This window comes from Neolamprologus brichardi, chromosome 4 (assembly GCF_056152115.1).
Source record: "Neolamprologus brichardi isolate AB-2024 chromosome 4, ASM5615211v1, whole genome shotgun sequence".
NCBI classification, from domain to species: domain Eukaryota; kingdom Metazoa; phylum Chordata; class Actinopteri; order Cichliformes; family Cichlidae; genus Neolamprologus; species Neolamprologus brichardi.
Window position 1 is genome coordinate 2,718,811 of NC_142107.1, and position 226,385 is coordinate 2,945,195.

Consider the following 226,385-nt stretch of genomic DNA (forward strand, 5'->3'; position numbering starts at 1 on the left):
CAGTTAGTATCAGCGAGTGAGTGACATACAGAGAGAGTGGGACTGGCATCAAATGAACTGTTTTGTAGTCTATTCCATGTATCTACTGAGAAAGCTCAAATCTCAAATACTGTATCGAATCATTGGTTTACTTTGTGGTAATAGTGGTAGTAGTGCCACCAGCTTTACAAATGACACTAAAGCTTATTATGTGATAAAAACATTTAATTCCTTTTTTGGAAAAGAAATTAATCAAAAAAGTTTAAGACACCACTTAAAACAGATACAAAAACCTGGCTAGGTCTCACGTTGATTAAAAAATTCCCTTTTACAATTGTCTACTTGTTGTATCTCTAGATCTGTTCTGCTGAGCATGTGCCACTCCTGCATTAAAAAAAAAAGTTTTTTGACTGACTGAAACTTTTTACTGGGGAAAATAACTTTGTACCTACAATGAAACTTGTAAGATTATGATGTCAAATTTCTTAGAAAGGGCCCTGCAAGGGAGAGCTCATTGCCACTATCTGCACTAGTGATGTGTCGGTCGCGAACGAAACAGATCTTAGAGCTGGATCTTTGAAGTGAATTTCCCCATACCTCCCTGCATATCTGTTTCTGGTTAGTTTCTGTTAGTTTTTCCCAGTTTAGGTTTTCTTAGTTTCATGTTCACCCTCACCATTCCTGTTGTATCCTCTTTTGGTTTAATAAACTCACTTGCACCACAGCTGCCGCATTTTGGGTCCTAAATAATTCTCACACGGCTTGACAGAAAGCTGAAAATTTAAATAATTAAAAGTTAAAATGTAAATAGTTTTTGTATTTTTTGTATTGTAGTTTTTGTAACACTGTTCATGTAACAAAAAGTGGAACAACTAAGGTTTTAAAAGCTGTAGAAGCTTTACAGTTATATTTTATTACATCGGTTGAACACAGAAACATAAAAAACAACCCTAATGAGACTCATGAGACTCATTTTTCATTTATATTAAGAACAAAGGAATTTCACTGATTATTACTCTGAGGACAGCCTGCGTTCCCCCTAGCTGCACAGAAAATGGGCAAAAACTTTTATCTTGTAGGACCAGCGACTTTAAAAAGCCACAAGCCTCTTTATTAAGCTGCAGAACATTTTGTTTATCATTAAAGCTTTAAATGCAGGTCAATTTGTGGCACAACAAAAACCGGTTCACATGACCACTCCACATCCTTATAAGCCTCTTAAGAATTGAACTAATGTCTCAATATTGTGCATTTTTTAATTGTCTCCTTTCTATCCTCTATCTTCAGCAGAGTGTCGTTCTTCAGTCATAAATAATGAAGGGATATTGCTCTCGCCAAACTACCCAATGAACTATAACAACCACAACTGCATCTACAGCATCAAGGTCATAGATCTTAACACTTCAGAATATGCATGACATGAGTTTTTATTGAGAAAAATAATGGCTATTGATCATTGCAAGTATTTAAGAGATGTCAAATGTATTACCAGTCTTCAAACCTTTGTGAGGGCTTGTCACCTGCTATGTGGGTCATTAGTGCTAATTTCGATTTGATGTTGATCTGAGGTTCAAGCTGGGAAAGGAATCAACATCTCTGCAAGAACCTTTCATTTTGTCCAGGGCGATATACTCAAAGTAAACTCACTCACACATGCACACATTTGGTCTTTGCCCTTGACAGAAGGATACAAACTGGTGTACTCAAGTAAGTTTGCAGTGAACACCACCGTTTAGTATAGAGCGAAGGCCTAATCTGTTTCTCCAAGACTTCATTGAAGATTCATTCAGGAGGTGACAAAAACCCCCACAACAACATTTCAGGTTCCACTTGCCTCATTTAAGGTCAGAGTTCATGAAATGGAAGTTTTAGAGTGGCCTAGCATATTTTGTATTGACTCTGCCAGTATCTTTGTCTAATCTTTGAATTTTTTTGGATTATCTGGGGCAGATGTACATACATTCTAGCAGTATGCCTCAAATTATTCACCAGTTAGATGCCTCGTGACAACTGCTGATTTCTGACAAATGCAACAGGCTCACTAGAACAGTTTAACTCTAAATGGATGGATCACAGAAGGAAATATGAAATTTTCCACTGAACCGATCACAAGAAACATGTCACGTTTGATTAACAAAGCTTTCAGCGTAGGACGACGTGGTAAAGATGTGTTTTGATGTTCACCAAAGCACACCCACATTTGGCAGTGCCCTTTTAGACACACAGTTGGAATTCTAATTGTTTAAATGGTGTCATGAAGGGTGATCGCTTAGTATTATTCACTTTGAAGTGTCAGGATCCTGGGTCCCCTGACCCAGTGTTGAGTTTCTTGTATCTCAGTGTTTTTGTACTATGATGTATGTTCTAAGTTCTCTTTGTTGCCCCAGTTTATTCTATAGAGTCTAGTGTCTTGGGTTATTATTTAGTATTTTAGTTAGTATTTAGTAGCTGCCCAAGGGACACAATAATAATTGGTGATACTTTTTTCCATACAAATGACTGGCCAGTAGGTGGCAGTTTTGTACACATCATTACTTATCCTGACCATAACCTGCTAAGAGACAGCCTAGGTGTGGGGCACATAACCGTGTTGATGTGAACCCCCTCTGCAAACCTGTAAATCCAGGTTAACCCTCAAGATATCTCACTAAACCTCTGCTCTGTAGCACAGCTGTCTGCACGTACTGCATTCAATTCAGCTTTATTGATATAGCGTCCTCTTTTCGAGATTTTCGGGATAGATGAAGTTCCGGGTTTTCCTACAGAGGTCACCCCCGAGCTGCTGCTTTGTGAGTTCTGCGCTCACAGACTGGACAGAGCTGTTTAAAAGACGCCAAAGCGCAACTGCGGTACTGGTTATTTTTCTTATTCAGATTAGACCTTATTTCTGTACCATTATTTAATTCCACTGGCTTTAAGTTATTATTATTTTTTGCCCTTGTTGACTTGTAAAAGCCTATATGACATTTTTTTTGTTTCACCATTCATTAACCGCACCGAGAAGGCATCGTTTAAATGTTTAAAATTATCTTATTTTCTTTAAGAATACGGTATTAATAAAGTTTATCATGACTGGGCCGAGTGTCCTCTTTTTTTGGAAATCAAAATATGGTCATCCTACGTGTGTGTGTGTTTATTTCGTGTAAACTGCACATTTCTAATTTATTAATGCACAGATAAACTACTTCATCCAAACAACTAATCAAAACTAGCTAAAATTATTAAAAGTGTCGAACATAAGCAGCTTGTACATTGATGTTTTCGTAAAGATACCTTTGTCTCACGGAACATACATGTTCTACATTATTAATCTGGCAGCTTCCGTACCATACAGACAGGACACGTTGCAGCGTAATTGCAGACAGGTGCGTGGGCCTGAGCTCCGCCCAGGCAGAATGACGAGTGGAAGAAAGCAGCAACACAATAAACATATGTAGCCTTGCGGAGCCGACCGGGCAGACACCGAGACCATGACAGAGTGCAAAAATTTTATACTTGACAACAACAACAACAACAACAACAACAACAAAACACAACAAAAATCAGAATGAGTTTGTGATTTGGATTTTTATTTAAAGGTGAAACCTTTTTTTCTTTTCTTTTTTTTTTGCCAGATTAGACATTTTGATTAATTTCATTGAAGTATACTTTAGTTTTTTTGTTTTACTTTGATGCTATAATAGATGTATTTACTCTACCTTTAAGGTTAGGCTTAAAACTTTCCTTTTTGCTAAAGCATATAGTTAGGGCTGGACCAGGTGACCCTGAATCCTCCCTTAGTTATGCTGCAATAGGCATAGGCTGCCAGGGGATTCCCATGATGCATTGAGTTTTTCCTTTCCAGTCACCTTTCTCACTCACTATGTATTAATAGACCTCTCTGCATTGAATCATATCTGTTATTAATCTCTGTCTCTCTTCCACAGCATGTCTTTTATCCTGTCTTCCTTCTCTCACCCCAACCGGTCGCAGCAGATGGCCGCCCCTCCCTGAGCCTGGTTCTGCCGGAGGTTTCTTTCTGTTAAAAGGGAGTTTTTCCTTCCCACTGTCGCCAATGTGCTTGCTCATAGGGGGTGATATGATTGTTGGGTTTTTCTCTGTATCTATGAAGCGCCTTGAGGCGACTTTTGTTGTGATTTGGCGCTATATAAATAAAATTGAATTGAAATTGAATTGAATTGAATGTATTTAAAATTCAGTAATATTTAATACTATATTGCATCACGGCAAAACAACAGTCTCCTGCTTTATACTGTAAGGTGAAAACACTACAAAGCCAGAAAACCCCAACAATCCAATGATCCCCTTTGAGCAAGCACTGGGCGACAGTGGGGAGGAAAAACTCACTCACTGTCCAGATCTTCAGACAGGATAAGGTCTGGATGAGCAGGGTCCAGAATGAGAGGAGTGTAGGAGACATGTCCTTCATGTTGTTCCAGATGTTGAAGGTCAGGTTGCCCAGGTGTTTAGCTCAGTCTATCAGAGCTCCTGAAGGCAGCTGTGGATCATCCAGCAGGGGGCAGCGCTAGACTTTTTCCACTGCAGCCTTGTAGTTGTGCAGGAATGAGCCGCCTTCAGCTCTCAGCTCCTCTCCTGTGGCTCTGACTGTGTCTGAACGAGCTGCTATCGCTCTGCCCAGAGCCTCCATCTTCTCCTTCATCATCCCACTCTTCTGCTCCTCTTCCTCTGCTAGAGACTGGTGAAGCTTCTTAAACTGCTCCTTAATCTGCTTCTCTGTGTGCCGGGCCTGGACCTTAATGTGTTCTGCTGTTTGATCAAACTTCACTTGAACTTTTTCACAAGCCTTTAACTTCTTCTTTAAGGCCTCCAGAGTTTCCTTAAATTCCTTCTTGTGTTGTTGTGCAGCTTCATCGATGGGTCTGAATCTGTGCTTGGTGTGTTTTTCTGAGTCTCTGCAGACGAGACACGCTGGCTGCTGATGGTCCAGACAGAACAGTTTGAGTTTCTCAGACAGCAGAGAGCCTCTGAAGCTCTCTGATCTTTCTCCTGTAAGAACAACTCACACAGGTTTTTTTTAAAGCCAGGTTTAAAGGTGGTTCATACACTGATATTTCCTTACAAACTGGACAGTAGTGTTGTTCTCTCTCTCCACCATCTCTTCAGACAGTCTTTACAGAAGCTGTGGCTACATGACAGAAGAACAGGATCTCTGAAGACCTCCTGACAGGCCGGACAGCAGAGATCCTCCTCTGATCTGGAAGCCATTGAGTCTGTAGTGAAGCTGAAAACAGCAGACAGGAAGTACAGTCAGTCCTGGCTCCCCTCCCTCCTCTGCTACCTTCACTGAGTCGTGTTTTTGCTCAAACTCACATTCAGTGTGTGGAGCCTCAGCAGCTTGAAGCAGCAGTGGTGGAGTTTTCCACTTTTCTCTCCTGTAGCTGACTCACAGGAAGAAGCTAGTTTGTTCTGAACTCTGTCTGATCGTCTGTGCGTCTGTCTTTAATAAAGAAGTTTAACAGCCACATTCCTCGTTTCTCTCAGAAGTGTGACATTAGGGGGTGGAGCTTCATTCAACTTCCACTTATTTCACTCAAGTGCGCCCACATCCTCATTTTAGTTTTGACAGTGTTTTTAGTAGACAGAGGTAAATGGCTTAGACATAAATTGAATTGCGATTTGGGGAAAGCCTCCGAGAGGACTGGCGGCGGCTCCTGGGCCTGGCAGATCCCCATGTACTTATGAGAGGTGAAGAAGTGAAAAGAGTGAAAAGACTGAAGAGGGGGAGGGCAGGAAAATGACAACAAATCTTTCCTATAAATAGAAAAAAAATAAAAATAAACAGAGTGTTAGCATTTATTTGACATGATGTAGCACTGCTACAATTCAACTCAGAAGACTACAAGTCTAAATCTTTGATAGACGCCTTCTTCGACTGACATCCAACAAAAATGGTTTTAGCCTTTTTATTCGTTGGCATTAAAGCAAAGCCCAGTTAAAACAGTATTTTGTTACATTTCATTCTACACTGACCGGCCACGTTGTAAGGTGCACTTGTCTAACTCTTATTATTATTATTTAATGATGTATTTGTCATGGTCCTGGGTCATTTTGAGCCAGCGTTTTGTGTTAATTCTGATTTTGTATTTGTTTTTAGGGTTGGTTTTGGTGTTTAGTGTTTTATCATCCCTACCTGTGTCTTTCCTATGTGCTCTGTTCGTGTCCCCGAGTTTTGTGTTGTAAAACAGTCTGTGAGTTTCCTGTTTTACTTTGTAGGTCTGTGTCTCGTTATGCCCTGAGCCTGGTTCTGTCGGAGGTTTCTTCCTGTTAAAAGGGAATTTTTTCTTCCCACTGTCATCAAAGTGCTTGCTCATAGGGGGTCATACGATTGTTGGTTTTTTCTCTGTATGTATTATTGTAGGGTCTGCGTTACGATATAAAGCGCCTTGAGGCGACTGTTGTTGTGATTTGGCGCTTTATAAATAAAATTGAATTGAATTGAACTTTTACGTTTTTCTCAATCACTTTGGCACACTCCTCACAGCAGAAAACAGATTCACTTGTGCAAAAGACACAACAGCAATCAAAGCCTTTTTCACATTTGGCAAAACACGAGTAGTCAGTCAATAATTCAATTCTGTGATGAATGAAGAGAAGCTTTTCAGCACCCTTTAAAGACTCATTGAGTCATCAAAATATTTAGTGATTTCCTCAAAAACTTACTGCCTTGGGAAAGAGTTCTTGAAAAAACGAAGACCTGATGTAGAGTAAAAAGTGTTCAGACACAAAAATGAAATGTAAAGTATTATTTTGGAAACAAAATACAAAACAAAATGACCTTAATGGAGAAAGCGAAAGGATACCTGTGAAACTATATGCGTCAGAAAACAGACAAAGAAAATGCATACAGTCTGAGACCATAGCACCATCTACTGTATAGTCCGGTATAGTCATGCTGTACAATCAGCACCTATTTTATTAGGCACAGCCTGTTCCACTGCTCGCTACAGTAATGCAAATATTAAATTAGCCAATCATGAGTCAGAAACACAAAGCATTACAGGATACAGACATTGTCAAAAATAATAAACCTCTGACAGCATGTTACTGTATTTACTCTTTCGTCCATATTTGAAAAAAGTTTGAAGTAATTTGTTTTAAAACACAAATGCAATGCTGGACACTATTCAGCAAGGTGGGTGGTTAAGAGTGAAAACAGAAGGTAGCACCCCCCAATATCTGAGGGTGCGGGCACAGCTGCTACTTCATACATCAGTTTTATGGTCTCAACAATCCAGAGAGGATGCTGTTGTTTGGAGAGCGTTTCCCTTGTTCTATCCAAGGAGCTGCTCTGTGCGCCTGAAGCTCTGTATTGCCGTTATGTGCAGCCGCAGTGATCCGACCGGCAAATGAGCCCTTTTGTCCCACTCTGATTGAAATGGATGCTCTATGGGCTCATTTCCTGACAAGGCCTTGGGGAAAACAACTTTTGTACGCATACAGCTGACAAAGACGACACACAGCTCATTCACCAGCTTATTATTCATAACTGCCAAAAGAAAAGCACTATGCTTGGACCTCTCTCTCTGGGGCATTCCTGTCCTGGTCTCAAAGGGTGACTTTTCTAAGGCTTGCTAAACCAGTGGGAGGCCACATGTTGCAGCACGTCTCACCCTGAGCCTCATACAATCTGTGTCACCAAGAAATGTGCATTGACTAACTTGTCATCAGTTTGGTAATAATATACAAATACAGCTATCACATGAACCTTTAGTGTTGAAGTTGCTCGGCTGGCCTCAACAGGGTTCCCTCAAATGCCACAGTGTGTCATGCGAAGGGGAAGAAACTTTCCCTGTACCATGAAGAGAATCAAACTCAACACCTCTGATTCAGCATCCTTGCTCAAGGACTTCAAAGTCCTTGCATTTTACAGGGTATTAAAATCAGTCTGTAACAGCTAGTACAAAAAGTCCATTCTTCTCTGGGTCTCCATTCAGCAGACAGAGAAGAGTCCAAAACCAGATCACTGACTGCCACTTGGCAGTAAGAGGACCCTGTGATCTGACTGTCTTAGTGGGCCATTTGTTGTGGATTCTGAACTGAGAAAGTTTACATGGGCATACTGATCCCCGAACGTCGTGCAGCCTCCACAGAGCTAGTTGCTACAGTGTGCGGCTCTCAGGTAGGTAAACAAAGGACAGGCTCAAGTCTAGAACCTCTGGGCTTCTCTAAAAGACCCGATTGACCTGGTCCTGGAGTTTAAAAAGGCTTGCTAAATGTGCTCAAACCAGCACAGAACATATCAGATGGCATCAAAGTGGTTCAGAAGAAGAGATAATGAAATGCTACACATATAAAGGCTAATTTACGTCATGGAGACCTCCTCTCAAAAACTGGCACCGATGTAGCCACTGACATGTTATGCAGCCGGTTGGTTGTGGATAGACTTAGTTCATTGTGTGGAGGAGTCCTCCACACAATGAACCACCTGTCTCAAACACGCTCTCCTCCACACAGTCCTCATTTATAAAGTGCTTTATATGTGTAGCCTTTCATGTCCTCTTTAATGAAGCAGGTTGAGATTTCTTTAGACTAGGACAAATGTAACAGAGCCATATGCCAATCTTTATTACTGGATAACTGAGAACTGACACAGGAGGCATAAAGCAATAAAATCTGGAGTACACAATTGTCAAATATTTGGTATTATTTTTGTATTTTGCTGTGTGCACAGAACGGAAGCCACACGTGTGCTGCGTGGGACTCCTCCTCCCACCCCACCCCACCCAAAAAAACAAAAACAAGAAACAAGAAAGAAAGAAGAAAGATTATAACTGTAATAGACAAAAAAAAGGCTTAGATCCCCTATCCCTATTTTATTTTTTTTTTATGTTTATGCAAAATTAGAACATTTTAAATGACGCAAACAGTCACGGTCTGTCTGCTCGTATGCGTAAATCACACTATCACTGTCTTTTTAACTCTCGTTTCTCCCTAAGTTTCCTTTTCTTTCTTCTTCTTCTAAAAAGATCCGTTGTTGCGCCTTCTTATGGGTCAAAGCATGTGTCACTCACGTGGTTTGCCCAATGAGAAGACCGAGCGAGGACGAAGAGGCGGAGCGCGACGCGGATCGACGCTTGGAAAAGCACACGCAGCAGCGTTCAAGATTTAGTTGTTTGGTTTCCCACCTGGTGAGCTGACCGAGGGCCGCTGATCAGACAGACAAACATCGACAAAGGTATTGATCGATTGGTTTGGGAGATGATTTCGCAGCGAGCGTTTCTGCCACGCTGTAATCTATTTGAAATCAAAAAGACTACTAAACCTTTTAAACGCAATACTGGCTGCTTAATGCGCGATTAACGGATTAAATAGAGTGAAATAGTAGAAACTAACACAGCAGTACAGAAAACGTTTGTATTGTATTTTTAAATGCGCATAATCTGCCAGGCCTGCTCGGAGTGGTGAGGGAATTCTGCTTTTTGCACTTTACAGACTTTCACCGTGTGTTCAGCTCAACGATCCGCTGATCATTATCATCATCATGGCTCTGGATGGATGTGGCTTGCTCTGCAAATATATCCTCATCATTTTCAACATCATCTTCGCGGTAAGTCCGGCTCGATTTTAATACTGCGTGGTTAATTACGGGAGGGTAGAGGGAAAGGCCAAGCATGGCTTTCGTTTTCTTTCTCCTGTTTTGTGATCAATTCGTGAGATAAACGGGCAGAAAAAAGGCTTTTTTTTAATTTTTTTTTTTTTTTTACATGAAGGATTAAAATTTGTTCCATTTTGCGATGAAACAGGGGTGTTGTGCCAAAAAGTGGTTTCTGGTATTTGCCAAACAATTTGAACTTCTATTAATGAACTGTTGGACTCTAATCTGTAAAACATATTTCAAGTTGCAATAAATATAACAATAGTTCTCGAAAGATATTACAGGTGGTCTGGACTGGAATGGTTACAATGTGGGTACAATAAAAGAGTCTTACAGATACTTACAAAACAGGTCATTTCTTTTATTTATAATCCCATAAATCTCATTGGCTACAGTTAGTTTACCGATATAAGCAAAGACATTACACAAAATAAAAAAAACAAACAACCCACGTAGAAACGTAGACTGTTTTGCACACGATCACTTTTTGGAACAATACCAGGTTACCTTGTGGTTTCGTTTCTTAGGATACCAAGAGAGGTTACTTTCATTTTCAGGAATCACCGTTACCATCAGTGTAAACTGTGTGCTTGGCACATCTATAAGCCGATAGGAACCCAACAGTATTTAATTTTTGAAATATATGTGCGTGTGTGTGTTATATAGTCACAAAAATAACAAAATAGGAGTTGTATGGGATGGGATCAAATTAAGACCCACCAATTCATTTTTGTTCTTAGCTATTTAGTGGGATTTCAGAAATGTGAGGTTAAATTATACAGACTCTTTAAAATAAGGCAGTATCTCCAATGAGTGGAAGAAGAATAAAGCCGTCTGGAAAGAAGAAGTGAAAACTTTCTTAAACAGCATGAACAATGCTGCCACGGATAGATGATTACCTTTCACACCTCGGTGTTTTGTACAGCAGCTGAGAAACCAAATGCCACCACATCCAAGTCTTAGCTTACACTATACTTCAAAGTCCACAATAGACTGAATCATGACCCTCCTCCACCTCGTCTCCTGACACCACTTCCAGAGTTCTGAGTAAAATCCTGTCAGCCTCATTTAGCCATCACATCGTTCTGTGACCAAACAAGACCTGAAACATGTTTCTATGAAACACGATACGTAAATTATATGTAATAAATGTAAATATTTAAAAATAAAATCTTTTGAGTGCCGGACAAAAAGACTGATACAACATGGTATCATTGCGACATTTTCAACTTCTTTAATTCTATAAACTCTGTCTTATTGCAACATTTGTAGCAAGTTTCAGTGCCAGTGTTGGTATGCTTGACAATCAAAAAAACAAAGTGAGAGAACTTTATGGTATTGGATAAAATACTAAATAATACTTTATACTATAATAATAAATGGTTTAACTTTTCTATTTTAACTGTTCTTCTTGGTTCTGTATGACATCAATGAGAGCAAAATCCTTAATGTGGTCCTCACAGCATCAGTCCCGCCCACTTCCTGTGTAAACGTTATGCTTGCGAGGGATAGCAAATCAGAAGAAAGCTGTCTTAAATGCCTGAAATGCCAATTTCTGTGGTTTGTCCCCTCTGCCAGCTGTTCTGCACAGTGTGAAAAACACTCATCTGTCACACGTGACGGAGCATGGTTTATAAATATAGACCCTAAAAAACCTATATTTCAGTAACCAGGAATGTTGTTTGTTACACTTTTGTCCTGGTTTTATTTCCTCATGTGACAGGTGGTGGGGTTTGCCTTCCTTGGACTTGGCTTGTGGCTGAGGTTCAGCGACAACACAAGAGCGGTCTTCCATGTGGAGGAATTAAGCTCCAGCGCATTTGTTATGGGTCGGTGCATTTAGTAGGTCGAAGAATCACGATGGTACATTTGGCTTCGATGTGTATTTAACAGACAGACCGCTCCGTTTTATTAACAGGTGTGACTGTGCTGATCGCTCTCGGGGCGGTGATGCTGTTTGTGGTGATGTTTGGAGACTACGGTGCCTGCAACGAGAAGAGATGCGCTCTGCAAGTGGTGAGTTGTTTTGATGGGTAATGCATGTTGGCTTACAACCCTGTCTCGCACAGTGGTTACACCTTTTAACTCACTCAGTATTAAGGGAAAGTTTTAGGTTGCTTTTTAGTTTTAGTCAGAGAAACCAAAACAAAAATGTGTTAGTAACGTTTAGTATACCTCTAGTAATCCCATTTGGTGTCGTTTCTTAGGAGTCACTAAAAAAAACAAACCGCCCTGAACAAGAGGTGCCCTGCAAGGACATGTTCAGAACAAGCTTAAATACTCCGCTGCTTCCTGAAGGACTCCTTTGTTCATTAACTTTATGGCAAATTTTAACGTTACTGTTTAGGCTTTTATCTGTGTTTAACAGGAAGACGGTGAAACATTTTAAAACCACCCCAGTGCCAGCATCAGAGGTTAAGGTGAATGCTGGAAATGGTGCTTAAATGTTAGAGCACATGCATCACCTACATGCTGGTGCAAATGGTAAAATCTGTGTAAAGTCGTTATTCAGATCAGATCCTTGATTCTAACGTGCACATCAAGTTCAACAAGTCGTTACAACATAATTTCTGTTGAACCACTGAGACAAGTCAACAGAGTGCCAGAGGAAAGCCGAGTACTCAGTCTTCTCCATTCATCGATGACACAATGAAACAGGAAGGAAGGAAGCACGGCTATTTACACAGAGCCTGTGCTCCCCCCATGAGTCAAATAGTCTAAGATGATATGAGATACAAGGCAGGTTAACGTCATGCGGCATACTAAGTATTAAAATGTGACTTTGTTTAAAGTCAAACAAAAGCCGAGCGTAGCATTGTGATAAAAACCAAAAGCTTTGCTTTTATTGATGCTACTGCCATTATTGGTTCTGTTTATATAGTTGGTTCCCCATTGATTCCCCTTATTGCTGCCAGATGAGTAAGCCTACTAAGGTTTTTAGCATCAGTGCAAGTATTTTATCCTATCAGAGTCTAAACACAGTGTAGAAATAGAGTGCAGAAAGGTTGGCGTGTCTCTCTGGTCTGCAGGAGCTGCACGGCTACAAGTTTAGAGATTTGCAATGCAAAACTGTCCCAACCCCACCAATCAGACAAGGTTTTCACGCAACTGCATTGAATTGTGCAATTCCATCCACAGATCATGCACTAGAATATCATGACTTTAAATATTAAAAGGTTTATAATTGTTAGCCTCAATGACCGAAGTTAGGAACTTCAAGAAAGCTAGCTAATTGCTTTCTTTTAAAGACAGAAGGCCAACATATGGATAAGAAATTTTGGCCAGCTGGATAAAAGAAAAGAATCTGGTCGTTTATTTCTTTTAACCACCCAAAAGACCACACTGACTCACTGCTCCATCTTTTGGTTTAGATTGGTATTACATCAGAAGTACAGCACAGCTCTAGCTCAACTTAAGTTGATGTCTCTTCAACACAACATGCAGATGTTTTGCACATAAAGTTGCAGAATTTGTTTCTTCACATCTTGCTGAAAGCTGTAGTTACTTTTGGGAGGTCTGAAACACAGAAACACAGGAGTGTGCAAGCACCTTTTGAGCGTCTTATATGATGCAGAGGTTTTTGAACCACTTAAACATTTGGCTTTTTGATTCAGACCTTTATCCAGGTTCAGATACACAGAACATTTGATTGCAACGTGTGAAGTGTATTACCCAGTTGGCCTTGACAGAGGATATTTTGTAACTTGTGTAATCACGCTGACGAAACAGGCAACTGGCAATAATCACAGTGACCGCTCAGTTTTCTTGGCTGTTTTTTTCCCCCTTTGCTGTGCAAATGTACAGTGTCCTAACTGTAAATTACATCCTCGGGTCAAGCCCTCTTGGTTTTTAAGGATGTTAAAGTTAAAGGAAATTAATGTCCAGTACCAGTTAAATTTTTTGCTCTGAAATCTTCAGGCTGTATCAAAACTGCAGGCAGAATCCCAGATGCAAGGAAGGGATGGGGAATTTGAGCTGATAGTTTAGTTACTCATAGCTCTGCCTCTGGTGAGTACTCTTAATCTTTGAAAGTCTGCGCTTCTGACCATCTCTTTTGAGAGGAAAATTGAGAGGCATTCCTCGTTAGTTACGTACTGCAAAGGCAAGCCAGTTGGAAGTGTGACCTGATACACAGAAGTAATGCAGCAAAGGGATTTTCATAACAGGCTCTGCGACTTTAACAAGGAAATGACTCCAAACAAAAACAGTGGAATGAGCAAAATATTCAGCCAAGCTTGAAACGGGTCCTTGTTAGAATTTACTGCAATGTTAAACCTCGTCTTCTCTTGATGCTCCCACATAAAACTGGAAAAGCTGTTTCACTTCCTGTTCCTGTGTGTTTAAAGTGTCTTTAAAGTGTTAAAGTTAACAGAGTTCTTCCTGTCTCTTCAGTTCTCCGCCCTTCTGGCCATGCTGGCTACACTGGTAGTTGTTGTTGGAGTGCTTGCCAACCACAAAAGGGATGAGGTGAGAGAAAATACTGATAAAAGGGATGAAAATCAATTAATGTGTCCAGTATGTCCCGACCATAAGATTGTGTTTTGATCTCTCATGTTAAAGGTTGGACTCAAGTTTGCCGAGTTCTATGCTAGCTTGTATGGTCTCTATGTGCACAATCAAGACCCAGGAATTGCTGTCACACTCACCTTCATCCACAACACTGTACGTATATAAGCTGCTGTTTTTCATTTTTACCTAATACTAAATTTTAACTCTTGCTTCCTGTATACTCAAGTCTTCTCTGCTTTATGCATACGAGTTATATGGCTGATACACACAGAAGACGTCACTGTCAGCTGTGTCCATCTCAATTCCTGTGGAAGCAGTAAGGGTGTTTAGTTTCTCCACAGGGCTGCACAGGGTAGTGTTTAAGACTTGTTTTTTGCCTCCCTTCACCTCTTCCTTCATCTGCCTGCTTTGCAGCTTCACTGCTGTGGAGCGACTGGCGTCTCCATAATAGAGCTCGTTAAGCCGACCTGCCCCGAACCAGATGGGTTTTTAGAAAGCATCAAGATGCCTGTAAGTTGGTGCCAATAAATGAAGCCGTTTACAGTGGTCCTGCCACCACTGTAAACTGCACTGCTTTACCTCTTTCACTCAGCTGTACTGTACTAGATGCTCAGTTTGTTTGGTCTTCCTGCAGAGCTGTCCTGGCGTCATCGCAGAGGTCTTTAGCAGTAAAGCACCAATGATGATGGGCATCTTCGTTGGAACTGGAGTGCTCCTGGTAGGCAAATAATGCATGTTTACTTTGCAACAAGTAAAGCTTCAAATGAGTTGGCAAATGCTACAAATAGTAGGGAAGATAGTGTTGTTCCTGTTACTATTAGTCTATACACAGTACTAAAGGTTCTATATTGTTGTTCATGTCAATGGCCATACATTAATCACTTTGCACTCCTCTCTCTCTTAAATACTTCTTTCCCCTCCCTTTTCGAACTTTTTCTTCTCATTTTATTTCCCCAATCATTCCAAAGTTCATCGCTCTGATTTGCAGCATCACCCTCAGCAGAAAGATTGTTTCTGCCTCAACACCTCAGTACATTATCCTGACTCAGACCACTTCTACTCAGGCTAACTTTCTGCCAGTTCAGCATGAAGTAGTCACCAGCACACATGCTGACCAGGAGCCGGTCTTTTTCACTCCTCTCAGCGCAGCCAACATCCCTGTGGCTTATGCTTAGTGCACTCTTCATTCTCACTGCGCTTTTCTCGCCATTTTGATTTTACTCCACATTGCTTTAGTGTGAACTACACATACTCCATCTGCTGCTCTCAGCATTGTCTCAATTTTATCATTAGCAGTTGTTATAGGAGAAATCCAACCTAACACACACGACTCAGCTTGCAGCTGACAGGTTTGACAGCAGATCACAGCATTTAGTAAATGAGTTTTCACATTTTTAAATCACCAAAGTTGCTTCATCTGCAGAAAGATTGATATTTACTGGCAAAACAGTATAAGAAACCCTCTGGCGCTCTGAATATTCCCTCCACCACTAGTCAACTCTTCAATCTTTACTTTAGTGCCTTTAAACACACACGGCCAGTACATCAACAGGGTTGGATTTGTCCTGTTTGTTTCGACTTCTCTCTCACACTTTCGTAGCTGCATGCTATCTGATTGCTGTGGCTGGAAGGTCTAGCCTCCTTCACACTCTTTCACCTGTTGCTGGTTCAATTCTCGGGATGATGTAGTGGGTTGGTCATTGCATAGCTCTTTATCCCATCCCTGCTCTTTACTTGCCCTCCTCCTTTGTCTGCACAACAGATGACGGCCATGATCTGCGCCATAGTTCTCCTGAACCAGCTCAAGAATGCCCATCGGGAGAGGACAGTGTACTATTCAAATGTGTACTAAGAGGCGGATTAGGGTTTTACACCCTTAACCACCTCCTGTCAACAAAGGCCGCTGCTTTACATACAAGCAGCACATCAGTGTTTACATATTTCCTTTCCTTTTCTATAGCTTTGATTACATTACTTCAGAACCATATTTTGATTAAAAGGCATTTTTTAGACATTTAGCTTAATAAATCCTGTAACATGTCATGCACTAACCTGACAGGCCTCTAGATTATTGTGGCCAAACCCAGCCATGAGAACACATTAACAAATTCAGCTGGTAAAACCTGAATTTTATTTTTTTAAACATTTTTTCTCCTGAAAAGTTATGCGGTTTATTTATGAATGCGTATTAGGGCCACATTAAAGGGGGAAGAGAAACAACGTGGCCATGAGTATACAGACACTGAAGGTGCAGAAAGATGCATCTGTCCATCTCCAGCTATTTCATTTTAACCAGATGCAAGGACATTTATGGTCACACTTATGCAGTACAGATGTTGTACCAATAAACACAAGTTTCATCAGCTTAACTCCATGAGGCAGTCTATAGAATAAAAATGACAAAATCTCCACATTTTCATTATTATTCATTTTGAGAATAGTTCCCCCTTCATGTGACCCTAATACTAATAGTTTGTCTGTTGCACACAGTAAAAGTTTAGTCACTGGATGTGGTCAGTTATGACTGTTAAAAGGGAGTCAGTGTATCATCTTTGTTACAGTAGAGGTCCAATTACAGCAAGGTGTAGCATGTTGGGTGTCATCGCTCTAATGTGAGCTTCAATTTCACATTACTTTTAGTGGCTGTATACTAGAGTATTGTTAAGTGCATTCCTTTTAGATTTCTGGTAGAGGTTGCAGAGGGCCAAAGAGCAGGACAAAAACAAAAAAGACAGCCAGGTACCCGCGAGAGGTTCAGTTTTAGGTCAAACTGTTTAAACATTCCAGACTCGATGCTTCAAAAGACTTGTTTCTGTAAAAGCTTAAAAGCTTTCATCCTGAGAAAAGGGAAAAAAAAAAAATAAGCTCACATTTCATTCCTTTGTGTTTTGCTTGTTAACATTTTTTTTTAATGACACAATGTTAACTGTCTTGCTGATAAAAATAAATAAATTTCAAAGGCTAAATGCCTCCAGTTGTCTGTCACTTGTTTTCTTGCCCTGTACTACTTATTTGTACTATTTAGTTATAGAAGCAAAACCTCCAGAGACACTCTTTTCCATTAAGCGACAAAAATCAAGTTGCACTTGTGTAATAATCTTTATTTTGTTGCTTACACACCAGTGTTTGGACCTGTGGAGAAAAAAAAAAAAGTTAATGTAGTCATTTCATGTAATAAATGAGAAACACTGAGCACTTTATTAGGAACAGTGGGTAGCTGTGTGAAACCTGACCAGGGTTTCTGTGAATGGAGGCTCCAGTAATACGAGCTCCAAGGATAATGTATGTAGCTACATTACTCATCACACCATGCTTTACAACTTTGAGGAAGTTTATCGCAGAATTACAGCGAAGCAGGAAATCATGCCACCCTCTTTTGGCTCGTTTAACCACCAAATAACCAGCGCAACAACCCATCTGGGTATTGTTACTGCATGTGGTTAGCAACAACAGTGGAAGCAAGGTCACAAACCCCTCACGGATCAAACAGAAAACTTTGCAATGTGTTAGAACAGGAAGTACATAATCTGCAAGTCTGCATCATCGTGATTTCAGCAGAATAGAATCTGAAAGCATTTCCCATCCTTTTAGGGGTTTTTTTGGATATTAACTACGGGTGTGAGAAAAATATTACACATAAAATGACAGATTTCTGCCATTTCCCCCCCACTTTGTTATGTTTTCACAGAGTGAAAAATGATTTGATACACAAACTTAGGCAACGTCAGTAATCGGCTGTAAACCCTCTGGCGTCAACGACTGCTGAAGCTCAAGGAAACTGACAAAAAAAAAACAAACAAACAAACCAAAAAATTTAAGAATTTTTACATTTGGCTTCAGATGCTTTCAGGTCCCGTTTGGTTTTGAAACTTTCTGCCTCAGGTAGTGAAAAGTGTTGAGACCAACTTCCCCGTTTAGGCACATTCTTTTATTTACCGGGTTCACGTGTGTAGTTATCGCCCATCAGTACCCAGCGGTTCCTTGGCCTTTGTGGTTTAAGAAGTGCCGTTCAGGTTGAGCATTAGACTGAATCTCAATGGAACATCGAGTTCCTTTAGCGCCACATATACACAGTTATACTACAACACGGCCTCCACCGTACTGAACAAGTGATTCTTTAGAGCTCGTTCTTTGCTTCAAGTTCATCATTCTTTCCAAAGAAGGCGTTTATTTAGATGCGATGAGCTAAGTCTCACCTGGCCCCTCTGTTTTTGACTATTACCACATTACACAACGTAAATGTCAACTTGCGTCATCATGTTCTGAGATTTTCCTGCACATTTGTTAGCAAATTTTCAACCACTGAATCCGTATTGCTTCATCGCCAGTCTACTTGGGTGACGTATAGAATGAAAAGTTAGAAGTCTGAAGATATCAGATTTTATTAACGAGTGTTTAAATTAAAACAATTTCCAGTCAGGAATCAAACTTTTCAAATTTGGAACAAGTATTTTTATACTTTTTAAATGAACAAGCTGCCCAGTGTTTCATTTCTCTTTATGGTCTTACCTTTGAGGCATCTTAGGGTGCAGTCATCAGAGCACAATTCTGTCAGGCACATGAAGTGGATCTGAGTGAGGAGGGAAAGCCAAACCAAAAACAATAGCATTACTACCAGAGTTCACTTATCTGCACTGGGCCTGAACATGAATGCAACTTATACACAAACAGCTGTTTACATGTGTGCATCTTAGGTGGGAAATACCTCTGGATCTTCTCGGAGGGAGCCCCCTTTAGTCATGTGTGGTGGAAGAGAGAGGAAGCTGTAAATTGCAATCTTCCGGACCTGCAAGTCCGAGGTCGGAAGCACCTGCAAAACCCCCAGGCTGCTGCAGCTGAACGACATAACAGTGACATGCCTTTACAACCAAAGACTGACCAACAACTGGCATTAAAGAAGGGGGTGTTGGAGATTTGTGGCTGCAAGGTTGCCTTCACACAGTGTCAGCAGTAATTTTGGCAACACAACGTAAATCTTCATTAAAAAGATCATGACGGCTTTAAAATCAAAGCAGTACAAATATCCACACACTGTGTTATTAAGTAATGCCCACCTGACTGAGTTTGAATTGTGGAAAGTGGAATTTGTGAGACGAGTCTTTAGTAAAAATCCACCAATCATTTCCTCCAAGATGGTTTAGATTTTTGTTTTGTTTTTTCTTTGCATATTTTCCAGGGTTCACGCAGCTTTCAGGAACAGGTTTTAACCTCATACTCATCTACTTGCAGAGGCATGACTGGCATCTATGCAGTGCACTAATTGATTAGCAAGCTTTGCAAAGCCAATGGCATTTCTTAAATTGCTGGCACAGCTGTCAAATTTACAATTCAAATGGCAGTTCATACTGTTAAACACATGTCCTTTAACATGAACAACCACAGAGAAACTGTTTTGCAATTAACTAGAAAATTAGTACTTACTAATACAACTACAGTTTCATGCAGTGTGTCCATATCCCCCAGCACACTAAACCACTGATCATGTTAAATGGTCACTGGGGAAGCCAGCAATATGAACAACAACAAGACCATCTGTGAGGATGTCATTTTCCTCCTTGGGTAAACATACCCATCATAAACAAGCATCCCACTGGGATATGGAGCTTCAGTGTAAGCCAGGCAGGAGTGAACCAGCAGCACAAGTGTGGACTCTGAGGGGTCCTTCAGGCTAACCTCCACATAAACTGTTCTGCCCTGCAAGAGGCTGAGAGGGAGGTGAGCCTCAGGGTGGTAGCTGGTGAAAGACTCATCTGCAGGGAAAAAGAAAAACGCTTTAATAAAGTGTTTAAGAATACTCGGCCTACTGGCTCCACGCTATGATCTGGTCCTTGAACAGAACAGATGTTAAAGAAAAATTACCTTCGGCAATTCTCAGTTGCACAGTGACAGCGGCTGGTGTTGGCTGTGAGAGAGGAAGAGGAGGCTGTTCATCCATCACATGAAACTTCACTTCACCTGGAGAATCTGCTGAGGAACTACATCCCACCATAAACCTGTGGAGGGAAGGAGACGGACACACACATACATAATTTTTTTGAAACAATACACATTTGAAAAGCATCTGTTGATCAAAGCACTGCTTAAAGAACAAAAACAAAAAGAAAGAACATATAATGGAAACAAGAAGAAGCTGAGGATGAAGCCTTGATGGCGCACTTGTGAGATTAGAAAGCCTTTTACAAGATCCTGGTATCTTATTTACCTAAAGGCAGCTGGTTTGGTGCCAAACTGTGCGCCACACAAGAAGCAAGTGACTATGTAAATACAGAAGCCGTGGAAAAACATTTATAACCACAGAGAAAATACAGAATGGCCACTGTGCGGTGGGCCAGGCACATAATTCAGTTGTGAAGATCTAATATTTCTGAGATTTTGATGAGTGTCATAACAGCTGGAGGAGGCATCTTTTCTGAGCAGCTGAGACTTAGTCATTTTCATCTTTCACTTCCTATTGAACCCATCGACAGCTGAGAGTTTTAAATAGGGATGAGAAATGATATAAAACGAGGTACTTCCCTTTCATGTTGCAGTTTGTCATTAAAGGAAATATAGTTAAAATATCAATGTGTTGGAATCAGCACCCTCCATCTGTCAGCTGAAAGTGAGCAGTTTAAGGAGTGGACGATGGTCATGGCATCAAAAATGGTGGACATGGATTAAAGCTGAAAACACTTTGGCTCCATGTTGGACACCTGTGGACAAATAGCAAGTACTTTTTTCTTTTTTTTAAATTGCCCCACAAAACACTGGTTGAGAAAGATTGAGCAGATTTGCTCAAACTGTTGACAAACCACAGAACAATGACTTTGACAGGAATCACTTTGCTTTTCCTTGCTTCCCGTTATAAATCATCACCAAAAAGTAAAAAATATTTCCCAAACAAAAAGGTAAACTTCCATACAAGTAGGATTACACATAAAATTCAGTGTCTCAAAACCTTTGGATTCATTTCGATAATTGTAGCTCATGAAAGCCAAAGTCCAGTTAGAATCCAGTATAGCATTATCAGGGTAGTATCAAGTTCAAGTTACTATTCAAACAGTTTAAATACTGTATCCTTGTCCAAGCACACAAGCAGGGTCATGTTGAGGTCAAATCAGAAGTCTGACAACCTTCCAACAAACGGGAGTATAAACCACAGAAGGATTTTGCAGAAATGGCTGTTCATGAAGCACAAGTGATTCATGTTGACTGGAACGGAAGCATTTAGTAAGAAAAGTTGCTGACATAAGACGACCTACTTACGCGAAGGAGAACAGTCAACGGTCTAAAGTTGCCTTTTAGAAAAAAAATAGATTTTGGATTTAATTTGGACATTGAGGTCAGGACTCTGCAGTCTGATGATTTGTGGTGTCAAGTCAATGAAGGGATTTACCAGATTTTGGAGCACTTGATGATGACAACCTTGCTCGTGACAACAAGCATGGAGAAGAATAACTGTGCATAACTCAGCACCTGCCCACATGGGGCAAAACTACCAAATATTTTGCCAAGCATGCATGGCCAGCTCTCTCGCCTGACCTGAACTGCACACAGAATCTGAGGTCTGAAGAGGAGAGCCCAGACCCAAAAATAGGAACACTACATGCTCCCATCCAAGCAACCTGAGCTTCATCAGGAACATCTCAGCAGCATCATGAGCTGATAATTTGTGATAAAGGAGCCGCACAATAGTTCTGCATTCAGAGTTTAAAAGACTTCTAAAACTAAAAATATGGATGTTTATGAAGACAAATGGAGGAGATATCCCAAGTGTGGTCATCTCAGACAGAGCCTCATCCACTTGCTGTGCAAGCCTCCTTGAAATTAGAATTACAATTTGAAATTAGATTTGTGAATCATATGAATCTACTCTTTAAGTCAAAAAATACAAACGTGGAGCTGGAAATGAGTAGAACAGGTGGCTGTTAACATAAAGAAAAAAAACAACAACACATCAGCCAAAACAAAGCAGATGGACAATGTTTTAAGAGAAAACAATCTTTCCTGCTACAGCTGAATGCTTAAAGCTAAGTACTACAAGGCCGCTGGCAATGGTTACAAAAGCAAGTTTCCTGTGAACAGCAGTGACATACCTGAAAGGAGAACTCTCATGTGCAGAATCGCCGTTTTGGTAAGAATGTAAACCTCGAACTTCCAAAAGATGAACCACCGTCTCGCCAAGCATCTATCAAATATATATATTTTTAAAAAAAGCTTTCATTTATCCTGCCACAGTGGCGTGTGTTTGTCCATTTTTCCTCTTTTTGGGGGGTGGGGGGTCTACATGATGTGATAACATGGAATGTGCCTTACATGTTTGTTTACTCCGCAGCCATCCAGAGGTACAATGTAGATGTCAAGATCAGGGGTCAACCTCTGCAGCGTGCAGGAAGCATTAATGTCCTCAGGGGAATGAGGCGGAGGAGCAACTGTGGGCTGTACCACAGAGTCAGGCACCGCAAAGACGCAGTACTGTCCCACTGTACAGCCTGCCGACACACATACAGAGAGTGGGAAATAATTATTGGATCCCCTGCTAACTACAAGAAACATTGTGCCGCTGTGCTTGCAAACAAGGATCTCACCACCAAGCACCAAGTCATGTTTTGCTTGGGGATCAAATACTTATTTAAGGCTTCAAGCCTGAGAGTTGTTGCATTAGTCATTTGCTTTCCCCCTTTACAGTCGTCATCCTTTTAGACAAGTGTTTACAAGCTTTGCATTGTGTGAGACTCACCCTTCACAGTGTTTGAACAGCAGCCTAAAGAGTTACTGCAATCAGTATCTGGTCCAAGGCCAAGGCCGCAGGGTGAGGCGGAGGGCGTGTACGTGTGGGCCTCGAGGTAATCTGAGAGGAAAGCAAACAAAACAAGGAGAACTTGTTATGGATGACTCAGCAGCATGAGATGGAAAATATACAATACAGGTGTGTAATTACAGCCACAACATTAGGCCGAGGGTTTCCTGCCCCCTTGTGGTGGTGATCTGAAGACAAAACACTGCATTTCTGATTAAGCACAACATTTCAGTGCAATCAAACTAAAACTGTAAGACCAAACATTTAAACTGCAAAGCATTCAAGATTGATAAACCCTTAAATGTGATCATTTACCTCTCACTTTGTCTAGATTCTCTTTTGCATCTTCATCAGGTTTCTCAGATTGCTCATTATGGTGCTGCCGAGTAATATAATGTGAATATAAACTATGGAAAGGATTGTGCAGTGGCAGAGGGATGTTAAAATATCCTGCCATCATGCCATAGTCAAAGTCTGAGGGAAGCTGAGATTTAGCAGATTTGTTTTCAGAGTTTATGCTGCCTGTAGGATGGAGCTCGTTGTCTTCGGGCACTTTAGATGGGTAGTATAGGTAATAGAAAGGACTATGAATCCAGTTATGAAAACCATACACTGATTGTACAGGTGGAGTCAGATGTTGAGCTGGAGCAGAAGGTGCTTGAAGAAGATGGGGTGAAGCTGGAGAAACTTGGTTTCCAGGTCTGTAATACATCTGAGAGTAATGATAATAAGGGTGGTAGTAGTACTGGTAAGGATTCAGTTGATTGATGAATGATTGAGTGTGAGGAGGGCGTTGTTGAGGCTCAAGTCTATGATGGGGGCCTTGTGGGACTGGAGGCAGCACTGCAGGAGACACAGATGCAGAGCGACTTGCATCATTGTGCTCCAAATGTACTTTAGCAGACAAATTAGGATGTTTGATCTGCTCTGTGCTATATTTTTCAAAGTTTCTGTGTGCTTCTATGTAGTCATTCATGTTGTGCTCATTTACTGGAAGAATTTGTGAAAGAGGAAGTGGGGAGGAATTCGACAAGTTTGTTTCTCCAGGCATGTCGGGATGTGATGGAACCAGTCTTTCAGCCTCACCCCTTGAAATATGTGGAAAGTAATAGTAATAGTAGTAAAGATATGGGTTTAGAAGGTGAGGAGCATGAGTTTCAAGGGTTTTGTCAACCAATTTAGCATTTTCCGGTTGGGCGTAGGGATAAAAGGTAGTCTCTGACACAGGTGGAGGGAACTGGTCCGAGGTGACTTTCCTGATGCTCTTGGACTGTTGAACGTTGGGGGCCAAAGCTGAAAATTCATGTTTACGCAAGTGAGCTGAAGAGATTTCGTGAGAAACATCCAGACCTGAATCAGGGTTTTGAGGTTTGCCAGAAAGGGGGATTTTGGGGTGATGGTAGTAGTGGTAGTATGGATTGAAATCGTGTCTCAGAGGCTGGAAATGCGGCGCTTCGAGCTGAGCTGGAAAGCCTGTAGGTGTGACACTGTGCTTCTCAGAGAACACCAAAAAAGGAGTTTCTTGATTTTTTCTTTGTTCTGGGTTCTCCCGACGTAAATCTTCCATTTCTTCAACGAGTGACGGAGGACTGTCATACGGCTCCCAGAAAGGCATCTGGTAGACGTAGTAGGGTTGATAATCTGGCTGGAAATCAACAGGAGGGTGAAGCTGAGAGCTAGAAGTTGGCTCAGGAGTCAAAGATGCTGGAGTAGGAGAATCATATGAAGCATGTACTTTAGGACTGGCATAACTATGGTGATATGTAGGGTGAGGATAGTATGGTGGAGCCAGATAGAAAGGAGGGGCCCATGGAAAAGGCTCCTGAGCCCCTAACATAGGTTCTTCTTCCCCCCTGGTTAGATGAGCTGGGCTGTTGACCAGAGGCTGAGTGTTAATGGAGAGCTCTTCAGGAGAAGACATAGGGCAGGCAAGTGTGAAGATTTCCTTGCCTATTTGGAGAGGAAGTATATATTCTCCATCCTGGAGGAGGAAAAACAAAACAAAAACATTTAAAGACCACAGGAAATGACAATGTGCACATGTAGTAATCATCAGATACGATGATTATGCTGGAGAACCAGATGGGCTAAAGAAATAAAAACAACTAGTCTGTCTTGTGTATAGCATGCTCTCAAGTTCACCTTTTCTGTGATGCCACATGTAATAAACGGAGCAGCAATTACAGTATCTGCATCTTGCTTAGTCAAAGTGTAGCCACACTGCTCAGCCAACAGAGCTAGAGGGGTCCAATCTCCTCTCACTGCAGACAGAAGAGAAATAAAAGTTCATATTTGATTCAACATATGAGGGCAAAAGGCTAAACTATTATCTAAATTAAGTTTGATGCCAATAGAAAGAAAGGGGAGCCTACCATTTACTCTCTGCTTCTCCAAAGGAGTCGATTCGTGTACTTTGACAGTCATCCCATGTGAAGAGCAGCAGAGGGAGGATAGCCCCACAGTGTGAGGGCTGATCTGAGAGACTGGACAGGACATCTTGACCGGGGTTCCCCTCCATAGCAGAGGCAGCACATAGCTGCCATCCTGAATAAAAGCAGAGAGCATTTACACCACCCTCAGCTAAAACACCCCACCTTAGACCAAACATGCTCAGGATTTTAAAAAGAGAAATGTTTGCCAGATTCAAAGATTATTTAGCGTGATTGTACAACTCCTCTGATCAGTCACAAAAGGAGGAAGGTTTTACAAAAAAACAAAACCAACTCATTTTTTTCTAAATAAGAACAATTAGCCCAGTTTTGGACATTTTATATATAATTTGACACTTAAAACTGTATCAATGCAGCCAAAAACAAAACACACTGTACATTATTTTTTGTAGTTTTGGCTGTTTTGCCTCTCTGGCTTTAAAAGGGGAAAATGAAGGAAAAAAAACCATGTGATTGAAGTATAAACTTTACTAAAGAATTGCATTAGCTCTTTAGGAATAACAGTCATTTTTACACACAGTCCAACATTTTTCAGAGGTTCCACATAAACTGCTTAGACTTGGGGACAGCAGAAACTTTACAAGTGGCCAAATCAATAATCTGGTGCAGTGTTAAAAAGAATGACTGCATTGACTGGCTCAGCTGCCACAACGGGCCTGGAAGACCACAGAAGACAACTAAAGTGCATGATGACAGAATTATTTCCATGGTTAAGAAAACCAACTGCACAACATCTAAGCAACTCAAGAACACTCTGGATGAAGCAGACGGGTCATTATCAAAGTCTAAAACAAAGAGAAAAGAGTTATGACAAGACAAAACCTAGTAATACAAACAACAACATGGCCACATTAGGCTTTGTCATAAGACATCTAAAGAGCCTGCACAGTTATGCAAAAAAAACAACCTTTAGACCCATCAAACCAAGAACTCGTATCAGAATGATGGGAAGAGAAAAATGGCTTGTGATCTGAAGCACACCACATCATCTGTCAAACACGGTGGAGATAATGTGGCACAAATTTTGTTCAGACAGAAAAAAACAAAACAAACAAAAAAAAACAACTACCAGGAAATATTTACAGCTTTCTCTTTTGAGAAAAGCAAATATTAATTTAAATGGTTTTTTTTACAAATCTGGATGCGTGTACCACTGTGCATGCAGCAAAACTGTGGAAGAGTTTGAATGCAGAGTTGAAGCAATGCCAGAACAAAAAAGCTCAAAAAGGAGTTATAAAGATATGATTTTCATGAGAAACAGATGTTGTATTTAAGTGAATGTGTGTTTAGTACGTTTGTTAGTCGTACTTATTCCAATTTTCCTATCAACATTCCAAAACTGGAGGTATTTTGCTTAGATGCGTGAAAGTAAAGTTATAGAGTTGCATAAAGAAAATGTAAATGATCATTTAAATTTCACATATTTTAATAACAGAATATGTACTTTATGTTTAAATCACTTTCTGTGTAATTTTTGAGTTATACTGCTAAACTGATTGGACAGCTCACAGTGCACAACGCAGACATCACATCTAGATTAATTTAGTGTGGTGGTGTCTGAAGGCAAAATTACAAAAACGGTTTCAAATTTTTTTTAAAAAAAATGTAAAAAATTAAGATCTAAGTGTAGCACACAGACACACGCACCTTTTGAATGACATGACAAGCATAATATGGAGCCATCAAACAGAGGTCTCTCCATGTGGTCTCAAGAGTGTAACCACACTGTGGTGGTAGCTGGGACAGAGGTACCGATGATTCATTCGCTGGGACACAAATAGACGACACAAAATCTTAATTTTACTAATATTAAGAAACTGTTTGAGTTTCCCAAGAGAAACCTTAACAACCCCCCCCCCCCAAAAAAAACCCCACTGCAATATAGTGCAAGTATAAAATCCAGGCTATTGGAGCGCATAGACATGCAGAAGGTGTAGCATCACCTCGGTCCAGCAGGAGCTGTGCAGCTCGTCTCCTCCTGACAGTGAGGGTCATGCCGTCCTCCTCACACTCCACCACAGGCAGCAGCCTCTGCCAGCTCTCCACTGTGCTGCTGACCCGGTGACCCCTGAGCCTTGTCTGGCTTCCCAGAGACCGGACTGGTAAACAAAAACAAACCACCTCTGAGAATATGGTGTTAGTGTGAGGATTATACAGAATGTAAAGTGTGTGCGTGAGTGAAAGAGGGGGAGATTGGGAGTTTCATGTAGCAAACTAATGGATAAGAAAACTGGACACAAAATGCCTCTTATAGTGAAAAGATTAGTTTTAGTGGTAGAATAGCTTCTAATCATCAGGAGGGATTAAAATTTACCAACTACTTTATAAAAATGACTAAAATTATCAAACTGGTTTCGTTGGGGGAGTATTAAAGTAGCAAAGTAAAACGCAAGCACAGTGAGGAGGAGCCTGGGGTCAGGTGAGTTCAGGACAGTAGCTTACCTGAAGTAGAGGAATCTGATTGGTAGTCGAGAGTTGGGACGTTTGGCTCCAGCTGGCCAGCGATGACAAACTTGCCGTAAACTACGTGCTTAATTTTCCCCTCTCTGCAGTCTCCATATGAATAAACCGGCTCGTCCTCGGCTTGCCTGGGGTTGTGACGGCCACTGACACCTGTAGGACCCGAAGAAGACGCCATTCTGGGTCTTAGTCTCTTCTCAGGCTTTTCTTCGGGGCTGCTGCTGGGTTTCTCTTTCCTGCTGTGGAGGTCGTCAGAGTTTAGGAGGTCTTCTGCGCGCCTTGAGCCGAGGTCCAGCCGCTCTCCGACGTCAGGGCCGGAGGAATGACTGCTGCTGCTTTCCGTAGTTAAATGACCTTTGCTGTCATCAGGAGGAGAATTCGACTGGAAGGAGGACGCAGTGGGCTCGCACCGGCTTACTAGAGGCAAAGCGATTGTTGTGATGGTGTAAATAAGCACAACACCGAAGTATCCTTTGTGTTTCAAATGCATTGCCAATACGCGTTTTTGTCTTTGCACCAAAACACTGGGACGGAATGAAGGGCGGCAGTGTTTTTGTAGACTTCCTGTCAGCTCACCTGGTCACTTAATTGGCCTTAATTGGCAAAGAGGCACGCGCTCTTACCCGTTACTGTCCCAAGTGTTTATGTTGGCGCTGTTAGCATCCAGCTGCTAATCTAATCTTACCTTTTCCGTCTAGTCATATAGCGTGTGGGATATTATCAACTTGGCATACTACTAGTTAGTCTTATTTATATACTTCCCTAAACACACATAAGATATTTCGTGTTTGTTTTGAGGTTTGTTTGGTTTTTTTTACTGATTTGGTCACACACTGTGTATAGACATGACTGTGAGTGATGTCTCGGAATAATCTGGGTCTTATTGCCAAAATTAAAATAGCATTGTGTCGCTTCAGCGATCCTAGTTTTGATTGTCACAAATCTTAAACATGTATTTACGTCTCTGTCCACTAGAGGGCAGCACTGCATTGCACAAAGTCACCGAAGATTTGAAGAGCATTATTTTATGAACCCTACTGAAATCATGTAGACTTACTAATCTGTAAGTCTGGCTAACTGTATATATTTCATCTTCTAATACAGTTGAGTAGCTGATTTTTTTTTAAATTAAAACATCTGGACATGCATTTGCTCAGCTACACATGTGACTCTGTCTTTCTGATAGATGCCATTTCATCCCTGAAATTCAGATCATTTGACCCCTGCCCTCTTTTTTTGTAAGTCATTTATTTTTGTGATCTGCTGACAGAAAAATTAGTCAGAGGCTAAAAGTAACTCACACTGAAAGAATATTTCCCCACATAACTCCTGCTTTTACTTGCAATGACTCCACTTCCTTTCATTCATTTGCATTTTGCATTTTTTTTTTTCCAAACTGTGTTCATTTTTAATAACTTGCTGATAAACTCCCTTTGGAGAGACCTGCTCATGGAAAAGACTGTTTAATGGCTTTGTCAGCAGAGAAAAACTGAACCGATCAACTGAGAAAGATGGTCAGCGATAGTTTGCCACCAACTCCTTTCGACAGGCAGTGAGTGTGGAGCTGATATCAGTCATGCCATCAGATTGTGGTTCAGATCAACTGACGCCAGAGATGGGCTGCGTCCTTACAGCATTATCATCAGTGCTGTGTTTCCGCAGCTACCATGAAGGTTAGAAGAGACTGCAGAGATAATGTTAACAGCTACGCTTCTTAAAAAGGACCCAGAGCTCTGTGTTTGTGTGTGTGTGTGTGTGTGTGTGTGCGTGTGTGTGTGGCGGCGGCGGTGGGGGGGTGTTGATCAGTTGATGGGCGCGGCAGTGGGATGACTCATATTTGGAGTTGCCTAGCTACAGGCACGAGTTGTTTTCTTTAAAGTCAGAGCATGAGTACAGTGTGCATGTCTGGCTTTCATTGAGATCGCAGGGCTTTGTGTGGGAGGGATAAACGCAGGGGTGACACCGAGCAGGAAGCGGGAGGAGCAGACATCGTCCCAAAGAGAAGAAGAAACCACGCGGGGACAAACTGGAGTTAAATGTAGTAATAAGAGCAAAGGGAAAGAAGGGGGAGGGCACTGAAAGAGCGCCCTGGGTGAGGAAGTGAATCAAGAATGAAAACCCCTAGCCAGTAACCATGGAGACGGTTTGGCTCAGCTAAATACGAGGCATTATCTTTTTTTCCCTTCTTTTTTATTAAATGTAAACGGTAGCTAGGGCACCACAGTCGACACACAAAACGTTCACCGCACACAAAGTTGTTCTGCAGCCTTCAAAAGTGAAGTGGCTCACATCCACTGTAGAAAACCTCGGCTGTGTCGAGTTCATAATAGACTCCCGAAGACTCACTTTTCTATTCAAACCACTGGCAGGCAGCCAGCGGGGCACAAGCAAATGCTCAGAGATAAATTCTCTTAGCTGTGTGTTTAGCCGATTCTTTGATGTCTTAATTTGATTTTGATGGCCCTTCACACAGTGTTTACCTCTGTTCTCAGCTTCTCTTCTCCTGCTTCAATAGGTATTGCAGTGTTTGCTCAAATATACAGTGTATGTTGTAAATAAGACAGTAAATGAATAAATAAATCTCTTGTTACTAAGCAGGCGAATAAAAAACAGAACAATATGTTGTAAAGTACCTACAAGTATATGTTTAAAAGGAAATTGTACAAATAAGCCTTAGACGTCAGTTTAAAGTATTTAAAATTGTTCATGTCAGCCACTAATAGTGCGTACAGCTGTATGTTCAAAACCACACAATTAAAAGTGAGATGAAATCGTTGAAATTAGATTTTTTTTTTTCGTAATTTGGAAATTTTGAAATAGGAAACTAAAAACATGTGTGCTTCATAATGTAGTATTTAAAATGTAGTTAAAAATATGCATGAATGAATATGCAATTTAAATAATTAGCATCATCGGGCACCAACAATCTGAAATTATGTTTTCAGAATAAAGATTAGGTTGTTTTTAAAGAAATGAGGTTATTTTTTCAGGTATATCTTTTCAGCTGCTCATTAATAGAAATAGCTAATCAGCTAATCTCATGGCAGCAGGTCACTGCATGTAGACATGGAGAAGTTCAAACTGAGCATCAGAATGAAGAATGAAGGTGATTTAAGTGAATGTGGCATGGTTGCTGGTGCCAAATGGGCTGGTCTGAGTAAATCAGGAGCTGTTGATCTACTGGGAAAATGTCCAGAAAGCAGCAGTCCTCCGGGTAGAAATGTCAGTGTTCGGTCAGACTGGGCACACTCCTTTGACCTGTGGCATTCAGATAGTAGGGTCTGAATTTGGCGTGAACAACATGGATCCATTCTGTCTTGTACCAGCGGTTTAGGCTGGTTGTGGTATGTAACGATGTGAAGGATATTTTCATGCCACATTTCTGGCCCCTTAGGACCAACTGTGCATCATTTAAACACCACAGCCTGCCTGATTATTGCAGCCCACCATGTCCATCTCTTTATAACCACACCGTGCTTATCTTCTGCTGGATGCTTCCGACAGGACAACACACTGTAACGGTGGGTTCACTGTAGTCAAATGGCCTCCACAGTCACCAGGTCTCTCTGTGTGGTTTAATAGGAGACTCACATCATGGATGTGCAGCAGCTGTGTGACGCTGTCATGCCAACATGGATCAAAATCTCTGAGGAACGTTTCCAGCACTTCATTGAATCTATGCCACAAAGAATTAAAGCAGGTATGAAGGCAAACATGTGGTCCAACCTGGTACTAGTAAGGTAGCAAGCTAAGGTTTGGTATGATTTGTATATAAAAAAGAAATAGTTTGTATTAAAAATCCTAAAACTTTTTGAGCTGTTTATGTCAGTAGATGCTAACACTTTGTACAGGTGTGTGTCAGGTATGAAGACTAACACCATATCATAGTGTAACTTTGCTTAAATGTATTTTAAAATTGAAAAACTGGGGCCAGTTTTGTAAAACGATTGTTATTTTTGTCCATATTTATCAGGTCTTAGAGAAAAAGAACACCTGATTAAAAAGTAGTGTCGTAAATTATACGAATTAACCCACTTTTTTACATCACAGGTGTTACCCTGCAGCTCATTTTGGTTCCTAAATGAACGGTATCTTAAATGTCTTTGTCTAAAGAAAGACTTTAAAAAAAAAAAGTTTTACTGGAAACTGAAACTGATGACCATCTCGCCCCAGAGCAGCAGAGAAAAGGAGGGTGGGAATGGAAACTCTGTGTGTTGGTGTGTTTCTCTGTCTGTGCCGGGTAACTCCCTTAGAAGTTGATTAATTTGGAGTACAGTTTGTTCATATTTGCTTTTCTCAAGATGCTCTGCTCACATATCCCTGTGCTTATAAACGCTGTGACTGAGCGAGCGGCTCACGCCTTGGCTGACATGCCTGTTCCGTGGCCTTTCATCAGAACCAGTCTGGTGACACCGGGAGCAGAGATATGGGTGATGGTCTACTTTTGAAATTACACAATTGCCCCTTGGCAAATCAAGAGTTTCAACATTGACTTTTTTGGGCCCCTTTGTTCGCTCTGGCTTCTTCCAAGGACTCCCAGTCACTGTTTTTATAGGAGAGGTGTAGAAATCTCAGAGCAGGGTGTGACATTTTGTGAGATGGAACAGGAATGACGTGAGTGAGACGGCTAACCACAGACAGAGAGCTTTACTATTGTGTAAATACGCCAGCGACTTGGCTGTGGTCAGGCTCACTGTGTTGGCATGTAGGCACCGATGGGATGGCTTTGTTTCACACGGTCGTGTCGAAATCCTCCCTCACTCCTCGCTCCTAACAACCACCTTCATTAAAGGATTTTGACGTTGCCCAACCAAAACGTAGCGATCTGCTCTTTTGTACGCCTTGTTCATATATCCGCATCACGTGGCTGGGCTGTATCTGAGGCTCGTCTCCAAACATTTTAACATGTGTCAAAGTGATAAATGATTAGCAATACCAGTGCCGCAAACATCCGCTAAATCAAAAATGCAGGGCTTAGCTCAAGGCTTCAAGGTGAGACAGGTAATCCATGATTGAGAAGCCCTGGTCTTGGCAGGTCTCATGGCTAATTTGCAGTAATGTGTGTTCCTGCAATTGTTGCAGAGCAGATTGAGTTCTGCTTTTCAGCTCTTTAATGAACCCAACAGTGTGCAATAAACTGAAATTGGACCGCCATGAATGAGCCTACGCTGAGGAGGAATCAGTATTCGTACAACACTCTGTCGATCACACAGCATGACGACTGTTTTGAGTGATCCAGCACGACAAAGGGCTGTGTGTTGAGCAAGCCACCTGATTGGTTCTCCTTTAACAGTTATGGAGGCACGTGATTTGTCAACTTGTGTTTGGATCTGAGAAATCTGCTGTGGCTACGCTCCAACCCCCCCCCCCCCCCCCCCCCCCTCCTGCTGCATGCACAACTGCGGTGTGCAAAACACCCGCTAAGTTTTTCACTCTGAAAAAAAATGATAGCTGACTGATGCATGACTCATGGCAATTTCCTCTCCCAAAATTACACCGAGAACTTAAAAGAAAGGGGGGGCTGGCATGATTCTTGCATAACTAATGTGGCAAAAAAACAAAGAAGTCGGTTTTCCTGTCCAGGCATTCATTTTGTTTTGTTTTGGGGTTTTTTTTCCTCAGAAACTCCCAACACTTTTCTAATGTTATGGCGAGATGAACAGGCTGAAGGGAGTGGCCTGTCGCGCTGAATAGAACATTGCAAACCTGAGCTTAACTTCGCCGCAAGGTGGGGTCGACACGCCCAGAACAGGAGCAGGCCCAACCGCATTCTCCTCTCACAGCTTTGTCTTCTCCTTTCTCCTGTTTTCTTCAGCCAATATCACTTTTTTTTTGATTGTATATTTTAAGCTGAAGTCACATTGCACAAATTACAGGACTTGATATGATCACATGGGCCGATCTCCCAGCTTTCCCACAGATGATGTTTGGCATACATTGTTGGATGATGTATGCAACTGCATTCCAAAACCTGAAGTGCGCGATTTCAATGGACTCGGATGCTTTCCCATAGGGCGGGACGTGGAACGTTAGGTCACGTGACCAAGGCGCGGCATCAGAAATAGAGTGTTGAAAGAGTGAGTGAATGAATGAAAGACCACTCATTCATCTGAAGGCTTCTGTAGTCTTGATTCTGCTCTTGTCATACTAAAGAACAATGTGAGACAACAGTGTTTTGTATGGAAGCATGCTTGTGTGCGCGCTTTCATGTTATGAGCCACACAGTGAGCCCTGCTGTGACCTCGAGCAGCCTCTGCTCTGGTCTGCAAGTGTGCTATTATCCTGCTGTCTCATACCTGAGGCCGAGGTAGCCTAATACGATGCCAACTCACCGCCAAGCTTTTGACTCAGAAATGTTGTTGGCCATCCTTTAATTCTCAGCAGAAGCAAACAAGTGATCTCAGCCTCCCAGTCCACACACAGATTATTTTTTGATGCTTCATCTACGTTGTGTTTGACTTTCCTACCTACTTGCATCTGTTGTTATTTTTGTCATCAAATTATATTTTTTTTCAGGAAGTGCCACCTTCCACTTCCTTCTGCTGCAAACCTCGTTTAAAGATCAAAACGTCCGAATGGTCAGAGATGTAAAAAATCTGCTTTGCTAATTAAATATAATCAGTAGACTAAATGATCACGCGCTATCAATTTTGCTGCTCATCAGCTCGTCTTTAACCTCGCCATATGCCCTTACACTTGCTGCAGTTGCCTAGTAACCGAATTCAAACTTTGAACTAGTCTCCGCCCCTTGTGCTTCCGAGCGGTGGACATCATCGTGCTTTACTGTAAGTTCACCTGTCATAGGGATTTACAATGCAAGTGGCATTTCAAGTTCTAACTGCGTGGGAACAATTTACACACGTTTAAAATGAGCTAAAATTAAAATATGATGGCATTTCATACTCAAAAAGTCGAAGGCACTCGTTGCTGTGATGTCAGCAACTCTTTTAAAAAGAGGAACTTGTGGCTACAATTCATATTTCTTTTTCTGAGTTAGTCACACTAGACTTGGTGGCTCACATGGAAACGGCATGACTGTTGTATAGTGTAGTCGTCCGGTGCTCCATGAAACATCTACTCTTAATGTGCAGCTTCTTGCAGCAGCATCTATATTTGTAGCTTTGTCTACTGTTGTGTGTAAGCCTTTGTTATTCACACATTAGCTCTATTGCCCTTTGAACTTGCACACTCACACACTACACACAGAGCAAAACAGTTACAACAGAGCTTAACAAATCCAGGTCAAATTCGTTTTTTGTTGTTTTTTTTGTAGATGTCAGAAATCAAAATTGTATCCTCATACTCTGTGAAGCAGACAGCATCTATTCTCACACCACCAACTTGGACAACTAACTAACATGTTTCAACTTGACTGGTTAGTAGAGGCATACAACCATGATGTGGAAATTCTAGTTTTTCTAATTCGGTCTTCGCCTCTTACTGTGTCCATTACTGTGAGGGAAAACAGGATGTACGGTGTAACTGCTGTTAGATGTAGTTATGAGGCTCTGACACCAGCACGCTGCATTGTTAATGTTTGATTTGCTGTGGGTTGTGTAACACATTTTAGGCCGTAACGAAATAGTTTATGAAGATATGGACTGATAAAGCCTTTGAAAGGAAACCTGTCATGCTCAAGTTCAGCTTCAAATTCTTATTCTTTGACTCAAACTAGGGTGGGTTCTGCATGAGTCACAGGTAGAACGGTTTCCCCTTGTAAACAGAAGGTGGGACGGGTTACGGCTGTCACAACTGAGATGATGTGTACCTGAGATAAGAAATCTACTTATTATGATTATCTATGAAATCCTGTGATTTCATAGTGTTAAACTTTAATTTAACTACAGTGAAACTCTTGACAACCGCTTCGCCCTATCATGATTTCAAGCATGGGGAGAACATGCAAACTCCACACATGATCTATATCTGGGGTTGAACCCAGGGCCAGCGCTAACCACTGAACCGCCATGCTGCTAGGCTCATTCGAAGGCTCACAAGGACACTTACACATGCCCTGATCCCATACGTCCACTATTCTTACAGTACACACAGCCTGCATGGCACTGAAAATGAGGACAAGCCTAATAGATTCCCTCTGTAAGGTTCTTCCTGTGAGTAATCTGTGCGATCTGCTAAAGAAGCAGATGACTTTGACTCACTGGAGTCATCGGGAGAACCTCAATCATCAGCAGGAACAGACGAGTAATAATAAGTAATAACTAATGAACTTCGAGCGGCGTGAAATACCTCACTGCCACCCTACTTTCTGCAAAGAACCTCCTCCCCCTTTTCTGCTCCATCTTTTTCACTTAAGCAACGAGCTGCACTCGTTTGGGCCTCCAGCTATTTTTCCCTCGATGGCAAGCAGCAACATTCCTTTATCCTGAAACCTCTTCCTCTGTAACAAAAGCTGGAAAAGGCGAATGGCAGTGATTAGGGAGAAACAATAAATTCACAGTTATGTGTGTATGTGTGTTTGTGTGCGTCTGTGCACCTAAGTTATGATTGTTGGTACATAGCATACACACACTAGTAACAATGTGATTGTGTTTTGGGTGGTTACAGTCTGCTGCCATGGCAACATGCGTAAAATCACTGTCCAAGGCTTTATCCCCCCCCCCTTTCCCCCCGCTGCTTTTCCCACATAATGTCAGTGAATCATCACGTGTGTCCTCCCAGAGAAAATCACCGCCATCAGCTGAGTGACAAAGGCAAAACATACCAAACACAGAGAAACTAAGTGTCCATTTGAGCGTTGGTATGTGTACACATAGAGAGAGAGGGAGGGTGGGGTGACGAGTGAAGAGTCGAGGAGGAGGAGGTGGAGACGGGACAGAAAGAAAAAGGGGCAGAGATTATGTGATCAAGTCAGCAAGAGGCTTGTCCTGGGTGTGGACTTAAAAAGAGGGCAGGGTAAAATAGTGGGCAGATTGAGTAGAACTTGTGTTTGTACATTTGGACACAGTCTGAAATCGGTGTCTGTGAGAGCAGGAGGAATTAGACTTGAAGAGACAAACAGCCACCTAACAGTAAGTCAAAGATTCTTGTTTCATCAAGCTTGAGTGATGTTTGAATAGAAGCTTGTTTTGTAGTTTTTGCATTAATGTTTTGGGGTTTTTTTCATTGGAAGATAAGAAAAGCTAATGATAAAAAAGGCTAAAGTGTGGAGATGTGTGTGTCTGTGCATCTGTGAAGTAGAGCCTGTTTACCTTTCTTTGCTCTACCGTTAAAGCAACTTGTTCCTCACCAGGTTTTGCTCCAGTCTCAGTTCCTGTGGTTTTGCTACATTCTCAGATCTTGCCCCAAACAAATGTGGTCTATTTTGTGTATGGAAAATATGCTAGAGTCAGATTTAGTCGGGGGAAAAGCCCACAGGAGCAGTCAACATGTCTTCTTCGATCAAAGTGCTCAGTGTGTGTGTTTTAAATGAAAGCATCAGCTTTAACTTTGCTGTTATTGTTGTTGTTTTTCTGCTCACAGCTTTTTTCCATTAAAGTTTGGTCCTTCTTTCTGTATTTGCGTTCTCTGCCTTCAGGCTGAGCCGCAGAGCCAACATTTGCCTTCGCTGTCACTAGGTTGGAAGTGGGCAAAACGTGGGAAATTACTTTGCGGGGATGTGCCAGTATGTGCGATCACATGTGCGCGAGCCCCCCTCCCCTTTTCTTTTTGTATACGTGCGTGGTTGCGTGTTAAAGTAAGGGAAGTAAGTGAAGCGTGTATGAGGACCCATCCCATGAACACTCCTTTACCAGCCGAGGGAACCAGCGCATTCCAGATGTGCCTCTTTCTCTGTTCACACCCAGAGCAGCCTTATTGTTAGATACAGCCAAACATAGTTCTTGTATACATTAGATTAACAAATTCTAAACTAACTGATATCTCATGGGCGGGGCCATCTTTTTTGACTAATCAGTCATTAGGAACAGTTTTTAAAGCTAGGCTTAAGTTTCTTTTTTAAGTCGGGAGATAGCGAGCAGTCCGATTCAGACTAAGGGGATCAGGTGTGGAGCATCAAGGTGCAGAGAACAGAGTGTAGTCTCTACGGTTATTTTAGGGAGTGGCAGGTTCCTCCACTGTAATCACCATGCCCCGAGACAAGCCCAAACTCATCTGCCTGTCATGAACTTTCCCCCACAGTTGTCTCTATACCAGAGGTATCTGCTTTCCCAGGAATACGCTGATTTAGTTTGAAACACAATTGCCCATCAGCGCCTCTGATTCTTTTCCTGGGAGCCGTAAACCAGGGTAATTAGACGTTAAGAAGCCACGCCCTGAGCGGGTGCCAGGTTTGGGCCTAGCTTTGGTGCACTGAATGCGTGCGTTCATGAGGATGTGTGCGCGCGCACACACTTGGGACTCGCACGAAAGGCTTCCTTTACTAAAGAAAAACCAAACAACACAATGAGTTAGCTGTAGGCCGCGCTTGACTGTTCCCTCCTAGTCTGCTTGGTTTTTTTTACTCGCCCTGTTACATGTTAAAGTTGTAAAGTTGTGCCTTCCTCTCTGCAGCACAGTCATCATGCTGATTCTCCTCGCCGCCATCTTTGTTCTCCACATCGCCTGCATCATCATCCTCCTGACGGCCACTATTGACAATGTAAGTGCAATTCTTGTTATCTGTGTATAGACTTCTTCCATGCTTCAGGCATAATTGCCCCAGCATTGCTGCTAGCCTCCTCCCTTAGCTTCAGGCCTTGTGCATCTCTGACATGATGGATGGGCAAAGAGTTGAGACTGATTCATCTGTTGAGGAATTCATTCCTTCTCGGTGTGCGGGCCAGCTGTTCTTCTGGATAGCCACATGTTTGACATTTCTGTGCGATACATGGTGACGAGCTCTGTGTCATCGAGTCTCAACTGCGTTGCAGCTACTGTTGCATACCTGAGTGAGATTTGTCTCAGTTACAGGAACATGTGAATTCCTTCTTCATATTGTCATAATTTCCCCCTGCAAATGCACACCATAACTGCTGCTGCAGTATCTACCTGTTTAAATTCCACTCATACTGATTCACCGCTTTTACTTTAGCACACAAGAATTCTGTTAATATTTTTGCAAATATTGTCTTTGTCTTCCCCGTCAGGCCTGGTGGGTCATCACAGCCGGAAACGCGCCCACTGATATATGGGCCCGCTGGATTTTCGTGAATAACTCATGGCATTCTGTCGATCTTCCATCACAATACCCAGAGAGTAAGAGAACATGTTTCCATGCTTGCACCTCTCAGTATTATGTTTTCATATGTGTAGAATCAAAGTAAGAGATTAGTAATAGTTTGATGCTATGACATGTAGCTGGTCAGTCGAGTTAAGCAGAGCTGCACAGGCGCAGTTAGATGCACAAACACACTGTGACTGCATTGTGATTTTAAACAGTGATGCTCCATTTATAAGGGAAGATAACTAAGATTTAAATATATATACAGTGCTCTTAAGAGTACTATCTGATTCAATACTTTAGGACCTGGAGCTCACATATTAAATATAACACCTATTTTAAGCATTGAGAGTTGAATCCAGGAACATGCTTTTTATCTGCATCATTTGGTGGGACACACAATGAGTTTACAGTCCCCCAAATTCTGTATTATTTGCATTGCAAATGGAGACTGTTTCCTAATCCTTTGGTATGCAGTTATTGCCTTGAGTCAAACATAACAAGACTGTTTTAGCTGTTTGTGATCAGCGTCTTTTTACCATAAAGCATTTGGCGTGTTTGAACGTAATGTTCCTGCCTGTCAGCATTGCAACTGTGTCTGAGATTTTCAAAGGTTCAATGTGACTGCAGTGCTGCCGTTTCCAGGGAGTGTCCTTAAGCTATTACACCCCCCACACCCTTTCACACACTCTGTATCTTCATTGCGTTTGCTCTCTCTGGCTCCCCCTGCAGGTTACCTCCAAGCAGTGCAGGCCAGCTCGGTGCTAGCTTGTATATTCTCCATCATTGGAATCTTCGTGTTTGTGGCTCAGCTCTTCACCCTCCCCAAAGGACAGAGGTTCCTGGTCTCTGGTGTCTTTCAGTTCCTTGCCTGTGAGTATTTCTTTTTTCTCTTATATTTTATTCCTTTCACTGAGGTCGTTTCTCTCTCTGTATGACGTCCGCTGATGTGTATCTTCACTCGTCTCCATGTTTCCTTCACTTCAGGCCTGTGCATCATGATCGCAGCCTCCATCTACACAGACCGCTTCCATACTGATGAACAAAATCTGGGTAGTTACGGCCATTGCTTCATATTGGCGTGGATCGCCTTCGCTCTCACGTTCATCTCCTCCATCATTTACTTCGTGCTACGCAAGAAGACTGCGGAGTAGCTCCAGAATTCAAACCTGGAACCCTGAACTGAATCTGCTCTTCCAGCTAAAATCTGGTTTTAATTACAGTGTGTGGTCTGTGTTTACATGTATCTGTTTTGGACATCAGATTTGAGCTGCTAGTGTATATTCAGCGATAGATATAGTAGATCTGCTGATCCTCCTCAAATACATGCTGGTGTTTAACTGAGCCTGCTTTCAGATAATCAGAGTATTTCTGCAGGCTCAGTCGATCACAGCTGTATTTGAGTGTATTTCCAGCCCAGAGTGGGGCTGGATTTATTGAGGGCATCTAATGATAAACAATCTTTTATTTTTTTTAATTACATAAAAAAAGCCTTAATGTTTATAAGATGCTATCATAGGCTAAGACCTATTAATATCCCTCTATTATTAAAAAAAGCAGTTTGTAATGTACATTTATAATATGGAAATGGGTGAATTTTATTGTTTAGAATTTTTTTTGTTAGTAGTTTATTGATTTTTAATTTTTAATTTGCCCTTGAATTACTTCATACAGTGTGCCACTGAATAAACAGAGTGAAAACATAATGCAATCAACCCGTAGCTAATCTGTTTGAAGTCTTACATAATATATAAAAATATAATAAGACTATACAAAGATATACGGTGGAAAGCCGATATTATGATGCTGCTGAGGTTGTGCTGTAATTGTTTGTAATTGGGAAGACACCAAATCAAGCGAAACCCTGGAGATACAGTTTAATACTAAATGTAAAGGCAAAAGAAATTTACTTTGTTTCAGCGTGAATGCAGAAAACACATAAAAGCCTTTTGGTTACGTTCTCATGGAGTGTTTGAAAGTTGCCATTTTACATAACTCAAAGACTCAGCTGTCTTTTCTGGTTGTAAATGTAATCATATTAGTTTCTAAAAGCATAAATTCGATCATCCAGATTAAACCTGCTTCCACACTGAAAGGCAACTAGCTTTACTCTTGGTGTATGAGATGTAGTGTGTAAATATAATTTGTTTCCCATGACGCTCTGTATGCTCTTGTTTATTTTTGCTACCTTTGTACGTCACGATGAATGACACTGACAGTGATTTTTACTATATTAAAACGTGATTTTCAATCAGTTATTGGAGGTGTTTTTTCTTTCTTCTCCAGTTGTCATGACATGGATTTCTTAATTAACTACACTGGCTCACAAAGTGAAGGTTGATATACATTGTATACATAATGAGGAGTTTCTGTATTATGCTCAGTCCTTATCCACGTGTTCTTCATTTAAATAACAGACATTGCAGATTGTAAATAACAAATGAATACTCTGGTTTATGAATCACTAAAATGTTATTTTCTAACAAAAGCAGTCCAAAGGAAACACATCAAATGTTAAAATTTTATTATTTTCTAAAAAAAAAATGTTTATTTTTTTTACAAATATTCAAATATTCTGAATAAATAAATTAATAAATACAAAAAAGTTGTGTAATCTTATAATAATAATAATGGATTGCATTTATATAGCGCTTTTCTAGGCACCCAAAGCGCTTTAAAATTCCACTATTCATTCACTCTCACATTCACACACTTATGAAGAAACACAGCAACATCTCACAACAGATGACGTCCATTAGTAACATGAATGGGTTTAGAAGGAAGTAAAGAGAGAGGAAAAACTAAGTATATCTTTAACTGCCTCTGTGTATTAACACAAAATTATCCCCATGTGCTCACAGACGTTATAAAGAAGTGGGCCAAAATTCCTCCACAACAAACAGGAGAATGCAAAACTGTGTTTGCATTTATTTACAACAAGCAGAAAAAGTTATTACATTTTAAGTACAGAACTTGTGTTTTCTAACATTGTGTACATGTGATTATTACCTACCTATGGGTGCAGGACCTCAAACTGATAAATGGAGGGAATTTGGGACCATGTTCTATAAAGTTTAATATTCCCAGCACACAGCATTTCTAAGAGTCCTCAGAGAGGGCTGTAGTCCTCTTCTGGCTCGTAATGATTCTCCTGGTGTCTTGGGAGGGTCGTGTGGTAAGAGACGAGTGGTGTAGGTGAGGGAGATGGTGAGGGCAGGGACAGACGGTGAAAAGGTGACCCGGGTGCAGGGTGAGAGGGGGGAGGAGGGAAGGATTTAGAAATTGAGATAGGAAGTGAATGGGAGTGCGTGAGCCTTGGAGTGGGGGCGGAGGGCGGCGATGTTTCCGAAGGGGGGGCATAGTAGGGAGACAAGTGGGAGATCCGAGGAGGAGACAGGGGACAGGTGAGGTTGGAGGCAGGATTTGGTGGTGTGTAGTAAGGTGGCAGGAGTCCCATAAAGTTAAAGCTGCAGGGGTTGAGGTCGGAGACACGCCTGGGACCCACCATCAGGACCTTTTTGGTATAGTTGTTCAGGGTGGAGACACCTGCAGCCATGCAGATGGTGAAGCCAAGCCAGGCCACACTGTTGGAGACAGAGGAGGAGAAACAGAAACGGCATCACAAACGTTTCACAACGTTTTGTTTTTTCACAAGTAGAAATATGACAACTAAATATAAACCAAATATTATTCCGAGTAGCTTTTTGGTGCCCTACTACCATCTTGGATTGTTAACTTCAACTTGGAAGTTGGACTTAAAGGGAAAACTCAGAAACTCTGACTTTTATACTATTTATACTGGACAAGTGGAAAAGAAGAATTGGCAGGCCTAAAGCAGATAAACAGTATCTGAAAGTCATGTCCTTAAAAAATGACACAGGACTGTTATATTGTATTTCTACATAGAATATACACATATTGTATCCTATGTATGTTGGACCGTGTTGCAATAAATTGATGCACCTATTTCCTAAAAAAATATATAAAGAAATGAGGGATGACTCAAGACTTTTGCACAGTACTGTGTCTCTAAAACGCATCAAGCAACTGTGTGTTTGCAGAAGAACTTATTTCCAGAAGCTGAGAGTTGTAAAACTGTCATTTTAAGTGGGCTAATGATTTGAGGGCACTTCAGTAGCGTGACAAGCTGGAGGGACTTGATCCCCAGCTGATTGAGAGGTCCCACAAAGAATCCCACACAAACAGCTCAAGGAATTTGGTGTGGAAAAAATTGGTCTGATTCACATAAGAGCCAGGAAAAGAATGTTTATTCTCCTGTTTTCATCTCCAAAACAAGAATTTTAGTCAGTCAGACAAGCACTTAGCAATAGACATGAGGAATAGATTATCATCATACCAGTATGGTCTGAGTCAGAGAGGGAACAACTAATTGGGCTGAACCATTGTGATCTTCTACATTTCATACGTAATATAAATGGTTAGAACTCACTAGAACGCCCAGGAGTACCCGTAACTATGTGGCTTGAAGTCTTCTGGTCCCATCGAGGCAGTGGTCTGAAACACCTGCATGAACATCATGTGACCGACCATCCCGAGCAGACCTGAGAGGACAAAACGGGGGAATGTGCCAACCTGGTCACTCTGTCGGCGTTTCTACGGTGTTAACAGAAGTCACTCTGATTTGCGTATACATCTAAATATTGTACCTCCCAGGACTGTGAAGACAGCTGCAAAAGCATTGAGCAGCTGGCCCCAGTGCTTCGTAGAGGGACACCAGGCCCTGATACACAGCTGCACGGACAGCAGTATGCAGCTGATTAACAGCAGACCGATATTCACGAGCTCCATTGACAGCGACAGCCAAAGCATTGCTGTAGAAGGAGGAGGAGAAGGAGGAGGAGAGGCTGAGAGAGCAGAGACAGATGAGGGAATGGATTTCAAACGACACTGCGGGAGAAACCGCAAAACGTTACCTTTTTCAGATCCTGGGGGGAGTGTGTAAAAGCCTCGACACTTTTCCTCTAGAAATCAGAAGAAAACATGAGAAGAGTTTGCTCTGGAAATGTTTTATGTAAGACCCATTGCAGCATTGTCTCCCAAAATCCGCCAGCCCCTGCGTAATTACTCTCAGTGTAAATAACCACTGCAATCGAATTACTGTGTGAGAAACCAGATTTGAGACGACCAATTGCATGAGTGCTGTAATGGCCTGAGTTAACCTGGTGATAGGAGATTAAAAGATTAGCTCAGATCTCGAAAGATTGTGGCTACAGGGTCACACATTGAGACTGTTGTGTTTTCCATTTTTATAACATTAGGGATTCATTTCAATATTGCCGCATTTTGTTTCCACCAATCAAACGGGCCGTGCGTTAAAAACAGTAGCAACGTGTGCCAGTAGTGGGTTAAGCCTCTTTGCAGCCTGTTTATCTAATTGTTTACATGGCAGCTGAAATAATTAGAGTACCATATGGCTCTACACCGAGGTGGCCCTGAAAGTACAGCATACGGAGACTTAAGAAAAACAGATGCAAATAAAGGGGGAGAAATGAGGAACAGATTTTCACTAACTTGAACACGCATGTGCAACGTGCATTAAAAAAAACACAGTAAGGAACACACACAGCCGCGTGCTCGTGGCCTTCATCACTCTGCGCTCCCCTCTGTGTTGTTATAGGTTTTCTTCATTTGCTTTGTTTGATTTTTATCTTTGGATTGGTGCTCAGAGCCCCAAGGACACCGCGCCGCACTTGCTTTGAATTATTTTTGAATTTCAGTTGTGTAAAAAGGAAAGTCCAAACTCTTTCTATTCTACGGTGTTATGTGTCAGGACATAATTATAAGAAAACAGCATCCTCACATAGAAGGTTGTAAAAAACACGTGACTTATTTCACTGATATTATTTATTAAACCAACACTAAGGCTAAAGCCTTCCTTACTGATTTCATTGGAATTAAGAGAGTAGAGAACGGTAATCAAACGCACTTGATTAACCGATCATCAGTGAGTGTGAGCACCTCCGTAAAAGCAGTTTTGGAGGACTGCTGGTCTGGAGCAGTCAGGTGTGTTAATACAATGATGAGGAGGAAAGACATCAATGATCTTAGAGAAGTTACTGCCCATCAATCTGGGTTATAAGGTCATTTCTAAACAATCTGAAGACAGAAGGGACCCAAGAGTCTATCCCAGCTACCACAGGGTCACAGGGCTAACACAGACAGTAAACCATTCGTCACATTCATTATGAACAATTTAGAACCACCAGTTAACCTAACCCGACTAACTGCATGTCTTTGGTCTGTGGAAGAAGCCAAAGTTCCTGTAGAGAACCCACACAGACACTGGGAGAACAAGCTCCACACAAAAAAGGCCAGGGCGAGATTGTGGATTTGAGCCCTGCTGTGAGGTGACAGCCCTGACTGCAACCCCTTTTTAAACTAAGCGCTCTCTGTCTAATATTCACACACACGTTAATACTAATAGGAGCAACTCAGAGTTCATTATCTTGCCCACACATACTTTGGTATGCAGACTGAACGAGTCAGGAATCGAACCACATATTAGTAGATGACTAATATGAAGGTTGCAGATGATCTGATCTACCTCCTGAGCCACACGCCTCTCCAAGGAGTGGGCTCAGATCATCCAACGCTCAAAGAAATTGAATATTAAAGTTCATGACAGCATGATTAGAAAATAACTGAACAAATACAGTTTGTTTGGATGGGCTGCCAGGAGAAAGCCTTTTCTCTCTCAACACTTGATTTACTCTGTTGCAGACATGGTAACAGATAGCTGGAGACCACGAGATTAGGGTGCATGCACAGCTCGTGTATTGTAATGTGGAGCTTTACTTAATTAACCATATATCTCGGTTGAATTTTTGGAGGGGCTTAACATAAATATTGATAATCATCCTTCAAATCTGCTGCAGATCAGCTGCAAATGAGACGGTGAATACCCGGTCGATGTTTGTGAATCCTATCAATCTCTCTCTCTGGGTTTTAATCCATAATTGAGTCATGCTGTTGAAGTCTAAATCTCGGCTAGCAGAACATAAACACCGATGATAATCCTCTTTGTGCCGAGCGCCCACCCAAATGCAGTCACAATCGCACACGTACAAACACACCTGAGTCCTCACTTCACATTACCACCTTGCATTTCCTCTCTTCCTGTGACCCATTTCGGTGTCTAATGCTGGACTAAGGATTCCTTTCGCGTCCTGTTTCTGGGCAGATGTTTGGCTAACCTTGGGAGTATCCTCTACTCACCACGCAGTTTAATCATCAAGTATGATCAGGGCGTGCTTATAAAAAACCTTCCGGTGATACTGATTGAATGTTACAAGCATCACCAGATAAATTAGAGAGGAGCATCGGTGCTTATTTTTAGCTTCTTTGTCCAAATCCAGGCTCTCTCATCCATTAGTGCCTATTCCTGTTAATCCCCTTCAGGGTCAGCGGTGCCACGTCTGGGCATTTGTAAGAAACTGAGCAACTTTGTCCTTTGACTCTCCATTGTGGTCAGTAAGGACTTCTGTTTGACTTTTTTTTAACTTTACACAACAGAAATCCATCACAATATTCTAGGCTTGTCACATTTCTACCCACTCCCCTCTTTTCTCTCACCCCACTCATCTATGTAGATGTTCTCCTCACAGATGATGAACAGTCCGGTGTGAAAGTTGGGGAAGACAAAGCGGTCGTCGCCGGTCTCCCAGAAGAACTGAATCCTGGAGGAGTTGGAGACGCCGGGAACGGGGATGCATTTGGTCTGCTTGGTGGGCGAACACAGCGGTTTGGGCACCTTCTGCTGACCCACGCACCAGTAGGAGGACATGAGGGCCGTGGTGCTCAGGAGGAGAGACAAAAGTGTCTGGACAAAGGAGAGGCAAGGGGAGCGCATCCGCTGCACGAATGCCATCGTGCGAGGGTTTAAATGAGGGCTTGGGCTGATGGAGGGGAAACAGGGAATGAGACACGATACTGAGACGTGTTTGACTCGATTTAAACAGCAAGTTAAAAAAAAATATCTTGCAATGTAAATGAAATGCTTCATAAGGGAATCTGTTAATTTGCTTGACAAACTCCTGTATGCCACTAAAAATACCAGCAGCCTGTTATTAGTTTCCAAGGAGAAGCAGCTCTACCCAACTGCCTCAGATTAGTGAGGCATTTAAAAGAGAGAGTGAAGGGGGCCTGATTGGTTTTACATTACTAATCACATTTAAAGAATAAAAAGACTGTGACAGAAAATCACACACTGCTGGTAATTGGTGGGAAGACAGACAGCCAAATCAGAGGAGGAAAACGGGTGAAAATAGCTGTCGCTATGGAAGGTCTCCGGGAGACAGATGCTCAAACTAATACGTCTGAGCACTTTGTGTCAAGCGGTGAATTAAAGCGCACTCACCTGCTTCAGCCTCCCTCACTTTATCCTCAGTCGCATCATCGAGTGAGTGCGGGAGGTGAAAGAGAAACCTGGCTCCCCTCGCAGCTCTGCTCTCCCTCTCACTCCTCATGAGATACTGAGAGTGATGGAGGATTTTGGCCGTCACACTGACCTCTGCGAGCAGTGTGTCTGTCAGTCTTTATGATCCGACCCCGGCAGTCAGACACAACTGTGAGCATCACACACACAAGCACACACTCCTCCTCTTTAATCCATCCTTATAAATCCAAAACAGACAACTCTGTTCCATCTGTTTTTATTTTGGTTCCTGGACTCATTTTGATCTATTTCATTCATCTCTCATGACTCTCATATCCACCCTCCTTCAACACTTTCCAGCCTGTAAGTGCAAGCAGCGCTCTGTTCATGTAGAAATCAAAAATGACCTTGAAAACAGTGGAGAAAAATTGACAGGGGCTATAGTACTACCCAGTACTATATGTGTGTACCATAACTCTCTGATTGTAAAACGTGGCTACTCCACTGTGATTGGCTATCGTGGGTCCACTACACCCCTGAAGGTGTACAAAGGTTTAATAGCAGAACACTGCTCAAAACATCACACTGCCTCTTCAGGCTTGAATTCTTCCCATATTGCATCCTGGTGCCAGGTTGCAATATGGGAGGAAACACTCACGTGCCCAGACATCCACATGATGGAAAAGAAAAACACATTTTACAGCTGTAACGCTAGCGAAGCCATTACAAATATCATCACTGACACTGACTTCTAGATTAATAACACCACAGTATCCTCTTAAATCTTTTATTTATTCCTCATACAGAAATCTAAACAGCAGAGGAAACTAAAATATACTAAATTGATTTATTCAGAACCCAGAATGGCCTGAGGGACATGGAGGTCAAGGCCCAGCACTTGGCAGGAAGCAGCTCCTGGACATGTGAATGAGAAAAGCCTTTTTTATTTTTTTTAATATAGGTCTGGTGTACATTCACATGAACTACTCTATTATGTGTGTGTGGCTACCTCAGCTGGTTTAGAGCGCTCAGCAGAGTCAAATAAGATATGCAGGAGAATCAATAGGTTGGAGACCGAAAGGATTTATGAGCTTTGCCATACGATCATTTTGCAATCATCGTGCTGCTGAAGTCAGTGGATGTAAATTAGAAGAATTGTCACCTCATGTTTGTTACATCAGACTAAGACAGAGGATTGGTGAGCAGATCCAGGAGCAGCTGGGGGAGAAGCTGTTGCAGGATGAGGTGAAAGATCGAGATAAACTACAGATAAGAGAGATGCATGAAGTGCAGACACAAGAGGGAGGTGCAGCCCACCCACAGACACCCACCTTTATTGCATGCTCAGACATGCAGCATGTGCAGTACACGTATATGGGATGAGAGTCAGTTTGTTTCTCTGACCGTCTCCTTCCAGGCCAAGGAGGAGGAGGGGGAGGGGGGAGGAGAAGTTGGGTGATACTGGCAGCATCATGAATGAGGCCTTACGACAACAGATGAAGGGCAAAGAGCGCAAAGATCTGCGAGGAGGCCGACCGGTTGATGAGGAAACTCTCTAGAACATATTTATAAGTAAATAAATAAATAGTTACACATCTAGTTTCCTGCTCTGCTGTTAATGTGGTGTTTTCCCGTCCACGTGCCGAGCAACAGCCATCCCTGAAAAAAACTGCAATGACATGAAAGCTGTCAATTAACACCTCCATAGCGCAAATTACTAATGTCACTCTTTATATTACAGAATGTGACAACAACGCTGCCAAAGACGGCTCTTTTGTGCCCTTGCAGCCAGATTGGGAAAACTCTGGCTTCACTTTCTCAGTCGATAACCACGTTCATGTTGAGGTGAGTGAAACCAGATAACAGAAAGATAACCTGGGCTTGATGACAGTACAAGGCACACACTTATCCTCAAGTATCATCATTTTTTAAGCTAACTGCTGCATTTCTTTTAGCTTTTAGTCAGTTAATTCTATTTATTTGCTAAATTGTCACTTTTAGTTTTAAAGCACTTCAGTTATCAATTATTTTTAACGCTTAATATTTCAATTGTTAGCCTTTAGCTAATGTGAGATATCTTACCCATTGTTTTTAGGTAATATTAACTATTTCAGCTATTTTTTTAACCATTATTTTATACCAAATCTGAACCACTTATCCTTTAGCTATTGTATGCTATTTTATTCATTATGTTGTAATGTATGCTCAACTACTTTGACCATTTATCCTTTAGCTACTGTTAGGTATGTTAGCCATTATTGTTAGATCATGCTATTTCACCATGTTGTACTTGATATAATTTAGCTTATGTAATCATAACTAAAGCATAGCTAAAGCTAGCTAAAGTGTTGCATGGCTGTACTTTTTCAGCTTAATTCAGTATTTGGACTTTGATGTTTTTTGTGTAAAATAACCATTATTATTATCACCACTTTTAGCAAATGTGTACCATTTATCTAGCAACCCAGTATTACCCACTTCACTCAATATTTCCATCTCATATATACCATTTTAACCTTCAACCCTTTCCCCAGTGTTAGGTATTTTAACTATTTTAGTCGCATAAGAAAAACCTAAATGACGAATGCATACGATTCAACACAGGTGCACTTCATCATACAAAGCAGGTAACTGACATGTCACGCAGTGTGGCTGGACAGTCAGTTTGCTTAAGAAGGTTCTACATGAGTTGAGTGACCTGCAAGTATCTGTGGCAGCCATAAAACAGCCGGTGGAGTTCTCTACATACTAAGGTAAGGTGCTTTCCTTTAATACCTCCTTTAACAGAGGATACACTAGACTAACCTTTATGAAAGAAGGAAAATAATACCAGCCAAAAATTCATAGCAATACTTCAATACTCTTGAAAAACATAAAAAAAAAAAAAAAAAAAAACACCCTTTGATTAGCATACTTAGAACTGTCCTGAATACTCCACCCCTACACTGAGGGCACTTTGAACATTTCCATCTTGATGGGAGTGGTGTCCCTGAGTGAAAGCGCTCTTATCTACAAGGTATGAGGTGGGGAATAGCTTAATTACTATGAAAAAACATGCATTAGAAGATGGACTTCCATCCAGAGTTCAGGAGAGTCGTATTAAAGCACACAATGGTTCACATGTTTCCCCCCTTTTTGACCAGTCTCCATGTCCAGCAACTGCTGGTGTTAGAAATTACAGTCCCAAACCATTTGAGACATCTTCTAAAACCTGTCTGATTACATTAGTATGGCACTAAATTTCACAGTCAACCAAAGTCAAGAAGAAACAAGAAAGGAAGTGTGCATGTGTACAGAAATGACTACAACTAATGTGGTTATTTTCCAAGAACTCACTGAGAACATAAAAGAGATAGAACGGCTGATTTGTAATAAAAATTGAGAGAAAAACCGGGGGATAACCATGTTAGACGAACTTGAAACAGGCGGGTTTCCCAGAGGAACAGATGCGAAAACAAATATTTCAGGCATAAGAAGAGGAACATACGTGAAGCATTTTTAAGTGTATTCATAATTCATATACATATTGACAGGTTTCTAATACAGCATGGTTTTGATAGTGTAACTGTCTTTCAGCTTGACCTTTTTTTTTTTTTTTTTTTTACAAGAATAACAATAAAAAATGATAAAGACAACACCATGTACGACTCACTTTTAAATTTTTATGGCAATGCTTCTTTTGAATGGATTTTGCATCTCCCGATTAGAATGCTGCCGTGTCACAGAAGTTTGAAACCATTCAAAAGTACTTGGTTAGGCTCGCCCTCGTTCACATGACACCCTCTCCAAAGTTCGCTTCCAAAAATGTCTGACGTCTGTCAGTCGAACGTAACTTTGCACGAACGTCTTACAAACGCGTGCATCCAGTACGCAGTTCCACACCAATAAAACCTCTTCAGTGTCCGTCCTTCACCTTTTCCCAGCCGGCGTGGTTAAAGATGGCAGACACGCTTTAGTCCATAGTGTTATCTGCTCCTCTTACGAGCGTCTGTCCTTCTCTTTGCACATTATGAACTTTTTGTACTTGAAAAATAAGACTGTGTCCATCGTTTTTCGTGAATACTATCTGTACCGTAAAAACCCCGGTGATGAAAAATAAGAACACTTTTCAAAAGGACCAAAAAATGGAATCAAAGACCCAGAAGTCAGCATTTTTTCTTTTTTTTCAGTTTTTCCACACGCACTCAATTGCTCACTCATACACGACTTTAGAAAGGCAACAGATGTCCGTTCTCCAAGGCAATAATGTCTTTGTGGCAAACATGACCCTGACATTACAGACAACATCACTCTGGCTCCCCCCTCTCCAGGAATGAGGAAAAAAATCCAATTAATGCGTAGACTGAATATAAAATGAGATACATCCATTTCATTTCCATGAGTAAATACTGATGAGGTTACAAAATAATGAGGACTAAAATAATAACTGTGATCATCCTAATATCATAAAAGGTAAAATACTAATTGTGAGAGGATACAAAGTTCTCTCCTTTCTTGGGTTTATCACCCAACTTGCTCCCAATATGTCAAAGCAAACAAAAGAAAAACAAGAGAAAATACAGATGATGATGATAAGCATGAGTTAAACACTAAGGGTGTCACTGGAAAATTAAAGTAAGCCTAGAGAGGAAGGTTGTTTCTTTTGTTCTTTATAGCAGAGTTCCTTTAGTTCCTCTGTCAGTCTTGATGTTTTATCTCATCCCACTTCCATCTTTGTAGTCCTTTTCTTGTAGCTCCATGCCCCTGTGTTGCATGTCCATGGGGGTTTTTTTTGTTGTTTTTTTTTTTTCTTTTTTCCGGCTTTTAAGTAAAGAGCAACAATTCTCCTAAAAAAATGATTTTTCTCCCTCCATTGTCTTAAATGTAAATAATGCTGAATCTTGGTGAGAAATTGTACATTCCCTTTTGTTGTCCTCAGCCGCTGATGACAGGCCAGTCTTTTTCACATTTCTCGGTCTTCTATCCCGAACTAACCTAGGAGAGAAAGAAAAGGCATAATGAAGCAAAGAGGATACGTTGCAGTTTCGAAAAACCTGAGCATGCCAGCAGCGTTGTACAAAACAGAGACGAGAGGCATCAGTTTCCATGAGGACAGGCTGGATTGGGAGTGAGGGGGAGGCAGCGACAGGCACAAGTACAGCCACTAAGGTGAGGTGAGGAGGAGGAGTGCGAGAGCTACATGATTTTTTTCCCTCAATGCTACTCAAAGAAACCTGCCAACAAAGAGTGGCTGCTGTGTTGCTTTTTGGAATTTAAATGAACAGAGAAGGTATAAACGAGCCAGAGGCAACAAATCCATCCATTAATGAGACAGAAGTGTCTCCACATCTTTTAATAATTAAACAAAAATAAAATGCAGCATGTGTTTGAACGTTTCTATGTGGTAACTGAAGCCCTTTGTTGAGGCAGGCTTTCACACTGGAGCTGGTTGCGAGACAACGTAACATTATACACCAACATCCACTTCTACATGATTACATATAGATGACTGCTCCTAGCACACAGCTCACAATGTGACAACTACGAGGTTTGACCCTTTAAGACCTAGCATAGAATCAAGAGCCAGAGCTTATCTTTATATTCTTACATGCTGTAGTGCCATTTCTGGCAGCATTTCAAGTTGCTATACATCAATACAACCATTATATCCCAAACTTTAATAATATATATGCATTAAGCGCATAGTAACTACACAAATTGCAAAAAAAGTGCAATAAACTACAAAAAAAATTGAAAATCGTTTTTGTTTTTACATATATTTCTAGTTAGAGAAATTTAAGAGGCTTATCCCTCAAAAATGTAAATACAAAAAAGTTGCACAAAATAGTTTCCAACAACAGGAAATTCATTTTGAGTGTCTTAATAGTTTTATTTTTGAGATACACCAATTTTTATATACTGCAGGAAAAACGAAAATAAATATTATAATGCAAATTTGCAAAAAACCCCAGCATGTGCATCAAAATAAACTATTTAAAGCAGTGCAATTTGATTTCTAAGAATCCCAGAAACTATACAGAAAAGCATAAAGTCAAACATGACTTTTAAAAACACCAGCATAGGCTTATAAGGCCCTGGAGGTTAAAAAAAGAAACCTACATTTTTCGCAAAAATGACGTCACTTCTGGTTTCGGGCAGGTAATGGCGGACATGCAATAGTTCGCGCTGACGTCCTTTTCCAACACAGGAGGTGTTACAAACAGCTGATCAGATCGGCAAAACGTGTTTCTGGAATATTATGTTTTTGCTGCTGCAAGTGCTTTTTATGCAATTTTTGCAACGACTGGTCTTAAAAGGTTAAGAGGCTTTTTTTAAAAGAAGTAAACATGTAAATGGTTTTGGATGAGATCTGACAAAGTTTGAAGAATGAAAATCATTTTAAGAAAAGTAAACAGTATCGCTGTATTTTCTTTTAATTTTGTGTTTAAGGAGACAGACTAATTTTTTAAAGTGTTCTTGAGCATTGGCTGGTTTTATTTACTCATATTCAGTGCAGTTCTTGTGCCAGATTATTCAGACAAATGGTTTTTTTGTGTTTAAGTACTTAACACTGACCTATGAACCATTCAGACATTAAAAAAGGCAATTTTTAAAATGTATCTTTGGGCACTCTGTTACTAGCAGCCTGTTGCTAAAAAGTGGAATCTGTGGAATATGCCAAAGAGAAAAAAATACAGACATAAAAAAGTATTTCGAAACATCAACAAGGTGATGAGGTATTAGTCATAAACTCAGGGCGGTGTGCAGTTTGTCCTTTAGGAAATGGAACAAAGAAAGGAGGAAATAAATCAAAAGAACAGTGAAAAGGTGACCATCGTCCAAAGAAAAGCTTTGAATAGAAGAAGAATAAAAGTGGTCGGACTGTATTGCATTGCATCCATTTATCATTTTACCATAGCTCAAGAGTTTTGCACACTACTGTATCTTACATATACAGCTGTAAACTTACAGCTTCCAGACTCCTGTGTCTCTTCCTCCTCCCTGTTTCTCTCAGCCTCTCTCTGACTGCTCCAGGTACACTGACTTGGCAGGCCGGATGCTCTGGGTAAACTGAAAGAAGGGAAGAGGGGAAAAAAAAACAAAAACAGGACGAGACAAAAGTGTGAATTAAAGAAGACTGAAGATCCTGAAAGAAACAAAGGGTTCAGGCACCGATTTGGACGTGAAAAGTAAGATATCGCACTGAATTACAAAAAGAAAACGAACCTTTCCTTCTTTACCTTGTGCTTCGGACACCGCAGCGAGAAGTTATCTTCATTCAGAGAGCAATCTGACAAACGGACAGAGAATTTCAAGACTCTGAGAACACTGCCATAGACCTTTTTTCTATTTTTTTAAATCCAACAACAGGCTTTCACATCACCTTACTATTTCCAGTGCACTTGTGCAGTAATGCAGACACTCACCTGCTTCAATAGCACATAAGTAGTGGTAGCGAAGTGTACAGCCTTTACTGTAGCAGCCCAGGGTTGAGCCAACCATCTCACAGTATGAGCAGGACTGAGAAAAGATGATATGAATACATAAAAACCGTCAGATACAGAAAGGCAGATACAATCTGAAAAAACTGATGAGCAAGCACACTTGATATACTGTATAGTACATGATCCACTGCAGTACTGGGTGTCTTATCAACATGCATGTATAAGTGTGCTTTTATTAAGCAGTGAAACCTACATAAATTTAAATAAAAAGCATAAATTTGTAATTCCCCCCCTCCACCCCACCCCAAAAATGCCAAATATGTACAACTCACTGTTTCTCTGGCGCCATCTAGTGCTTCCTGCAGGCCATACAGTCTCCCATTGACAAGGTACACTCCACTGGTCCACACTATACATCCTTCATGGACCCACAGCTCCTCTGGATCCATGGGCATCTGAGGCAGTTGTGCCAGCTGTGCCAAGGGTCCCAGGGAATCCAAGGCCGGTGGAGGGGGCTGGAACGGCAGGGAGGCCTTACTGTTGGCTGGCACCATTCTGGGGGAATCCTCACTCGACTTGTGTCTCCTTTTGAAACGGGGATGCGAGGTCAGCTTTCTGTGCTGAGGTCGCTGCTGAGCTTCATCTGCAGGCTGCTGTTTCGGCGGCTGCTGCTGGTCTGTTTCAAGGTCTGGCTCTCTCTTAAGCTCAGGGATAGGTCTGATATCCAGATTCATATCCCAGGTTAGAGATGTTTTAATGGCAGCGGACGAGGAGGAGGAGGAGGAAGAGGAAGAAGAAGAGGCAGCGTTACTGTGCTTGTCAGCCACATGCGTCATCATTTCCTCCCTCCCAGCTGGAGAAGCAGTTCTGACTGTAGTGTTAAGAGAAGCAGGGTTTGAATCCAGATTGAAGGCATAGTCGCTCTCAGATGAGGGCTTGGTAAACTGAGCATCTTGTGTTTGTGTGTCTTGGATTGTAGTCAAAGGGTTTGAGCTCACGTCTGAATTTGGTCCTGTTTTGTTTGTGCCTGTGGTTGCCTGACATTGCCTGACCTGGGGCTGATTCTTGGGGAGCTTTGCAGCATATTCAGCTGGGTAGAAAGGCCCGTAGAGATCTCCGAGGTGTTTGTAATTTGCCCATTTCTGACACAGGCAACACAGCAGGCGGCCAGAGTGATTGGTCTCCGTAATCACAGGGCCTGAAACAACATAGCCAGATGAAGGAAGTGCTTTTCCTGACTGAAGTGTAGTTTCCACCTCGTCCGTCTCCCGTTTCTCTGATTCTCTGTCTCTCCTAGATAACTGAGAGGAAAGAGCCGAGGTCAGGAGGCATTCAATTCCACTCCCACCAGCTTTCCCTCCAACTGCGCTGCGCTCTCCTTTCATCTTGTCCTCCTCAGCGTTCACAATGGTGCACACCGCCCCAATCTCTGGTACTTTTTTCTCCACGTGTATGTGGGGAACAAACAAGCCCTTTCTGTTAGGATCCGCAAAAGCTCTATTTGCGCCTAAAGGTGTATCTGGATCGTCTTTGGCCACTGAGGCCGTTGCCGCTGCCGCTCCTCGACGCCTCCTCCTCTGCCGCCCTCTTGCTTCCAGGGGCTCGTCTTCATCTTTGACGCCTCTGCGTCTTCGCCGCACAGGTTTGACCTCGATCTCCGGCTGGGTGTCCTCGCTCTCGACGTCCACCTTCACTACCTGGGTTAACACAGGTGGGGCCAGCGGAGGAGTGGTTTTACTGTCTGGCAGAGGGGGTGCTGGCGGGGCTGTTGTGGTTGTTGTTGTTGTTGTTGTGCTGCTGCTGTTGGTAGTCTGCATTGTTGGTGGAGTTGTGGGAGCAGCTGTAGCTGGAATGGGCGGTGCTGGAGAAGCGCTCAAAGTTGCATTCTGTGTTTGGACTTGAGACTGAGCGCTGGCTTGTGTTTGGACTTGGTTTTGGGCCCGTTTTTGTTTATTCACACTCCCAACAGGCCTGCCTTTTTTCTTGCCAGATGGGAAATAGCCTTTAGGCACAACACTCTCTAGCGGCTTTGAATCTTGTGGTGACAGACTGGACCTACCGGAGGACATCTGATGCTGCCTGTTGAGCATGTGCCCTTGAGCCTGGCCGTGGTGGGGCGGAGTGGTGCCATAGTAGTCGCTGCCAGGATAATCATCGAATCCCATGCCAGATTCTTGAAGTTTCTGTCGAAGAAGGTTAGCGGCAGACTGCTCTCCCCTCCTCGTCTCAAGCTGCTGGTACGTGTTGGTGAAATGCTGAATGTCTGACAGGGCAGACGAAGATGGAGGTGGGGAACCCTGAACCGGGCGAGGAAGAGGTGGAGGAGGCGGCAGTGGTCCGAGCAAAGCGAAATCCTCCTTGTCGCCAGATGCCGATGCCACAGCAGCACCTAATCCAAAGTCAAAGTCCTGTTGTTTGAGGGGCTGAGACGTCTGGTGGGGATCGCATGGGTAAGCTGATGGAGGTAGAGGCCCAGTTTCGTCGACCCCTCTAAAGGGAATCATGTCGTTTAATGAGTGACTTTCATCCATGTAACTATCGTCCCCTCCTGGAACCCTGGGGAAATGTGGCAAGTCTTGGTCCTGCGAGTCATTAAATGTTGGTATTTCGGAGTGAGAGAAGCCTGGGTAATGATTTGACTCATCATCAGCATGGCCTGCTGGCTTTTTAATATTTGGTGTGATTTTCTGCACTATTGCCTCTAGTTTCAAACCGCGTCCTTTTCTGGGAGGCAAAGCCTTAGTGTTGCCACTGGATGGAGACAGAGGTTGGGAATAGGTGCTCTCTCTTGGCAGAGGGGATGAGAGCCTGGGACATGGAATATCTGAACTGGATGAGTCATCTTCGTTGTGATGGCCAGGTTCAGACTGGGCCCCAGGAGAGTGATGTGAATTTGTGGCGGCCCTCTGTTGAGACACATCCTGGAGTTGCCTTTTGGCGGGAATGGGAGAGATAAAAGAGCGAACTCTCCTCCGTAATATTAGCGGATTTGTGTCTCCGGAGCCCCCGGCTTTGGTCTGATGCTGCACCTGTGGCTGGGTGGAATTCACGTCAGCAGGAGACTTGGTGGAGCTGGGTGGAGGAGGTGGGCAGGGATGTTTGGCTTCTTCTGTGGCTACTCTTGAGACCTCAGGTTCGGCGGCATTTTGGCCGTGAGGCATCTGCGGCAGAACGGGGCCGTGTGAAACAGGAGTTGGAGGAAGGAGAGTGGGAGGTGGTGGGGGAGGAGGAGGAGGAGGCTGCGCTCTGAAGTAGTCCCCCTCCATCATTCGAACACCTTCTCTTCCGGAGTGTGTCGACTCCCACATTTTCATGTCATAGTAGGCGCTTTGATGATGGAGGGAAGGTTTGCCAGCGTGCGTTTCACTTGGCATGTCAGTTTGAGAGATCATCCTCTGTCTCTGCTCTGATTGGCTGACTTTATGTCTTCCAGGGGACAAGCTGGGCTGCAACATCATCTCCTTGGTGGGCCTGCTCATCGCTTTTACCCAATCACTCATTTCATGGTGATGAGGAGGGCCGTGAGGGTGAGGATACATTTGAAGCTTAGATGCGGCTTGAGCTGAAGGTGACAGACTGTGGTATGGATGGTGGGAGGGAAAATGAGGATTGCTGCGTGACATCATATTGCCCTCTCTTGAATCTCCATATCGATATCCAGGAAATGTGCTGCTGCTGCCAGCTGACAGATCAACGCCGTGAAGGTACGGCTGATGCCTTGACGGCGAAGTTAAAGGATTAGTGTTCATAGGATGAGAAGGCAAGGGGGGAATATCAACATTACTTCGCCTATAGGGGTCAGCATTCATTACAACTGATGAATGGATCGACTTGGAATGATACTCCGCGTCTGCCTCATTAGCCCCACCACTGCCTTGCTGCTCAGTTTGCAAATTTGGAGCTTCCACCCCAGTCTCTTTTGATGCAGTTTCCATTTTCATTACCTGTTTCTCTCCCGTATCCTTTTTAGTTAGATCACTGGCTGCTGCTGCTGGAGAGGAAAATGGCTGTTGAATCACAGAAGCTCCACTCTGACTTTTCTCCCGCTCTCTCTCCCTGTCGCTCTCTCTGTCCCTCTCTGGTGTGCTGCGTCGGTTTGGCGACACATCACAGATGACAGAGCGTCGCTCTGATGGGGCTAATATGCAGCCTGATGATTTCTGAGGCTCAGTTTGACCACCGCTGCCGGTTAGTGGCTCTGGCTCTTGCAAAAGGAGCTCCTGCACAGCAGAGGATGGAGTGGAGACATTAGATAAGGCTTTTCTCGGTGGTAGAGAGTAGTCAGCTAAGTTTATGTGTTTTGTTGCTGCTTGCTGAGACTCGGCCTGTGGTAAATGGCCCTGGGACACACCCACCTCTGTTTTCTCAGCATTTTGCATAATCTTAGCGTTTGACATTTCTGACTTCACTGAGGACTGAGGCTCTGCGGTAAAATCAGGCTCGCTTCCATGCCGCTGGCTTTGGGGTTTTCCAGCGCTACCCATTTGAGCTGAACCTTCAGTTGCTCCACTCTGCATTCTCATACCTTCAGCCATGCCATAGGATGGGTGTCTGGACTGAAACTGCTGATGAACTTGAAGATGTGAAGAAAATGCCTGTTCTGGTCTCCCATAGCGACGATCTAAATTGTAACCTTGAAGGACCTCTTGCAAAAGGCTTGGGAATTGCTGAAGCTGTGCGTTCTCATCGAGACCTTTAGCCCCTGATCCCTGGCCTCGCTTCACCAAGGCCTCTGCTACAGAACCACCGTCTTTCTGATGCACAGGTCCGAAACTAGGTTGTGACTGTTGGTATCCTAAATATCTTGGATTTGAATCCATCACACCCACTGGGCCAGGCCTCCCTTTGATCTTCATGGATAAATCTGAGCCATATGTTGATTCAGGGTAGCCATACTTATGCGGGCCAGACTGGGAAGGATTATGAGGCCGTCCAAAGTTTGATTTCTGGTAATGGGATGAATACAGACTGAGGTCTATGCCTTCATCGCCATTATGACTGCTCGACTCTCTTAAATAAGAGTGTGAGTGTTTCTCTTCTATACAGTTGTCCTGGGGATTCTTGCTTTTTTCTGTGAGACTTCCCTCAGACCGAGCGGAAACAATCACTCCAACACTACTGGCGTTCTGCTGCTCCTCAGACGTGTGCTTTTCTTCCCTCTCGTTACTGTGTAATCTGGATGTGGAGTGCACCCTATTCTCTTTGTCCTGTCCATTTTGTGTATCGACTTCCCCATCCCGCTGCATTTGGCTGCTGCCTTTCACGGTTTTATCAGCTACACCTTCGCTTTCGTTTTTAATGACTTCATTTTTAATTTCTAGTGTCTTCTTATTGCCACCTCTGCGGTCATTGTATGCTGCCCCAGACTCTGGGACACAGTTTGGCTGAGGGGGAATACTGGAGGAAGTGGATGAGGGGGATGAGGAAACTGGAGGCATTGGATGTGAGCTTGGGCCAGTCTCTGACGACTGATACACAAAGGATGGAGATGACGATGAAGCAGGAATATGAGCTTCATTTGCCTTCGCTTCAGAGGCAACTGGATCCTTTGATGAATCAGAGGTGACTACTTTGACATTTGATGTTTGTCCAGTCTGCGGTTGGCTTTGGCTCTGTGACTGAGGGTGAGAGCCAGCTGGTTCAGATCCACTGCTTGCACCGCTCATCTGCCTCACTCTCCCATGTTCCCCCTCAGAAAACTGCTCCTCTCGCTCCACCTTGGTCCCTGAGGAGCCTTCGACTGACAACAATGAGGAGTCTTCATCCACACCGACATCTATGCTGGCTCCATCTCCGGCCCCTACTGCACTTCCATCTTTGACCGTGCTGGTGCTTGAGGCTGCGCTTGCATTGCGACTCCTCGGCTGCGATGGGAGCACGCTATACGTCGCCTGTTGCATCTGCCCGCTTTCTTTCTTCTTAGGTGAAAGCACTGTGTCAGTAAGGACCATGTGCTGAACTGTGTTTGGTAAATTGGCTACTTGTGAGCTCAAGGCATTAAGACTATTCAAGCCGGCATCCTGCATTTTGTCAACTGAAGAGGATGAATAAACAGAAGAAGCTTCGTCTCGGGATCCAATTCCCGTGCCTAGCCCCATTTTACTGCGGCCTGTTGGAGGGAGATTGCTCCCTCCGGCTGCACTCATGCTGTGAGGTTTATGACTGCCACTGCTACCACAACTACTGATGCTGCTATTAGAGTTGGGTGTGGGACTTAACTGAGGCATAGTCTGCAGTAATCTACCATGACCGTGGCTGCTACGAGGGTTTGATGTAGGAGGATGTGAAGGACCATGACCTGAGGGGGTTCCATGTGCCTCTGAGACACCCATCAAAGGGGAAGGAGAGGAGCTACAGCTGGGGGAGTGCACTGCCGATGCAGCTGGAGAGGGATTGGAAATTGGGCTAAAGTTTTGGTTAATTTGAGTTTGTTGCGCATTAGGATGCATTGGCGATTTGGTTATTTCTTGGGATGCTGGCTGAGGTATACTGGGATTGGAGGCCTGATGATGTTTAGCATATACAGAGCCTGGAGACTGGCCCTGCATCTTGAGAGGTGTGTCATAACCTATCCCTAAATTGTGCTGCGAGTTGCGGTGCTGTAGTGTGGCTTGCTTGTGAAGTGAATGTGTCTGTGGGGAATATCCAGGATAATTTGAAGCATGGTAACTTTGTTGAACATTCTCCATTGGCCCCACATTGTTAGCAGCAACTGAACTGGAGACTGAGTTTGAACTGGAGTTGACACTGGGAGAACTGTTGACTTTGGGATCGAACCCAGCGCTGGCAGCCCCGTCGAGATATCTCTGTGGAGGGGGGCTGTACATTCCTGATGACCCCGTGGATGCGCCACCCTGGGGAGAGTAGTGCGGGTACTGATGGGTCATTCTATGTCCAGAGTGCGGATAGCTCCTATGCTGCTGTCCATGATGGATAGCTGGGAAGGTTTGCCCATGCTGGCGGTGCTGCATCTGAGAACCTGGCACTGGCTGCATTGCAGGGTTCTGACTCATATTATACTGATGAGAGGGAGAGAACGCTCCAGTACCTCCTCCTGAACCAGCACTAGAGGCATAGTCTACTGGATATGGCGACATCAGGCCAGATGACGGTGCAGAGCTAGATCCGGGATGCCGGTACTGGTGAGGTATATGTCCATCAATATTGGGGTACCCAAAACCTGCCCCGTAGCCCATACCTCCCCTTCTGTGCCTGTCCTTTCCACCCACTGGAAAATAGTAATCCATGGTCTCTTTCCTGTAAGGGTTATTACTGCTGCCACTGTGAATGTTACCCTGTGTTGGTGTTGGCTCCACAGCTCCTCTGTTTCTAGCACTGTAAACAAGCATGTGGCTGGCTTGACTTGGGTGGTGATGGCCTCTGTGCAGGCTCTGCTGTTGCATCCCTGCATAATCATCTGTCATCCTCGGGGATATCTGGGGCTCTGCTGGCTGTGGGGGATAGGGAGGTACGCCTCCACCCCTCCCACTGAACCCAGGGGGGAGAGAGGGGGGAACTGGACTGTTAGGAAAATTCTGCATTGTTCAGAAAACTAAAATATCTGTTAGTGTTTATATCAGGGAATGATTCCGATCGGAAACTGGAAGGCTTATGACAGTAGGAATAAATGACAAAGAGAGAGTCTATGGCCTGTCAGGAAAAGAAAGAAATGCTTTTGAAATCCACCAAAGAGCAAAGCAATACATACACACATACATATATGTATATATTGCAGCTGTAATAATCACTTTTGTAGTGCCAGCAGTGGATCGGGAGGTTAAACTTAGGATGATATCTCCAGTTTTGGAAAAAGGTCAAACTGCAAAAACTGTACTTTTTAAATGTGAACGTGTACTTTCCAACGGGGAAAAATGTTCACTTAACAGCTGGGTCTTAGAAAACAGATTCTTCTTTAAGATTTATGTCGTGAAGCAGCTTTCTACTTCAAAAAAAATAAGAAGATTAACAATGAGCAGTCATTCCCATGAAGCTGAAGCAGTTTGGCACCGAACAGGCAAAAGATATGGATGATTGCCACATCACCATGTGAGTTTTTCAACCTTAAATGTCTTTACGCATATGAACTCCACACTAATAACAGCTCAAGCAGGCAGAGTTATTTCTGGGTTTAAACGGTGTTACGATCCAACACGGTCTTGCAAAATGGAAAAAAACAAAAAAACAAAAAAATATCTCATTAAAATCATCAATTTGTGCTCCGTCGCGGCAATCCTTCAGTTCGTCAAAGCGTGTAAGACTGCTGGGACTTGACTCACACCTGTGTGAGACAAAAACTCCAGTAATGGAATCAAGTGGTCTGAATCAAGACCCTCACTCAACATCATCCCAGAGGCGAACGCTCCATGGATATTCACATCGGCTCTTGGATACCGAGTCCAACGCTTTTTCAGGTGTTCGTTTTCTCGGTCTCTCCTTTTTGGATGCCGGTTTCCTTTTTTAGTTTTTTGCAACTGCATGCAATCATCTGGACTGTAGAAGTATTTGATCCCTATATAGTGACCGTTCTCTCCTTGCCTCCGCACATCTTGATGCTTTCCTCAGTCTTCAGCACTTAGCCATCTTACCTTTGTTTTTTTCTGTCAACCATCATTTAATTCTACCTAGTTCCATGGCAACAGTTTTCCAAAAGGAGGGTAATCCATTTATTCCACTTCAGGTTGAGTCAATTCATGCTCCTGTTTTCTGTTTCTCTTCTGTATTTCCATGCAGATGTGTTCATTTCCCATGAACTGCTGACCAGAAAAAAACCTGTTGTCGAAAAAAAAGAAAAGATAAATCAAATGCGTGCAGACGTAATGCGCCAACATTTATTAAATATACCTCCTGCTAAAGCTCTGTTGTCATAGTTAAATATTTATAACTAGCAGTGCACTGACTGTGCTCACAGGGCAATAGCAAAATGCATTTTGGGCTAATTGACAGTTTTATACTTATATATTGCATATATTACTTTATTAATTAATTAACTGCAACGACTCAGTGGTAAATACAACATATACGTAACACTAACAAAAAAACCCTCATACTTTATTTTCAAATGATTGATCTGGGGTCACATATTATCTCAGCATTTCTCATAAGTGCACTTTATTTTCCAGTCAGCCGCATAAATATTACGCTGCACTATTGCAAATGCATTTGCAAAAAAGGGCAATAATCTAAACCTGACTTAATGTTGCACAAGCAATTTCATTCAACTTCTGTCTTCTCTGCTTAAAAGGCTTTCTGGTCTCGTATCATCGCTTCGCTTTTATCATTCTCTGCGAGTACAGCTTTTACTTTGGTCCACACTTTAACAATGCATGCTTAAGGTGTCTCTTGTGACTGATAAACAGGCTTGGTGGCTGAAAGGAGGGTAATCAACAGTCTCTGAGTGAGGCAACAAAATACTCATCCTCACAGGTAAACAACCAACCCTGTGGAGTCAAGACAGAAGCAGTCCATCTGTCCTCTTTTTAAAATGAGAAAAGGAGACCATTAACCTTAATGTGCTTAACTTGTTTTTAAAGGATTTAATTGTTATGGGTGATAATTAAAGGGACGATGCCGCCTTTATGGGGTTAGTGCCTTTAATTGTCATGTGTGACATAAGCCTCAATTGTATGTCTCTAATACACTGTAAAATTGTTAATGGCCCTAAAACAACTTTGGGTGGCTTCTCCCACTGTGGAGACTTTAACTGAGCAACATTATTGGGCATCACTAGAAGCTGCAAGCAAAACATGACAATGACTAGGGACCATGTGAGGTTGCAAAACAAACCGATCACACCGTGTCAATCGGATTGAGTCAAACCATACAGCACCATCAAACAGGTCTGATCAAATGCTCCGAGGGTCACAGTTAAGGTACACCGGCGATGCAGAGCAACAGCTAAAGTTAGGTGGAGACACTTGGTTTCCATCCTTCTGTGAGCTCACGGTTAGGTTATGGACAGATTATTAATTAATCAAAGCAGCTCGCCGAGCACGACCAGGCGGCAGCATTCATAACACAGACAGCAGTGCAGCAGCAGCAATAATAAAAACTGGCTCAGTGCAGTCTGTCAGCAAGTCAATCAGCTGCACGGCTGCCTAATTGATACGCAGACGCAATGTTTTTGCAGATAATTATCAAACGCTAGCTCCGTTTTATCTGGACAATTTGTCGTCTCAGACTGCCATCAACAAAACACAGGCTTTTGCACCACAACCTTAGTGGCTATATTAGCCAGTAGCAAGGTATACGCAATACAATTAGCCATGTAGTGCTGCCTCTTTTTTTCTTTTTAGCTCCTTTAGGTTAGCGTTAGCAACAATACCTCAAATGCTGCATATTAAAATTGTAAGCTAGCCGCATATGTTGAGAGCTAGCTAAGCTAGAACCTCTAGTTAGCATTGTAGCAAGGCAGCTAATTTGCGTTTCTTGCATTTAAGACCCTGCACAAAAGAGTAGTTACAGCAGGCTAAAGGAACAGGGGCAGCCAAGCAGCGTTTAGCCACAAAAAGAGAAGTGATTAGGTGCAGATGTTCCCCCCTCACATTATTCAGTGGGGCTGTGAGTAAATGGGTTAGCTAGCATAAATAAGAGACCTGGTGTGGGCACTGCATCAGAAAAAATTGCCGTCACGCAGCCAGATATTTTTCTTGAATAAACAGAGCTAACGTTTGCCAGGGAGAGGCAAGTCTCAGAGACAGGCTAGCTAACACACTGTAGATACCTGAAAACGTAGCAATACAAGGCCCCTCGAAGAGTGAAAGGCTGTTTTGTGACAATCCCGCTGCTGTGGCAGGAAACCCCAGTCTAGAGTCGACTCCTCCGCCGCTTTTCCCTCAGCGCTTTTGAGTCCAGACAACCCCGACCAGCGGCGGCGAAGTCGGGGGCCCCGTCACGACACTTAGATCCCGGGCCTTTCTTCCGATCCCCCCTTTTTTCTTTTGTCCTCACCTCCAAAAAATGATGAGAGCGGAGCACAATCGGGGTGCCTGTGGGTCCCGTAACCAGCGAGGTCCATACACCCCCGCCCCCTCCCCTCTTGTTCCCTCGCCTCTCGCTCTCTCTCTCCCCCCTCTTTCACACACCGCTTAGGTGATTCCACCTATCTCGAAGTAAAATTAAACACATTGCCCTCGCACGAGCCTCCATCAGCACGCGAAGCTTTTAGACGTCAGTTTCCGTCACTAAATTGCATTTGCATGCCTTCATCAGTAGCTCGACTCATTCGTTTTCCTGTTGGACTACTGTTTTTTTCCCTTCTTCTTGCAACAGAAAGACCGCCTTAAAAATGCATACACACTCATATTCCTGCACCCCCTCCCTCATCTCTCTCCATCACATCCCTCCCTCCCTGCCTCCCTCTCTCAAGCTTTTGCTATTTCATTGATTTTTACCTATGTCTACAATCAAATCCGAGACTATCCCAATATAGCAAAAGGCAAATTTTGCATGTGTGTCTGAGTATGTTGCCTCTGCCCCTTTGTTCTTATTTCATCTCAAGTGAAAGTGAATTAGCCTGATGAAGGCACCATGGCTACAAAGGCAACATGGAGAGGAGACGGGGCTGGATGGAATGGTAGGTTAATGAAGAAGGCAACAAATGAAAGGCAATTTGTGAGCAAAGAGGTGCGCCTGTATTAGAGGAAGATTGCAGTGCAGTGGACGAAGTTCACAGTGGTCTCTTAATGCTCAAACAGATCTATTAAACACACAGTGCAGCTGTATTTCCCCTGTTTTGGCACAAAGAAAAGCCACTTAAGTCATTATGATAATAATATGTAGCCATTGGTTAATGTTTGACAGGACAGACTCAGAATATCATCATGGCCGGGACAACAATGTAGGTGCTACAAACAATCCTTTTCCCATTAAATTTATTGTGTTGTCTGTGCCTCAGCTTTTCTGCTCTCACACAGGGCCACTGAGTGCAGTACAGACCCACTCACACTCTCCTGCCATCATAATTACGTGCCCTATGCCCTCCATCCATGGTGCTGCACTTTTAATATACTGCAGTGTGTCATACATGCAAACACGCATTCTGCCTGTGTGTGTGTGTGTGTGTGTGTGTGTGTGTGTGTGTGTGTGTGTGTGTGTGTGCAGCTCTCTTCATTCTCTCGCTTCCTTTCACCACATGCATGGAAACACACACACGCACATACTGGCAAAGCACAACACAATCCCAAAACTCCAGTCTGAAACTCACAAGCGCACCGTTTGCACACAAGCGTGCACATCCGCATGCAGCCACTCATTTAACCTGCCAATCACCACGGTAAAACCTCTCTTTTTCTAACCAGCAGTTCAATACATTTCATTCCCTTGCAGATACACGTCTATTTCTATCATAGTTGCCATAGCAACTGCATCACAGAGCCTTAACTGTGGATAATTTTTAAGGCTACGTATCTACATTTCTGTGTGTGTGTGTGTGTGTTTTTTCCCTTCTATGAACGATTTCATGCAGACACTGTTGTTTGCTGGTAAAAGAAAAACGTTCAAGCACGAATCGCTCGCGAGCAGTTGTGTACTTGCATCGCCACCAAGTCGAACTGAAAGAGCTGAGAGGCGACATAAAGGGCTCATACTCTGGGCTGGCAAGTCAGCCTAGCCAGGCCTATCCAATCAACACGAGCGCCTGCTGGGATGCACACAGACTCTTTCCATCATGTACAAGGTCACTAAATCTTGTACAGACGAGTGTCAAAGGCACAGCTGTAAAGAAAGCAACCGGTACTGAATACACTTATATGAATAAGCCAAATAAGCCCCTAGCATTAAAATGTTATACCCACATAACCTGTATTAACTTATGAAACTTTCTTTAGATATTCAATTTAAATCATCGTATATTTAATAATGATAATTATACTTAAACATATGATATGTATGGGGCTGGGGAGGGGGGGGGGGGTATTCTGATTACATGTAATTGGGATAATCAACCTGTATAACCTGTGAGGAGACATGTTATCCAATTATAGCTACATTGTGACAGATTGCTTCATTATATGATGATTAATTCTTAGAACTGTGACATTTATTACATCTTTCTTTATGACAACCAGCGCTTTTAACTCATGAACAGTGCATCTAAACTACAGTAGTGTGCAAAAGTCTTGAACCACCCATTCACTCGCTGAGCCGCTCGTTTATTTAATTTTTGCTTGGACAATGGGAAACAGGTGCAGCGACTTATTGGATCTTGCACACATAAATGAAAACCTTGTATATAAGGAAAAATCTCTACAATTCTAGCAGTCTTTGAAAGTTAATATTTGGGATGACCACAAGCTGTAACACAGTCTGATCTCTCTTCCTTAAGAAGTCTTCAGGAATAGTTCTCCAGGCTTCTTCAAGGACATTCAAAGCGCTTCTTTGGATGTTGGCTGCCTTTTGTTCTGTCCTCTGTCAAGATGACCCCACACTGCGTCAGTAATGTTGAGGCCAGTCCATCAGTGACGGTGCTCCATTGTGTGTTTTTGTTTTTCTATCCAGGTACGCTTTCACTGCACTGGCTGTGTGTTTGGGATCATTGTCATGCTGGAAAATGAAGCAGTGGCCAATCAGACAATTTCCAGATGGTACTCTATGGTGGATCGAAATCTGATGGTACTTTTCCATGTTTGTAATTCCTTCAGTTCTGACAAGATCCCCATCGTTGCTGGCTGAAATGCAGAGCCAAAGCATAACAGAGCCTCCACCATGGCTGTAGACACTCAGTGATGTCCCTCTCTACTGAACTCCTCAGTATAGATCGATGACAATTTGAACCAAAAATATCAAATTTGGATTAATCACTCCATCAGAATTGTTGATGCTGATTTTCAATCCAGTTCTTGTGTGATTTTGCATATCTCAGCCTTTTCCTCCTGTTTCTAAACACTGCCTTTTTAACTGAGACCATTTATGATAAGGGTTCAGTGAACAGTAGACGGATTAGTTGAAGGCCCAGATGCACCTCTCACATCTTGTTTCAAGTCTGCAGGATTTTTCCTGTATTTCTTATAGATATGAATTTCAGATACTGTTCAGCTACTTTTCTTTGGCCTGCCACTTCTTTTTCTTCCACTTCCACAGGTTTCCTCAGTTATTGTTGTTGTTTTTTTTACTGACACACTGCACAGCATGTCAAGATATGACAAGGCTAATAGCTCTTTGAAATTATATCCTTTTTTTATTCAGTGTTTTACTTTACTAATTAGAAAAAATTACATGAGATTTACTCAGTAATTGAATACAGTTCAATGTAATCTGACGCATCCTTGAATATTTATATTTTCTTTATGTTGTTTATTCTTGAAAATGACTTCCAATGAGCGCAGGTTAATGCTAAACAGGGACCAGTGACCAGGCTGGCCTTTCTGTTTTTTATCTCTTAATAATGTTTCTTAACCAAAGAAAGAAAGAAAGAAAGAAAGAAAGAAAGAAAGAAAGAAATTGGGCATAAGATCACTTTGAGCAGGCCAAAGTCAAGATCAGCTAATCTCAGTGCCAGCCCACATCAGCTGACGGTCATCAGATTGGCACATGTTATACAGAGTCCACTATTTAAGTTGCTTTAGCATGTCCACAGGTGCTACTCATCTGCAAGCCGCTATGCAACCCACCACTCCTCCTTTCACGCTGTACCCGTGTTAACTGACATCACACCTGTTGTCAGTGATGCCTGCTCTGCTCAGTACACTTTATACTTTCCAGGGCACAAGCTCCTGTAACAGACTCATGTCATCAAATATGAAATTAACAATCTTGATTTGACTGCAGTGATTCTGACTTAACTTCATTTTTTTTAAAATGGTATTTTAAACAGAAAAAAACAAGGTTGATATCAATTGTTACGCGAACAGTTGAAATCCTCTGAAGCACACTACATGCTTGCAGTGGAGATTGAGATTTTACAGATCCTGGAATGAATCCGACAACGGAGCCATAAGCCGACTACATCACTGCAGCCTGACAGAAGCAAAACAGGCACGTTAGACACCATCTACAGAAATTTGAGCCACTATTTCCACTAAATTTCCCTTGAAACGTCAAAACTAAGTACATCAAAGCATACAGAAGGTCTACAGCTCAGATATGTGGACAAGATAATGCCATTACGGCAAGCGAATGGATAATTAAAGCTCAGCTGGAACTTAGCTTTATAACAATGGCACATGCAGAGAATAGATGGTTGCACTGTGCTCTCACCGCTCGCTCTGAATACAATCCATTCTCAAGTGTCACCTTTATCTAGAAGCAGGAGACTCATTAGAAAGTTCCTATTGCCTACTGACTATTTTATAACATTTCTTAGAGTCAGTGGTTCCCAGAAGAGAGCAGCCAATTCTGAGAGGACAAATGTACTATGTATGACACTTTGGTTACTATTGCTTGAAATATGTAAGCTAATATTTATTTGTTTGCATTGAGGATTGTACATTAAAAATAAATCACTCTTAATTTGAAGGTTCTGTTAGTAAGAGTAATTGGCTTTAATTTTGCAAAACCGTGAATAACAATTGGTTTTAAAAATCGAAAATATTTGGCACCTCATACGTGAAGGTTTACTGAAAACATGGCAGGGTCCCAGGCTACATTAGCATCCATGTGGTTCACACATCAGCATCTAGTGATCTGCCCCAAGGTAGCAATAATTTGCAGTTTCCTTGATGACCACATGGAGTCAGAGTCATACAACAAACATTCAGCTGTTCTCTAATGCTCAAGAGCTGGCCTTGCATTTCAGCAGTGGACTGAAAAAGATATATATATATCTATATATCTATATAATCAGTGTCCATCTATCCCTTTGAAGTGCATGCTTCTAAAGTTATGCTCTAGTACAATTTCACAGTCTTTGATCCTTCTCCGTCCCAAGTGTCTTACAATATCACAATTAGTGTCCCACGGACATTAAGTGTTATATCAGTACAGTGGGGATGCTTTGATAATGTATGGCTGAGAACATATTTCTGAGGACAGAGAGAAATAAGATCTTGATTGCTCCTAGGTGTGGTGACCCTCTCACAATCTCAGTGAAACTCCTTCAGATCAAAGAGTATGATGCAGCCCAGTTGAAATGCAGCAGCAATTCTCTGAATCTGTGACCTTAACAGTCTGGTCTGATGATGCAAAGAAGAATTCCCCTGAAAGGGACATGCTCAGTACTCCCTTTGTCCACCAACATTAAGGTGATTTCCCCCCATCGAACCAGTGATTTTCAGCACAAGCAGTGTAAAAGCACACACTCTAAATTTGCTCGTTCTCGCGCAAACAAAGAGATACGTCTGCACTCACCTGTTTCTGATCCTTTTGCTTGTTCACCAAAATGAGAGGTAGTTTAAGGCACTGAACGGATCCACAGCACTGTCAGTGGTGAGCAGTGGTAAGCAGTGGACAGCAGGGAGCGCTCTCTCCTAACATCCCTCGGCGCTCTAGCACGACTCGCTCTCACACTGAGGCCTGCTGCCACACTCTCCCCGTCTCCTAGCAACCTCCGAACCCTGCCTCCAATCACTACGGATACCGAGAGGGAAGGAGGGAGGGTGGGATAGTGAGGAAGAGGGAGAGGGGGGAGAGGAAGAAGAGGTGGTGAGTCTGGCCTGGCATCAGCATCCAAGCTAGCAAAACTGAAAGTGTGCAGAGCTTGAGGTAGCAAGTTGAAGCAATGGTTTTCTAGAGTGGGTGGGGTAGGGTGTGTGTGTGTGTCGGTAGGGGGGAGATGAGCAAGGAAAGGTAAATCATGAAGCCGAGGTTCTCAGGGACAGATTGAGATCATAATTCAAATCAGCCATATTACAGATTGTGAAGTGGAGGAGAGTGATTGCCTCAATTAAGCCAGTTTGTCTTGAGGGTCCTCTTTGCTTAGTCTGCACACCTCACAGTCCCTCCTCTTTCAGCATCTCCTCCTGACTCCTCTTCTTCTACTCTCACCCACCTTCTCCCGTAGCCCATTAAATTTGATGGTGCCATCATCATCTGTGTTCTGTCCTTGTGAGTCGCGGCTGGCCCCTGTGCTTTATGACTCCGCTCTTCTTCCTTGGGGGTTCTTGCCCTATCTGTCTGCGTGATCTATGTTTCTCGGTGACCGCGCGCGTGTGCACCGAGATAAAAAAAAAAAAAAGTGCACATACATGGATAACATGCAGTCCCGCACGACATCACGCACATGTCGCGTGTACACGTGCAGCTGTCCGCACCGCCACGTCACGTAGCATCATTCTGCGGATATGTCATCCACGCCGAACACAGAGCGGGCACACCTCGCACGCAGGCCCACTCACAGTAACAAAACACAAGCTTTCACACGCTCCTTGTGCGAGGCTACAGTGACCTTAGACACTAACCCTCCCCCTTCCCAACCCCTGTGGCAGCTGTCATGTGGGGATGTGGCACACAGATGCACGCATGACAGAGTTTAGTCAGGAAGACGGAGCCATGATCCGTGTCAGGTTGATGCACAACAGGAGTCACCCGGGTGAAGGCTGACAGGTTGTGTGCGGCTTGCAGCAAATGCAAACAAATACGATGCTTGAAGAGAAGGTGCAACATTTTGCCTGCAGGAAAAGGAGAATACACAGAGAAATTTATGAATGTTATATTAAAGAAATACAGATGAGTGGGGGTGTTGAGAGGGGGTGTTGTGGCACTGGAGATAAACATTGCTAATACAGTTCAACCTATACGATTATTATGGTTGCTGTATTATTTACTGTACCTACCCTGTAATTCATTCTCGGGTCAGCACTAATATATATGGAGAAATAATTCCCATGAAGATATGAGAATAATGATCATAATCTTTGAACTATTAGTAATATTATTAAGGTTGTCTGACTACAGCAACTGTTTTTTCTATTTATGATAGCTTAGTCGAGTTATGTGGATCAAATATGTGGACACATGGATTCACAAAGCATTCAGAGAGCACAGAGAACAGGTTTACTTTATGGATATGCAGAACAATATCAAGAAAACTTAACTTATTCTGCATATCCATAAAGTAAACCTGTTCTCTGTGCTCTCTGAATGCTTTGTGAAAAAAAAAGATAAAGCCAGCGTTTTCGCTCTTCATCAATGTCTCACACGCATATGCAGACACGATACACGCGTACAGATACATACACATGTTCTCTCTTTTTCGCCTTTATCTCCTCACCTTTATCTCCTCTGTAGCGTGGAGTTTTTCAGGCACACAGTATATCTTCCTGGATTTCTCCAGAGGGTGGGCTGTTTTTCTGATGTTGTGGCAATGCTGGAAAGTACAGGATACACTTTTAATTCAGTGGCTCTGTTGAATTGATTTGATTTGGTTACATTTTATCTATATAGCACCAATCGACAACAACCTCAAGTTGCCTCGGGGCACTTTATATTACATTATTAGAAAGATTCCCGAAAACTACATGAACCCCTGTGAGCAAGCAGTTGGCAACAGTGGGAAGGAAAAACTCCCTTTAAACAGGAAGAAACCTATAGCATGGAGAGGCAACCAGAAAAAGCTTTTTCAAACCATACCTGTACATATACCAGTCAGCCTCTGATGTGATGTAGTGTGATGCATTATGATATATGATATGATAATATAAAATATAGCTCATCTTTGATATGCAAACTAATGTGATCTGATATAATAGGAGATTTTAAAATATACTGGCCCTTAATAAACATGAAGCAGTACCTTTGACTAAAATGCAACTGAAATATACCAAATTAAAGGTTTATTTATTCAAATAATTATTTATTAGGGGAAATATGCTTGCTATTACCTGAATGTATACTAATCAAGTAAAGTTCATTGTTTTTTACACTGTACTTAAGTAACAAAATTACATTGAAAATTACATGTAATCAATTTACTTAAAGTCAACATTTCAGTCATAGACAGTTTTTTGAGTGTACATGATATCTTTGTATATAGTACACACAGTGGGATATGATGTGATACAAAATATGATGCAACATACAATATGGTGCAAAATGACACAATATAGTATGATACAGTGTGTTAAAATACAATACAATACCATGCAATATGGCATGAGAAGAAACAATGTAATGCAAATTGATACAATGTAAGCCAAAACAATGCAACGCCATGAAGCATGAGGTGAGCCAAACAAACTGAAACAATGTGATGCAAGGATACAAAACTACAACTGTTACCCTCATTAGTAATCATTAAACTCGTCCTTCATTCTCTTGCTTATTACTCCCAACTAGTCATGGTAGATGGTTGCCTCTCCATGCTATAGGTTTCTTCCTGTTTAAAGGGAGTTTTTCCTTCCCACTGTTGCCAACTGCTTGCTCACAGGGGGTCATGTAGTTTTCAGGAATCTTTCTAATATTGTAATATAAAGTGCCCCGAGGCAACTTGAGGTTGTTGTCGATTGGTGCTATATAGATAAAATGTAACCAAATCAAATCAATTCAGCAGAACCACTGAATTAAAAGTGTATCCTGTACTTCCCAGCATTGCCACAACATCAGAAAAACAGCCCACCCTCTGGAGAAATCCAGGAAGATATACTGTGTGCCTGAAAAACTCCACGCTACAGAGGAGATAAAGGCGAAAAAGAGAGAACATGTGTATGTATCTGTACGCGTGTATCGTGTCTGCATATGCGTGTGAGGCATTGATGAAGAGCGAAAACGCTGGCTGCTGTTGCCGAGGCAACCATCTCTCTCCCCTCTCTTCTTTAACCCTTTCTCCACAGCACTTCCTTTTCACCTTCTGTCTTTGTATCATAGTGATCTCTCACTTGTTGATGTTCTATCACCCCATCTGTCCCTCTCTGTGTCTCCAGGCATCTCTCTGCTCTCCAGCTCTCTCTCCCTCTACTCGCAGGTCTACTTCTCCCTGTAATGCAAAATCCTGAACCGTGAGCTACTCTGTATCCTCTTCGTCTTGATTATTCATCCTCGTCATGTTGGCCCACCTGTCATGTCTGCACACATGTGCTTTGTTGACTGTGAGTCATTTCGTGCCATATCAGGAACTAAATAATTCAAGTCAGGTTTCAGTGATCACTTGAAAATTTCAACACGCTGTGCAAGAAAGTCACTGCTGGCACGTGGGAAGGTGACTGTCTAGCCTGAAACAGTAAATAGTGCAGATCTGGAAGTATGTGAATTAGTGTACACATTAAATGTCAGTGATATGGCAAAATATTAGAAGGACGCCACCTTGTTGTGAGTACCACGTTACTTAGACTGTGATATTACATGTAAGTCTTACAGTGAAGGGACTACTAAGAAAACACCCGACATTCAAATATGTTCTGCTGGTTAAAGGTATACAAACCATTCCTGGCAGGAATGGTTTGGGATTACATTTATTTGACCCTTCTTTTTGCCTCATTTATGTCCTCAGTAAACACTTGTGAAAACTTATGTAAATCACAAATTATATTTAAGGTCTTCTTTAACACTTTGTATATGTAATCAGTTTAAGACTCTATCAAAGTCAAAAGGGAGGCTAAAGCACTGCAGGCTTAAGGCCTCTGCTATCTGGACTGACATGTCACAAATATGTCACAATTGGATCTTCCCTTTTTCATCTTCATTAATTTAAATGGCGAAACGAAAAAACAATTTAAAAAAATAAGACAATCGCTAAATTTCTGATGTCAAGGTTTCAGAATGAGTTTGTTCAAACCAATGGGCAACATCACACTGGCTAGGATCGTACCATTTTCCACCTTTAGGACCTTTTAGTTATCTGCCAACCAATCCCAGCCAGTGAACAGACCTGAGCTATAGATCTGACATGTTCAAACTTTTTGAACATGTTAAATAATCTGAGCCTGGCTAGATTTCCTTGACTTGACTGTATTTTGATCTAATTTTGAATTGCAAGAACTTCAGGCCAAATCAAATCAAACTGACATTAGCAAGTAAAATAAAAACTCGCTCCTCTATTTGCTGTGATGGACGTCTGCCAAACGGAAAGCTGGACATTTAGAAGTCATAAAAAAACAGTGCCAGCAACCACACTGACTGCTGCTGACTTCCAGTATTTACTATTCAGGTCTGCAAATCACAGGATCATGAAATATGCCGTCATTCATTAAGCCACAGTCTTTGCCACATCGTCTTGCTCTGCTGCCCGCACCGTGAATGCTGGTGTGTGCGCTGTCCACCTGCGGCGTGAAATTAGCACCTGATGTTCTTCCAAAAGGATCTCGATGCACGGTAACACAGGCGACCGCAGCGGTTCACAGTGTGCAGTGTGTGTGTCTGTGTAACAGGCACGTGTCAAACACAATGCATCTGCCTTCCATTAGATCAAAAGCAGGAGTTAGGTTGAGTTAAACAATTCAGCTGCTCTGATTCAGTCTTTTATTGATTCTATCTTACATTTACTGCCCAGTGAGGCCAAAAATGTATTATTGGCATGTCATTATTGGCTGTGAATAGCCTCCTGCACTCACTTTTTGACATAATACAGTATATCCTGTTGCTAGGTAACTGTTAATTGTTAATATGCAGGCACTTCATGAGAAGTAGAAATCGAAGGGACAGGCAGCGATAGAGGAAAGTAAGAGAGAAAGCCGAGCAACATTATGCAAGCAAATTACTCCTCTAAGGACGCGTGGTTAAAGGATGAAGTGACTTGTATCACTCAGATGGAGGCTTGCTTTATTGGACTACAGTGCTGCAGCACCTATACTATTTTAATCTGCCCCCTTTTACCTCTATTTTCCCGCCATGCAGCTCGCCCATTCATTCTCCATAATCCAGTGAACTCTCATCCATAACTCACTGGCCCCTCTTTCTTTTTATTACCACGATGGCCCCTCCACCTCTCTCACCATCCTAATAATTCAGGCTGACGCACAATATAAGGGGTCTCAGAGAGAGAGTGAGTAAGAGTGGGATAAAGAGAGTATAGGGTGATGGATTAGGTGATAGGCAGATAAATAGGAAGGAGCGACAGAGCGCAGCAATGTTGAGAGGCAGGCAGAGAGCAAGGTTTTGGCTCTGAGTGGCTCTTGAGTTGTGAAAGCTTCAACGAGGCAAAAATACAAAACTGTGACATATTTCATATTTAAGGTGCGCTACCTCACATGACTTTTACTCGTGAATCTTACTAATATATTTCTCTTTTTTCCCCTTCCCCTTCACACCTTACTCCCATCATCAATAATTAAATAAGTCTTGCTTGCCAGTGTGACTGAAAAATTAATGGGAGCTAGAATTGGTGGTTGGGTGGGTGGAGGTTCGAGGGATGATGGATGGGGAGGTGGGTGTCATCATAGCCAGGGCGGGTGACAGGAGGCCTGCCGTGTGGAGGAATATGCAAAAGGCTCACAGACAGAGAAGAGAGGAGGCATTTCAGGTTGATGCCAGAGTAGTTAGTCGCAGCCACACACATTGCAGTTGAAGCACCATCACCACTAGTGTGTTTGAAGCACCTGACTGCGTTTGCCAAGGTTGCTCTTGTCAGCAGGTGTGCTTTTGTCTTTGGCAGATTCCTGTTTTCATCCTTACTATTTTGGAAGGTAGTAGAATTGATGATGTCGAGTCTTACATGCATCTCACTTTTCCTTCATGACTTACACTCTCTCCCCCCAACCACAACTTTTCTTCTGCAAACCGTTCATTCCACCACCTTCTTTCTAAGTGTACTTTTTTGGTTATGGTTGCTCTGCCGCTTTGGTCAAAGCTAAAATTTCTTAAAAACTATGACAAACCTTTTCTTTAAATCAACATCCATCCCCAGAGAACCAATCACAGTGACTTTTCCTTGAGGTCGACTTTTGTCGTGTCCAAATTCATGGACTGCATCTTCCTGAGGACCCGGCCTTTGTGGTCTACGTGGGCCGGGTCCTGAGAAGGTCGGTAGGGTGCAAAATTGGACAGTCTAGCCTTCAGATACGCGTCACCGCAATCTCGGTGGAGTTTAATAAACTCGGCCGTCTGCTCCTTGCTATCTGAGGCTACGTCCACACGTACCCGGGTATTTTTTGAAAACGCAGATTTTTCTATGCGTTTGCACCTTTCGTCCACACGTAAACGGCGTTTTTGGTCACTGAAAACGGAGATTTTTAAAAACTCCGGCCAGGGTGGATATTTTTGAAAATTCAGTTTTTGCATTTACGTGTGGACGAGAAAAACGGAGAAAACGCAGCGTCAAAGGTGTGCGCATTTTTTGATGTCACACTGTGCGCCACGTTATTGTTTTGGTGAAATGAATTTCTACAATACTGTTACTGTTAATTGTACTCTCTACAGTGTTTACATGCTTACATATACACACACAGTTACTGTCCCTCCACACATACGACTTGGTTCTGCTTCTATGCCCCAGCTTTGTTTACTTTTTCCCACCGAGGCTTCTAGACTTCTGATTGGCCAACATTTCTGCACGGTTAGGAATATATCGCCACCTGTTGCTTTGGCATGTTCCTAGCAGCGTTTTCCTTCATTTCTGCCTTTACGTGTGGACGGGATTATTTTTTAAAACGAAAACGGAAAATCTCCGTTTTCAAAAATACACGTGTACGTGTGGACGTAGCCTAAAATATAACAGGACACTGGTGTAAATTCTTGACCATCTCACACTTCTGTCTGTTCAGCTGTGTGAAAACCAAGGAGGAACCCACCCGTGGGATTAATAAAGTTTTATTTTATCTAATCTAATAACTTTAATCTCAGCCAAACCGATTTACTCACGAAATAAATAAAACACTGAAAAAAGCCCAACAATAACATTTTTAGGTTGTCTAAGTGACTTATATATTACGTTTAACCTGAGTAGCGAAAGACCGCGATAATCTGAAAATGATGTGCCGGGAGTTTGCTGTTCTTGGCGGCTCTAGTGACCCTCGAGCTCAAGGCTAGCTATCGAGCTGGTGGGTAGCAGACGTCTTCGAAAACTTCTGAGCACTTTTGCAAATATGTGATATCTTGATAAACCGAGCAGATATTTGAAGCTTAGACACCCACATTCTCGCCTGAAAATATGTTAAAAGTTTATTTTGTGACCCAGAAAGAGAAATAAGAGTAATATTAAAAACTCTGGGAATTCTGGGATATGGTGGGCCACGAAGGATACACCTGACCCATCCTTCAAATTCGGGGAAAAGGAGGACGCATTTGTCGGCTGCATTCAGAGGAGTCTACGAATTTGGAATCAGCCTTTGTCGCGTTGCTGTGATGTAATCAGCCTACATAAATTTGGACACCCCCTTTGATTAAACTGAGCCACTGTTTCTAAGTTCCCATATTATGTAATGTAATGTTTTAGTTTATTTTAAAATAGTGCAAATCATGTTTAAATCACATTCAATTGCTTTTTTAATTCATCAATTTTTTTACTACCCCCCCCCCCCCACACACACACACACACACACACACACACACACACCAAAAAAAAAATTAGGTGAATAAAAAAACAAAAAAAAACAAAGCAAAACAAATGTATACTTCTGATGTTAGGGTAAAATTAAATAAGCTAAGATAGTGACGGAAAGTGCTTTCTATATAGTAGCATTATCATTATGGCCTGTGTGGAAATCACGCTTTGCCTCTAAATTGATATGTATGCAGAAGTTGCAGCACCACCAGGGGGAGGCAGAAAGTCACTACTAACTAAAGAAGGTATGACGTACAGGCTCCTTCTATCCCAGGTAAGATTAAGCTAGATGACTGATAAGTATTTATGTGTAAATGTGTTAGTAATGCGTCTTTAAACGTTTGTTAGCTTGTAAATAAAGCAGCAGCTCACTCAAAATTCTGCATGTGTGTCTTTTACATTCTTTGCTGTGATACTGGGTTGCATTATGTCAGAATTCCCTCACTGTGTCTTTTTTCCCGTCTCTCTCCTTTCACGCACCAACTGGTCGCAGCAGATGGCTGCCCTTCTCTGAGCCTGGTTCTGCTGGAGGTTTCTTCCTGTTAAAAGGGAGTTTTTCCTTCCCACTGTCACCAAGTGGTTGCTCATAGGGGGACATCGGCTTTTGGGTTTTTTTCTGTTTTTGAAAAGTGAAACCAGATGCACTTTAAACTGACATTTTTTTTTATAATAGCCAAGGGTCAAGCGCTATCGCTGGAAAAAGTCTTTGGTTGCTATAGGAATCCATGGGAAAACAGCCTTCACCCCAAAAACAGTAACAACCATTTTCTGATGTTTGGAGTCACACTGAGTAGTAAGTCTGTTTTATAAGGTCTGATCATTCTACGAGTCATAAACAAAGACTAATGCTTATTGGGCCCTGCTCCGATTGGTGCATGCATACACCGCCCTGACGTGATTGGTCCCAGCTAGAGGACCCGCCCATTAAAAGGAGGATGGAGTGCCATGGCGGGAGAGGTTCTCCCGTTTCTCCTCACGACCCAGCAGTGTACCTGTGGCAGTCGCTAGCTGCAGTGCGGCTTGAAAGTTGTGGAAATGGAGTGGGTAGGCGTGAGCTGCCATTTCTTTTGATCACCCATTTTTTCCTATTTTGAATTAGTTAAGGAGGTCAGACTCTGTCTTGTGGGATTTGTTTTGACACTCCCGTTTTTGTTGTTCCTCTTTTTCACTTTATAAATAAATGGCATTTAAAGAACGAAAAAAAAGAGAAATGCTTATTGACTAACTACTTATCATGTGTAATGCTACCATTGCCATGTCCATCTTTTATATACAGTCTATGGACAGAACATAGAGTAGATATCGACGGAAGTTCATTTTGAAAAGAATCGTTAAAAACGAGAAAGAAGTCTGACTAGAAAGGCCACACACAGGTTAACTCGACATGATATAGACCTGATGTTGAAAATGTGAGCAGTCGGGAGTTAGTGTGCACTAGAGAGGGAAAGCGTGTGGTGTAAGTCTCAGTACTGTACCTTGTGAAGCAATCTTTAAGTCACTGCTACTGACAAACAACCCTATCAAACCTCTGCAGATATATTGCACTCATTCTGTACTATGGAGCAGTAAAAATCCTAATGCATCTTTAAGTCACTCTGGATAAGACGCGCTTGATAAAATGCCAAAATGGGAAGTTTACAGCCCAGCTCGTAACAAGAGTGAAAAACAAGAAATTTTTTCTTTTGGATTGACGTCGATTTTGAAACAAAAAGGTAAAAAAACCCCAAAAAAACAGTGTAGTGACGAGAACAGTTAATGGCTAAATGAATTCAAATTTGACTAACCTTGTAGTTGCATGCAAATGCTCTACAAGACATGAATCCTGCATCAAATGGAGTTTATATATCTCCAGACATCAGTAGCCTAGCTAAATGCAACTTTTTTTCTGCTTTGATTTCCTCCGGGAGGTTTTGTCTGTATCTGGCTTTACAGAATGTCCTGTTTATTATTCATACATTTAAATAAATTTGCACAAGGGACCTGCTCAGTACAAGCACAATATAACACTTCTGGAGACTGCTGAAAGATAAATGCCCTTCTCAATGTCAGTTTGATGGCCACTGTTGTGACAGGGGAGCGTTTTGTTCATTTACTTTCATCATCCAGATTTTGCAACCTGTCCTGCTATTTTGACCCGAAGGAACACTCTAATTTTCCTACTATCCTATATATACTATTACAGTGGTGGATACTCATATTAAACATAAAGCTAAAAAATAATACAGTCATCCTACTTTACAAAGAACCTGCATTAACAACAAGCTCAGGCTTGAGACTGAAGATAATTGTACTTTTCACACAGATATCAGTAAGAATGTCTATCTATCTATCTATGGCAATGATTAGAAATTACAAGGTGAAAATGAGAGGACTCTATCTAGGCACAGTATTAGATAAATAAGGATATTTTGAACAAGTAATTATGTAAAACTGGGTGCACATATTAAAATATGGAGCCATAAATGAGCATAACAGGCACCTTTTATGTCTTCTAAAATACACTGTGGGTACATTGTGTTAAAACACTTCATTAGAGGTGAATTAATGAGCACCAGTGTAGTTTGGACCTCTTATATTTGAGAGCAACAGCTGTGCTTAAGGACAGGGGTCTCTCACTTTGACAAAGTCCTGTGAGGGTCCATCAGAGCAGAGATAGTGATGGGGTAGAGGAGAGAGCAGCCTGAGAGAGCAGCCTGAGAGAACCCCGAGGGGGCTGGACGGGATCAGACGAGGCTGTGCGGCCTGCCAGCAGCAGTGTGGGTTGTAGAGAGGGCAGACCCAGACCCAGGCACTCCACCATACCGTCACCATATGGCCCTGGTTTCTCATGCAGCCCTCTCCATCGCTCTTCCCCTCTCCCAGGAATTCCTGCCATTTCTGCCAGATATGAGAGATAGAGAGCCAACTTGTGTGTGACAGAGAGATGATGCATTTGCAAGCACCATGACGAATGTGTCTATGAACGAGAGCGGGAAGAGAAGAAATACCCACATGAAGGGTTTTAAATTAGGCTGGTATGCTCAAACAAGGGGGGGGGGGATAAAGGAAACGTATAGAACTAAACCGACTGCTTCCAGCCCAGTGGAAAGACCAACTGTGTGAAAGCCTGGGGACATGAAAGCCATACGCAAGAGATGCTTCTCTTGCATAAAACTAAAGTAATGAGTGTAAAGTAAAAACTCAAATTACTTCTTCGTAGCAGCATAAAAAAGGGTTCGTCTCAAATAAACAATCTGTTACTGGGTGAAACTAAGCACCTGTCAGCTGTTAAGGGGCTCTAATTCATATTTAGTAAAGCACCTACAGTATATGCTGAGTGCCATCTCACATCCCTGGTGGTGAGGCACATTGAAGAGGAGATGCCAGCCCTTCAGCTCTGAAACCATGGTGGCTGGCATTCAGCCAAAGCTGGTAATCTTGTGGTTAGTGATGTAGTGGAGGGCACGCTGCAAATATCAACTTGCTATGCAAAGGTAAAGTTATCACACTCAAAGGTACAATAGGCTAAACACCCTGTGGACTATAACCAACATGAGCACGCTAATTATGGTAATGTACGCTAATGAGTTAGGTACCCCTGTAACAGATTCATCTTCAGTGACGGTATTTTAGTAATTTTGAATGCAGCCTTATCCAAGCTTGCATAGATACATATTGAGTTGAAGGGGTCCAGAAGTGTGTTCATGTATGGTTCAGTGCCACAGACTGTATATAAAAGATGGACATAGCTTGGAAAGTGAAATCAACATTCAACTGCTGTAACTCTTTACCGTTTGGAAGCCTAATAGGAGTAACTCTTGAAGCTCTTTTCTAAACTGCGCAGTTTCTATGACACTTCAGGCCAGCTTATAGAACAAAATGACTGGCTGTGACATCAGAAGTGAGCAAGGGTGATCCCTGTCTATGCAGCTACTCTTGAAAATGGTCTCATGGTCGTCAAACCACATTTTTATTTACATATACCAGGGGTGGGCAACTCCAGGCCTTGAGGGCCAGTGTCCTGCAGGTTTTAGATATCACCCTGGGTCAACACACCTGAATCAAATGATTAGTTCATTACCGGGCCTCTGGAGAACTTCAAGACAAGGGCTGTATCCCAATTCAGGGTCTTCAGCCTTAAAGTACGCAGCCTCAACGATCCTCAAGGGCCGCGTACTTAAAGACCGCTAAGGCCGGAAGTGCGAGGCTTGTGAAATGGGACGGTCTAGCCTCCGTTGCGCTGCCCAGGTTGCCTACCAACCATGATACTAACAGCTGGAAACGTTTCATACAGCTTTGTTTGACAGAAATGAAGGAGAAAATCATTTGTTCATTTGTTTGTTTGTTTCTACATGAGCTTTGATCATTCTCTGATTAAGGTCAGCTATTGAACGGCGTATATTTTAAAGTAAAGGCTTTAAAACCAAGTTAGTACAAACGTCACTAATGTCACATAACTTTGCCGACATGTGGCCAACAGTAATGTTTTAATGTTCTTCGTTATTAAACATTTGCACATAAATAAGTGACATCATATTCAGTACTTAGTTTACTAAGTTACTCTTCGGGCGCCCCTCATCCGCCGTTTTTTTTCGGCAAAATTATCCACACCCACCACACCACCCAACGCGCTATGCATTCTGGGATATGTTGGGCCACGAAGTCTACACCGCCACGTCCTTAAAATTCAGGGAAATGAAGGACGCATTTGAGGGCCGCATTCCGAGCAGCCTTCGAATTGGGACAGCCTTTGTCGCGTCGCTGCGACGTAATCGGCCTTAAAATGCGGCCTTTAAGGCTGCAGACCCTGAATTGGGATACAGCCATGTTGAGGAGGTAATTTAGCCATTTGAATCAGCTGTGTTGGATCAAGGACGCATCTAAAACCTGCAGCACACCGGCCCTCGAGTTGCCCATCCCTGATATATACTGAGGTGTTGTTAGGGGTACAAAGAAGAGACTGTGGGAAAAGAGCGGTGGTTCTCTGTTCTGACCTCAGTAAACACCTTCTTGGTGACTTTATGATTATGGTCCCCATTAGTGTCCATAAAGACCACAAAACAGGGTTTGCTGCACCTAATGATTGCCAAGTCACTAGCATGTAGGCACACTCTATCCCTCCTTAGTCATGCTTAAATACCAAGATGGTACGGGGCAAAAGGCTCAGAATGAGACTTCCCAATGATGTCATAGTGGCCATGTCCATCATTTATCTACAGGCTATCACCAATTCTTTGAAATTCAGATAAACACCAAAAAGCTTAAGAAGAGACCAGATACGCGAGAAACTTATAGTTTTTTATTATTAATACTCAACACTTCATTTTGTTCATCATGTACAAAGAGAAAGAATAGTCTTATGTCAGCACTTATAATTGTAGATATCAGTATGATCCTTATTAGAAGTACCTTAATGATGTTTTTTTGCAACTTTGTCATGATGTGGTTAATTTTGTTATTGAGATTACTTTGTTTCCATAAAAAAAGAAAAGAAAATGAAGGTAAATATTTTCCCCATTATTCAGTATATACACAACCTGTACAATTATTTGTTTTTGTGTGGTTTTTCTGTTTGTACGGTGTAAAAATTTTGGCATTGTTTCAAAGTAAAGGGCCACAAAAAGAGAAAAGAATGGCCAAGAATAATATTATGTATACAATTGATATTATTTCTATGTTACATTTTTTTTTGTCACCCACAGTTAATTCAATCAGGCTATGTTTGTGATTTCATAAACCTGTTAACCTTGTGAAATACATTTGGTAGCAACCCCTTATGTCATCGGCAATTATCACCCAGTTAGCGCGACCGATTCTCAATCTGTGAATGATGACGGTGGAAAATAGCAATATTAAAAACAAAACAAACTGTACACAGTTTCGTAGAAAGTTTTGTGTGCGTCAGTAAAAAGCGAGATCTGTAACACACATAAAGAGAGGCTTAAAATATTTTCTGTCATGAATAAGAATGAACAAATCACACGGACCTTCAGAATAAATCAGCTATATAACATCACAGTATAGTTCCTTCTGTCTGCACCGAATCACACTTATTTATTACAAAATTAGCAGTTCAGAGTCAATTATGAAAGCTGGAAATATGAGAAACTTCTCAAATACCCTTTATCCAAAACATACAAATAGAAAAAAAGAAGGGGAAAAAAAGCATTACATTGGTCCCGTGTGTCATTAATACTGACAAAAAAAAAACACACACACACACGTCATCTGGGTTGATATTTACATCCTCCACTCTCAGGATGCTCCAGCCTGCTAATTTGCCCAAAAAAAAAGAAAAGACAAGAAAAGAAAAGGAAAAAAAGGGGGGAAAGTGCCAGCGTTTTGCCCTATGTGAACCATCTGAACAAATGTGTGCAGAGAAAAGGGAAGCTGGGAACAATTTGGCCTTAAGGGAAATAAAGGCTTCCAAATGAGCCCTGCTTACTCTGCAGCACTGCCCGATCTGAAGCTGGAGGTGCTAAAGGTCTGATGATAGCATGCTCACCGCAGCGTCAGGTACACCTCCCAACCAGTGGTAGCAAACTAGTTACCCTCCAAATCCTGACAAAATGAAATGAAATAAAATAAAATGTGGCATACAGTAAGAAGATTTTCTGTTTGGTCATGCTGTTTATTGCAAATGAGGAGAATAAGAAAAAAAATCTGCAAACCTAACAGAGGCTACGTGTACACCGATACTTTTTTCAATCAAGCCCTCTAGACATAAAAAGGGTGGGAGGGGCAAAACAGAAGAGAGATGAATTACTCCTCTCGGGGCTGATGAGAAGATTATAGAGACTTATTGGCATCAGTACCATACAGAATAAGAGCGAGGAAATCGCTTCTGACTGTGTGAAAACAAGAAAAAAGAAAAAAACCCTGCATATGTACACAACAGATTACAAACGATACTTCCGTTCTCAAACAGACAAATACAAGGTGGCGCACAAAACAAATCAGAATCCGAAGCATTTGAGTTGTTTCCAGCTGTCAAGTAACACAGTTGAGTAACAAGCGAGCGAAAACGGTGCAACGGCAGTTTATTCACCCATAGCAAAGAGAAAAGAACAAAGAAACCGCTGCACAGAGACATGACGGGAGAGATGTTTCACCTTTTAATAAGGGGTTGTACAAATGCATTTCAGCTTCACATAACTGAGATGAAACTGCACTCGTTCACGGTTTTCTCCACAAGATTGTGCCTAAATCCTCAGCAATATCACAATATCAACACTGGGGCAAGTCCAGTGTGCATTTGTGTGTGTGTGTGTGTGTGTGTGTGTGTGTGCATGTGTGTATCTTCCTTATTTACCACAGTGATGTCTATCCCAAACATAGAGATATAACAGGATAGGCCGGACTGACAATGGCTCTAAATTCTGTGTGCAATCACCGTTAGAGCCCACATCGAAAAAGAAACGGGCAACAAAAACAAAACAAACAAAAAAAATCCACAAATGTTTTTTTAGGAGGTTTTTTTTACGTTTTTTTTTTTTTTTAACAAGGATCGCTGCTTAAAAATGAAGGATCACAATATACTGCCTCTATATGCAAATATCATCTCTGTATACATGTAATATTGTATTACATAAATGTGTAGATAATTGAACTGCGCTCGAAAAGCATGAAGAATAGCTTACCTTAAAAAGAGAGAATCTAACACAATCCAAGGGAAACTTAGCGAAGACTCCTAAAACTAAACTTTTCCCCCTTGTTTTTTTTTTCTGTTTTTTCTTCTTTTTTTTTTTCAAATCACCAAACGTCTACACCTACAGTAAAATTATCCTCTGACACTTTGAGTGAAAATAAGAGAAAAAAAAGGGGAAAAAAAGCATAATTCTTAACATAATCAGTATATTGATTGGTAAACTATTATAATTAAGTAAACATGAGATCGAAAGAAAAAAAGAGCTTCAATTATATCACTTATGATTAGTAATATCTGTGTCTTAACTATATTTTGCATATTTTTGTTTGTGTGATTTTTTTTCAGTTTTTACGAGTTTTTATGTTTGTTTTCTTTATTTCTTAAATTGCTGTAAAACATATTGAAAGTTACATCCTGTCTGTCTGTTTACTGTACAAAGTGAAAAGATTTTTAAATATATTATTATTTACAAGGTAAAGATTTAACATACTAATGCTGACGCTGATTGATACCCACTGAAAAGTCTCCTTCTTCTTCTTATTTCCTTGTCTAATCCCCCCCCCAAACCCCCCATTGGCCGTTCTCCTTCCTATACCAGCTTGCTTTTAATGGTTGACCTGAACTTTCAAAATGTGTGCATATAAAAATTCCAGAGATCCCAATCTGTTTATTAGGAGGGTGTGTGTGGGGGGCAGATGAGTCGGATTTAAGGCTAGCTCGATAAGTCTCGCTTTGACAGTGTGATCTGTGGAGCGAGGGATGAGGAAGAGGAGGAGGACAAGTTTTTGAATTTATGAATAGTCGTCAGCAGAGTTAGTGTTTAAAAAAAGAACAGCTGTTATCGCTCGATACCGATTCGCTTCCCTCCACGCGTGTACGCGTGCATATCCTCCCCAGTCCGTTCCACTGGTGCCTTAAGATATAGTGGTCGACAATGATAAAGATCACACTCCTCGGACCGGCGCTCCCAGCGCAATCTCCAGCAGCCCTTGAACTTTCTGACACCAACTAATCGAAGATCAGACCTTTAAAGAACTACCAGGGCTCCCTCTGTTCTGTACAGTAACGCGATGAGTCATCATCAGACAGCTCAGGGTGGGGGCGAGGGCAATGGGATGATAAGGCATGTCTACTGAGTGCCTGAACCTACACTGAGTAAAAAGTCCTGTCCAAGAAATTAGGCCTCTTCAGCTAAAAAGACTATGTACATCAGTCAAAGTAAAAAGCAATCAGCCAGTCTCTCAAATAGACATCCTCCTCTCTGCTCAAACTTCCATCAGCATTGTTGTCGCGGGACGACAACACTCCTACACATTTCTCTTTTCTTTTTGCAGCGTTTCGCCTACGTAAACGACAGCGCAAATATTAATCACACGTGATGTCCAAACAAAAGCTTACTGTGCGAGCCCCTCGGCCCGCTCAGCGAAAAGTAACGCCTTCGACAGGATACCGGTGAAGAGGCCGAGAAAAAGTTAAGTGCCTGATGACTGTCATTGTGTAACCTGAATAAAAACAAGTGTTCTAAAGGCTGCCAATGTTGTGAACTGAGACTCATCGGTCTATCCGTGACAATGGGACATCCTGAATACAGGTGGCTCATAAAACGCTGCCCACACTTGACATATGAAATACACTGTTTTACAAAGTTATAAAAGATCTTAAACGGTATCTTGTATCTAAACCACCACCAGCAGCAGCAGCAGTGCCTCAAAGCCTGCTGTAAATCTTTGATTTTGTTTTACTGCAGTTTTGGCTCATAAATGTGACCCCAAGAACGCCGAGTGGCCTTTATGAAGCCTGCCGGTCCGTCCTGGTGGTGGCTGCTGCTGCGCGAGGGCCGCTTGTGAACTTGGAGGACACTTCCACCGGAGACCGTTAAGGCACGTCCTTCCTCCCAAGCATCCTCAGCTCCCGTCGGCACGTCATCGTTCAAAAGAACACAAGTTCAGACGGACAGAAACCAAACGTGTGTGCGCGCGTGTCTGTGCACTTGTGATGCCTTGAAATGTTAAGTGTCGTGTTTCTGCCGACTCCAAATACATCTTCAACATCTTGTTTTTCTACAAGGAGCAAATAAATGCATGAACATGTAGTAAGAGCATTCTACAGAAAACCAAAACCAAATATTTCTTTTTTCAAATAAAAAAAAAAAATCAGTTTTTCTGGCTTGTTGGTTGAGCTGAGAACAACTTTCCTGCTGCCACTAGGGGCAGACAGACCGCAACTACAGATGCTAAAAACAGCAGTGAAAGATTTTACGGCGAGAACACAAAACAAGTAAAAACTTAGTGATATTATAAGCAGTGTTATTATAATCAGCACTAAACATCTCTGTTATTCACAACTGTATCAGTATTACTGTTGTTCTTATACCCTGTTATTTTTTTCTATAAGAATATCTTATTATCATTCATTGATTGTATTTCTCACAGCAAACAAGATCAGCTCTTTTGGCGTCGAGGATAAGGAGGAGGAGGAGGAAAAGCATGGGGGGGTGTGGGGCGGAGAGAAAGAGGAGATATTGAGAACTGAAGTGCATTGCGAAGAGAGATGGACAGACGGGGCTGTCTCCGTCCTGACTGAGCGTGAGAAAGACGGGGAAGCAGCAGTCATCGTCCCGTGTTGCCGCTCCAGCAAACGTGACCCTATCTACTTTTTCCGCTGTGACACTGGGGCAGATGGGCAGTTCAATCCCGTCTCTGCTCTCGCTGTCCTTCCTCGTGAGCGCTCAGCAGGGAGCCTTTCAGACAGCCATGGAATCGCAGCAGGCTCGACACGTCCCATAGAAGGCTATGAAGAGGTGTCGGCCTCGTCGCAACGCCGACCGAGTACACTGACTTCTGCCACACTGGTGGATGGAAAATGGTAGACTTGAGTTAAGGGGAGGATGTTTATTGACCGTGTTTGGACATAAAAGTAGAGTAGCTTTGGCCATTTCTGAGAGAAGGGGGCAATATCCCACACTTCCTCAGGGTGTCCTGATTTGTTGCCCATTATTTCTTGTATAAATCAAAACTTCTACGCATTATTTTATATTTCAGTCTCCACCTTTCAGTCTTTTCCTCATTTAATCCCTTACCTCCCCTCCTCCCAATCCTAACATCTCAATATGGGCTAGGGTTAAAGTGTGTCTACAGCGTCTTTAAAGTCATCCCTGATCTCCTAGAACTAGATGCGCCTCTATTGCTCTCCTCACTCCCCCCTCCTTTGCCTCCGCTCCTCCTCCCACATTTGTCTTTCACACGTCAGACTCAATGCTGGAGAGTTTCTCATACACATGGCCATTGCTTCCGTTGAAGGGACGCGGGGGTCCGACCCCCAGCATGGAACCGTGGTGGTTCATTCCACCGAGGCTGAGCTCTTTCGGGAACCGGGGCGTCACGCTGGACATCACCCCGGCCGCCGTGGCAGATGTTGGCAGATACGAAGTTGCACTCATCTGGCTCCTGAAGTCACTTCGGCTGTTTTTGGCAACTTGTTGCTGCTGCTGTTGCTTTTTCATGTAATATTGTTTGGCGCCGTGCATCAGACACTGGTCATCGCCAAAGGTGGGTATAAAGGGGTTTTGGTTTACCCGGTCGGGGTAAAGTGATTTGGATAAAGAGAACCCTGCCCCGCCCCCTCCTTCCATCAAAGACCTGTCCCTGTCTCTCATGTCTCTTTCCCCTATTGAGCGGCGGTGGACACCTTCTCCGCCTCTGAAGAGGCCCGACCGGCTCTCACCTCCATAAAACAATGGGTCCCTGTCTCTTTCCCTTTCCCTCTCGGAGCCCCCGTGGCGTTCAAACATGTGCGCAAAGGGGCTGCTGCCCTCCATGTAGCGTTCTTTTTCCTTCAAGCTAACACTTCTGGGTGGGGGCAGCATTCCACCCATGCCTGCACCGCTCATGCCCCCACCTCCTCCTAAGCCTCCCATCAAACTGCCCATCCCACCCAATTCGTCTTTCTGCAGGTCGACAAATGCGTCATACGAGTGCTGCCGCCGAAGTGGCTTACCGAAACCGCCGCTCTTCCGCCTCTGCTGTGCCTGAGATTGAGACTGAGGGCCTGCGCCCATGCCACCCCCTCCTCCCCCACCCGCCCCGCCCCCCATCTGTTCCAAGAGGTGGTTGTTGTCCTCGCTGATATCGTAGAGGTTTCCTGTCTTTTTACAGCCTTCGCAACGCATGCAGGTTGCGGAGCTGGGACGACTGCCTCCCCCTCCCGAGGACCCACAACTCATGCCGCCACCATAGCCACCTCCATGCAATGACATCTGCTTGCTCCCCAGTCCCCCACTAGCCCGACAGTTCCTGCACTCCCACTCTCCCCCTGCCAATCCAGAACCTCCCCCGCTCTTTGAATCAGACTTCTTGGGTTTGCTCTGAAGAAAGTCATCCACTGGTACCAGGGAGGTGCAGGCACTTACTCCTCCGTCTCTGTTCCCGGGACCCTCCGTCAAGTCCACGTGTTCCCACTGAGGGACACCATCTTTGGGCCGAAACTGGTCCAAATAAAAATCTCTAACGCTCTCCTTTTCTCTGAAAAGATAAGAGTTCCCATCGTTGTTCCCTCCTCCACCTCCCCCGCTTCCTCCACCACCCCTCTTGCGCTCAGAGGGCAGCAGCGGTGGGGAACCAGAGCGGTGCCCGTGATAGTGGTGGTGACTGATGTGGTAAGGTTTCCTCCTGTAGCCCAGCTCAATCTCGTCTAGCTCCCGTCTGGACTTGGCAGAGGCCGGCCTCTTCTTCAGGCTGTCACGGTACTGTTTGCGCTTTTTGGCGTTACCCTCCAGGTTTCCGTAGGTTACCGTGTGCGTGGAAATGTCTGACACATCTGAGCGTATATTCCCATCATCATCTCCTCTCCCTGGACAGTAGCTATGTCCAGGGATGTAAGTGGAACTCGAGGCACCTCCTTTGAAGGAGAATTTCCCATATAGGTCGGGCAGGCCTCCCTTGAAGCTCTGGCCCGAGGGAGGAGTCTGTCCGGACAGCAGGTCAAACTTGCTCATGTTCCTGTGGGTCAGTGCTGAACAGGGCTGAGTGGTAAAAATAGGGGTCACCCCTCCACCCAGGCTGTCACAGTCAAACATGCCGCCCTCCAAAGAACTAGCACTACCCAAACTATGGGGTCTGTTGGGAGGAGGTCCGCTGAGCCCTAAAGTTGAACCATGGTGGTGTAGATAATGGTCCTGATACAAATTGCTGTCCTTAAGATGCAGGTTGCTAAACGTCCTCTCCACCTCACTGATGTAGTCGCTAAACATGTTGTCTTCTGGCATGTAGGGTGGCTTGCAGTCAGAGTGGCCCGCCAAGCTGCGCCGATGTTCGGAGATGTCGTAAACAGAAGATTCACGACGGATGAAGTCCAGAGCGCTGTGTGGTGAGCCGTTCACCCCTGACAGGGACGCCATGTTCTTGGCTGTCCGTAGGAGCCGCATGATGTTCGAATGGGTGTTGTTCATGGTGGCTGATGGCGAGTTCAATGCAGAGCTGCTTTTCTCCTCAATCTGCACCCCATGGATACAGCTGTAAATGCCCTGTGTGGGAGAAAGACAGGTGAGAGGAGGCATTAAAGGGTGCACATTTCAAACATTTGTTATTTGACACTGCAAAATCCTTCTCCTCACATATAAGGTCTTAAATAATCAGGCCTTATCTTATCTTAAAGACCTAATAGTACCGCATCACCCCAATAGAGCACTTCGCTCTTGTACTGCAGGCTTACTTGTGGTTCCCAGAGTATTTAAAACTTGAATGGGAGCTTTCAGCTTTAAGGCCTGTCTTCTGTGCAACCAGCTTCCAGTCTGGATTCAGGAGACAGACACTATCTCTACTTTTAAGATTAGACTTAAAACTTTTCTTTTTGATAAAGCATATATTTAGGGCTGGATCGGGTGACCCTAAATCTTCCCTTAGTTAGGCTGCAATAGGCCTAGGCTGCGGGGGGGCTTCCCATAATGCATTTCTTCGCTCATTTCTTTTCACTCACACTGTTTATATGCCAGTCTGCAGTTAATCATTCGTTATTATTAATCTTTGGCTCTTTTCAACAGTGCGTTTTTTATCCTGTCTCCCTCCCCTTCCTGTCAAAAGGGAGGTTTTTTTTCCCATTGTCGCCAAGTGCTCGCTCGTCTGATTGTTGGTTTTTCTCTGTATTATAGTACGGTCTTTACCTTACATCATAAAGGTGCTATGTTAATAAAATTGAACTGGACTGAACTGAATTGAATTGTAACACAAGCCAACAGAGGTGTTTTGGCCACAGTGTCCACCCATCCATCCCACATATCTGACAGAAGCGATAAAGTTTTACATCAGTCAATCCAGGTTGTCTACATAGACCAGGCAACCAAGGGCACTAGATTTATGATTTATTTTAAAGATGGGGGGTTAAGCTACCTGGAGAGGACAGGATAGGCCTCACGACTGAAAAACACACAAACCCACCAGCAATCAGTCAATCTTATTTTTGTCGTATTTTATGTCATCTCTTCACAGTGGGTACAAAACTGGAAATGCACTGATATGATTCAAAATTTATGTTTCGTGGTAGTTAATGGCTCAGAAACACAACCAACAGCCAATGACATCAGATGTGTCGTCTCATAAAAAAGATGAAGGGGGAAAAAAAGAGTCGGTGTGTTTAATGAAAAACTTTGAGACGGCAAAGCAAGCAAACGTAAAAAAACGCTACAGCTTTCGGTATCGATTCTGTCAACACCTCGCTGTATACGGTAAGGGAAATAGATGTCCTTTATATACAGAAATGTGGCATATTCACTGATGTGAAATAAAGTGGGGCAGTGCGAGTGAGCAAACAGTGTGAAGATTCAGAGAGGATAGTGCACCTTGATGGGTGATGATTGATAAAGGCCAAGTGGCTGGAAGAACTCCTCGGACCTCGCCAATCAATACTTTTAATCAATGTGATTAGAATTCAGCTGAACAATATCCTTCGGCAGTTATTAGGGATGAAGAGAAAGGCCAAGCCAAGGAGACACTAGCTGAGGATCATAGTGACAGAAAGACAAACTGCTCCATTTGCATTCAGTGATCTACGATACAATATTCAGATAAAAATGGATGTACAGCAGAGCGCAAACCAGGCTTGACAGATGGGGACTGTAAAGTATCGGATCAATTCCCGACAATGATTTTACTCATTTTTTCCCCTGCAGATGACGACGGGAACCACTGTTAGAGATCAAAGATCATCCCATTGCAGAGGTCAAGGTCCCGTCATGAGGTGAAGTCTGTCTTGGATGTCAGATCTTCTTCTTCTCCTCCTTCTTTTACCCAACAATATCATCACCTGAGCCTGACTTTTTCTTTCCCAAGCCACTTGTTTCTAGTAATTAATTAGTTACATGGACAGTGGCTGCATTGCAGCAGAAAGGCTTCATCCCTCATTCTTCTTTTTAAATAATGTTATTACTTCTTTTAATTTCACACTCGGTTAACAGCCAAGTACGCAAAGCTTGACAGTGGCTAAAACTAAGAGGCTAATATAAATACAAAATGACTCAACAGTATTCAGGAAAGAGCACACGCCCACCTTTGTGAAATTCCTCTTTTCTTTTCCCCTAACTCAGAACCATCTTTTAATGTTTATCCGGTCCTTCTCCATGTCATCTGTGTTTCCTTTTTTCCATCTGGCTGTTTGTATAATTACTCATCCCTTCATCTCTTTTGTTTTTCTTATTTTATTGTTCTGATTACACCCCACCTGCTGCCGAATCTGTCAAATCCTCCCTCCCGTGACATCTATGATATAATCAACTTTTGGGAAGATTTTTTTTCTGCGACATTCAGCTTAATTTGCCGGTAAGCTTCCCTCATTAGCACTTAACCTGATAGCGGAGGGTAAAATTAACATTGTAGCAATTTACAGGGCGAGATCGAGATAAATATTTGCACTTTTTAAAAAAAAAAAATTCTTTTATGCATGAATAAGCAGTAGCAACCAGCCAGAGAAAGAATGAGAAGCATTGAATCTTGGACATATAACAACGAGACTGCATGCTTAATCTTCACCAGCAGATTTTGTCTACTCTGCAGGCCCACATAAAGTAACAGTTGGCAGGGCTGGTTCCACAGTAGCTGATTGTTTGGTCAGGATGTGTAAAAGAAATAACGGCGGCCAGAGAACTCCTCAGAATCCAAGGTATGACATCAAAATCTATAAGAGCTCCTGATTGCAAATAGAACAACGTCTGAACAGGTAGCGGCGTATAATTTAATACAGCCTGAGCGTGCTGTAAGCATGTGTTCCTTAATGCAAACGAACTTAGCCATGACGCGATTTGAGGCCTGTGAAAAGTGGAGCGATTAAACCTCTAATACATTTACAGTTCTTAAGTCATTAGAGGCTTTTAAATCAATATAATTAATTTGTTTCAGTGATGCAGGTGGGACCTGGAGGAGCAGGTAGCCGGGGGGAGAACTGCTCACAGCTCTGCTGAGGGGGGGAGCGCTAACCGACCGTGAAGCCATGACCGGAGCCACGTGACTCACACCAGCCGTGGCAGATGTCTCATTTTTTACACCGCCGAGCTTAAATGTTAATTGCTGCAATAACAATAAGGTTTATTGGATTATGCTGTGAAATTAAAAAAGCGGAATCAATTGGAGTGGCAGAGTAAGAGAGAAAAAGAGGGAAGAGAAAGCACACGGCTGGAGAGAAAACACTCAAGTAAATGAGAAGGAGACAATGCAACGTCTTGGCCAAAAGATAATAAACAGCAGCTTCCACTGTTCCACAATTCCCGTGATCTGTGCTACACATGCAAATCGACGCTCCCAATGAATATTTCCCCTGAATATTTTAACATGCTGAATCATCTGGCTGTATTTGCGGACACACAGCGTTCATTTATTTTGTCACATCGCAGCAAAGACGCCGGTAATTTCTGTAAATGAGAGTAATCGCTGAATGTTACACAAAGCCTAATTGGTCTCTGATCCGGTTCCCATACAAATTGTAATGATGCAATAATGAAAAACAACAACCAGCCTGTTTATGGAAAGGAGAAATCGGCTGACATTTTAGCAACAAGTATGCCATGCTCGTTCTACAAAAAAACAGACACGAACAGGCGTAAACAACGCTACAGCACAGGCGCAAAATTAACACCACACAAAATAATCAAAGTTGAGCACTGGAGCGGAATATGAGAGCAAGGAGGGGTACTTTTTTCTCCTTTTTTTAAAAATACAAAGCCTTGTTTTCTTGGCATAAGCCGACCCAGCACCACAACAGCATATCAAATGGAGGCAGAAAGCAGCAGTGTGTGGCTTCTCTGCTGTAAATTAGCCACGTGGTTTAGCATGCAGTGTTTCACCTTCACAGGCGCACAGTGAATTACACCGGAGCCATGTCAAAACAATTGGAATGCAAATCAAATACCTTGGGGGTGACTTTGGTCTCCTGGGACCCAGTAATCTACCCTCTCCGGTTCCGTGGCTGATTTTTTGTTGAGTGAAGTATTGATTTCAGCTCAGCATTTTGTAAATATTTACCTCATGGGCATCAGAAAGGCCAGGGCTTCAAAAGTAAAGGAGAAAGCTCTCTCTATATGTGTGTGTGTACTTTGGCAGCGGTAGTTTGATTTGGGTAAGTGGAATGCTTCTTTGAATTTTTAGAATCTCTTAGGCTTTAAAGAGTAAAGCACCTTCATTTGTGAGCCATTAGAGACAGTAATGAACTAATGAGTAATGATGGTGACTTCACAGACGAGGACGATTCAGTTACGCAGAGGTTAATTTGAATTATAGCCAGCTGGATGTCTTGTACCACCTACTTTAGAGCAGCCTTTCCACGACCAAATAACTGTTTTGGCTGCTGTCATTCATACCTGTGAGCTGACAATAATAATTATTACAAAGAAGAAAATTGTGGAAACTGTTATCACTAGTCGCTAAGCCTTCAAGAGGTACTAGTCATTTAATCTAATTGTTTACATTTTAATTGATGCACAATACCAGTAAATTGTTGTGTCCAATATATTATGCAGCCATCTGCCACCAGATGGAGCTGCACCCCCGACATCGTTGTAAAAAACTTAAAACTCTGTTAATTGAGGCCTTATATTGTAAGTCAAGCATATTGTTGTATTATTCCCTTGTTGCCAATACAAGCTAAGGGCTCAGTTACATGGGCCTAGAGACTGGTTGGCAACCATCTAGCAACCACAAAAAGGGCACTGCAATTAGAAATATCCTGTCTCATATTGATGCTCAGAAGCTAGTTCATATATTTATTACTTCTAGGGTGAATTTTGCGATTTCTTATTATCGGGAAATCCTAAAAACTCCCTGAAAAGCTGTCAGTTCATCCAAAATGCTGCACCTTGAGTACTGACAGGAACTAGAAAGACAGAGCATGTTTCTCCCACATTGGCTTCTCTTCACTGGCTTCCTTTTAAATCTAGAATTAGTTTAAAATCCTTCTCCTCACTTAAAAAGTTTTTATCAGACTCTATCTTATCTTAAGGACGTCACAGTATTTTGTCACCCCAATAAAGCACTTCCCTCCTCCCAGGCTTACTTGTGGTTTCTAGAGTATTTAAAAGTAGAATGGGAGGCAGAGGGTTCAGTTTTTGGGCCCCTCTTATTTATTTATTTATTTCACACTTGGTACAACAGTTTCCACAGTTAGTTCTTTCAGACAAACCAACCACACTTTCTATTAGTAAAGCACTGCAACCATGTGTGAAAAGGAGCAGGAAGAAGAAAATATTCTTATTAAACCCTGCCCCCTATCTACAATCCAACTTATATTGCAAGTGGGAACCAAAAATCAAGGAACAAACTAACATTAACATTTATCTCCAGTCCTAACTCAAACCAAACAACAAATTTACAATCAGAATATACCACTCCACATAGTAACAAGGAGAAAAGATAAGTAAATAAAATAAATGAGGCAAAAAAATAATGGATCCTTTTTCTATTAACTCCAATTTCATTCACATTCTTCATATTGAGTTATCGTTTTAGACATGTAACACTTTTTAAAACAATGTAAATGTATACAATTCTTTAAATTACAATGAAGAGAGTTCCACAGTCGTATACACCGTTGGACTCATTAATCTTTGTGTAGTCCTAGCTAGCTGATGCTTAAAATAAAATTTCCTTCTGCTGTCTTCTCCCCCCGAACACATTAAAAATACTCTTTGTAACTTAAAAGGCAAAATATTATTTTTAGCCTTAAACATAATTAATAGTGTCCGTAGTTTCACTAAATCTCCTAATTTTAATAATTTAGATTTTATAAATAATTTATTTGTATGTTCTCTATATTTTACGTTATGAATCATTCGTATCACTTTCTTCTGTAATAAGTTTAGAGGTTTTATAGTATTCTCATATGTATTCCCCCAAACTTCGACACAGTAACTAAAGTATGAGAAAAACAATGAAAAATATTAAATGCGCATTGTTTTGTAGTCTAATAAATCTCTTACATTTCCCAAAATATAAATGTTTTTAACCATCTTCTTTCTAATATACTCAATATGTGATTTCCACATCAAATTTTCATCTACTATTACACCCAAAAAGCGAAATTCAGTAACTCTTTCAATCAATTCTCCATCAATGGACATAATGACTTCTTCCTCCTTTACACGATTGTCAAATATCATGAATTTCGTTTTTGTCAGATTCAAAGATAATTTATTTACATCAAACCATTTTTTAATCTTAACATCTCAGAAATCATAATTTCAACCAAATCTTTCAAATTCTCTCCAGAGCAATAAAAATTTGTGTCATCTGCAAATAAAATAAAATTTAACCTTTTTGATACGTCACAGATATCATTAATATATAAATTAAAAAGTTTAGATCCCAAAATAGAACCTTGAGGAACGCCACATACACTCTTCAATCTTTCAGAGGTATTGCCGAAATAATGTACATATTGTGACCTATTTTCTAAATAACTACTTAACCAATTCAATGCCACTCCTCTCACACCATAATTATACAATTTAGAAATCAAAATAAAATGTTGTAACGTGTCAAAAGCTTTTTTTAAATCAACGAATACCCCAACTGTGTATTTATTATTATGGGTTGCAGATGAAATATCGTCAATGAAAGTCAACAATGCTAATGCCGTTGATCTATTTTTACGAAATCCAAATTGATTTTCATTTATTAGTTGATTTTTTTCAATAAAACTATCAAGTCTTTGCGCAAAAGGTTTTTCAAGCACTTTTGAAAACTGTGACAAAAGAGACACTGGCCTATAGTTGTTAAAACTATGCTTATCTCCTGATTTATATAAGGGTATCACTTTTGCCACTTTCATTCGATCAGGAAATACTCCTGATTGTAACGAGAGATTAAAAATATAGCAAAGAGGAATACTTATACAGTCTAAAGTCTTTTTAATTACAACCATGTCTATACCATCACAGTCAGTAGATTTTTTATTTTAAAGTTTTCTACAATTGCTACTATTTCTTTTATGGAAATATCAGCTAAGAATATAGAATTAGCCACTCTACTTTCTCCTTTCCAGACTTCCTCATATACTGGGTTGTAATTTTTTCTAATTAAATTTGCTAAAGTGGGTCCAACATTTACAAAAAAGGAATTGAATTTGTTTGCTACTTCAGTCTTGTCATCAACAACTTCATTCTTAATGAAATAAATAGGCCTATCTGAGGGTGTGTTCTTGTTACCCAATACTTCTTTAAAAATATTCCAAATGCCCTTAATATTATTCTTGTTTTCCTGAAAAAGTTTATTATAATAGTCTTTCTTGGCTTTCCTCAATATCTTCTGTGGAACCAGCTCCCAGTCCTATCTGCTTTTAAAATTAGGCTTAAAACTTTCCACTATGGGTGATCACGGCAGTTTTGTAGCAATCAAAGCAATAGTAAATGGGTTTTTGATGCAACACTGTATACTGTGACTAATTCTACCTAGTGACAGAAAGCAACATCCCACAACTGCTGGCCAGTCGGTTAGGGAATACACATTTTTTCCTAGTGACCAGTGGTTACCAGGGGCTTTAAGTCAGCATTCCCCAAGCCCCGGGCAACGGACCCGTACCGGTCTGTGAGCCGTTTGGTACCGGGCCGCGAGATTTGAGGCTCGGGGGTGAAATTTATGGTTTTCAGGGGTTTTATCGTTAATTTGGTTTCCCTGGGTCTTTTCCCATGTCGTAGTTGTGTGTCTTATTTTGAAAGAAATATTTAAGCGTTACCATAGCAACCAGAGAGCATTAGAGGAGGAGAAGAGGACGTTACTCTCAATGTTGCTGGCGCATTTCAGGAGGACGCTGCTAATAAAGTTACACAATTACACAGTGAATTCACGTTTATTATTATATTTACAACATATCACAGTTTTTGTCCTGATTATATCATTTTATTTTGTTGTATTTATCCTCTGACACCTTAAAGGCCGTTCTGTGAAAATATTGTCTGACATTAAACCGGTCCGTGGCGCAAAAGAGGTCAGGGACCGCTGCTTTAGATGACTTAGCTTTAGCAATAGATTTTACAGCAACTACCATCTACCACTTGCAACCAGTCAAGGTTGCCAACAGGTCTCTAGGCCTGTGTAACTATCCCTAACTCAGAATATTTGATTTATTTTTAATATTTTTGGGGGCCCTTTTATGGCTTTCTTTTTGATATAAACAGTGAAGACTGATAAGAAAGTGGAAGACATGCGGCAAAGGGCCGCAGCCCTTTGCTACGCGGCATATGGTCGCCTGCTCATTCCAGTGAGCTAAACCAGCACCCCAACTCACAATGTTTACTACACAAGTAAATATGTAGCAATGATACGAAGGGTACAACATGAAATACACTTACTGAAGTATCCAAATTGAAAAATTGTGTGTTTGATGATACTCCAACATGCAGCTATTATCTTATTTGGATAGCTAGGGTCAAAGTATTAACAAAGAGCCTTTTTCTTGCTATAACAGCCCACTTTTCCCCACCCTTTCTCACCCTGCTGATTGTGAAGACGAAGCCGGGCTGGCCGGAGCAGACGCCCATGAAGCAGAAGCGCAGCTGCCAGTAGAACCAGTGTTCACAGATGAAGGTAATGAGTGAAAGAGCCATGGCAGCACCTAGCATGTAGAAAACGCCAGCCATGTTGTCCACATCCAGCTGGCTGGACATCACCTCATTCTTCTCATGGTGGCAGATCCCTGTCAGCCAGAGGGACTCCAGCTCCTCCATCTCACCTGGATAGAGGTATTGGCATGAGGTTTGGGGAAGAAGATGAAGGGAGGGAGAAAGTGACAGGACGAAGGAAGAAACAGATGGTGAGAAGAGATGGACGAGGAGCAGGCCAACAAGAAGGGGATTGGATGGAGGTGAGACAGAAAGGGCGTACGTGGACGGACAAGAGAAGAAGAAGGAGGGCACAGTGAGGATATGTGGGGGAAGTGTTTTTTTGTTTGAGATGTGGAATTGAAGTAAAGAAAGGAGTGTGAAAAAGAGGGAATGGAAGTATTATATAAAGTAGAGAAGAGGGACATGATGTAATAACAAGATGGGTATTGGAGGACATGAGGGATGGAGAAAATGATGCAACAGAAGAAGAGAAGACAGAAGATGGCGGGCAGAAGAGAAAAGGGGGGTCAGGGTGGTTAGAAGTGAAATACAGATCTTAAATTCTGCAGCAGCTTCACAGCAGACAGAGGAAGAGTAACACACACATGCCACCAGTCACATGTTAATCACATTAGTCTTATTTGCATTGTTTTCTCCAAATAATTGCATCTATAGGTATCTGGTATGCATCTGACGCTAGTCCCCGAGCTTGTGCTTGCTTTTGTGGGTCACCTTCTGTTTCATCACGAGCTGTTCTCTATCAAAGCCGACTGTGGCAGGACAGGCGTCGGTTAATTAATCATACATTCAGCCGCTGTCGCTCCACGTCAGCGCAACTCCACCAACACACAGCCCAGCCTGGCCTCTGAGCATCAACAAGCGTCTCCGCAGCATGTAAACGTAAAAAAAAGAGGCACTGCATGCAAAGGCATAAATACAGATACATCACCCAGCTGCCTCTACTTAGATCTACTGATAAACAGTAACTGGAACCCTTGTGCAGCTATTCTGACAGTGGCATCTCTAGTTAGGGCTGTCTCCTGGGAGTCAGTATGCCACTTTGTCATTAGTTTTCATTTAGCGCTGATTTTAGTGGGAATCATCTTTTTGTTGTTCAATGGACATCAGAGAATACAGAGTGAGAGGAAACAATAACTGTAGTTGACTGGCTTAAAATCCAGGACACGGTTACAGTGTTTCACACTCGCATACAGAAACTGTCCTCCTTTCACACTGATAAGACTGAGACTAAGACACTATTTAATATATCTTTTACTGAGTCTGTTTTATCTTTTCCTTGGTGTCATGGTACGGTAACCTATCTCTGAAGGACAGAAACAAACTGATGCAAATTGGGAAGCTGCGAGGTACATCACAGCTCAACTTAGAGGCTCTGTATACCAGACAGCTGCAGAGAAGGACCAGCTCCATCTCAAATAATGACTCCCACCCCTTTTGTTGGGATATTCAGCTTCTTCCCTTTGGACAGAGGTTTGTAGTCCTTAAATGCAGGAGAAAGCATTAGAGAAACAACTTTGTCTGAGTTGCTATTCTTTATTAAGTGATAGCAAATTTGCTTATATGCCTTTTTTTTTACTATTTTTACTGGAACACTTTCACTTTTTTCCCTTTTATTTTTCTTATTATGTCTATGTGACAATTGTCCAGTATTGGCGTTTGATGTCTGGTAGAACGGTTGCCTGCACTTTGAACTGCAAAACAAATTTACCTATCAATAAAGGAACCTGAGCCTAAGTGTTTGTTCAGGACTTGTAAGGAGTGTTAATAAAGGTTAATGTAACTGACGGCTTTTTGACTTCAACCCCTTTCCTCCAGTCCTCCAAACCCCTCCCTACAAATCCCTCTAAACATTCAACTCAAGATTCACTAACACCTCTAGAAGCCTTTAGCAGTGCTGAGCGATACTGCAAATTTTGGTATCGATCCAATATCAAGTGAATTAAGGGCAGTATTGCCGATGCCAATACCGATACTTTTAACGTATAAAAGAGAGTCATGATTTATGAGCTGAATCGTCGTTGATTTGCCAAATTCTGAAGAGATTTTAATAAACATCAAATGACAGTGTTGTGATTTTGTTCTTATATATTGGTACTGTTTTTTTTAAGAGAGCTGGAATGTAAATGTGCCTGTCTTTAAAGGCCTTTGTGTCAGCTTCAGTTGTTTAAATGTGCTATAGGCTATAAAGAATTGACGTAACAGTGAACAGAAAAAAGTTCAGACATTTTCCATAGTGCAAGTTTGGGGTATATTTTTTTTATTAAAAAAATGATAATAAAAATCTATTCAACACAATTCATACTGAACTATGAGGATAGAAACAAAGTATCGATCCAATTGCATTAGTATCGATCTAATACCGATACCAGTGTTGGTATTGATACTATCAAAATTTGGATCGATCAGCCCACCTCTAGCCTTTACATGAATCTCATGACTCATGTCACCTGCTCCTGACTCAGGTGAAAATGATAGCTATCTCTGCTTAATGATCAAGTCCATGACATGAGACTGCAAAATCAAGTGAGTGGAATTTCAGTTATCTAGGTCTATTCAAGTGGATTTTCACTGTCTGGTTCAGTTATTTAATGACTCAGTCGCACTAAAATAGAAATTGGACAACAAATGCCTTACAACTAGGAAAAAAATTGGTGGTTGCCTGGTGACGGAAATGCTTTATTTATTTATTTGCATTTTGCATTTGGCAATTGTAGATGTTGCAGCAGCAAACTATTTCCTACTGGTTGATGATGTTGCACACTCAACCTCTGGGGAACCAGAGGTCTCTTTCCAATGGGGGACTCAACTCCTCAACTCAGCTGGTTGCTATATTTTGGTTATAGTATTATAAAAAAAGAAGAAGAAGAAGCAAGGTTGCCGCTACATAATCGAATTAAATCATCATCCTCCAGCAACTATCTCAAAATTTGAGGTTACAAGGTTCTTGCTAGACTTAGGTAGTTAATCTGAATTTTTATTTCAGAATTTCTATCTATGTATATGGCAACGATTTGTGATTTTTACTGATTTATTACAGTTTATTGCCATACTGTCATAAACAGATTGCATGCAACTAAGAGACCAACTAGGTCTTATTTATGTCTCGAAGCAGCAAAGTTACTTAGAAGTTGGCAACTGACTGCGAGTGGTTGCAAACCAGGTCCCCATCTTCGAAAGCAAAAAGCAAATTTCAAAAAGCAATGAGATCACAGTTAATTGCACATGTTCTAATAACTTCGGTCATGCCACGGTCTCCCAACAACTGCTTTCCCTAGTGTGACCGTAGCATAACCAATCTGCTGTAACTCTGAGGGAATGCTACACTTCTACACTTTAAAGCAGCATTACAACATTTTTTGAAACATGCTTTTTTTGTGGGAGCAGAGAGTTACACGTCAAAGTCAGTTGTTTCTTTGATTTTTGTATGATATAAGCTAAGCTAATAGCTTAGCTAGTAGCTTAGCTAGTAGCTTAGCATAATCTGTTTGTTTAATCTCCAGAGAACATTAAGTTGCTATTTTATGCCACGTACTGAGCCAATACTGTAAATGATTGAAATGAAGGCTAAATACCTGAGTTGGCTCTATCGTCTCATCTAAGCCAGAAACTACATCTTTAACTTCTATGGAGCTTTGCTATGTGATAAACAAAATACAGAAATCTTTCTTATTCTTAATTTTAGTCACTGTCTAAAATCTAATAACCTTGTTACAAAATGTCATATAAAATCTTAAAGAAGTATATTTTATGACTGAATAAGAAGTAACTATTACATCACCGATGCCCGGTATCTCTGTAATGATGCAACAGGTCTTTCACTGATTTCAAGGGCAAAAAGTTCATCAGAAGCAAACGAATGATTCCGTTTAAAAGTGAAACGGGAAATTTTGCAGTTTAACTTTCAGGACAGCTGTGATATATTTTTTGCTCGGGCCTGCGTCAAACTTCCCCGACTCTCTTCCAGCCTGCATATCAGGCCACTGCGCTCGCCGCGTGAGTCTGATCACTTTCTAGGCCACCAGGAGGGGAGTGGATGGCGAGGCGTGGCAAAGTGACATTGAAATCCTGAGAGGGGCCAGACAGGGCCGCTCAGTTTCTGTATTAATGCTTTTGCAGTGGCACACGGGGATGTTACAGCGAGCCGACCCACATTCACATTTGCAAGCAGACACATAAATTACTCTCAACTAAGTTCGACTGGTTACTAAGTTAATTCTACAACTAACCTAACTCATCATCAATAAGCAACAAGCACACAAAAGACTCTTCCTGAATCGCATGTAGGTTGATAAAAATAAACCTGTGTCATAAATAATCAGAATCTCTACACTGCTTTTACTTTATAGCCCATTGCACACACACACACACACAGAGGCAGGCACTCGTTTTTGGAGGGCTGACCCATATTTACATGTGCACGCAAATACACACACACACACACACAAACCCGCACACTAATGCACACACGGTTTAGAAATACACCAGGAGCTATGTTGGCACCTCTAACTGGGACACACTATAGCAGGCCCCTGAGGGCCCTTGGCTCAGGATGCTCACAACACTCTGGACTGTGCCCAAATAAACTAGCTACACCATACGCACTTGAACCTACACACACACAGACACACACAAAACTTCCATTACACTTCCCATACTGAATTGAGCTGTATATCAAAACCAGGCTGTTAAAGTGGTTAAACTTCACAACTAGCCATTGTTGGTGACGTTTTAATTTGTGCGTGACGAAGAGCTCAGAAATGGACATTTGGAACGCATTTTATTTCCTGCTCATTCACAGACTCATTAATGCTGCAGCTACAGCTGGGACGAAGTGTTTCTGTAAAGAACAAACCCCGGAGAGCTTTGCACAGTCTCCCATAAATGGCAAACATGATCATAAACCACCAGCTTCCCACAGTGGGGGCTAAATTTCAACTTGTATTCCTAACGTTTTACTTTTTCACTCTGCATTTGAGATACAATATGTGGGAGTGGACTTACAGTACATTTGACTCGCAGAGCCAAGCAGACACACAAGAAAAAGTATGATTTTTATCCTAGCTCTCTCCAAAATCCTTTCCTGAACAGATGGGAGTGGGTGAGATCAACAATTTTACAGTCTGAGAGAGATTTTTTTTCTTGCATGAGTGAAGGGAAGGGATTTCAAACATTCATGAAAATACTGTATTTCACGCTAATACAGTCCAGACTGTAAGTATATAGACAGTTACACATTTCTTAGTCTTCAGGCTCTGTGCCTCACTAGTGATACAGAAAGAACTGTGTGGGAGATATAGCTCTTCTATCACACAGTGCCAGAATTGTAGCAGTTTTAAAACGAAATTGGCTTTTCTTTTTTCTTTTTTGGTGTGGAAGAGTTCACATGAGGCTCGTAGCTAATTCAGTTACCATTTAGTCTGAGTGGGAGCACCCTGGCAATATGCAGAGCAAAGAGTCGGCCGAGCAAGTGAAGAAGATAAGAAATTATTAGAGCCGTATCAAAGCTAGTTGGTTTGCCAAAATCAACAGTTGGGTTCATACTCATACTTCAAAAAAAAAAAAAGAATGCCTGGTAGACGGAAAGGAGCACATGGCAAGAAAAATCTCAGTATAACAGCACAGCAAGTCAAGAATGCTGTTGAGGATTGAAAGTCTATTAGTTTAACCTCAGTGGATTCACCGCCGCCAAACTCATGAGAGAAAAATCAAGAGAGGAAAAAAGGCAGTTTGTAAAAAATTGTGAAATGACCCTTAAAACTAGCCAGTGACAAACATATGGTGTTAAAAAGGTATAGCCAGTGACCCTGACCCTCCTCCTCTGTCAAATGTTGGTGGAGATTCTGTTTAAGGGTGCACGGCTGCCAAGGAAACAGTCAATCAAACAGCAGTTTGCACGATCGGATTCAGCAAAATTCACCAGAAGAAACTTTGTGGTTTTTTGGACAAGACAGCCTTAAACATACTTCTAAGTCAGGGGTCGGACACCTTTCTGATGATGAGTACCATCTAAAATTTCCTCAGAAGTTAATGTGCCATATCAACCATCGCATTAGCAATAAATTTAATAACGCTCTATATGAACAGTTACACACTATATAGATCAACTTTATAGAAGTATATTTGTTTGCAGATGTTGGCATAGTGCAGTATTGTATTTGTGTGTATTTCCGTGGTGCTGATGCTGCGCTGAGCGGACAGCTCCTGAAGCATTTGAAGTAGCAGAATGTGGAAATTTCACAACATCGCTTGAAAAAACTGCCAGCTAGCAACGTCCCTCTCACCGGTAGGCTAAGTGATTTTTAACTAATTATAAGTTGAATCTGGTAGTTGGGGTTGTTAGCTAAGATACCGTTATTAAGAAGCGGCACAACTAATGTCTCTATGTGAGCTAATTTGCGATGTACGGCCATTTATTTTTTTAATGCACCTTCTCAGATTAACTCACTGCCTGTCGTGCCATCAGTTAACCCTTCGCGTGCCAGCTGTGGCACGAGTGCCCAGGGTTGCCGACCCCTGTCCTAAGTAATCTAAAGGCTTTTCAGGCAGAGGAGCATCGTAAACTTCCTGCTTCAGTCACATGATCTCACTTAAAGCGAGCTCTGTTTCACATGCCAACAAAAAAGCAGGGGAGGAATTAAGTCTGAGAGGTCTTTAGAAAGCTGCTGACTTTACCTGCTTTTGTCTGAGATCTCCAATTGGTGGTCAGTAAGTATAAACAGAGAATCATTGCTCGTCCAGTTTCTTTCTTTTTTTTTTTTTTTTAATCAAAAATGCAGAACCCGAAGAATAAGAAAGTCTACACTGGACAATATTCATAAGAACGAGCCTACAGCAAAGCCTCAAGCTGTTCATATTGATGGAGCTTTAGTTTTCTTCCCCCCATTATAGCTCTTACTTAAATCGCATTTTCATACATTTAGTTCTTTTTCCTGCTGGCAATGATGTATGAAAACTGTAGACATGAAGTCATTAGCTAAGATTAGAAAAGTAAAATGGTGCACAAACACATGAGGCACTCAGTCATTCAAATAAACTCACAGGTCAGCCACGTTTGTCAGATCCGAACTCTCAGCTGCTTGTCTGGGACTTTATCTGCTCGTTCATATGTGACAGGGGTGGGGAACTCCAGGCCTCGAGAGCCGATGTCCTGTAGGTTTTAGATCTCACCCTGGGTCAACACACCTGAATCAAATGATCAGTTCATTACCAGGCCTCTGGAGAACTTCAAGACATGTTGAAGAGGTAATTTAGCCATTTAAATCAGCTGTGTTGGAACAAGGACACATCTAAAACCTGCAGGACGCCGGCTCGAGGCCTGGAGTTCCCTACCCCTTATATGCGAGATGCGCTCAGTACTGCACAGCTGTACACACAAATGGTTTTCGTGTCTAACAAGGGATCGTAAGGTTTTTGAGGTGCATTGAATTTCAAATTTGCCTGATAGTAACCTGGGTTAGCTCATCTGATAATTGTTTTTCAGCTTGTCCTGCTGTCATAACACAGTTTAAACAGTTTGGTGAACACAATGTTATCCCAAAATAATAAGTCAACAGAATAAGTTGGGCACACCTATCCTTTAATATTTGCTTCAAGGTCACGGAGAAGTTTTCGATCTGTTAACGTCTGTGTTAAGCTGGTCTTATCTCTGCGTCTATCCGATCCGTTTATGTGTAATTATACAACTCATCGCATCAGCACAGCTGCGCGCGTGACATCATTAAACGGTGGAGTGTCAGCTCGCTCGCTCACCGTCTCCAAAGAGCTGCAGGATGGCCAAGTCCACATGTCTCTTCCAGAGCGACTCCTTCTGGATGGCGATGCCGTACCCCGTAGTGGCAAAGATGTAGCCGCTGCCAATGGTCACCAGCTTGCAGCCCTCGTCCCTGCCAGCCATGTAGTTCAGCACGGCCGCATCGTAAATGAAAGCGTCTAGTTTGCTGGAGAAGAAGAGAGCGATGGACAAAGAGGAGGAGCGATAGGTTACAATTAATTAGCACTTGGGAGTCAGACATCACAGCTACAACATTCCAATTAACCTGCTAAATAGCTCTAAGCTGCTGATAAGTCTAATAGACTTCCACTTGGTTTGCCAAAGGCTGGGGCTGGCACACAAACTGGCGAAAAGGCGCACTTGATGAAACTGAAGAGGGGGAGTGATAGTATTATTGGATGTATTCAGCTGAGATATATTTACATGAAGCAAGACAAACAAGAGAATTTCGCAGTGATTACTTTTCAAGTCATTGTAGCCTGAATTTTACACTTCTATTGAAACAGACATTCTGATCATCGTAGTGAGTCCAATAGTGCTTCTGGGCACTTTAAAACATGATTAGGACCATTCCAAAAAGCATTCAATCAATTAAAATGAACAAAAAGCAGATTTCACCATAATATGTGAAGTGAAAAAATGCACCACTCAGTTTAATTCAGTTTTTTTTCATATAATGCCAACTCACAACAACAGTTGCCTCAAAGTGCTTTATATTGTAAGGTAGACCGTACAATAAGACAGAGAAAACCCCAACAATCGGACAGCCCACTAAGCCCTAGCACTTTGCAACAGTGGGAAGAAAAACTCCCTTTTAATAGGAAGAACCAAGCTCAGGGAAGGGCAGTCATCTGTACGAGCAGTTAGGGGTGACACTGACCGAAATACTCTTTTCAGTATCTCAAGTAATATATTCTAACACAATTTGCCAGTAATAGATTTGTGAAGTTTAAACATAAATGTGGTCATTTTCATTTTGACATTTTTCTTTTTTAACTGAAAATAAATGAATCACTTTGTTGCGAACATGCTTACCCAGACTTGAGACTCTGCAGAGCTTCATTGACATTTCTCTGATGAAACTTTGTCATGTAGGAGTGCATTTCTGGGTAGTTGTTTCTAATGTTTCTCTCTGTACTTCCATTGGGGACGGTGCCAAAACGAAACGGAGGCGAGAAGTCGTTGGGACTCTGGAACTGAACATAAAAAAACAGAGAGGCGTGTAAAACTCTGATAAGTCTTCACACAACATTGGGTAAGGACAAGCGAGTGGCACAGCATCAAACAGAAACCTTTCACCTTACCTTTTTGTCTGACAGACCGGATACCTGGTCCACGTACTCCTCCTGGATCATGAAAGCAGCCAGGTTGGCAGTGTAGGAGGCCAGAAAGATGACAGCAAAGAAGGCCCACACTGATACCATGATCTTACTGGTGGTGCCTTTGGGATTCTGCACTGGCACAGAGTTGTTGAAGACCAGACCCCACAGCAGCCAGATGGCCTTGCCGATGGTAAAGGATGGACCATGGGGCTCTAAATTAAATAGAGTTATTGGTTAAAGACAATAGATCACTTCTGGAGCAGTTGAACAATTCTCCAGGATATCAGTGATCTATTTAGAAGAACAAAACCAAAAATTAGAATTAATTTGCTACATATATTCATTTTAGGATTTCAGTCTGATCAAGGAGTTTCAATTTTTCCCCTTCTATGTTTCTGAGAAAGAAATTTATCCAGGACTTTGCTTCATGACAAACAACTAGCTTTGGTTTAATGCTAATTAGCAAGCGCTTGCTCGCTAACATGCTAGACCTGAGTAGCCACTTGGATCTGGCTTCAAAATAGAGTTTGTAACACACTCAGCTTTAAACTGTAACTTTACAATATGTTATTTGTATCTTACTGAGCACTGTGCCAGTGCTTCGCAGCCATACAGTATACGAACTCACTGTATTAACCAAGAAGCTAGATTTAGCTGATAGCATGACTCCACCTTCTTGTCCAAATACATTCCTGAAACGTGTCCTTCACAAACCAGCCACCGTATTATACAGTCATGTGAAAAATAAGGTTTTCACAGGACTCTATGAAAACTTACCATGCTCTATAATTTACTAGTTTGTAGAATCTCCTTTAGCATCAGTAACATGAAGTAATGGTTTTCTTTATGATGTTATCTCACAACACTATGGAGGAATTTTGGCCTACTCTTCTTTGCATAGTTTATTCTGTCCATTTAAGTTTGCAGCCATTTGTGTATGCACAGCTCTGTTAAGGTCCTATCACAGCATTTGATACAGGTTGAGGTCTAAACTTTGACTGGGCCGTTGGATTATGGACAAACCTGTCCAAACAGAACTGTTCCAGATGTTTTGTGGTTTATTCAGAAGCAACTTTACAACCCTTTTTGGAGAGAAGACATTCTTTCCTGCAAACCCTTCAAAAACAAGTGACACTTGTTCAGTCTTTTTCTAATTTTACAGTCATCAACTTTCACATTAATATTTGCTGAATGAGGTCTGCAGAGTCTGAGATGTAGCTCTTGTTTTTTTTTTAAATATTTTTATGATATAATACAGCTTTACATGATGACAAGACCTGCTGTTTCATGTCACTTATATAATCTTATATGTGACTGCAGTAAGTAGATTTTCTTTGTTTTATGTAATTTGTTGGAGCGTTGTTGGTTCCATTCGTCTACGAGTTGACAGACTGGTGCATTACATCCATTATGCTGTGATTAGCAGTTGGTTCATAATTTGTGTGGGTATGTGTGATTGTGTGAGAGAGAATGAGAGGGTGTTTGTGTGCAACCATGTGGGTGTGTATTGTTGTGTGGACCGTTTGTTCATGGACAAACTGTCCTTATCGTGCCAAAAATCTCCTTTGTGAAGTTTGCAAGAAAGTTACTTCAATGAATTGGGGCAGAGATTTTACAAATCTGCAGCCGAGTCATTGATATGTTATTACATCAGATCTTCTGACTCCAAACTTCGATCTGCACTCTTCATGATACCAAACTCCCACAGCGCTACAAGCAGATAAAACAAGGAGGCACATAGAAAGAAAACAGCGCTTCAGGGAGGAGTACATCTTCTCCAGAAGCTGATGAAGGATGAGAGGAATGAAAAAAAGATAACTATTGTCTATATATAGCCACATTAGAGATAGAGAGTTGAGGGAGACATTGATTTTTTTTCCCTTGTTTCTCATCTTTTCAGCTGAGGAGATCTAAGACGAATGCTGTCAGAGTTGACGCGTGAAATATGAAAATGAATGCAAATGACTTGTCCGGTGTGAGCAGCGCTGGAGGATTTGCTGAAACCTGTGCACTGCAGACACAACTGCAAATGATAAAAAGAGAGGCCGGTGAAGGAGGACGAGGAGAATGAAGTCAATGGGTCAGTGAGGACAGCTGGTCTAGGCTATATGTGGAGGTGGCCTGCAATGTGTTTCTGTGTCTCATTCATTTTTTGTGAACAACGAAAAACATTTTGTACAACACGGGCCAACTCTTGTATTGTTACAGAAAGGAAGCATCTGTACCTGCACTTGTTTCTTTGGAGCAAATAGCTACTCGGACTACAAATCTCACTGAACACTCCAAATTACTGGCCACCATTCTCATTCATAAACCTCACCAGCTAAGACAAGTAACCTGTGAACCAATACTGATCCACAACATTTATTTCTGTGGATCTTATTAGGTGTTTAGTGTCATATCCACAATTTCCAACTTGGCTGTCAGTTCAGATGCTTTCAAAAAAAATCTGAAACAAAACATAAAGCCGACAACAGAAAAGTAAATGCTGGGTAGTGCTATCAAAGTGTTTATCAGCTATTCCTGTACCTAGTATGTGCGTTCAATACGTGTGATGTTTGGACCCAAGGTCACTAAAATATCATCTCACCTTATCAAAGAAATCTGAATAGACCTGCTGCCTGGGCTACGTGCACAGGCAACATGTGTACATGTGTTTTCTGAAAATCTTCTAGATCACAGAGAGCAGCTGCAGCACACAAAACAAAGTTTTCAACCAGGATGTCGTTTTGTTGTGGTAATTTTAAGACTGAAAACGTGACGTTTTCACCCGTGAACTAAGTGCTTTGACACACTTATAATCGATATAAATGCTGAAATGCAGAAATATAAATACTGCTGGTTTATTTATTGGTGGATATTAAACATAGATAAACAGATGAAGAAGGCAACCCTGCTATAAGACTGTTTACATCTATATCACTGAATGGTTTAGTTACCAACAGGTACTGTGTGTGTGTGTGTGTGTGTGTGTGTGTGTGTGTGTGTGTGTGTGTTTGTGCATGTTGCGCTGAAGCCTCTCACCTCTGCCGTCAGCCAGACACCGGTTGTAGCCCACAGGGCTGAAGTACTCGAATATAAACACAGCCACTGCTGACACCAGCAACAGCATCACGAACATCATCACCCACACATCCGCACTGAAGGGCTCTGGAGGGCGAGAGAGTGAGAGAGGGAAGAGGAGAGAAAGATGAAGGGAGAAGGGGGGGGGGAGCATGGACAGAGAGAGATAAGTAAACGGGTGGGGCGGCGGTGGGGTGTGTAAGGAGGCAGAAGACGGGGAATAGACAAGGGACATTAGCAGAGAGCGAGGGAGAGGGAAAAAGAGCGAGGGCGGTGGAGAGAAAGAGAAAATGAAGCAAGAGAGAGGAGAGGGCAAGAGAAATATGCAAATGTGGTGCGCCAGATTGAGAAGAGGAAGGAAGCATCAGAGAAATGGAGTGGGAGTGGGAAATATAAGAGGGCAAAGAGACAGGGAGCAAAACAGTTAGCCATATTATCATGCACTCCAGTGTTCGCTGTGCAAATGTGCTGAAACTTGGCTCTTATCATTTGGCGTGGTCACTAAATCTCTTTCTGTTCAACTTTTAAAGGGGAAAAAAAATCAAACAGCGTAATAAAAAGTCATCACTGTCCGTTTGTCAGGAAGGCGAACGAAAAGACATTTGTGCAAAAATTGCTTTTAAATTTAACTCCTAAGAATTCTTGAAATCTTTAAGTCGAACCATTTAAGTGAAACTGAAAAAGTGTACAGTTCAAAAGGATGCAGCTTTACTGTACGTGTAAATATAAAGATATTAAAATGCAATTTGTCCTCTATGGTGGACTCTATGGATCATTTTGGACTCCACCACCAGTACAAACTGCATACACTATATGGGTCTGTACTATAGAGGGGATTTTGTTCACTTTAAAGGGGCTTTGGTGGAGCTGACTAGGGACAAAAGCACCATTGGTCCACATACAGTTAAATGAAGGAGCCTGTCTATGCTAGCTTAACAAACATGCAGGCTTTTTAATGCATTTTAAGCATGACTAAATTAAACTCCACTTCCTGAACACAGAATGTCTTTAAAATCCTGATTTTCATTTGTGTGAAGGCCAAAACCTTTCTGATGGATGCCAGATTTTATGCAAGACAGAAGGGCTGTTTGTGCACTGGCCATTAGGCCATCCTACATTCAAAATGCTGATTTAAAAAAAACAACTTTCCAAAACCTGCCAGATCAGAGCACAAATGAAGATCAATCCTTTAAGAATAGTGCTTAAATGCCTGGTGGCTTATCCATTATTGTGTTTTTGTTTAGTTTTTTTCAATAAACTGCACAAAAGACGACATTCCTACAAGTTTGACCGGTCTCTCCTGGATCAGTGCTCACACAGGTCAAAACACAGCCTTTGGTCTCTTCCCCTGATCCATCTCTGCCGCCCTCCCCCAACCTTTTACAGCTCGCCTTCCTCACCTAAGAAAGCCGAGGGCGAAACGGTGCCATTGCTGCGCGAGACCATGACGCTGATGCCTGTCTCAATAAAGGGGACGGAAAAGTCAATGACCTCTGACCTCTCCTCGTTGATGGTCAAGGAGCCGACGGCCATGTGAGCGTTTTTTAACACCACCTAGACAAGATGCAAAAAAAAAGCAGAAAGAGAGAAAGTGTGTCTGTTATCTGTTTCTCAACACATCCGTCAGGCAGCTATCAATAACAGAGGCAGAGTGAGGCAATGAATGGAGTCTTGTGTACTGTGGCAACAAACGCATCCAAAAAAACTATTTCAATGGAGATCGTTAAGAATAGCTTATGGTCATAAAACAGCATAAAAATAGCATATCAGAGCCATCGGTTCATTTGAAGGTGACTGTGCAGTCTTTCTAAATGTGAATCAATCCTGTTTGGCGATGTAACAGAGACAAAGGTGGACATCCTTATAGTTTAAGATCATTCATGTGGAAAGCAAATACTGTTTATACCGTCTATTCAGGTTCCCCTCTGCTTCAGGATGAATGAAAAATGAGCCTTCTGGATTATCTAACGTGTCAATGGTAACGAGCAGGTTTCACGATAGGACGTGTTTTTGTACTGACTTTAAGATCAATGTTATATCACATGATCACATGGTCAGAATTCATAAGCATATGGCGGCATCCTATGTCACAGGTCGTTATGCAGATCATAAACAAGGCTGGTGTAATCACAGAGTTAATTAGTTAACAAGAGCACTCAGACAGCGCAAGAAATAAAAAGTGTGTTGTACAGCTGTCTCTATGCCCTTTTATGTGATGCATTACTCAATATGTGACTTTTTTTAAGGTCAACTTTGACCTCTGGCACTAATAATAAAGGTCGAGGTCAAATGCTTAGCCAACTTGTGAGTAAAGGTTTTACTGATTTTCACTTTTGGTGTGCAATTGACCTGATTTTAACCAGTCAGCTCGAGCTGTTATTGGTATCTACCATCACACATAATTTGAAAACGATATCTCTGAAACTGTGGATGCTAGACTGCTAACAAACAGACAAACAAACAAACAGACCTGATTATGTACTGCCTCCCTAGCTCCAGATATCTAAAGGTCATAGAAAGCATGAGTTAGACCTATGCTTTGTTTATGGAAGATATATTAAAGGGATTATTGGGACCAAAATTAAATTTAGGGTTTTTTTTCTCTGTCCTGTATTTATCCCCTAGTGTTTTTTGTCAGTTTCACAGTTTTAAAGATATCAGCTGAAGGGATGTCGGCCTTCTCTTAAATATAAAGGAAATAAATGGGACTTGATTTGGCACATTCACCAAACAAACAAAAGATCCCCAGTTTGATCCCAGGAATGGACACAAACTCCTTCACGGTTGTGTCAAATCAAATATGTGGCACCACCTTCTCTGGCGACTTTAATAAGGGAGCAGCTGAAAGCAGTTTTCTTTCATGAGGGAAAAAGTTCCAAAAAACACATTTGAAAAATTTAGCAGTAATGTCTCGCTGTTGTACCCACGAGTCTCTCCTGAAGGGAGGATGGATGCTTTCTTCGGCTGACTGATACAATTGCTGGGTGTAGTTTGATAGAAGGAAATTGGTTCCTATATTAAACTGCTCACAACAGGGATTGTGGATTTTTTAAAGTGATTTTTTATTCAAAAGAATATTCAAGAGAAAGCAGACATTTCCACAGCAAATATATTTTAAAATGCACATTAAAAGAATCTCAATGACAGACGGCACTGCGGGCTGGAGGAAAAAGCATGTTGATTTAATTTTTGGTTGGTGAACACTTTAAACTTTAGAGTGGACCTTATTTTCGGTCTTATAGTCAAGCTGCTCACTTCCTTCCAATAACATCTGTCCCAGAATACATACAACACTTTACCCTCGTCTTCAGTAACCACGCGGAGCAAAAGAGGCTGAAACACCAACCTCTCCAAAGAACAAAACCACAGCTCAGTTCCTCAAGTTAAACTTTGTTCTGAGAAACGGAGAAAAGTTGTAGTTCCTTTGTAGTTCCCTTCTCCTTGTCCATTAACATGTATAAAACATGATGCAGACAAGGCACTCTCTATCTGCTAGCTGTCCAAAAGAGTTTTCCAGCATACGAGGGAGATTAAATTTGATATGCGGTTAGGAAAGAAAGGATACAAAAGTGTGCAAAGAAACATGAGGCTAAGAAAATGGAGGCAACGGAGACAAAGATGGAGCGCGGTAGATCGAGACAGCACACTTTCCACACATATAGCACTCGGACTGGACACTCGTGACGCTCGCCAGGGGACGGCGAGGGGGAGAAAGACACAAAGAGGGAGGGAGTAAGTGGGTTACCACACTGGGTCAGGGCTGCTTGAAATAGCCGCCCCAATGCCTTCCTCTACCTGCCTTCTTTCCCTTCCATACCTCTGCACAGGTAGTATATTTAGCCCCAAATTTCTACAGCCCTACAGCACAAGTGGGACAGGACTGTCTCTCTGAGTTAATAAGGCGTGTGTGACTAGTGTGAGTCAAAGCTCCGCTGTGTGCTTCAGTGTTATAGTGAGTGCGCGCACACAACGGTGAGTCATAAAAGGGAAAAAGACAAAGAGAAGCGAGTGAACCTTTGTTCGCTACCTGTGAAGTGGACCTTTACAGGCAGGGAGACTATTACACATCTGCTCTGCACATTATCTGCAATGCTTTTTTTTTTTGTCAAGTGTTTATGTGTGCGCAGCATGTGTGCATTTGTAACTTTCCGATCTTGCTTATTCTGCCAGCATATGAGTATGGATGTGCGTGATTGCCTTTGTGTGTGCGTGCCTTAATGTGCGAACATCTCCCTGGGGAAGACAGCGAGTCCAACCAGCAGCGTACTCACTTCCTCGCTCCCCGTTCGCTCTCTCCATCTCCCTCCTACGACTTGTTCTCTCCGTGTTATGAAAGTGACCCATGTGGGTGTTATTGAGAATGAGTGAGCGAGGTTCTGCGTTTGCGTGTGTTTACGTGTCTTGGCTGTTGCGTGCGTGTGTGTGTGTGTGCGCGCGCGTGCCAGTCTTTATGTGTCTCTGCTAGCGAGGCTAAAATTCATGTAATCAAGCGTATTGCCTCTAATATTTTAGATTAGGTGCACTGGGGGCAGCGCAAGTCAGCGCAGCCCATGAAATGTGACACTAACTGCTAGAATTGAGTTAGGACAAAATGTAGGACTTCTCATCACATTCATTGATTTTCTTTTTTCTTTTTTTAAATTTGATCTTTTGTCTTTGTGCGCTGTGGCAAATTGTGAAAACGCCCTCGATGATCTCTGCGAGATATCCGGGAGCGCGCTCAGACATGTTTCGTGCAAGCGTGCGTCGCCGTCGGCCCAGATCTCGGTCCGCCGTCAATGTGAGATATGCTGCAGTTTTGGCTGTTCTCCAAGCGGAGAAGGACGCAGGTCGGATTTAGTTAGATCCAGCAGTTATGGCGGAGCTTTGCTGAAGTGTGAGAGTGTAAATCTGACCTTACAAGTGCAACATAAAGAAACGGTCTCACCAAATAGGGTTTCTTTGTGTCTACATGTCTTCTTTGGTTCATGTTTTTCCTTGCTTAGTCAGACATTAGAGTCTGCATGGGTAAGAGAGGTGGATAAATGCCCCCCTCCCCCCGTCTATTCTCCTAATGACCATTCATCTGTGGAGGTGAGAAGGAGATGGCACATTACAACGCTTTTAGTCAGGGCGATAGAGTTTATTACAGGTGGCCACACTTACAGCTCGGTGCCCACTAAATAGAGGTTGACTGTAATGGCTTTATGTAAGAGATTAAATGTGTCAGTAAATTGAATAGCAAAAGTGTCCACGCAGGAAAAAGCAGACACGTAAACTCATCTCGTCTCTGTCTTCGGTGACTTCCGAAGGCTGCTCAAACTTTATTATCCACGCAAAGTTGGGCAAAGCCAAAGTCCTTCAGTAGCAACTCTGACAAAACATGTTCTCAACCCGTGACCTTTGGGGTCCTATTGATCTGTTTGCCTTCATTAACAAATGGCCAACGTCAGACAGCACAAGTGCAGTTCGCTCTTATAAGTTGAAGTATGGGAACTGACAACGACCTTAGCTTGGGAGCAATGTCGATTAGGAAATGTTTCAAGCCCGCAGTGAATTGTTGCAGCTGACTGAGCTGAACCTGGGGTGAGGTGCTTAACCCGTCTGACATAAGAATTAGGCCCGTGTGGCAGAAGCTTGACCCGGAAAGGGAAGCTTATAATTCAAGGTATGAAAACGCGCTTCAAAGAGGAAACGAACCGTTCAGGCAGCCCCTGTGTGAGTTAAATATAGCTCAGGACATTGAAAGCAGACAGTAACTTTGTTTCCCCTTTGATCTTTTATTCACCTTCACCTCCAACTTGGCAGTAACTCCAAGCATCCTAATGCGGTCCGCTCATCTCAGCAGAACAAGAGAAAAAAGAATCACACTGGCTGCATGGTAAAAACCACAAGCAGCTGATATAACGATGCAGTAAGAGGCAAAGGGTACACAGCTTTGACTTTATATTTCTGCTGTCCAATTTATGTAATTCATTTTGTAGCGCCAATAGTTTTGAAATGGCACCTTTTATTGTTACTTCAAACCGAGCTCAGGCTGTTCTCTGAGCAGATCAGTGGATAAGAGGAAACCTCAGTGCCAGTCCACACCAGCTGATGTCTAAGCTAACATACTTCATACTCATTCAGCTGGGTTTATAGAGTTGCTTTAGCCTGCCTAAAGTTGATCTTGCATCTCCAAGCCACTTTGCAACCCACCTCCACCCCCAGCTACTTTTTTCACACTGTTTTTTTCTTATTTTGTGGTATTTTGGTTACGTTTGTGCCCTCCAGAGAGGGCTTTTTAACCTAAGGAAACATACTTGCGTCCAATCCTCCAAAAACACAATGCTGACTGACTGGAAAAGTGGGTCAGAACAGGGAAGGGAACAACAGCAGCCATTACCACAAATGGGTGAAGCACGAGAAATACAGCAGAGAAGCCTGGCTGGTGGCTGTAGTGGACATTTTTCATTGTTTTTAACATTAACATACCTTTGCTCTTGTCCATAGCTGGTTAATGGACCAATAACAACACAAGCAAGAGTCCACAGACTGTTTGTCACACTGCCCCCTGGTGACAGTGAAAAACTACAACATGTCGACAATGGTCTGCAAGGCCATGATGTATGTATGATGTGTCTAAACTGATTGTGATTGATTTCTGGCAGTTCGTGACCTCCCTGGCAGAATATGCCAGTGCATATTCTGTTATTGGTTGGTGGGTAGTTTCTGATTTGCATTGCGCTTTTTACTCAGAGTAAATCACAAGGAATTTTTGGTGCTAGCATCAGACAGCAAACTCCACTAATCACTCGCAACTGGTCAGGAACATCCATTTTTATCTTTCCGTCACAACCGGTGGTTGACAGTTGGTTGGCCTCTGGGTCTGTATGACTAAGCCCTTATTTAATCAATGCTGTCTCTGCTGTCATTGATGTCTGCTCTGTTTTGTATGGGGGGGGTCTTGCAAGAAATGACAGCAGATGGGAATAATTTTATTTTGACAGTAGCAGTCCTGATGGAAATAAGTGCAACTGTCATATAATTTCCACATGCATGACAATGAGAAGTTTCCGTTTCCCCAGAACATTATTAGTGGATATCCTTTTTGATGATATCGTCTCCATTACATGCAGAACTGTCACTTCTGCAAGTAATGGAGTCAAGGTGTGCAAAATTAAAAAATAAGACACAAACAGACGTATTACATCCTTACCTCTCCCACCATGCCGTTCCAAGTTCCATTGACTTTCTTGCCATGTTTTCCATTGGTGACCAGGTAAAGGTCATAGGTAAATTTGACTGACTTGGCAATCTTCTTCAGGATGTCGATGCAGAAACCCTTACAGCAACGCTTGATGTAGATCCCTGACTCTTTTGTCTGATTGCTGCATAAAAGGACAGATGGACAATTATTTAATTAAAAATGTACATCTGTGTGAATGGCCATGAATCATTAATTGTAAAAGTGATTTGGTGTTTCTGGCACTGTCACTGTCACACCGATGAAGTGTGAAATGATTCCACCTCGGGCTCCGCAAAGCTGCCGTGGGAAATTAACATCATTCACAAGCAAATTTTAGGCAGTTGCCAGGCTTTTCATTTCTGCTTCGGTCAGTTCTGCAGTAGGTGGATCTGTGAGCTACTGTGGCAGATGGCAGGAAAAATATGTGTAAAAACTAACACTAATCTAACCTTTTACTCGGTGGTAATTAGTTTTTGTCTTGTAACGCATTCTTACGTTTGATTCTCAGGCATCTAAGCATTAATCTGACACAGATTTTATACACGTGAAATTTGAGCCTCACACTGATTTGATCTGTTTCCGGCAGGGTACAGTGTTCCTCATGCACGTCCCACTAAGCGGATCCACGTCTTCCACAATGACGAACGGAGCCTCCTCCAATGTCACGATGGACAGGTGGTCATCTTCTCTGTTTGCTGGTCCCCCGTATAGTTCATAGCGAGGCCACACATGGTACTTCATGGACAGGGAACCGTTCTCCCATTTACCCACCTGGAGAAACATAGAGAAAACAAAAGAGAGTAAGTCTGCCTTTAAAATCACACAGCAAGTGAGACTTTATTCCTTTATGTAGTTGCTTAATAGCAATCATGGAGAGACTTGCAGTCTTTTTATTTTCGTCTTTTGTGATTGAGCCTTGAAGTGCCGAAAATAACGGTGAAACACATCAACTGGCAGAACTCAAAATCAAAACAAGAATTTGGATTAAATTTCACACTGCAGTAACTCAAGACCATAAAAAAATAACTGCAGCTCTGCAACTGCAAACAGCTCTGAAATATATCACCAGGATCCTGCATGGTGTTCAAGCAAAAATATCTCAATATAATTTTAGAGCTTCTATTTCTACTTTGTATTTTTGTGATTTTGAGATGAGAGGTGACTTTTACCTTTGACGGATTCTTTATCGGTTAAACTTTTCATTTAAAACAAGAAAATTCAAATGAAAGTTTAATATATGTACAATTGCTCCACCCACCCAAGGAGAAACCCACTAAAATAGATGGCATACCCTTTGATTTTCATAATAAAAAATTCATAAATTGAACATTTAGAGATCCTGTCCCATTCATTAGGTTACTCTTCATGAGCCCATGCTTACATTAGTCTATTAGATGTTTATTAAACAAACCTTCCTACACTGCAGAAAGCTTATCCCCTAAAATTACCCATGAGCCAGTGCTGGATCAAAGAAAAAACGGTTAGCTAGTGTGGGACAGACAAGCCACAGGTGTTTCAATGTTTTCTAAGCCTAACAGAAAGAAAACAGCAAATTCCTGCTCTTGGATCACATGTCTGTTTCTAGCCACACCATTCTCTGGTGACCACACCACTGGAGATCCACACGGCATTTCTCTATGGGAGGTTTGTACAAGGATCTCCAACTGCCCCTAGGAGACGAACCCCGAGCCAACACGCCAAACCACCTAAAGCGGCCAGTGATGCTTACAAAGCTTTCTTCAACACCAGTTAAGTAGTTCAGGTTTAAAAAAGATAATGGCGATCCTTCTTCATCCTGCTCCCCCACTGTAGCACAAATGAATAATGATGGAAAGTCAAGCACCAAGATCCACCAGTTGTCTCGAAAACGAGTCCCTACTTTCTCTCTAAAGATACCAGGATGGCTTTTTAGAGAGGCAATAGGGACTTCTAGAGACTTCTTCTCGTAGCTTTTCCAGAAGTCATAGAGATCTTACCCCAGTTTCCTGAGTTTTAATTAAATCACATTTTTAGAAGAACCCCACCTAAAGCCACTTCCTGCTATCCCAAGTCGTGTTTTCACTATCAAACTAATAATTCGACCCTGTAACAACCTGATTTCCTTTTCTAACTCCTGAAAACAGTTTTGTCCAATAGCTATTGTGTCACTGTGTATTTTTGGTGAGAAGAATTCCAACAAAACTAACCTGTGTTTTTCTTAGATCTCCCCATTGAGACAGATTGTCAACATCTTTTTGTTTTCAAGTCTCCGGTGACTCCAGACGTCAGAGAAAGCCTGCCAGAACTCTCTGTTATGGGTCAGTCGCACATTAAAGTGACAATATGGTAACAGCATGCCAGCAAAGAGATGCCTAAAAATCACTAAATGGTGATCAAAGAAACCAACAGGTGGTATTGCTGCTTTAACCAGCGCATTACTGTAAAATTGATTCACCTAAATTCTATCAAGCCTGGCTGCCCTCCAGCTGCCTTCAGAGATTCCACATATGTGTAATTTCTCACATCTGAAGCTTCCTCCAGATGTCTCTAAGACCATTTTTAATAATGACGGTGGACAGAAGGGAAGCTGAAGATGTATAATAAGGGTTCCCCCTGTAATTCTACCAGCTGAAGGATGGGTGGTACGTTTACAATCCCACTACTATTGAGCCATTATTTAACTGTTTTGTTTTATCATTTAATTTTTCACTTCATGTCAATTTTATTTATATAGCACCAAATCCCATCAGCAGTTGTCTCAGTGTGCCTCAGAAAACCTCAACAACCTGATGACCCACAATGAGCAATCACTTGGCGACAGTGGGAAGGAAAATCTCCCTTTTAACAGGAAGAAATCTTGGGGAGAACCAAGCTGAGGGAGGGGCAGCCACCTGAGCTTGCCCCTCCCTGAGCAAGCTTTGTTTCTCTATCCCTGCCCCCACTGATATTTAAAGTTCCAATCCTCAAATCTTCCATACAGAGCAGAGAGGAAAAAGAAGAAAGACGGGACAGTGAAACCCTTCCAAGAGCAAATTATCTTCTGTTTTTCACACTTTTTATTGTCATAGGAGCTTTTCCCCGTTTTTTCCTTCCTGAGTTTCGTCAGTATCTTCTTTACACAAAACCCTTTTTGTTTACTTAGCTGTTCGTGACCAACCGCTCTCCTCATCTTTAAAACAGAAAAGTCTGGGGAATAGTCTGACTCCCACAGACGGTCTTCCAAGGGTTTTATCAAAAAAGTAACAGGAGTACGACTGTTGCCGCTCGTCTCGTGATACAATATCTGAGGATTGCTACAAAGACTCACCCTCAAGCATTTATTACTCTTTATTTTCAAGATTTATGGCGTTCAAACAACTTGTAGTTATGCTCTGATTTTCAGCTTCAGCTGCCTTTATTCTCGTCTGTCCACTACCTTCACTGTCCTCCACTTCTCTGTCATCCTGACTAGAGCTTCTACCTTTCGCTTCGTCAGTCTCGTGCACGACTCCTTCCACTCTAGCCTCGTGTCTAACAGGAGAGCAGAACACTCACAGAGAGAGATGCCATAACTTTTTTGTTTTGTTTGTTCACCTCTCAACTCAGTAAGTGAAATTACTATTTCAAGAGAGTGTGTAAAAAAGAGAGGAGAGGAGAGGAGAGGAGAGGAGAGGAGAGGAGAGGAGAGGAGAGGACTGGGACACAGAGTAGAGAATGAGAACAAGGTTATTCTGAAGGGCGAGACTGAAACAGAGGGAAAGTGCAGAATTCAGATAGAGCGTAGAGGACGGGTAGAGAAATACAGAAGTGGATGGAGAGATTAATTGAAGAAAAAAAGAGATGAGAAGCAGCTAATTTTGCAGAGAGAAAGGGAGAGTTTAAAGGAAGAGAAAGAGCCAAGTGAGTGTCTGGATGACAGAGAAAGAAAGCCAGAGATGGAGCTCATTCAAATGCAAAATACAGGCTCTTCTGTAGAGGAGTGTCCAGCTGTAGGTCTGGAGGACCCTCTAGCCCTTGTGGCTCTACTCCACTGAATAAGCGTCATCAATTAGTCAATTTCCCCCAGATGGCTCTCACATAAAACCATACCTGGAGACTATGCCTGTGCCCTTTCCTCCGGTTGTGCCAAGTAGGCCATTTTTATGAGCGGAAAGATGTGGGTGGAAGTGGGAATGGATCATCAGCTAATTGGACTTGGTATAATGCGAGGCAGGGGAGGACAGGGAGCTGTGGTGTGAGTATGTAAAGTTAGGTTTGCACTCTCATTAAATATGTAAATGTGCTCAAACACATTGGACTCTGGGGAGCACAAACTTGGCAAGGCTGCCTGGAGTGGACAAACTAAGGCTGTGTATCTCTGGGGCACAATGCAGCCTTTTTCCTGTTGGGACAAAAAAAAGGGGGGGAGTGAGCTGGAGCAAGTGATGGAGACAGACAGAGATGGAGGTGGGGGACTAAGAAATGAGTGGGGTGTATTGGAGGATAAGGGTTAAAATCAACCAGCCAGGGCAAAAAGCATGACTGGGTACTACAGTATACCTGCTACTTCAAAGGTGCAGTGGAAGGATCGTTGTAGCTGGAACTCATTAGGATCCAAGAAAAGTGGTTCAGCTGGAAGTCAAGCTAAGAATTAAACATGAGCGAGGGAATAGGAGGAGGAGGAAAAGGGATGGGGTGGTTCAGGCTGCAAGGGGAGAACGGGATAGAAAGGAGAGAGAGGAGGGGAGAGTTTCACCTTGTTCTCCGATCAGAGGACAGAATATAGATTAGAGAGGCAGAAGAAAGAGAGAAATACAGAGAATAAAGAATAGGGAGAGTCAAAGGAGTCAGACTGCAGGACACAGAAACAATAGAGGGTAAGCATCAGGAAACACAGATGCATGCCAGTGACTTGGCAGGTGGTGATGCGTCAGGTTCATTTAAGGTTGTGGACACGGGATTATTGTTGCCATATGTTCACTACCATCTTCTTTTCCACCTGTGCTTGGAGACTTTTTTCCCAGTCTGTACAATGAAAAATCTGCACCTTCATTCACTGAACGGAAGTTTTACATTTAAAGTTTGACTGACATTTAGTTGTTATTCATTAAGTCATACATTTCGATACACGAGTCAGCAACTCTCTCGCAGCTGAACTTTCAACCTCTCAGCTTTAAAGGCCTGTGGCACGGTGCGGTGCCTGAACCATTTCTGTGCATCAGACTCAATCTCATCTCTCCATTCTTTAGCTATAACTGCTTATGTGTGACGGTTATAAGGAGGCGGAAACCAATCCCAGTTTGCGTTATGCAAGAGGAAGGATACAAACTGGGCAGGCTGGCAGTCAATCACAGAGCTGACACATAAACGGACAGCCAGTCACCTCTGTGTTCACGGGCAATTTTACCACACAGTTACTCAAACCTGCATGCCTTTGTGCTGTGGGAGCGTGGAAGCGTTAGCAGAACATGCTAACAAAAAGAGCCACTGGAAGTTGGGAGTCTACTTTTGTCCACAGCAAGTAACAATTAGAAGATTATCAGTGTCTGAGCAACTTGTTTTACACACATTGTGTTAAATAATGTCATCACAATCACGGCTCAACTCAACGTTGTGTCAGTTGACTGTAAATTCTTTGCTAATGGCAGCAAGTACAGATCGCACCCTTAAGGCGTTCTTTGTTTCAACAGGACCAAAATTACATTTTATCAATCCATAGTTTTCAGTCATGTGATCGTCATGTGACCGTCTCAACACCCTGGCAGGCAAAACAGTACTCCAACAAGACCGCAAATAGTGGACGCAGAACAAAAGTGTTGTTCTTTTCACCTGTCTTGAGTCAAAACTACTTGGATCATCTATCCATGGAGGAAAAACAAAGGCGTTTTTAGTGATTTGTGTTCCATATTCTGCCACTGCAGAGCTCAGTGAGAATCTTAAAAAAATCCCTCACCTTACACTGCTGCCAGGATGAAAGCTTTCAAAGTAAGGACAGCTCTCTAGTTTTTGTTGTTTTTTTTAAGGTGAAGAACGAGAAATTGTTCATTGTTCAAAACGCTACATAGCTAGCTTAAACAAATGTAAATCTTGCGTTTTGTTGGGCATTTACAAAGTAGGGCCAGTAAAGTTTCAACAGCATTAATTTGTCAAATTATTGTTGCATCATAACAGTAAAGCTGACTGTGTATTTTTCTGTTGTCAGTAAATCATTCCTACAGTTTAAATGAGCCGACACTAACAGTCAGGGTCACTGTGGAGAAGAAGGGACTAGTGGCCTGTAAGGCAGGGTTAGCAGAGGTGTGTTTACATGTTGGTGCCATGTCTTCACAGTTCTAGCAGCTGTAAAGCTGTACATTCAAAGACATTCAAAGGATGAGTGGAAGGCAAAGGACAGCAGTACTGTTTTTGCCCACAGGGTGGGCGTGTCCCAGTAGCTCTGACATCATGTGGAAACTATGGATTCATTGATTTTTTTACATTTTTTTGTCCAGAACATTATTTGCCTTTGCTGCCTCTAAAACGTTTTTTTTTAATTAATAAGAAACTTTTTTTTTAAATTGTTATTTGTTTTTAACATTGTTACCCTCCAGTTTTTAAAAATGCCCATCCTCTGTCAGTTCTAAGTTTTAAATATCTAGTCTGCACGAGGGTCAGGTAAACAGAATGAACCAGAATAGATGATTCATTAAACCGTATCGTTATTTATTTAACAAAAATCAAGCCAAAATGCACGGTGAGAAACTACGGAGACCACATGATTCACTAGCTTATAGAACCACATTTAGCAGCATAACTTGTAGTAATTGTTTTCTGTATGACTTTCTCTCATGTCAATGCGGAGGAATTTTGTTTGCAATGTTGCTTCAGTTCATTGAGATTTGCAGGTGTTCATTCATGCACAGCTAACTTAAGATCCCACTGCATTTTAATCAGGTTGTATGTGACTGGGCAATACTTTTCTTTTTCAGCCACTCTGTTGTATATTTGCTGTGCTTGGGATTGTCGTCCTGTTCCATGGCCCAATTTTAAGCCAAGCATTAGCTGTCAGACACATGGACTCGTATTTGACTTGAGAATACTTTGGTATGCAGAGGACTCATGGTCGACTCAATGGCTGTAAGGTCACTGAATTGACTTTACAGCCACCTCCACCACTGTGCTTCACAGTTGGTATGAGGTGTTTATGCTGATATGCTGCATTTGAATTTCTTCAAATGTGGGTTGGGCATTATGGCCAGACATCTCCACTCATGTCCCATCTGTCGAAAGGACATTGTTCCAGATGTCTTGTGGTTTTTTTGGATGCACCTTTGCAAACCTGAGCAGTGCTGCTGCTGTTTTTAGTGTGAAGAGGCTTTCTCCTGAAAACCCTTTGAAAAACATATTTATTCATTCTTTTTCTAATTGTACTGTCATGAACTTTAAGATTTAACATGCTAACTGAGGTCTGAAGAGTCTGAGATATAGCACTGCTGTTGTTTGTAGCAATTTCTCTGAGCATTAAACGATCTGACCTTGGGGTGAATTTACTTTTTTTCTTACCTCCACTTCCGGTAAGTTTGGTGTAGGTTTTGAGAGTTTTCCACTTGTAAATAACAGAATGATCAATCTCAGATTGTTTGGAAATGACCTTATAACCCTTGCCAGATTGATGCGGAGCAACAATTGCTTCTCTAAGATCATTGATGTCTTTCTAGCCTTATACTTTTTTATTATCAGGATGTCTGTAAATGTATGAATGGATATCTGTATGTATGGGATGGTCTAAAAAAATGACAAATTGTAATCAGAGAATACAGTTTCACTCCATATATTTACCTTGATCTCTTTGTCCCACCCAGTCTTTACAATAACTTGCTGCCTGTTAGTTCTTAAGGGTGTCTTGACATCTTTTTAGTGAAACAAACAGATTTTTTTGGAGACAGCGCATAACCGGGATTTTGTAACAAAAAAAAAAGCTGCATAACGAATAGGCAACTGTTAAGCAAGTTTTGAAATTAAAACAGCTGTGAAGCAGCATTCAAATAACACATCACCACTCTGGAGCCTCTGCTGCAGTGCATTGCTCAAAGGCACCTTCACTGAGCTGATAATATCTAATCAGAGTAGCGTCTGTAAGGCTTAAGGCTTAAAATGCTTGAAAAGTGAAAATCAGACGATAAGAGATCCAGATAAAGACACACAGATACTCGCGGACTTCATAGGGAACAGCTAACTCATTGCTTCTATTCATTTTAACAGTTTACAAAATGTTTTACTGTTAACAACAGAGGACAATTAGGTTATTCAGGACTTATTATTTTATGCACATCGGCTGGTTTTTTTTTTCTTCATCTGAGTGTCTTACCCTCCCCCCCGACACACACACAGACTGTCAGTGTCTCCCTCTGTCTCACCCTGTCCCACTGTCTCTCCTTGTTGAGCAGAATGATGACCAGCTTGGGATGCATCTGGTATCCGTCCTCACTGAACGACAGATTTCGTCCCTCAAACGTCACATTCATCAGGTACCTGCAGAAGAAAACATTGAGGAAAAAACAAACTGACGCATATATCACTTGCTGGAAAATATCCTTGTCACAAATGTCTTATTTGTTCTATATATCTACATCCATTCAGGTTCCATTACTCAGTTCTCCAATCATTAAAGTTTTATTGCACATCGACTTATTTTTTAAGCATATTTTCTGACAAACCCAGTGATATTGCATAAATTTGTCATCTGCCAAGAAACAGCTATCAACTAATGTCGAACCAGCTCTTCCATAAATAGATATACATTAGTCATCAACAGAACAGCAGATGATGTCTTTAAGACGGGACTAAAGAAAATGAATTTCAGCAAATTATGTCATCCCTAAATGTCAAATATTACATTTCAATCGCTGCCAATGAGTTCACCTTTTCTGTTGTGACATTCAGTGCGAAATTTTGTGTATTTGCCCTCTGATATTTCCCCATCACGAGCTGGATGAAAAAGTTGATATCAAACCTCTATCTGTTAAATAAAAGCTACAGTCAGCAGGTAGGTAGCTTAGCACAAAGACTGGATACACAGGGAAACATTAGTCACTCAGTACTTCATCCTTCAAACGTAACAAACACGGAAATTCACACGTTGTACAAGGTGTGAGAAAAAAATTCGACTTCTCCAGCATTAAAAACAATCAACAACCATATCAATCAGACTTTGAAGGCTGACCCGTATCATTCAGTCTTATACATGTACCCATCTACAGATTGTTTTGATAGTAGCTGCTATTTTCTTTTTAGATCAGTCTCTCTGTTTGAGTCTGCGATTTCACCACTTATACATCATTTAAGAACATCTGTGTCCAACTGAGTCAGCCACCATGTCTCTGATCATCGCTGGTAATGACAGCTGGTTCTGCAACTACAATATTAGAAGCAAACATGAGTTTTTACATGGATGAATCTGCAGTGCCTGAAGGTGACGGTTAAGGTCAGCGTGGACGAAGAATATGCTTGTTTTGTGACATTTCCCAGTGCACACACTGTGAATTCATCTCACAGGATCAGACTGTCAAAGCAGAGTGAGTGCAACGAAAATGATCAGAGTGGCTTAAGTTTGCAGAGAGATTCCCAACACATTGCAATCAAGTCTGCAACCAGTCTCTTTTCAATTGGAGACTCAGCTAGTTGTGTTCTGGTTTCTTTCTTAAATTAAAAAGAAAGGCTGCCAAGCTCCTTAATCATTTTACAGTTAAATCACAGTCCTGCCACAACGATGTCTCTATTTGTGGAGGAATGTCTCAAATCTCATGTTCTGTCTGGACTCTGAATGTAATTAGTTTCTGTGAATTTCTAATTAATGCGAAATTCTGTAAGCTAATTTATCACACTGCATAAGACTGTGTAACTGCCAATTCGACCACGATCAATCAAACTGATAGCAGACTGACTTCGTCTTATTGCCATTTTATCATCATCTTAATGTGCCAAAGTCGCTTTGGAGACGACATCTGCGAGTGATTACAAGTTCTTTGTTTACGGCCGTAACTGCGGTTCTGCTACAGTCTCTATCTACTGTTCTCCCTATGGTGACTGTAACACAAGAGACAACCTTGAGAAGAAAAGACAGAAACTGTTGTGACTGTCGCCGAGGGGCAGCACACACCATTGGCAGGATGTTCCTTCTGTGGTTAATGTTGCTTCTCTGTCCTCTTTGTCACAGGCCCAAATCGTAATCAAGTCGAAGGGTTGCTGTCTTACACAGTCGAGGACCAAATCCAGTGCACATTACATATGAACACGTGCAACAAGCGCATGAACAAGTGATTTGAAAGTAGCAGTCATTCTGGGCTGAAATTTTTTGCCATGCAACCAGCAGAGATTCCATGAAGTTACTGTTTCTGACCAAGAAACAGCAGTCAGACCACACTCTGAAAATGTATGCTTCAAAAAAGCAGCTCATTAGTGAGCTTTAGAGGTTCTGGCAGGTGGATTTTTTTTTATACCTTTATTCACACAGTTGGGGTAGTTGCTTCACTCTGTTTTCAGACTTTAAGCTAAATTATGTTCTCTGTCGTCCTGTCTGCATTTCTGCATGAACGGCTGCCAAACACACCCGTGAGAACTGTGATTAAAAACATTATTAAAATCCAGCTTATCCATCGTCCTCATCATAAGATAATTACAAAGAGATGAAAAAAAATCTACAACCAAACAGCTTAAATATTCACTAACTATACAATTTGAAATAACTGCTCGGACATAATTTAAAATCTATGAGCGATTTGAAATTAATTTTTCCTGGAGCTGAAGGGACACGCATATGAGCAATGCAGTTTCTATCGGGTGTCAGAAGTGTGTGTCAGGTGGAATAATTTCACTTCCCTGCAACTAAAACAACACACACACACACAGCACTCAGCAGTGCCATACCCTCATGCAGAGGGTATGGTTATTGTGCGTGGGAGTGTGTAAGTGCATGTACATGAGGACAGCAATGTTTATGTCAGATGAACTCGAATTCACTTCACTGTCATCCCACACACACACAGACACACACACACTCTCTCTCTTAACTATTTCACTCCCTCACCCCTAGCCTTCCCGCTCTGTGACTGTTTCCATGGAAACAATCTACCTCAAAAGCATGCACGCTATATATATATGGAGATGAATAAATACATGGCAAAAGATACTGCATCTGGAAGTGTGTGCATGTAGAGGATTGTATGTTGATGGGATCTATCTATCTATCTGTGATGAAATGACTTATGTAATCCAGCAATTACTCTAATGTCAGCTTTCTTATTCTTTCCTCTCTATCAAAAATTGATATTTTCAATGGGCTGTGATGATCACACTCATCCACCATCACACCGTCTCATGCAGCCCCATGTGTCCGGCTTACAGTCACTCCTGTAGAGCCTTGGCACTGATACAAAGTGCATAGAATCTGCTGCATAAATCATAAGCCATTTACAAAATGACTCGACGCTGCGGTCCCTTTAATCTTTACTGAGCAAGCTATTGTTACATGCTGCAATTCAGAGCCTTGTGTGTGTGTGTGTGTGTCTATGAGTGTGCACGTGAGCATCCTACACACTGACAGCAAGGAAACACAAGCATATGTGTGTTGCCATAGCAGCCACAACCACTGTTACTATGGCAACGGTAATCTCGCAGAGGGTGGGAAAGAGACACAGAGAGAGTGAGAGGGGTGGGATTCAAAGAAGAAGAGGGAGGGGATGGGTCATAGTACAGGCAGATTTCAACACACGTCTCTCTTCCCCTCATCATCCTGCTACTTCTGTGTTTACAGGAAAGCAATCTGTGTTCACTCTTCATTCAAGCGCGTTCTCTGAACTTCCTGTAAATATAATAAAACTGGACCTACACGTATCTCCAGACACAGTGATAACAGCTTAGTAAGCAGCAGTCTCTGGGAGTGACAAATGAAACCAAAGCAGAAGAGCAGCTCCTTCAAAGACTACTTGAGACTTAAAAAGAAAGAGAGTCAATCCCCATAGGGTCCCTTGTTAAAAGTTCAAAAAACGTATGTTTCTTGCTTGGTACAAAAAATATTTTTGGTTTCCGTAGCCAATTTCTCCATTTATAACAACTGTACCAGACAATTTTTTTCCTATTACTCAGCCTTTTCAGGTTTTGAAGGCTCAAAATTAGGGGCGTGGCTGCTTTGACTGTATACCTACAAAGGTGATTAGCCACAAGCGGTGTAGTAGGCGTCACCTCAGCACCTTCTGGTCACTGAACTGAGCTTTGGGTCATGTTTTTGGTGCCCACTGGAGCATTTTAATGCAACTATGACATTTAAAATGGCTTTCTTTTCAGGTGTTTGTATGGTGTATTTTTGCCAAATAAATGTGTAGTATTTTAAATGTATGTAACTTAGCACTAAATTAACAGTTGTCTGCGTCTGTGTGTTGTACCTATATATTAATCAGGTATAACATTATGAACACCTTGCTAATGTTGTGTTGGAATTGGAATGAAATCTGGAGAATTTGGGGGTCAACTCAACATCTCAAACTCATTGTTGTGCTCCCAAACCATTCCTGAACTATTTTGGTTTTGTGGCAGGGTTCATTATCCTGCTGACAGAGGTTACAGCCATCAGGGAATACAATTTCCAAGAAAGAGCGTACGTGGTCTGCAACAATGCTTAGGTAGTTGTTACTTGTCGAAGGACCCAACAGACTGCCTCTGTCAGTTTTATTTCTTCCCTTAGTGCATCCTGGTGCCAGGTGTTCTCCAGGTAAGCAACGCACACACTCATCTACATGATGGGAAAAATGCCCAATTTTCCTGCGTCTAACACATCAACTTTGAGGACAAAATGCTCACATGCTCCCTAATATATCCCATCCACTGGTGAAGAGATAATCAGTGTTATTCGCTTCACCTGTCAGAGGCCTGACTGGTGTAAAGTCCACAGATGCAGCTTGCTAGCATTAGCTAACTACCAACACATTCTCACTCCCAAACCGTAATATTTTATGCTAGGTGGCAAATCGTCAACATATTACGCTTCCGGGCACCAAACACATCCCTAAATGACGAGATTGGAAACATGAGAACTGTTTGGACTCATTAAAGTGCTGGTTAAGGTTTGGGATAAGGTTATGGTTAGGGTTAGGGCTGGAATACATGGCTGGAACGTGTATTACCGCGGGACCGTCATTCTACTGGATTTCACCCATAACCCGGCGCTTAGCATAAGATTGCGGAAGGTCACCTTTTGCGTTCCTCAGGAACGCTGCAAGACGTGACAAATCGTCAGGATGTTAGGCCTCGGGAGTGAGAACCGGCTGTGACTACTAAGGTATTTGCCCTCTCCTCCAAAAATGGTCACTTCTGTCTCTAAAGAACCAAGATGAAAAAGCCCAAAATGGCTCAAATGTAGGCTTGAAAACAGATCTTTAAAAGACAGTGAATAACTCACGGTGGTTATCTCCATCTTTTATTTACAGTCCATGCAGTTTACTATGCAGCAAACCTCACAGAGGCATATAAAGACTAGAGCTGCAAGCATGCAGTGACTGTTATTCCAAAGCTGAGTGACAGGATGATTGCATGTCACCATCGCTGCCTTCCTGTAATGTGAACACAAACCGATCCCTGCTTTTCCATAAGTTACTGTAGGGATCATGAGATGGTATAAAGTTATGTGGATGGTAGGAATCTGAATACGCAGGTGTGACTAGCATAATAAGACAGAATCGCATCCACCTTCCCCGCTAAAATGCATGTTTTGATATCCTATTGAACCTGTCAGTTTCCTGCATGAGCCGGAGGAGAGTATCTCAGCTGTGCTGTACACGAGGTGAGTTAAAATTTAAACAGCAGCAGCTGTCGTCACCTGGCGAACAAGAGCTAGTAACACTGACCGGAGTCCGACATGTACTACTCCAATCAAATCTACAGAAAACGATTTCTACATTCAGGAAACGCCTCATATTTTTTGCAGCATGAACCACAATGCAGCGAATCCATTTGCATGCATAGGTTTATCTAAAGACAAACCAGAACAACGCCGTGCCACAACAACACGGCATGCAGCAGCACACTTCCCATGCTAACTCCATGGCCTGACACAGATAGGTTTTAGCGCATGTTCTGGTGTGAATAATGGAGGAGTTGTGTAAAATATTGATAAGTCAGTTTTAATAAATTAACCCTGACATGAATTAATTATGAATTACACTCCTTAGCAATTACTGTGGTACAGTGTAATCACTGGATCTGAAGAGGAGGGATCTATACTGAGAGTGATAACAAGCCATGTAGGGCTCCGTGCGGCTGAGGTAGAAGAACATACTGAGGCTTTGTTGCGTGCACACTTGGGGTATAATGTGTGAATGCGAGGGGAGGTGTGACTATATACATTCAGCGGCATCCGTATACGACGAGTGAATGTGTAAACAAAGCTGCGCTAACAGGAGCAGAGGGAAGAAGCGTGGACATCAATATGTGGCTTTGACACATGATTGACAGCACTTAATTAAAACTAATTACAGTGAAATTTCTTTAAAGTGCTAGCCCTCGAACAGACTGCATTGTCTACATTGCAGAGATAATGGATACCTGAGGCAATATTCTCCTCCTCTTGATTTTCTAATTTCAGAGCATTTTCGAATAAAACTTCAAAAGCCTTAAAAGACAAACCTATGTACTGTACTGCTATACAAATTGAAAATTATAATAGCCTGCAGCAAAAAGGAGGTAGGTGAAGATGGGATGCAGCAGAGGGGAGGGAAAAAAGAGCGAGAAGGATGTAATAAAAAATACTGGGAAAAGGAAAAGATTATGTGAGATAAAATAAGAAACACAGAAAAGCAGAGGACTGGATAAACCTGGCAGACAAAAAGAGATTTAGTGACAGGACAGACGAAAAGATTTAGGAGGAGCAAGGCAATAAAGATGGAGAGACGGGAGATGGAAGAAAGAGGAGAGAGGATTCCTGACCTACTTCCAATCAAGCCCCATCAAAAACAGGTACCTATCTGCCACCTCCCACTGCCTGCCCCATAAACACACACATCCAGCTGGGCTCCACAGACTCACACATGCACACAAAGACACGCGCAAACACCGAGTCGGACACGGACACACCAGTCCCATTGAGTTGGCATTTCTCAGCGCAACAGGATCAAAATGCAACTGCAGATTGTTCTGTATCCAGAGCATGCGTGCAAGCACACACCAACACACTGACGCACACACATGTGATGTGCTTAAATATATATATATAGCCCATATTGAAAGCCTTACTGAGGCCACAGAAGTTCAAAAATGCCCACGGAGCTTAAAAGCACTTGACACCTTTCCAAGACCAACCTCATCTGGAACCTGTCCACGCCTGGCAAGGTCAGGGCCAGTGTTGTCAAACTCATGATTCTCACACTGTTGTGTATTGCTCACTGCTGGCCTCTACTGCCACCTCTCCCTCGCTCTGTCCCTCCCTCTCCTCTGTGCTTTGCACTCTTCTTCTTCCCCTTCCTGCTATCTTCATTTGTCAGGCGCATGCTGTAGAATTAGCTGGAATGTCACAGCGCTGGCTACAATGGACTTAATTTACTTAGTGGAGTGACGCGTCCTTCTCTTGTGGTATTCTATGAGGCACTGAGGGCCGAACAAGAAAATGCTAATGTATGGCTTATAAATTCGAGTAGATGACCGTGACCTTAGAGCCAGTCTTCCTCGTTCACCAGCAGATTGAAATGTAAACTAGATTCAATTTACATATTCCCATGCATCTCTTACTGACCTAGCTCGTGTATAATCCACAAGCTGGACCAACTTGTGTTGGAGCTACAATACAAATTTTTCACTCGTACTTTGGGACTTATGTATTTCCGCTTTAAACCTGAGATCCCCAACTGGAGAACTTCTACCCTGTAGGCTATCTGCAGTGGCCGTGGTTTATAATGTACCAGAAACTAAGAAATGCAAAGGATCACATGGAGAAAAGAAGCTGAGGATTCATCCGTGTTGTCATATAATACTGTAGATACATGTTTGCTGTTAGCATGTTTGCTAACTGTTAGCTTCACTTCTGCAGCTGGTCCGACACATTCTTGTGTCCCTAAAAACACTTCTGTTGTGTTTTGTGAGATTGTTTTTGGGTTTTGTGAGCGTTTGCTGTGTATTTTTCTATTTCCGTTGTGGTTCGTGTGTTTTGCGGCACTTTTCTATTTGCTGCTGTTTTCATAAGTACGTTTGACCTCTCAGGGCCACCGTAGATCACAGTAAAAATATGGGTTTACAAGTAAAATCTGTAGCGTGTGTGTGTAAACATTAAAGCACCCAATTTTATAGCACTAATAGTTAGTTTATTTACCTAAATGTTTCAGATTGGCACATGTGGATTGTGACTTAGCAGTGGGGCAAGCTCGGGACCTATATTGATCAGTGAATCAGTTTCTGAATGGTCCATTTTCCATGGATGTTTTTCCAGCTTAATATGTTGAGATGAAAGCTTCATTTTCAGGTTTAGCTGCTAAATGCCATTTTTGACAGCTTAGAATTAATTGTGCCCCTGCTTGATTTATTAATGATTTACTTTAAAGGTCTGCTTGAAATTTTTACAAATGGAGTTTGTATTCACTGGAGAGAACACAGAATGTAAGGCTTCCCAGGCGCAGGAAAGAGCTTTTTGATTGAGCTGCCGTCCATCCATCTTTCATTAGTTGACTCACTTAGTAGTGAACGAATCGGGCGGGTGGGCATCGGTCCATGCAGCCAAGCAGCCACGCAAGCCGGGCAACTAGGCGTTCGTTCACTTTCTAATATATAGACTCTAGGCCAAATGCTAATCTCTTGATTGAACACTTGAAGACAAAGGTTATCACCAAACAAATTTAGTTAAAGCAGAAAAGGGGCAAAGGATCTTAGCAGTGTTTGCAACTGATCTAATCAACAACACAGCTAAGTTGATTATAAAACTGCAGGTCTGCAGCGCAGGCACCAACTAGGGAGGAGCAGAACGGTACAGATGAGAGAAAAAATCACTAGAGAAGAGAGGAGAGGAGACAAGAGGAGAGGCGAGGAGGTGTGAGAAGATAAAACGGTAGAGCAGCCCTCCACAGAACAGAATAAAAGTAGAACAAAGCAGAGCAGATGTAGGGGAAAAAAAGCAGAGCAGGGCAGAACAAAAACAGAAGACTACGGGGCGCGAGAGGACAGCCGAGCAGAGCAGAGAGAACGCGGCAGAGAGACCACAGCAGAGTTGAGAAGAACAAAGCAGTGCGCAGCAGACCACAGCGAGGCAAACACATGAACAGAAGAGAGAGGAGGGGGTTGTATTCTGGGGCAAGAGCAGCTGCCATAAACACCACTGTTATCTCAAAGCAGTAAGCAGTGGTGAAACAAATGCAAAAGGTTCAGAAAGGAGAGAACAACAGGCAGGGGCTGAAATGACATCCAAAGAGTTGACTGGAACAGACAACAAAGTTTTGTTGCCTTTGTGCAGGATGCAGTTAAGCTCGGACCATGAGCAAAAAAATTACACACAGAAGAGCCCGAGTTTCCACAGTAGGCTCCACGTTTCTCTGGCGTCTTATGAGCGTGAGAAGAGTATTTCGGGATGTATGCGTGCTTGCATTCAGCAGAAAAATTGCAGGAGAAGGCAGAAAAAGACTATTTGTGCATCTATACATCTGTCTGAATCAGCCAAAAGGGGTCAGTGTATTTCGTTTTCTGCGCAAGTGTCTGTGATCTGCCACCGGTGTCCTGAAGCGATACTGACAGTCTCTTTAGCAAGCATACACACATATGCTGCCTTGTACGACACCTGTGCACACATGCACATGTGGCTTTCCTTGACAGTTTCTCTCTCTTTAGGGCAATAAAAACACACATACCCACGCACATCTATCTCCAGCAGACGCGCAGAGTGGCGGAGGGGTGAGACCGCCACTGAATGTAATGCTGCGCTGAGCTCTGGAGCGCAGCACGACAGGGGATAGTGTTCGCCGACTGAAACGCCATTGGGACCAATTAGGCGGCGCGCAGAGCAAAGCGCAGCCCAACGCTAGGCTTCACATCCAGTTCAAAAGGCCTGCTGCTGGGACGGACAGCTGAAGGGGTGGGGTCGGTTTTCCTGAAGATGGCAGCATGTGAAGGGGTGTTTGTGCATAGGGTATTATTACGTGGGGGGAGGATGATCACAGCGTGCAGGGGATGGAGATGCTATCGTGCGTGTTTGCACGCGCGCGCTGCAACATCTGCTGCACCAATGATGACGGTGCCATGGTGATTGTGGGGATGTTAGACCACCAGAACGTTGCAATTTTAAAGCAACATCCACAAATGACTCCCACATCGACTCAGACACATTAGCGTGAATAAACAGCTTTAAACAAACACGACCAGTGCTTTGTGGCATTTCTTCTATATTGTGCAGAAGTGTATGGTTTGCACCACAGAGCTGGTTTTCGTGAGATATGTGCCGACTTGCTGCAGGGCAGAAAGCAAAGGAAAAGGATCGTGGTTCCTAGAGAACACCGAGACTACTGCAGAATGACATATTCAAGCAGCGCGCAAGTGGCAACATCCAGCAGAGAGCTGAACGTTTTATGGGGAAGCAGGCTTACTGATAAAGAACGCAAACCACACCACCAGAAGCTCTGTGATTAATAAAAGTAAGATCCAAGATGTCACTTAATACTGCTTAATCTTTTTGTTTTCCCTGCTTAAAAGTTTTTTTGCGGTTTCAGAACTGAATGAAGATGTGCCAGATCATAGTTCAATCTCAGACTTCTGTTAACTAACAGGTATTTGTCCAGGTAACAGTAAAGGGGCATGAATTTCTGTTTCTGGTTGGACTCTGAGTATAAGTGGCTAATGTGAATTTGTGATTAATGCAAATTTCTGTATATGCAGACAGCAACAGACTTGTGATTTTCACTGATTTAATTCTCTGTGTTAATCACCGCAACAGACTGCATGCCATTGCCAACTCGACTCCATTCATTGTAAACCGATAGCAGACGGACTCTAATTATTTCCAGCATCACTGGAAGTTGTGTCACAAATGTAGAAAAATCAAAATAAAACTATAATTTCGTTATCCTTATCATAATGACAACAAAGACCCTCAAATCGTACATCTAAATGTCACAGTGTTGCTTTGCGTGCAATACTATAAGTGCCGACGAAACCAGATAAACTAACTGAGACTGCTCACCGGGGTCCATTGAGTGTGATCATGCTGCTCTGACATGCTACGCCCTCTCCGCCTTCACTCACCTGAGCACTTCGTTGGGGTTGCCTGAGATGGGGGTCTTTCTGTCAGGAGCTCCGTGGCACTGAGACTTCAAGAGGGTGTGAGGCCCGCGGTCCATCATCATGGTAGAAGTCGCCATAGTGATGATCGCCACACCATCGCGAACCCGCGCCTCTAAGCCGTAGTCCCATTCATCATAGGAGACGGAGAGCAGGCCTGGAAGCAAGAAGAGGAGAGAGATCGTTTAGTGGAAATGCAGAAAGAAGCCAGATGAGGGGTTTTTTTGTTTTAAAGGGAGGTGAGAAGGGAAAGAGTGATTCTACGGAGCAAAGTGAAGACACAGCGAGACGGACAGATGGAGGAGACTAAACTGGGGAGACAGGGGGATCAGTGTGCTAGGATATATAGAGTGTACATGCTTTGAACACACTCCAAGAGACAGAGCATACACTACGTAGTGACTCAGGGAGCAGATGAATAGCACTCCCATTCTGACTGACTAAGAGTCTATCATCTTGCTGTGTTTGTCCATCTGTCTGTCTAAAGTACGTTCTGTACGGTCTGTTTGTCGGCCTTTGCACTCTCCGCACGCCTGCTTATCTGTCCTTCTGTCTGCCCGACTGCTGTTCGTATTTGACAGTCTGTCAAATGTTTAGGAACATTTATTTGCAGGTCTCTCTCTGTCTGTGTGCCTCCATGCCCATCTCTCCCGATGCCCTTCCAAGTGCCCATCAGCCCATTCAGCTGTTTGCCAGGATACCTGTCGTTCCTCCACCACGTCCTTCTCTGTAGGTATTCGAAGCATTCTCGATGCTGAGGACAGCGCTCAATTTTACAAGTCTCTCGTTTGGTCTAGAGTCGCTTGAAAAATGTAAACAGCCTGGTGGCAGGCAGCGAATCGCAAACCCAAAATTTCCTGTAGGTGTCCTAAAAACTCGACAATAACTTGCATGAATGTGAAAATATTTTCTTAATGTTACATTTTTTGTTTAAAAAAAAAGGCATTAACTTACTGTTAGGCTCTTTTGGATGTATTAAAACACAGATGCTATGAAAATGAGTTTCACTGATATTAAACTGCTGTTATTGGCAATAAAATCCATTACAATATTCAATTTTAATTACGATAAACCCATGACTAATAGTCGTCATTAATTGATTACTCATGGTGCATGTTTCCCAGCAATAAATCTTTATCTCTTTTTAATGACCAGTCATTAAGTTCCCGTGTTCAGCGGTTCAGGACTTCATCGTGCTGGATTTAACAAGTGGATCGTCCTTAAGCACGGTACACAAGGATTCATTTTGGAGCATCATTTGGTAACAATTTCATGCCTTCTTGGCTTAGGTTACAGTTCAAAGTTGGAGCAGGTGTAATTTTTAATATTAATTGGGTGGTGTAAAGATGTTCACCACCCAATTATTACTAAAATAATCCAACCATGCAAACATGGAAATCTTTTTTTTTCTTTTAAGAAAAAAGCAAGCGTTTCTGTGTTTGGTGGTCATGTTAGAGAAGGTGTGGCAGCAGTGGCTGAATCAGTGGCAGGCATTGCCGAACAAACAATTTAACGCTCAAACCTTTCAAGTCAAAAGTCTTAACTACCTCTGGGTTTAAAATTGGCTACAAAAATGCCTTTATGACTTCTGAAAACAGCCAACAGCTGATTGTTTAGGAGCCATTAGAGGCCCCCTGGGTTCAAGCTCTCGGGGTTTGTAAGCTTGTAATTTATCTGACTCTCTTCTATTTAATCTGTCCATCTTTCTGTCCATCAGCAGGTCTGCATCTATCTGACAATGTATGACCACATGTCAGCCAGCCCGCTACCATGTCAGCGTGCAGAAATAGACAGGCAGCCTGGCAACCTGCCTTCCTCACGGGGCCTCTGCACTGACAGCTCGGGCCCTTCAGGACCACATCTCATGTCACACATTGTCGACACTTTCTCACCACTCGCTCCGTTCCCCGTTCCTTTTTACATGCTTGACTTTTTATTGCTTTAAGGGCGCGACTTTCTTCCCAGGAAGACATAGGCGAGACGTGTGCGTCGGGAGCACGCGGGCGGACGATTTGATGTCTTATTGTCGCAGCTCTCTTTTGGGCGCGTAACAAGGTATTACAATGTGGCAGGACATCTCCCTCTCACACATACAACCAAAATCACACTGCAGACATAACGCATCCACAATAAGCAAACTGATCGGAAAGCATAACAGCAGATATTTCTGGAAACAGTTTATTAATGCCAGTGATGTCAGACTGGGTGGTTACGTTAACACAGTGTGTGTGGCAGTAGTGTGCAACTTTGATCAAGGGAAAAAAAGAGACAGAAAGGCTGTTAGTAGGAGAGAGAGAGCTGAGAGGGACGAGGAGGGGAAAGAGTGACAGAATGAGCAGAAGAGAGAGAAAGTCAGGCAGCAGCAGAGACACAAAGATACAGACTCAAGAAACACAGGAAGATGAAGGGAGCTGAGACTTGGGAGCAAGTCAGAGGAGGCTGAAATAGTAACACAGAAGAAAAAAAACAGAAAAGTGAGGGAACAGCAGCAAAATATAGAGAAGCAAGAAGGAAGAAGGAGTGGGTGAAGAGATGGTTTCCCAAAGCGCTACTTAAGGAAGGGATCAGCGGAATTACCCGTGAGATTTGGAGGCTCTTCATCACACACGGTGCAAATTATTAAGTGTGCCTTGTAAGTAAATTAGGCCCACAGCTAGCATGCACCTCCCAGTGAACCCTGAACCGCCAGACTCCACAGAGGACACAACCAGCGAAACCAACAGTCACATGCGGTGTCGTGGTGTCATTTCACTCTGTGCTGATGCAGAAGTTGGTGCGCTTGACTGCCACTTGCTGCAGGCTTAATGTGGCTTTTCTGATCTTGATGCTTACACTAGGCATGTTGGTTTTTCCAGAACTATCCCAACTGATACAGGATTCTTATGTCAAATGCCACAAACAAACATGCAAGCATGTCCTACATACACACACTAGCTGCTTTATTAGGTACACCTTGCTAGTCCCGGGTTGGATCATCTTTTGTCTTGTGCTTAATTCCTCATAGATTCAACAAGGCGCTGAGTAAACTCAGAAACCAGACTGATATGGTTTCAGCTTTGTCACATGGTGTATTATCCAGCTGAAAGCATCCATGGACATGGTCAGCAACAATAATTAGGCAGGCTGTGACATTTCAGTAATGCTTAATTGGAACTAAGACGTCCCCAACACCATTTCCACCAACACCACGAGCCTGAACCACTGATACAAGGAGGGTGGATCCATGTTTTCATACCTAAACGGTATGAAAGCTGATTCTCACATGGAATACCTTAAGAGAGATCAAGACTCATCAGACCAGACGGTGTTTTTCCAAACTCCTATTGTGCAATTTTGGTGAGTCTGTGACAACAATAACCTCAGTTTCCTGCTCTTAGCTGCTGTTGAAGCCCATCTGCTTCAAGATTTAATGTGTTTTGTGTTTATATGAATGTAATGTAATGAGGGGTTATTTTCATTTTCACCTTCAGAAAACCCGTTTACTCGATCACTTTTTAGGCCATTCTCTGTAAACCCTAGAGATGGTTGTGTGGGAAAATCCCAGTGAATCAGCAATTTCTGACAACAACAACTACGCCACGTTCGGTCACTGAAATGACCATTCAGATATTTAGAACTTCAGCGGATCTTCTTACTCGTGTCTACATGCCTGGAAGTATCGACCAGAGAGCAGTAACCCCGGGTTCGAGTCTGACCTGCAGTCCTTTGCTGCATGTCTTCCCCTCTGTCCCCTCTTTCCTGACTATCTCCACTGTTTCTACCCAATAAAGGCTAAAAGGCAGAAAAAATAACGTTTTTAAATTGGCGTCTTTCTGGACAACTCATATGTTGTCATATGTAGACTCGTGTTTGTTATAGGCCAATATGTCATCAAGCTGATAAAGATCTGTCAGGGCAATATAGAGTTAACAATTGCTAACTTTCTTAAGCTGCTAGGATTTTGATGCTGTTCTTCTACGTTTTTGCACTTCAAGACAAAACCATAAAGCAGAGGCATATGGAAAGCTTTAGCATTTTAGTGATTAGAAAGGTGAGGCTGTTCTCAGTACAGGTTTTATAGACTGTCACTGCTGAAGCTGTTTAAAGGAAACTCATCAGCCAACCATCACTTTCATATTTCTGGCAGGAGCAGCACGAACAAGCACAGATCCTACAGGAGAAGAGCTGTGAATCAAAGCTTGGCCATCTGGATACTCATGGTTTCTTTGCATGCTGTCTTACAACACTGTAATATATTCTTAATATGCCATCTTTAATGACATTTTTAGTAAAGGTATGATCTAAATAATCTTGTATTTGACACAAGCGACGTCATAAAAAGTCGTCTTACTTTGAGAATTCTGCGCGGTTATTTTGGCACATTCTGTATCCTGTTCATCACGCATGAAACAGGAGGACGACATTTAGCCTGAAATGTGTCATTTTGTCCCATGTGAGTCATGTCATGATAAGTGAGTGTTAACTGAAAGAGCTTTGTGTGTGTCCATCGACGCAGCTCTACTTTGCAATCATCCAGGCGGTACATGAGCGAGACGCGATTATCTCAGCGGCAACATAAATCAAGAGGGACGTTGTTGCGTGATTTACATAACTGATACGGTGATATATCAAACTTTATAGAGTGGAACCCTAATTTGTAACAGACAGAGTGACACAAATGCACACGCACGGACACAAACGCGCACAGAATTCGGTTCACCCTGTCCAACGAGTAAACACCAGTCGTCCTTCACCATATGAAGTACACGGGAGTGCGCAAACACACAACCCATTTGATTACATTCGCTCATTATTTTCTCATGCAAATTAAACCCTGAACCAATCGTAACTTTCACAGACAAATGCACATAGACATCACACACTAAAACAAAAACAAAAGCACACACACACACATACAGACCGGCCTGCAAACACACTCCTAGCTCCCACTCAGAGTAAATCATCTGTGGGTGCCAATAGGGGAACAGAGGTAAAAGGTTTGAGTTACGGTGCCTGAACGGGACAACGGTCTCAGGTTCTGCCTGGAAAACCATTTCCCAGAAACTGCTGAGAACAGGTGGCAGTGTAATTTCGCCCCTCCGTTGTAAATCAACCAGCCAAACACCAACAAATTACAGCGCTCATACATCTAGCTTAGATATACTACCTCCTCTACAGTTTTCTCTCCCACAGAGAGCCAAAAGTTGAGGAAAGTTCCATTAGTTAGCACGGTGGGGACATCACTAACAGTTAAAGGTTTGATTCCCACTGAGAGATGGCCTTTTTAAAAAGTGTCTGTCCACCCCCAAGCGCTGAGTGTCGTTTTCGATGAGTCAGCCTGACAGGTTTGCCTGACAAATTGCGTGAGCAGGTTGAGTGTTTTAATGTGCCCCAACTTAGACATCACTTTGGTTTCACATTTGACCAGAAAAGGTTAGATTGACCTCCGGTGGTGCTGTGGAGAAAAGAGGCTCCCTCATTTCTTGTTAGAAAAGGTCAGTTTGTCTTACAAAACAATCCAACAGTGAACTGGAAAGAAAATTTAAGGAATAGCTTTTCAGTGGTTCTGCCGTCCGTCTGTGTCCATCTTTGTCCGTCTTTGTCCGTCTTTGTTTTTGTTTCTACTCGGATCATTATGATGGTCAAATACAGAGAGTCGGTTTTAGGACCGGTCTAAAAGAAGTTTACTATATCATTATCACTGTTTTGGAAATGAAACAAAACGCTTTTCTGTAATGTGGTGCAGTATATACCACAGCTCGGCTGCAGCTTCTTCTTCTTATGAAAAATGAAGCAAATAAAGAAATTAAAACTTGTGTTCTTTCTAAGTGCCAGCAGGGGGCGAGTCCTCAGGCTGTCAACTTGTAAGGACGTCAATGGGCGGAGAAACTCTTTGCCTCATTTGAGTGGCCATCTTTAACTTTCATATATAGTCTGCACCAGAGATGGGCAGTAACGCGTTACTGTAATCTGATTACTTTTTTAAAGTAACGAGTAAAGTAAGGGATTACTATCGCAAGAACGGTAATTCGATTACCGTTACTTTCCCGTAGGAACGCTGCGTTACTGCGTTACTAAAACCGTGATTTTTTTGCGAGAATGTCTCATGACAGTGACGTAAGCGAGTGCGACGTTCGTGACAACAGTTGTGTGCAGATCAACAATGGATAATATATCGAGTGCGGGAGAGAGTATGAGCGTGCAGCGTTTAAAGTGTGGAAGTACTGACCTTACTTTGAGTTTGATTCCATAAAAAGTGACAAAAACATTAGTGTCCGTTGTGCGTGGGAAGAAAACTTCTTTTTACAGCGAAAAAAAAACCCCCTAAGCAAGCTCCGAGTGCGCAACGACGTAATAGGAAATTCACAGACAAACTCGCGGATTCTTCAACTGACCGCTGCGGCACACCTGCACCAGGGCAAACCTTCGACTACCCCACTCCTGCTTTACAGGTGAAGATAGAGCAACAGGACCGCTGAGTCTTTGACTTTATTTATTTTATGCTGTGTTTTACTTGCATCTATTTGAAAGACTGAGTGTAAACACAAAAAATATTTTATTTTATGTGCTGGAATGTGCAGAAAATAGGTTTAAATGTTAAACTCATTTCTTCTTTCTTCAATGGTGCATATAATTAAATTTTTGCTTGATGCATAAAGTTAAAAGATTAAAACTAATAAAACAAGTTTTAAAAGGAGACTTTTCCATTTGATTACATTTTGTATGATGGATTATGCATAAAAAGTAGAATTGGACTGAAAGATCTATCGCTTTATTACCTATTCACGTTGTAAATCGTGTTTTTAAAAAGTAACTAAGTAACTAAGTAATTAATTACTTTTGAAAATAAGTAATCAGTAAAGTAATGGGATTACTTTTTTGGGGAAGTAATCAGTAATTAGTTACTAATTGCTTTTTTCAAGTAACTTGACCAACACTGGTCTGCACAATGTACATTGCCAGTCCCGATTCCTGTACTGAATCACCACATTGACTCACCGAGGAGACCATTTTTAAAAGCAGGGAGTTGGCTTAAAAAGTCTCAACATTAGCACAGTGTGCCAAAAGAAATGAGACAAGGAAAAAAATGTGATTGAAGTATCTTTCTGGTTTATGAGACTATTTCTAAGGCACGTCCACAAAGGATTTATCTATAAAAGGAGATTTTGAAACAAGATTGAACTTTCAAAGAGGTGCTTGACCTTCCAGAATTCCTCTAATACAGTGACAACTTCTGGAAAGTCTCAAACAAGCCAACAAAAACATCCAAAGAAAGTCACGTCTAAACTCAGCAAAGGTCAGTTTATTACTCTGCTAACCTGAAGGCTCTGGGCTAAAATGGCAACGAGAAGTGGTAAAGTGAAAATCAGTGCTATCCCAACAGTACATTGAGGCTTTTATTAATTTTGCCTCAACAAAACCTTTTGGAAGAATACTCTATGGATTTGTTCGAGGCCAAGAGTCTCATCGCAGTTTGCATAAACCAAACAAAGACAAACAAATCATTCTACCAACGGTCAAAGCTGAGGGAAGCTGCATGAAGTGGAGATGCTATGTTGCTACAGGCCAACTTGTGATTATTGCAGAAAACATGAATTCTGCTCCCTTAAAGAAAGTCTCTGACAGTGACAGTGGGGACAATGGCAGGTCATCAGTCTGTCACTCTGGGGTATGCAGTGGTGCAGTGATCCTGAACACAAGAATTACCCCCCCTGTGAACGGCTTAAAAGCAATAAACTAAATTTATGGTGAAGTCAAAGTCAAGACTTGAACCCTACTGACATGCTGCAGCGTGAACTGAGAAAAGAACAGATCCAGTGTGCATCCACTATGCAGTTCTGCAAAAATTTCCACAGCAGCCATGCAGAGGCCAATCTTTGATTATCGAAGGTGTCGGTTGCAGCTTTGTTGCTAAAGCTGGCACAACTAGCTATAAAAGCTGGGCCATTTACATGTTTTGGTAACTTTGGTACATACAATTATGGTTTAAAACAAGCATTTTAGGGCAACATCTTTGTGGCGGGTGTGGTTTGCAGTGCCGCTGCAGGGGAGGCGGACACACCCTGAGCAGCATCCGCAATCGTTGTTGTTGTTGTTGGTAGGTGTATGACTGCAAGCTGCAAAGCTGCAGCCGTGTGATTGTGAACAGCAATAGTAATAACAAAGTATGCTGAAAAGCATAAAAATGTTATCGGGTCTGCCGTGGTTCATTTACAATCTTCTGTACTGAAAATGGATGCATTTGTAACACTCCAAATTCTCACCTAATCACTGAATGTTATGTAAATGTTAAACTCCACATGTGTAGGATTTAAGCTGAAAGCAATAAAAGATAATTTATTATGATTTCATTGTGATCCAACTCTGGTTCAGTTTCAGATTTCCTACCTGTGGGGAACTCGGCCGGCACTACATCAGTATCTCCAGCAACCAGCGAGGGCACGATCCACGTGTAGCCATAGCCAGTGATTCCAACAGAGTGGGCCACCTCAAAGATAGTGTTGGCCTCTTCTTTTGTGCAATAGAGAAGAATAACAGGGCTCTGGAGCTTCTTCAGCTGGTTCTGGATCTTCGAATCACCGTCGTCCACAGACATGTCAAGTAGAAGAACTTCCTCTAATTCCCAGCCCACAAAGCTGTTCTCGATGGTACTACGAATCTGCAGTGGGTAGAAGGGGCTGATTACCACAATGTACTTTGCTTTAGTCTTTAACAAGACAAAAAAAATCAAACCCTATTATTCTTATCAACAGTGTGTTTCAATGTGTGTTTGACTTGCATTTTAGTTTATTGTTCCAAGATGAAGCAGTTTATTAAAAACAAAGTGGCTACATCACTAGATTGAATTAGAATTACTTTTACTTAGCACTTCACTTCACAGATCCAGCATTTGGGTTTATACAAATTACTAAATGTTTATAAAACACATCTCTAATCAGCATGTTACAAAGCACCTGAAAACCCCTGGGACTGAAAAATACATTCATGCAGTTATTCAAGCGCTTTCAAAAGAAAGTCAGTCTCCAAAGACTCCCATGTTAAAACTTTGCAGCTGAAATACACGTGTTTACAGTCTGGTACACGAAATGCTTTTAATTGATCTTTCTACTCATTACAACTATACAGAGGGTGATTTTTTTAAAACAACTTTTAAGGCTTCAAGTCAGGCCTCTGTAGCTGATAGCTGACTGCTAGGCTAATCAGAGTCACTGAACACTGAAATGCGTTTGTCGTGTCCGTGCCTTTTGGAGCATCCATCCATTTGCTTCCACTTATCCTTTTCAGGGTCGCGGGGGGTGCTGGAGCCTATCCCAGCTGTTATAGGGCGAGAGGCGGGGTACACCCTGAACAGGTCGCCAGTCTGTCGCAGGGCTAACACACAGTTGCTTGTGGTTTTAGTGAGTAAAACTGTAGTGCTTTATGTGTTAAAATCAAGCGTCTAAATCAAATTCAAAATTATATTATATATATTTTGTCTGTTTGTTAGTACATTTATGTTTTAATCTTACTTCCATCCATCCATCCATCTTCATCCGCTTTATCCGAGGCCGGGTCGCGGGGGCAGCAGCCTAAGCAAAGAGGCCCAGACCTCCCTCTCCCCAGCCACCTCCTCCAGCTTATCCGGGGGAACACCAAGGCGTTCCCAGGCCAGCCGAGAGATAATCTCTCCAGCGTGTCCTGGATCTGCCCCGGGGCCTCCTCCCAGTGGGACATGCCTGGAACACCTCACCCAGGAGGCGCCCAGGGGGCATCCTTGTCAGATGCCCAAACCACCTCAACTGGCTCCTTTCGATGTGGAGCAGCAGCGGCTCTACTCTGAGCCCCTCCCGGATGGCCGAACTTCTCACCCTATCTCTAAGGGAGAGGCCAGCCACCCTTCTGAGGAAGCTCATTTCCGCCGCTTGTATCCGCGATCTCGTTCTTTCGGTCACTACCCACAGCTCGTGGCCATAGGTGAGGGTAGGGACGTAGATCGACCGGTAAATTGAGAGCTTCGCTTTTACACTTAGCTCCCTCTTCACCACGACGGACCGGTGCAGCGTCTGCATTACTGCAGCTGCAGCCCCAATCCGTCTGTCGATCTCCGGCTCCCTTCTCCCATCACTCGCAAACAAGACCCCGAGATACTTGAACTCCTCCACTTGGGGCAGCAACTCATCCCCGACCCGGAGTGGGCACTCCACCCTTTTCCGGCTGAGAACCATGGCCTCAGATTTGGAGGTGCTGATCCTCATTCCCGCTGCTTCACACTCGGCTGCGAACCGCTCCAGTGCGAGCTGGAGGCCCTCACCCGATGAAGCCAACAGAACTACATCATCCGCAAAAATCAGAGATGAGATTCTGAGGCCACCAAAGCGAAAGCCCTCCGCCACTTGGCTGCGCCTAGAAATCCTGTCCATAAAAATTATGAACAGAACTGATGACAAAGGGCAGCCCTGGCGGAGCCCATCACCCACCGGGAACAAGTCCGACTTATTGCCGGCAATGCGTCTTAATCTTAATCTTAATCTTAATCTTACTTGTAACTACATTTATTTTTGGACTTTTTTTGAATTATTATTTTTATTATTTAATTGTTATTATCCATGATTGCAAAGATTTGGGAGTATAAGTGAATATTCTGACTAATATCTGACTTAGATATTAGATATTTAAAAATGCCTAGGCTTTTGGGAACAGATCCACATCATAAGTTCTGCATCTCTTTCATCCTGATTGATTGTATGTGTTGTATCAGCTGCACGGTTACCTTGGTGACAAAGTCCTGATAACCCGGGTAGTACGTTGTGACAATGGAGAAGATGTACCAGTCGTATTCCTCCATGATGTTCAAAATGACTGACGCCTGCTGCTCGATGGAGGGGCCGAACTGAAAGAACATGGAGTTGTCATCCTGAAAGTGACAGAAAAACACACAGAAGGACAAAGATGTGGAGTGTAAACGGTTATGCAACAACACTGGTCTGAACTTTAATTTAGGTGGCTGCGCACACGCAGAGGAGAATAGCTGCTACTTAAAGGACGGCGGTGTTTTTGTAACATTATTGGTGTGAACATTAATTTAGTTGCCTTTATTCTCTCGCTCGCAGAGGGAGAAGGCGAGAGGACACCAGTGGTCTTGTAATGATACCGGTCATGATTTTCATTAGTTGCCTTTATGACTCCGTTAATGAGTTTGTACACGGGGGTGGCTGGAGCAAATTCTGAGGGCTTCAAGCTGCTGTCCTTAATCTCACAGGTCGTGTTCATCATTTTTGTTTTATTAAAGCCAACAAGGCCATTTTTTTTTAGCCCGCACAGAACTAGATTTAAATAACAAACAAGAAATGGCACACAGTAACCCCTGACTGAGTCTGTCTGCTGGGAGAAGCTCAGTCTAGAGACGTTAAATGTACAACAAACCAAACAGCATTACAGACACTCCAATAAACACTGCTTACATACTGATAACCGAGCCTGCGTCTTGCCGTGAGTGTTGAAACAGAATACTGAGGTGGACAGAAGAAGAGGAGGAGGTGAGAAATACTCGTCTAGACAGGACTCTGCAGTTCTGCAACATGAGCAGGTTATTTTGCATGTGTGTTTGTGTCTGTGAGTCATTCTGCGAGTGTCCAACTTGCGTGTACACAATGTACAGTAGTGTGTTTATGGTCACAGCATTCATGCTTCTAATGTGGCAAATGATATGAATGAGAATGAGGCTGTTTTTTTTTTTGTTTTTTTTTAATTGCATGTGAGCAAATTGAAGCTGACAGTAAGACCAGGCAAACAGGCAGACCTGGTGCCGGCGTCTTAGGACTCTTTATGCACTTCATTCATCATCAAAGGCTAACCTGGCCCTCCCAGGGGATTCACGTGGGTTGATCTGTTACCTTGTTGCTGCATTAACGAGATCAGGGCTGCGCGATTGACGCAGCATGTCGAGGTGTACGGCGAGCATGTAAGATGAGAACACTCGCAAGTAATGAGAGTAACGCGTTGCATCCATGAGGGTGAAAACACGTCATTATCCCCGTGCCGCCTGAAATATAAACACAGCTCCGGTGCAGGAGCTGTGTCTCGCGATCATGAAAAAATGATGCGAGCTCTGACGTCGTGCCGTGTTTTGCTGCTAACTCGAATCCATGTGTTGCTCAACTTTCTGTCTCTTCTACGCCCCTTCTTCTCTCATTCTTCATCTCTATCCATCTCGTCTCTCGCTCTGCCGTCCCATTAATACCACTGGAATTACTGCCAGGGCACGGTTATAATTGAATTTCCAGACTCGTGCACTCCCACTCAACCCCCCCCCCCCCTTTTATCCTCTATAGAGCACCCCTGCCGCCCTGCCTCCCCACCACCATTTCCTCTGGCCTTCTCCTTCTATCTCTCTTTTCTTAAGAGCAGTATTAATGTGCTGTCCAGCACACTCATTCAGAGTGCCAGAGGTCTGCAGAATTTTCATTAGCCTTTGAGAAAAGTACACGCTCAAAGAAGAGCAAGGCAAATGCAAAATCGGGAGGTGGAGTTTGGAGATACTGGAGAAAGAAAAAAAAGAAAAGACGCTGACTAAAATGAAGTGCTGCAAACACCACTTTTCATTTACAGCAACAATAATTAGGGCCTGGCCACATTATCACCTCTGCTGGCATGAGGTGATCGATTAGCGAGCATTAAAATTCCCACAGGGGGATTCGAGGGCCAGCAAGTCAGTCAGCCAGGCACAAGAAGCTGGCCAGCAAGGCTTTGAAAACGCCTCAGAGCCGCTCACTGTCCTCTCTGTGGATCCACAGCTGACGTCAGTGCTGGCTACTGTACACAGGCAACAATACACTATACAACACAATACGCTGGGATGAATGGCCGGTGGAGACAGGGGAGAGAGAGAGATGGAGAGATACAAGGAGAGGCAGAGAAAGAGCAGATAAAACCACAGAAGAGAAAGCTGATAAGAGAAAAGAGCAGAGAGAAACCAAAGGGAGGGAAAAGGAATTAAGCAAGCTAGGGAAAAAAAGATAGAGATGTACAAAAAATGTTTTTAAAAAAAAGCAGTGGGGATGTAGCTGAGATTTGAAGCCTCCAGAGGGACAGAGGCAGAGGACACTGTGGTGACAATGGGATGAATGGAGAAGAACAGGGCAGGCTGGCAGACGGCTGTGATCCTGCATGGAGCGAGTGAGGGGCAGGAAGCCAGGAGTCAGTGAAGGAGCAGGCAAACGGAGGTGTGTGAGCGCGTATGTGAATGTGTGTGTGTCAGGCAGTCAGCCACCCATTTACAGAGGAGGCTAAGCCTGAGTTGTTCAACCACAGTGACAGGACTTCTGCTGTCAGAAAGAGGAAGAGAGAGGAGAGACACGTGTGCCTTCCTCTGCGTGAAACATGTGTGTTTGTGCAAAATAGAGATGTATGTACGCGAGCATGTGTTTGTGTGTGTGTCGATGGGAGAGAAGTCAGGTATTACTCAGGTTGTAGGGATGCTGTCACATTATGGGAGACATCCCTCTAATGAGGACGAAAAGCAAGTCCCATGAAAAAACTCTAATTTGTATCCAAAGGCTGGCATAAGCTTAGGTTTAGACTCCCCCTACCTCATCCATCAACTGGGCAGACTAATAAGGAAACTAAAGGCAATGCACTGGCTGCCGCATGTCATCTGCAAATCTCCATTCCTATATGATCCACTGAAGATCCACTGAAGTTAATGTAATGTATTCTGGGCATACGACTGTGCGTGTGAGCACCTCTATTAATACATATGTGTGTGATTTTCTGCCTCTAACGTTGCCTCAGTGTGCCTGCGTGTCTGCAGTTGAGTAGATTTAGCGTCATAAAGGCTCTGTACTAGGTATGCACGTGTGTGTGTATTCTGTGGTTGATAGGTCTTGGTCTGCCAGAGTTGCCTGCTCTGCCCCAGAGCCTCCAAATGAGTGCACTCACACACTCCTGGAGCAGTTATTTGACTTGGAGAGGAGGGAGAGTCAATAACTCAGGTATTTCAATTACACACACAGGGGCACATCAGTGACTGCAAAAGAAATAGACCCACTTCCAATCTTGCTCTGGAATATGCACACACACACATACAAAAATACACACACATAATTCGCTTTAAACACACATATAAACACATTTAGGCAGGCACAAAATCTCTTGTTAGCATACACACATACACAGCAGCAGCGGCGGCAATCGAAACCCATCCTCCAAGTGAGGATTCCAACACAAAAAGACAAATCAACACCGCAATCACAGAATAATACCAGGGTGCTGCTTTAGACACACACAGGCACTCACGCACACTCCACACAAATAATGACATAGTAAAACAACATGAGGCGCACCGTTAAACGGGAAAGTGCATCGCAGCGTGATCACATAAAGCACATACTAAATGGGAACACAGGGGTCAAGAGCAAGCATTTTTCGCTTACATTAGCTGCATTTTGCTTTCTGTAGCTACATGTTTACGTGCAGCTACAGATGTAACGCTCACGCTCCTTTATGTTTTACTGCAACTGAAAACCAACATAGCGCCATTTGCGTAAAGATAAATCATGGCTGTCGGAGGATACGTGTCAGCTGAGGTTTTAGTGGGAAGCAATTTGGACTAATGGAGTGAACTAATATAGTTCCAAGGTAAGGTGTGCCAGTCCATTCGTCACCTGATCTACTGTGAACATTTTATTTATTTATGGTTTAGTTTGTGCTCATGTAATGTGGCTCTGAAGATGTTTTTGTGTAATTCAATTGTAGTTAACTAACTATTTGTTTATCATTTTAAGCAGGCTTGGAATATATTGGAAATAAATCTTCGCTTTGCTATGTTATCCCAGCACGGCCCTGTAAATGCATGATTCACCATTTAAAAAGGAAAGCTTGACTTGTTTTGTAACTGCAAGCTTTCTGGGTAACTGTATCCTCATAATTATTACATCACAGCATACCATCCTGGAAGCAGTTAGTATTTCCTGGCAAAGAAAACTAACTTTCCTTCCTTTTGGCTAAGCTAAGCTAAGCTAGCCATACTAGCTAGCTTAGCTTAGCTTAGCCAAGCTTTAACAAGATCAAGAGTTAATATTTTGTATGATGAACTTTATTCTTCAGTAGTCTGATCTCTCTTAGGCAGCTTCTTGCTATGTCTTTAAGTAGTCTTCAGGAATAGTTCTCCAGGCTTTCTGAAGGACATTTAAAGCTCTTCTTTGGATGTTACTGCCTTTTATTCTGTTCTCTGTCAGGATGGGCCCCCACTGCTTCAATAATGTTGATGTCCGGGCCAATCCATGTGTGTTTTTCTATCCAGATATATTTTTCCGACGAGGCAGTGTGCTAAAAATGAAGGGGAGTCACTTTTTTAGCTCAGTCTTGACCTCTTCTGAACAAATTGATGATGATTTGAACCAAAAATATCAAATCTGGATTCATAACTCCATAAAGTTGTTCCCACTGATTTTCAGCCCAGTTCTTGTGTAATCTAGTATGGCACAGCCTTTTCCCTGTTTCCCTTCCTTAATAATGGCTTCTTGACAGCCTCCCTTCCATTGAGACTTCTTTCTAATGAGGCTTCAGTCAACAGTAGATGGATCGACTGAAGGGTCAGATGCATCTCGCAGGTCCTGTGTCAAGTCTTTGCTGGTCTGTTTTTCCTGTTTCTTAAGGACATGACAGATGCAGATACTGTTTATCTGCTGGAGATACTTTTTAGTCCCACCACTTCTTCTTTTGTCCTTTTGTCCAGGTTAAAAATATTTGACACACTGTACACCATGTTGAGATATGCCAGGTTTTCAGCTAATAGCTCTTTGAGAATCAGCTTGTTGGTGCAAAAATACTAGTTTATGCCTGTCTGTGTTATCTTTGGCATTTTTCACAGATTCAAGTAAAGAAATGGGAACAAATTATGTGCCGTAGTGACAGGCTGCTAATAACAAAGCACCTAAAGACATTTAAAATAGGTTATTTGCTAGGCTTGCTGTTACGTGTAGACACAACACTCCTTTATCACTTGGGTAAGGTCTTTTTTATGCTTGAATGATTTATTGGTGGCTTAACAAATAAACAAACATTTCCCTAAAAATGGTCAGGTGTAAATGCTGGACTGAAAATGAGTAAAAAAGCAGACCTTCAGAAAGCCTGGAGAACTATTGCTATATAATTGCTATATAACTATTGCTTACTATATGGAAGCAAGAAGCATGATATGAATAAAGGGTGGCTTAAGACTACTGTGCAGTACTGTAATTTTGTGCCTGTAGGTTCGTATTTACTTTACATATCTTTAACTATGCCGTGTCTATTCCACGGCTCACAATGGAACAGACCTCATATTAAGAATGAATATTTATCCTAAATTCACAAGCATAAAAAAGCAAGAAAACCCCTTAACAGCATGTGAGAATGTGGGGCAAGGCTTAGATCCCAATTAACTCACAAGAACTGCTATTTTTATATAACTTTATGAGCAATATGTGTCATTGAGGCATCTGTTTTTAGTGAGGAAGTAGCATTCGGGAAAAAAAGAGGAGTGTGTGTGAAAGAGAGAGAGACAAAAACTGAGGTAGAGAAAGCCAGGGAGAGTGAGATGATGGTGTCTGTTGCTGGGAGGTTTTTGGCAATGCATATTTCTATCCTGCCTATAAAGGATTTTTTGAACTTGAGCGAGGGGGGTGTGGGGTTGTGCTATTGACTGCTGCTGCACTGCCTGATGGAACGAGAAGCTAGCCAGAGAGAGAGGGAGAGAGAGAGCGACTGAGACAGAGAAAAAGAGGATGTAGGGATGAAAAACAGAGAGCTGGAGTGGGAGGTGAGGCGGGAGGAAAGAGGGAACAGCTGGCCTTCGCTTGAATATAGTGAATTTAAAAGACAGTGGGCAGGAGATATAAACTTGCCACAGCCACAGGCCTTCACACACACACACACAGGCACGCAGTGGAGCTAGAAGCAGGGCGAGGCAACGCACACACAAACACACAAGTGTTCGTTTCCGATAAGGCCTGTGAGCATAAGCCACCATCACCATATGCACTACATATTGATGACGAATCCTCCCCTCTCCCCCCCATCCACCTCCCCGTCCCTCGTGCACTCTCTCTCTCCCTCTCTCGCTTCACCCACAATTATTATCTCTACCTCAATTAAACCTCGCCTCACTCGCGGTGTCTCTTTTCCCCCCCGTACTTCACTCTTCTCATGCTTCATCATCCCTTTTCTTATCATGGAAGTCTACTTATCTTTAATCAAACACATACAAGCTTAATTAGCTCACACATTTGTCAGACCATCATCTAATTAATACTGACCTTATTCTAAGTACTTTTCAAGTTAATTAAAAAAAGGAAAAAAAAGAGCCCAGGTCGCACTTATAATTTCTGACAGATTTTTCTTTAACATAATTGCGTTGCGACGTGACAGCTACGTCCCCTTCCAGGTATTTAAAGGATGAAAAGAACAAATTTAACAAACGGGTGTTTCGGTTCACATCTTAACACAATCAGACAGCGTCTGAGTGAAAGGTAATAGCACTTAACACTCAGACTCGCCACAAACTCAGGCACAGACACACAAATGCACAGATTGTTTCTCTCTGGCCCATTTCTGCTCTAAGTTTAGCAGACGACCCACAGAGGGGCCTCTGCAGTCTGATGCCCTTCCTGCTGCTGCTCTTGTTTGTCCCCTGGTCCTTGTAGAACGGTAATAGGTCTTTCTTTGTGCGTGTCTGTCTGTGTGTCTCATAGAGTTAGGCTAAGAAGACTGAACGGGGTGGCTAGAGGGAAAGGTGAGCCTACAAATTAAATTGGTGTACTCTGGCTTTTATATCTGTGTCTCTGTGAATGAGCCGCTGGGAGAGGCTGAGTGGATAAATGAGAAGATGGAGGTATAACTTTGGCAAGACTGATTTTTGTACGAGATCACAGACATATCATATTAGTCATTAGTCACTGACATTAGTCAAACGGTCCATCTGATCAGATCTGCAGTTGCTGATTCATCTTTACACCTGTGTGACTGAGGCCTTACTTTAAATGAGAAGCTCTCTTGCTTTGAGGTTTCATGTGTGGAACCTTAACAAGTTGTAGGTATTTAACTCAGATTAAAGACTCCTTTAAATAGCAACACACGGCTTTGGGACATGCTAGCAATTTAGCTAGCAATCGATAGCTAGCTTACTTGTTAAAGAAGTTAGCAAGTGTAAGAACCGAGCAGAGTTTCATTAGCTGATAATTTTTTGTGGGAAAGGTTAAGTTAACCAAAAAAGACAACAGATAACCAGGACAGGATAAAATGTACCAAACACTTGGCTACTCCTCGCCCTAAAAGCTGTTTATGTTGTTTTGATTTGGAAAATATGTCCTGTGTGAATGAAAGAACAGGCTGCTCTGGCAATTTTTTCTTGCTCGTACTGTCTGATAGAACACAGAAGAGCCACCTCCACTGGACAAGATTCAGCTGTCCATCTGCATCTTAAGGATAAAGGACACTCTTTCGAGGATGCCAATGTTCACATTTTGGACAGAGAGGACAGATGGTTTGAAAGAGGAGTGAAAGAAGCCATCTATGTCCACTGTGAGCGACCATCTTTGAACAGAGGCGGTGGTTTACGACACCAACTCTCTGCCATCTATAATCCAGTTTTGAGATCCCTTCCCAGACGCCTTAACACCCACTCACATCCTGGGCCATCTGACCTCAGGAAGTCGCATGATAAGGTGGGGCCAGGTTTCACAATGAGCTCACCCGAAACTCTGGCTGATTGGGACCCACACCCAGTTCCACACCTTGGCTCAGGCGATTAGAGGATCATCAGGGGGTCCTTTTGTCCCTCTGTGGGGGGACACTCCCACTAGGTTTATATCTGGGACTCTCCACCATTTGACCTTAGAACTGAAGAAGCCTCTCGGATGAGAGGTGAAACGTCTTCAAGTAACTTAAAGAAGTCCAGACGCTTTTCTTTGCAAGCTCCTTTGACTGTCTGATACTATTAATTACTTGAGGTTTGTAGTATGTTGCACAGCCAAAATAGAGATCTCACACAGGCAATACAAGTTACATGTAAAAGACTATTAACTATTTAATTTGAATTTAAGGTCCAAAGCAATGCGGCTGCTCAAAATGTATACAAGTACCATTAAAAGTATGAAAAAAACAAAAATGAAGCGACAGTAAATGAAACAAGTAGGAAACATCCAGTGCAAATACAAAATTAAATCACTTCAATCTAATCTGTCCATCATATCAAATCACGATGACTGAAGCATTGTGCCTAAAGATACTCAAATGATTTACCCAAAGCCACCATGGTGAAAGTTAAAGAAGCGGTATGGGGAAAAGATCAATGATTCTTTGTTTTCGTTTCTCTCGTTTGCAACTACACAACCATCATAAAAAGTGTGAGTAAGTCACAGATTCATGAGTGGAAGCAGGGACAGAGGAGACTCTGAGGTTCACCACAGAGTGTCCCAAAGTGGCTGTAAAGTGGTTTAGAGAGTCAGAGGGGTGAGCATGCTTCTATAGTCAGACATATTTGTTTTGTCCCTTGTTCAAGCAAAAGCGAAGTGGGGAAAGGTGATGCTAGCTTTAGCAAAGGGAAGCGACGCAGAGAGGAGGAGTAGGTAGAGGGGGGCACAGGTCAGTGAGATCCATATGAGGGATGTTATTAATCCATTCATTGCATTCTTCTGCTGCTATCTCCTCTATTCCAGGCATATCTACCGATTTCGATCTCCAGCTTTGGCCTGCCCTCAGCTTTCCCCTCCTTAGGTCCCTTCTTCTATCCTTCTAGCCTTTCCTCTTCCCCCTGTATTGTACAACCGCTAACTTCCTTCCTTCTCGTCTTCGGCCTCCCCTGCTAAAGTTCCTGTCTGCTTTCTTTCTGTTCCTCTCTGGCTCAATCTCTCTCTTCCTCCCTCTCTCCATCTATCATGCATCCCAGGGTGCACCTGGTCCGCGCTGTCAGCCGAAGGCCCCGAGCCATCGTCACGCTGGGGTTGTTTCTCACCACTTCACACTACAAAAACCGAATGCTCAAACACACACACATACATGCGCACGCTCAAACAGATTCCCATCTCCCCACTATCAGGCTTTCTTCACCTCACCCACAGATTCACAGTTTATCTACAATACGTCAGTATGTGGTGCAGTGAGAAAACAGGCCCGGGTCACCGTTTATCCTTAAGAATCGTAGAAACCGGCGAAACGCGCAAAAAGCCGAATCTTCACAAGGTAGAGAACGATGGAGGGGTGTGGAGGACGGGGATGAAGAGCAACGAGAAAAATAACAGTACTATTGATATGTGCTTCTGTGTTCTTTTCCTGGCAACACGATAAAGGCTCGCTCTCAGTCACTGTCTGTAGCGAGACCACCCTCTCTATCTCCGCTCGCCCTCTTCCTCCTCCTCCTTCTCCACCTCCTCGCCCCATCCTTTCCAAAGCAAAAGACTACCCTCTCTATCTCCCTCGTCTTTTATCTCCACTGCTCTTTTCCCATCCCCTGTGTTTTTGCCTTTACATTTGGGGCATTTAGCTGCTGCTCTCATCCACAGTGACTTAACGGGCACAACTGCAGAGTCTCATTCTCTGACACCGAATCTAACAAACATTCTCGAACGCTGAAATTATGAGTGGAAGAAATTACTGAGAACACGTGTTAAAAATAAAAAAAAAATAAAAAATAAAGAGGTTGATGTTTTCATCTCTCATCTCTGACTCACACAGACCACCCTCTCTGTCTCTGCTACACAAGTGAGGCTCCCCCAGTGAAGACTCCTTTCATTCACTGTGATGACAATTAAAATTCAAATCTGCTTTGCTGGCGTGACAGTGGCAGGGAGTTGTCTCCACAACACAAACATGTAACAAGACTACGGCTAAGACAATAAGCCAATCTGCACGCTCCTCTTCCCCTACCTCACTCATACTAAAGTCGAAATCTTTCAAACGTAGCCTATTTTTGACAGCATGTTTGCCAAGTGTGGCCATTAAATGTATTTACACTCAGAGTAGTCGTTACTTGTAAGAAGCAGACATAAAGAGCATAAAATTCAAACTGCCTTCTCCTGCGTGAGCAGTGTTGGGGTTGTTAGTCATCCCTTTGCAGTTTTTCACAGATTACTCATTGTTGTTATTCAGTTAATCCATTACCTTACTTGTTTACTCTGTTCTCGTACTACTTTTGCGTCACTCGGCGATACTGCCTGAGATGCCCTGTCACGTAACTTCCATTAACAACATATTGCTAAATCTTACATGCACCCACATATCGGCGCAAATCCCTATTCTAATAACGACACATACAAGATCTTTCTCTTATGCGCTTTAATAATGTATTAAAGCTGACAGCAAAGTTGGCAAAAACCAGCTCAAAGGGCACTTGACAGAAAAATGTAGCGGTGGGAACGAGGCTCAGCTGCATGCCTGATGTCGGGTTCAGGCTACGCAACATTATCATAGTTGAAGAGTAATAAAATATGGCCCTTTTGAGACCAACAGACAATACGCCATACGACTGTACCTGGTAATTTTTTGTTGTTGAAGCCCAGTCTAGCAATAGCTGAGAAAAGAATATACACAAACAACGGCAACCAAAGTAGTTTTTAGGTACTCTTGCCAAAGACTGATGAGTTGCCATGGTGAGGCATCCGCAATCCACAAGGATCGCTGCTCCTGCTAGAGTGTTGGTCAGATATTAGTGAAACTTGTGCACAATAATCCCCCACTGGGTCAAAGCCAAGGTCATGCTTGCAAACTCGTTGAAATGTTTAATTCACCAGTGAGAAGCAAACGTATCGCTTTCTTTCCACACTTCACACTAGGGTTGTGTTGATGGACGATGATGTCAGAGAGCTGGTCAAAGTTAATGACGATAGCTCGCCAATCAAGGCAATTTCTATCTAATTTCCCCACAGATGCATTAAATTAAAGCTGTCATTACGCAGAGATTCATAATAAATTAAATCTGCCAGGCCACAGTTTCGAAACGCACCTCCACATATGACCAACACTTGAATCACAGACGTGTCTGCGAGTGCACGGGCGCATACATGAGTTCGTGACCAGACTTCTGCGTGCTTTAAAGTTAATGCGCGTAAAACAGCTACACTGATCTATCATCATCATCAAAAGAAGAAAACGAGGATTTCTGATGGATTGAGAGTAAAATCAGAGCGCAATGGGATCGCGTTTGCAGAGACCTTGTTCATCTTGTCTGTATATACACATATATACATGTGCGTGTGTGAGAAGATGAAATGAGATATAGTTTTACAGCTAAATGACAACAGTGAGAGCAATAAAAGAGGATAAATAAATCATTTTAAAAGAAGAATCAGCGCAGTTTCATATGTTGTTCTGCTGGTTGGTTTTTCCCCTCCGGCTATAAGAAGCTCTGACACGTTTTGCTTCTTCTTCGGCAATGTCAGGTTTTCTCTTTTTTTGGTTGTCATATTCTTGCAATATTAGTTTGTTTCCCTTGTCTTTATTCATGCTGCAGGGTTTATTCATATGGAAGAGCTGAACTTCTCTCTGGGCTGGAAGATTCAGCTTTCTCCACCAGTTAGAAAAGCCAGTTTGCGATCACTCACAGTGTCCACGCTGGTAATGTTTTTGCTTTGACTTCCTGTTTGAGAGCGGTTGACTTTGAAGTACTTCTTTTTGTCTGGCTATAATGTAACTTGGTTGCTCCACACTGTGCTAAGGTCACGTATTGTTAGAGAGTTTTTTAGCAGTTCCTCTAATCACTCTAATCCTCTGACCTCCGAGGGATTCCACTGGTCCATTCTGGGAAGACTGGTTGCTGACTTGAATGTTTTCCACTTGCTCACACGTTCTGATCATCAGTTAATCAACTACATTTGATTCATGTGTTGCTGTACATCTGATGTTGTATTTACCACATTTAAAGACCTGTCAAGGACCAGATTATTTTTTATTACGTCCTGACATGGAAAACTTTAGAATTTAAAGACGTTGTACTTTCTTTTTACCACATCTGTACATTGTTTCGGTCAAACTGTTATGGTCACAGCTCTACAAACCAAGAAATCCTCCAATGCTTTATATATAGATAGAGAGAGCGAGACAGCTGTCTGTGTCTCTGCTTTTGCCCCGCTCCACTTACATTTTGCTGTGCTGTTTGTTAAAAAAAAGAGGGAATAACTGCATTTTCTACTTCTCGCATTCACAACTCTGCACTCCGTGCTCCATCTCTACCTCTCTCTCTGCACACTTACACCCCCATCACTTGCATGCACACACGTAGCCCGTCTTTCCTCTCCCTCCGCGTGCCGCCGTGACAGGCGTCCTCTGTAGCTGCCAAAGCTTTTTAACCACAACAATATCAAAATGGCACACAAAGACCCATTAGAGTCATCAAGCCGTTAAACCAGCAACCGGCAACCTTCGGCTTGGCAATTAAGAACATTTCATTCAACCTCGCTCCCCTGCACACACACACACACACACACACACACCTTCCACCCATCCATTATTCCCTTCCTGTCTCTCTTGCACATGCTCCCTCTCTCTTTCATCTTTTCCTCTCCTCTGTCTCACCCATCCTCTCACCCTGCCAGCTGCACGTGCACACTTAATCATATTCACTATACCTCACACCAATCAACTCTCTTTCTCTATCCCCCCGGTGTTTTAGCCTCTCTCTCTCTCTCTCTCTGTCGCCAAAGTCCCCGTACTAGAGAGCCCCGCAATCAGCGTCACGATCGATTAACAGATTTCACACCGCTGGACACGGTATTTACAGAGAATCAGATGAGATGAAAAGAAGGAGCGGGCCAAAATAATGAGGAGAACAGGGAGAAAAGGTTCAGCGTGCCGCTGTCGTGAGCTTTGCCAGTCGGATGCAACGGCCACGTAAGCACGTCAAGCTATAGAACGTGAATTTGAGGCGACCGATACATGTTTAGGAATAAAAGAGAGATTTTCCTTTGGTCGTGCACTTTTGATCCAACAGCTTCGGCCACAGCACCCGTCGGTCACGCTAATAAAGCTCATCCTTGAGCATTTGAACTAAGCGTGAAAAAAGGGGAGGGAGTAAAGGCCAGATGAGATTCAGCTGGTATTTTTTCCCTTTCTTTTTTTTTAAAATAAATATGCATTTTGCTTTTTTTTTTCTTGTAAAACAACCATAAAAGATATCAAAAACAAAAAAAACTTACATTTTTAATGCCAACTCACAGAGAGTAAAGAATATTTTGATAATGAAATGCAGACTTTTGCTCCATCTCGCTCATTTCCTGTTCTCTCACTACTGCCTGTAATAAACACAGCTAAAATTCCCCGAAGCACTTGTAAAACCTCTTTAGGTTATGCTAGAAAATAATTGGAATGACTTACTTTAAGTGGAACAATTAATCACTTTGTTGTTATTCCCTATAATTAGATTTCCAAAAAATTAATTACAGAGTTACTGACAAAGAAGCATCCAGCTGGTCTGGTCATATATAGTGGATTATTACGTTTTAACAGATTTAAAACCTCAACATAAAAAAAATCACATCTTGTTTATTTGAGCCAAGCTGAGCTCCATAAAGAAAGTAAAAATAGTCAGCTTGACCTGATTTGGGTCTTCCTGATCTATGTGAACCTACCTATTTTAAATCTATTTACTCAGAATGTTAGTGTTTACTAAAGATCTTGAAACATCCGGCAGACTTAAAACTCAGTGGCACGTAAAGCAGCGGGGATGGGAGCATTAACCAAAGGTTTTGGGCATCGCATCAAACATTTTAAGAAGAAGGGCTCGATCTTCCTGAATGATGCTGGTTAGAAATCCTCAATGAGAGCACCTCCTCCCAGCCTCTGATTTACAGCTCGGTTTATAGCGAACAGTGAATGCCCACAAACCCTTTACTGACCGATTAAGCCCTTGGCTGTGATTTCGCACGCATAAACACCTCTGATGTATGGTTTTCTACATCCATAAGGACTGGTTATGATTTCACACAAAGTCATTCCGCTCACATCCCTCCCCCTCCCCATCCTCTTCCTCCACTCTTGACAGTTGGTTGCAACAGCAGCCAGCGAATGCTCACAGCGGAGGTGCAAACTATTCTTCCTCTCCCTCGCTGAGGCTCCGCGCGCACACGCGGATGAACGCAGACGCACGACTTGCGCGCTTGCAGGACGCGCGAGCAGGCACATTTGAAATTAAGCGTGCATATGCATAAGGTGCACCTATGTATACTTTCACAGGCACACCAGCTGGGACACTAGAGCCAGCTTTTGGCTTTCGAATTCACTGTCTTCTTGCCTGCCTAAATGCTGTGTCACACAACTGAAGCTGCCTCTGGAGCTGCTGGTGACTCTCTCGCTCATTCACGTGCGCGCTTAAAGAGCCGATTAAATGCCAGTGGCAAACGCTTCACTGCTGTGCATGTCTATAGAAACAAGTATTTGACATACTGGCAGTGCGGTATCTTCCAGTTTTCATGTCAGAATGTGAAAAAAATAATTACAGCTTCTTTGTCTGAATGGATTTCAACACCGGCTTTTTTCCTCAGCTACTACACTACAGTTTAGTGCCGTGTGTGCGTTGCCTGGCTTTAATCACCTTGCTAATATTACTCTCCTGCTGTTTTTCATTCATCCGTTTGCTTCATCACATCTCTGCTTTATCTTTGCCTTCTTCATCCAGACAATCTGAATTCTTCATTAAAATGTATCAATTAAAAAAAAGATCCTAAAAATATCAGGAGCATGATATCACTGTGGAGTTTGAGCACAGTTTTATATCCATGCGCCAGAAGAGTAAAGCTTTCAAACACAAACACACACACACACACATATAATACAGCTATACTGTAAGTATATTCAACTTTTCTTATCATCTAAAGAGTAAAAGCAATGCATGACATGAATCAGCCTGAAAAAGGCCGGCTGGCATTCACCAGACAAATCCCACAGCAGGTAATGGAGGTACAGTCCTGCACCGTAAGGCGGTGTGCTTTGCATTATTGTGAGTTTGGGTGATGAGTTACCTCACCTCAGAGTACTTTCAGAGTATGAACTCTAAAGGCAGACATAATGTATTGCACAATTACCAGCTGAGGGTAAGTAAGGGTAACAGTATTTACCGAGCAGGCAAGCTGGGCTTCAGTCCAGTAAAAAAGCTAGCAGAGTGGCAATAATGCATTCATGTACATGCTCATATACACATTCAGCATATATTCAATTAAAGACTTAATTGGAGCTCACAGACACAAACACTTGAGCGGCATACAGTCACAGCATATACAATGCTTTATTAAACACAACCTTCTTATATGCTATAGGCGTTTTTTCATGAATTCTATTATAACTCTATGTCATACACGCTTTTCCTCAGATAATAAATGCAGGCTAATTACGCAAACTCACACGGCAAAGTGGCAGAGAAATGAGGAAATTATGAACAGAATTAAAAAATCAAGTTAAAAACAATCTTCAAAAAGGAAACAATGATCTCGGCAACGCTCACGGCTACAAAGTCAGGTCACACAGTGATCAGCTCAAATGAGCTGGCTGCAAAACGATCTGTTTGAATGCATCATGAGACGAGCGAGCTTCAAAGAGGCCAAAACGCGTGCATAAGCTGCAGGTGCACAGGACACGATAAAACTGCATGTCTAAAAATAGATTCTTAAAAGGCTGACGCTAACCAGCTGGGACATGATGGACGTATACAGTTTGTCAACACAGGACGAGTGACAAATGCTAAACGACATACTTGGCATGCAAACTTCAATTTGCCTTCAACAGCTGTGGAAAGTGCCGTAATATATTTAACCACACATTTCACCAGTTTTCTGAAGGAAGTGATGCAGTTTTTATTTGATTAAAAATAAGATACACTTTTAAAATTAGCTGCAATTTAAAGGAAAATGTTCACCTGAAAATTTTACCCGGTAATAGCATCCTGGTTTTTTGGCGTATTCTAACATTTTGGCACCATCTTGTTATTTTATGTCCGTATGAAGCTCTTAGGAAGAGCCTGAATCTAAAAAGTCAAACTACAAACAAAACAGTTAAAAGAGCTAAACACTGCTTGCATCAATCAAATAACATTATATAATATAAAATGTCATTTCACTGCATAACAAGTGCTTCTACATGAAATTGAGTACATTTAGCTGATCATGCACCTGTAGCTTTACTGTGATCATCTAAAAATCTGTTGAATTCTTCTTCCTGGAAGAGAACTATAATCCGAAATAACCTGAAAACCCTTGGCCGGATGTAGAACATCCTGGCTCCTCTCCTGTCCCTTCCTTCTCTGTGATATTAAATAACCACCTGACAATGTTTCTCATTAGACTAAAGAGGCAGGTGCTCCATCATTTGGCATTTTCATTTCCATCAGGCCACCGCCTCGTCCTCCTCGGAGTAATGCGCTGCTCGTGCGGCTAAAGCGTGACTTATGGAGGATTTAGACTTCTGAGGTACAGTAGGCTATGTCTAAGACATAACCTACTGTACATAAGTAGTGTTTCATATGCCGTGCCAGCCACAATACAAACACATAAAATACTGTGAGCTTCTCCCTTCTGGGTCCCCACTTTCTGCTATGGTCTTTTCTTTCCTGAGACAAACATTTGTCCCTAAAGTTTTTCCATTTTGTACATTTTTTCACGTCCACTTGGATAGTTTTGGCAATTTCACCATGGAATTTGCTGTGATCTTTAAGTCTATATATTATAATATATCCCTTGTATTATATTTTCTGACAGACAAATTAAAAAACTGTACAGCCAAAAGCGCAGAGGATGAATTGAGAGCACTGAACAGGCCAATCACAAAAGCTGGGTTCAAGCAAGGTGCAGTAGCATTGCGTAGAGATGCATGTCGACATGCACAGCACAAAGTACCGCATAGCTTACACTATAATGTGGTGTGAGGTATGGAGTAGGATATGGCTAGAGGTATTGCATAGTGTACACTGTACAGTATAAGGTACCTCACAGGATACGGCACAGGTTACATCATAGCACAGTGCAGGGTACAGTGTAGGGTTTCAGAGGGGTTTACCATTACTACATAACTACATCACAGATTTAACACGAAGCAAAAATCCCCTGTTAATGTGTGGCGTGTTTTCCTGGGCTCGGGGTCGCTCGTCTTCAATCAGAAAGCAGGTACAAAAGCAGGAGGTGGAGAGGGGTGAAGAAGGGTGAGGAAGCAAGAGGAACGAAGCAACCCAGGAAAGAAAAGGTCAGATGCCAGAGGGAGCGGGGAGTGAAGGCAGCAGAGAAAACAGACAAATGCTCTAAATCTTGTTTAACTTTACATGACGTTTTTTTTCCCCCAACACTCGTCACTCTCTTTGTTCCTCCAGCTTTGTCGCTTCACATCCCTCTCCCTTCCTCCCATCTGTGCTTGTCCTGCACATGCGTCACTCCCATTCCTCCATTTCTATCAGTCTCTATCTTGTTTGCATGTTTTATCTCCAGCACACACACACACACTCTTCATCATTTCCCATGCTGAACCATCTCTACTTGTATGTCCTCATTTGTCCTTACCGCCCATTTCTGCTGGAAGCACACTGAACACCATTCCGCTTTCTATCCGAACTCGATCCAAACCCATCCGTCCATTCTTAAGTTACACCTACTTTTCTCTCCCTCCCTCCTGTTCTGATTGGATTATTATTATCCTCTAAATGGGCTTTTTTGTTCGGACGATTCAGCGTTTTGAATGAATATTTAAACTGGAGTTTCTAAAGTTATTATCCTCCAAATGGATTATTATGCACAGCACCCAGCTGGAATGTATAAATTACAGTTTAGCGTGTTGATTTTTTCAATTTGGCTTGTCTTGCGATTCTTCGGAGCCCTGGATGCTCTTTCCTCTCTCACGCTTTTTCCCTTTGTCCCTTGCCATCTCTCTCTTTTGTCCTACTTTTGAACCCAGTTATTCTATCTATCTCTCTGTCCTCCCTCCAGACCCTCACTCTTCCTCTCTGTCTCCCTGCCAACCCGCCCCTTCATCCCCTCGCCCTCCTTACTTCTCTTTTTCTCACTCATTCCCACTGTCTCTCCCTTGTCCTGCTTCTCTGTTGTTGTTGTTTTTTTTGTTTTTTTACACCCTCAATCACTCTCCCTTCAATGTTAATTCAAATTGCCTGGTTAGGGAGGACATTACAGTTCCAATAATGCCGAAAGCACTTAGGGGAACATAATCAATCTCACTCTCTCGCGCTCAGTTCCTGCCCTCCTTCTCTTTGTTTTCACACCCTATTTTGTATTCCCTCCATATGTGGAACAGGACTCAAACTGCCTGTCTCCTCTAATTCTCAGCACTATCTCAACACTCCCTTCTAATATACCCCTTTTTCTTACTTTACTCCTGCTGTCTCAGTGTCTTTCTCCAGTTAACGGCAGCATGATATCACATACAACACAGCCTGGCTTGACCCTTGTTGCAATTAAGAAAATTTGGGAATTAAAGGGAGCGCTTAGATGTTTGTTTATATCATCATAAGCAGGGATGATACTGGGCGCATGTGCAGGTGGGTGATGCATGATTTACAGCCTCAGTAAACACTTCCCGGATGGGTTTATGGTCTTCAGCAGTAGTGTAGGCTGATCCTTGTTTTGGAAATTACTGTTAAATAAAGTTAAAGCAGCGAATGCTTAAGGATGTAGGCAGTGTCTCACTTGTCACAGCCAAAATACCAAACATGAGGGCCTCATTAGAGTTTAGAAATCAGTGGGTGACATCGTGGTGGAACATCTTTTATATACAGTCTATGTGAAGGACATGTGATGCGTGCTGGTGGGAAACTCAAAAAGGGACACGTTTTTTTTCACAGCGGTTCCTCCATCTACAAAGCATGTATGAAGCACAACGAAATCACTGTCACTCACTGTTTCCTGTCCTGAACCACTTTGTCATTTCTCCTTTGGAATGACCGAGAACATGAGCTGAAGTTCACTAATAATTCTGTGGATTAAGTTAACCAAATCCTGCAGAGTCCAAAACATTTCACAGGGTGGACTCGGAAAGTTGGGCTATAAAAACAAAATCTGGATTCCTGAATCTGGAAAAGTCACGAATCAACAGTTAAAATCAACAGGTGAAACTTAAAGAACGTACATAAATCTTTACTTTATATGTAACTTACGTCGTAAAATATCAGATAGAGATACTAGATTCCCTGTAATGTTAAAAGCAATATTTTTTTTTTTACTAGTAATATGGAATCGATTGCGAAGGTTCAACTAATTAATTTAGACAAGTGATGGAAAAATAGTTACATTTTTTAGTTGAATGCACTGGTTATGTTGGCTTCAGATAAAACTGTACCAGTACTTCAGGTAGTTTAAAATCAATTCAAACAGTCTGAACAGGAATGGAGAAGAAGTAGTGGAGTGGACAGGCATCTGTGGCTGTGTCTTAAAAAAACAATGCCCTCACTACCCACACATTAAATGATTTGACGTGACATACTCACATTCAGCCATCTTTGTACTTGTGGCCTTTTAGTCTTTTTTACTTATTGCTGCATCCTTGTTTCTATATTTCAATCCCCCCCCCCCCCCCCCCACACACACCTTCCTTCACGCTCTGAGAGTTTTTACCTCACCAAAAAAATTCCACTCTCACCACTCTTCTCACTCTCCCACTCTATCTCTCCCTATCTCTCACATCCTGCATTTCCCTTGTCAGTCTGTCCCCTCGCTCTTTCGTGTACATGCAAACCTCTCTTCAGGCGTCAGCTGCTGTCCTGTCAGATTTAGGGGGAGACAGGTGGAGAGGAGAAGCGGAGAGAGGACGGAGCGGGCGAGGGAGGCTCATAAAGACTGAGAGAGAGAGAGAGAGAGGGTGACAAAGTGAGAGAAGGTTGAGAGAGGGAGCGAAACGCTTCTAATTCACAGAGACGGGCTGCGTTTCCGTGGCAACGTGGTTTCCATCGTAACAGCCCTGCTAAGGATGCCATTAGTCGGGAACAAAAAGAATGCCGCTCACCACTTGTATGTCAAGCGTGTGTGTGTCTCACACACACGTGTCGCACGCACACACACAAACACTCAGGGAGCACAACAATACACAGAAAGCACAATTGTCTCCTGCATGCATTTTTTTCTTTAAGCTACACAAATAAAACATTCAGAAGCACTCGAAAGTCTCACACTCACACACACACGCACCCACCCACACAGCGTTGCATCCCCTTCCCCTCCATTCAACTCACAACACACATCCTGCTGCCACTTCCCCACTGCCCACACAGGAGTGAATACAGACATATATTAATCTATCTCACACCTGCAACGTGTCCTGCTGTGCCTCCTATATAAAAGTCTTTCCACACTTTGAGCCGCTGTGCTGCGGGGGCCTCTATATTCTGTGTTTTTTTAAAAAGAAAGATGCTAAAGGAATGTCTGATACACATGTTGTGCACATTGCTGACCTTAAGCACACATTTAAGCCTTCAGCTGGCTCGCTTATCAAAAGAAACACACAAGAAAGCTTTTACATTTGTAAATCACTGGCGTACCGAGCAGACAGACACCAGTAAGGAGTGTGAAGGTCAAAGCAGCGGCGCTAAGACTGCAGGAGAAACGTGTTCCTACCTAGAATATTCATGCCTAATAGAGAAGCTGAATAAACAGGACTCTGACAGAAAAATGGTTTTCTTTAGTATTCAGAAGAGAAGTGGATAGTTTGTTATACAGAAGGCATGCTGCTGACCCTTTGCATCGCCACTCAGTGATGCTCAACAGCATCTCGAAATGACTGACAGCACAAAGAGGCCGAGAGGAGGATGCAATACAAGCAAAGCTTTTCACCTTTTGTAATGTTGATTTATAAAATCAGCCAAGTCGCTGAGTCTCTTGTTGGGTGTCGGCTCAGATTTAGAAAAAAAAGACTCATAAAAGTGACGCTAAAGTTAAAATAAACAGTATGTTGTGTGATGATGCTAAAATGTGCACTGTGCAAAATTACCCTCTCTAAGCCTGGATACAAGACAGCATGTTGATATTACTGTAGGCAGCAGGCATGTTGCTCACTCTCTGCTCTGCTCCAGGGCATCAGAGACAATAACCCAGTTTCCACTGCAGGGGCCGAATAGCCAAACAGAACTTGTTCGTAATCTACTGCATGTCAGTGAAATTCCACCTCAAAATACACTGTGATTTGTTTTGTTCCTTATTGCCAAAGGAGATCAAACAGACAAATGTTGAAAACAGTCTCATTCCAAAATGAAACTGGAAAAAAAAACAAAACTGGCAAGCGCTTTTAAAGTAATGGCATGAAAATAAAACATGACAGGGGTTACTATCAGTTACTAGAGCACTCTGAAATGAAATCCCTGCACTGTAAATCTGGCTATGCTATTACATTTACATTTAATCATGCACCCTGCAATCTTGTGATGGAAAAGTGATTGAAGATGCGCTGGCTACGGGTCAGATTACTCATGAAAATGTTGCTTGAAGTGGCCAGAACAAATAGTAGGCCGATACTGCATGGGTATCCGCACTGTAATCGGACGACTGTTACTGAGAGTCAAGATGCTGATATCGGTATAGGAAGCAGCTCGTTCTCAAACCTCAGCGCTGCTTTGGGCCGAGGGAGACGTCGTTTGTCTCCATACAAGCACGCACTGCTCCCATATAGAGCCGCAGAGCTACAACACTGTTTAGATCCATGTAGGTCAGGTGCAAATCTATGTACAGTGATGAGGAGAGAAATAAAAGGACCCTTTGGAAGTTTCAGCTGTGAAATCACAGTATTGTTGTGGTCAACAATGAATCCATTATACTGCATAAAAACGGTGTAGCTTGGCAACCAACAGAAGATAAATGCAGTAAAGAGTTAGCAAACATGCAGTTCAGACATACAAAACCAGCGAAATTTGAGCTGTTGGCTAAAGCTGCGTTCGCTTATAATGAAAGCAGACGTTTGGAGCTCGCAATTTAAAAGAAGAATCTGCCGTGCAATGCAAAAAAGAGACATCAAGAGACGTATCATTAACAGTTGTTGAACTGCATAAAGCTGGAGAAAGTCAGAAAAACGCATCTCAGAGATTTTAGATACTGATCAGCCCACAGGTGCACAAACTGTCTGTAAAAGAGATGATTAAGTTTTATGGGCTCCAAAATAAAAAGAATCCAAAAGCACAGCACAAAACTGCTCAGTCAGTTATTTTTGTTTTTAAAAAAGCACAGATTAACAGACTGGGTAAAAATCTGGGTAAAAATCTGCCTTTATTATTGCTCCGGTCACAGATGGGTGTTGTCCTTGAAGGTCCACAAGATTTACTGATGAAACTGAGGTTGAGGAGTGTGTACGGCATCAAAAAGGGCTTCATACAGTGCCAACACGAAATCTTCCTCCATACAGTGAAGAGAGTGTCATGATTTGGAGGCGGTTTGATGCCTCTACACAGCTCGCCATCAGTTTTTATCAAAGCATATTAACCCTGTGAAGTCTGAGCGATGAAAAAAATGCCAGAAAATTCACATTTTTAAAACTAGAATATCAGTTTGCATATATGAGTGCAAATTATTGTTCGCAACTAACAAACGCACATACAGGGGGGTCATGGTTTACTCATAAATCAAATATAATACACTCGAGGTTACAGGGTTGGGCTTTTTTCGCACATGCACTGCAAAACTTCCACAAGGATCTGAGCACAGAGCGCTTAATAGCCCAGTGATTTCACAGCTAGTGGCCACCCAGGCGGCTCTCTCACCCAAACCAAACAGCAGTGAAAAAGCAGCTGAAGCAGACCGTCTCCTGCTGTGTGCTGCCTGTAAGAAAGGACAACTTTGGACAGTGACCCCGGCTGATTCTCCTGACCGTGCACAGGGTTCAGCTTTGCAGGATTATGTCAGGGTGGCTGTCTGCCACAGAAAGCTCTGTAGGAGTTGGCCGATACACCAGGACAATAACCCAAAGAAGTAAATCTTCTGTGGGATCACTTTGACCGAAGAAAATCCATCATTTGGAGTGGCTCCACCAGAGAGCCCAGAGATGCTGTGGAATTATCTCAAGAAGTCGTTCACAGCAGATATCCTGTCTGAGCTGAAGCAGTTTCTTTAAAGCAGAAATTCTTGCTAAAATGCTTTTAGTTGTTGCTGCCAAGGAGGCTCGCCTTTTTATTAAACCCAAGAGTCCACTTACTTTTTCCACAACCACTATGTGTGTGCATTGTGCGTTCGTCGCTTAAGCACACAGCGCCTTTGTCAGTACTTGGGACTCCAACACAGATCTGATCATAGATCACAACCACCGCAGTTCATGCCAGCGTACCACATGCACTGTGTACACAAAGGCCGGCATAAGAAGAGATGCTGCCGTTGCTAAAGCCAGGGTTGGTGCATGAGCTGCGCGTGCAAGGTGAAGGTTTGTGGCGCGGTTGTGTGAGCTGCCTGTTTCATGGTTACATCCATCGGCGGCACAAACACTTCTGTCGACGCAGTCGATGCTACCGGCTAAGTCAGCAAGAAGAGGCGCGGGACAAATTTTGTCAGAAAAAACAAAAAAAGAACAGCACTTAAACAGAAGCACGAAGAGGCTTCTTGATAACAGAAACTCCTGCAGGGTGCAAACAGGGGTGGGGGGGAAAAAAGCTGTGCTTGTGCCCAGAGATAGCTGAGTGGTTAAAGTCGGCCACCCCTGGAGCCTTGTGCGTCCCCCCGCTGACCTTGGATCAAACGCTGACAAAATACTCTCTTTTCTGTTTAACTCCCTGCTTTTTAGAGTCAAAGGAAAAATCACACCACTAATGAGATATCCATGTAACGATTATGATTTTTAACACGCTAGTGAGCCAGAAAAGCTCATTACCACTTTAGGTACAAACAAAAAAGGGGCAGGCAAGAGGCAAGCGCAGAAATATCACTGTAAAAAAAGAACTCGATCACCAACAGCAAAAACACCTGAACAAAAGAAAGGGCCATTTTAATTAGCTCAGTCAGTTTTAAAAGGCATCTGACAGTCCACACATATTAATATGGATGCCTGAAAGACACAAGATTGAACTAACTATAGATAAAGGGGGAAAAAGAAAGAAAATCACACTCAAAAATAGCCTCAAAGTCCACCTGACACCAGGAACACAAGCAAAGCTCGACAAATTAAGAAATGAATACCACAAGTCACTTTCTCAAATTGAGGTTAATTAACAGACTATAAGAGGATGTGGCTGTTGGCTCCACTGACCGCAGACATTTTGGATCTTCCAGAATTTGCACTAAGAAGAGATGGTCGGCTATAGAAAGAGAAACACATCATGTTTACTTCAAGTTGCTGTAACAGCAAAAAAGAACTTTGTAAACTCGACACGCACAACCCCAACCCCAACAAACCCACTGTCCACTGTTGGCACATACAGGTGTTGAATATTGATGTTATTCTCCAAGAACAGTAGGATAATAAGCTCTGTGTTTATACCCGGAGGCCTAAAAATAGTGTTAAAGATCTATAATACACAAGCAACCATCTTGAGGGAATCATCCGCTGTTACATAACAGCCAAGACATACGTCTGTACGACCGCTGTTTTGTACCTCGAGGTGGAAGCATGTTTCAAGACGATAATGGCCTTGATACTAAGTGCTCTATGAACACAGGAGAAACCGGAACATCGCTGGAACTTCAGCGAGCACATAGAAATATGGATTTTCAAGTAAAAAAAGTACTCAGAAGTTGGACGGCAGAAATCCAAGGACATGTTAAACTCTGGGGGGAAAACGTGACCCTTACATTTTCAAGTAAAACGTGTGGTCGCATAAATCATGTTGTACAAGGAGCGAGATCTAATCGTGCAAACCTGGCCTCTTGTCTTTCTTGCTGGCTTCGCTTCCTGAGATAAAAGTTCGGCTACAGCGTGCTGAAGAATCTACGGCGATGCCCACATGCTGTAGGTAGGTGCTACTATCGACTGGCTCTCATCCAGACCGAGGAGATAATACGGCACAGACGTGATGTTATTGCTTCCACGTTCCTATCGAACGAGGCAACCTTGGCATGAGTAAGAGCACAGTGCTAGTACAGTATCAGCTGTGATTCTGTCTGTGTAAGAGATGCACACCACAATGTTAGAGGCATAAACTTTAAACACGAATTACGGCCCATTGTTTGCTGAGAAAACACAGTTACAACGCGTTTAATCTGAAAGCGTCTCTTTAGAAAAGCCATTGGGTTCGTTTATGAGACGCATGCATGTGCATGGGATTGTTTTTTGTGTTGTTGTTGTTGATGTGCTAGTTGATGTCCTAGTACAGAGCGTTCTTTATATTAGCATATTGCATTGTACAAAAGCCCCCCCTCGCCTCATGCCAATAAAAGTCTATTAAGCCTGTTTGACTTTGGTAATGCAAATCAGCCTTCAGAGGAGAAGAGAGGAGCTCTGGTCCACCCAACAAGTGCTTGACACAACACTGATGTGCCAGAGAACTAATGCAAATAACTTTAATGCCCAGTGGGGGTTGTTTTAGTGATAATGATAACGATCATAACTTCTGGTACTGAACATTGAAATGGTGTTAGAGATGATCAAAAAAAACTCACAAATGCTTGTAGCTGTGTGCAGCTACATTGTACTGCTTTGTACTTCTTTAATGCCTCCTTCAGTTCTTCATCAACCATTTTTAGCTAAAACGGCAATGCATGCGCTAGTCTGTTGGTTAGTAGGCTTCGTGGATTTTTATGGCACTGGGTATAAACACTCTTGCTGGCTAATACTGACTTTCCAATCAGATTTTATTTAATGCCACTTACAGGCAAAAGAGTCAAATATATCCTGCAAAACATATCATCAGCTACCAGACAGGTTGGCAAAGCGAGCGAGGGTTGAGTGTCTTCTTCTCTAGTGCTTGCCATTTGCACGACTTGAGTTTAATGCGGCGACAGCTGTTTTTCAGGCAGCACGTCAGCCATATTGGCAGCAGATTTGGAGTTTTTTGAACATCACAAGGGCATAACTGATTGCAACAAAAAATAGTCACCATGGGTAGCAGCATGCACCAGCGGCTACATAACTTCCTACAGAGCTGAATTTAATTTGTAAACTCCAGAAAGTTTTCCTGCTTTCTGCCACAAGTTGTTAGCTAGGGTAAAAATAAAAGGGAGCATCCAAATTCAGCGATTTCCCAGTGATTGCGTTTCGTTTTTGCTGTCCGATACCATTTGAAAGCACTTGCAGCTTGTATGATTAGGGTGAAGGAAACACAAGAGATTGAACTCTATTACTTGTGTGACTCTGTTATATTTAAGTATCCTGTTTGCAGTTTTAACAGTGTGATTATTTATTTATTTTTACTAAATCTATTGTCATTGTCACATCAGAGTCTGAACATTCGCAGAAAATTGCAATCCCCTAAATTGCTGGAGCATAGTGAATCAATCCAGTAATTACAATACAAAAATATGGCTACCATTTATTGATTATCAATGCAAGGATGAAGCGTATTCGTGATGTGCTGGCAGCCCAGTCCTTCGCGCTGTACTGATAGTGTCCGCAAAGTGAGCAATATACATGCCGGAGGTGTATTTTTCCTCTCGGAGTATTGTCTATTTATCACGTCTGACTCATATGTCTGTGTACTGTATCTGTAAATGTGTTTGCATGGAAGCTGAAGGCCGGGCAGATTGCCTGCCGGTCGACGTGCTAGGACGAACTGCGGGGTTGTGGGTAAATGCAGAGAGACAGAGGGAGTGAAGACTAAAGAGGAGGTAGTGTTTGCTGTAATTTAGGAGAACAAGGGAGGGGATGGGCAATATTTACATTCATCACAGGAGCTCGCCTCGCTTCAATTCACATGACGTGAGAAAGTGAGAAAGGGGAAGGGGAAGGAGAGCGCAGAGCGGTTTGAGATAAAAAAAAAAAGAGAGAGGGAGAGACGAGACAGAATGGGGTTGAGCAAAGAGATCTTTTTTGTGTTTGTTTTCTTTTTTTTAAATTCTACCCCAGAAATACTTTAGTGAAGAAGCATCTATAAATACAAGGCACCGGGTTTTCAAACCTGAGCAAATATGATATTCTTGCCAGTCAAACAGTTCATTTTTCTACTTGTAATTATCGGGTAAACCACAGTGCCCTTTGAGCAGCTTTTAAAACAAACTGCACAAAAAAAGAGGAAAAATGACCTCGCTCCTGTGATTTCACCATCTGCAAACTCACATCCGAGCACAGATTTCGATTTATTTACCGTAATGATTACATTCACTGCAGAGCTGCGTTTCTCTTCCCTCCTGATCCGCCCGTACGTTGCGGGGAACAAACGGGGTCTGGCCTGCTTCTTTCCCACCTGGAATCCATCTTGGGGAGAAAACCTTACACACCCAAAGAGATTGGACTGTCACCCGGGAGGCGCACAGCTTTTGCGGACGTGTGAAAACGTTTGCTATCACGTTTAAGGTATATGTGAGCTTGGACGGCTGCGAACATGGAGGAAGGGGGAAGTTAAGTCAGCATAAACGTGGAAGACAAGGGTGTCCAGGGTTGAATAATTTTTACTCTGCAGGTCAGCAGGAACACATCTGAACATATTGGTCTGATGTATAGTCTGCTGCGTGCAGCTGCAGCTGTGTGTGTGTCACAGCATGTGGCTCTGATGACGGCCAGCTTGGCTCAGCATTGGTGAGTAATTGAGTGAGCACATTGTGGCCTTACGCCTTTCTTTTTCCACATCCCTGCCTCTTGACTACATATCCCCCTCCTTTATCCCTCCATCTGCATTTCTCCTTCCCCTCTAGCGTCCTAATTTTGTCTATTTCCTGTCTTCCTCCTCTGCTATTTTTTCTCCCACCAACCGATGCACGGCTTGTAAGAGAAGAGGCCAAAGGTGAAGCAGAGCATGGACGCCGTAAGGGCAGGTGAAAGGAGGCAGAACCTGTTGACTAAATAAAGCATCAGGAGGAAAACTTGGATTAAAACTGTTCACACTGACACATGGGCGATAACATTTACATGTATTGACTGCGCTCAAAGCTGTTACTGTTCTAGAAAACGCTATTGTACATATAAATAAATCCAAGCAAACTGCAATTAAAAATAAAATCGACTTACTGATGTCGCGCGGCAGATTTGTTTAATTTATGACCAGCGCAGCGTGACCAAAAGCCTTGATAGAACTTAATCAAATGTGAATATATTTGCTATTATGTGGCATCTATTATTATTAGAAATGGTCTTGTTGGATCATCTATGATGATCTAGCACTATGAGTTTGCATCCCAAGGAAAAGGGAGTTGTTTTTTTCACATCCTGTTCTCTTCCGGATGGTTGAGGATGTAGGATCTTCACCTTACAGTACAAACTACCTTGAGAAGACTGTTGTTAAAGTTTGGTGCTATGCTAATTAAAGTGAACTGAATATTAGCACCGGTTTAGCTCGCCAGCTGAGCAGGCGACCAGACCGATCGTGACCCGAGGCCCTCTGTCTTCTCTCTCTCTCTCTTCACTGTGCCCTCTAATAAAGAAGCCCAAATATTTAATCTAATGGAAATGCATTCTCCCATCTCCTCCATATTTTCTCTCGCTCATATCCAGAGCACCTTGAAATCATACTTGCTGAAGTCGTGGAGGATTTGAGCGCTGACATGACCAGACAGGCAGTGTGAGTCACACAGAGCGATCCTCCTATCTCAGACTGTACCTCTCGACTCGCAGACTCTGAAACCAAGTTGCTACTGCATAAACAGACCTCAAGTCTCAGCGGCGTGTTCAGCGGCAGTTTCATTTTGCTCTTGCGCCTCGTCACGACGCCAGAAAAAAACACTCAGAGACTGACACGCAGTTTAAAAGTGGTGAATATTCATGACTATCCTCATGAATATGTATGTTTTCTTAGAGTAATTACTATTATTTCTGTTGTTTTGTTTTTTATTTCTTTAAGTGCACGTGATCATTTCCATCTCGTACCTTTCTAACAAATTGGGAAACGTGAGCTGAATGTTTTTTGTTTTTGTGACACAAAACTTGGCTAAATTTGACCAAGTAGTACAAACTAAAGTCTAATTCAGATGCTGCCAAGTTTTTCAGTGCTCCTGCGCCTTCCCAGTAAATATACTCATAAGGCAACGTGAGTGACGAGCCGATCTATGTTCAAATCATACTCACTCCACCTTTGACCGGGACTCTGATCAGTGAGACGAACAATCATGGATCAGCTGGGAAATGTCAACAGGGCAATGTCATAACCTTGCACCGGTAAGAGCAGCAGAGATTGTGACTGGACAGATGTAAAGACTTGTAGGGAAAAGGAAGGTGTAGCTCTTCATCAGTATCCCAAGTGTCGTTAGACAGTAATTAACTAGAGTTCAGAATTTGCACCGCTTCTGTCCCCTCTCCATATATACTGTATAGAAAAGCACTGACTCATCCCAGCCTATGAACAGATAGCAGTACATTCCCTTTCCACCCCTGAATCAGGGCGGAGGCAGGCAGAGATAAGACTAATAAGAGTCCCAGCAAAGGGCTGGTGTAAAGGTCCACGAGAGGCTAGGAGGGAAGGATGGAGGTTGGAGAAGGGGCGGATAAGAAGGGAGGAGTTGCTTAGAGTAGATCATGGTGCCAGTGGTTGGGTGAAGTGGGAAAAGGATGGGAGTGTTCGATTATTTGTGTCTAGAGGAAGGAGACGTTTGGGTGTAGAGGCAGTAGTCATGAAAGGAAAGTACAGAGGGACAGAAATGAGGCTGATGCAGGTAGTAATAAAGTAAGAGGGAGAAGAGGAGGAGAACGGGGAGAGGCTGAGGCAGGTGTAAAGGCATGTCTAAAGGGATGGCTGGTGTGGAAGGAAAAGGTGTGGTCCCATACCGGAGGGACAGAGAGTGAAAATTAAGAAAAAAGAGGCCAAGTGAGGAGGAAAAGGGAGGGGAGGGGCGAGACTGAGACAATGCCTGAACCTGAGGGGAGGTAAAGAAAAGGAGGTGAGGGATGGATGAACTGTCCCGATTTAATGCACCATTCCTGACAAATTTCGCTCAGTTCTGCCAGCACCTGAGAACAGGGAGAGGCAGGTGAGTGACAAGGCGTGGAAAACAGGGGCCAAGGAAGGTGGATTAACCCATACATCTAGTGTAAATCTGTCCGTCTGGCTCATGAGCTGCCATCTACAACAATCCAATTTCACAAATCGAGACGGAGAGGAAGAGTAAAACAGCAGAACATTACAACCTGTTGAATGAAAAGACCGACAAATCAGCATTCAGCGTTTTGTTTTCTTTAATCAATCTTCAGGTATTAAAATAAATTAAAAATCACAGAGTGAAAAGTGAGTCAGGTTCAGAGAGGGAGAGGTGTAGAATGAAAAGTTGTGGAGCAGGTTTAAAAATGGCCACATTCAAAATGGTCGGAGTAAATTGAGACCAACAGGGTTAGAAAATAGGACACATAAATTTAGGGCTCTCGATATTTCTCACTACCTCTTCCTAGCTCCCTCTCTCGCTCGAGGAAAGGAAAGGGGAACACACACACAGTGGGCTGTCACATTTTCTAAACCAGGACAATGAGAAGGTAACAGACTACCGAGGGGACATTTCCATGCAGAAATTAAGAAAACTTTCTACAGTTTTGGATTTATCCTCTTTCTGTAAAGCTGGGGTGTCAAATATAAGGCCCGGGGGCCAGAATAGGCCCGGCAAAGACTCCAACCCGGCCCATTGGAGTGTGTTGGAAAATGTAAAGGAGGGCACAAAGTTGGAAAATTTAACCTTATTTTAAGAAGTTTTGCAGCTCCCCCATACTTCATACTAATTAAGGTAATAAAGTAACAGTTAAACAACCAAATGGCTGTTTTTTCACTGTCAAACTGAGAAGTTTCTATTTTTATACAAAGAGTTACAAGACAAAAAAATTTTTCTGTGAATTGACCAAAACTATCTGTTTTATTTTTTATTTTAAGTCTGGGCAATGACATGTGTTTTTTATGCATCATTACACATTTATTTTTTATAGTTTAAGCCCAAAAAGTCATGCTGGCAGATTTCTTTCATTTATTACAGCAGTATTTCTTTATCATGAGGCATACAGTTGAAATTGCACTTCTTTTCTCTACGTTATGATATCTCAGGGATTAAAAGTGTAATTAAACTTCTTTAAACTGGCAGAAAGGGTGAGCTACAATGGTCTGGCCCATTTAAGATCAAAGTAGGCTGTATGTGGACCACGATGTAAATTTCGGGATTCAGCTGAGCGTTTATATTAGCATTTTTTTGTGTAACAGTAAAAAGTATATATACAATCTCGAAACACGTGCAAAGTTCCAGAAAAAGAAATCTCCCAGTAATCTTTTTGCATTTGAAAGCAGCCGTTTGGGACACTGCTACAGGCACACAGACAGTAAATGAGCTGACCGAGATGCACCTGGGGATAAAACCAAAAAAAAAAAGGAAAAGAAAGTAAAGAGAACATAGCTGGGATGAAATGATAGATCAGAAAGCTGTTAGATGGGGTTCAATGTGCTTTGCTGGACACAAAAAAATAATAAAATCCACAAATAAATTGAACAATTAGAGGCGAGGGACACAGATGAGAGACTGGAACAGACAGAAACAGAATGGGGGGGGGGGGGGCAAGAAATAAAAACAGACAAAGAGAAACTCGGAGAGAGAGAGACGTCAGGCAGAGGAACACTCGCTTTTTAATTCTCTTATCGTTTACAAATTGCTCCTAATTGCATCTATGTTTTAGCGAGGACGCGGTCCTGCCAAGCCGAACGGCACATTACATTAATAGAGTACAGGACCTCGGTGATTGCTACAACAATAGGTGCTATTGTAGGACATTAATTGGGAATATAAATGCAGAAACGTTTATGTTCAACCGCCCCGGATAAAAAACCCCAAGTGAGCGCACAGAAACGACGCCTAAACAAGACTAAACAAGTCTGTTTCTTTTGGGGCCCAAAATTCGAAAGAACAGCTCCTCCTAACTATAGGGTAAAACGTAAACACAGAGAATGACCGGAACATGCTTCTTCGGAGGTACGGGCATTAAATGCACCACTGAACTCCCTCTTGGCGCTGTGATTAAATGGTTCAACTGGCTTACTTGCGCACTCCACGGCAATTACGCCTGGCTCCGGTTCAACATCAGCCCGGTCTCCTCTGAACACAAAGGCACGCAGACGGGGACGACTCGCGCTCGTACACGAAATTGCTCTCTCTCTCTCTCCTCACAAAAGGCTCGGGACACCCGCAGTGCAAATGACCACGCTTGGAGCGGTGAAAATGGCTGAATTATTTGGGCAAAAGTTAATTGATCGCATCCTGCTGTTTGGCTTCTGAAGAAAGCTGCCAGTTGCACAATGGATGCGAGGGAACAGATTTGTTTGTGTGCCCGAGCATCCCCCCGTGGATGCTTTGTGTGTGGATGCGATGGTGTCGTGGAAACAGTTTAGACTTTCTTAGAATATCTGTTTAATATGCATCCATTAATCCCCCTTGTGACACATGTTACTGTACATTTATGGAGGGAAAAAAAGCATGCGTGCCATCATTTTGCATCCTCCTGCATGTGTGCAAATGTTATTCATATTATATTACAGTTTCCAGTAATCAGGGTTGGCTGCGTTCCCCTTTTTCTTGTTAATTGCTGACGATCTTATAGCTAAATCCTATGCACAAGCAGATGCTATCTCCCTCCTAATCTACAACGACTGCCTCCTCCCACAGATTGGTTCACTATTCTTGTTGCGTAGTGGGCCTCGGGGTGATCGGCAACAACTACAGCTATTTGTGCCACTACAAAGCCGTACCTTCTAGACAAGCTGAGGAAAATAGCGCCGCATGTCTTGATAATATGAGCATTAGCCAGAGCTTTAGATCATGCTGATTACTGCAGTCCAACAGACACTGTAGTGCTACAACAAACAGGGTGGTGCTGGAAATCACTAGTGACAAAAGGACTGGCAGCTACAGTCATGTTGGCTACATAAACACAAACACACAGATGCCTATAGACCCGCACACACTTAAACAGTTAGATGAGTGCATGTGTTTTCTCTTTGGTTATCTTATCCAGTCTTTCACAGATGTGCGGACAGCTGTGCTCGATGTGTCTTCTTCTTCTTCCTCTTCCGTCCTCCTCCATCCAGGCGTAGGCAGATTCTCTTTTTGTTTGGATAGATGGCAACACCACTGCTGCAAATAGGTCTGTGTCGCTCCCCAACTCCCCTCTCTCCCTCTGTGTTCTCAGTCATGTGGCCATCCACACAAAGCACTCATCCTCTTATTTATCGTCGTGCCCTCCCTCTATCCCTCCCTCCCTCATTGATCTTACTCACTGATATAGATGTGAGAGTCTTAATGGAGGCTTAATAGTAAAGGTAAGGAAATCCCAGAAAGTTGATTCTGTTGTGGACACAGTTGAGTATTTTGCTTTTGGGTGGGGGGTACCACGAATCTCGGGATGTACCACAATTCATTGTTCATGTTAACTTCCTAGACAAACACATAAAGTTAACCAGGGAGGGACCAACACATACAGAGCAGTATTTAAGGTTTGACTCGAATCATCATCCACTGGAAGATAAACTGGGCGTCATCAGGAGGCTACAACACAGAGCGAACACCGTCCCTGCCAGACACAGCAGCCAGGGAAGCAGGAGAACAACATATCAAAGAGGCCCTGAGTAAATGTGCTTATCCCAGCTGAGCGTTTAACAAAGCTGGGAAGAGGCCAAAAGAAAGCTCCGGGTGATTCAGAAGAGAAGAAGAACAAATGCTGCCCAAGCAAAAACCATTGGTGATCCTTTATGTGTCAGGAGTATCGAAACAGCTGAGATGCATTTGTTCAAACCCCAAAATACTACAAAAACGGGTTCACCCGAAGGATGAGGTCCAACAGCATAAACTGTGCAATACAGTGTTCGTGGTTCCTGGGAATTATATATCAGGGAAACCAAGGAACCTCTGACAAAGTAGATGGCACAAAATAGAAGAGCAATCGCAATCATTACACCTAATGGGCCTGTAAGTGTAAAAAGAAGGCACACTGGTTTGAATAAGGAGTCAAAGAGTCCATTTACGTGAAAAGGGAATGACCATCATCGAACCAAGGAGGGGATCTACAATGTGGTTACAGTTGGTGGTTGGTTTGTTGGTGGTTCGATCCCTGGCTGCTCCAGTCTGCATGCTAAAATATAGCAGATACTGAACCCTGAGTGTGAATTTTAGAAAACGCTTAGACATGGAAGAAAATGCTTCTGTAAATGAGACAATGATAAAATGCCTTAATTCTTGAGTAGAAGACGCATTTCCCGCAGGCCTCCTTGTATATTGAGAATCAAGAACCTAAGCTTTTGACTTATTGTTAGGCAAAGGTTTTACTTTTAGTTTTAATGTCCTAATGGAGCTGTGTACTGTTTATATGAGCTGGGACTGAAGGAGTCACTTGGTTGAATGATGAAACTTTCTGGGAGATGTGAGTGCCCTTTGCCTTGATCCATCTCTCACCTTTCCCCTCTTCATCCGCCTTCTTCCTCATTTTGTGCTAATATGGACCCACCTGGATTCCTCCACCCATGCCTTTCATCTATTTAACTCTTCCACTTTCATGCTCATACAAGCTTACTTTTGTTAAAGTAATGCACTTACAACTAAGAGCTATTCGGATATACAACAAATGTGGAAGCTAGAGTCCCACTTATTCCTGGGTAATTCCTTCACTTGGAGCTTTTTGCTTGTTACGGATGTCAAACGAGTCTTAGTGTTTTGGGTAATGATCTCTGACCGTAGGCTATATCAAAGATGGATGTAACTGCTGTGATGTCACCTACTGCTTTGTGAAACCTTGACTTGAGCTGGAGTTTAGGATAAGCTATTACTAAAGTTAACTGCACATTAAACCAGATATTTGGTGTTGTCCACGTGTGCACGTGTATTTTGGTAAACTCAGCTTTTCATTTGCATCTTGGCAAATGAGATGAGCTACTCACCATTGGCGTCTCAGCTGCAAATAGCCAGATATGATGGCGAGTCTGACTGAAACCACTGTGTGCAGTTTCACACCACAGATAATCCTCCATTTTGAAACATAGTATCACCGAGATTACTAAAAAAAAGACAACAATTTTTCTGCAATGATTCCAAACGAGTGCGCTCATAAACTCTGCAGGAAAATGTTGTGGAGGTCAGAACAGAAAGCCATTATCGCATAGACTTCTATAGGACGTCTTTGCGCACCCACAGGTATCGCCATCTGGTGGTTTTCAGACAGAATGCAGTTTTTTAGCATTGGCGTTTTTCCGACTCCAAAGCTACGTCCGTGTTTTCCGCTGTCTACTGTCTACTGAACATGTGATTCCATGAGGATCCGCTCACTTCTGGAGTCAGCCTCTAGTGGAAATTTAGGGAACTGCAGTTTCTGCTTTTTCTGAGTCATTTTCAGCCCCAAAGCATGTTCCTTGGTAATGATACTGCTTTGTAAGTAACACTCATGCATGCATGAAAAAGAGTGTTTTTCTGATAAAGATCCAGTTTGACTCTTCACACTTACTCTCCTGCAGAGCGCCCGTTTTATGGAATTATCTTGTACCAGTCCTGAAAACTCTCCTCTCCAGCACACACTAAAGCCCCAAACACAACATTCCCCACCTTCTCCGTCGTTTCCTGTTATCATCTTTCCTCGGATGTGTAATGAAAAAGGAGGGGTTATCCTGTCAACTGTAATAGCAGCATTTGGCCTTCAGTCTTGGCGAATGCACTCATTTGTGTGTGTGTGTGTGTGTGTGTGTGTGTGTTTGTGTGTGCGCGCGAGCATGTGATGATTAGGAGCCCTAAGATAAACGCCCCGTACTCCATCCCTATTTCCCAATCTTTGTCAGTCCATTTCCTTGAGATGCTCTCTCAGAAAAAAAAACACACAAATACCAAAAGCCAATTTTTCTTAAGCTCTATAACTCTGCCTTTCATTTTATCTTCCATACTTTATCGCTTTTTCTCCATCGCAGCTGTCCGCGAGAGAGGAAACTTTCCCCCTTCCTCTTCCTCTCTCTTTATCTCTCTCAGCACCTACCACTCACTTTTAGACACGGTATCCCCCCCTTCCCCTCAAGTATGAATGGTCTTAAACTGACTACTTTTGTGCCCTCTGGCCACATCTGCCCGTCTCGTCTACAGACAGCCCCCATCTGAACCCCACCTGATCCACGTCCCGCCTCTCCCTTCCTACCCACTTTCCCTCAAAGTAGAATTTAGTCCCCTCAGTCTCATTTCCTCCCCCCGCTATCTCAATTTCTCTATTTTCACTCATGTATTTTGCGTTCCCTCCCTCTCTGCCTTATGATCCTTCTTTGCTATACTTTCGGCACTCCGTTGTCTCAGCCCATTAGGCAGACACAAATCCGTTCGGGGACACTGAGCCTTGGTGCGACCTCGTCCCTCCTGACTCCCCCGGACCTCAGCGCAGCCAGGAGGGAGCTCTCAGGGGAGGCAGTCTCTGGCTTGCGGTTGGGGGAAATCCATTTAATCCTTCTCCACAAAACGCTGCTCTTTTTCAACCGCGTGGTGCACTTAGGGGCACGTGCGCTTAATTAACAACACCGCTGCTGCACACACACACAAACATGTTCACACGGGCCCATTCCTTCTTTCTCATGGATTTTCTTCAGCCTGTGTTTTTGCATTCGGTGAAGCACAAATACAAATTTTAATATTTAACACAGTTGGATGATGATTGGAGTTCTTAAAATGATTTATACAGTTTTGTTTTCTTTAAAAAATGTGATTAGCAGGTCTGGGTGTGGGGGTGCGTGTCTGTACGAGGACTGAACTGTGAGCATAGATGTGTCCGCCAAGCAGCAGTGTCTGCAATTGGAGTGGAGCAGTTTTAAATGGGAGCAGACGGTTCTCTGCCACTTCGCTCCTTAGAGCTCTAATGAGAAGGAACAGAGAGAAGAGTTTCAGTGGTGGCCGCTGGCCTCGGCGTGTCACTGCAGCTCACATCTCTGCTGGCGCAACGACCTGTTGCCACCAAGAGGGCACGCGGACAAACTAGAGGATGACTACATGAAGACGTGGATGGCAGAGATAAGACTGAGACGCCAGGTTTCACTCTCCATCATAGATCTACACTTTTTTCCTTAACTGTGTGTGTGTTTTTTCCCAGCCAGCACCAAATGAATGAGCTGATTTTGAGAAGCGGAGTCCAAATCCAGATCCCAGGCGGACACAGATAAAGCAGCAGCAGATTGTTTTATCCCATTAGGCAGGGGCGTAGTAAATAGGCAGAGATCTAGCTCTCTATTCTGGTGCAATCTCCAGCTGATCCTGTCACTGGCATCAGCTCTGTTGGCACTTTGTCTTTCAAGTGAGACACCCCAGCTTAGCATCGTTGTCTGTCTGTCTGTCTGCATGTCTGCAAACAGGAACAGGAAGGTGGTGGAGGAAGAGTCAAGAAGCCCTCTGTTACAGTCAAACTATGCTTTCTCTGTTTCTTTGAGGCTTCATTATAACATAATATTACACGAAAGTGCTTTATGTCATTTTTAAGTCACACTTGCACACATGAATAGTGCAGAACCACAGTTTTTTTACTCTTCCTGCCAAATACAAACTCACCTATTTGATAGCAGAGGTTTAAGGCCGGGGTTGCTTTCCATCGCCTAGGCTACATCTGGAGACTTTAAATCCATCTTTTGTTGATTGGAAAACGTAATCAGTTCGTGACAAGATTTCACGGGGGGAAAGCAGTGGGAACAGTTTGATTGACAGCAGCCAATCGGAAATGAAATGCAGCTGAGATTTAAGGTTAGAGTGAGGACTGGCCTTGTGAGAAGCAAAAACAGCGTTACCTTCTCCTCTAGTGTGCCAGTTTGATAAGTTGTCTGTGCCGGTCACCCAATAACAAGACAAGAATTGGAGGTGTAAGTGTGGTTTGGCATAATTGGATATTTTGTATTTTAATATTAAGACATCGCCTACACATAAATGGTGCTAATTCCTTTTTACAAAAGCTCTCCTCTTGTGTGGAAGTGACCTACCTTGGCAGCCATGATCATGGAGGAGCCTCCGCGTACTCCGAGAATGGGGATATGCGTCTGGGCTGAAATGAAGTCCAGGATCTGGGCGATGGCCTCCTGGTCAGTGTCATCCCCAAACACCACGCCCTGTAGCCAGTGCTCCGTCATGAGGTCGCAGATGCTCTTGATAATGCTCTTAGGGTCAGTCTCATTCATGGTCAGCACTTCAACATTCGGCGCCATGTGAATGAAGTCTTCCTTCTCTCGGGCCCCGGCCAGCGCCACTTCACTGGAGTTGCCCACCAGGACGACAGCGATGCTGAAGACGTGCAAGATGTTGGGCAGGGCCATGTGGTGGGGAGGAGGCTGAGGGATGGGAATATAGTGGCTGCCACCGCCTCCTCCGCCGGGCTTGTCTCTCCGTGAGTGGCAGGCCGGGGGCAGGTGGAGAAGGCAGAGGAGCAGGAGAAGGAGGGACAGGCAGAGAGACGAACCGGTGCGGTGGTGGTGGAACGGAGGCGGGGGTGGATGTAGGGTTCGGACCCGTTCTTGCTCCTGAGCAACCAAGGGGGTGCCAGAGCAAGCCCTGGCATGGCCGCAAGGTGGGGAGCAGCCGCGGCATCCGCAGACAGGCATGGTGTAGGAGTGGGAGAGTAATACCTGCCGAGACAAGGAGGAGAAGAAGATGGAGATAGGAAAGAGAAGAAAAGGAGGTAGGCAGAGATTTGACAAAACAAGATGACAGAGAAGAAGGAAAGAGAAAAAAAGAAGAGGGAGATGAAGAGAAACAGAGGTTAACAAATGAACTGCCAATCTGGGCTGGATGCATCATATGAATCAAAGCATAATTCAATGTCAGTTCAAAGAAATGGGACAAAGAAGGAAGAGAAATATCAAGACAAAGCAAACTTTCAAAGGAAAATAGAGATAAGAGATGAGGTCAAATTTCTGGTATGGATACACAGATCTGATATTTAGATCAGAAATTGGACTGACAGCGATTCAAAAAGCTACATTTCTGCCTTCAGTTCATGCAGTGTTTACTCCACCCATCATCACTTCACACCGAGTAGTAGGGAAGCTAACACTGCTTCAGTAACACTGATAGTGTTCCCCTGTGTATTTTTCTATCCGGGTATGATTTTAGTACATTGGCAGCGTGTCTGTGGTCATTGTCATGCTGAAAACGAAGCTGCTGTCAATAAGATGCTTTCTCGTGATTGTTCTCATGACTCATAGGTCAGTTTTCAATGGCTTAAAAATTTTTTTTTAAAAATGCCTCTGAAAATGGTTAAGTACAAGGACTGAAAGAAACACTTTCAGAAAGTCTGGAGAACTACTGTGCATGATGCTTTAGAAATTATAACAAAGCCTGACTACTTGGAACCAACATGCAAAGAAATAAGGGATGGGTCAAGACAAGGAAGTGACATCATGGAGGTTTGGAGGTATTTCAAACTTGCTATGCTAATTGTGTTCTGTTTGTTTGGAGTAGTTTGTGATTTAACTGCAAACTGGGTTCAGGTGAGCTGACGTGACTAAAAATGTCTTATTACGTTACATTGGGTGTAACACTTGTTAGGAAGCACTTACACTTTATTATCCGGTCGTTAAGTCTGACGTCACTAGCCGTGTCTGGGCCTAAACTCCGCTGCAGGTCCATATATCAAACGATAACTATGGCATTACTGAGAGTTGAAAAACTGTCTAAAGTCTTTCATCTTTAATAAAATGATCAGTGTTCTGCTCTACCAGGTGTAACAATTGAGTTTGACATCCAGGCATCCATGAAAAGGGAATTTATGACATTTAACAGAGTTAGAAGTTAGCAGGAAGTTAGCTTGCTAGCTTCTATCTAAATACAATATAGCATGTCCTGACTGCGGGGTTTTGGAAACAAATTAAAACGTACAGCTCTGTTATCACTTCCAACATAAATGAAGACAGAAAACTAAACAGCAGTGACGTTTGTAGGGTTACTGAAGTTTGGCTAGCTGGTATATAATGATGTGCTACGTGACCGCTAGCGACACAGCTATGTTAGCATAATATAAACAGTGTTGCCAATTTAGCGACTTTGTCACTATATTTAGCGAGTTTTCAGACCCCCTTAGCGACTTTTTTTCTAAAAAGCGACTAGCGACAAATCTGGCGACTTTTTCTGGTGTTATTGGAGACTTATTTATGACGTCTTTTTGACGTGAAAGCGTGTATCGCTCTTACTCTCAACAAGCAGCGGGTGCTGCCGTGGGCACCTCGCCCGTGCCAAAGCGCTCACGGGCGGAGGATAGTCCTCCCCCAACTGCTATTAGGGCAGGAGATGTTCACACCTGTGCATCCGAACTGCAAATGAATCGCGCATGAGCGAAGCCGCTGCTCCCGCACTGACTGTAACGCAGTCAGTTCTTCTTTTACTGTTATGCTGTTTTGTGGATCAGGTTTAAAACACACACACACACACACAAAGTAACTCCACCAGAGTGCCTATTTCAGGTCACTTTTGCCGGTCCAAGCCCAGATAAAGGAGCAGGGTTGGAATTGTGACATTAAAAAACAATAATTGCTAAAATAAATTTAATTCGTAGTTCTAAATAAACTCTAAATGCATTTAGGACGTTTTTTACTCACTTTATGTCTCTTCCACGATGTTATTTCTCTCTCCAACAAAGTAGGTTACAATTATATTAGCATGACCAATTATGCAAATTAGGCGATGACGTCATTTAGCGACTTCTAGCGACTTTTAGGACAGCCAATAGCGATTTTTCTTACTGAGGAGTTGGCAACACTGAATATAAACAAGCTAACTTTTTTTCCACTAGATAAAAGTTAACGTGAGTGTTCTCGGTGGTCAGGAACAAATGTAATCGCATGGCAGGATGCTGTAAAAGGACCAAACTTCAGCCAGGAGAACAACTGAGATAATCCATCCACAACACGAGGTTAGTCATTCATATACTGCTGCATGGGCTGGGCTGTAGTTACATCGTAAGGTTTTAAAAACTGAGCTTAAATAAATGATTAGCGGTAATAAAAGCCGAGGGAGGTCAACAGTGATCACTGACTGTTTTAGGAGCTTTTTGAGATTAAATAGAAGAAAATACAAAACATTAAACATGTTAACAACACAAAAGCCATATTAAACACAGACTACTTTAGGCCCGGAAGTAGGATTCGTCACGTCATCACTTAACGACCGGATACTTATGCTTCCTTACAGCATCAACTAAATCATTGCTTCCTTCACTTCACCTGTGAGTTGTCGGATCTATTTTGTGTATGCGGAAGTAAACAAACACTGAGAGCAGAGAAAAGAGGAACCGCTGCAGCAGTAAATGGGAGCAGAGCAAAAACCTGAGTTGGAGTGAAAGGAGTGCAAATGAAAAAATGTGAATAAGCCAAATACAGTTTTTGATTTGAGGTGATTTTCATGTATTGTTTTACTAATAAAATCAGTAAATATATTCTTGGAAGTAATAATTGTTTTACAACGCTGCGTAATATCAGCAAAGATCCAAACTGTTGGTCATTTTATATTTCATCTTAAACATAAAGCACTGCTTTAGCTGCGCCTCCTCTCACACACCCACAGCGCTGGTTGCTGTTGTCATGATATAGCTTTGTTATATTTATCTTTTAATGAATATCTAGCTAAAAAAAATAGAGGATATTGATTAATATTCCAGTATCAACACTAACAGAGATTCACGCGACATAATGGAGCACAGTTCAGAGTTTTCAAGTGTAATCTTACAAGCATCAATTATTCATGTGGACTCCTGAAGCAGCACTATAGTATAAGGATGATATAAACTCTCCCTCCAGATGCAGCAGAGGGAAGGAAGGAGGGACGAACAGAGCGAGCGAACTCAAAAACCATAAAGGGCAGATGGAGGGAGAGACGGCTCCTCGCCAACTTCAGCTGACTGACTAACTGTCTGGAGCGAGATGACTGACACGCTGACCCGAGACGAGGACAAACCGACTCACGCCGGAATTGATTAAGGGATTGACGGCAAAGGTGCTCGGAGCAGCTCGCGAGGCTTTGATATGATACCCGCCCACCTCACTCAACCCCTATTGGCCTAGTTTAAGCACTTTCGCTCATCTGCTGTCCGTCCCTTCATTCTTTCACCTCCCTCCCACGTTCTACTTGACCGTATCTCTCTCTCTCTTGCCTGCTGTCTGATTCCCTCTTCCCTGCGCATTATTTATAGAGCTTTTCATTAACGAAGATGCAGAGGGGCCAGGTGAGCGACCGAAGGAAAGGAAAAGAGAGAAATCAGCGAGATCCAGAAATGACGGGAGGAGAGGTGAAAAAGACAGCTGGAGCGATGAAGCCGGACATGAAAAAGAAGATGTCTGTGTTCTCTGCGTGTTTACATCTGAGTGAGTGGGAGGGGATGCGTCCTCTTGAGCTTATCAGCATATAGCTGGTGTAGGTGTAACAGTCGGAGGGAATAGATGTTCACTTTGGTTTCGTGGGCAGACATACCCAGGGCAATGGGGGTGTAGCTTCTCATAAACTTGCTTCTGAGCGGTGTATTGTGTGCGTCTCTTGTACATGACTGCCGCTAACGAGGCAGATGGAAGGTACAAAGAAGAACAAAAACCGCTAAAACAAAGCGACGCTGACAGCTAGTAAGGCAGGAAATGACAGAGAGGAAGGACGAGATTGAAAGAGGGATAAAGGGACGGGCGCAGAGATGACAGAACAACTTCTTTAGCCGAGACTAATTGCTGGAGGTTCGTCAGCGCTAATTACAGGTCCCTGTGTTAATAGTCAACTGCACACCACTCTCCAGGAAGGACCCGAGAAGCGGGAGGGATGGATCGAGGGAGGGCTGATAAGAGGCACGAGGAAAGAAGAAAGGAGAGGAGGAGGGCGGGCAAAGGAAATGAAAAGAGAAGCAAACTGAGGAGGACCTCAGTGAGAGGCATAAAAGATTTTTTTTAAAAAGGAGAAAAAAAAAGAGGAGCAGGAGAGAGGGGGAAAGATTAGAGAGCGGGATGGAGGAGAAGAGGAGAAACAAGAGGAAAAAGACAAGCAGAGAGGGAGCAAGAGAGAGAGATGCCCTCTTTGAATCTGGACTTCTCTGGCAGCACTCTGTTTCCATGGCAACAATTAAAATAAGCCTTCATGCGCACAGACACAGTTGATGGACACAGAGATACACACACGCACACTCACATATTTTGTAATAAGCATTGATCATATATAAGTGAAAGTCCAGAGCACTGCTGCGCGTCCTTACAGTGGGTGTAGTTCACACACCAACTTATTACCATTAACATGGAGACCTTTGATACAGCCGGCATGTGAACAAACACATAAACACACACATACAATTACTTTTATTTATCATTTTCCTCTCCCTTTCTCTCCGCAACACATATATATTACCCTGCAGCCACACACACCCCTGGGGTACAGATTATATTAGCCAACGCGCCGTGTAACTCCAACGATCACTCCGAAAGATGAGGCCATTAAAAAGTGCCACAGCGAGCCCAAGCTTGTTATTAGCCACACGAGTGCACATCGCTGCCATATCAGTTACACACGGATGGATCGTGGATAGCCTCCACCAGCTCAAGGCCACATAGGTTCCACCCCACTCTGACCCCAACCACACACACACACACACAAAGGGAAGAACAGTTTTAGAGGGAACCACCTATAAACACTCATCTTTCTTTGCAAATGAATACCTATCTCCTATATGTGAGTGTTGGACCGAAACTTCAGGGACACCACACGTTTATACATGAGTAACTTTAAGTGTTTAAGTGTGCCCTCCTTCTTTGGCTTTAATGAGAACTTAATTTACAAAATGGACATCATGTTGTATTCAATAAGATGTGAAACTAGCATTAGAGGCCATAAACCCATTTCAAATAGTGAGATGAGGTTGTAGATCAAGGAAGCTAAAGGATCATTTTCTCACAGACTTTTATGTAATTGGTCTTTTTGCAGTCATTACCGGCTGATCATTACAAAGAATGCAGACTTAAGGAGCTCCTGTTTTGGCTTTACACCACATTCATCATCTTATATATACATTTATGGTGGGCACTTATGTCATTCATCATACAGCAGCATAAACACACATATACTTTATTTTGTGTTTGTGCAGGTCAAGATGCTAAGGAGCCAAATATCTTCTGAGTATGCTGGAGCCCATTAATTGATCAATGGGTTAATTAACAGGAAATATATCAGCCTCTTTTATGATACTAAATTAAACTTTTATGGAAATTTTAAAATAGCCAAAGCTTAAAATAAGGTCCAGCAAATTTGCCTCTCAGGGACTACGTAAAAGCAAACCATCCACTATCCTAATGACTGGAGTTGCAATGCTGGTGTAATTTGCACAACATATTCTTATAGAGTATGAATCTATGCTTACGGTAAAATGCACAGGATCAAGGAGAGGACATTTCTTACAGTCACTATTGCCTCAATCTCCATTGCTGTAATGCCACAAGACATTAGGGGCCTAGAGAACAGTTATAACAGTTCTTACGGTAAATGTTCATTCACTGATCGGTTCCTGGAGTTTGCTGGCTGCCCTCACAAAGAGGCTGCTGTACCAAAAACCTCAGTGTGATTGCCTTTTTCACTTGCCGATTGGCGCAGTTGCCTGTAGTATGTTTGAAAAAATGCTGAATTTGTCTATAAGCACTTACTAGCTAACCCCGATCACTAGCAAAACTTATAAAAGGAAATGGAAGTAAAAGTGGTGCCTTAAAAACAATTTATTTCAAAAAGCAAAACTTTACTTTGAAGGCAAACTGTCTCGTTTTTCACTCCGTTTTACCGAGCAATAGCCAGCTACCTCTAGGTGGGTTTTTTTAGGTTGTTTTTCAGATCTGGTTCAGAACTATGGATGAATGTTAGCCTGTTGCTAACTCAGGCACATGTACAGCAATATTTATTAACTCTTTTTTACCGCTGGTATGTCAGGAGGCCCATTTTACAAGCACTCTGTTACTCTGTTACAGTTTGTGCTAGAGACAAAATCCAAATGGTTTCGGAAAGAAGGGAAGACAAGCTTTACAGGGATGTATCACAGCAGCATAAGACACTCCCACTGTCTGAAAGAATTAGCCTGAACACAAACAGAAAAATAGATTTCACCATGTGTGCTTCACATCATTCCTCAAACATTTTGGGATAGAGAGAAAATTCAAAAGGCTCCTGAAATTATAATATAGGTCCAGGCAGCCTGTTTGATCCTTGGATGATAATGGGTTAATGTGCACTGTCCCTGTTAAAAATAAAGAAAAAAAAACAATAAAATAAAATCGACCAGTTAGGGAATACACATTTTTTTCCCAAGTGATTTGGTGTTGCCAGGGCGCCACTGACCAGTCTCTAGGAATGTGTGACTGGGGCCTCACTCAATTAGGCAGGAGGACACTGTTTCCAGTAGTTATGCATCCCAACCAAAAAAGCCTGCTGTTACTAAGTGTGCCCAAATGGCCAAGAAACCAGGAAGAGTAGGCCAACACGGTGTCACAGTCTGCAGATTATGCAGACTGCACAGAGCGTGATGATGAGGACCCAAAACGCAGACACAGGAAGCAGGCAGGACATAACAGAAAGTACACAAGGCCAAAACACAAAGCCCCAGAGGAGAAGCACAGTCTGCAACATAAAGTCCAAAAGGGAACCACAAAGTATAAGCACAGGAACATTGATCAAGAAACCACACGGGACATGAAAACAGACACTGAGAAAGACTAAGGAGAAGACCACTATATATACAAAAAAGGGCAACGAGGGGAGCTGGACACAGCTGAGGAAAACAAGACAGCTAAACTGAATCAGAAAATGAGTCGGGGGGGAGTAAAACTAAAAACAAGGCACAAGGGACAAAATGACTATCAACATAAAGCATGAAAACACCTAAAACAGAGACAGAGACTTAACAAGAAGACACGGGCAGCACAGGGGAGGAAGGATAAACTGAATCAAGGAATGAAACATAAACAGAACTAAAAACAGGAACAACTGCAAAACTAAGAAAACCTGAGAATGTAAAACTAGATCAAATCAGCCAGGAAATAAAAATCAAGCAGAAAATAAAGCCCATAACTCAAAACGCTGCGCCAAAGACATACGGCTCATACTGCTGCAGGAATTTGAAAGAGGAAGGGACGCAGATATTGTAGTGCCGTAATTGGCTTCCCCGTTCATCTTTTTGCTGTTATTTTGGGGGCTTTGCTACCTATAAATCACATGCTTCTAACTAACAAAGAGTCCACAGGGTGAATGTTACAGGGAAGGTCATGAAGTGGTCCACTATGAAAACAAAAAACCCAAACACACACAAAATATGCAATCAGGAAAATTGTCTTTCATGTCAATCAGAAAAGACAGTTTCTATTTAATATATCAGACTGAACAGCAATCTGTTCCAATCACAACATATTCTCCTTTTGCAGCAATAAATCCACACAGGACGGGAAACACTGCTGCCAAGAAACGGTTTGTGTGCTTGCGGGTAGTATAATTGTGTGTATAGCTGATGAATTTAGTTTGAAAGGTTGCGAACAGCACTCGCAGTGGCCTGCTCTCTCCCTAATGCGTTTTTAGAGCTGACATTTATGTCTTTTGTCCAAATGAAAGCCAGCAGGAAGAATGTCTCCTCGCCGCTAAGCTTTACTGAAGAGACACCTTTTGATTTGAACTTGATCCGCCGGCACCTGACAATATTAGGAATATCTTCCGATTGTTGGCAGCGTTTTGAGGAGGCGAGCCCCTGCCGCCCCGGGGAACGTGTCCAGGCCACATAGCGGGTCACCGCGCAGCATACTGATGAGAGGAGAAATCAGCTGGACGCCAGCATCGCTGCCAAACCTACAATACGTGAGCATGTGAAAGAAATGCTTGTCTAATGTGTGAACTCATTATAAACCTGCTCTGATAAATATTCATGCAGACTGTCTGTGCAGCCCACTGTGGAGGTGGAAGGTGCTGTGTGTGTGTGTGTGTGTGTGTGTGTGTGTGTGTGTGTGTGTGTGTGTGTGTGTGTGTGTGTGTGTGTGTGTGTGTGTGTGATTATGTGTTTGGGCCTGTGTCTGAACATGATGTTCTGATGCAGCCACTCACCAGCCCCCTCAGCAAAGCAGACCGGCCAGGCTTTGCAGTCACATGTTCACTAGGATTCAGGACCAATCTACTGACATAATGGTCTCTATTTCCAGAAAAAGGGGACACTGAAGCACCCATCGTGCCCTTCCTCCCCAATTCCCTCCTTATCTTTCTTCCATTTTAACTCGGTGTAACCCTTTCGTTCTCTCGCTTTATAGTTTTGTCTCTGAACAATGCTTCCTCTCAGTTCTCCCACTTATCTCTCTCTTGTGCTCGCGCTCTCTCATCACGCTCTTCTCATTATGTGGTAAGTGTCAGGTTTGTCGATGGCGTTATTTGCATGAAAACTGGAGGACAAAGGCGCTTGGTCATTTTTCACAATTATTGCCCAGTTTTGATATTTAGAAAGACGTGCAGACGATGGCATTCAAATGTCTGTGGCGCCTGTACATTATCTTAACCGCCAAGTCAGGCGCGCTGCGTCGGCCTCATTTCTCCTTTTAATTGAAATAAGAATGTCATGAGGAGAGGCTCGTACGTCAGGAGCTGCAGCGCTGAGGATAAGCACCGGGAGTTTGAGAAATAGCCCGCTTTTGCACACTGGAGGCTACTAACAAGTGTAATTCGTTTGTCAGTCCGAGCTTGTGATTTCATTACAGCAAACAAATGTTCTGCAAGGGGAAAAGACTATTTTTAACAGCTGTAATCGAAGGCTGTTGAGTTGTTTGGCATCACATTGCGCGTTCTTTGTGATCCAAGGCTAAACCCTCAGGCAGCACCTTGCTGACAGGTGATGAAAGAAAACGTTACCTGGACAACCTCTTTGACCACACAGCAGCGAGACACGGGGGCGGTTGATCACACACACACAACTGGTGACACTGTGGTGGGTGGGAGGAACGGAGCCGACTACTCAGGCCTTAAGCTGAAATCCTTGTTACCTTCAAGTCTTTATTTAAAAATAGTTTATAAGTTTATTTCTATTTTTACAGGTTTGACATTAGGTGTTGTTGAGGAAAGTAGGGGGGGGGGGGGCTTCTTTATCACCTTCTTCAGGTCTGTGATTACGCCTCTGCATGCATTTTATACTATATTTATAATTCGAGTGTATGTGTATGTAAGTTTAGTTCTGTACGGCTTCTGCTGTTGTCGATGCTTTTGCTGTGAAGGTAAGTAGGCAGGTAGAGTACTGGGCAACCTAACTGACATCCCCTCTGCAGAAATCCCACTTAGAGAGCCGCACTGTGTTATTTTACGCCATTTTTGTCTGGACAAGATGTGGTTTGACATTAAAAGTGAATCTCTCTGTCTGCCTTTCTCTGCAGCTGCTGCAGACCTGGTGAAAAAGTCCTGCTCAAGGTTAATACTCCATTTTCTTAACTGGCAGAGTAATGAGGTTCAGTTAGCCTCTGGTGCAAACTACTAATAATAAATTGTTGTTATTCCTTCATTTATTTATACAGATATGTTGGCAGTGTGTTTATGTTCAGTTAGAACAGTTGTTATAATTAGAGCAGGAGTGATATGATGAGTTTCAACATATCAGTCATTGTTATATATATATATATATATATATATATATATATATATATATATATATATATATATATATATATATATATATATATATATATATATATATATATAGGTTAAGTGATCATAGGTACTGCACTGAATGCAATGCAAGGTTAGCCCTTAAGCGAATTTCCTCCAGTAGTAATAGTAGTTTGAGGATATAAATTCCAGCCACCCAAAATTATGTGTGAGTGGTCACAGAAAGCAGAAGAAAACCCTGTAAATACTGAACCAAAGAACTGTTTAAAAGCCCAAGTTAACACTGGATATTTACAACTATCCATCATAATTCCAAACTTCAAAGCACAGAAGCGTGTCACCTAGTTAATTATCCTGTCTGTGGATTAAGTGTTATGAATTTAGAATCCACTCCAAGCTTCTGTGCTTCTGTTCTCCACTGGATTATGCTTTGTATCCAAAATACAAGGAACTTTTTACTTTATTTATCTGGCTTGATAATATTAGACGCATACTCTTAATTTATGCATTGTTCATTCTAGCTTTATAAAGCTGTCCTGCTGAATCAGTCAGTCAGGTGACTGTTGCATCTATACATCTATCCACCGCTGCTGGTTTGAAGACAAAGACAGTTTGTGGAGACACAAGTCCAGGAAGCATCCTAAACATCTGCCGTTTGGCGTAAAAAGAATAGTGGCCCTACTCTGAGCCCCTCCCAAACAACTGAGGTCCTCACTCCATCTCTTTGGCTGAGCCCAGACAGCATTCAGAAGAAGCTCATTTTCGCTACGACCTCATTCTTTCGCTCATTACCCACAGCTCGTGGAAACAGGTGAGGGTGGGAAAGCAGATCATCCGGCAAATTGACAACTTCACTTTCACATTCAGCTTTCTCTTCACCACAGCAGGCTGGTCTGTCAGTCTCCCGCTTTGTCCTTTCCTCACTACTGAACAAGACACTGAGATACTTGGGACAGCAGCTCATTCCTAACTTGGGGTGCGCATTATACCCTTTACTGATTGAGAACCATGGATCACCAGAACCTCCTAGGTGGTAATTCTCATGTCAGCAGCTACAAACTGCCCCACTTCAAAAGCCAACAGAACCATATCGTCTGCAAAAAGCAGAGACAAGATCCTGAGACCATCAGACCCAACAACCTGCACAGCTTGGTGGGGTGTTGGAAAACAATTATGAACAAAATCATTGACAAACTCAAAGGCTAACCTTTGTCGAGACCACCACCACTGGGATTGCATCCAAACCAAGTTCTCATTAAAGTTGTACCATCAGGATCGGTACCCTCTCAAATTAAATGTGGCTTTATTGACCCTTGAAAATACTTAAATATTGTGCACTATAGTCAGAATTCTAGTTCTGGACTAATATACAGTAGAGGGACTATGATATAGCCAAAACAGGCATATAGTTTACGTGAGGTGTAGTCCAAAATTATTATTTTTTAAGTTATGAAGCTTGTTTGGCTGAATAGAAAAGTTATTGATACAATTACAGTTGTGATAACACAAGCGCCACCACTTGAAATTGCTGCCTTTCTTTAAATATCTCAACAGAACTGTTCTTCACTGATTTAAACCCCAAAAGTGCATTATTCTAAAAGTTATAGTCTCTACTAAACTTTAGATTTACCTTATTTTGCTAACATGTTTTTTGTTCTCCTAATGCAAGTGAAATCTCTGACTGACTGTAACTTGAAAAAGGACAATCCCCCACAGATCTTTTGGGGGATTCTTGGAGACTTCACTTTGCATTGATCAGCTGGGCTGCTAATTCGGAGAGATGAACATTCCTGTCATTTGTTATCAAATTTGTGCAGCTTTAAGATGTTCACTTTGATTGAATATTTCACCATTACTAAGAACCCTGCTTCCACAGGATGTGCTTATTTTTTCATATGACTGTAAGTGCAGGAGCAAAACTTTGCCACTTCAGGATAGAAATGATGCAACTGATACCAAATATTGCCTATAGCGAAGTAACCACAGTGCAGATGTGCTTTCTATTCCCTCAGCAGCTGCTTCTGGCAGTTTGCAGGCCACAGGGTTGGAGAGTGAGTCCACAAACCATTCAAGGAAGCTCCCACAGGAGGCAGTCCAGTGGGGGAAAGAGTATGGCAACACCAGGGCCCCGTACTCCCTTGGCTAATTTACTGGGCAGAGACAGTCACAATGCGAAGCATTTCCTCATCGTTTTGTGAAATGTGGCAGCTGTTGAACGGGTACAAGCGCCAGCAGCTGTTTGATGATGTGCTGGTACTTCAGCTGAGGGAGTCAGATGCAGGGATAATGCATGATCAGCTTGCTCATCCACACATCTCCCATCAAGCCAAGGGTCACACTGGAGTGAAAGCAGTTTTGCCTATAGTCTCGGGTGGTGTGTGTATGCATGCTCGTGCAGAGTGTGTCATTGTAGGCATGTTTCATGTTTGCAGCTAAACATCTTCCAACTACTATCAGCTGTTTATTTTTGCATATCAAGTCTCTTATAGACACTGAGACACTTAAATACGTCAGACTGACAAATGTGTTTTGACAACACTCAGGGAGATAAGCGCTTGGTCTCCGGGATCTCTCCCTGGGACATGTTTCTATTTACACCTCCTCCACCGCGCACAAGAGACGCTTAATCTTCCCCGTGATTTGTGGCTTCATCTCCAAAATCCCTTTTCTCCACTTGTTCTTTTTCCTCTTCCTTCCTTACTTGTCTCTTGCTTCCCCTCTGCTTCCTTTCATCTATTCGCCTTCTCTCCCCTCTGACGCCGTACATCAGCATTAGCGCTTCAGCCCATGTGTCATTGTGAAAGACCTTTACAGCAACATTCATATGGGTGCAGTTACGCAGCAGACTGCATTGTTGTGGAAACGCAATGCTAAGGATAGGAAGAGCGCGATGCATTGACCTCCCCGTGCCAATAACAGCGCTGTAATCACTTTAAATGTGTTTTATTGTCAGCTTTTCACAGATTAGAGCCACCAATAATCTGTCCTCCTCCGTCCATCTCATTCCAAGCTGTTATTTTTGGCACCGGGATTCTGCCTTTTTGGATTAGTAGGAGTGCAAGTTTTTTTTTCTTCTTCTATGAGAGTCCTTATGTGTAGTGAGGAATAACAATATTGTACAGAATGATATCTACATGCTCCCCTATATTGTGGGGATAAATAACCTCAGGTGGATGTTTTGCTGGAATCATTTCTTTTCTTTTCTTTTTTTTTAAAGGGACATAATGTGTCTGCACGCTCTGAATCTGCCTCCTCAAGTGGAAATAAAAATCTCATGGGAACAGTTGGATAGACAGAAAGCCAAGCCCTGAAATATGCTTATCCAAGAACATAGCCTAATCCACTACTGTACTATGTCTAACGAGTCTGCCGATACAAGACACACTACTGACGCTGCAAAAAGTAGAGGACGATAAATAGTGTACATAGAGGTAAAATGTTGTGTTGAGGAACTTTAGCACACTTTTATTTTAGTTGTTCACAAAAGGAAACTTGACAATTGGTCAGCTGACCTCACAAAAAAACACAGAATAGCAAAGAGGTTATGTAAAAAAAATCATCCACGAATAATCCTTTATAGACCTGTCTAATTCATACCACCTAGGCTAACACACTCTAGGAGAGCTATATTTCCCTGCTCTCCCCTCAGGCTGAATATTGACTGATGACTTTCATTTTCGGCTATCAATTCATGTTGCTAATTTTACACGTTTCAATTAATTCCAGGTGTTCTTGCGCAGGAGTTGCTATGATTAGAAGCTCCACGAGGGTTAGGTTTTCTCTATCTTGGGGCTTTCTGCTGTTTTTCCAGTAAGAGCTCCAAATGCACAAATACACATACATACAGACCTCATCTCCTGCATTTTTTTTTTTAGGTGGGGGTGATGTTTTTTCGCATGATCATCACAATTTACTGGCAGGCCTAAGGCTGTCATGGCTGTCTCTCTTGCAGCCTTCCCAGGCTGCTTGTGCCGAGCGCCTCTCTCTCTCTGCTGCAGGATGATGATGAGACTCCCCACAGGGATAATGACATCTAAGAGCGCCTCTCCAATGGATGTCCCCTGGATTTAATCGCACCCAAAGCTCAGCCCGGGAGAGACATGCACCCAAGAGACAGCAGCAAAAACATTACAGACACGCAGAGACAGGCAGCTTTGCCAGTTCGACAGGCAGCAGCCGCTGAGATGCACAAAGACGCAGAGTCGGTCAGACCGGCCAGCTCATCGGCAGCAGGAATGGAAGCAGACAGGAACAAACACACTGCCACAGGTGAACACCTAAGCATAGTGGGTGGCACCACAGTGAAACTGCTCTCTGCAAAGCTAAGACAGCTTTTTTAATCCAAAGAAGAGTATGACAAGATGTCTACTGATGCAGCGATCAGCCACAACATTACAACCACCTGCCTAATATTGCATTTATCTGCCCTGTGCCGCCGAAGCAGCTCTGATTCACCGAGACAGCTCAACATCTTGAGCTCTCTGGAGATGTTCCTGAAAGGTTTAGCAGTGTGGTGGGGTGTACTATCCTGTTAGGAGGTTGCTGCCATTGGGGAGTGCCATTTAAGACAAATACATTATTGATCTTATTCCTTCATCAGTTTTAATGTAGCTGATCGGTGTGAAACTGCCTTGGTGACACTCCTTTCAGGTGATGCAAAGCTATCCAGTGTGTAAAATCAGCTTTTAAAAGAACCTGTTACTAGTAGAGAAATTCTTCTCCGCTTGCTCCCGTCCCATCTTCGCTCACAAAAAAGCCTTCCAGCCAGCAGAGATTCGGCATCTTGCTCAAGGACACCTCTGCAGGTCAGACAGTCATCACAGTTCCTACTGTGCAAACCTTCTGCTCTCCTTAAATTGCTCATCAGCGGTGAAATCCAGTGCACATCATTAGAGATCTTTGATACAGGCATAAAAAACAGGCGGCAACAATCTGTTTCCTAATTACTGTAATTAGAAGGTGTTTTATCTTTTTTAATAGGGATACAACAAGTAAAGTGTAATTGTTCTGTTTGTTTAACACCTTGCAACTGCTTGCAATTACACAGAGGGTAAAAAACAAAAAAAATCATCAGAACATTTGCATCTGAAATGCCGTCGTATGATACAAACCCAACTTTTCAAAAACCTCTCTGATGCACCAACAGCTTACTTATGAATATTCATTGATGCAAATATATCCACATGGTGGGTAGACTACAGGGAGCGGGTGTAAAAGATGATCTGACTCTAGCTCAGGTCAGGAGACCTCCTGAGCCTCTCTTCGCCTGTCGCCATGAGTACCAGGAGGACTCCATTTGCAGTGGCGTAGTCAATCGCTCCAGTACCTTCAATTAGCAACCCATTATCATTCATGAGTTTGTTTGTGCAAAGCTGTGAGATGGAATTCCAGTTAGTCCTTCCTCCTTGCACCCGCCTGCTGATATAAAGTTAAGGGTAGCAGAGGTGGCAGCGCCACAGCGGCACACCCCTGCGCCGCGCTCCATTGAGCTCATTTCCACTCCCCCGAGGCCTGGCTCATGCCCATATTTCCCTAAGACGATGTCAGCTGTACTTGCAAGACACGCAAAGGTCATAAATTAGCAATAAAGTACCTTTGAATGAGAGATACTGTTCAGCTTCAACCTGATGGTACTCCAAAGAGAAGCTTTTAAGACGCACTCTTTTGCATATAAATGTATTCATAGAGTTGGGTTTGCTCTGTTTCTGACAGTAAAGCACGGCCATTGTCCCCAGTCTTTGCCGCTATTCTTTGTACATCTTCCAGCTAAAAACCAGGAGCTACTTTCCCTGCAGAGCTGATTTGAATTGCGTAACCTGGACTGAATGCTCTTGCTTCTCTTTAATGAAAGCATCCAACTCAACAGCTACTAGCCTCACTTGATGCGGCACAGCTTAAAGAGTGGCATCATATGATAAACAAGGCCCACTGGCCTAGTAGTCCTCCTGGCTGTTTCTGTGATATAATAGCGTTGACCCCAGCGGCGCCAGACCCTCCATATTGAGTTTTTATGTTTATGCAACCAGTAAGCTCCTCAACTATTTCACAATGCTGTCACAGTCTTCAGTGGCTGCGCGTGGCCATGGCTTTTGCTGTGTGGACACTCTCAATTTCTGGTGGAAAATTGAGTCGCATGCAACAAGAGGCAAAGTGAGAGCGAGAAGCAGACCGAATGAGACAAAGAGACGGAGAGGAGTCAGAGGGGGAGAGCAAATGAGCCCTGTATATTTTATTCAGTGGCAGCAGAGTACAATTCATAATCAGGGCCGACTGATTCACAGTTTTAATTAAAAAGTAGCCTTATAGTGCCGGTGGTAACATTTTGATTTATGGAGACCCGACCACAGGCTCCCATCCACCAGGGGAGAGCGAGTTCAAGAGGAAGACGGGTGGGAAGAGGAGAGGAGGGAGTGCTAACACTCATGAGGAGGCGAAGTGTCTCATTTCTCACAGCGAGGTGGATGGTACTGTGGGCACATAACTCAGTACAAGTGTGACAGAGTGCAGGGGCATGACAAGCTCTACAGGTCTGTCTCTGTGCATGCGAGGCTCATCGATATATTGATACAGCTAACATTAGCGCCAGATTTGCAATTCCATGACAGCATCACATCCTTTTTGTTTTGACTGTCAAAGATACAGTTACATCTAGTTTATGCTGACTCAGTCACGCTGGAGACTTTGCACAAGTGCACGGCCATGTCGGTCTTTAGGAGCTGAGTTTAGACGCATAGAGCGATGCTGCAACAACTTTTCTGACAACTCCTTAAACTTCCCCTTCCTTTTTGTTTAAACTTCTTGAATGGTGACGTCACATTTGGTGCATGACACAACCAACGCCCATGAAACAGGCTGCGGAAATAAACCGCTGTGGACGGCTGGATCTCTTGAGTGGGGTTTTGGGGCCTGTAGGTGTCTGTAATCCATAGCCAAGGGTTCTGCAAAATACTTTATAATTTAAATATATAATTGAATTATTTACTATTATAAATTATAAAATTGTGCTGGAATATTTATATGTTGGTGCAGATGAACAAAACAAGAACTCCTGAGTCCCTCGCCACCGCCCCCATTATCTTTGGGACAACAGAAACTCTGATATGATTGTACCACATCTGAAGTATTTGGTTGTGGAAAAGGTTGTAATTTGCAACAAATGAAAAATATAATGGTTCTATAACCATATTCAAGGGATTCACTCATTTCCCAACGTTCTGGACCAGCGGACATCCCGGGAATCCACTGCATGGATAAATTCGTCAATCCATCCATCTTCCACTTACCCAGTTCAGCGTTGCAGAGGATGTACAGCCTATCCCAGCAGTCTTAGGGCATAAGAGAGGTAGACTAAAGGTATCCACTGACTTCACATCACTAATGCCTATGTAGCAGTGATTGCTGTAAGTCAAAGAATTTCACTGGCAATCCCTCATCTCTTGTTGTCACTTCGCTGTTAATCTCTTCCTGTGTGTCTAACCCCCTTTAGAGTGCAAATGGTAAAAAGCCTATGCTTGATCAACTCTGTCAGGATTATGAGGGGGGAAACTTAGAAAACTTACTTTACTATAAGTGATCTCTAGCTACAAAAAGTTTGGAAACTAAACAGCTAATCAAATGGAGCTTATTTTTACTAACATTTAGGAGTGGGTTCAGGAGAAGAGAATACAAGAGATGGAAAAACCCTGATTAGCCAGAAAACCACTTCACATACCAATGAAAAAGCACTGTGCGCTTTTAAGCTTCTGAACTTTAAGTGAACATCAGAAACATAATAAAATATGTGCATTGTTTGGGGCAGGAAGGGGACTAAAAGGTTCTTTTTTTATGTACAAAAAACATCCAAAGCAGAAACACTCGCATGCTTCTATCACAGTTAAACCTTTCATTTCACGATAACGTTCCTGCTTTCAAATATTAGCATCAGCATCGGACTTAAAGACTGCAGCGTCAGTCCGAGTCCAGCTCGTACGTTAACAGTTACCCTTCATGATTCATGCCTTTGACCTGACACAGAAAACTTTAAAAAAAAAAAAAGAATAGCATAAATGAGTATCAGAAGATAGATAGGAGATGGTATAGATGTTGGCTGCAGAACAAAAAAGCCTTTTGGAAAACAGCCAGCTCTGCAAATTTAAGCAGGGATGATGGAATTTGCTTTGGTCTGACAGTAATGTTACGTTTATGTCAGGCCCTCCATTTAAATCACCACATAACAGAATCCCTCGATACAGACAGATTTTAATTAAAAAAAGAGAGAGAAAGGAGAGATAAATGCAGAGACAGCATGACAGAAAAGAGAGAGAGAGAGAGAGAGATGGAGCATTAGATGAGAAAAATGATGCGGAGAGAGCAGAGGAGTTCTGAAGTGAGATAGAACAGTGAGTGACAGAAAAGGGGAAAGAAAACGATTACATGAGTGAGATAAGTGGAAAGTAAGAGCTCATTCTGCAGTGAAGTGAAAACAGAAAAGCACAGTGTGTCTCTACATTAGTTATTCCATTTTTTATTTTTTTCTGTCCCAGTGCCTAAATGTTCTAGGGCTTCACCGTATGTGTTGTTCCTTCCTTCTGTGCCTCTCTGTTCTTTTGTCACTCTTGCTGATTGACTGTTTTAAAGTTCTGGCTCACATCCAAACACCGCAGTGAAAGTGCACACACACACACACACACACACACATACAAAAAAAGCACTATCATGAGCATTGACCCAACTCACACAGGTAAACGCAAGCACATGGAAGATGGCTGCATCACTTTAAACGATGCATACGCATACTTTGAAATAATCCATTTATATGCAGGCTCTCTGTTAAGTAATGAACATAAAAACGCTGCCACTCAACCGAGACCGTTCGAGCGTGCACGCAGGCCTACTCCCTCTTAAATTACACAACTGACCTTTTTCAGCAAAAAGAAAAATACAAGAAAGAAAGAAAAAGACAAGTAGATGCCAATTCTGTTAAAATACAGACCTGTTATTTGTTTGATTATAACTAGCAATTATAAAAGCATCTCAGTCTTGTCATTATACGAGTTAATACATGACGCACGCTTTTAAGTGAAAGAAAAACATTGTGAATCATGAGGGCTCGGCAAAAAGTCACTTCTAAAGTGTTCTTAAAGTTAGAGCGCTTAAAAATTTAGCCACTAGATGTCAGTTAAGTTGTAGTTTGCAGCCAGCCGAGTTCTGTTTTCTCACCCCTGGCAATTCAAGAGCTTAATCCTAGCTATCGTGGCAGCTGTAGGACAAACATGTTTTAGTCACCCAAGAGAGCTCAAAAACATTACATTTAGACTTAAACCCATAACAGCTGCAGCTGGGCAATGTGTTTCTACTGTTTGGACTGGATCCACCAAGGAATTTTTCCCTATTTGTGGAAGGCTGTCAACCAATGTTTACCTCAGCAGTCAATGGCGGGTGAGAAGCATCCATCATTATTTACTTCTTTAAGAGGCTGTAAAACTTTCTGAAAGGAGTCCAATACACAAAGAGTCAAAAAAGTTCACTTCCAACCAATGATAGCAATACTGTAGTGCGTTGTTGAGGACATCCTGTACTTTTATGTCACTAAGACTACTGTTTTTGCCGGTGTTAGCATCACTTAGCCACTGTTAACTTCTCTTAGCTGCTGCTAGCTAGCATTATTGACACTGTGTTTGAAGCTGATGTAAAAAAGTTGATTGTTGGACACTTAGCAAATAAACTCTCACGCGTGTTAATGTAATCAAGCTGTTTATCAGAGGGAAAGTATGATTTTTAGGACACAAACCTAACATTAGCCGGTATAGGATTTGCTCGTAACTAGCTTGTTCTAATTTAGTCAGATAGCTTTCAGCTGTCCAGAGACAGGGCCACATCTCTATTGACAGTCATTGCAATAATATATGCAATAATAAATACGCATGTTTATGCACAATCTCTTGGAGATGAGGCTTGAAGTGAGGAGGAAAATGATGTTTTATTAAGACGCCGGTGGCGTTGTCCCTTTCCTCCACAAAATGGTGACCACTCGCATGTGTTTTTATCAGAAATATTTTAAGATTACGAGAACCCATTAATTTGTTGGAAGACACAGTTACACACTAATCTATATAATGAAAACAATAACCTTTTTTTCTATAAAAAATCCCATCAAAATGACTGACTGCCCTTTCAGACGTTTCACTTGTCTCTGCACACATGCGCAGAACTGTAAATCTCGATTGTTTCTGAACTATTTTAGGTCACCCTGGGGGTTTCCTTTCTTCATAATAGATTTCAGACACTTGAGCAGCAGTTACAGATAATGTCAGACAGCAATTCTGTCGTGACAGATATTAGAGCTCCAGCAGACTGCTGTCACACTCAAACTCACCACTTAGGAGCAAGAAAGTGCTACTTTCTTGTGGTATAGCAAACATATCATTAATATGTAGAATTACATAGAGTGCTTGCCCATGTGGGAGGGAACCTGTCAGTCATCAAGCCACCTCTATATCTGTAACTGATATCAGACCCAAACATGGTTACATTGTATGAGAGCCCTATAAGAAAGAAGAAGCCTGAATGTTGCATTGAGTTCGTCGTTTGAGTATTAATATGTATTCTATGGATCTCCTGGCCTGAGACACTTTAAAGAGTCTCTACCCTCTACTCATTTTTATAGTACTATTAAATATATATGTGTATGTAATACATGTGGAACATAAGTTTCTGCTGGTCAGCTACTATTTTTTTATGGTTTTAATAGATCTGTAATGAAAAAGAACATGTTTTAAAATCTTAGGCAGAAGAACTTAAAGCTACTCGCAGGTATTCTTTCACACGTACACATTTTAATGGAGGTACCATCAAGGTCTGGCTGTGCGAGCGTGTTCTAATTGTCTCATCTTTCGAAGTGGCACATTTTTGGGCCGAGGTTTAATTTCACACCCAATCCACCTCTAATGCTGCTGTTATTTACACCCTGTCCCATCAACACTGCGCACACATGCAAACGCACTTACACCCTCCACTTACACCTCTAAACATATTCCTGTCCCCTCCCCATCACCCATCTCTAGCAGTCGCTGTCATTTCTATCATTCTGTGCCCCCTCATCTTTCCCTTAATGTCCCATCACCCAACAACAGCCCATCTCTGCTAATGGTAAGTTAATTGGCAGGCTGTTGTCATGCATTACTAACAGCATTAGAAATAAAAGACACACACACACAAACTTGTCATTCTGCCTGTGAACACGAATAGAACAAGGTCAACCACAATATGATTTTATTTATTTCAAAACAACTGTCCTTAAAACAACATCTGGATTTGCCTTAAAATAAATTTTGACAGTCTACTGACTTCTAGCACTACGCTCAAGTGTCACTCTCTTGCAAGTAGTGCATAACACTTAATGGTGCTAACTCATCACCTGCAGATCTTCAGCATGGACGTCCATCCGTTCATACATCCATCCTTTAATGAGCCCACAGCAGCTAGCCTGCTAACAAAAACTAGTCGGCTATCAGACATCATCTCTATTCTTGCTTCCCATCACTGGCTTCGGGTGAAATTCAGAATTCATTTTATTAATAACATCTAAAGCCCCACATGGCCCTATTCATGTCTTCATCACTTAGATTGGACTATTGCAATTCTCTTTACCTGGGCCTCCAACTCTCCCTCCTTCAGCGCTTGCAATTAGTCCAAAATGCTGCAGCACGCCTAGAAGGCATGATCACATCACCCCTGTCCTTGCTAACTTACACTGGCTTCCTGTCAAATATTGCATTGATTTTAAAATCCTTTTGCTCACTTCTAAAATTTTAAATAACTTGGCCCTTAGCTACTTAACTGATCTCCTTGACCTGTATAACCCAAAAAGAGCACTAAGATCCTCCAGGCAACTGCTCCTAATGCAACCGAGATCTCGTTTAAAAGCCAGAGGTGACCGTTCCTTTGCTATTGCCACCGATAGACTCTGGAATCATTTCTTGGAATCTATTCAATCATTCAAATCGTACTTAAACTTTTAGCTTTTAAAGCAAATTAGTTGACTTTCACTCGGCCTGCACTACACCGTGTAATTGTAATTTTTAATTGCAATTGTACTATATGTTTCTTGTTCTGCCCGCATTGCAGTATTATTGTGAAGCACTTTGATGTACACTAGTCTTTTAAAATGTGCTACAGAAATAAACTATGATTTGATTTGATGGCCATAATCTTGTGTATATAGCAGAGCTACAGAGAATTTATAACAGCATTCAGCCTCTCTGATCATCTTTAACGGTTTCACACTCTTGTTTTAAACCCAGAGGTGACCACGCTTTGAGGCTATGGCACGTAGTTTATTCACTCCAACAATATTAGATCCACTGGCTAAGAGCAGCTAACAGAGGCTAACAACAGCAAAAACAGCAGCGCTTACCGACAGAAAAGTTCAGGATTTTCTCAACAACTCACCTCAGCTTCTGTCGTCTGACAGATGTGAGCTTCACTGATTTATCAACTTTTATCGGACTCCTTTCACAAAGTCCTCTATCCCTATCCAGAGTAAATAGACACAAACACTTTACAGCTGAGGTAAACAGCAGACTGACAGGCTACACTCACTACAGATAGAAGGCAGTCCGATTTGTTTGCCTTACCGTAGCTACGATTGCACATTTGAATTAAGAGAGATAAGGAAACAGAATTCATATGACTGCAGTTTGCAAAAAACTGATATCTAGTATTGAGATTTTACACACGTTACCTTTAAAGGCCCCAACTTCAAATCACAAATATTAAAAAACAGTATTGGTCTCCATAGCTAAAATAATTCAGGGGGTCAAAATGTCCAAAATTTGTTTGTACACCTTTGCATTTACTGGTGAGATAATGACTGAAATCTCTCCTGGTCCTTTCCCTGACATTCAACCCCAGCACTGGAGTATAAATCCAGTGCCAGCTCAGACCTGTGATTTATTACTAAACATCACTTTTATCCAGTCATCCACAGCGCAGTAACGCGTCTCTTTATCCCACTGTGTTCTCTTGTGTAGGTGTGAGTGCTGGTTTTTGTTTGGCTTGTCTTTATGTAAATCCCTCTTCATTAAGTCCATTTCTCGCAGTTCTGTCACAAACACTGGCTCCTGTGCTGCACATTTGTTTTTTGTGCATTTTCGACAGTTCATTTACACTGGTGCTCTGACATCTTCCAACTACCCTTTACAACTTTCCTTTTAACCCCCTTTGTTTCTACTTGTTTAAGACCCAGCTGAGAACAGCCAAACTTTATGTTGGATTTCCTTCTTGAAAGAAGTCTGTATCGTTTCAAGTAACAGCTCTCAATCAGCCAAATCCAACAGTTTGTTAAGGTCTGCAAACACTTTAACTATAGACCTTTTGTCACAAACCTGGAAACAAAATAATTTTGTGCTGTATTTGTGGTTTATTTATTGCTACAAATTAAAAAAGCCTAACAACCTCCAAATGCAGTGATTAGATGACAAACAGCTCAATCCAATTAAACACCAAGCTGTGTGACAGTGCCTTTTAGCAATATTGAACATGCAACATGTTTAAATGGATATTTAAATTTCTATAGATCAACTTGTATTTTTTTTGCACTGCCTTCTCTGTGGCATGATCGGCAATTAATCAATCGTCTCTCTTGTGCAAAGAAATACTGGCCACGTTTTTTACAACTCAAAAATCCTACATGGACACTTACATCGTTATCAGTAGCTCTGAAACTCTGGTCCCGGCTTTCACAAATCGATGTGAGATGCAAACAGGAACAATCGACTAAACACACAGAAGGAGTTAAATGGCTGCATGAGAGCTGCACCATCTTCAGGTCCATTCAGTTTAATCAGCCAGACTTTGACAAAACTATTATCTTTGTATTCTGTACAATAGCGCACATCGCAATCGCCTCTCTCACACGCTTCCTTTTGTCTGTGCGCCTGGTTGGAAGCACTACAGCCTCTGGTTGTTCTATATGACACAGATTGCCCCTCTCCACACTTCCCCCTCTCTTGCTCTGCATCCCGGTTGCCACACATCATGGGTTTTGACAGTATGTGGATGATGCCCCTGAGGGAGGCATTAGCTCCCTATCGGGTCTTTTTCTGCTAAACTCCTACTGGGTATTTTTCTTTAAACACAACCCAATCAATAACTTTTAATATTACCTTCTGGCAAACACAGTCAGGGCGAAAAAAGCTGCAGGTGGCTTTGTGGCTGAGGCTGAGAGCCTCGGAGGCGAGAGGCAGAGTAGAAAATGCTGTGGAGTTTGCTTTGCTTTAGTGAGCCCACTGAAGCGCGGTGAGCATTACCGATGACATTTCAACAGCAGCGGGGCTGCGAGACAGCGCCGTGCATTCGGGTTCAACTTGCAGAAACGAGTGCATTCAGGTATGGTTGAGGGTCACTGCCCGTGCTTGACCATTTCATCTTTGCAACATCACAAACAGGCTTTTAGAGGGTTTTGTGTGTATGTGTGTGTGTGTGTATGTGTTTGTGCACAGCTTAGACGATGATGATGATGCTCCTCCATCCAGTCTCACGGCAGGGGGGCACTACTTTCTCTTGCATTGGGGAAAGTAATATCTTTTCTGGTATACACTGATTTATTGTCTGGCACAGCTTTGATAATGGGAAATAAAAACAGTGCTTAGTGGAGCTTGGAGAAAGAAAAAGAAGTTTAAATAGCGTTACTTAGTTGCAGCTCCTGCACAACAGCACATTAATCAGATCTCTTAGTATCGGATTAATCACACACTAGGACATAGGTGTTATGATTCCAAATTAAAGCAGGATCCTGGTGGCTGCCTTTAAATCAGGGATGACACCAAGTTGGATAAAGTCATGTAAAACCCAGATTCAGTCATTACATGTTCTAACAGGTTTTTTTCCCCTTTCATTTTAAACCCTGGAAATATATGAATTTCCCTGTCTCACTGTCTGTCAATCTGCAGCATACAAATGATTGTGTGTTTCATCTTTCCGCTGCAACACCCACATGTCACTCCTCAAAGCACGAGCACAAGCGTTTCCTGTCTATCGTGGCCGCATAAAGATGCTGACCTGTGGCATTCACACGCCGAAACAAATAAGTCACTCGCTCCTACAACACAACCTCTAGGTGACAACAAGTCAGCTGAAAACGGAGCGCACAGCTGCTCTTATAGAGTACTGGTCACACACCTGTTCAAGCTTACAGTTAAAACTTGAGGAAACGTGGACACATATGCACATGTGGGCAGCAGGAAAGACAGGATTACAGCATAATATTAATATTAATACAAATATTCACAGACAATTGTAACATTTAGGGAAAAAGACAGTGAATTGTTTGATATCAAAATGATCTGCCTGCACCTGTGTTTACAAAACAACACACTTTTGTAAACCACTCATAACACTAACCACACCTATGAGCGTTATTTGGGGATTGTGCTGACACACTGTTTTTCAGCATTTAGTAAATGTGGCCCTCACTGTCTTGTTCACTATTTATACTTAAAACACACTAAGGTGTCACTTTTATTTTAAGCCTCTTTTTTTTTTCTTCTTACTAGCCAAATTACGTAGGAACGACCTTGCTAACCATACTAGCTAGCTAGCATTAGCATTACTTGGACCTCTAAAACGGTAGTCAACAAACAAATGGACCAGAAATTTAGTAGCCTAGTCAGTATTAACACCAGGAGAATTACACAATTTGTATCCTATGTGTTTAGGCATAAACTTTTGTGCTAAAAAGTATTCTCTGCTTCTTTAGCGTGTAGCTTTTGGCCTGAATGTACTGTTGTGCTAAACAGGTTTGCTTTGCCAAAGAAACCAGAAAAGTCATTTTAAATCACTGACATGGTAATGACAGACCTTTCTTTAAAATGCCAACATTTTATTCTGTTGACAGGACACAGACTGAAATGTTAGGATATTTCCAAGTAGCCTTAATTTAAATTAGCTTAAACATGTATAAAGTGCTAACCATTGCAAACATTTTAGCCAAAGCAATTTTAGCTAGCTAAAAAGAAAAGCTAATTTATATTTCAGGTAAGCAAGATGCTACGTACAAAACTACAATAAAAAAATTTTAAAAAGCATTGTCACATTTTCAGAATTTTGGTATCAAAAGCTATTGTAAGGTTCTGGTCACATTTCCATCCATCTTCTATGTACAGTCTTTTATTTTCCCTGCTTTCTTTAAGGGAAACAAACTCAAACAAGTATAAAATAATGAATTAACACACTGGATGACATTAAAGAAAATAAATGAAGCTGGAGCATGAAAACAATGTCAATCCTACTGATTTGGCCTGAATTAGCTGGGAGTCATAGCCAAATCACCTGAGCCATTTCAAGTAGGATAGACTTTGACCTCTTTATTTTAGTCTATAAACAGGAATCTGCCCATGCCCACACAAATCACAGGACAACATCATCAGATTGTTAGCTTTTCACACTTAGCAATTACTTACTTTGCAGGCATTTAAAACAGAAAAAGCAGCTGTGCTATATGTTGACACTGAAAACCATGTAAACAATTAATCATTTGTCACAGATTCAAATCTTGAACATCGACTAACAGTTTCAGCACTTGTTCAGTCCAAAAAATTGGAGCACAAACACTGACAGCACCTGAAGCCTCCCCACAGCAGCATCTGAGGACGTGCCAGAAAATAACAGATGCCACCAAAGCAAATGTTGGATGTGCAGCAGCTAATGACTGGATCCGCGGGCCGTTTTCCAGGTGACTTATGCTACCGCTCCACCGCTGGAGACAAGGATGAGCGAAGCCGCATTGATCTGCTGTTTCTCAAAGCAATCGATTCCTCCGCATGGATCTTTGCCGTGTTTTAAGGTCAAGCATGTATGTGATCTTGCGGTCAAATTTTAATTAATGCTAATATATGTAGCATCGCATTACTCTGAGACAGCTAAACACCTGAGACATTTATCCTGCATGACTGAGTTTCTGTAGCTTCCAAGTTTACTCGACTGCAAGCGGACTGAGCATCAGTGACGCTTTAAACTAACAATGTGACCGGCATTCATTACAAAGGGAAACGTGCCAGTGCGAGCTGTTGATGCAATGAGATGCCCACACGCACTGCTGTGTAATTTCACACGAGGTGAAAAAACAAAATAGACAGCGGCACAGGCGCAAAAAAATAAAAACAGCTGCACACTTTTCTACCTTCTACTCCACATCCCCAGAAACAACTACCAAAACACTTCCCCTCTTCTCTTCCTCCTATTGTCTCTTTTTATGAGAGCTTCTCTTTATCAGAAGCTTCCTGACTCTTGAATTTCTTCCAATTTAGAAAAGACACAGAGAGAGGTTGAAAAACAAATTATATCAGTAAAAATAAGGCGATCGCAATAATGGCCTGTTCAGCAAAAAACTGCAACACCAGGATTACAGGAGAAAGACAACGTTTATCTTACTGTTACACCTCAACGCCGAAATCTACCTTTAACTGCACGTACATTAGCAAAGAGAGAAGAAGGCTGACCCTAAAAATGTTCAAATTGCATTTAACACATCAAAGACTGCGGCTTTCATTTAAGACTGGTGACGTGGGCTCTTTGAGTCTAAATAAAAAGTCTCTTGTTAAATGGATTTGACTGAAAAAATGATTGAAAAGCTATGCAGCACTTAATTAGCAGCACTGAACGGCGCCGATATAACGAGGGGCCAGAATCCCATTTAGGTTAGGTACACAAAGGTTGGAGATAAAGCTTTTAAAAAACTCATGAGACATTATTATTCTAATATGTCCTCATTTAGGCCATTATTCCAGCCAGAGCCGTTTTTTTCCTAAACAGTTTATGTAAGAGCAGGAAGCGCGCTCGAATAATAAGCCCAGCCGACTAATAATCTGCCAGTGTACGTGTGAATGCTATTTTTTTGTTTAATCAGAAACAGCGTGGCGTTGTTGTTAATTAGATGCATCATCGCTGTTAATATATCTGTGTGGCATTAGCTGAAGCAGATAAGCGACTTGATGCTTGAAGGGCCGAGGCTAAAGCTAAAGCTCTTTGTTACAAAGCCACGCCGTTGCTCTGCTGCTGGCTAAAAGGCAGCAGGTTAAAGGTGTAGAGGAGTGCCTGTGTAATGGTGCTGTTTGTAGTGTGCTCACACAGTGTGCACACACTCCATCCCACCACAAAAACAGGAGACTAAATTTGCACCAAGGCTCAGTCTCCTAACATCACCGCTGATTAACAGTGCATGAGATGAGAGAGACGAAGAGGGAGAAGAAGAAATAGAGAAGAAAAAAGTTACTGAGGAGTAATGGATGAGAAAATGATGAAATCTACTGATATGATGATGACCTCTCATTGCCCCTGGTGGTAAAAACATTTGCTCAGTGTAATCTGGTCCTGGGTGAGAGTGGGAACGACGTCTTCTTTCATCTTTCTCTCTGTCGTCTACAAACATGCAGCGCGTGAAAACATGAGAACAGCTGACACACACACAAACGACAAAAACCAAAAAAACTAATTCAACAAATCCTTTAATTGCCTGATCAATGCCTGTGGAGTGTAAACGAGGCCGATAGTCGATCAAGGTGGGCGGGGTCGGGTTGAACGACCACGTGCTGACGCGTGCCATTGATCAAAGTGCACACTGTGCTAAAAACCAAGGATTAAACCATTCATCTGCAAGCTCCACCTTGAACCATTATCCTGACCCGCAAGCAAACCTGGCATAAGATACGAAGCATTAAAAAAAACACACACTACAGAAGTTTAAGAACATCCATCATTGAGCGTTAGGAGAGGCACACACAGCGGAGATAAGACAGTTTGTTTCAGCGGTTCTCTACGGGGACAACACGAGAAAACTACGAAGAGCTCCACCTGTAAAGAGGCCCCATGCATCAATATTGTCTTACTTTGTGTTTTGCCAGCCAAAGTCTCATCCCAGCGTCTCAGAAGTAGCATGATGGTGCGGCCTGGGACTCCTCTCTCCCTCTCATAGCCTCAGACTGAGGGAGGCCGAACTAAAGTCAACATGAGAGAAAAGACAATATGATTATTGAATGTGAGCGGCTGCTGTTAAAAAAACTAATTTTGAGCTCTTTTTCCTGACTGTACATAAACAGTGCTGCATTCTGTGTTATCACAGCTTGTCCCTGAGGGTGATGACAGTCTCCCCCTCAAGGGTTTCCCGTGATTTTGCCTCTCATAACAAGCCGTGATGATGCAGAGCGGTCGAAAAATTGGAATAAAGCGGGAAGTGACAGGAAATGATTACAAATGTTATCCCTGTGGAAAAATTACACAATTACATTAAACTGAATCAGATCTGAGGAGCACCGAAACCTTTTCTTGTGGACAAGTAAACACAGCATTAAAAACAACTTTCACCCCAAAATCAAGTTTACATATATTTACAGTAGTGCTACGATATCATTTATCCATCTAGATGGTTTTGGTGTGAGCTGCTCTGTTCTGTAGATACCATGTTTGCCTTCTCCTGAGCGAACTGTCCTCTGTCCAGAAAAACAGAAATCTCCAGATCTTGTTATGAACAGTTTCACGTAGGAACTTTCTTTGCATTCTAGTGTCCGCATCTACATCTGCCAACCGACGGAAGAGTGCAGCTAGCTTACATCACGGCTCTGCTGAGGGGGGGACGACGACACACTATTAATGTTTACATCCTGTCACAAGCAGGAGCCTCTACTCACAGGTAGAAGCGCACTTCCTCCTGCACAGTGATGTTTGGCAGGTGTGCTGGCTGGAAAGAATATAGTCCCCACATGAAACCGCTCACGTCCAGGTTTGTGGATTTTGTGATTTCGGAAAAAGCTGCATAAAGTTTTTATTTGCGTGGCAAACATGAGGTGAGTGCCATTTAATTCCAGAAAAGGACAACAATCTAGACGGATAAACAGCGCTCCACGTTAAAGGAAAAGAATTTCTCCCTGTGATTGACATAACTAATCACCTGGATTGATACCACATGACAAAGTCATTAGCCGGTTAACAGAAAGACGAGTTTAATTAACTCACAACCGGACAATAAAGTAGCCCTTCATTATTTTCAGGTGTCATTCTACCAGCAGGTTTGTCTTTGGCTAAACCAATTGCACTTAATCAAACAAATGTGTTTTACTCTCTACCAGGACACCTCATTAGGTGTGTGGGGTTTGCCGAAGTAAATACAGATGTTCGTGAATGGATGGGTAAGATTAAAAATCAAGGCGCCGATGCTGAGCATTTATCTCTGCCCCCCCTCCGCATCCTAATCCCTTCAGCAGTGACTGTGTGACAAGGAGCTGGCACCGGGAACTCACAGCGGTTTTAGGTAAAATCCTCGTCGGGTCAAGGGGGTAAAGCAGCAATTTCGAGGTAATTGTACTCCACAGGAGCAGCTTCACTTCTGTTCCTCTGGAAAGACGTTTGGAGTCGCTCGTCTTCCCGACGACCGCCAGTCTGTTATTGCAGAGGGGAAAAGGGAGGACAGCGGGTTAGAAGCAGGTCACAGTCAGTTAGACTCTAATAAAGCCTTGCTACGCCTGGTCGACCTCTGACCCGCTCCCCTTAGAATCAATAAACCCGATTAAATGATGGGAACTTAAAATGCAAGAGCTGCCGTGCTCATGTGCACATCTGGACATAACTCTCAGCTTTGAATGAAAACCTGTTTGAATGCATCTCACAGCTCATCTGTTTGCTCTCTGATCCGAGAGGAAGCCAAGCCTAATATTTTAAATAACACATTTCCTCCAAATCCACTGTAGTACAAAAAAATGTCTTCTCCTACATCCCTAACAACACCCTCAAACTACAGTATGTGCAGCATCGCAGGAATAAGAAACAGCTTCTGTTAATCCTCTTATACATAACTCATACATCAGGAGTCCATATGAGTGTTCAAATTGCATATGTGTGTGTGTTTGGGGGGCGAACCATACTTTAGGTAAATAAATGATTAATTGAAATATGTCGATGAATAATGAACCAGTCTCTGCGGGGTAACAGATTGTACTTTTCATATTTAATAGATTGATGGGCCTCGCACAAACTCTGACACCATGTACGCTCGCCGTTAAAGCACACTCATCGCACGCGCACCTGCGTGCCACAGAAGGCAAGAACGTATAGCAGATTAAGACATCAAAGAAGGTGTACACATGAACCTCTGTGGCTTTTTTTTTATTCTACTATAGCTTGTTTCTGAGCTTATTCTAATCCTACAAAGTCGCCTAAATGCTCTTCCGTGCACTTTGTGTACACACTCTCCTTCTCGTTGGACGGCGTCTGTGTCGATACAAGTCCTCTTAATCAGCCCCGATGAATTATTGAGTAGCCTTTTTATATCAGATCATGACCCATATTCCGCTCCCTTGAAGTGAATATACTGCCAATAAAATTGAGATGTGCTTTTTAAGTCGTCCCACATAGTCTTCCCGCTCGCTCTCGGGATTCAGACGCACGCGCCGCAGAGTGTTACGAGCTTTAGATGGAGCTCCGCAGACTGACTCCCTCATTTATACCCAGAAGATGGATGAGGTGAGGTGCCGTATTGCAGAATCACACTCGTGTGAATCCAAGATTTTTATTATTATTTTTTAGCTTGTAACACAAAAATCAAAAATCATCTCTGCACATTTTTAGGTTCTGACTTCTGAAGCACAGGGTAACGTGCAAGCGGTGCTCCGTGATGCTGTAAATCCCTAGACGGCATGCATGCTGAAGTTAGCTGGATTGTAACGTATCTAAACGCTGTTATTGCTGGCTTCGTTGAGGCAGATGCGACGCTCGGAGCCAGACGCAGGAGTTGCATTGTTGTCTCATTAAGCAAGCACATTGGGGAGAGAGAGAGAGAGAGAGAGAGAGAGAGAGAGAGAGAGAATCAGTGGGAAGAGGGGATAGGATTATGAATCTCCTTAGCCCCTGCTGTCTCCTCTCCTGGCCTGTTTATAAATGATGACTGCAAACACGCTGCCTGTGAAATCTCTTAAGCTCTGATTCAAGATGTTCTGCAGACTTTTTTTCCCCACATAGATCCTGTGGCATCGCACAGTTTCAGACACCAAAAATTTGACAGGATGCATGAAAAATGTCCTAGAGCCACCAACCATTAAGACACACCTGTTCAGGTAACGAGCGAAATAGGTGACAATGAACGAGGAGAGAACCTTAAAAGGGACAAGTCACCTCGAAATCGAATGCATGCCTTTTTCATCTGCCCTTTAGTGCTACTTATTCATCTCCATTGTTTTGGTGTAACATTGTTTTCCATCTCTTGAACATAATGAGGCTAGTTTGCAAAAGTTACATTTAAAAGACTAAACATTAATCATGACCTGGCTACTCGAAGGAATCCACAAAGCAGGTTTCAGTTACTTTCATGTAGGACCTATTTTCTTTCCGCTGTCAACAACCATCAAGCATTATCGCTACACAGAAGAAAGCCTCCTGTTGACACAACAGGAGGCTTGTGCTGCTTATGATAACTCCAAAACTGGGGAAATGTCCCCTAAAACAATCTAGATGGATAAAATGCACTGCAGAGCAGAAGAGAAATAAGGTGTGAACTATATCTTTAAACCATAATCTAACATTTTGACGGAACAGCATACGTCTATCGTAAAAGTAAGAAAATGATCCGGAGAAAAAAAGAGCAGTTCTCCATATTTAAATAGAAAGGATGCTCAGCTGTAAACGTGCTCCAAGCTATTGCTCAATCTACCATCCAGCTGTGCTCGTAGACGTCTGCGTTCCCTCTCAAAATCACAGCTCAAATCAGCTGTTTTTGACCACCGTACACAACATTCACATCACTGCCTTCCTGAACTACACAACAACACCAGTGCGTCTGTTTCTAAACACTGTTTCGGGGTACGTTACAGCAAAAGCAACGACAGCAGCGAGCCACTTGTCAGAGGCAGAGCTCGCGCCAGAGACGTCCATTTTGCAGCGTGGTGGCTGTGACAGCTTTGACAGACTACCTGAGCTTAAGTGCCCATCTGTATCTCGGCTACTGAGGTCACATGTGTTTCAGCACCAAGCAGAATAGGTAATCGTCCTGGGTTGTGAGAGCAGATCCCAGGTGTGGTTCACAGGTACGAAGCCTTAACCTTGACTGTGTGAGGTGTGCACACATGTACATGCACACATGTGGAATCAATACAAAACCTCTAACAGCCAAATGACAGGAAAGTTCATGAGAGAAAAGGGGTCAGATAGGATTGGACTGACGATGGACAGATGGACAAAGTCTGCATGTGTGTGTGTGTGTGTGTGTGTGTGTGTGTGTGTGTGTGTGTGTGTGTGAGGGAGAGAGTCGATGTGAAAGTGCATTTTGCTGCCGACACAGAGTCAAATTTTATTCCGGCCACTGTCAACCGCAAGACAAGATTCAGTCATTCTCCCACCACGAAGCATTTTATTGGAGTAACAGAAGAGAAAATTTTTTAAAAATTCACCGAGAAAAGCACAGCGCAGTCCATCTCTTCAGGTAGATTACTTTATTGATCTACGTATATATTCCTCTCACACTAACGCACGCTGTTTTAAAGAAGAGCGTGGAGCAGCACTGAACAGATTTGGTAGAGCAGAAAAAAGAGTGGAGGTGCAAAACCCAAGGTGAAAGATGGGATGTTATTTCAGCATGTAAAGTTTTTCTTTTTGTTGTTTTTACATCATCCCACACTCTGCATCAAGGGGACTTATATTTTACATAAGATTTTTTTTTTTTTTTAACCAGTCTTTAACTGGAAAAGGGGAAAATACAACAGGATAAACGGTGGTGTGAGGAAAATGACTGAGCTCTGGTAATCCGCCTGTATCCTTTTAAATTCTACCTCACCCTTATTACTGTACATACACATCCCGGACGAGTCTGCACACCCTCACACACACACGCAAAACAGTGGGCCACTCACAAAAAAAAAAAAAAAAATATATATATATATATATATATATATATATATATATATATATATATATATATACATATATATATATACATATATATATATATATATATATATATATCTACATCCATTCATAATCATCCAAGACATGCAAAGGCAAGAGCATGGGTGGATTCAAGGATCCGTACTCACCTATTTAACCCTTAACACTGAGAAATGTTAAATGCGATTTGGAAGGATGGAGAAATTGTGAGAATCAAGGCTATTACATCAGCTAATTGACAAAGACGTCGCTTGAGTCTTTAATCCGCGATAGTGAAATCCCATTAGGATTCAATAGTTGAAAAAGAAATATTGAAATCAGCTTCAGTCCATTTAAAAAAAAGAGAGAAAAAGGTCAAAAAAGTCCAGAATTTAGACCAGTTTTTTTTTGCTTGTATTGGGTTTTTTTTTTGGGGGGGGGGGGGGGGGGGGGGGTTTGGATAATTGTTAATTATTTTGTTTTAGTCGTTTGGAATCTAATCCAGGATTTAAAGGGTAATTCCACAGGAAAACATCTATATCCAGAACGCCGTTATCGTGGTTGCTCGAAAGTCCTACTTCCCATCATCTTCGTGTAATGAAGAGGAGTGCCATTAAATCTCCTTCAGCACAAAAAATGGAAATACAAAACAAAAAAAGAAGAAGGAGATGGACAAAGAAATGAGTTATGTGATTTTCTTTACTTTGCTATGCATCTGTCTATTTCTGTGCCTCTCTCTCTCTGTAGCTTGCACAGCACACACAGGCACACACACGCAAATTATTCCGTCACTTTTAAGCCAGCGTAGTACAATAAAGCCTCGTATCGTCTGTTATTATTTTTTTGGGGGGAAATCACTTCTGGAAAATCTGCCTTTTCTATTTCAGTAAATGTGAACAGTCAAAACAGTCCCAATGCAAAATACCTAGCAAGTCTGATGCAAGCAAGTCAATGAGGTGTGAGTGGCAGGACATGAATACATATATATATATATATGTATATACATCTTATTTTTCTTTACACGGCAAATGAAAAAACAGCAACAACAGAACAACGTACGAATAAATAAGTGGATGGAGTCAGAGAGGGTGGGGGTGATGGAGAGGGGGGAAAAAAGGATGTACGGAGAGGTGAATGAAGCCAGGTGAGTGGAAAAAAGTGAAAATTATGGCGGAGAAAAAAAAGGGAAAAAAGTCCTCTGGATGATAAAGCCAGGCTTTTTGTTTTTTTAGTCCATTCTCTTTGAGTGCTTGTGTGTGTCTGTCTGCAGAAATGAGAGTCAGTTCAGAAAGATATGAGACAGAGAGAGAGAGAGGGAGGAGAGAGAGGAAAAGAGGGCAGCAAAAAAAAGGAGGCAGAGCACCGGATAAGCACAGATGACACCCCGACAGAATGGACTTTGAATTGTACTTTGACACAAACAGTGCGTCTGCCGCTCTTGAATCGGACCTTTTGCTCAGTTTGACCTTCACCTGATACACATGAAGCCAGCAAAAACTTGGTTTGCCAGCGGGCATTTCCTCTAATGAACAGATGTGGAGTTTGGGTGTCTGTCAATGTGCACGACTGCTAAAAAAAATAAATAAATGAATAATCACGTGAGGGTGTGAGGAAGGACGTTGTGTACGTGTGTGTGGATTAAAAAGGGAAGGGGGGGGGGGGGGGGGGGCACTTCAGATGTTTTAATGGAAGAACAGACTTTTTGTGCAACAACATGAAAATGACAAGACGATCAAGACGCGTCTCCGTGATGACGACCGGAGAAGGTGCTTGCTTGATGAGTCACCGTGGTCCTGATTGAGAAGAACACACTCGCACACACACACAAAAAAAAAACAGGTCTGAAAACACAGATGGAAGTGAGGTGGGGGTGGGTGGGTAGGGTGGAGGGGTGACGTAGAGAGGACATGGCATGAGGCAAGAATCAGCTGAGAGCTGGATGGGAGGGGAGCCGTGCCCAAGCTAGATCGGAGGCCAGCGAGCGTGTGTGTGTACGTGCGTGCATGTGTGTGCATGTCAGGTGTGCACCCATACACGAAACACCTCGCACACACGGAAGGAAAAAAGGAACAAAAGACTTTGAGACAGACACTAAACACTAAGTAGACCTACCTATGGTTAGAATTAAGAATCGGCCAAAAAAGATGCATAGGATGGTGGGAGGAAAAAAGAGAAGGGGGGAAAATAGGAAAAAGGTACAAAAGTGAAAAAGGCATAAATAGAAAATACAAGCAAGCCAATTAAAATGACTCTACTGGAGCTGCTTAAAGCGAAGAAATAAAATTTTTTTTAAAAAAGAACAGGTGGAGTCAAAAAGTAGCCAAAGTTACGGGTGGACAGTGACTGGAGTGGTGGGGTTCGGGGGAGGAGGAAAAAGGGGGGAGGTGGAGGAAGGAGAGAGCGTGGGCTGCACAGGGATAGAAAGGCTGGAAGTGATACGAATGGAGAGGAAAGCAGGAAAGAATGAATGAAGGGGAGGAGGGGGGAAAAAAAGAGGATAAAGGGGGCCAAAAAAAAAAAAATCCCCGTCCTCTTTTTCTCTGTCCCTCTGCCTCTCTCGCCCTCCTTGTCTCGCTCATAAACAGAAGAAATTGTTGACCAGGTAAATGGCGAAATAGATAAGAAGACAGAGGACCGAGAGAGCGAGCAAATGGAAAGGCAAAGCACCTCCCAGCAGCGCGATGAGGAAAAAAAAGAACAAAAAACGAAAGATAAAAGCAAATACTCCAGTGGCCTCCGTTGTCTCCAGTCTGTGTGTGGAAGGGGGGATTGGCTGTTGCCAGTTGTTCCCCTTCCCCGGCTGCCTTCTGCTTTCTTCTTTCTCTCCTCCCAAAAAAGACTTCCCATCCAGATGACAAAAAAAAAGGAGGGGATAATAGAAAAAGAAAAAAAGCAGCAGGCACAGACGTCCTTCTTTCTCTCAACTCTGGTCAGAAATTACACGCCACTCACACAGGTTAGACATTGTTGCAGTGGCAACGCACAGTATCACCAATATTGCTCAGCGGGAGGAAAAAAAAGGCATTGGGGTTGCTGCTAGTCAAGCACTGCCTACCTCATGAGGAAGAATACTGAGCTGGAATTGCTCTGTCTCCCCTCTCCCGCCCATTCCTGCGAAAAAGATGGGAGGATGGGAGGTGGGCCCACTCACTGCATTAGTATTCATTGAAAGAGTGTGAGAGTGAGAGAGAGAGAGAGGGGGGAGAGAGACATGAGGAGGTGGAGGTGGAGGAGAGGGGGTGCCTTCCAACAAATGTCGAGGAACCAAACCGGTGTGTGAAACTGATAAGAGACTGGCTCCCCCTAGAGTCAATCATCAATACACAAGCAAGTAAACTGGAAGCACTGGGAGCACCATGGGAACGTGCAGCACCCGTGACCTGACTTCAGGTCATCCAAACCTTTGATGTCAGAACCTGTGAGGACACGTTCTCTGCCTCAGTTTTGCAGCGTGCCTCCCAACGGCACGGCATTACTGTAATCCACTTACAGAACAGTTCAGTGCTCAGTCTTACAGATCAAATTTGCTTTTCTCTGAAAGGATTCCTGCGTGATGAAGCACCGTTAAAAACC

At 42.5% G+C, this 226,385-nt stretch overlaps 6 protein-coding genes across 14 annotated transcripts; 2 read left to right on the forward strand and 4 right to left on the reverse strand.

Annotated features, from left to right (window-relative positions):
- Nucleotides 1–9,055: 9,055 nt before the first annotated feature.
- cd9r (CD9 molecule related) lies at nucleotides 9,056–17,070 on the forward strand. Of its 2 annotated transcripts, none has more exons than XM_006797919.3 (9): nucleotides 9,056–9,175; nucleotides 9,433–9,547; nucleotides 11,319–11,424; nucleotides 11,514–11,611; nucleotides 13,988–14,062; nucleotides 14,156–14,257; nucleotides 14,519–14,614; nucleotides 14,739–14,822; nucleotides 15,073–17,070. In XM_006797919.3, exons 2-9 carry the CDS (start codon nucleotides 9,482–9,484, stop codon nucleotides 15,277–15,279), a joined length of 834 nt encoding a protein of 277 aa, XP_006797982.2. In that variant the 5' UTR covers nucleotides 9,056–9,175; nucleotides 9,433–9,481; the 3' UTR covers nucleotides 15,280–17,070. The 2 variants fall into 2 exon arrangements, with proteins under 2 accessions (XP_006797982.2, XP_006797983.1); XM_006797920.3 differs by having other exon boundaries at nucleotides 15,867–17,070.
- A 146-nt stretch (nucleotides 17,071–17,216) lies between these two features.
- Nucleotides 17,217–28,283, reverse strand: LOC102784461 (uncharacterized). 2 transcript variants are annotated; one of them, XM_087840241.1, is made up of 14 exons: nucleotides 27,776–28,283; nucleotides 27,277–27,432; nucleotides 26,981–27,099; nucleotides 25,256–25,427; nucleotides 25,026–25,144; nucleotides 23,199–24,864; nucleotides 22,824–22,934; nucleotides 22,400–22,575; nucleotides 22,180–22,271; nucleotides 19,964–20,097; nucleotides 19,674–19,854; nucleotides 18,810–18,939; nucleotides 18,614–18,674; nucleotides 17,217–17,236 (listed from the first exon to the last, which is right to left on the reverse strand). In XM_087840241.1, exons 1-14 carry the CDS (start codon nucleotides 28,281–28,283, stop codon nucleotides 17,217–17,219), a joined length of 3,645 nt encoding a protein of 1,214 aa, XP_087696367.1. The 2 variants fall into 2 exon arrangements, with proteins under 2 accessions (XP_087696367.1, XP_087696366.1); XM_087840240.1 differs by lacking the exon at nucleotides 17,217–17,236 and adding an exon at nucleotides 18,068–18,090.
- Nucleotides 28,284–36,671: 8,388 nt separating this feature from the next.
- On the forward strand, nucleotides 36,672–41,209 carry emp1b (epithelial membrane protein 1b). The gene is made up of 5 exons (XM_006797921.2): nucleotides 36,672–36,822; nucleotides 38,303–38,390; nucleotides 38,878–38,986; nucleotides 39,684–39,824; nucleotides 39,939–41,209. The coding sequence occupies exons 2-5, from the start codon at nucleotides 38,313–38,315 to the stop codon at nucleotides 40,103–40,105; spliced, it is 495 nt and encodes a 164-aa protein (XP_006797984.1). The 5' UTR covers nucleotides 36,672–36,822; nucleotides 38,303–38,312; the 3' UTR covers nucleotides 40,106–41,209.
- Nucleotides 41,210–42,021: 812 nt separating this feature from the next.
- On the reverse strand, nucleotides 42,022–46,839 carry gsg1 (germ cell associated 1). Of its 2 annotated transcripts, XM_035910850.2 has the most exons (5): nucleotides 46,545–46,839; nucleotides 43,886–43,933; nucleotides 43,619–43,783; nucleotides 43,402–43,513; nucleotides 42,022–42,535 (listed from the first exon to the last, which is right to left on the reverse strand). In XM_035910850.2, exons 1-5 carry the CDS (start codon nucleotides 46,837–46,839, stop codon nucleotides 42,061–42,063), a joined length of 1,095 nt encoding a protein of 364 aa, XP_035766743.1. In that variant the 3' UTR covers nucleotides 42,022–42,060. The 2 variants fall into 2 exon arrangements, with proteins under 2 accessions (XP_035766743.1, XP_087696368.1); XM_087840242.1 differs by having other exon boundaries at nucleotides 43,619–43,933.
- Nucleotides 46,840–50,834: 3,995 nt separating this feature from the next.
- tcf20 (transcription factor 20) lies at nucleotides 50,835–71,216 on the reverse strand. Of its 3 annotated transcripts, none has more exons than XM_006797922.2 (6): nucleotides 71,052–71,216; nucleotides 55,103–63,539; nucleotides 54,753–54,846; nucleotides 54,553–54,616; nucleotides 54,296–54,396; nucleotides 50,835–52,320 (listed from the first exon to the last, which is right to left on the reverse strand). In XM_006797922.2, exons 2-6 carry the CDS (start codon nucleotides 62,309–62,311, stop codon nucleotides 52,316–52,318), a joined length of 7,473 nt encoding a protein of 2,490 aa, XP_006797985.2. In that variant the 5' UTR covers nucleotides 62,312–63,539; nucleotides 71,052–71,216; the 3' UTR covers nucleotides 50,835–52,315. The 3 variants fall into 3 exon arrangements, with proteins under 3 accessions (XP_006797985.2, XP_035766738.2, XP_006797986.2); XM_035910845.2 differs by lacking the exon at nucleotides 71,052–71,216 and adding an exon at nucleotides 65,491–66,055 and having other exon boundaries at nucleotides 54,567–54,616; XM_006797923.3 differs by lacking the exon at nucleotides 71,052–71,216 and adding an exon at nucleotides 65,491–66,055.
- A 13,163-nt stretch (nucleotides 71,217–84,379) lies between these two features.
- On the reverse strand, nucleotides 84,380–225,873 carry grin2ba (glutamate receptor, ionotropic, N-methyl D-aspartate 2B, genome duplicate a). 4 transcript variants are annotated; one of them, XM_006797926.2, is made up of 17 exons: nucleotides 225,538–225,873; nucleotides 219,203–219,341; nucleotides 217,796–217,903; nucleotides 188,300–188,938; nucleotides 150,140–150,283; nucleotides 147,778–148,048; nucleotides 139,375–139,567; nucleotides 128,532–128,646; nucleotides 120,761–120,969; nucleotides 120,169–120,340; nucleotides 114,392–114,545; nucleotides 112,953–113,078; nucleotides 109,911–110,140; nucleotides 109,642–109,802; nucleotides 108,585–108,772; nucleotides 100,704–100,942; nucleotides 84,380–92,261 (listed from the first exon to the last, which is right to left on the reverse strand). In XM_006797926.2, the coding sequence occupies exons 3-17, from the start codon at nucleotides 217,820–217,822 to the stop codon at nucleotides 89,979–89,981; spliced, it is 5,151 nt and encodes a 1,716-aa protein (XP_006797989.1). In that variant the 5' UTR covers nucleotides 217,823–217,903; nucleotides 219,203–219,341; nucleotides 225,538–225,873; the 3' UTR covers nucleotides 84,380–89,978. The 4 variants fall into 4 exon arrangements, with proteins under 4 accessions (XP_006797989.1, XP_006797988.1, XP_087695733.1 ...); XM_006797925.2 differs by having other exon boundaries at nucleotides 224,925–225,873; XM_087839607.1 differs by lacking the exon at nucleotides 225,538–225,873 and adding an exon at nucleotides 225,480–225,495.
- Between the last annotated feature and the right edge of the window lie 512 nt (nucleotides 225,874–226,385).

What these genes read in the sequence shown, in the direction of transcription:
- cd9r (XM_006797919.3), top strand. Translation starts at nt 9,482, where the DNA reads ATGGCTCTGGATGGATGTGGCTTGCTCTGCAAATATATCCTCATCATT. An exon ending in CCAACCACAAAAGGGATGAG is followed by an intron (nt 14,063 to 14,155) that starts GTGAGAGAAAAT and finishes CTCATGTTAAAG; the next exon opens with GTTGGACTCAAGTTTGCCGA. An exon ending in TAGAAAGCATCAAGATGCCT is followed by an intron (nt 14,615 to 14,738) that starts GTAAGTTGGTGC and finishes GTCTTCCTGCAG; the next exon opens with AGCTGTCCTGGCGTCATCGC.
- gsg1 (XM_087840242.1), bottom strand. Translation starts at nt 46,839, where the DNA reads ATGGCATTCGTGCAGCGGATGCGCTCCCCTTGCCTCTCCTTTGTCCAG. An exon ending in CATCTACATAGATGAGTGGG is followed by an intron (nt 43,934 to 46,544) that starts GTGAGAGAAAAG and finishes TCTGATTTCTAG; the next exon opens with AGGAAAAGTGTCGAGGCTTT. An exon ending in GGGTACTCCTGGGCGTTCTA is followed by an intron (nt 42,536 to 43,401) that starts GTGAGTTCTAAC and finishes TGTCTCCAACAG; the next exon opens with TGTGGCCTGGCTTGGCTTCA.
- emp1b (XM_006797921.2), top strand. Translation starts at nt 38,313, where the DNA reads ATGCTGATTCTCCTCGCCGCCATCTTTGTTCTCCACATCGCCTGCATC. An exon ending in TGACGGCCACTATTGACAAT is followed by an intron (nt 38,391 to 38,877) that starts GTAAGTGCAATT and finishes CTTCCCCGTCAG; the next exon opens with GCCTGGTGGGTCATCACAGC. An exon ending in TCCATCACAATACCCAGAGA is followed by an intron (nt 38,987 to 39,683) that starts GTAAGAGAACAT and finishes CTCCCCCTGCAG; the next exon opens with GTTACCTCCAAGCAGTGCAG.
- LOC102784461 (XM_087840240.1), bottom strand. Translation starts at nt 28,283, where the DNA reads ATGCATTTGAAACACAAAGGATACTTCGGTGTTGTGCTTATTTACACC. An exon ending in ACAGCTCCTGCTGGACCGAG is followed by an intron (nt 27,100 to 27,276) that starts GTGATGCTACAC and finishes TTTGTGTCCCAG; the next exon opens with CGAATGAATCATCGGTACCT. An exon ending in CCCTCCGAGAAGATCCAGAG is followed by an intron (nt 18,675 to 18,809) that starts GTATTTCCCACC and finishes CTCCTCACTCAG; the next exon opens with ATCCACTTCATGTGCCTGAC.
- tcf20 (XM_006797922.2), bottom strand. Translation starts at nt 62,311, where the DNA reads ATGCAGAATTTTCCTAACAGTCCAGTTCCCCCCTCTCTCCCCCCTGGG. An exon ending in TAGATGGCGCCAGAGAAACA is followed by an intron (nt 54,847 to 55,102) that starts GTGAGTTGTACA and finishes ATCTTTTCTCAG; the next exon opens with TCCTGCTCATACTGTGAGAT. An exon ending in CACAAGGTAAAGAAGGAAAG is followed by an intron (nt 54,397 to 54,552) that starts GTTCGTTTTCTT and finishes CCCTTCTTTCAG; the next exon opens with TTTACCCAGAGCATCCGGCC.
- grin2ba (XM_006797926.2), bottom strand. Translation starts at nt 217,822, where the DNA reads ATGAGACTTTGGCTGGCAAAACACAAA. An exon ending in TTCGCCCTCGGCTTTCTTAG is followed by an intron (nt 113,079 to 114,391) that starts GTGAGGAAGGCG and finishes CTCGCCCTCCAG; the next exon opens with AGCCCTTCAGTGCGGATGTG. An exon ending in GTGTCTGGCTGACGGCAGAG is followed by an intron (nt 110,141 to 112,952) that starts GTGAGAGGCTTC and finishes TATTTAATTTAG; the next exon opens with AGCCCCATGGTCCATCCTTT.